This window comes from Anser anser (genome assembly GCF_964211835.1).
Source record: "Anser anser genome assembly, chromosome: 1".
NCBI lineage: Eukaryota > Metazoa > Chordata > Aves > Anseriformes > Anatidae > Anser > Anser anser.
The window spans coordinates 85,089,607-85,333,399 of record NC_139720.1 but is presented as its reverse complement, the minus strand read 5'-3'; the positions used below and the strand labels follow the sequence as shown (position 1 = coordinate 85,333,399).

The following is a 243,793-nucleotide window of genomic DNA, read 5'->3' as shown; positions in this document are numbered from 1 at the left end:
GAAGAATTCTTGTAATGAGCTCAGCGCCTTCAGTTCTTTCCCCTGCAACAGCAAACCACCAGTCTTTCTAGTCTCCAGTTCTGTTGCCTTTTCTAATAGCTATATGTCTTGAATATGTGACAGAACTAACACAAAATAACCACATAATTTTCCGATATAGTTAACATGTACTATTTCATATAATGTACTACCTTATGTGGCTTTTAAAACCTGTATTTTCTTTATTCCTTATTCTGTTTCTCTTCTTTGTTCTGATAGCTATATATTTATGAAATGATATTTTTGTCTCTCTTTGCTTTAATGGAAAAGCTCTTTTCACCTCAGTCACATTTTTTTCTTCAAATCTTTTTGCTTGTTCTCATGTACCTTGATGTTGTTATTAATTGTTACTGATGATAACTGTGGTTATCAGATGTAGGGCATCAACTATTTTGCAGTGTTCACAATTGAAGAAATCAAAGTAAGGTAAAGTACAAGCCCAGCAATAAGTTAAACAAGAAACAACTGTAAGGGAGATAGGTGCTAAACTGCTTGTGAGGCAGCAGGTAAGCATTTCATGTAGCCATGTAAACAGACTTGTATCTAATTCTTTCCTGTCCATCTGTGAAAGGCCAGGAAGCTCAGAGTGTTTCAATCTATTGCTTTTGGCACCTATTATACCCCTTTAGTAGATAAAACTTGCTTATAGTTGCTTTCTAGCTTCAGCCTGGGCCAACCTTTCCAGACCTTCTTTTAAGTTGTCCCAGTTCCTTCAGTGACTTGGCATTTGAGTCATTTAGGAAGTCTGACTGCAAACTAAAAAAGTGAAAAAATGCACGAGCACTTCAAGCACCCCCTCCATGTTCTTTGTCCTCAAGGCTGTTTCTTTGCAACTGGTCTTTTGCTTATCTTACTTGGATAGGGAAATCAATTAGACAAAGAATTTTAATAATCATGTAACTGTATAGCATTTTTTTCTGTATCAATGACAGTATTCCCCCATACAACATCATTTGGTCCTTTCATTCCTTTTGGTTTGTATTCATAAACATGAAGGCTGTATAGATTTATTAGATGATTTGACGTTCTGCATGATAGAGACATCTGTTTTTATGTAGTTAGCCCAGTATTATGTTCAACAACTTGTACACATTGAAACCAGGTTTTCCAGAAAATCTTTTAGACTGGATCGGAAATTATGACAGGAAAAGTCCATCATTTTGCATAGTAATTTGTTCAAATACATAACCATTTCACCATCAATCGTGTGCCTAAATCCTTATTTAAATCTGTCTGATTCTAGTATCCAACCACAGCTTCTTGGCATGACTTTTCTCTTGAGTAAAGAGCTCTCTGCTATCATTTTCCCTCAGGAAGTATGACCAATCACCAGTCATTCAATACAGTCGTGATGGTTTTATTTTGGATAAACCTGTGAGACTGAACTTTCTTATATATACAAGGCATTTTTTTCTCACCCATCATTTATTTGTGTTCCATGTTTTCAATGTCCCTTTTGAAATGTGGGCAGTGCAACTGAACATAATCTTTCATTGCCACCTTCATCAGCGCTATTTATGAAGATAAAATTACTGAATTGATTCTACTCAACATTCGCTATATTTTTTTAATTGATTCTACTATATTCACTATTCAACTATTTATGTATTAAAAGAAATGTATTAACCTTTTTTTTTGACAACCATTTTTTATTTTATTTAAGTTGAAGAATTTTGTTGAGCTGGTTATCATTTTAAAAAATGAGTCCTGTGGCTGGTGTGTTGCAATAGATGGTTACAGGCTCTTCAGGAGGGACAGGCAGGGTAGGCGAGGTGGCGGGGTGGCAATGTATGTGAAGCATGGGCTGGACTGTGTGGAACTTCAAGTTGGTGATGGCAAAGTTGAGAGCCTCTGGGTAAGGATTAAGGGACGAACAAATAAAGGGGATGTCGTTGTGAGAGTCTATTACAGACCACCTGGCCAGGATGACAACACTGATGAATTATTCTTTGCAGAACTAAGAGATGCCTCAAGATCAACTCCCCTTGTCCTAATGGGGGATTTCAACTTGCCAGACATCAACTGGGATCACCACACGACTGACACGAGCAAGTCCAGGAGGTTCATAAAGAACCTAGATGATAACTTCTTAGTGCAGGTGCTAAGAAAGCCAACTAGGAAAGGTGCCCTCCTAGATCTGTTGCTGGAGAACAGAGAGGGTCTTGTGGGAGACGTGGCAATTGGCAGCCGTCTTGGTCATAATGACCATGAAGTGGTTGAGTTTAGAATTTATGGTGACAGAAGGAAAACTGCCACCAAAACTTCAGCCCTGGATATGGGGAAAGCAGACTTCAGGCGGCTCAGGGAACTAGTCAGCAAGGTCCCATGGGAAACTGCTTTTGAAGGCATTGGCATCCACCAGTGCTGGTCAATCTTTAAGCACTGCCTCCTAAAAGCACAAGATCAAGCAATTCCAAAATATTGGAAGTCAGGCAGGCGGGGCAGAAGCCCGGCCTGGCTGACCAGGGATCTTCTACTGGAGCTTAGGCAAAAAAAGAAAATGTACCGCTGCTGGAAGGAGGGTCAGGCAACGAGGAAGGAATACAGGGATGCTGTTTGTGTTTGTAGGGAGAAAATTCGCGGGGCCAAAGCCCAACTAGAGTTGAAGCTGGCCATGTCTGTGGGAGACAATAAGAAAGGTTTTTTTTAGATATGTGAACAGAAAAAGGAGAACCAAATAAAACATAGGTCTGCTACTAGATGGGGAAGGTCTCTTCACAGACAATGACATAGGCAAAGCAGAGATGTTTAACGCCTTCTTCGCCTCTGTCTTCAACACTGATGATGGGCTTCGGGACCCAGGGTGCCCTGAGCTGGGGGACCATGACGGTGGGAATGACAAACTCCCAACCAACCCCGAACGTGTGCGGGATTTGCTGCTCCACCTGGATCCATATAAGTCCATAGGTCCGGATGGGATCCATCCCAGGGTGCTCAAAGAGCTGGCTGATGTCATCGCGGGACCTCTCTCAATTATTTTTCAACGATCTTGGGAATCTGGAGAGGTCCCATTGGACTGGAAGCTGGCAAATGTTGTGCCAATTTTCAAGAAGGGTAAGAAAGAAGACCCTAGCAATTACAGGCCTGTCAGTCTCATGTCAGTGCCTGGTAAAATTATGGAGAGGATGATCCTTGAAGTTACTGAAGCGCACCTGGGGGACAATGCAGTCCCTGGTCCCAGCCAACATGGGTTCATGAGGGGTAGGTCCTGCCTAACAAATTTGATTTCCTTTTATGATAAGATCACCCATCTAGTCGATCAAGGGAAACCAGCTGATGTGATCTTTTTGGACTTCAGCAAAGCTTTTGACACGGTTTCCCATAGGATCCTACTGGACAAAATGTCCAGCATACAACTAAACAAAAACATCATACGATGGGTGAGCAATTGGCTGACGGGCAGGGCTCAAAGGGTTGTGGTAAATGGGGTCACATCTGGCTGGCAGGTCACTAGTGGGGTCCCTCAAGGCTCCATTTTAGGGCCAGTCCTCTTCAATGTTTTTATAAATGATTTGGATGTAGGACTAGAAGGTGTTTTGAGCAAATTTGCTGACGACACCAAACTTGGAGGAGTTGTGGACTCGGATGAGGGTGGAAAGGCTTTGCAGAGAGACCTGGACAGATTGGAGAGCTGGGCGATCACCAACCACATGAAGTTTAACAAAAGCAAGTGCTGGGTCCTGCACCTGGGATGGGGCAACCCTGGCTATACGTACAGACTGGGCGACGAGACGCTGGAGAGCAGCCCTACAGAGAGGGATCTGGGGGTTGTGGTTGACAGCAAGTTGAATATGAGCGAGCAGTGTGCCCTGGCAGCCAGGAGGGCCAACCGTATCCTGGGATGCATCAAGCACGGCATTGCTAGTCGGTCGAGGGAATTGATTGTCCCGCTCTACTCTGCACTCATGCGGCATCACCTCGAGTACTGTGTGCAGTTCTGGGCACCACAGTACAAAAAGGACATTAAACTGTTGGAGGGTGTCCAGAGGAGGGCGACAAAGATGGTGAAGGGCCTAGAGGGGAAGACGTATGAGGATCGGCTGAGGTCACTGGGCCTGTTCAGCCTGGAGAAGAGGAGGCTGAGGGGGGACCTCATCGCAGTCTACAACTTCCTCGCAAGGGGGAGTGGAGAGGCAGGTGACCTATTCTCCGTTATCACCAGTGACAGGACCTGCGGGAATGGTGTTAAGCTGAGGCAGGGGAAGTTTAGGCTGGACATCAGGAAGAGGTTCTTCACCGAGAGGGTGGTTGCACACTGGAATAGGCTCCCCAGGGACGTAGTCACTGCACCAAGCCTGTCTGAATTTAAGTGATTGGACTGTGCACTTAGTCACATGGCCTAAAATTTTGGGTAGACCTGTGCGGTGCCAGGAGTTGGACTTGATGATCCTTATGGGTCCCTTCCAACTCGGAATATTCTATGATTCTATGATTCTATGAAAATCTAACCCATTTCCAAAGTCCCTGGTTTTCAGAAATATAGTATCTCACACTGTAAATATTGTCTACATTTTTAAAAGATACATGAAAATAATATAGTTTCTTAACTGGGTTCATCATACAAACTAATTCAAACAGTTCAAAAGAATTGCTGCTAGGCACAATGTATCTGCCATAAAATGGTATAATCTATAAGATTTTAGGAATTCATAGATGTTCCTTCACACATTTCTTATATGGATGTTCTGGAAAATCATTTCCCCTAACAGTTATAAGAAGATTAACTCCATCTCTTCTCCAGTTTTTTTCTGGTGTTAAATTAATTCTGTTCTCAGATGTGTCTGTGTCTTTAGACAATGCTGTGGAAGTGGAAATGCATTTTGCATTTCTGTGGTTAATATTAGGCTTTGATCCAGTCACTACTAGCACCACCATTCACTACATGCAATGAGTTTCTGAGCAATTACATGTGGGAAAAAGTATGTACCCAAGAAAGCTCAGGGCATCTGGTCTGGAATCAACCACAGATGGAAATGTATGAACCCGGACTGTTTTTTGTATAATGCTGGAGGATAAGTGTGTCATCTCCAGCTTTCACAGACTTGCATTTCAGCCTTGTTATGACAGATAACAGCTCAACTACTAAAGAAGCAAATCTCTTTTGAGAAACATCCTTTTTTCTATGCTATGGGGAACATGAAAATGAACAAACTTTGTACCAGTGTTTGAAAATATAATGAAAAAAGCATCATGTCTCTTGGGGTTTTCCTGAAAACAAGGGCTACTTAAATGTGTCCTTAAAGTAAATTTGTCAGATGCTAGAGCTCTGTGTTGCCGATCCAAGTGTCAGCTCTTTGGTTTAAATGAGTTTGGACTGACTGAGCAGAACTGGTGCTTACGCCTGTGCAAATGGGAACATCACAGCAAGAGCAGTTCCTCTTAGAAAGTTGTGGCAGAAAAAGGCTATTACGAAATTTGCTAACGGTTCTCACATACAAGTATCAAATATCTCCTATAGCTTGAACTATGTGCTTGTATGCAGAAGTCTGCCTAACAAGAGATAACAATTCATGTGTATTATTCCTGTCATTTCCATGCTTTTTGTTTCTAAGTGCATGGGTTCCTCACCATTACCATACGCATTGTCTTTATGATGCCAACTGCATCTTATAGCGCTATATGCTTGTATCAAACTGACAAAAAGACTAACATTTCAGAAAAGGAGAACCTGAAGTGAACACTGTATAGAATTATGATGTTTTATTACAGACCTATCCATTTTATAATCTACTTTTGATGGCAAATTGCAATTATATAACCAAGATAATATGTTATCTATTCCACATATTCCCCTTATTTAATTTTCAAATTACAGTGAATCAAAACCTTGCCCTTTTTTTTTTTTTTTTTTTCCAAATATATTTGCAATTCGCAATGTTGTTCTGGATAATATCAGTGAATAATATTTGTAGTTTTGTTTTTCTTTTACAATATTCATTTTTTAGCTGTGTCATTCAGCTACATTGCCTGCATGATATTTTGTTTGGAATGGAATATAACACTTACAGGTGGACTTCATAGATAAATTAGAAGATCTTTCTTTAATATATTTTGCATCATCTCCTTATAGTTTTCTATTGTACTCCATATTAATGCTATCTTATTTCACAAGTTACCCTCCCCCCCCCCAAAAAAGTATAATAAAACAAAATACAAGAACATAACAAGGTGTAGTCAAAGACATATGAAAAGATGTTAGAGAGTCATAAGCTCAACAGTATGTCGTAATTGAATTCTGATACCATCAGAAAGATGAACCTAAGGTTCTTTGGGTGTAAATATGAGACTTGACCCGTTTATATAAGCTATACAATTGGGACCTGCAGCAGTCAGTTGTCAGCTCAGGAAGGAAGAAAAATTCAGTTGCAGAGGAAACCAAATAATTATTTCATCAGAAAACATCAATAGAAGAAAGACCTTAATGTAATTTCTCTAAGACTTTAATAGTTTCTTACCCAGACATTTAGCTATGCCTTGTTATAACTTAATTTGTCAACTCTTTTTTTTGCTCATTTTCATCTAATTTCTTGGAAATGGAATATATCTGTTGGAGGAAATAGGAGGCAAAAAAGACTGCAATTGAATTCAACAAATAAGGGCATAATGTTAATGAAATATTTTGTGCAATAGTTGGTTATTTCAGTAAGAAAGCAATGTACATCTCTTTTTCTTGCAAAGTAACATATCAAACAATGGTCATGTTTAGTCCAATGCCTTCAATCTAAACAACTCTTAGAGAGTTGTCATCCATAATAATTGTAGTGACGCACTGCTGAAGCAGTTGTCAATATCAGGAGTCAGATGCTAGCAGAAGTTGGGACTCCTGACATGACAGTATGTTGCAGTAAATACTTAAGAATTGCCTGCATTTTAAAAATTTATTTAAAAAAATATTATTTTTTATTTTAAGAGCTTTTCATGTAACAAAAAATATTTGACTTCAGCACATTTGACAGAGTATGATTGACATTTTGCAGAGATGAGCTACAGATATGAATGCAAGATATCCTGTTCTGTTCACATATTTAAACACTGAATTTAAATCTCTACTTCCTTGCATCCTGTACAGGTGCTTATTCCAGTTCATAGTGAGTGTAACAGCACAAGTACGATTAAATCTGGTAGCATTTAACACCTGTTTTGCATAAAATAAAAGGTTTACCAGATGGAAGTGATAGAAAATCAATCTGAAAGGTAAAATGATTCATTACTGGCGTTAATTTATGGTGCTGTTTGATGTCACAGCTAAGCTATTGGCTAGCAGCTGCCAGGAGTGATCCTGCTCCCCACTCCTCACCTCTGAGCACGTAATTCTGCCACTCCTTGTGCTCCAGCAGCATCAGACTTCAAAGCCAGCTGTCAGGATAGTAAACCAAGAGCAAATAATTTTTTTTTTAAATATATTTCTGTAGATTTTTGGGTGATGTTTTCTTTCAGTGGCAGCTGGCTGCTAAATTGGCTAGCAAGCTGTGTCCTTAGTCTGGATCAGTAATTGTCTATTTGACCATATCAGAGTGAATAAGGTGTGCTTGGAACAGGTGGAACATGTAAACAAAACAATAAAAGTAAGCAAAATGGTTGCTTTTATTTACATTTGTAAATGCAGACTGTAAAGCTCTTATTCAATAGTAAAAAAATCTCCTTTGTGTAAAGATGTTTGTGTTACCACTACCAGATGCAACAGAGCTCACGCAACCCAGTCTTGTCCATGCAAAAAGGCCAGTCTTCCAACCAGGCTTTCAAAAACTTTATATCAGAGTAAAAGAATTCATCACTCAGATCTAAAGAAAATTAAATTCTTCTTTAGCTATATAATGAATATTTCCAATTAATTGTCATGCTTGGCACGTGGGGAACATCAAGCTATTTATCCCTAAATAAGGCATAGAATTAATTATGGGCAAAAGAAAATTGGCTGAAATCATTTTACAGGAATGAGTCAATATTCTTATTTAAAAGGAAAAAAAATAGCCCTAACATACTACAATATTATGATTATACCAACAGAAAAGTTAATTGACATATTCAAAGATATTAATAGTAATTCACTTGGTTGAAAAACTCTCCTGTAAAATCTTTCACAAAAAGCTATTGTGGAAACTTAGTTTCTTATCCTTCAAAGATTGTTTTAAATGTATTGTATTGTGAATATGACACTTTGACATCAGCAGGCATTACATTTTGTAGGTGCAAAACCTATATTTTTTAAATAAGAGGCAACATTTAAGTGTCAAGATAAAATACACAGAGTAATAAATTTGTTTTGTTTTGTTTTGTTTTGTTTTGTTTTGTTTTGTTTTAGAGTAGCAGAAGGATGATGGAAGATGCCCCAATATTTTAATATATTTTACTAGATCTGGAAAGTAATGAACAGAAAATGTGATAACAGATAAGTGAATTCAGAAGAAGTTTTGAGTAGAATTAGAGTATCACTGACAAACCTAACTAAAAGGTTAACTGAAGAAACATTCATTTTTGATAAATGCATGAAAATACCCAAGAGCAGGAATAATTGGTCTATTCATACAAGTTTTTGTATTACAAAAATAGCGTAGGGCCACTGAGGAAAAAAAGAAGAGAAAAAGAACAACAACCCACCGATAAGGGAATCATTGTATCAAGTTCAGTAAAAAGCTCTTCTTGAATGTGTATATATATTACATATATATATATATATATCTTGAATGTATATATATATAGTGATGATATAACATAAACGAAAATAAAATTAACATAAAAAACACATAAACATAAACATAAACACATAAACATAAAGCATAAACATAACATAAACGAAATAAAATTAAATCTCATAGAACATCAGAAGCCTTAAAAATAGCAGAGGAAATAACCATTAATGCTATAATTTTAGCACGCATGCATGTCATATAGATAAAATGTTGTATTTATTTCCAGTTTCTCTATTGCAAAAATAAGGATGGTTTAGGGATGGATTATTAGAAATCTTGTAACACTTCTTTGTTAGCAGAAAAGGTTACTTCAAAGGGACAACAAGACTTAGGACAACAGCATTTAAGCATTTCTGTTACTCTAAAAGTATAGATAATTTTTGTCCATTATTTATATTTTCTAATAGCTTTTTTTTTTTTCTCCAAAATATTTCCTAAAGATTCCCATTTCTACCTTTTTCAAACATATGTTCTTCTACTTGTTGCTGTTGTTTTTTCTTTATCTACCACAAAACGTAGATAATCTTATGTTTTCCTAAGGTTACCTCTTAGCCGTTTTCAATATAATTTTGTTTTACTTTTGAGCCTTCAAGTCTTTAATCAGTGCTTTGTGAAAATGTTTTGTCATTTCCTGCTTGCTTGCAATTTTTGTTTGTTTTTGAATATTTGTTGTCAGTTGCAGCTTTAAGATCACACGAATACTTCAGGCAATGATAAACTTCATTTCAGTGTTGGGAGAATCAAATATGGTTTTGAAACTCCGTTTTCACACATAGTGAATCTCATGTTTCTGCTGAATTAAAATACAGTAGGATCAAATTTTAAGGTATTGATTGTCACCACCAGTTGTCACACGTTTTTAAGTTGTCACACTGAAGTTATAATAAGTGGTTGTGTTCTGTGTTCTTTTATTTTGCTCATAATTCAGGCAAAATATTGCGAAGAGACAGTTTAAAAAAATGTGAAAAAAACTGGTTTTGATACATACTTTTCAAGAACTTGCTTACTATACCAGATATATGTAACTTTTAAGGGAAATAAAAACAGGAAAATTCTTCATTTGAAAATTGTCTGTATTTAATTTTGTTTTCTTTGGCTTAACAGTGTTCTGTAAAGACTGAAATTACGCACAATTAGTTGCAGTAAACCCAAGAGTCAATTAATACCAGGGGATTTGAATTTTGAAGTTCATTTTTTGTTCAGTTTAGTTTGTTTGTTTTTCCACAGATGAGATTGCATCATGTTAATTTCAGTGACCTTTTAAAGACAGGAAATTCAACTTGCTTTCTGATAGATTTATAGTGTCAGTACCAATATTTACTTATTTCTTTATTTTTATTTTTTTTTATACAGTGGCAAAACAGACATGCAGGCATGGGGAAGTGGGTTTTACATTTCTGAAGACAGAACAGAAATGAAATGCAAGGAGCTTGCTTGGGCTGAGCCATTGGCATGAGCCCTCTTCTTGTAGTAAACACTCTGCAAAGTGTCAGGAGCTACTCTATACCACATCCCTTGAAGGAAGGACTCCTTATGATCTTGCATCAGCTGACAGTGAAATTCCCAGCTGTTTTTTGAACTCTATAGGCATTTTTATATATATATATATATATATATATATATAGTGTGTGCGTGTGTGTGAACTTCAAACAAAAAAGAAATCAAGGTTTGGCAACAGTTGGGTTGAACTAGTATAGTGCCATGGAGAACAGACCAGTGATAATTCAGTGACAAGTGAGTATAGGTGGCAGTTTAGCAGAGCGTTGTGTCTGTATTAGGCATTGGCATAGTTGTTTTGGAGCAAAGCGCCCGATACTAGGCTCAGACAGGATTTTTTAATTTTACTTTACCGTGTATTTTATGATTTTTAACTATATTTTGGTCAGATTGTTTTGCTGGTTTGTTTCTGTAGGTGGAAGCATGAAGATTCCATTTGGTTGGTACTGTTAAGCATGTACGTTCATGACTGAGCTATTCTCCCATTGTTTTTGAAGTCAATGTGTTGTTTATTCCCTTTTCTTCTAAGATGAGATATAAATGCAACTTTTGAGAATTGGATTCTTAAGTGGAGAATCTTAAAGGGAGTCAGATACTTATTTTCTGACATTCCATATTTTGCAGGGAGTGTTCTTTAGGTGATCAGGTAACAGAAGACATATTGGTACAATTTGAGGGAAAAAAAAACTTATTTTCTATCTCAGGTATTTTTGTGATATGTATTTTGCAGTATGGAGAGTACAGTCTGACCTCTGTAGATTTCTAAAATGAAGAAGACTCTGAAATTGGAACAGACAGGAGACAAAGGCTAGCACAAATATTTTGGAGAAGATCCATGTGGTGGGTTGACCAAGACCCAGTACAACCCACATTTCCGAAGTTAATTTTACCATATCTAAATTAGCAAACCTTGCTGTTTGACACTAATGAAGAAGCTGAGGACCTCATTCTTTTCAGGAGACCAATCCTGGACTTTTGTTCAACATTAGGTATATTGGGACATAATTAATAAAATAAATTTAACATTTCAACTATGCACTTTACTGACACATTGAAAGTCAACTCTACTCAGAAATACTAATTAAATTAACCACCACAATATAGAGTTCATTCAGCACAAGAGATTTTATGTATGCTTATCAGCAAAAAGTTAACAAATTTATAGCGATAAGCATTTTTTTTACAAAAAATCAGCATATAAAAAATTGCCTCCTACAGGCCAGACAATCTCCTTCGTGAGCCGTGGCAACAGAGCACAACACAATCCATTTTCTCAGGGTGAACATTTGACTCTTCTGTTATCTAGAATGAGCTCATAAAACTCTTCCTTATATGCTGTCTGCAACACCTGCTAACACATTGGTCCTTTCCATTAACAATGCTACTTCCTGAGGGCTATATGAATTTCACTGAATCTGTTTGAAGGATTCTCTTTGAAATCTGAGCAAAATACTGGGGTATTCATGTTTTGTGCTGCTGAGAAGAAAATAGGAACACTGAACAGCAAGTTGCAGAGAGCAATGGATATACTGTCAAGGCCAAAAGCAGGGTATTTTTAAAGGATTTTCTCTGACATTACCAACATGCACAGTCCTAATGAATCAGGAAATAGGCAGGGCAAATCTTCGCAGTCATGTCCTTTAGTCACACAAGGGATAACTCTCAGTACTTTATTGATGTTGGATAAATGTTCCCTGTCTTAGGGAACGATCTAACTGAAGACAAGCAAAATAGCTGTAATGACTTCTAATAAAAGAAGAAAAAATGAAGGCAATAGGGAACACAAGCAAAAAAATGCTGTTTTCTTCACCTAACTGCATGTTTCTTTATCAACACAGATATATCATCTTTAAACTCAATAGTACATTGAATCAAGTATCTCCTTTGTAAGTAAATTAGATTTAAAGAATATTATTTTCTGAAATCAATGTCTCATCTTCTTATGTTGCAGACTATGTTGCAGAAATTATTCATGAGCAAAAAGGCTCTGTTTAATTGTTGGAGAATTCTGTTCAGTTTATAATGAGCAACCTAGACAATGTATAGATAGACTAGTAAGCAATCTTTTCAAGTCTGCTGTAAAAAAATAAAGTATTTAGGCCTGTTAATTAAAAGTATTAAAGGCATATTCTTGCAACAAACAATTATTGAATTGAAAATAGTCTTAAAAATTAATTAAGTTCAACTATCCCTCTTTGTTTACCAAGATTAATTTGTCTCCTCACCAGAATAGTGGAACTTCAAGATTGCTAATTTAGCACTATATTTGAAGACACAATTATAGCCTTAAATTTCAAATCACGACAGATTTTCATTTTTCCATTATGTTTATTATAAGAAAAAATGAAATCCCGTTACTTTAGCTATCATTTTTATTTTCACCTGTGTATTCTGTAGACCAGATGATTTTGTTAGTGTTAGAAAGTGAAATCTAGAACTTGGTTTTTCAATATAAACAAAGCTGAATCTATAATATACTAACACAGAACATCTGAGGCATTTTAATTTTGGAAATATTGACCTCTTAAGGAATTAAGCCATTAATGTGCTTTCCTGCAGTAATCATAATTCATTATTGTAGTATAACTTTGATATGATTCTTAATAAAATTCATAAGTTTTGGAACAGATTTGGAGGTTACTACCACTAAGCCCTTTGGATTCTGTTGGTGAGTACAGAATATTAGGTGGAAAGGATATTGTTTATACGTAAAATGACACTGGCTTATTCTGGAAAACCAAGAACATACCTATTTCTTCATAAACTCAACAAAGAAGATGACAAAAAATAAATAAAAAATATAAATACTTGTTTAATACGTACTTCCTGAGGGCCACTAAAAAACTGGCTCAGGTTAGTTTTGAAAGAAGCAAACTATAAGAGGTTTTTTTCTTTTTTTTTTTAATTCTATAATCTTAGATTAAAGTATGAAGCAGCTGTAATGCTTTCATTAGCTTAGTGCTTATGTGATATGTCAGTTCAAACATAGTTAGCTTGCGAATAGGCATACTGTTAATATTCCTCTACCCTTTGGGGATGGATCAGTAGAAGCATCTTTAATATTTACAATTTCACTTATTAGGTTGTTAAATACATTTACTGAGGTAACTCTTTAAGTTTTTTCAGAATTCAAGAAAAAATTTATAAATTTAAAAAGTAACTTAATTTTGACCTTAATTTTAAAGCAAGTTATAAACTGTGTAGTCATTCAGGAAGCCCTTTCTTTCTTTAAAAAAGAATTTTTAGATCGTCTCCTGTTCTTTTTACTTTGGCACTGAACTACTTGCACACTTCTAAATACCTAACTCCATAATCAAGATAAATACTTTATATTCAGATGGCTTCTTTAAACTCATAACCAGTTGTAATGTGGCCACTGTCCTACATATTGGAATATAAAATATTTTATTGTTTCCATAGCACTGATATTAGGATGTTATTAGACTAGCTACCTAAATTTACAAACAAAATATTTCTAAGCATACCACTTCAGATATTTATGCCATCTTTCAATATTTAAGTATTTGTAATTTTTTCACCTGGTTTTTTGTCCTGGTTCCAGTTAGGACAGAGTTAATTTTCCCTCATAGTAGCTGGTAGGGTGCTATGTTTTGGATTAGGATGAGAAGAGCGCTGATAACATGCTGATGTTTTAATTGTTGCAGAGCAGTGTTTACACCAGGCCAAGGACTTTTCGGCTTCTCGCTCTGTCCTGCCAGCGAGCAGGCTGGGGGTGCAGCAGGAGCTGGGAGGGGACAGACCCAGGACAGCTGACCCAAACTGGCCAAAGGGGTATTCCATACCATCTGACGTCATGCTAAACAATATATAGGGGTGGCTGGCCGGGGTGGGGGGCCGGCTGCTCGGGGATAGGCTGGGCATCGGTCAGCGGGTGGTGAGCAATTGCATTGTGCATCACTTGTTTTCTTACACGTTATTATTAATAATACTATTATCATTATCACTATTATTATTATTATTGTTATTATTATATTCCTGTCTTAATAAACTGTCTTTATCTCAACTCACCGGCTTCACTTTCCCGTTTCTCTCCCCCATCCCAGAGAGGGAGGGGGGAGGGTGAGCGAACGGCTGTGTGGTGTTTAGCTGCCAGCCGGGTTAAACCACAACACACTGATATTAGGATGTTATTAGACTAGCTACCTAAATTTACAAACAAAATATTTCTAAGCATACCACTTCAGATATTTATGCCATCTTTCAATATTTAAGTATTTGTAATTTTTTCACCATTAAGAGAAAACATGATGTTCCAATAACCAATATATCCTCCAAAGAGAAAAGTATCCCTTAATGTTAAATGGATACTTTACAGTGCCTTTAAAATAAGTTATTTTCCGTAGTATAATGATCCATATGGCGGTTTTAAAATAGTTTTTTACTTGAAATGTATGGAAAGAAAATCCTGCTTTTACAATACAATTTATGGCTTTTGATAACATATTCCTCAAATATCTTTTTTTCTCTGAAATATCCATAGTAAAGCCTGCTTGAATTTTCACAAATACTCTTACTTGAAATAGAACTATCAAATAGATAGAATATGAAAAAATTTGGCTTTTTTTTATTATTATTTTTGCAAAAGATAATCTCGGCTGTCTCCCTTCCTTTTGATCAGAACGCTTTTAGGATTACATGCTACTATACCATTTCACATTTTAATTTAAAGATTGCTTGACAAGTATTCATAATAAGTAACATGATCAGTCCTCATATGTGTATTTCTAAACATGCCATGAAAATGTTATATAATATTATAGCACAACAGAGGCTAAAAATGTCTTTTATTTCCTTTGTAAGCACATTTGCATAAAGTAAACACAGTTTAATGCCCAAAGGTAATTTATTTCCATTTAAGATGATGAAAACCTCCCAGGCTGAAAGAAAGTTGGTCCCAAAAGTTTCTGTAATTAGCTCGATGATTCCAGTTAATGAAGTACCCCCCCCATATAAGACTGCTTGTTTTCCTCAGTAACCATATTAGATACAAAATTAATTGCTATCACTTTGTAACACTCAGTAAAAGTACAAACAAATTTGTAATAACATGATGTTAAAATATTGATTAACTTATGCATGATAGTTATTAACTAATTTCTGGATCAGCTTTGTACTGCATAGTAAGAGAAAATAATATTTTAGATGATGATAATTCATATATTGATAAGGAAATTAAGATTTGTTTTCATTTAAAATGCTTTACCTGCTTGGACTATGTAATGTGAATTAGTAGTGCATCTGCTGTACTAGATCATGATACTGAAGAGGTTATAATCTCTATATTATTTGTCCTATCCAGGAAATTTATGTAATTTTCTCACACCAGGAATTGGACTTCTGTTTAATTAGGTATAAGATTAAAATGTGCTATATAGTTTTAGCCCTATTGAGACTGAAATGTAACATTCTAGTTATTATATCAGCACTGCTTATATTCAAATGGTGGCTCCTTATGTAGCATACCAGTCATAAGATCTTCAAAGCCAAGGTTAAAAAGCATATGGCATTACCAGACCGCTCCTTCTCCACTTGAAGACACGCAGATTCACTTGACACTGAAGCAAACACTGTGTTGGAAAGAGCACCTTAGGGCCTAAGCACTGCTTGAGCAGAGGTGTACGTTTCCATATTGTCAAGTGTCATGAAGACATAACATATGGCCTTTAAAAATAAAAATAAAAAAAGAAATTGACTTTTTATGCCCTGCGGCATTTACAGTAAAATAAATGTACAGTAGGCATTTAGCAGAGCAATTTTGAAAATAGTGCCCCAAATTTCCATTTCGGATCATAAAAAAAAAGTAAATATTAATACCTCTGAATTGAAACAATACATATGGGTAGCAAGGTTGCTTCCAGGATCTGGAAAGGAACAGTGGTGAGTTTTCACCTAGAGTCAGCTACATTTTCTCATTCTGTGCAGATCTATTTTGTATGAGTTCTGACATTGATAAGAAATTATATTCCAATTAAACTGCATCTCAGTTAAGAATTTTCTAAGAGGTACGCTTAGCTGAAGGTGCAAAGCTGATTTTGTTTAGCACTGTAAGAAAACATTTAGTGCATAAAAATGTGGACAATACTTTTCTTTGTAAGTATATATGTTTTGCAAACATCTGTCCCTGCAATAACTAAAGCAGTTTTAATTATCATATTAAAATATCTTGTTAACTGGCATTTTTATAATGGCTCATATAAGTGGTACACATGTTTCTGTTGGATAAGGTTTATCCACTGAGCAGACTGAGAGAGCTTAGGTCATCAGTAGAGTAATTTCTTTAATATTGAAAATATGGTCAGAAGTCAAAAAGAAAAAATGCTTCTATTTTTGTATATATACATATCTACTATAAAGCATACATCTATTAAGTATAATCTATAATTAATATATAAACCAAAATGTATAACAATGTATAACATAATTAATAGATAATACAACATATATACATCTACATAATGTTCAGATATTCCAGAGGAATTCATCAAAGCAGGATCTAGGCAGTAAATCTGCTATAAAATTGTTTTGAACACACAGATGGTGATGCATGATTTTATTGTTGCATTTATTGATTTTTTTGTGGTACAGTACAAATCTGCCAGCAATAAAATAGAATATGATGATACCAAAATGTATGAAGAGATATTTCACTTCATGCATAATGAAGAAAGTTGTTGAACCAATACGTTAGAAATACGTGATTTACAGAGAAATAATGATTTGTTATTTCTTACTTATTTGGCCTGTGTGGCTTAAGTTTAAGGAAAAAAATCAAGCATTTCAAGTATCATCATTCAGGGCAGCTTTAGTAGCAGGCATTCCTATTCTTGTGTGAAATATTGTTTGCTAATAGTGAATAGAGAACCTTGATATTTTATTTCCTACATTTTAAGTATTCCAACTCAAATGATAAACCAGAAAACTGCAGTCACTGGAACACTTTGAGCTTTGATTACATTGCGTGTGTTTGTAATACCTGTTCCTCAAAGAACTCATTCAACCAGTACAGAATGTGCCCCAGAACAATTTTCCCTTTTCTCTCGCATTGCATCTTTTACATTAGCTTATGCCGTAACATTCCATACGAATGCTTCTGACATTTTGTGCTGAGACATATGAAAATCGATTAAGCTTCTCTAAGAATGCTACCTTGTTTAGCAGTATTTCTGCTTTGTTTTGAAAACAGAGAAACGTGAAATCTCCAATCTGAGGGAAAGATTCATGATGATGATCTGGGAGCTGCTAAATCACCCACCTGCTTCCCCAGCTGACCAACAAAGAGGTAGAATATCATACAGGTAGGGAATGATTTCTATTCATCTGCTTCAATGAAAGATGCATTATATGGTTATTTATGACAATGACCAAATCAGGAGAAGATGCCTGGATTTTACTGTTTAGAAGGCCTTGGCAATGAACCGGCCATTGTCAAGGGAAGAGTTTGTTGCTTTTTGATATCTTTCCAATATCACAAATTGCTTGACTGTAGAATGAGATTTCTAAAGTTTCATAGCATGTCCTAATGATGAATTGCCAGTATAGCTAGTCCTCACAATAGGAAAAATGCTTTGCCTATAAAGTGGCCTCTCCTAGCATCTCTACTTTTGTATTCTAATAGTCAAACTTCAATTCATACTTCCTTACGTGGATGGTTAAGCTTGGAGAAATTGCTGCGTATCCAATAAGAAAGACAATGTTTGCTGGGAGATTTATATTTTAAAAGAGAAAGTGAATGAAATGTCATGAGTCCAGAGGCAGATTTTTTTTTTGTTCCAATTTTCCAAAATACACAAGCAGCCCGTGGTTTCTATTTACATAACAGGTATATGTTGGGTGAAGAAGAGACTGTAAATAATTTTCTGCATGTTGTATCACTTAAACATGGACTACTGAGATCCCCAGAGCTTCAAAAAGGACTTTGAGGTACATTTCTCTTTAAGGAAACTTTAATGCATGATGGCATTCATGATACAAGTGTGGCACTGTGCAGGTATATTGCCATGAAACTGACAGGAAAGGGGAATAAATGGAGTCGAGAAAACCTTAAGCCTCCCCTTCCTCTCCTTCCTCCCAGAGAGTGCATCCACACCTTCCTGTCTACTCCCCATGTCCAGGACACCCTGGGAAAGCTTGCAGTCCCCTTACTTGTTTCTGCCCTCCTTGGCCTCTTCCATGTTGCCCTGGAGAAGCCAGCACAGAACAGTGCTTTGTACAAATATCCCCTATGCAGCATCACAGCTCTTAGCGTCTTCCAGGGGACTTGTCTGTCACGCAGTCTTTAGTCGTATTAAATCCATGTTCTTAGTTTCTGCATTTAACTTATCAAGGCGCTTTTTGTGTGTCTGGACTGAGAGACTCCAAAGTGGAAGTTAAATGTTTCATGCTTCAACCTGCAAGGCAGTGTGAGCTCTTACTCTTTTCCTATTGCATGAGATGCCAAGATAGTATCTCAGAAGTATCAGAGACTAGGGAATCAAATGCTCAGATGCCCAGCTGAGACAGACTGCTGTCTTGCACACAAGTATCATGAGAACCAGCAAGGCTGCATTTCCTGCACCAGATCCCCTGAGGGACCGACTCCTGTCGGTGTACTCAGAGCATGTAAAACACGCTGCGGTGAGGGCACGGCTCTCACAAAACAGCATGGCAGCTGTCACGTTTGTTCAGAAACATGGCTAGCAGCATACGTGATGTTTGTTTCCAACCCTTTCCCTTCATCCTTAATACCAGTGGGATGCCTGGATGCTTTTCTATCATTTTTCTGCATGTTTGCATGCTTAAATCTCTTACCATGTAGAAGGCAGTGCTAATCACTGGGTTGCTGACAAGCCTGGCATGCCGGAGTATGCTTCCACAGCCTTTCCTTGAAACTGTTTCACTTTCCAGAGAATAATTTAAAGATTCAGAGATTAAATTCAGAGATAAAATACCAAAGAAAAGGAGAGAAAGAATGGGTAAGAAGCACTGGGCTGGGGAGGGAGATAAGGGCTGTTCCTGGAACAGGGACCGATTTTTTGGGCAGGCTCTGAGAACAACTGCTGGCTTTGAGCATTGTGGGTGAGGAAAGCAGGAAAGCAGCCATTCTGCTGGAGCTCTCCAGGGCACTATGGAGCCAAAAGCATATTTTTTTTTTTTAATATTCAGGCAATTATAAAATTGAAACTGTAAGGATCATTGGACATAATGTGTCTTTAGGCACAGGCAGGAGTTAGTCAGTGATCTTGATAACTGATATGGAGATAGGGGCTGAAAATTGCAATTATATGTATTAATCCTCCTAAGTGTTGTTACAAATCTAAACCCTACAGTCTAAGCTCTAAATGTTTTCCTTGTGAATAGATATGCAAAACTTGGTTCATTAAAGTTCATTTACCAAAGATTTTATGAAGGTTTTTTTTATATATGTAGTATAGAAAGGTGCCACTAAAAGACACTGTAGGATGACACAATAGACTTTGTTTCACAGTACACGCATTAAGCTACCAGAGATTCCTCTAGTATACGAAATATGAAAACTGCTACTATGCATCAAAAGTACTGAAGAATGAATATTGTGAATTTTATGTAAACAAGAAAAATACAAATAACTGTTTTTTCAAAATTCAGATCTACCTTACAACAACACATTTTGTTTTCTCAGTTAGAAGTACACTACTTAAAAACGTATTGCTTTTTATTTTTTTAATATTCTTTTCATTGGAAAATGCCATTTAATGAATGCAAAGCTTCTTTTGTGGAAGAATATTGGTGCTGATGAAATGGGAGTTGTGCAGGTTTCTCACATACAAGATGGAATTTTTGCTTAAAACAGCAGAAAAGCAGAGACAGATGTATTGGGATATTGAGCAAGTGCTTAGGATAGTGAGTTGGTCCTTGAAAGTTCAGGTGGGCATTATATTGCCCAAGCTAAGAGGACAGAACTACCTGAATAATTTGGAAGACTTTGTACATATTGATTAATCTGGACTAATTCTGAAACCTAACTAGCATGTACTTTTACAAGATATGGAAAAAAAAAAAAAAAGATATTCTTCATTCTGATTCAAAACTGGAACTAAACCTCAATTTCATAAAGCTCAGGTAGGATCCCTGGTCTGCACAGGGTTGCTGTAAACATTTTTTCCCCCTCCTAATTCAATGTTTTGGGTTGGAATCTTTGACCAAATAATTTTTTGTAGTTTTCATAAAATGCTACCACTTTTATGAAGGGTAAGCACTGACTTTGCTCCCAGTGAGTTAGGAAAAGGACTGAATAGAGGTCTTGCATATGACCAGTAAACTTTTTTACTTTTTGGCTATTATATGGTGGGCAATAGACTTCTTTATCTCCTCAAATCTTATGAAAAAGTATTAGAAGTTTCAAATCTTTGTGTTACAGAAAAAAATAAGAACTCTTCAATAATTTATTAAACCAGGAGAGATATTGTCCTCCTGCCTCTCTGCCTCTATTTTTTTTTCTATATATATACGCACATTTATTTAAGATATCTTCTGCTTTGTGATGCATTATGATTTTAGAGATACTTCAATTAGGAAGCAACAACTAGTGAGTTAACTTTTTAAGCTCAGCATATGTGGGTATGTACAAACTCATGCATAAACATAAACCAAACTACCCTTGTGGAAAAAAAGGCTAATACCTTTTTAGAGCATAAGTGAAAAATAGCAACCAATGAAAACTAAAGACTGCATGATCCTAATTGCTGAGAGAATGACTTATTTGTCCAAACCACCCAAGAAGACAGAAAGCTGAGGAGTGGGTAGACATGTGAGTAACAAAAGATAACTTTACAGTACATCAGCTCTGAGAGTTTAATGCACTTGTATTAAAGCATGAGTGTGTGGAGGCGTACGCAGTGACAGGCGAAGAGAGCCGTGTCTGTTATGCAAGTGGAATGAAGCCAAGCACAGAAGATGGGGATTTTTTTTTCTCCATTGACTTCAAACTCTGAGTTTACACGCACTGTTATAAAAGCAAATTTACAATTCAGCTAACAGCCACTGCTTACACAGTGACAGAAATATACACTAAACTAATGTAAATGATCTTAGTATTTAGTAATCATATTCTCTCTGACCTTGGAAAACATGCTTTTGCCTCCCTCATGTTTCTTCTGAGTTCTGCAGCAAGGATTGCTTTCCTGCCTTGTCATTTTGATTGGATTAATTGGTGAGAACCTTTACATCTCTCAACTAGCTACCCCTTTTTAACATGTCAGATACTGTGTTTTGATTTTACTTTCAAGACTCAAAGACTCTTTGAGAGTTCTTATTCTCTTCCAATAAACTTGTTTCCCAGTGTTGAGAAATCAATTTTCACCCCAATTGATACTAATTGCCATTGTTTCTCTGCTAAATCTCCAAACAAATGCTTTCCTACCATTTCTCATATTGCCCCTGAAGTGTGGCAGACTGTCTTCATAAATGCCATCTAACTCCTCAAAAGTCTCTTTTGCCATGCTGTCTACAAAAAGCCTGACATATATTTGCTAAGATCATTGTGAGTAGTCATTTAAATGTGGAATTCACTTAACTTCATTTTACTGATGAAAGGATTTGCTGGTGATCTGTGTAGCCATTGGCTTTGATTAGGGATTCTCTGTTCTTTTTATCTGTAACTTTGACATATTGTTGCTTTACTTTGACGGTTTAGGTTGTATGAAAAGACTGTCTTCCCATTTTTGTTGCTTACGAGAAAAAGGGTTAAACCAAACAATCAAATAATCAGCTTGCTATACCCATCTTTGCAACATGCAAAAGTCTGTTTTTGTTAGAAGAAATGAAAACTATTCACTACTCCAAGGTCAAATGTTACAAGAGAAATGTCAAAGACATTTGAAACGGCTTGAAAGATCTGCAATTCATTAAGTTTGTCAAATAAAAGATTACAAAAGAGGGAATATGTCTGCCTGACTGCTAAATGGAAGGAGAAGTAGGCCAGCTGGAATTGGGTGCAATAGGACCATAGTAAAAATGACAAAAATCTTAGGCAATATATTGTTGTTATATAGATCAAAAAGCAGGATAAAAACAGCAGCTGCTCTGAGAATGGTGAATTGGAATATGAGCTACAAATGAAGGATGAAGAGGAAAGCAGTAGAGCCTACAACTGTAATGCCTATCACAGCAGCTATTTCTCATTTCCTTTCCTCTGCAGCCCATTAGATTCAGCAGCAGGACTAACACCTTCCACAAACTTGCCATCATCCAATGGAGAACTTGCTTCACTTACAATCATCCGTGTTTGTGATTCCAATGCTCAAACTGACAAGTCATCTCAAAGAGTGCATAATATTGATAGTTTCTTCGTGTGTAGTTAAGAACAGCTTAGGTTATCTGAAAGTATTTCAATCATAAGACTGGCTGAGGTTATAACACTAGTTCTACAACTACAGGCAGACCAAGAAATCAAAATTAAATAGAAAAGAGAAAGAAATCTAGAGAGCAGGTGTACCAGGAGCATACACCTGGTACAAATCAAAAATAGAAGTAGAAGAAAGGAAGTAGTAAATTTTTACATTAACTTTATTGTTTTTAAGTTTCTTGCAGTACACAAAAGTATAGACCAATTTCTGTTCTGGAAAGAAAAAAAAAAACACACACAACATATTTAGGCAACTTTATTTTATTTTTTACCTCATGTTGCAATAAATATATGGAGGGCCATTGAATAATATGGCTCCTGTGGAGACTTTGTGAAGACTTAGATGCCAGTATATGATTCACAGATTAAGTTTACAGTAGAGAAAGCCAGTCAATGAGCTAGTCAATGGAAAACACTGAAAAAAAGTCCTCTCTTATATTTCTTCCTCTTCAAGGCTCCTTTCTGTTAGGGTTTATGTCCCAAATCTCCTGGAAGACAAGTGCTAAATCCTTTCATTTACAAATGGAGCTGGATTTGTACCTTCAAGAGGAGGAAAACATGGTTCATTCTCTGCAACCCAAAATCTCATTGCATAGACTGAAGAGAAAGCATTAGCAAAGCGACAAAAGGTATTTGGGAGCTCAAGAGAGGACACATCTTCTATCCTTTCTATTAGAGCTTTCCAATCTTTCACTTAAAATCAACCAACATTAGCCCCTCTACCCCTTTTTCTCTCTCCCCTCAGATTCAGGAAGCTGAACCGAAAGCACGAGAAGGAAATCATTTCGTGTTGGTAATAAAGACAGTTGTATGTGGAAAAGATCCACTCCAGTGGCTTTATCAAGACCTGATTCATTCTTTTACCCAGTACTTCTAAAACACATCCCAAATAGAAGAAAGTCTAATTAGGGATCTATAACAGGCTATGTATTGACCTAATTGTTTGATTTGGTCAAGAATGATATACCTCTATAAGACTTTAGGTCCCTGAGGAACTAAAAAATCAAGCTGAGGTGCCTGTCTGAATATTCTAGCCTCAATATTTAGGTAACAACAAGGTGGATATTTTCTTGATTGCGGTTTTCAACTTAGATATCTAAATTCTGTCAGAAATTACTACTTTCTACGTATGGGTAGTGAATTTGGGGTTCTAAGAGATGAAGGTTCATTGTCTACATAATGGGGAATCGCTAAATTTTAATCAACTGAAGTAGACCTTAAAAACTTCTAATATTTTTAAAAACTGCATTTTTTTTATATTTTTTTTTACAATTATGTGGCTTTTATTTGTAATATATAATTACTCTTTAAGAATGATATTTAAGAAGAAAAGCCTACTTCATGAGTTCCCTCTGAGTTCATTTATCGAATTTGTTTTGATAAAGAATACATTGAAAACCTCTTTTGTGCTAAGATGTTTAATTCTATCAAATATTAAAAATCATATTCTCCTTATTAAATTTATGATGTATTTTAGAAATCCCAGCTCTGGCTAACTGTGTTGGGATACCAAAAATTATGATTTTCTGTCTTTTTTCCTATAGGGCATAAAAATCTTGGTTGAGCAGCATAATGAGGTTAAATTTAGAGTAAATGCTTAAATTTTGATTTTTTTTCCTTATATGCCTAACCTGGAAAAAGTGTCCTAAAATAATGCAACTATAATCTCTCTCTCTGTGTCTTTTCTTTTCTACCTAATATATTAAGCAGTCTTTTAAGAAAAATTATATGTCCCTATAAAATTGTTCTTATGTGTAACATTAGACCAAAACAGCTACAAAACCACTGCTACTAGAAAACTTCATGAATGTCTTAAGAGTAAATAAAGTGTCTGCCCATCTTCTTTTTCCACAAAGTACCAGATTTTATATTATATAGTTATATATGTGATGCATGTGATAATATATATGTATTTTTGTGTGATATATAAAATATAGAAGTACATAATACAGTATATAAATCTGTATGTTTACTTAAAATATGAAAAATGTATGTTGTTATTATGTCACAAGTGTATCATAAATGTACCATAACATAGCATAATTCATAACATATTATAATTAATCATATATAGAATGATATAAATAATATACAATACATGTATTTCTTGAGAGTACCATGGAAGATGTTTGGCTTGTTTTTTAAGTCAGTTTTCAATGTTAAAATTTCACAGTCATACAAGATTTTGAACTTCATTTAAAATCAATTAGAATTTGGAGTTAAGTTAGATTCTTTATGATAAACACGTGTAGCAATGTTTCTAACTTCGTATAAGTGAATCTATTCTCAGATATATAATTTTATTTATTTTTTAAATTCATAATAGTCTTGGTTAAAAAAACAGAAAGAGGAGTAGAGGAAAAGCTGAAATATGACATTATTTGTTCTAGGGATCATGAGGTTCCTTTTGTGCTCAGGTTAATTGTTCACACCTGTATGCAATTCATTCAGGTAAATCCAGATCATGTGATGCTTCAATTTGTACTAACCTCAGAGATGATAACTTGCAGCTGTTCTTTAAGATATGCAGTAGCATAAAAAGTAGAGGCCTATGACATGTGAAGAAGTTGAATGTTTCTTTATTTTTAAGCTGGTTGATGTTTAGAAGTACTACCTAATCATTAATTTGAATGACTAAGTTTTACTAGTATATGGATATGATTGAAAAAATCTGGTCTTTTCTCTCTAATCAGAGATAGAGCTGCTTTGTCTGTAGTACTCAAATAGATTTGTTTCAATGATTATTTCTTTGATTGTTTCTATGGAGAGGATTTGATGGAGAGAATTAGAAATTAGATTCTGCATTTTTTTCCCCAATTTGAGTGATAAATAACACTTTCAAGTTTTCTGAATTTCACATATTAAAAAAACTTTCTCAGATAGATCAGGTTTTTTTTGTTGTTGCTAAATATCTCTCTCATTTCTCAAAGCTTTTAACATTTCATAATTTCTAAAACCTGACGGTGACAAAACAGCTACTATATTTTTGTTGTTGTTGCTGTTGTTTTTTCCTTTTCTTATTTTTGGGTAATAAAAGTTAGTTTGCTTTCATAATGAATAAATGTGTTAAAAGTCCTGTCAACTTTTTTGACAGATGTGAAAATGTGATTGATTTCTGGCATGTGTTTATTTTTCCCCACAGAGTGATTTTAATTTGCGTATTTTGTTTTTTTTCCTTCATTTAAGGAGTGAGTTGATGCAAGATGGAGAGAGGAGAAAGAAAAGGAGCCTACCAAGAAATAGGTGAATAAATGCTATCTTTCAATTGCTTATTAAAAGGAAAAAACAAAAATAAACTAATTGCTGAGACTGGCGATGGGAGTAAAATATAATCTCATCGACTTTTGTTGTGGTGCGAAAGTAGGGGGGAAGAAAAAAAAAAAAGAGGACTTCTTGGGAATGTTAAGGTGGGGATAACAGATCTAGATAGTTCCAGTGTAAGCTCTGTACAAGGTGGATGTTGTAAAGGTCTTTACAACGGTGCAAATTAAAAAAGCAGCACTGTGAAAGTAGCATGAACGGTGCTATCAGAGAAATGGATTATTTTACAACAAAAACAATTGAATCCAAGAAAGTCCAGAAAAGCTTGTGAGAAGCCAGCAAGGGGTTTTCTGTGGACAAGATACATGCATAAGTGTCTATTTGATTTTTTTTTTTTTAATGATAAATTACAAGCCAGAATAAAATTTTCCTACATAGCCTGAATTTACTTTTCCAATTCGTATTGATGCTGGGCACAGCTTTTCAGTGGTAACCTCCTTTTTCCAGGACCCCCTTTACTAGGCAAAATCCTTCTGTTAGTGAGCTGGCTGGATAGCTTTGACTAAATTCTGCCTTTTGTTAGCTCTCATAGTTTAGCCTGTGGTGCTTATGCAGCAGACATCCTGCAAATACCATTTTGGCAAAAGAAAATAGTATGCGTTTAAATAAAAACAAAGCTTTACACTTTTGGCAATAACAGCTGTTTTGTTATTGAATATTTGGCTGTGTTTTGACATTCTGAAAGAGGCAACTTCTTTCAAGAGATATCTATCTTCCTGTAGGATTCCAAAGCAACGAATGCTTTCTCTTTTCTTGCCATGGTGGGCTTGACTAATTAACACAAGGGTGTTTCGGTTAGGATGGTTTTTTCCTGCCTTCTGAGCACCGTCATGGACAGTAGGGAAGAGGGTACCCTCCTGTTCTCTTCATGAAGTTACTGTCTTGTCAGAGCTGAAAGGAAAAATCACATAATAGTATTCTCCCATCCCATGACAGGGGTTTTGGAACTAGATGATCTTTAAGGTCCCTTCCAACCCAAACCATTCTATGATTCTATTTGTTTCTACTTATCTCTTGTCTTTGCTACAGTCTTGTAGTAGCTCTGTTTTCAATCTCTGTTCTAAACCAGGTTATATTGATTACCCAGAAAAAAAAGCCTATGAATACAAAAAGCAAACCTTTGATGGTAAGTAGCATAATAATCAGTAACACAGACCAATGATGGCCGATACGTTGAGCAGTTCAACTTAATGACTGTGTTGTTCAAATGTTGGGAGTGTTAAGTAAAACCAACTCTAGTCAGGATTGTGGACTGAATATCCATTACCATTTGGAGCATATTTGATGCATTTCTGAAGCACATCAGTCTTCATCATCAATCCAGCCTGTTAACTACTGTACTTTGTTCATGATGTGACGCAAGGCACAGTATATGGGTGCAAATGGGAGATCTGCTTCAGAAAAGATGGACCCAGTGCAACCCAGAGTCTTCCTTTCTGTTGTCCAATCTATAGGGTCCATCTCTCCAGTGTGCAAATACTTGAACTTCCCAGTTAAATTATGGGGAAAATGAGCAGACAGTGAATTGTTTGACATGAGCAAAAGGACTTGTTTTCTTTTCTGAGAAACTGCCAACCTGTTTTTAATTACACTTTCTAAAAATCCACAGTCTGAAGCTGACACCAGCATGTGAAATTTCAGTCCATATGGTAGAGTTTGGTGAAATTAATGACAGATGACCTGCTGTAATAATGGATGCTGAGCTATCTTAAAGATGCTTGTCAGTATCTCTGCTGGCTAAAATACCAGAGGAAGATATTAAAGCTGCTATTCCTAAAGAGAAGCTTGACAAAATACTGTGTTAAACTCAAAACTCCAAGTTAAGTTCATGAAATGTCAGCTCTCCTAGCACTTGCTGTGTAATTTCATTTTGTGGCCGTTGATGAATTTACCTGATGCATTTAGACAGACCTTGCATGGTGCCTCTACTGTAGTCACACATATATATGTCTATATCTATAAGACATTAAATGCCACAGCATGAATGTACTGGTGTGGTTTTGGCCTCTGTTAGCTCAGTGATACCTTCAATGAACTTGATTTCATGTTCATATTGGTGGCATATATACCTTCATTTCACTTGTCTGCTTTGTGGAAAATATCAGTTTTCAGTGATCAGGGGGTCTTTCACCAGTGTGCATATGCTGAGTCTGTATAATGCAATCATTTACTGAGGTTGTTTTAGGTATGATTAAGCACATAATAGTAACTAACAAAGCCTATCAGAAACCATAAGCTTTATTGTTCACACTTCAAAATAAAGTAGCCTCTCTTCTTCCTTTTTCAGCAGCACAAAGGACAGTGAACAAGATCATGTTGTCCAGATGCCAATTTCAGGAAAAACAGCTGTCCAGATTTTAGGGAGAAAACTACTTCCTCAAGGCACCTGGAGTGAGGTACAATAATGGGTTAAGGGGATAGTACAGCCACAATTGAATCTCTATGGCTCTGCAAATAAAATGGATCTCATCCAGTAGGGCTGTCAGGGCAACATCCTTCAATACACAAATATTACATGCATAAAACATTTAGGAAAAAGGTTCTAAAAAAATGTAGTGACTTACAATGATGCGCCTGCTGGCAGTGTGAAATTCTTTATGCTGCTGTACAATAGGAGATGGACTGTCTGACTATCAAGGACCTGAGGCATTTAGCACTTTCACTGAAATACCCAGAGGTTGTATCTATATGGGAGCAAAAACTTAAAAGTAAAGGTATTTGCTAATTAAGCCCGTGTCCATTTTGAAACACTGATTAGTACAATTAATCTGCATCAGAGCTTGGAGGCTATGGGGAATTGTTTTGATGGCAAAAGCTCTAAAAATACAAAAAGTAAAGTACTAAAGGCTTTGCAGAATACATACTGGTGGAAAGTGAAAATGTTTTAATAAAAAGCCAAGTGTATTGTCTTTGAAATATATACATGTATTCATTATTTATATGAATATATAAATGCACATACATCTATTTGTTTCCATTTCTGGTGTATATTCCCTGTGGGAATTTTGGTGTTTGCAATTACTGATGTGCATAACTGAGCAATGCCAAAGATGTCTTGCTATTAATCAAGACACATCTATATTCTTTTAAAGGAATGAAACCTGTTCTGTCCTACGTCAGCCATAATAGTTTGCCTAAGTTCTGCCAAGCACTCAGTCTAACTCAGTACATGTGCAGCAGCAAATGAGGTGCTTTACATGTAAGCTATAAGGAAAGAAAGCAGGAGAACTCTTGTGCCAGTAAAAGAATGCTTTCTTTCGCTACTCTCCTAAACATAACTGACAACAAAACAGTTCTAATAGATAAAATGAACCTTGATGTAAGGAACCTAAGCCAAATATTGCTCGTGTCTCTGGTATTTAACTCTATTCAGGATGGTTTCTAATGAAAATTCTAATAACTATTAATATTATAGGTCAGCTTTTTTCTCTAAGATATTTTCAGTAGGTCTAGATGTTATTCTAGAAAGGCTAAAGTCAGGTTGTTCTGAATCCACCTTCAAAAGTCAAAGCCAAGATTCTCTTTAAGCAAAATGTCATAGTCTCTTCAGCTGGATTTCTTTCAGCAGTGTTTCCAATGGATTTTTTTCTGCATTTTCTTTTTGCCCAAATGTATGTGTACTTCAGAAGCATGTCAGGACTAAAAGAAATGCAAATGTATTCTGGTTTTATTTGTATTGTGAGGAATATAGAAAAAATGCATGAAAGCCGTCTCTGACACAAGTTTTGTGTTCAAGGTTACAATTTGTTCAGTGTGACTCTGAAGATAAACAAGGGAGGTAACTGTACATATTTGACATGATTCATTTACAGTTTACCATTTATCAAAATATTTTTGCATACACAAAATTCACTTTTTGTGCTATGTATTCTATTAATATATTATTCAGTATCTCTGACAATATATGATTATTTACTATAGAAAATATTTGTTTTATAATTAGAGTATTTAGAGGCTATTGCTTTTGTTTTCTTCTGTAAGAAGAAAGCCAAATATCTATTCTAATGCTACTGCACATCCTGGGTATGTCCACAGCATTACAGAACAGTGAGGACAACTGGTTACACACACTTTTTAATTTTGAATAACACTTGTATATGTTGTTCATGTAAAATGCCTGGTTACTTTAGTCTAATCAGAGATTCAACACCGTGGCTCCTCATGCTTTAGTAGGTACCTGTAGGCCTGCCTTAGTAGTGTGATTGTCCTGCTAAATGAACTGTAGGATAATTTTGACTTGTATTGTAATTGTTAGTCTGTTCTACACTCATGACTATGTAAAGAACTTGGAAAATGTTGGTTTTGAAAAACTGGGGATTGTCACAGACTCATAATTTCTCATCTGACTTTTAACCAGACCAGAACTGAGAGGCTGGATGTCTTCCCTGAGGTTCACTAGTCCAACAATTTCTAAATCCCTCACGTTTACCTTGAGCCAGCCATAAGCTAGTGCAATGGAAGAGGCAAGCAATTCTGAGTATAATGTGAATTCTGGAAGCAAATAATTCTTTAAAAATGTGTTAAAGGCTTGTCAGCTTATCACATTTTTTTCTTTACTCTGATCTTCATTGGCTTAAAATTCAAACTGAGGTAGTGCTAGTATTCAAAATAAAAGGGTGGGACCTACAGTCATATAAGAGTTTGACCAGTCAGTACAGATTTCTTCAACACGTCGATACTGTGCACAAACTCAGAGGAATTAGTGTCCTTTGGCCCATTTTTCCATACGTGGCTTCTCTATATCACCTATTGCAACTGTTATATGGAAGACTAATAGATGGGTTTACTGTGGGTTTTAAACATGACAGATCTAATGACTTCAAGCAAGCTGAGAATTTTTACAGCCTAAGAATGTGTGCTGGTAGGTAGGAGGAAATATTGAGCTGTTAGCTAACTCTTAAATCAGTCCAGCAGATGTGGAGAGGCATGTGATGGGTTCTATATAGAATCAATGATCTTCTGCAATTGATTTATGGCCTTTAAACATTAGGGCTTCATTGGATTTCACTTTCTTGCTCTCTTTTCTTCTCTCTTCCCTTTACTTTGTCAAGTATTTAATGTATCGGCATCATTCACAAATACGGTGTGAAGAATGAAGGAAGATACACCTCTCTCCGCCCCCCTCTCCTTCCCAAATTTATTCTTGTGAAAGTTAGGCTTTTGATTTTCAGTATTTTTCCTATAAGTTTATCTATCAAAGCATTTGGAAAATGAATGAACTTCTGTAAAGTCTGAAAGAATTTCAGTTTAGAAAATTACATACACTCAACACAAAAATCTATGCTGCTAAAATTACCTAATACCCTTTATCCTTAGGTGTGATATTTCAATTTAAACACATCTATGGCTTCAGCCTGAAATAATTGGTTTCCAAAGAATGAAATGGTGTCAAGGCGTAAGAATCCTTCAATTTTCTTTAAAAAAAAAAAAAAAAAAAGGGAAAAAGGAAAATACTTTGTATTATTCTCCAAACCAATGTCAAACCCATGTTTTGTTGACCAACAGGGAGAAATTGTTCAGAAATCAGATTTAAAAATCAGTAAGATAACTGTTTCAAGACAGTTATTTTGGTAGTAATATCAAATCAGTTTATAAAGATGGTGATTTCAGTTTCACAGTTCCTACGTTTATGAAATCCTGCAATACATGTAGCAGAATAAATTTTAAAAAGAGGCAAGTGTGTCAGATACATGTTCTTACCCTTCCAGAAGTTGTTTGGGAATTCTCTGTAATACATTTTTTTACTTGAGAATTTGAGGACTTTCACACTCTATGCACTACTCAGAATAGAGAAAGTTGCCATCAGTGTTCTGTGACACTTGTTGGATATTGTGGTCATTTTTAAGAGTGGCTGCTATGTAATACTCTAGATCTGGTTGCAGATTCAGGCTTTTGGAATTCAACAAGTAGGTGTGGATTTTGGATCGTTTTTCTAAACTGATTTAATCCAAGTACTTCACAGGGTCATTTTTGTCAAATGACTAAATTTGCAATATGCTTGTTGTACCTCCTCTTTACCTTCCGTTCCTTCTTTTTCCTGCACATACAGTTTTTTTTTCAGTTTACTGGTAAAGGTCAAATTGCATAGTTGCTCCAGAAGATGTTCAAGATTCCAAAGACTTAAGTGCAATCATGGATTGGAAACATGATATTTTATTGGTATATGAATATTGGATAGTCATACCTTGTAAATGGAGGCAAAGTTGGCACTTCTGTTCATGTTGTACAGGCCAAGTGAAGCCAACTCCATTTTCTCATAACTGTGCTTCTAAGGTTTCTCTAATTTCTCTAATTTTTATAAACATCATTATAAACCTAGAAACATCAAACACATCAGAGGTTTTTTGAAGTGCCTCTGTCATTTAAGAAGTCAAATTCTATTCAAACTTCCTTGAGCATGTGCTAGTGTATACAATTTATATAATATATGTAATATGGAGAGATTCAGAAAAAAAATAAATACCTACTTACCAGCTTTGCTGAATCAGGGTTGCAAAAATACTATGAAATTAAATTTTGTTGGTTTGTTTGAAGTTGTTGTTTATTATCTCTCAATCAAAATATAGCCCAAGCCACTCTTCTTTCACCTCAATTATGAATAGGTTTAGTACTGAAATATTATCTTCCTTTAAATCAGTGCTTTATATTTATGGGGTACCATTATGCAATAGAACTTATAAATGTCTCAAGAAATGAGAGAAGATCAAAATATCTCTTTCCTTGCACAACTATTGCTTTTTTTACTCACTTCCCTTTCCCAATACTTTGCTGTGTTCCAGTTTCCTCAACCAGGACTTTCATTTTCTCTTTATCTTCTCTTCCTGCACCTTGTTTACTCACTGTGGATAAGTCATCTTTAATTTCCTTTCAACAAAATAAGTATGTTCTACTCTACTCTCTTTTCTATAGTGCAGTTGTGTATTACTCCACTTTGTTCTTATTTATTTCCTGTTCTGTTTCCCCTCTCAGTGTAGCATTCATCAATGTATCACTTAAAATCCACAGATCACTCTGGATTTTTCCTTTGTTAGTTTGGATTCTGTTCTGGTACCACGTTGTCTTATGGACCAGTGGGATACCTCACATGTTCTCAGATGTCCACCACCACAAAACTACAAACGGATTTTTCTGAAAAACATTGTAAGAAATTACCCAGACAGCCATACAGGCTCCTTTTATTTCATGTGAGACAGGTATAAATAGTTGCCAAACACACCTGAACAGCTGAACACTGGATCCCAGTTTTTATAAGGCAGTTGTTGAATTAATGGTTTATGCGGTAAACATTCTCACTTAGATAAGTAATCAGTGTTCTGCAGGTAGATGACAGCCTTAGGCGACAAAGGAAGTGATCAATCTCTGTTAAATCAGTATTCAGCAATTTTTTTGTCTTCAGGACTTCTGTTTCCTATTCACACAAAACTTTTTGTCTCTTATAGCAGAAGTCCAGCTGCCAGTTTTTCGTTATTGCAAAAATCCTCAACCCTCTGAAGACAGTTGTTTTGCTTCATTCTCTGTTCATGACTATGACCATTTATAAGACTTTTTCATCTATTTCATGCCCTTACCACAGATACGGATGAAAATCTAGTCTATTAGCAGGATGAATGGAATTGTTCTTCAGTTGTACCCAAGCACCTCTATATTAGATCAAATTGCTTCATGGTCAGCCAGAATCTTTCAATTTTTTTCCCCTCCTCTATCATAACCATTACTGGTAGCTGAAATACTGACAGAATTTCTACTGAAGCTGCTGATTTTTTTTTTTTTGAAAGTCATTGCTTGTTTTTATGTAGATTAATGAATAAAGCATTATTTTTTTAAGGGGGTATTGTGGCATTTGATTTTTAATATGTCAACATGGGTTTAGATGGGAATTCACTACAAGAGCTAACTTTCAGCAGCTTAACTGTGGTTTGACTTTAAAAAAAGTCTTCCTGTTTTGTGATTTTTGTATGCTAGCTTTTTTTAAAAAAAGGATCTTGTTTGAAAACTGTTCATAATTGAAATGCAAAACCAACATTCAGTCTACATCACAAATACTCTCATGCATAGCATTAAAGTTTTATGATTGCTTACAAGAGGTGGAGCATTCACAGGAATGGGAATCTGAAGTCAGGGTGACTTCATCAGCTCCAAAGTTATAGCTAGATAACTGTAAAAGTGAATGCCACGTATAGGATGCCAATTCAGTTTTTTTGAGTGTTTCTTTCATATGATTTCTGAGGTCAGAGTATTGCTATGATAGCAGCTTTTAAGAAGGGAACTTGGCTTGTTTGGAGTGCAATGCGAAAGATAGAAAAGGACTCTAGTATTCTAGTACGTTGAGAGGTTTCATGCAGACAGCCCAGCAAAAATGATCTAGCAGTGTAACTACTGTAATTTGCCTTTCCACTCAAAGGAAAGAAGAGGGAGAAGCATAACATGAAACTGTTTTCAGCTTTGAGGTATGGAATTAATGGAAACTTTATACGCACTCTGTTCCTATATAGTCAGTTCTTTCCAGCAGCTAAAATGAGTACATAAGAACAGGCTAGCAGTCGCTGTGAATGGCTTATGATCTTTGTTCTTCCAAGCATGTTTTAAGAGTAGTGCATCTAAGCCAACAACTTTTGCATTCGTATTAACTCAGAAAATAAATGTTCTTAGTTATATGTAAATATTTTTTCATTGCATTATTTTCATTCTCTCTTTGGTTGGTTGTTTTAGTATTTTGTTTGTTGTTTGTCTGTTTGTTTTCCCTTCTATGTATAGACATTCTCCTGAGCTTAGCTTTTCCGTTGTTGAAATTTGTGTTTATACAGTCCAGGAGCTTGGGTCATTTCCTAAAGGCTTGAAGTTCTAGAGTATTGGCAGCACGTTTTCTTTGTGGCAGGTATTTAAAAAAGAAATATTCATATTTTTCCAAAATTTTATACTGTTAATCTTCTGAAAATGATATGGGCTGGTATGAGGAATTATGAATCTATCAGACAGTTACAAGTTCTCATCCATGTTATTTTTACTAGTTGACTGATGTAGTGCGACTTTCTGTTCCTAATAAGCTTCTTCCAATCTTAATACAAATGTTAAAGTCACAGATGATCTTAACTGCATGATTTATTCCTTCAGAGTTTTCATTGTTTACACACTTTACCCAGCTTGGGAATTTACTTCCTGGTACAATCACCCATTTATGTGATTCTCTCTGAAGGCTTCCTCATGCCTCATTCCGTGCATGTGCCAGGGAATTAAGATGTTACATGAAAGGAAATATAAAAATAAGCCAATTTGCTAGCAGCGAACCTGGACAAATCTGCTACTGTTCCCCAGATATAAGCATTTTGTGTTCTGGCATTGTGATTTTTCCATGGAAGAATACCTTTCATTGTGTTCACCCAGAACAATACTGACTTCCTCCTTCATGCTGCCCCATAACTGCAGTATACTGGATAATGAGCGGGACTCTTAGTTTTAGCAACATGTACATCACTGTACCATATATCAAATTTATCAAAATTGCATAGCATGATGACTCAAAATATCAGGCTTTTTTTTTTTTTATTTTATGGATTAATTGTCTTATTTCCAAAATGATAAATATTCTGAATTGTAGGCATATCTTGAAGTGTCAGTTCTTTCACTGGGGCAGTGTTAGTATATTTCAGCGTGCACCTTATTGAAAACAAGTTCAGTTAAGATAAACCAATATGATCATGCTGCTAGAGCATCTCGGTGCTGAAATACAGGAAAAATAAGGGTATTTCATACCCCGTGCATATTCGTGCGTTTGAAGAGATCCTGAATTTGGAGATTTAGAGCCTGATTTCTACACCAGACATTTCTTTTTTAAAAAGAAAAAAAAAGAAAAAAAAAAAGAAAAACAACCTGCTTGAAAATAGAATGTGTTCTGATGATTATGCCAGTAAAAAGTGGACATTTAATTATATACACAATTTTACATTTTTTTGACAACTCGATAGTTTAGAAAGACATCTGTTGCTATTTAATTTTGTAATTGTTTACTTGCTTCTAATGCAAACTACCAATTTGTAAACAAATTAAAATTATAAATCTAGCTAGAGGAGGAGACAATGTCACAACTATGAATTCTTTAAACTAGGTAGGTAGACAAATACTCAGATTAACCAAAAATAATATGAAAACAAACAAACAAGCAAACAGTAACTCATTGGAGGAAATAAAATAAATCTTTTCATTTTTAAGTAAGGAAATCTGTGAAGCAGAGTTACATGTGTGAAATCACATTTTTTCTAGTATGGTTTGATAAAATGTGCATCCATTTATGTTTTATAGGAATGAACACGTAGGTTTAGCATGTAGACAGTATACAGCTTCTGATGACCTTTTGTTTTCTTTATGGGGCTTTTCAGAATGGAATAATGGTCTACATGAATCCAAGCTATGGATATGTGACTGGTATTTGGGCAAGAGGTTTGCCTCGCACGGTAAAGAAAATGGAGTTCTTGTAATTCCTATGAAGTCTGCTATTCTCCTTGTAGGATTTGCCCTTCGTGGCATGTGTGAAAATACCCCCCAGGATAATCAGAAGTGATTTTAAAAAATCACATTTGGAAAAAAAATATAGTATCACAATCTTTTCCACAATATGCCTTCTGGAGAAGGACAAAGAAGGGGAGAAAGGACAATTGGTCAAAACAGAAAAGAGGAAAAAAGATCACTATTAACCAAAAACTCTCATGTTTCTTGGTTTTGCTTGCCTTTTTAAGATGTATTACAGTTCAGTAATAATGGTTTTGAACAATACCAAGGACACCTTATCATCCACCTTCTGCTTTCTGTTTAACTGAGTATATGTTCCAAGCAAACGATAAGGTCCTTTTTTGAGTCAGCTATAAGTTTTGTTCATGGAAGTTCTATTCCTTCACATTTATTCCACATAAAATAAATTTGCTGTATAATTTTGTCAGTGGTCAGCTTTTAAAAAAAACAACCAACCAACCAAGACACAGACAAAGCACATCTCCTCACACCCTTATTTATGTTCAGTCTGCCACATACAAAAAAGTCCCAATTTCAATGTGACATAATATGCAGTATATCCTGTATCAGAAACCTTAGGTAGGATTTATTAGAATAAATGTATTAGCTAGAGATTAATCTCTGCCATCAGGATTTTTTTCCTTTTTATTTGATTATTTTCATTCACATGTTTTAGTTCTTCATGTTGTTAAATTCGCTCAAACCACATTTTCCTTTTATTGTGCTCCCCACTTTATGGTGTAGTAGAAGCATGCTTTATGCTACAAGGGGAATTTCGTGTATTGCTTTTGTAGATGCTGACCACAAATAGGTGGTTATTTATTTATTTATTTTTCTCACACTAGTTGATACTGTACAAGTCCCTTTTTGTGTGGAAAATGTTATACGCCTCTGACAACTGAAGACCAAGGCACATAAGTTTCCCAAAAGTGCTGCATATGTGTGATTCCTTTAACCTATCACAATGATTTCCTGGGAAGTTACAGACTTGCAGCTGCAACTTTGACCTATAATTCAGTGATTTTATGAGAAAAAATGTACTAGTGAAAAGTGTTCCAGTGAAAAGCTGAGTATTTCAAAACAAAACAAAACTGCATATAAAGCCTCTCTTTTTCAATATCTGTTTTTTATGACATTTTCTGGTCACACTAAAATGTCTTCACTGAACTAAAGGAAGACATGTTCAAGTGAGAACTAATAATATGCTGTAGTTAAGGAAGCTTATTATAATAATAATAAAAAAATAATAAGCTACAGAGACTCTGCCAGTTTAACACTAATGTGAAAAAATGTAGTTTATTGATTGGAAAACTGTTGTAAGATTTATTATAGATTCACTTTATCACTGTTTTGAAATACACTTTTGTGTGTCCATCTTCTCTTCGTCCCATAGCTCTGTCTTGAAGAAAAAAATATAAATCAAGCACAGATCAGGCAAGAGTAATCAGCTGCAGAATGAATTTTGCATTGATAAACTGAAAACATGGGTACCAGAAAGCAAGCAGTCCAGTTGCTGGACTCATTTGGGTTGCAAAATCTCACATCTATTCTCTGCTTTGTTCAGTTAAGGAACCTTACTCTTAAGTCCACATTAACCATTAAGTCTTCCTTTATTAATCAAATACTATGTATAATTATATATATATATTTAACTGTTAAAATATTTGAAGAATATTTTGAAGAATTTGATGAATAAGTAAAATATTTTCAGCCCAATTTATTTTAAATTTTAGCATTATACACGTTTTGCATATATGTGTGCATATATAGTCTATGTGCCATTTATATGTCAAATTACATGCATTTTATTAATCCTTCTTGTATCTGCTCTAGTAGATTGCAAGCCATTTATTTTCTGGTTTATACATTTAATTTAGACTAATTTCAATGTTCCCAGTTATACTAATTTCACTCTTCCTTGCATTTTGAGTTGGAGAGACAAATACATTCACTGTTTGTTCACAACAGCTGTAGCTAGTTGTCCTCACGTTAAGTGGCCCTTCTGGAAACTATGCTGATAGTACTGAAAAAATAAATCATGTAAAATGAAACTCACTCTGTTCTTATTGATATTGTTACAGATGCCACGTAGACACATGACAATCAAACTCCACTTTGTTATAGTGATGGTCTGTTCAAAGTAATTCACAGATCAGTACTTTAAAAGTACATTTGTAATGTAGTAGTTGCTGAGGCCTCACAGCTACACACCTAGCAGTAAAACTGCTGCTGAATTTGCAAGCCTTAGTTCCGGTCTTTATTAGAGAGAGTGCAGTTTTGTTTCAGTTTAACATACACTCATAAGCTGGACCTTGCCTCAGTAATACAAGTAACCATTTATGCCAGCTCTCTCTGCATACTGTTGGAAGGTTTCAAATAAAACTGTTAGAGTAGATATTAAATAATCCCATCCTTCATAAAACAAATATTAATGTATTATTACATTAAAAGAGAAAATGAAGTGAAAAAAGAGAAATGTGTGAACAAATATACATGCAGTTACATTTTTTTTTTGTTTGTAACTATTGCATGCATGAACAAATTGTTAAACTCTAAGAACGTTTGAGGCACCACAGACATTCATCTTCGTAATGGAAAGGATCTAAACGTGACTAAATCTCCTCAACAGCCTTGGAAACCTTAGTCATGACTGAAAAATCGTGGAATAGCTGATTCTTAAATTAGCAAAAATATTAAAGCAGCCAAAATACAGAGGATCAATATATTTCAGTAGAAGTAAATACTAGTACTGTATGATTCAAACTGCCTAACAGAAAAATTCACAGGTATTTTACAGCTATGAAGTTACATAGCTCTAGCAGGTTGAAATCAGAAGGGCTAACCCAACTTAGTTTGAAAATATCAGTCCCTCATTACAGCATTACTTTGATCTTTGGCACACCTCTATGTTTACATTTTCATCCTGTGATTCCTTATGAACTTCAGGAATAAAACTTTAGAAGAGTCGACTATACATACAGTTATGTTTGACAATGTGAATAGTGGAAGTCTTCATAGGTTAAGCTGCATCTCAATTCTTTCTGTGTTAACTCCCTGCTATTGAATGTTTGCAGCTCTTTGTGAATAATCTAAAAATTTCCTTTTAAATAAAACATGCTCCTCTGCGTTTACTTAATACACTAACAGACAATGAAATGTACTTCATTTCTCTCTTTCTCTTTTTTTTTTTCATTTCTTTTTACCTTAGCATTGTCTCATCCCATCTGTCTCCTGTAGCAAAGTGAACTAGTGAAAATGTTGACATAGAAAGGAAAGTAATGGAAAGACTACACATGCATATGCAAAAAATAGTCAGGTTTAAAGTTTTACTTCAACTTCTTCTAAAGCTGCAACCAACAAAAGAACTAAAGTTTATATATGTTTTCAATAATATGTTTTTACTGCACAGATGAAATAAAATCTACTGCCAAAATACATTTGGATATTGCAACTCAAGATATAAAGAATAAACATTGCAATTAAAAAAAATAAACCAAACAATGTTTTTGTATAGAGATACATAGAAATAGTAAATATTAATATGTTAATGAAGGAAGATAGTGGCTATTAATTTTATTTACAATTTACAATTACGAGGGAACAGAAATCTAGTTGCTTTATATGTTTAAGTTTTTAGCAGTTTTTCACCTTCATGATCATAGAAGCTGTGTGCACAACTATGGTATGCATAGGTCATTTATTTTAGAATTTTAAGCATAAATTTGTTTAACAGTGATGCCTAAATGCAGAAATACAAGTCACACGAGTGACTTTTTTCATTAAGTTTTACTGATTACAGGAATGCTGTCTCCAAGATTTAGCCCTTAGTAACAGCTAAGGAAACCATTTGCTCATAAAAGATTTAAATATCACTGGTTAGAGGCCTACTAATTATAGTTCAAGTTTATGTACCTTTCCATTTGCTATATCTGCAGGCAGATATACTCTAACCACGTAAACACTTATTTTTTTCTAATGATTTTTAGACCTGTAAAAGCCAAACAAACAATAAACCCCCAAACCCTGAAAACTGCATTTTAAGTTGCTTTCACTACAACATAATCTCTTTTAAATAATGGGAAGTTTGAACCACGGTCACAGCTCAGTGAAATATAATGTAGTTCCTGCACAACAAATCTATGGAAAGGAAAATAGTACTTCACTAGAAGAGGCAGTATGTTTTAAAGTGTAAAATTCTGAACTACTACTCATGGTGATATTTAGTTGTTTCTCCTCTCAATTTATGGGTTATGTTGAGCAAATCCTTCCTACGCCACCCACAGTTTCCTTACTTCTAGAAAGGGAATTATGGATGTATACAATGTAGTGTTTTGAAATCAATGGGTGAAAAACAGTATGGATTAATTGAGTGCTTCTGAATAACTTTAGGATATACAAAAAGTATACATATATATAAAAAATTTGAAGCAAAGGAACACAAACTTTCATTACCTATTGTATGTTTCCTCACAATTATCTCATACTGTATAGAACTTGTAATTTGCTTCTCTGTGGAGTTATTCTCCTGAGATTGTCCATCAAAGCTATGGAAAAGAAACACAGTACATTTGCATAAATGTTTAATATTTTAATTGCCGATGCTAATTATTAAAATAGTTGTTTAGTAAATGCTCAATGATTTAACAGAATTTAATGATTAATAAAGTTCTCATTATTTAAATAATAATAATCTACAAATTAGAAATACAGGAACTCTTATTGTCGTCGTTGTTTTTATTGACTTTTTTTCCACATTCTCTTCTCAGTTACTTTACACATTTGTTTAACAATTAATCCAAAAATTAATGTAACTCTTTCGTAAACATAAAAACCCTCTAAAATTAGTTGTTCTGCTTCCTGATTACATATGTCAAAGGTCTTGATCAATTGGATGTCGGTGTGAAAAGACATCATTTGTTTCTCAGGTGCTGGTTTTATGTATAAGGGTTCTCTACAGGAAGTCCAACTTATCCCAAAGTGGTAAACTTATTTCATTGTTTTCTATTATATCTCATATTTCACTTAGGAAGAACAGATTTCCTGTTTTTCCTAGATAGCCATTCATTCAATCTGTTCCAGTTCTTCAGTTTCCTAAAATCCATCTTATAAGAGGATGACTTCTGTTAGTTTTCAGTCTACTTACCTAAACTTTTCTTACAGAAATGGAGTAAATCAGACTATTGTGAGTTGAAATGGTGTGGTGCAGAAGATGTGGTAAAGTCAGAATGTGTTTGAACCCTTGAATGGGAATGAGTATTGTTTCAACAGCAATTCAGCGAGGATATTTATATCAAATTAAAGCTGTTAAATTACTAGTTTCAGAGCAGATTGCATAAAAAGGATATATTTTTTTTTTTTACATTTGGAAAAATGAAGTGGCTATATATTTTTATTGTGGCATATTCTTGATCATAATCTTAAAGAGATCAAATTATTTAATTTTGTGCATATGTCTTCATGAGAAATGAATCTAAATTTGTGTTCAATACAACTGATTTACATGAATGTCTGCCAAGTTACGGATGATTTTAAGTTAGGTACATACTGCTTGTTTCCTGCAGTACCTGAAGTTTTGCTAATCAAGCTCTGTTGGTATGACATTTGAAACCTTAAAGGACGATTAAAATTTGCAAATGTTGACACTATATTTGACACTGTCTTTGGGAGTCAGAGAGTAATGAAGGTCAAAAGACATCTTTATGACCCCAAAATTTGTGATACCCTTTTTTGACCATCTTCTCCATTTTTCTAACCCTGTAATTTGAATTTGTATTATTTTGTACAATTGTGATATTGTCAAGGAGATGTTTTGATCTGACAATTTTTTAAAATATAAATTAGCAGAGAGTAATCATGTGGCTTCTTTGAAATATTCTGGCTACAGATAAATACAGTCAATCAGATGACCTGCTCATCTTTGTCTGTTTTCTGTGTCTGCTTCCCCTGCACCTCAGCATACTTCTTTCTGGACATTTTTTTTTTTTTTTTTCTATGAGATCTGACACACTGCCACAAAAGGGCTGGAGAGCTTTTAGATGTAGAAGAGACTTATTTGCCCCCAGTGCTGTGAAACAACCTGTGCTGTAGGCATGTAGCATAAGCTATACTACCTCTATGTACATACTATTTTCTGTCTCTTCCCATCTGCTGCTAATTGCTTCATCACCTTCCTCCAGTCAGGTTTGAAAGGTCTGTGATTTAAAATAAAATAAAAATAAATGAAAAAATATATAATAATAGTAATAACATCAACATTCAGCAGCAATTTAATATTTATAATATTCATCCTTTTTTTATAGCTCCTGCCATTTGAAAATTTCTCTGTGTCATAAACATCAGTTAAGTCTGGCAATATCCTTAATAAATCATTACAAGTTTTTCCCATGGTTAAGCAGCACACAGAAACCAAGGTGGCTATCAGGGATGAAATGAAGGATTCTTTCTCAGAAAATCCTGATGTAAGCACAAGAAGAGTTTGCGTCTTCTATAGTGCAATTTCAGGTTACATGTGATTGTCGTTACACATAGCTTGTGGGCATTCTCTCAATAACTAAAAAAAAGTCTGTCTTGATAATTGCTTTTCAGTGAAGCCCAAGATGATGAATGAAAGTTTTAAAATTTAACAGTTTTTCCTCATTTCAGCTTATTAATTACATCATTGTTAAAACAACAACAACAACAACGTACTTTTATTGTCATAACGAAAAATCGCCTCTTCAGTGCGTTGTATTGCTGGTACATAAAATCAATTCATGGTGTAGATCAAATAAACAAAGAAAATAATGATATTGAAAATATCTGTCATCGAGAGTTATACAGTGAATTACTTCCACTTCTGAACACAACAGAAAATTCTGGATTAATTACTTTTTGTAAGTCTTTTACACCAAGTTCAGATTCTGCAAACTTTATCACTTACTTGGTTTGGAAGGCACATAGCAACCTGAAAGGAAGAACAAATCTGCAAAGAGAAATACGTTCAAAGAGATTTAGAATTTACAGGGAAAAAAAAGGTATATGTGTGCAAGTGACAGTTCCCAGGTGTAGATGTCTTACAGAGTAATGTGAAGCTGGAAATGGAGTATCTGAAGTAGAAGTCTTCCAGAAGAAAAAATTATTTTCCGCATGAAACAAACTCATAAAATGAAAACAAACAAACAAAATGAAAAAACAAAACAAAACAAAAAAAACGAGATGAGGAAATGAGGAATCAAATGATGCCCATTTGTTTAAATGACTCTTGGAAATTTTATTTTTAGGATATTAGTGTCCAAGAAGAATAAAAATCATAATTTATATGCATGGTAGAGATGTGACAATGCAAAATGCATAGTCATTTCTGCCAGGTGTAATCATCTTATGGTTTTATTGAAACACTTCTGAATACATGCTTGTATAAAGCAGCCAGGTCAGTTGCTTATGACTGGGAGAGCTTGCCAATGGACTGCTCAGAAACTTGAACGTCTTGGAAGTGGACATATGAGGAAGCAAACTTTACATGTATTTCCAGAGCCAAATAGTAGCAAAAACAAACAAACAAACAGATACACAATCAAACACACTCACAAAAAAAAAAAGGCAAACAAAAAAATATAACAAAAGAACAAACCACCTATCTATAACCCCAACCATTAGCAATATCCATAAATGAACTAAATGAAGTAAATGAGGATTTTAAAATGTCTAAGATACTGGATTAGTTTTTAAAGTTGCTTTTGAAGAAGAAAGAACATAGACTACTAAAATAAAAGAGAACTTGTCACTAGAACAGTCTGTGAAAAGTTAATAGAAGATTAGTTGCAAAACCTGATTATATATCAAATGAAGCAGCAGTTCCAGGTATATGTGAATGTGCATGTGTGTATTTATGAATGTAAAGAGTATTGTCCAAGAGTACTCTGGGTACTCTGAGAATGCACAACTAAGAAGAAACCCTACAATGATAATCTAGAAAATCTTATTTTGTTTCAGAGATGACAAGTAAATACTGCTAAGTAGCTTGTATGAGAATATGAACAGGTAAACAAAACACATTTCAAGAAAAATATCATATAAAGTTGGTAACTTCTATATTGATTTTTTAAGAATATAATTTATAGGTCAATACCATAAAGTTTCTAGTGCATAGTACTTTTGTCCTTTGCAAGCCTGTGTTTGGAAACATACTCCTTTTTGGTTGCATATTCAAAACCTCTTGTACTTAGCTTAATATCCCCCTTCCCTGACTACTGTTTGTTCTGTGCAAGTCATATCCTAGGGTGAAGTAGATTATGGCCGAGCTGCTACCACTTCATCATTCTTTAATTCGCAAATTTTAAAATCCTCTGCAGCCCTTAGGCTTTTTTTTTTTTTTTTTTTTTTTTTACGGAATTAATGCCTTGTCAGACTCATGTTTTAACAACTCTTTTTTTTGGTAAAAATATTCTCTATCCCCATGTTTCATAGTAGGCAGATTGTTCACTAAACAGATTAAAAAACGAGACAGAGAAAATGACGCCAGGCCTCTAGTATTTGTAATTACACACATTTTTCTAAAAGTGAAAGCTAAATGTTTACATGGATTCAAAAGGAAACAGCACAAATTCAGGGAAGAAAAAAACAAAATGATAGCTGCTAAGTACAAAGGGATGACCTCAGCATTAGGAATCCTCCACAGTGTTGGAGGTAGAGAGAGTACCCTGGAAAAGTGTCACTCAGTTCTTGGCCTTATGTTATATTCTTCTGGAGGAATCCACTTGTGGTCAGTGCTGCAGAAGGGATTCAGGGCAGGATGGTCTGATTCTTTGACCATTCCTTCCTAAGATTTTTCTGATGATTCTGTATGGTCACACACAAATTATAACATGATTGAATGTAGAAAGAAAATTTTTGTTTTCTTTTATAATATTTATAAGAAAAGGCAATCCCTCCAATTCCACCTCAAGTTCAGTTCAGTAAATATATAACAACGCACTAGATTTTAGTTACTTTAATGTTATAAGAATTTGGAAGATTCTGAGTCTTTGTACTAGCATCATTCTGAAAAAAAAATGATGCTAAATTACATTGATGCTAAATTGAAAGATATTTTTCTTTAAATAATCGCAGTGTATAAACTCATTAGCAAACTTTTATTTTCAGGCAGTTTGTGCTGCACTAAAATATATATATGTTGTAAGGTGGGGGTGAAGGGAAAGGGAACTCCAGTAATAACATATTTCAAAATGCTTTAATTCCTAACGTAAGCCTAAAGTTGCCATTGTCAATGGAAATGATATCAGTGCCTTTGTTAAAAGGCCTGTTGACAAAGCAGGTCTTGTCTTACTAGACATATTACTTACGTCTGTGTTGACTATACCAGATAATATTGACGTGAGAAAAACTGAAAAGACATTAATTTGTTAAGCTGTTGGAAATCCTAACAAGTCTTAGAAAAGTTCAGAGTTGGGGAAAGTACTATTGCCCATTCAAAATTTAACACTGTTTTCTGGCTGAAGACAGAATGATTCATTCAAAACATTCTGAAAGATCACTGTGATGAACTTTCATATCCACTGTTGGATATTTCACTGTTGGATATTTCTCTTTCCAAAGGTGACTTCATAAAAGTGTGATAGTAGGAAAGCATTTAGTAAAGAATAGGTTTGGTATTTGGAGACTCTCTGAAGTCTGTCTGACTCAAAGCATAGATTTTGTGGGTTCCAAAAATCTGCTGAACAGTCTTCTAAAGGAAACAAAGCCTCTGAAAAGACCTTTTGTACACTGTGTTGTACAGGTTAGCATTTATTTATTGAGTCAAACAAATTATCCATTAAGCTTTGTATATAATCTGTTCTGAAGTGAACACCTGCAAATGATCCTTTGTGTAATTCTTGTTTTGCCCTTACAGCAAAAAGAAACAGTTTTATGTAGCAATGCATGTTGTACAACTATATAAAAATTACTAATGTGTTACACATATATCTGGGCAGTTTTCTTTAAAAATCTTTGATTTGTACCTACACTAAGCCATTACACCATCAAATCACAGCTGAGGAATATTGAGCATCATTGAACCCATGAAAAAAATTTGAGTTGTTCAGTACAAGGTTGCTCAGCACAGGTGTTTGCGTAATTATGATATATTAGGAAAATTCTTTGTTCAATGGCCTTCAAGCTGCTTGGACAGTAAATTGCAGAACAAGCTTCTGCTTGTTTAACAGAGATGAATGCATGTGAGCAAGATTACAGCAACCACTTTTCACAGGGAATATGGACATCTTACTTTCACAGGTCAAGGCACTACCCACCTGAAAGTGGTTCTTGCATGCAAAGTAATAGACACTATGGCATCTTTCTCCACCTCCTTCATTAGCAGGCAAGTTGGAAAAGAGCACTCAAGACAGACTCTTTTTATTTAGCATTTGAGCAAGGGCTACAAAAAGAGGCAGTGGAAAAAGCTATAGTTGCTCCAGCAGCAAAGAGTGTCTTTGAAGCTGTGTGATCAGGATCCATTACATCTCTGCTGAGGACAAGGAAATGGGAGACTGAAAAACATTTCAGTTAAATTCTCCTGGAAATTGCAGAATGCTAGCCATTTATTTATATTAAAATGCAATTGCATTATGATTCTATAGATTTCTCTGTGTGTAGCCAGAGGCTTTCCCAAAAAGAACTTTAACAGCCCTCCCCCCAGTAAATACTAAGAATGAAATGTAGAGTGAACATGCCAATACAATTTCCACCTGATGTCATTCTTCTTTGGAAGTCACCATAACTAGATGAAACTGCCTCCACATTATTGAGAAGACATTTAAAATCATTTAATCATAAGGAAATGTCAGAGTATTTTTGCAATCAAAATACAGCCTGCAACCTGTGTAACCTTAAGCATCTTTAAGGATATTACAGAAAATTTCAAATTATAATATACTTCTGAAGTAAGGATGGTATGTATTTTTAGCCCCATTTCAGAGATGAGAAGAAGATGTGCAAGAAATAAACTGCCCAAGGTTATACAAAGGGTTTGGATGAAACTTTCACCTAGCCTAACTTTCTGTTTCTGACATGAGAAAGGACAGAGTGGTACTTCTCAGGGTTATTCTTCTGCCTTTCTGCACCCGATATCTGAAACAGAGACTGTAATAAAATCATTATAAGAGTAGCCCATCAAAGTCTTTTTTTCCTCATGCAGGCTAGTCCGATTTCAAACCCACTTCACATCCCAAGCATTGCGTGGAAGTAACCTCCACAGCGTGAATTCCACAAGATATTCACCATGTTGAAGTATGTACTTTTGAGTTAAAGCTTCTGTCCACTAACTTTATGCTTCTTAATTCTGTCATGAAATATTGTTAATAGTTGCTCTCTATTCTCCATTCATGATTTTGCATACATCAGAGTTCACTTTGCTAGAACAATGTGTCAGGGTCTCTTTAATATTGAAAGCAACCCATACCTTTACTTACCTTACCCCTCTTTTCTGAAGTCTTGTTGTCTTTTAGTTGAGGAGACTGGAATGAATAGGTAATTCAGGATGTGATCGTCAACTTTGTATGATGCCATGAAGATGTTCTCTTTTACTCCTTTATTCATTTTCTTAGCTTTTTTTTTTTCTTCTTTTTTTTTCTTTTTTTTTTCTTACCATTCTATTTAGCCTTTGAATGTCACTAAGTATTGGGCTATTAATATTTTCATGGGATAATGGATATTGACAATTAGATATATTTTCTGAAATATAACAGCTTACTAAGTGACCATCTCACTGTGTGTTTATGACGAGGAGCTTTTTTCCCCTGTGTACATTACCTCATATCAACAGTAATGCTCATTTGCTTCTTGCCCCAACACTGAAATCCTCTGCAACTCTTAGCTGTTAGTTTTCATGATTATTATGTTTGAATAATTTTGTATCATCAGAACACTTAGTCACCTCATTATAGTTACCTCATTATTCACTTCCTATTCTAGATCATTTATGTTGAGCAGTAGATATCCCAGCAGAGCTCCCTGTGGGACTGCACTGTTAAACCTCTACTTTTGTAGAAACTGATCACTTAATCCTACTATTTAAGTTATTTATTAATTCATGAGAAGACCTCCCTTCTCATCCCATGACAGACAAATTTCCCATGAGCCAAGATTTTATCCTAGGCCATTTTGTTTTTTAATTTTTTACAACTATTATAGCAAAGCAATTTACTACAAGAATGTACCTAATAACAACATTCTTGGTTATGTTGTTAATATTCATGCAAAAATGAAATGGATTCTGGTCTTTTAACCACAGCTGCCAACACTAGAAACACATTTATAATATAGGCCTTGTAAGATTAAACATTTTAAATTATGTGGCAAAAAGATAAAAAATGATTTGTCTATGTTATCTAAGATTTGAAGAATCTTTTTGGCTCTACTCTTTAGCTATTTTTGGTTTAAAAATGGGACATCTGTCTGTGAAATAGTGATATCATAAAGTAAATCAGGAAGTTACAGGCCTGCACTGTTAAGGATAACTTTTTCTGTTGAACTGAAGAATTCATTTTTGGAGATACAAATGACTGTTCGTAGAAGCAGGGTTGTGATAATTGATGCAATGTTATGATACCATTTAGTCCCACTTGAGGCCTTAATATTAAAATATGTTTGAGTGACAACATTGCAATTTATCTTCCTAGCAGGAGTCAGGTAAGAACAATAAAGTGAGGGAAGCCCTCTGTGCTCCATCCATGTCAGCTGCCATCATACACAAAACAAATTATGTGAATAACCAGAATAAGATTGTTTGTGTTCTCTCAGATTTTTGTATTTGAATACCTGTAGTGCAGTTTCAATACACTGATAGGATCTGCAAAGTTCTCTAGTTCTGACCATGGACCAGAGAGAAAAAAAACCAAAAGCTTAGACATCCCAGGTGTCATCAATTCAATCAATGAAATTAGATGGCTGTTATGTAAATTATGCAAATATGGGACTCAAACTCTTCGTTCATATTTGAGAAATGAAATATTTAATGATGTTGACATTTTTAATTATCATTGGGTTTCTGTGTTAACTCCTGAGTGGGATCAATGTTATTACAAGATCTCTGACAACTCTGGTGGACATCTTTGCATCCTGTCAGGCTTGACTGCAAGCATAAGTGTTAGCTGTATTTGAAAAGCTGATGAGATGGATAATAAGGAAAGAGCTTTTGAAAAGCACCAGACCAATACAGAGGTTCTGGGATTTTTGTCTGTTCTTTGGCAGCGGTGAGGATGTGACTATCTTATGATGAATGTTTTTTCCCATATCTTCTTATGAGGAAAAATTACTTATGATGTAGGCTTCAAACAAAGTAATACCACCCAATCACACTATTGTGATGGGAATCTTATGAGGACAGAAATCTCATGACTGTGAAATTTTAATTTGAATACATTTTTCTATCTCACTTCTGTAAGCCATATTGTCCCTTAGACTTACTTAGCAGGCAAAGAACAAGAGTCAAAAGATAGTCTATTGCTAAAATTTAATTTCAGCTCTGTCATTGACATACCTCACGGAAATTTTCTGAGAATTAAACTTCAGCTTTCCCATCAGCAGAAAAGGGTGCTTAACTAATTCACAAGGCTAGTGATATTGTTGCTGTTGTTTCTCCTATTTTGTAAGTAGATGTAATCATCTGTTACACAGAGCTTTCTGAGAAGAATCTACGTATCTAAGTAGAGATCTTAAAATCCTGAGGATTCATTAATTTATGTTTGTGTAGTTCTTTGAAGCTGTGAAGCACGATATAAATGTAAAATATTATCTACTCTTAACCATTATCTATGACTTTCAGTAGGTACTGCGTATTACAGTACATGCTATCATCACAGCTCAAGCCCTTCTGTAAAACTCATAAAATTATTACTTCCCTATTGATATGCTCTCTGTCCTCTTCTCAAACCTTCATACTCATTGCATAGCCTACTACAAAGCAAAGCTGGTAGATACTTAGTCATATAAAAGAATTTCTGCCATTTTAATCTGTTACTTTCACTGCACAGAAACTCCCTATCCTGTGGAGGGTGACAAGTTGTAACTCACATGGAACAGTGCTACACTCTTGCGTGTTTTAGGGAGGATTGACAAGGTGGTGTTGGCCTCTTAGAACTGGGAAGACTAATATTTTGATTTGATACATATACTTTGGCTAGTCACCTCATATCTCTGGTCTTTAGCTCATCAACAACAGCAAAAAGAAAGAATTACCTTTGATATGTACAATGTATATGTATACAAAAGTATTTTTCTTCTTGTATTCAGATTACCCATTTGATAAGGATAATATACAGCAAAATATTATACAGCATCTTTAGATTCTATTCTAAATATATTAAAAAAAATATACATCTTTAGTTTCTATCGTATCGTATCGTATCATATCGTATCGTATCGTATCCTACCCTACCCTACCCTACCCTACCCTACCCTACCCTACCTATCCTATCCTATCCTATCCTATCCTATCCTATCCTATCCTATCCTATCCTATCCTATCCTACTTATTACATTATATATAGTAGGGATCATAAATTTCACATTTTTTGTTGTTTTAAAATGAAACATCTGGGAACTGTTGTATAATTGCCGGTTGAACTAGGCATATAGACTTGATAGAAAGGGCATTTATAGTCCATTTGCATTAGTAAACTAGACAATGAAAGCATCTTTTTTTTTTTTTTTCTTTTTTCTTTTTTTTTTTTGGTCCTATTTGTAAGAACCATGTAATTTACTGTGCTTGGGTCACTGTTCCCAGTTAATTATTAATTGTTCACTATTAATTGTGCCATGAATTTTCCACTCAGGTTTCTTTAGAGAGGCATGAAATTGTTCTCTAGCAATGCTACGTGTATGTGTCTAAGAAACTGAGTCAAATAGTCTTTTTCCTACTTCTCTCCTTTCAGATCATCTTCTGACATACTGCATACCCAGATTTAGTAGTTCATTATTTCCTTCTTCTGATTCACAAAAAATGTCAGGTTAATGTTTTACTTTACATGAGACTAAAATACCAGTCCCTAGCATCCTGGCTACACAGTATGTTTCTATCACATCCTTTTGGAAATATACTTGAGTGTGGTTTAATCTGGTGAAAACAGGTAATTTGACTATGGATGATACAATGTGAAGGGTATTTGATTTTACATTGCTCCTTATTTTATTTATCTTGGTGGGGGAGATCAGAGGCTTTAGAGATGGCAATCATTCTACCCATTAGCTCTCTAGCAAGGAAGGAAAGAAATCTGGTCTAGAAACTCAAAGTCTTTCTTATCTGCTGCTGTAACGCAACTTTTTTCTCTGTCTACATTGTTAAGGGGACTCCAGTGAAATTCCACAAATCCAGGCTTATGAGGAAGGACCTTGGTTGGTCCTGTAATGATTCTCAGGGCAGCAACAGTTATCGCATATGTTATGTGACTCCAGTAATATTTTCAGTATTAGGATTTGTTTTAATGACTAAAAACTCTTGAATGACACCTATTTATTTAACCAGTATGTGAATTGTAGTCATCAATGGTACCCGATAAGCATTGTTTCAGGCTGAAAAAGTAGATTCGTATTTTAAAATATATGCCCTTAATTAAATGGAGGAAATATTTCTTTTGTGTATCAGATTTTGCATTATTTTCTAAATTAAGTTAATGAATCTATAAAAGACCATTAATGAAAAAAAATAAACTTTTCTGTCTCTCCTACTTTCTAGTATACTTGAGGGAGAGAAAGTGGCAAATCAGTAATCGGTAAGCAGATATCTATTGTTTCACTGGTACTGGTCCTCATAGAGTAATAACCACATAAATTATCCAATTGTTCTCTCTTGAAATTAATGAGACATTTTTATATAGTTAGGATTTTCAACTCTTTGCTGTTGTTGTTGTTGTTTTGCCTACATAGCTCTATTTTAATACCTTATTCAAAATAATCTACGTCCACATTTACCAAATTTGCTGCCTTTTTATGCAAATCTAACTAGTGATTCTAATGAAGTCTAATTGCAATGTCACTGATATCAATGTAATAAAAATCCTGATCCATAGATTTATTCTCTATTTACATCCTTTTAAACTTTTTTGTTACCTGTCATTGCAATCTAACAACTTAAGTATATATGTTTGATTTTCCTATATCAATAACTGTGACTGCTTATACTTGCAGGTTCCAGTTTTGCACTACAATTTCAACACAACTTTTATGTTGTCTATTTTTTTTCACTTGTGTTTTAAAGTTGAATTACACTTGAAAAAATCATTATGTTCAGAAAGAACAGAACTGAGTTGATATATCTGCATTCTTATAATGTTCATAGCTTATAAACTACTGGCTCTGTGATTACTAACTCCTTGAATAACCATATTCAAGTCCAAGGCACTGGAAGAAAACATGAATCATGCATCTATAGCATTTCAGTGAATCAGTGAAAGGCTGACTGGTTTATGCCCCAAAGCCCATGGATGTCTTTCATTTAAATGAGTTTTAGGTCAGACCTACTGTAGCTGCACAAACACTGAAAAATCAACAACATTCTTTAGCTAGACTGAGTAGCCTGCTTAAGATGATGAAGTATTATATATTCTGTAACTCAATCAGTAAGAAATGCCTGAGTTTTGTTGCTTGCTTAAACAAAATCGGAGGTAACTCGAAAGAAGTCAAACAGGCAGAAAGCTTTCTGAAACTGCTTGAACATGTTAACAGCAAAACTGAAGACATCAGTGTAACTTTTACTGATGAAGCAGAAATTATGTTTTTTAGGAAGAGATTGTTAATACTATATCGGTACCTCAAGAACTTAACCTTATTGAGAGACTTCTGTTTGGTCACAGATATATTTATGAAAATGTATTCTATTAGAATATTGCATTTGGCTGTCTTAAAGAAAAGCACAGGGTAAGAGATTCAAGGAAGAATGTTTTCTTGAACTTAGTGTTGAAGTAAAAAAAGAAGAAATGCTGTGTGTGTGTGTATGTGTGTGAAAGCAGAATACTAATGCATTTCTGTAATGCAGATCTAAACAAGAAGGTAAAAATCCAGCTGATTTTTCTGGTTTCACCTTGGAAAGGATTTCACAAACTGTTTCTAAGTGAATCTGGTGTTATTCTCATTTCAAGAGAGACGTGACAGTGTGAGGTTATAGCGAAGTTCTGTAGAGTGGAACTGCTATCGAGGTATAAATGGTCTTGATTAGGATTCAGCTCGACGTACACGATCCTGTGTCTACATATAAGACAAATCTCCTGTAAAACTGTTGTCAGTACAATCAGTCTATGCTGGGAGGCTATTTAGCCAGCTCTGAAACAGACACCTTGCTTGCAGCAATTAAAACTCGTTACTGCCAGAGTGAAGAGCGTTAGGTGTGGAGTAAGTATGCAGTGCCAGCCTGCACTGAAAGATGTAGGCTCCTGTCTAGTTCCCATGATTTTCAACTTAGGCTCACAGATGTCTTTGTGAACCTAGAAAGTATTTTGAGCAAGGACATTCACTTTGTCTAGTACTGGGATCTACACCATTAATTAGTGTCTTTAGAACAGCAATGCAGAAGTCTTGGTAAGTTATTAACAATATATCTATAGCATAAAATCTGTTAAGGTACCCTACTGCGTTCATTTCTTTGTGATAATAGTTTTCATTTAATCATTCAGTAACAATCCGTAATCCTTTTCCTGGAAACTATTTCATGTACAGAACAGAGGATTTTGAAAAGTTGTTCAAAGCTGGAGCCTAGCCTGTTAAGTGGTGAACTTTTGAGAATCCTGTATATAGAAGAACTACACTATCTTGTGATCTTATACATAAAGGTTAGAGAAGATAAGGGCTATGAAATTATTAAGCAACATGAGCATCACACTAAACAACTTTGGAAGCCTCTACAAAGATTACTAGTTTAAAGCCATCTTTGCTGGTGTAATTTTGGAAAAGGATGTAACCAATTGAATATGTCACTAAAAGAACACAGAATAACAGTAATAAAATGAGATGAAAACAAATTTTGCATGACTTTTAAAAGACATTCCTTCCTGACCCCCTACCTCCTGATTTAACCGCAGGCCATAACTATTTTGGATGTCCTTTTTTCCCAACAATTCCTTTCTTCTTGTTCTGTAGTAATGCCTCTCTCTTTGTATTTCCGTCTGGGGATCCACACATTTTCTGTGGTCTAAATGCCTTCTTTGTTCATATTGCTTGCTCTTCTAGAATTTTTCTGGGTCAGCAAATCGTAAAAGAAATGATAAAACTTTGTCTTTGGGGAAAGCTCTGAGTGCTGACCCTACAATGAGAATATCAAAGTCAAAGAGAGACCAAAGGAGTAAAGAAGATATTGTGGAACTGACTTTGATGATCTAGTATGAAAAAGAGAATAGAAGTCGAAGCAAGCACAAAACATTTGCCAAAAAGCTTTGAAAGATCCCAAACTTGGTTTCTTGAAATGTTACTTAAGTCATTTTTCAGATTTCCTTTTAGCTTTCTAAAACTTTCCAGCAATTCTAGTTTTTCTGCTAATCTTTGAGAATGTGCTAGTCTGGCACATCCCCCTATGTTGCATACCACCGTCCCATGGGAAGTCAGGTGGATTTTAAGACTGTTGATGTTCCATATCATAATTAAAGTCTGTTAAAAATATGGAAATATATCTGGAGATAAATGGACTTTAAAAACATTTTTTTGAGTGTTCTAGAAAGACAGTGTGAAAGACAGCCAATTATTTAAAAGAGCAATGCCTCATCAGTCTTTTACAACAATTCCCATGAAAAGCAGGTCTCTGCAAGGCAGGACAGCTGGGATAAATGTCCTCGGGATAAAAATGAGGACTAAAGCGTAATTGTTCAGGAAGAGAAACCTGATGTCTAACGGAGTTGTCATCCTCATCCAGTGCCACTGAGAAGTGACAGGCCCACCTCTCTCTCCTTGCACAGCCAGCAGTGAGGTACCAGTTCAGTTTGTAAAGGCAGAAATGAAAGCGCACAATGGTCTGATCGTTAAAGAAACGAACTCCACAGCACAGAAGTTAGACAATGAGGCTGGCTCTTTCACGGGAGTGGATTCCAGCCTACAAAGGCTGAATAACAACCTCAGATCTCAACACGACTCATGGAAACAGGGGCTGGAACAAGCTCACTGCAAAAGCAAAGCACTTAGCAGCAAAAGCGAAGGATCAAGAGGAAAGATGTTCAGATCAAATGCATGCCAGAGCAAAGGCAGCTGGAGCTGACATGATTTCCCTATCAATGATGCCTGAATGTTGAAGAAAAGAACTGCTGCCAAGCCCTGTGGAGAGGGAAAAGGCTCCGGTAAAGCCCCGCAGCAAGAGCCACCAGCCCGCCCAGGTGTGTTGCTAACTAAAGTGTTGAGTTAGAGCAGGGAAGAGCAGAATGAGGAGCTGTAAACACTGCACAGCTCAGTGTTTAGAGAGGCATGAGAGGTGAGAACACTTCACGAGTCTGACTCCATCCTCTTTCACAAATCTCTTGTAGACCTGCTTTAATCCTCCTTGTTATCTTTGAAATGGGGACAGATAATAATTTGCTGCATGTGTGTTAATACATCCTTGTAGTATTAGACACTGCTCAGAAAGTAGGACAGTGGTAAAAGTGATAAACTATATTGTATGAGCTCTTTGGCACTGCAGGATAAGGGACATTCATATCCAAATTCTAAAGTGTGCATAGCATGTTTTCTTTCTAAAAATAGAGGGTGTTTCTTGACCTCAGAATTTGAAATTAACCTCCAGTAAATCTGGGATCAGACATAGAACTCTTTAGAGAATGAACAAACAAAAAGGGGTATATATTATAAAAATATATCTATATCCTGACTCATCTGTCTATATTTTGTTTGCTTAAAACTGTGAAAAAAAGATATACTTAGGGCTGTGTGCTTTTTACATACTGTGAATATTTTTCTGATTCAAGGAGAGCAAATCTGCTTTTTAAGCCACCATAGGGAAAATAATTTCCCTCCACAAGATGGCTCCTGCAGGGAGAAGCACCAGGCGCTGACAATTTTATTTTTTGGTTCTGCAGAAAGTAATCCCAGTTCATATGGTTTAATCTGTCTACTTTTAGCTCCTGAGGAGTGATGTTTATTAAAAAAAAAAAAAAAAAAGTTGTCTTTTCATGCTGCAACTACTCTGTTGTGCAGGGTAGATAAATAACTTTGTTATTTTGATGGCTCACAATAAGGAGCAAAGTTCTTGATGCTCATTTTGATCATTTTTACCAACTGTGTTTTGTTTATTTTTTTCTAAAAAATCTAATACAAGTGGCCATTTCATACCGGGGATGCTTATTGAGAACTCCCTGCTGAAATCAATGAAGAACTGTGACTAAAAGTCAGTGACAACCTATGATCCAAGTTGTTTTATGCTGGAATATTCTATGATAGTCTTCTGGGATACAATAGAATAAACCAAGTCTGGATATTAGCTTCAGAGAAACACTGTATTTATGGTTAATACCGTAAATAACGAATTTTTACAGAATTTACCAGATTAAGGGAAAAGAATTTAATATTCTTCTGCATGTGAGAGTGTACCTCCTCTTCCCAGTGCTTCAGAATAGTTACACGTATCTTCACATTAAAACATTCCCAGCAAACATGAAACTCTGAAAGACTGAGCCACACTACATTGCCTTGTTTTGTGACTGGTTGAGAGCATACACAAAGACTGCAGTGTCACTTAATATACAGGTGAACTCTAACACTTGCTTAAATCTTATTTTTATTTTGAGTCTTGAGCAGCGCAAACAGATGTTACAAAGTTTTGTGTCCTTGTGGTTAACAAGGTTTTTTCATATCATCAGCAGCTGGGGTTTTCTTCATTGGTAGACTTGTAAATAGAAGAGGCACTTGTAATTCTATGAATGTCAGTCCCAGAACACAGTGAGAAGTTGAGGATGATTTTTTTGTTTTGTTTTGTTTGCCTGCTTTTCACGAGTCAAATGTAGACTGAGGTGCCTGATACTGGTGCCTTTCTTTGTATCAGCCCACAAACCATGTGATAAGCAGTTTTTCTGCTCTTCTTAATCCCAGGAGGATATTTTCTTTTATCTTTTCAACCTTTGTGAATGATGACTGTAAAAAAAAATCTCACTTCTTCTATTTTTAATTATTATGCAGAACATTAGAGAATGAAATGACATAAAAAAATAAATGAATTCTTATTACTTTTTTTTTTTTTAAGGAGAAGAAGAAAGAAAAGAAGAAAATACAGATATTTACAACATCCAAGAGACAGTTCTTGACATTGATTAAAAGACATTTCTCAGTGCAGGGATGATTTATTAAAAAAAGGGTACTGAAGTTTCTTCTAAATGAAGTTACCTTACATTTATCTGTCATATAGATGTGCTTTGATTAACCTGTTTGAAAATGATAGAGAAATAGAACCCAGCGCCAATTTAATAACTAATATTCCTATTACCTCTGCCTGTGAGAAAGCCTGTGGGAGAAAGAAAAAGCACTGGACATTTTGTAATGTTCACCATGTAAAACTTTGTTCTCCCAAGTCCTGTTTGTTCAAAAACCTGTCATGCAAAAATGTTGCAAATCTCTAGTCTGCAAAATATATACAACCATAGTGTTTGGCAGACCTTGGGGAACTTCCAGCAAAACAGTTTAATTGGAAAATGCCATTTCATTAAACCCAAACTCTTACTCCAGATCTCTACAGCTGAGCAAATACCTAGTGCTCTTAACAATGAATCTGACAAGGACATGAGTTTTACTGAACAAATGTAAGGGTTGGGATGGTTTGTATAAATCATTAACATTTATTTTTAGATTTTATTTTTCTGGAATGGGAAATGCTGAACTTCAGCTCAATCTGGACATTGGCAGAAGGATCACTTGTTGCGTGCCTTTCTCTATCACTTTATTTCCTGGCTAGCATGCATCCACGTTAGTAATTATTGAGCTCCTCAAAGTTATCAATTACTTAATAATTGAAAAAAAACATATATAAAAAAACCACACACACAAAAATGAGGCTCTTAAAATACAGACTGATATATAATTAATAGGGGCCTAGATGGAGTGGAGGAAAAGAGGTATTCTCTTTCATTTTCTATCACTTAACTTCATACACATCAGCTTTTTTGGTATCCTAAAAGTTGCAACTATATGGTACAACAAAAAAAGGGGCTCAATGCATGTCCTGAATCAGACTCTGATGATTAGAAATGTTGCTTCTATGGAGCATGGCAATGAAGAAATAAAATTTAGGTAAAATTCTGTTCAAGGGGTGTCGCTGAAGAAAACCTTACCTAAAGTTTATTTCCTAATACCTAGTGATACTGTCATTAAGAAGCTGTTGAAAAGCTTAGTATGAAAAATTGTGCAGATTTGCTTTTTTATGGAAAGACCTGTCTAAACATTGAATCTTAGAGTGAAATTATATGAGTTTTATATTCTAAGTTGGAGGTACTAGGGAATAATGGAGAGGGAAAGGTAAGGCAGGAACAAAGAAGAGGAAATTAATAGAGTTCAGATATAAACCTTTTATGCCATAAAGGTATAAAAAAAAAAACAGTTGTAGAGGGCGGAAATATTTTTTCCCGAATCTATAACTCTTGCTTTCTTTCAAATGATAAAAACATTAACTGAAAATTAATTCCTGGAAAGAAAAAAAAAGATCTTTTTAATTTTAGATTTTTTTTTAGAAATGAAACTAAAAAAAATTGTAGCTTATTTAACATCCAACTCCGCCTTTAAAAATATTTCTTAATTTCATAGACTTAAAAAGGCCAGCAATAATATCTAGATATCTGCACCCATGAAGTAAGAGTTTTTAAATTGTACAAAATAAAAGGCAACATCATCATGATTATAAATACATTTTATGTATAATATGAATAATTTATGAATAATACAAATTATTGAGAATGATGGTTCCTGCATCAAAGACAAAGACTGCATGACACCTTACCTTACAATTAAAAACAAACAAACAAACAAAAAAAAAAACAAACAAGAAGCTGCTTGTGTAAGATAAAAGAAATAAAGAAAAAGGAGCTTGACAGTAGTGAGAGCTACATTTGAAAGATCAGTTGTACTTCATATATGTTATACCAACACTTTTTTTAACACCTCAGTCTTCCTTACAGTACTGGGACTTCTGCGAAAAGGTATTACTGACATTCTAGAAAGCAACTGAGGAAAAACACAGAGCTGTTCTAAATGTAAAGTTTTTTTTTTTTGTTTCATTTTGTTAAAAAAAATATCTGGAGAGACCAATTTCTCAATAATTTGTGGATTTTGCTGGAAAACATGTATCTCAGACCTTCAGATTCCATTTGAATATTGTCATGCTAATCCCTAACCCTGATGATAACTCTCGTATCTACTAATATGTTGTAAGAACAGTATTCTGAATTGTAGTTTCATGTATTTCTAAATGAAGCATCAGACCTTAAGCCTTGCAAACAACTCCATCTTTGTGAATGTTAATGACAGTTTTGTTCATTCAATTGTGTTTATAGTTTTCTACTCTAATTTTTAAAGACGGATTACACATCTTTAAGAGATGTGTATCCTTTCATATGAAATATCTGGAGTTCTGCTGAGTTAGTGATCTACACAAAGTACAGGAGATGCCAGCAGTACTTCTTGCTGATTGAATTCATTAATTAATTGAGACAAAACAATGTTTGTATGAGCAAGTTCTGATGATGCCCTGAGAACAGTGAAGTGTTGGAGAGATTTAAAGATCTGTGATGGTGGCCCTTTGAGACAAATAACAGACTGTGAGAGAGGAAAAGTATTTTTTCTCAATTTATGCTCAGTTAGATTAAGTTAAAATATATGGGAAGTATAAAATAATTTACTGTGTATTCTCCAGTGGTCAATTAACTAAAAGTCTTGAAATTTTTATTAAAAAAGGTTATAACAAAGATGTCCTGTCACACCATGGTTTGCCTTTCTTGTGAACCCTCAGCACCAAAAATTGAACACAGATGAATTTAATAATCTTTCTCATCACAATGAATGCAACAGCATTCTACATTTTTGTAATGAAGGTCATTGGCAAGGCTTCAGGATAGAAAATGAACCTAGAGATGATTCAGAAATGCTTTTTCCTCCCTCCCTCCCTCTCCTCCCTGTGTGTTTATACATAGCTATATTTAAATATTCTTATTACATTTTATATATTTTTGTGTATTCACATTTATATATTTATATATACACACATACACATACATGACCTCTTTCCTCAGCTCATGTGTACCTTCCATAGCACACATTTCATATCCGGATTTCTGTGGAGGAAGCAACAGTCACCACTGATTTAAAACAACTTTGTTTTGACCTATAAGATTTGCCTCGTTCTATCTGGGGAGAAGACTCCTGTTTACCTGGAAATAGACTTCTTACTATAAGGAGAGTCCTTCTGTACAAAACTAACTTGCAAGCTAGTTTTATACCTTTTCTTCAATTTGTCCATGTTGGCAATAAGAATAACCTTCTTAAATAAAGAAAGCAACTTCTTCCTAGTTTGTGTTTTCTTCTTCTTTTTTTTTTCTTTTTTAATTTTAAACATAGAAAAAAAGGCCAAAAAAAGCCCCCATCCTACAAAAAAATATAATCCAAAATACTCTCACTTGAAATTGTTATGTTACTTTTATTGATTACCAGGCCTTGAGGGTGAAATAAAAAAACATTTTCACAGTAAAATAAAGGGGGAAAAATATTTACCTATACTGGCATGAGGATATTGGTTGTTAAACCACAGTACGTGATAGCTAAAAATATCAATATGTGATAGTCAAATCAGAATTATTAATTTAACCTTGTCAATATTCTTCTAGAATGAATGGAAGTATTTGAAAGGGATTATGGCTGACAAAATTCAAAATGGTTTATATATTTACTATTTTGAGAAGAATCATTCAAAACACATCAAGCTTCGCAGACAAACATTGCAGAACCCAAAATCGGAAAACTAAACAGAAGATTCATCAATGTACATGAACAACATCCTATTATTTTTCTGGATCTTTTCATCTGGCATCTTTTTTTTTCCAAGTTAATTAGCTGTTAATTCATAGTTAACAGGTCAGTAAAATGATATCAACAAATGTAGTATTTCAATTTAATTTTCACCTTCTTTCTCTTTTGCCTTTTCACCTTCTTTTCTCTTTTATTTTTATTAGGAATAACATTTCAAAAATGGAAAACATTTTAAAAATCATTCCAGAAGAAAATGCAACTTCTTAACAAACTTCTTTGTCACTGATTTTGAGGTACAGCAGAGAAGCTAATATAAATTGATTGTTGGCAGAAGCAATATCGAGGTAAATGGAGTTCAATTCTGCAACAACATACCAGTCACTCCCTATTTTGTTCTCAGCGAAGAAAAAACTTACGTCTAATGATCATTGGGTAATAGCATTTTGAAATTGTTTGCCGATTTCCATTTATTTATTTGCAGAAACCACTGACATATTACAGAATTTCATATAGAAACGTCAGGCATGCAAACATGCTATCATAGGATAAAGGGACACTAGGAAGTCTCTAGTCCAATCTCATTCTTCTGATGTATCAGCTTCGAGGTCAGTCCAGGTTGCCCGGGGCTTAATCTACTCAGATCTTGAAAACCTCCAGAGAAGGTGCCTGCACAACCTGCACATTTGTCTCAGGGCAATGTGCTTCAATGCTTTACTGTACTCATGCAGAAAAAAGTTTCTCCTTATGTCCAGATATCCAGTTGAATATAACATACAGTTTTGTATACATTTCAGAATTCCTGAACTCGTCTCTATTTTTCAGTAGCTTTCATCCATTGATCATGAAAACGTTGCACATGCAAACTAACTGAATAACGAAACACTTATTTTGGGTAGATACAGTTATTATTGATTGTACCTATGCATCCACCACGCTATGTTTACCTGCCTTCATTTCTGAGGAAGGACATCTAGAAATGTTTGTAAAAATACTTTTTTTGTTATTTAATAGTGATAGGAACAGAAGTACAGAATGAAGTAGAAAACTTTCAAGGATGTCTCTTCTTGAAGTACTGCTTAAGACCACATGGTATCAAGCCTATAAGGAGATTTCTTTTTCTTTTCAAATATCCGGAGTTGTGGATTGGAGCACTTAAAAGCTCCTCTAGTGCCGAAACTCTGTAAACAAGGAAGGCAACCTGGGCAAGTTCAAGCACTGTTTCTCTCAAAGCACTGGATGCTAATAAGAAGAAAAATATTCAGAAGGCAGCCTTATTTTTGGCACGGACTATTTTTGATTAATATGATGAATTTTTCAGAGAAGCAAGATACAGAGATGTACAGGTTATGTATGAACAGGTAGTAAAGGAGCACTGGGAACGTAAAGAGGGGTACTAAACTCCACAGAAAGATTAAACATACAAGCAATTTGTCATTTATTGGAAATGTTACATGTGGAAACTGAAAAAATTGAGATTTGTCTCTGGAAGCAAAACCAGGATTTTGCTTTAGGTGGGAGAAAGTGTAGGCTTTAGGCTTTTTTTTTAGAAAGAGCAGCTCTGCTGGAATGTTTTGGACCAACAGTTTGTATGACTTTATCCAATACCAAATGCCTAGGAAAGAGTGAGATCAAGACACCCCTTTAGCATCAAACCTGAGAGTACTTTCCTCAGCCTTCAAAGGTTGTTTAGTCTGAGACTGTCTCAAAGTTGCTTTGTTTTAAGTAACTTGATTGGATTTTAATTCCTTTCACTTGTTCCAACACCCTTTGAAGGCTTTTAAACACTCAGCATCCAAACATCACATGCCAAGGGATATTATCTCCACATATCATGTTAAAACCTGTCATTAGATTGGCTTGTTGGTCTTTACAAAGATATTGCAGTTGGTATAGACTGGATGTCTTTTGAAGGCAGTCTTTTGAATAGCTTCCTGGCCATCTTCTTCGAGAAGCCTAATGGAATTGCTACATTTGAAGCAGACATTGCTGCATCTTATTTTTCATTATATTTTGATGTTACTTTTTGGTTTGGGGTGTAGGATATATATTTTTCTTGCTCAAAAAAGCCATGTAACTGAGTACTAGGTTGTCATGTTTTTGACTTTAAAAGCCAATTTGCACTACCATCATCTTAGAATCTGGCTAGAATACTTTCCAAAGGAGTTATATCTGATTTATTTCTAGCTGTATCTTAACAAATTACAAATATAAATCCTCTACTTGGTACATATTGTCATAAAGAGGAACTGAGATTGCCCTGACAATATATTTTCTGTTCAAAAAGTGTAAATCAAGTAAGCTACTCAGCACTAGGAATTTCAGAAATTGACACCATGTCATATCCAAGAAAACACGTTTTATGGCAGGTTCTCCGACATATGTAAACTTTTTGGCTCAATGCTATTTCCTAAATACAGGCATCTCTTCCCATATTAGATACCTTAAAATATCAAAGAAATCCACAAGAGGCTAGCAAATATCCACATAGGGTCTATGGGAACCCTTCAGGAGAGGCAGCTTCGGGCAGGATAGTATACCATAAGACATCCCAATGATGCTAAATCCCTATGTTTAGGCAAGTAAGAATATTCAGAAATCAACAGGAGATCACTTTGAAGCCAATTTTTCAATAGCAGTCCTTTAAACAATGAGACCATGAGTTTCTGCCCTACAAGGCTGTGGAGGCAGACAGTATCATCAAGTCCAAAAACTTATTTGAAAATTAAAGGGCAATATGGCCATGAATGGATACTAAAGGAAATATGGAGAGATGTCCTCTCTAAACTCCACAAAAAATTGGTCAGACTTGCATTTTTTTGGATAACTCAAATTAGTTTTCTCCTTTGTTGGAGAGTGAGTACTGGGCTAGGGGGACCACTGGTCTGACCAAATAACAAATTTCTAATTTATTATGTTCTTATATCCATAAATGAATCCTACTCTTTAGTGTAGGAGAGGAATAGATAACTCTTTGAGAAACCAGAAGATTATCTGAGCATTATTTTGCCTTTAGTAATTTTGATCCATGACTAATTTAAGAACTAGATTTCACCACACTTTTTTTCCATGCCAAAACTCTTTTGTCTGTGGGGTCGGGTCTCTGGGCTATTCCACATAACAGATTACCTACAGTCTTTCACCTAAAAGAATTCCCTTCTGTTAATAAAGGTTTTTCCCGTACAGTTAACTCACATATGATATGGACAAATTATTGGCATTTAACAGAAAAATTCTTAAATAAAACCATATTCACAGTGATGTTCAATGATTAGGTTAACCAAATGCTTGCAATTAATTTTCCTCTTAATTTGCAATGAACTTCTATAAATAAAGATCTATGCACTTAGACAGAAGAAAAATTTCCTGTTCCACTCAATATGAAGGAAAGGGAGAAAAATAGTAAAAATGTATGACCACATTGATGTTAACTTTAGCATAGTTACATAAGTTCGTGCTGGCTGAACCATAGCTCTTAAGAAAAAGAATTTCGGAGAATCACTAGTCAGTGGCATAATTGACTTTTGGTGGCTTCAAAAGGCCATGAACACAGCTAATAGTTTTTGGCAGTTCTAAAGGCATTAATCACGATCGATGTGCAATATTAAATAAGGCTCCTTCAAAATGAATATAAATTAAGACTGTAATTCCATCTCAGCCTTCTGGTGACATGAGGAAACCACTTGAGTTTCACTCTCATGGTTTATGATGTCCCCAGAAGCCTTTGATGGAATTATAGCCTTATTAAGTACAGTTGGGGTACATTATTCCTTAAATTATTGCTGCTACAAGTCATTATTCCCACTAGAAATTAGAACTTGCTGTACTTTCATCAACCATGTAATCTTGAAGTAAGTTGGGGGGAATTTCATCGTGGGAGGGTATCTGCTTTTTAATTTCTATCACTGCTATACATACACAGCATGGTAGAGTTGCTAACATCTAATATTAACAGCCCGCATGCATTTTTGTTTTGTTTTAAGAAACAGTATTCACAACAATACAACCCAGTCATCGTTGATGTTTATATAGCATTTTATAAGAGATTTTAAGTCATATTTTTAATCTTTTATAGAAGATCATTCAACCACCAATAAAATAAAGTAGAATGCAAAAAGACAGATGAAGATGGGGGTATACAGATAGCTTTTTTAGGGAGGCAGAACATAATTATTGATGATATTTCAAGAAAGACATATGTAATCATATCCTGAATAAGAAAAAGTGATATGTGATCTTTAAATCCTCTGAATAGTTGAGGACTTCCCCTGAAACTCAAGAGACCAAGGTTAAGACTTTCTGACTTCCAATCTGTAGGTAGGTAACAGTGGTGGTGCTGAGGTGGTGCAAGATATGTACTGTATCAGCCTGAGCACTATTTTGGAGGTTTTTCACAGTATTACCTGAAGACCACGGCCCACAAGAGCAGAGCTCCCATGCAGCTGAGAACACTGGAGATGCATCGGCTGTTCTGGGACACTTGCTGGCTCGGGAGGATGGGCTGGTCACTGAGCCAGCACCATCCATATCACATCCTGTATAGCGTGTACCATCAAAGCCAACATATGTGCAAAACATAAACCTCTTTCTATCAATATCAGGAATACTATATGTTAGTGCAAGTTAAATACTTTTATTATAGGCAGGCCTGACAGCATAAGATGCATGTAAGTTCTGTCACATTTCTCAGATAAAAAGAATGAGGTATTCTGCAAAGAATGTACAGTATTCACAAAGCATGCTTTTAAGAAGAGTTTTTCTTCTTCTCTAATGATAGTTTAAATCATCACAGCCTTACCAGTTTAGTTAGTTTTGTGTGTTAGCTTCTTTCAACAGTTTTCACACTGCCTAGGCTTTTAAACAGTGTTAAGTATTATTCAATGCCACATACTGAAAAGAAAACTTGTTAAAGAAAACCCCTAAGTGTAGCACATACATCATTAAGCCTGAAAGAGTTCAGGGCTTTTATTCTCTCTCAGTCTTTCTCTCTTCTTTTTTTTTTTTTTTTTTTTCTTTATATACTATTTTGGAGACTGTATCACGTAGAAAGATTTCTGCAACCTGTTCTTCCACAACTTTCCATATTATAAAAAATAACCAGTTATAGCTAAGAAGCAATAAAACTTGTCACTGCATTGCATAATTCATATAAAATTTTGAGGGCTTCTGCCAAAGATGGAATCTTCATTTTGAATGAACCTTTAAAGAAAGAAGAATCCCTGGTTACTCAGCGAAGTTACATAGACATTTTTTTTGCATCTCCAATGATGGGTTAGAAATTATAACCTTGTACCAAAGAAACACATTGAAAGATATATTTAAATTGTAAGATTTCATGTTATTATATTTATTTGGTGTTTGTATTTTTATGAGTATAGCAATTCTGCTACATTCCTGTGATTTTATTTTGGTCTCAAAAATATATATGCCGGTCTTTTAGCAATCATTGCCAATATTTTCATTGATTTTGGTAATATACTTCATACTCACAGTATTAAGTGATGGGTACAAATCTCTGAAAGATTACAGTCGTAATGATGATATTCATCAAAGATGACATCTGAAAAATAGAGCATCTTGTTTTACCTAATTTAAATTGATTATTATTTTAAAATGATGTGTTTAAATAATTTGCCGTTTGGGTAAGTTTGGTTTCTTGAATTTTTGAAATATTTATTGGAATAAAGAATATTTCCTGCAGTCAGAGGAAAATTCTAGCCTGAACTTGCATACAAAAGAAAATAAATATTTAAAGTGTCATAAAAGTCATGGACTCTTCCTATATTGAAATATAGTTTATTTTGTGATTGTTTTCAAATGTTGTCACTTGGTGTTGAGCAGGCCAATAATCTTTTATGTTCATATTGAGTGCTTGGTTTTAAATAAGTGGTTGCATGAAATTTTATAAAGCAATACACATAAATGTCCTGTTTCTTTAAGATCTAAAAATAGTTTGCAGATGTTTACAGACTAGGGATGGTTGGCTCTCAATAAAAATGATGTGCCATGGCTAGTATTAGAAACTTCTGAAAGACAGATAAGTACAACACAGAAATTAACACATCGTTACAGTGATGTAAGACTTTGTCTTTTTCTATTAAGATAAGGCAAATGTGGTGAACAGAATTCATCTAATATGTACAACTCAAAAATATTTTACATCTGAACAATCACGAAGTACTGGGGTAATGCCATAAGTGTAGCTAATGTGTAAAATCCTGAGAAAGTAATGATCCATATTAAATTCTATGTGCTAGCTATAAATATCAGTGATGACAGAGAAAATAGAAGTTTTATCTGTTTCATTTTTTTATCTAATTATGCATTGCTTAGCATTATGAATGCACATAAATTTGCCTTTCAAAACTTAAACGTTTTAGGTTTAAAGCCCAGTACAAAAACACACTGAGAGTCACAGGGAAAGATGATGGATAACAAGAAGTATTTAAAATAACTTTTCTATTTACAGTAGTCCTCTTTCAAAAATTCATTTGATACGTTAAAGAATTAAACATATAAATATCAACAGATGTTCATAATGCATCTTAAATATCAGTACACAAGTCAATTATAATTGGACAAGCAAACAGAAATCATCCAGAAAGCGATACACACAGGAGTGGCACATTGATTGCAGCCATAGATAATATTTTCAGGACAGATAATTAGGACTGCATTTTTTTTCCTCAAATATCTACTTGTTTATTTAAGCTTAGGCCTTCCCCGAAGTCCCATTAAATTAAGTAATAATGTTGTGTGAAATTTGTTTGTATCTTCTGATTTTTTCATTTTATTTTTTTAAATTGTGGATTTCACCTTTCCAAGCCAAGGAAAAATCAATGCTCTTTCAACAAAAATTGTCACAAACCAGCAAAAAAAGTAGGTGTTGTTCTGGAACAGCCAAGGTCCCTGTGACACAAATATTACGAGACATGGCAGGGACTGAAGCCCAAGACCTTTTGTTTCAGACTATGCATGAGAACTGAAACTTCATCTTCCAGTCTCAAAAACATGACCAAGCCACAGGGTTATTTGCTTTGCCAACTCTTTCTCTTACTCCTGCATGGTACTTCGAGAATGTTTCATCAAAAAATTCCTGGATACAGTTATTTAAGAAGACTTCTGCATGTGCCTGACTCTGAGCATGGAAGTTTTTTTATAAGATCCAGTCTGAGAGAGAGACTGACTTTGATTGTTGGGGAGCTGTAGCAAGACACCAATTTACTTTTATTGTAGTGTGGCAGAATTTATGAGATTATTGCTAAGTAAATTCTTTAGGGAGGGGATTTAAAGTCTGGCTGGACTAATTCCAGTAGCAGCAATCCCACAGGGCTGCCTCGCCAGCTTCTCCTCTTATCTAAATGCACAGCTTTCCCAAAGACCTCACTCACCTTTTAATTCCAAGTGCAGGGTAACCTCTATCACACAGCAATCTGCTTCCTTCAGACACTCACCTGAAAGCAGTGCTGAAGATGTTCTCTCAGCCCATCCTCTTGCAGCTCTTTTTGTGCCATTAGCAATGAACAGATTTGTCAGTGCTAAAGTATAGAGATTTGCATGTTTTGGCAATGAGAGGAAGATGTCACTTGGCTTTACGTTCATGGGGTGTTACAGGGTTCCTAAGCAGCTGCAGCTTTCCAGGAGCACTTATTGTAGGGTTCATATTTTACCAGGAAAAAAATATGGCTGTTCAATTTCTAAGTGCCCCTTTCATCATTAAAGTTTCATTATCAACTGTATTCATTTTGTAAAATAAACAGGAAAAAACATCCTCTGATTCAACAACACTCTTTTTTGCTTTCTTGTATGGGCTTTGCATTGCAAAATGTATCCCATTGGTTTGTGCTAAGGTATAAATATGAAAATATGGTATTTAAACATTGCAGTATTTAAACTGACGTGTAGGGTACGAGTTTAACATTTTGCATGTTACAAAAGGGAATTTGAAACATTTGGTGAATCTCAGGCATGGTGATAGAATTATGCATTTTATTTCTTTTCCAATTAAGCATATGCTTCCTTTACAACCACTGTTAGTAATTTTCACTTTTTCCACTAAATTAAAATAAGCTAAAAAAAACAGAAACTGCAAACTTACAGTTGAAATTTCTCCTTGGCCAGCAAATAAGCTGCACAAAAATGTATTTCAGAAGAGAGAAAGTAGTGGCCAAGCCAGCAGCCAGTTACCCCTGGCCATTGCTGGCCTGTGCCCACCTCCTGGATGGCAGGACCCCCCAGCCAAGCAAACGGTTTGCATTTTTCTGTTGCGTTATGAAGCCAGACTGACTTGCTGCCCCCTTCATGTGCACATGAGCCTGTGCAAGGGGTGAAATGGGTGACGTAGTTAGATGTTCAACAGTGGGGTTTTAGGAGCTTCTCAGGCAGTCTGCCCTGGCTGCCAGCTGTAGGTTGCCAGCTGTGTGGTTTGCCAGAGCCCTGCAGAAATCTGCCTAATCTCCTACGTGGCCAGGAAGGTACATGACCCCACTGCATGGCCCTGCCAGTCCCGGCCCAGCTCCCCAGGATGGCTCCTGGGCATCCTCCCTTCTGGTAATAACGCATATGTAATATGCATGTACATGAGCAAAAACAGAAAAATTGCTTTGCCAGTTAGATTTTTGTCTTCAGTTGAGGAAGCCCAGCCACCTGTGTAGCTCAAGTAAGTATCCATTTGACAGCTGGAAACAATACTGCAGAAAGCTGTAGTGCAGAAATAAAGACTATTTAATGAGACTGACTTTTTTTATGTGTGTATGGTTTTAAGGATCCTTCAAGATGATAAGTTAATATGAATATTGATATGATATGACATTAAAAATCTCATCTCATTATTTAGCATACTCAGTTCTGCTTAGCTTTTCTCTTTATGAGACATCATTGAAATAAGGTGCCTCAAAATTCATCTCATCATCGGTGCATCATTGTCTATTTGAAGATACACATAAGATGTACATACCTCTACACAACTAATCGAAACTTCTGGATTTGTGAATCAAAGTATAATTGTGAGTGCATGTGGATTCTTTTTATATGGGCGAATACATGTGAATAGCATGTGAATACACAATTCTTCATCAACAGAACAGTACAGCAAAAGTGAAGGTAGAAATCCAGCAAAGAAATTTAGCTGTTTGGAGGGAAGCAAGAAGAAATATTTTAAAAGTGGTTACCTACAAGTCAAGTGTAAAGCAAATTATTTGCTTTATTTGTAACTAGTATCTCTAAAACTTGTTATTCTAAAAAAAAAAAAAAAAAAATCATAAATCCATGCTAGCAAGGAAGATCTAAAAGTTACTATTGCTATGGAAGTGAAATTGCAGGTGATTACTGGTCCCTCTTTTAATAATCTACAGTGTCTTTTTGGATTAAAATAAATAAATAAATAAATAAATAAAAAGCTGGAAGAGCTGTTCTGCTGTTCTACATATGGCATCAGTTTGAAAGCTGAAATAATTAAATGGGATTTGTGGACTACTCCTTCCTTCTTTCATTTCTTCCTTCCTTCCTTCCTTCCTTCCTTCCTCTTTTTTCTTTCTTTCTTTCTTTTTTTCTTTCTTTCTTTCTTTCTTTCTTTCTTTCTTTCTTTCTTTCTTTCTTTCTTTCTTTCTCTTTCTTTCTTTCTTTTTCTTTCTTTCTTTCTTTCTTTTTCTTTCTTTCTTTCTTTCTTTCTTTCTTTCTTTCTTTCTTTCTTTCTTTCTTTCTTTCTTTCTTTCTTTCTTTCTCTTTCTTTCTTTCTTTTTCTTTCTCTCTCTCTTTCTCTCTCTCCCTCTCTCTCTCTCTCTCTCTCTCTCTCTCTCTCTCTTTCTTCCTTTCTTCCACATGAGTTGTAATATTGACCTAATTCCCTGCCTGGACACATAGGTGCTTAGAACCTGACCGTCAAATTTTCTGCTGAGTTAGCTTTGTTCACTTCAGGGAAATTGATCCAGCAGAAAATGTAGCTCCTGAAATATACAATTGAGAAAGGGCATCTCTGCAATACTTTGAAAGGGCAATAAGGGCCCCCATGTGGATGACCAATACTAAAACTACACCTGGAGGAACTATGGTTTTTTAAATGCAATGATAATACTTGTACTTATTTATTTATGTGCTGTCATGGGGTGAAATAGCCGGGAACTACTTTTTTTACAAATATTAGAATAAGCAGTAACAGGTTAGAAAACTAAGCTTTCCAGTGGTCTGTTTATCCACACGGTTGCAATTTTCATGTTCTAAATTAATGCTGAGCTCTGTCATTCCTTATTAAGTGAAATTTCTGCATTGGGAAGGAAAAAAAAATCAATATAGACATTCCACTCAGTATATTGTAGAATAAGCTTGAGATGTGTGATTTTATGAGATTAAAATATGAAAAAAGGTGAATTTTACCTACTGAGAACTATTTTAGCAGCTCTGAAAATGCACAGAGACTGCATGATCTAATGTAATGGCATGTATTTCATGTTCTGAACATCTGAAGTTCTTTTTTATGGATTCTGTCAGCAGGGGTTCTGGTGTTAAGTAATATGTTTTAATGCAGTTGCTGTTGTGCTGCTGTAATGGGGAGATTATAAAATTATAATTAGTATAATCCTGCCTTTATTACATGCAATAACAAAACTGCCATTTACTTCAATGGGAACAATATTAAGTACACGGTTGCAGTTGACCTTCTCCATCCCTCTTTCAAATTTTCTCCTCCCAAATAGCCATAGAAATTTTAGCAAATTTGAGAGGCCCTGACATGTACTTTATGGTTGGTGGCTGAGATTGGGAATAATTATACAAAACAAAATAAGCGGACCTAGTAGATATAAGTTAAAGGAGCAAATCTAACACAGGATCCTCAGGAGGGAGGTTAGAAAATAGGCTGAAATGCAGTGGCTGTGAAGGGGGAGTATCCCTTCTTTCACAGGCTTTGCAGCATCTCAGGAATTGTCCTGACAAAGTGTGCAAAGTGTGCACAGTGGTCTGCATGTCTTGCTGGAGTCAGCAAATCATTTTTTGAAAAATATAATGGATGGGGATGTGACACCGCTGAATAAAAACACAAAACAAAACAAAAGAATAAAATAAAGTGAGACACTGTAATTGATTATTACATCCATGTTACCAACCTGCTGCTAAAGTTTGCATGCTATTCAGAACCCTGTTCTTAGGAGGGTAAAAGCAAAGTTTAAACTTGCTTTCTCTGTACATGTTTAAGGAAAAATAGTCTGTAAACATAAGGAAAAGTTAGGAATTTCCACTTCAGTATTAACTCCATTTGTTAAGAGAACAAGTTTCTTGCCATTCACAAAATGAACTGCCTCCTATGAAAATAGATGTATTAGTGTCTTGTGAACACTGATTTTTCATCTTACCCATGGGAATATGTTTTCTGTGATGTGTCTTGTTTTTCTTTTGTTGGATACATCTCTTATAATTTGATCCACGTCTTAAAATGTCCCAAGTACCGTAGGGACTGTATGGGACACTAGAAAATCCCTGAAGTCCTCAGGATGACACTGACAGGATAATGGAAATACAGTATTCTTTTAGGATGGGAAAATTAAAGACATATTAAAGAAAAGCGTGCACGTAAATCCATGTACATTTTCTCTTTTGCAAAGGCCCAGTGTAAATGACAAGTAAGCTGAAGAGTGGCCAAAGCAGTGACCTCTTAAACTTGGTCCCTAGAGAAACTGTGAGGTCAAATAACATGCTGAAAAAAAGACTGAGCATGGCTTTCACCTGAGGATGAGCATGCTCATCTGCAAGGGGAGAGAGTCGCAGCGCCAATGAATATTTATGCATTTTGTATAATTATTGTTGAATATAGAGCACGAACATTCATTAGTGCAGGAACTGGAACCCCACTTTCCTTCATCCTAGGTACACGTCCAAATCATTAGACTCCAAAGTCATATCCAAGCTTGGTGTAGACAATGAATATTTCACTATTCCATACAAAGAGTAACAACTTCAGCAACAGGAAAAAAAGGGTCTGCACTATTTTGAAACCCAAATCCTATGTTATTAAAATCCTCAACATTCACACATTTACTGTTTTTTCCAGAATTTTGTTGTTGTTGTTGTTCAAAATATTTGGCCTTATATGTTTATGAACATAAATTGAATATTGTATGATGTGTGTGTTTAAATTACATGTAGCTTTTATATTTTCTTCACCTAATAATTGACATTATTTTTTTAGATATCCATCATTTTTATATCTATAAAGTTTGGTTATATAATATATATGTATGTAAAGTGTACAGTCTTGGTAACATGGCTGAATTATAATGACTATGAATTCATTAAAATATAAATTAGTTCCGTCAGCAGCTGCTTTCTTTCTGAAGAAATGGTGCAGATACAAATACACCTGATTATGGGGCCAGTGTAATTGCACATGGAATGAATCAACATTCTTCTTGCCTTTTTTCAGTCTCATATTCACAAAATTAGCTGTGACTTTCTGCAGATTGCCTCTATTTTGCATTAACCTTGGCTGAGTCTTTCCTCTGAAATATTTTATTGCTGTATTTCAAGAAGTGAACTTGAGGTTACTTCATGTACTTTATCCTAGATTTCGGGGTATTTGATGAGTATTTCAGTTTTGGTATATTTACAAGAAACAATAATCATGTAATATATTCCTTTTCATTTTAATAACCATGGATTAAATTACTGTAATATAGGCTAAATTTCTCTCATAATTTTGTCTCTTCCTTTTACACATGGTTTAGGAATTCTTATTTGCTGTTGCTTCTTTTGGCAATAAAATGTCGTAGAAGTTTTCAAATATTTTAACAATACCTACAAAAACGTTACCACCAAAAGTATATTTACGAAAAGATATATGTTCAACTCCATATATATATGTTTGTATTAATGTCTATATTTAAAGATGAATTTAAATTAGAATAAAATTAGTGAAGAGTGTTTTCAGTTTTCCATCTGCACTCATAGAACTTCACATTAATGCTGTTTCTGAGGCACAGCTTTACAAATGTTACATGAGGACAAAGCATTTTGGCTACGATAATATGAGAAACCTCTAACCATGGTCCTTTCTTAGTTCAAAAGCAGTCTAAAATGGAAAATGTCTGTCTGCTCTCTTTCTTCTACTTGCAGTACAGTGAAAAATTTTTGTTTCGTTATTTCTAGCCTGGTGAATACCAAGGAGTACTGGAAATGTTGTGACTGTCTTTCATTAAATTAATCTCCCTTCTGTATTATAACCCAAAGGTTTGCTTTTCAGATCTGGCACCTAATATCATTTATTCCCAAACTGATGAGTGTTGTCCAATTACCTATTTTTCCACTTGAATAGTAATTGAGTTCTGCTTAAGCACTCTCAGGAATTGTTTGAATAAGCCTGGTGGAGCTCTGCAGCATTCCTCAAGGACAGAAACAAAGTTCTGTGCTTGTGAAGCTGCTCGACACGCACAACAAGAGTTGGAAACACGTCTGCCCGGGTGCAGACAGACAATGGGAGGGTTAGGATCTGTTTCTTCTTACACCTATTTTATAACAGTGTAATGCCAGTGGAGCTGCTTGTTGTGCAGCTTATTGTACATGGAAACACGATTAGGACCCTTGTGCTTGAGAGAGCAAGCTCTTTTGAGTATTTACAGGTGAAATCAAATCCCTTCACCCAAAGCCATAAAAAGGTGAGGTAGAGTAGGGCGCAGTGCAGTTTTCTTGATGCTGTGTTACTCACAGTTATTACTTTCTCTTCTGGTTCTCCTGTGTAAATCACTCTAATAGCCCCCGATACTTTTCTTGCCCATCAAAAGTTACACTGCAAGCTGCAGGATTAAACTGTGTACCAGAAGCTAACCCTGTTCATTGTCTCAGAAAGGGTATTAGCACGATTAATAACAAGGGTTATTTAGTGTTATTAACATGTAATCAACTATTTCAGGTGCCATTTTTTGTGAAAATTGGGCATGGATTTTCTTTTCTCTGAGCCCCCAAATTGTAGCACTAGAGCTGTTTGGTTTTCTACAGGTCTTTTGACACCAGACATGATGTCCAACAGCACATGTGCTGTCAGTCAGTCTTACATAGAAATTGTCAGCTTTCTCCCACAGTGGGATCACTGACCTTTTGCTGCGTGAAGGGGTCTGACAGGGCAACACACTTGCTGCAGTTTCTCACAGCACACACTTTTTGGCTGCTACAGCCATAATGACCTTCCACTCACACAAATGTGAAAGTGCCTGCAATGTAACCTGCTCACTATTTTCATTTACCATTGTCCTGTTTTTAAAAAAAAAAATCCTTTCTAAATTTCACACACACATATATATACATAATCATCCAATCATTTGATAGGTGGCTGAACATTAATTTCTTGTATGTAAGATCAGTATATCAATACTAATTTAAGTTATACAAAGAATAGTCTTTGCTCATGAATTGAATGATTTTTACTTTCCCCAGCTTACGACAGATTTTGTCATGATATGAAATGGCTTCAGTTCAAATTCTCAAATGAAGACATACAGCTCCTGTCTGGGTACATAAACCACCATGGTTTGAAAAGAGTTAGGCAGTTACACTGAAATTTTGTGATCTGCAAAAAGCAGGTGCCATACAGGTGCTGTTTCTCTGCAAAGGTTGTATTCAGACTCCTCAGTGGCTTTGACTAAGCTGACTTTGCTACCCCAGGGACCAAGACAAAATGCTTGGAGAAAGAAGGAGGAATCACTTTGCCATGTAGATAAGGCAGCTTCCTCATGCACCATTTTCCAAGGTAGTGCCGTGAATACCTGCTGTGCACCTGTCCCCATTGCCCCGTCCCTGCTCAGTGCCACACTGACCCAGAGGTGGGTGTTGCTGAGCCTGGGGGGTTATTCCCTCTGCTTTCCCCCAGATGATGGAAAGGAGAGTGCTGGGGACCTGTTCTGTGGCCACTTGGTGTTACTCAGCATTAGTTCCAGAGGGTCTTAAATCATGATTTTACCACAGTGAGCAGCCTGGAGCTCTTAGCAGCCAAGTTTTCAGGAGTGCTGCTTCAGCCAAGGCCGAGGGTGACCTCAGCACTGGGTGCAGGGCAGCAGCACTGTGCTCCTCGCACAAAGCTCCCTGCCTCTGTGTGTGATCTGCCAGTGTACCACAAAGTTTAACAGAGGAAAAACACATCATCTATAACACGTAATAGGGTGATCAAAAAGGAAAAATTCAGAAAGGCTCTCTTTCATTTTGAAATTCTACAGGGTTTCATAGCGTTTTCTATTTTGCTCCGTGTTAAAATCTGTCGAATCCCTCTGGAATAATATTTCTGAGGAGGGGAAAGTGACAAGAGCAATCTTCTTGGGGAGAGCTATTCGGCAAAGGCATATTATTACTATGAATTTATTCTGTGGTAGCTGTGTACATGATCTATTCTCATGTTTGCTGGTTACATTTAACCACACACCTGACATTCGGCTAAGAATAGTCTGCAATATGTGAATTAGTGTTAAGGATGTGGTGAAAGGAATGACTAGTCATCTCATATGTCATACATTTCTATATCTGATGCTATCTGATCATAAATCACCAACCATGCATGTGGCTCTTTGCGTAGTCGTCGTGTATTTGTAACTCCTGTTAGTACACTCTCAGGTGGTCACCTCTCTGGTTGAATACTCTGCCCACCTGGCCAACATGGGTATGCAGATTCTGATTCTTAGTCAGAAGAGGGCATTTTTAATAAGAATGCCCTAAATAAATTATTTTAAACCATGTATTTCTGGAATTCTGGAGAAAAAAAATACTTTCTCCTGGCTGGCCAGTGATTTGTCATTTATATCCTGTCACTATTATTTATTTTTTTTTCTCCGTTTGTCTTATGACACAACAAAAAGCCTAAGGAAACAGGGCTTCTGAAGTGACACTTTAATTTGCAATGTACCATAAAGATGTCCCAAAACTTTAACTGGATAATCCTGGCATCTACCTTTTGCTCGCCTGAGGAATTTATTTGTCGTCTGCCTTATTTGAAACCACTCATATTTTTGTCAAGTTTTGCTAGAGCTAGCAAAGTTTCCTAATGCTATTGTCCCCAACAAAGCTGCTGCATTTAGAGGATGAGCAGGAAATACAGGAATGTGTACTAGGGAATCTGTCATACCTGAGATATGAGCTATGTTCTCTTTCCTGGTGTGTAAACAAGCCTTATTATTATTAAGTATTATACTTTATGAGGATTTATTTTGTTAGCTTGGCTTTTTGAGGAGCATGGGGGAGGGAAACAGTTTTCCTGTATTTTCTCAACCATCATTTTTTCTTAAAAAGGTTTATCCTTATTAGAAATACAGCTTCTTTATTCCTCCACAGCTCTGTAGAGTTTTTCTAACATAAGAGACAGTCTTATTCACAATTTATTACTATTCAGGTACTATTTGTTTTAGATTTTTCTCTAGCTTGAACTTTTTTTCTTAAATACAAAGTCGTTTTTCAGGTTAAGGGGAGCAATTCAGCCACATTTTGATTGTGGATAATTCCAAGCATAGCATAAGGATTTTTTGCTGAACTTGGCCTTAACATATTTTAAAAATTCACTATTATTTCTTTTACAATCTTCTTACTGTGTTATTTCAGCACTTGTTTTGCTTCCTTTCAGGAATAACTATTTGACTAATCACAGTTTCTTTCTGTTCATATATATTATCCTCAGAGAGAACTTGATTCAGGAGTTTTCATAAATGAATGCCAAACTTAAAATAAACTGCTAAACCATATGAATTGAGGCTGCAGTTTATAATTTCCGTTTTAAAAGCCTTCTTTGCTCAACCCATTTTTTAGCAGTCTTTTAACCAGCTGTCACTATGGATATCAAATTTTGTTGCCTTTACTACCCTTGGTGTTTGTTTATATTTCCTTTTTGAAATTAAATGCATTTCCAAAGGATTTTTATCTGCTTTTTTTTTTTTTTTTCCCTTTTTTCTTTTGTTCTTAGCATGGCATTATGGTGGTTCTGGAGTGCATGACAGAAAAATGGTGAATAGTTGTCTTTGTTCAACTACTTTCAGCATATTTCCACAATAAGATTATTCTTTATCTATCATACTCTGTTTTTACTATGTCATTAGGGTTTTTTGTTTGGTTGTTGTTTTTTTCCCGTTTTAAAATATGGTAGCTTTGAGGCATATATGATCTATCCATTTCTGTTTTTTCTTCAATAGCATAACCTATGATTCATTTACTTCTGGCATGTTAATGGAGTGCACTATCACATTAAAAAGAATATATATTTTTCAGCTATGCTCAGTGTAAGTATCTTCCTACTAGAGTAATCTCAAAGAGTTTTGATAGATAATTATAAGATGCCTCACATCATAAGTATCCAGATGTTTTTGTAAATTTAGAAGAAAAATTATATTGCTTCCAATAAATATACAGAATATTCATGAATAGACAAAGCATCCTATATAATAATAATAGTGTGTGTGTGTGTCTAGCACAGATGGTAAGCTTTGAATTTAGTTGTTTAGTTTTAATAGATCTCTTTACAGATACAATGCATCATTTTCTGCATTTAAAAGTTCACCTCCTTCAGATAAAAATGCTCAATCATTTGGAGCAAAACTGGTGAAATACTTCTTACAGTGGTGGGGTTTCAGCACTACTTGCATTACTGACTTCAGGGAGGCAGTCCTTCATAACTGACCAAGAACAGAAACAAATACTTCACTCATAATGACGGTACTCCGGATGTTTTAAAATGGATCTCAGACCTCCACAGAAAGAAATGTCAGTATTTAATACCCTTTCATTTTATCCTTATAAATCTCATGTAAGAAGAAGTGGAAGATGAACAAAATAGTCTGAGTCAAATTCAGGCCAGCAAACAAATGCAAATCTTTCATTAAGCACGTGCCTATCAGCTTTCAGGATTGGGACATTATAATAATTTCATTTTGGTTGGTAGGTTTGAACAACTGTTCATTTGCAAGCTTTTTGTCCTCCAGGTTTGTGAATGATTTTCAAAAGTATTTAGTGTTCTGTAGTAATAAGGGTGCAGGGATTTTCTAGTTAAATGGGCATAAGAATCTAAAAGTCAAAAAGATTTGTTTTTGGAATTATTCTTGCTAGCTCCACAGTGAAAGTGACACTATTTACAAGTTGGAATTATTATTCAGTGACATAAAAAGAGAGCTTTACTATAACCTGCTCATAGCTTGGAGAGAAAAAAAACCCTTTATGGTAGAGTTGTGCTTCATTTTTATAAATCCCTGCTAGTACAGAGATTCTGTGTTGTTGTACGTAGGTTTCCAATAGAAATTAATTGCACATATCAGAATAATTTCTAAAAGAGAGAAGAATAAAGAAATCTTTCTATATAGGCCTTAAATACTAAATACATTATTTTAATGGTAACTTCAAAATCCTTCTTGCATTTGGTTTAAGTTGCTGACTATTTATGAACTAACAGCTATTTCTAAATAATTGAGTTAAAAAAATAATAATTAAAAAATCATAGACTGCAAACTAGCTTAAGGGCTACAAAACAGTAATGATAGGGCAGTAGAGTTTGAAGGAAACAGTTTAAGTGCTAACATTTTATTTCTTCCGTTTCTAGCAGATGCTTTAAAATACTTCCAATACTTCCAGCCCTGGTATTGCAACTTGCTGCATACCCCACAGCTATTTCGAATTTTACCATAAAAGTTAATATTTTGTATTGTTCCCATTCAATTTCTTGAATTAGAATGGAAAGATACCTACCACGAACAATTCCAGTCTTCCCTTTCATCTTCTCCCCCTTTTCTTGGACTGAGAATGTGGCCAGACCTATTATATGGTAGGACAGGTAGACATGAATAAGACATGCGTAGGTAGATTTAGAAAGGGGGGCCTCTTGCGGCCCCTCATATAACTTATATAATGCTCTCTGGCTTCGGTGGGAGACCTCTTCCCAAGCTGTTCTTTTTCTCCCTGCAGGTCTGTTGTATGAAAGCTGTGGGATCTTTATTATCCTTTTCTGCTGATATTGACTCTGATGCCCTGGCATCAGGAGGGATTCTTTAGTTTCCTAACTGGGAGAAACCCTTTTGTCAAGAATTAGGGAACTGGAGTTTTTTGAAAAGGTAGAAAAGTAAGATAAACCTTCGAAAAATACTTGCTTTGTCACAAATTATAGATTATGTGCTGTGAGATAAAGAACAAAAGGACCAAAGAGATAAAGGGAACCATTGGTTTTATTGGTAAATTATATATCTGAACAAGAAAGGGAGAACCAATGATTCTGCAGTGAAAGAAGATTTCAAAATGAGGGAAATCCTCTGGGTGGGATGATAAGGAACTATGAGATGGATTATTTATTATCTGAGGTGACAGTTAACCAGTATGTCATCCATAAATGCATATACAAGGTTTTGGGACATAAAGGGTAGAAGAGTTTAGTACTCTTCCTCACTCTTTAGCTGTCATTAGGGGTCATCATTACATCCATTTACCTGTGTTTTACTTTGATGAGTACACAAAGATGAACGAGATAACTGAACTGGAGCTATTCTTGCACATAAAGATATTTGAAACTTGATATTTAAAATGCCCAAATAAAGGATTTATATTCTTGCAGTGGACAAGATCTCATCTATGACCCATGGGTGGCAAAGTGCTACACACAAAACACATAATCTAACCTGGTTAGTAGGATTATGGTTCTTCATAAATTGTCTTGTGACCATTCTTGCATCTTCCCTTCTTTACTGTTTGACATATTGCCAGATCTGCAGCAGTATTAAATGCATTTCTTACTCCTTTGCCACAACACTCTACTTTTTCTCTTAAAAGTCCTTGTTGCTTATCTACAGTTCACTTGATATTTGTTATTTACAACAAGATTGGAAGCATTTGGAATATGCTAGCGTACTGGATTTGGTCAAAATTTGTATCTCTAAATAAATATATAGTAGTGATTTTATTTTATTTTATTTTATTTTATTTTATTTTATTTTATTTTATTTTATTTTATTTTATTTTATTGAATCTCAGTGAAGATTTATAATTGTAATTTTTATATTTTCAATATCTGTTTACTAATCATTTTTCTTCTCAAAGTCTCTATTTGTTTTGTTTTCAAAATATCTTTTTAAAACCAAAATATTTAAAACAACCAGCCTTCACTCTTCCCTCTCTCAAACAAAAAAATGAGCTTAAGTAAATTAGAAAAGCTTCAGTTACACTGATAAAGAAACTTGTCTTAACAGGTGGTGAATTGGCCCAGTTTTGACGCTGAAAAGTAAATGATTGACCCATTGCTATGCACTGTCATGCGTGCAGTAGCAAGAGACAGCCTGAAAGGTAACATGTCGTAGGGTTGATGCGTTGGTTTTAAATGCTAAGAGTGTAAAAACTGGTAGGAAAACGCAGCCTAGTAGCAGCCTGCCACTGTGTTTCTTGCTACCTTTTTTTCCAGTTCGCCTCTGTGAAGAGCTACTAGCAGAGCATCTCCTCCTCGCTGCTGCAGATGCTGAGCCATTCCCAGTCTTGCTTTCCAGCTCCCAGAGCTGAACACGAGCAGCTGGGCAGACAGGGAAAAGGGGAAACACTGCTACAAGCAGTACATTCCCTCTCTGCTGGTGGCTTGGTTACAAAAGGATTTTGTGTGTCTCTGAAGCTGCTTTAAATCTATCAGATGAAGATGGGGTAAGAGTGAGTGATGTGGAGTCACTTTTGCAAAATATTGGCTATGAGCATTTGTAAAGACCCAGCTTTACGTTCTATGTGAAAACCTGGGATTTTTAGTATGTTATTCCATTGCTCCGGACCCAGAGCAGACTTACCATTAGAGTTTAGAAGAGCTTGTAAACGGGCAGGATTTGAAATATGCCATTAAACAGGATTCTCAACCATTCGGTATTGAGAGGATGAAGTGCTGATGCTGCTATTTGTTTTCCGAGCTATAACTTATTCTTTCTACCCCATGCCTCTTAGAGCTTTTGTACCACCTCCTGCAGTACATTGGAACACAGTAGCTTCAGCTGAAACAGTATTGCTGTGAAAATGAAAAAGGAAGCACCAGAGCTGAAACAAAATGGGAAAGAATTTTTTTATTCCACTATAGGTTATATATAATTGAACTTGTGTAATGTACTTAGAGGGATTCATAGAAGCTCATTACTTTACCCAGTTTTATTAAATATACAACTTAGGCTTAGATATACTCAGGTACTGAACAATAAGAACCACCAGCTACCTTGAATGGATGGCAAATACCTATCTAAATGATTCTTCATTTCCAACCCATATAAAAATGTTCTCATTTGCTACTAAGAGAGAAGACTTAGACACCTGCTTATATAACATCTACACAAGTTTGAGAATTGCATTTGTGTTCCTTGGCCTCTCAGACTGCCAGCTAAAAAATAAACCCAAACAGACAAGAAGAACGCAGCTAAATAAGAGCATTCAGGCTGCGCAGTGTAGAATAATGAAAGCAATTTAGATACATCTGGGATAATGCCACATTAACTGCATTAGTGAAGCATTTTCTCCCATAACGTAATCTGTCAATGGTCTTCTGTAACTGACAGCATAAAACTTCTTGTCAATTTTATTTTTGCATATCCATATTTTCTCTAACAATGGCTTTTCTTCTTTGTGAATTTATGCATTACTTCACAACCTGCACTCTTAACTGCTTCGTTATAAAAATCCACATGCCTTTCATCTGTGCTCTTTCACCATGTGTACTCAGAGAGTCCTTCTACACATGCCTCTCCAGCCTGCTTTGAGACATAGATAGAGCTACTATTTTTCTGGTGGGAGAAAACACGGACTTCCTAGGTCTAAATATATAAGGATGTTTGACACTTGGAAGAAGGAAAAAAAAACCACACACACACAAATACAAGGTTATAGCTTTGCCGTCCTTGTTCACAAGTAGACTGAAAAGTCAGGGACAAAGTAAGGTGTGTCCCTTGTGTTAAACCTCCAGCTAGGCTGTAAAGCAATGGCTGGAAACAGCTAGCAGAGATCTGCTCAAAAGCTAAGGAGTCAAGATACCTATGCAGTCCGGAAGTGAGGCAAAGGACTAGTGCCTGTGCAGCAAAGTGGAGCGAAAGAGGGCTGAGAGAGGAGTCAAGCTGGGAACAGGCTGAGGAGTGCTACATCTTCACAAGCTCTGAAGATCTGCCCTTAGGGTCCTTAAATGCTTTGAATTCTTTGGCAGAAATACATCAAGGGCAGCTCCTGATATTCTGCTGTACACTTCAGCTAGTGATTTTGGAGAATCCTATTAGATGACTGTAAAAATAACAGGCAGGTAAATTCTGAAAAGCTGAGGCACTTCTGCCTTTTACAATGATGGCTCACTGTAAAGGCAGCATTGGTAATTCCAGTTCATCATATGGGTATTGCTTACAGATCATTCCTGTCTTTCTCGTAGTTCTTCTTGACCGTTAGGACACATATTCCTATTGCTGTAAATAAATAAAAAAGTCATGCAACTGGCACAGATCTGCAGAAACATTAACCAAAATTGGGATGTCATACCAGATAGTTCTTCCAATAATGTCTGCAACACAATGAGCGTGAGGCATGCCCTGAAAAAGAGCATAAAATACTATGCATCAAGAAATGCCATTGGGAAAGATCTGCAGCTGTGAGCAGTAATTGGTAAAGTGCTATCATCAAACCCCACATGGCCACATATGCAGAGGAAGACTCATAGCACATCAAGTGTAAAATGAAAGCTGTGATACAGACAGACATAAAGCTAAAGGAATATCTGTCAATATGCTGAAGTTGCTGGACAAGGAAAGGTCTGTTTCATCAGACTCCAAAATGTTAGCAACTCTGAAAGTAAAAAGAGCAGACCAGAAGAAAAAGTCAATTGTTCTAGTTAGTGGGGAAAGCTGATGTAGAGAAATATTCCACAGAAATTAAGTGCTGGAAAAGATCATTATCAATGAGTAATACCACTGTGTCAGTGCTCTCACAAGCATGAAAATGATATCTTCACTAATCCCTATGGATTTATGATGTCACATGGTCAGTCTACATTCCTTCATCTCCATCAGACAAAGGCTACAGACACTAACCAATAAAACTGATGTCCTTCAGTCACAGTGAATGGATGAATGAGGAACACAGATCAGCAGCATCACTGAGTGTAGTGGTGGATTAGTAGACTAAGACAAATGAAATATGTGCTGGAATAAAATATTTAATTATGAAGAGTGGTTCTGCATAGCCAACACCAGATGCTTTGATTCTGGCTACTAATCTGTTTGAAACACAAGGCTACGTCACGTATAAGTGTAGTCCTGCACATTGGCAAAGTGCCCAGGTATAGTGACCCTGTGGTAGAATGGCAGGAGTGAGAATTTCCCACTCACTTGTCTAGCTCTGAATAGTTCTCATGGTATTCCCTCCTATTTCATCCATCTGCATGTTGAACAAAACTAAGGCTGTGCCTGAAAGAAAAGAGTTGCTCAGACTGGGGGAAGAAGGAAGATGATCATAGATACCAACTGATCTTATGGTATTTCAGGCATCATTCTCTCTCACAGCAGAGAGAAAGAGAGTGCTAAGATTTTGAAGATATATAGAGATCCCTTTTAGATCTATGGGCAGGGCCTGTATGACTGTTTAGATCTCAGGAAGGGCCCATTTTTACTCTGTAGTTCCTTTGCTGAGTCAAGCAATGCAGATAAAATGAATATCTCAAAAATCTCTGGTTCAGTGATAATGGGTACGGTTTTATAGCCTGCATATTCTCTTGGACAGGGACTAACTACTTGGGAATTTTTGGTTTTAAGCATAAATCAGCATGATATGACTTTTGGACACCTCTTACTACACAGAAAGAACAAGAGAATATCTCTTCTTGAAAGTGCAGATACTTTGGTTCACCGTGGTTATTCCTTGGTGATGCAGCACACAGCCTATTCAAGGCTGCCTGAAATCAAAACCAGTCAAATTTGTATGGAAAAGAATGTGGTTTCTAGTGTCACCTAAAGAAATAAGATGCTCAGCTGTAGTGAAAGCCACTGAAGACTCTTTTAGTGATTTTTTTCCCCACCTCTTTTCCCACCTTGTTCATCTCCAGAACACACTCTGGAGGAAAAGATCCACCACTGCTAATAAATAAAATAATAGCTTTAATTTCATAGACTCAGATGAAAGTAACAGCGAGTGTGATACTGGTACATATCCTACAGACTCATGTTTTGCTTATAAATGTTATTACATTGTCATTTGCATATATGGTTCTTCTTTCTTCAATGTCCACTTTCCTCCTGATTACTTTTCCCATTTTCAGACCCTAGTATACTTGCCTTCTGCAATATGTACAGGGAGAAATAAGACAGAAGCCTGCATTTTTGTCTGGAATTATACTAGATGAACTGGTGCATTTAATGTTATGAAACACCTTGGGTTTACCAAATTACAGCTGACCAGAATGGGGCTTAGACACCCTGTTTTGATGATTTACTTGAAAGGCAGCTGAGCTTTGTATCTTTGTATTCAGGTGAATGTCAACCTTTCTGCCTCACCTTGATGCTTTTGTATGTTTTTATGGGGAGCAACAAAAGGAATAAAAAGAACTGAAGAGATCTGACTTATACCTCTGAGAAGTAACTGAACCAAAACCCACAAACCTTCTGATTCTGGTGTAGAGCATTCCTGCCAATATCTCTCTACAATCCATTTAAAACAAAAAACAAACAAACAAACTAACAAACGAAACCCACCAACAACAATTACAAAACAACCAACAAATGAGGACATTTTGTTTAAATTAAGCTCACTGTCTGATTAGAAGCTCTGAGTAAGTATGTTGTAGGAATACAGGGTGTATTTAAGTAAGAAAGCTGTTTCTCTTGTTGATTAATCAAGTGAAAGTTTCATGGTTCAACTACTTTGCACTTGTTTTCCTGTGCTTTGCAAAAAGAGAAGATCATAGAAAGATATTTTTTCCTATGAAGAACATGCCCACTAGCTTGCATTGCAATTCTATTTTATTTTTATTTAACTACCATTCATCACCATTTACTTTGCAGCACTCACTATGCCAAGAGCTTTAATTCAGACCCCATGTTTTCTGTGTATTTATTAGGAAGTCTTGATGAGGTCTGTCTTACTGCCTTTTTGAATAGTGCAACTGTATGGTACCTCTTGGACGTGGAAAGGCAAACACGTTTACAGCACTTTAGCTTGATTGTAAAGTTCTAGGATTAGATTTTTTGAAGTGAAACCTCTGATAAAGGCTGCTGTTATATCCCTTCTCTCCTCATTTTATGCTCTTCACCTTCAGAATTTTAATTTTTCTGGCCATTTCTGGGTGTGCTTTTTTGCTTTCCTTGAGTCCGTCCTGTTAATTACATTACACAATTTATTTGGCTCTGCCAGAAAAACAACCAAAAAGTGATCTGGATGTACCCTTTTCATATGACTGAACACACACTCCAGGCACGTGGCACTCTATGCTGGAATGTGCTGCTGTGCGACGCAAATGACTGAGGATGGTCACATCACATGTGCTGACACTGGAGAAGGACAGCGTCCGCAGGGCTTGTGAGAGGGGCAAGAAAGTTGTGTATGTCTGAGGTGGCAGGCAGCAAGAAAGGCTGGGCTGGCAGCCAGCTGAGAGGTTTTGGATGGTCAGATTCTTGACTTCTTGCATGTAGGTATGGTGATTCAGCCAAAAGTAAGTGATCACATCTAGCTTTTTCCTCAGGCTCCTATCACGGTGGGTCAATCAAGGCAAGAAGGCAATTATTCATCCTGGGAGCTATGCATTATCACTGGAGAACTGGGAAGGAGGAAGGAAATTGCCAGAAAAGAAAGGAAGGTTTCACTATCAATGCAGCTTGATCTTGCCTCAGTGAACTGAACTTTATCCCTGTCTATGACATGGGATATTATTTTATGCTATGAAATCACTTAAACCAAACTTTTCTCACTTGCTTATAAGGTTCTTCATTTCTCTGGTGTCTTATGTGTAGAATTATTTAGGCATCAGAGCTAAAATTGAAATTGTACCTTAAACATGAAAATGGCTATCTAATGCTAAGGATGCTGAAAAAAGAGTTTGAAAAAAGAGTAGACGTCTCTCAAAATTGACATGAAAAATCAATTGATACTTTTGACCTTAAACTCCCTGTGATCCAGTAACCCATCTTTAAAATATATATAATATCAAATACATCTCAATCATTTTAGAAGGGTGAAAGGTTGGGAAAATAAATTGGTATTTGGGAAGCTGTCTCATAATAGAAATGTGTGAATTATATTTCTGTTTTTAGAACAGTTTGAAGAGTGTGGCACTAATAATTCCTGGAACTACACATAGAAAAGAAAGAAATAAAAAATTGAACAGCTTTTCATAAATGATTTCTATCCATGCTGTGAATTGAATGAGGAGGTAGGGGACTCGTTAGCTTTTAATGCCTGTGATCATACTCCTGAAGAGGGTATCATAAGCATGAGGACTGTATTCAGATTGCACAAATCTGATTTTCAAATAATTAACTTTGTAAGCTGATGGTGCTTTTAACATATTTTATTTTATGAATATTTACATATCCATACATGTTTGTGCATGTATGGTGACAGACTCACCATTCATGCTCAGCTATTAGTAAATATCTGTTTAGAATTCTGAGACACTAATATATGGTTCCAGGATACCTTGAAAATATCAAGCTTTGGGTTTTAAGGTACCTGGGGAAGCTTTTCTTTTCATTTTTGGCTTTAATCACATAGTAGACTTTCATCTGCCATCGACATAATTTACATCAATTGTGTAAAATTGTTGTCAAATCACCTTGTTAATATGGCAAATCACATATAAGAGAGGTTATTTAAATGAGATCTAAATGTTTAAATAGCTTACAATCTTAGGATTAATAACATTCAAAATGTTGACTGTGCTACTTGAGTCTTATAACCTTTCTCAAATGGATCCTTAGTTAATTATCTCTAAAACCGGCCTTTTAAAACATTATGCTGTGTCTAGAGATTGATATTTAACTTTTTTGTATTAATCATATTTAGTTTTAAGATTTGGAAAGGTAGTCCTCTAAGGTTCAGCTGACATTTAAACAATTATGTTGAGACTTAGCATTGATATATTTTGGTTGCTTAACCCTTCTGTCAGCAGTTTTCTATTTTATGCAGACCTTGCTGGTGTGACACTGGCATTTATAGTAAAGCGCATTTATTTTAATAGAATATTTCTTGTCCTTGTAGTTGTATCAGGTATGATTATTATCCAAAAAAAAAAAAAAAGCAGTCTGAAGCTCTAATCAATCTATAGGACATGCTTTCACATGCAGACATATGCATATTCTTTTTGAAAACTGATGTTGATGTGCATTAAACTGCAGACTGTTTGTTATAAGACTATTTTAGGTTCCTCCAAATTTAATAAAGGAAAAAAAAATGGCACAACAAAAATAGTAAATTGAAAACTTCTTGTTTTTCAGTGGATAAACCTCGGCAGCATAGGCTTAGTGTTGAGTACAAAAGCTGATAAGTTACTTCATGATTCTGGCTATTAAAGGCTACACGAAGAAATCTTCAGGATATAGATTAAGGCAACTGGGAGTATTTAATTTAAAGCAATGTTTTTGGCATATTGTTTATTATTTCTTTCAGGGCTGCAGAATTTATATTCTGGCTCCATCCTAACTTACTTTTTCTTAAAGAGATTTTTTTTTTGGCAGGGGTCTTAGGGTGATGTACTTTGTACTACCAATCAGGCTCACTGGAAATATGGTACACATGTTGGTCTCCTTAGTCAAGCTAGTATTTGACTGTAAGTCTGGAGGGCCATGTGCTTTCCATGTGATACTGCCATTTAAATGTTCTCCATTTTTGTGCAGTTGTACAAACATTTGACAGCTTCACTGGAACTAACCTAGAAGAAAATACAACAGAAAATAGAGAATGAGGGTTGTCAATAATTGGCAATGGACAGAGGCTGACGGAACTGCTGGTTTGGTGGATGTGCTGCTTTCAAATTATGAACTTCCATTTTTATTTTTAAACAGATCAGAAGAAATGGACTGAGAAATGCTCATTTACATTTTAAACCATTCTAAGATTAATATTTTAATGCTTCTGAAGTTTGGAAAATAATAATCAATAGATAATATATAGAAAACATTAATTATCTTTTTGGGGCTACTGATTTTTTCAAGCACTCTCCTCTGAATTTTTTAAAGAGGCATCTGAAGTTTGTTTACAGACAACTCCAGTGACCATTCAAAGCTAATAAGCAGTTTCATGTGGTATAAATGTACCACCTGCTCCCTTTTTGCAAGAAAGCAAGAAAATATTTTTCAATATCCATGTCATGATCACAGAATCACAGGATCACAGAATCGAAGGGGTTGGAAGGGACCTCAGAAGATCATCGGGTCCAACCCCCCTGTCAAAGCAGGCTCCTTAGAGCAGGCTGCCCAGGTAGGCGTCCAGACGTGCCTTGAATATCTCCAGAGAGGGAGACTCCACAACCTCCCTGCGCAGCCTGTTCCAGTGCTCTGTCACCCTCACCGTGGAGAAGTTCTTTCGCATGCTGGTGCAGAACTTCCTGTGCTCTATCTTGTGGCCATTGCCCCTTGTCCTGTCCCCACAAACCACTGAGGAGAGGTTGGCCAAATCCCTCTGTCTCCCATACCTCAGGTATTTATACACATTGGTAAGATCCCCTCTCCTTTTGTCCAGGCTGAACAGACCCAGGTCTCACAGCCTTTCCTCATAGGGAAGATGCTCCAGGCCCCGTATCATCTTTGTGGCCCTCCGCTGGACTCTTTCCAGGAGTTCCCTGTCTTTTTTGATGATAATGCTTATACATTTGAGTCCAATATTTTCTTTACATTGGAGAACCTTCGAATTATTAAGTAGCTTCCCTTCTGCTCTCAGAAGCATTTTCTTGAACTTCCCTCATATATGAACTGTGTCCTATATAAACATCTCTGGGGGTACTGGCTTCAGGTAGGGTCCTTGTTTAGGGAGGGGGGCAGAGGAACCTTTCCAGCAGGCCACTTATCTTTCAGTGTTGGGAAGGGCCGAATACTATAGCTTCCTCCTTCTAGAGGACATGGCTTTCCCTGAACACAAAGATCAGTGCAATGTTCAGTAGACCTACAACATACCGAAGAGAAGGCTTGATATAGCACATATATATATATACATATATAGATATATGTAAAATAGCTTGCAATATTTGTATAAAAAGTATTATATCCTAAGAGGAGGCACAGAGGACAGATCTCAAACCACTACTACCACTCTGTTGAGTGCCTTTTCCTGGACGGGGAAACCAAACACTGCAGGGCCTGATCTGCTGTCTTGCTGGCTGCACAGGCACAAGCTGGTCATTTTGCTGCCATTGCTGGTGTGAAGCTCAGCAATATCCTTTGTCCCAGCTGCTCCTAATTCCCAGCAGTCTCTTGTCTTCCATCCCAAAGAGAAGAGCATCCTCTACATTTCTATTTCTCTTCCCTCCCTATGCACTGCAGAGCAACCAGGCTAAACTGTGCCTGTCCTCTCTGCTGGGTCTGGTGGGCTCCCCTTCTCTGGGATGTCAGCTCTGGGGAGGGAAAGTGGAGGGGAATGTACTGTGTTGCGTGAACGGAGACACTGCCCCATGGAGTGGGAGCTGCTGCCCACATCGGGAATGCATGCACATGCACGTGTGCATGCAGCTGCAGCGTGTGCATCAATCCCCCACAGAAACAGGAGGAGGGATCCTGAAATCTATATCCAGCTCCATAGGTACCACTCCCAGGCCACGCTTTCTGGAAGGATTTTTTATAAAAACAAAATAATCTTGTCCTGAATTGATGTCATAAATGACTGACACTTCTGTGACATGAAAACTGATGTCAGGATTCAGATTCCTGAGAGTGTGTCAGGTTGCATTCAGGGGCACCAGAGAAGAACATGACCTTTTCGTTATGTTGTTCATACAGTTCAATAGTTGGCATATACTGTTCCATATATATACTTCTGGTATATACCTTTGAAAACAGTAAATTCCTGAATTTATGCAACAGCTAGGCAAACAAGAAAGGATGGAGGGAGCTGAAATATAGAAGAGGTGCCAGTATTACTCATCCTCCTCCCACTCTCTCTCTTGGTTATATTTTCTTTAACAGTAGAATCCAACAGTAAATTTTATTTTTTTTTTTCTTCCAAATTTCTATTTTTAGATTTTTAGGTAGAAGACACTGCCAAGTAATGTTAAGTATTTGTGCTCACAGAAAGTTCCAAATTAACAGCCTTTGAGAATAAAATCCTAAAATCCATAGCTCAGACAGGGCACAGCAAAGGCAGGATCTGTATAAGCTTCAGGCCTCTGTGATGTGCTTCAGGTCTGGTAGTATTCCTATTGCATGACCTTTCTGCTGACACTACCCGTAAAAGTACCGATTAATGTGAACAATTTTATGGTATGGGCTCTTGCTGCTTGCAAACAATGCTAAGACCATTCTTTCACCTTGTCAGAAGCTCAGAACACTCAAATGGACTAAGTTTTCAGGATTTTTTTTTCTTTGTGTGGTTACTGATCCCTTCAATTACTCAGTCCTTCAGCATCCAAAATGCCTTTTTTTTTTTTTTTCTTTTTTTTTTTTCTCCCAGGGATTTAGAACTAATTCTGGTGACACATTAATGTACTTATCATTTACAGTATTCAAGTGAAAGGTACAGTATTGATAGATAAAGTTCTGTGTCATTTGTGATATTCAATACTCCCAAGTTACCAAACCACATTAAGTGCCTGATTCTCCCTTTCTGTATCATCCTCAAGTGTAAAACGTACATACTTTGTTCGTGTACGGTAAAATGCAGGGAGGTTGGTTGCAGCTACTCAAACAATTCCATCTGTGCTTGTTTTCAGTCAGTAACTGCTATTTTAATGGACATTTGGGGATCTAATACTTTCATTTTCACCTGAATTGAGTGAATGTTTAGTGAGAAAAAAATGTGTTCTATCAAAACCTGAATTTTTAAAGCAAAAATTTTACTTGGAATTCTTTTATGAAAATTCAGTTGATCTTTGTTGAGGATGTTTGCTGCTTTTATTCTAATTTACTACATCCTGTAGTGCTATACAAACCATATCTACAGGTGGTGACCCACCTGCCTCGTCAGCATGAGAAATTCTGGTGGGAGATGCTGTAGAATCACATGGGAAAAAAACATTACTGCTAGCAAGGGTTTGTATTCAAAGAACATAAGCCTACAAGTGTGACAAAGTACATGACGGAAAGCTTGGATAGCCATAGTAAAAACATAGCTTTACAAGCTGAGTTTCAGAGCTTTGAATCATTTAAATGTATAGGGTTTGCTTGTGTGTCTGACCTTGTTGTGGTTAATGCTTAGGTCTAGAACTAAAAATAATATTCCCCTCTGCTCCACAGCAGGCTTCTTCAGCTTCAGTTTTGGAGGGCATGTGCTAACAAATGCATAATTTCTAAGGGGGTGTTGCTTGATCTGCTGCCCTAGACATACTTCTGGCATTGAGGTCCATCTGATATTCAGAAAGCATAGGAGAAGAGGCAGAAAGCCAGATGTAGGTATTAAAGGTATTAAAGACCTTGTCTTACTTTGGATGACAACTCTGGAAAGCAGCATTTGGCACATCTCTTGCATCAGTAACAGGGTAATATGAGAACAGTGTGATCTTCTGATAGCTCATGTTGCATCCTGACTTTAGGGAGGACAAACAATTGCTGAGCAGGTCAAGGTGTTAACAGCCTCATTTTTATTATTATTTTTTTTTCCGTCAAGTGGTTGATTTCAAAATGTTAAGGGAAACACTAAAAGCTACCAATTATGCTCATTGTTTAACAAGTACCTGAATGAATTTATGAGTCCTTTGAGATTATGTCTACCTGTATAAGTGCATAATTTGAATACTGATTACATTTTTCTTGAAGTAAGACTAATTTGTTCAAATGTATACCTTCCTCTATAATTTCGGTTCTGGATGCCATCTAATTCATAATAATGACTCCTTATAACCCCAATACGTGGTGTAAGCAAGAATATGTTCACAAACTATACCACTGAAATTGCCTTTCTTCTTAGTACCCCAGTTCTTCGCACAATGTATAACCTGCACTAAACATAAAACATTCCCAGCTAAGCCGCTAAGCCTGTGAAAATCCCCTCCCCCCCCCCCCCCCCCGCCCAAGGAAAAACAATCCTCCATAACCCCAGACCAACAGCCACAACAACAGATGGCTCTCTAGTAAAACTTTACCTAGTTTCATCATAGCCAAAACCAGCAACCATGCTTTGTTCAGGGACGGGTTTCTCCTGAAGGCAAAATTAGTTTCTTCATTAGGAATTAAGTTTCAGATCTCTTTTCTATATCCAGTCAGCCCAAATACATGCAGTACACATTGTATGTTTTACATTCTACCCATGAGTGTTTTCCAAAGGCAATTCAAATAGTGGAAAAAATTAGAGAAGAGAATGGCCTGCAGTTTTCTTACATAAGTTACAGCCTGTTGGATATTTCACAGCTAGTAGTTTGGCACTGCTGCGATCTATTGCAAACAGATGGATTTCCTTTTTTTCCAAAAAACTACCTTAGTACTTCATTTTCATTCCTAAACACCTTTTATTTTATCGTCAAGGGGCAGATTCATTATTCATTTATCCAGATTGCTACAGCAATAAGATGGGGCATCTATCCAAAGCCTTAGGTAGTAATATAGTATTTTTGAAGTACCTTAAGTCTAAGGAGATATTACTCATGCAAAGTAAAACTGTTAAGATCTTAAAGATAACTCCTCCATCTTTATCTCAAATTATTTGTGTTATGCCAAGTATTGTCCAAAAGATATTTTAAGGTGCAATTCCTATATAAATGGTTAAATTAAAAAAACAACAACAACAACAACAACAAAAACGACAGTTCCATGTGATTCATGTTTATAATGCTTTTTAAAATAATTTAAAAGCCAATTAAGGTAGAATTGGATGGTGAGAAACAAAGACCAAAAAAAAAAAAAAAAGAATCACAGGCCACAGCTACTTCAGGGCATATTCACCTGCTCTGGCATAGGGTCCTCCATGGGGTGCAGAGGAGTATCCAGTCCGTTGCCTGGAGCACTTTCTCTACCTTGGTGTTCACAGGGTTGTTTCTCACACTTTGTTTTTCCTCACTCCTCACACACCAGGCAGCATATCACCCTTTCTTAAACATGTTTTGCCAGATGTGCCACCAGGTCACCTGATGGGCTCAGCTGTGTCCTGTTGTGGGCCCACTGTGGATGTGGCCATGCCCAGTATGCAGCAGCCCCTGGCCTCTTCTCACAGAGGCCACCCCTGTGGGCCCTGTGCTGCCAAAACCTTGCCACCTACACCCAATACACATATGTTTGGTTCAAAGTAAAGATCTTTACACTGGTGTTTTTTTACAAATGTTGTATAGAATGAGATTAATAGTTTTCTCCTCTCCTGCCCATAGCTTGCCAATTTTCAGATTCTAAGAATCAGATGCCACAGTCTGACTGTGCACCTGATAACTGTCCATACTCTGTCTGTCCCACCACAGACACAAAGTTATTTTAAAAACTGACCTCCCTCCTCCTTTCTGTTAATATATGTCAAACAGCTATTCTGTCTGTTTCAGCAAAGAGGGAGGGAGAGGGGAGCAGAGGTTCAAGCATCTCCCACCCCGCACGGCGCAGCTCCTCTGGCCACAGGTGAAGGCTGTGCTGTGGCCCAGCCCCTGAGACCACAGGTCCATCCTTGCAGCCTCTGACACCTTTCCAGCTCTCTCAGGTCAGAAATGGCACTAGCAGTGCTTGTCTCAGCTGGAGGTAGGCACAGGTGTAGCTGAGTGAGTTTTGGCAGCTACTCTTGGCATGAATGCTTTTCATGGGGTGATCTCTCCTGAAATGGGTAATTCTGTGACAATAAGGAATGGCTTTCATGGGAAAATGGCATGGGCACTTGGTGAGGGGAGATGGGAGAAAGCACGATCATGTTGAAACAGGTGAGTGGTAACGAGGAAAGTGACAGGCTGACGTTCCTGCAGGGGTAGGGGATCCCAGCTCCTGTTGCTCCAGATGGGAGCATCCTGTAAACAGCTCCTGATTACAGTCTTTGCTTCTCATACCCCAAAATAGCAAAAGCTCTGAGATATCATGTGAGCTCCATTCTTAACTATTTTTCAACGTAATCTCTCTCTTTTTTTTTTTTTTTTGTTAAGTACTGCTGACATTTACATTGGGTTTTCACTGCTGTATAAAAGTTTAGATTTCTATTCCCCCACACTCTCTTACACTGACAGCAGGTTGGTAAGACACTCTCACCTTTTTTATCTATTTATAAACAGCATTTTGTCTCCTTTCCACTTCTTTAAGAGTTACAAAGATTTTATTTGGATTTCATGCTTTTTGAAAAGCAATGAATTAGAAATAAATGGCAAAAAATATTTTTGCATAACTGCCCAACTGTATTGTAATTGCAAAATACAGTGCCAGTTATTTAAAACACTGACTAGCTAGGAGAATATAAAATGTGAAGTTAGAACCTGAAATCAAATTAATAATAATAAAAATAAGATCTAGTAAAATGCTGACGTATATTTTATGTGGTATGGATTTCCATCAGGAAAAACTGACTGCCCTTTATTCCTTATACTATGCATCATTCCACAGTATGGGTGTGTTATCTCTCAGCCTGCTTTGCTAGCTATTCCCTACAGTAATACTATGGTATAGGTCTGACATTAAAATAGAATTCCTTATCTATATTAGCAAAAAAATACTGAAGTTCATCATTGCCTGAACTGTGTGGAAATCAGTGGAAATACCAAGGGATAAATTTACCTTGGGTGATATACAGAAGAAACATTAATTATCAGGAAACCAAAAGAAAATATATCTTTATCATTGATTTTTTTCTAAGTGTTTTACAAATGAACATACAGTCCCTTTTAAAATCAGCATTCCAAAATACCAGATTTATATCTATTATGGATGAGTCACCAATGGAAATGAGTTGACAATTAATTACACTTCAGTGCTGTTTTGCCATTGTATTTTAACTTAAATAAAAAATACTTAGAATGGCTGTTCTTTTTAACACACTTTAATGAATAAAGTAAACTGTGATGAAATGCTTAGGGTGAGATGCTCATATTTGGGTGATTACAGGTAAACCATTTGCATGTAGCATGGTTACACTACTTCAGTGTTAGTGTTTGTTTTTTTTTTTTTTTCTGTGTGATTAAGAAAAAAAAAAAAAAACACCTACCACTTATTCCTTGAACATTTCTATTGCTATTAACAGAAATAAATCAATTAATGTCTTTAGAAGTCACTGACAATGTGTTTTCAAAAAATCTTTTCTTTAACTATTGTGTCATGCTATAAAACCTACAATCTATCTAGTACTAAGGTTACTTTTGGCTTCCTAGTTAAAACACTCACAACAGTTTTACATTTCTCTTTCTCTAAAATTCTGTTGCTTACAGATCAACATAGAGGTTTAGTCTTCAAAGTACAGAAGCCTTCCTTCATTCATATAGTTGTTAAAACTGATGTAACATTTCTTAAATCCATTCTCTAATAGGGGATGCTACTTCACCTTCAGATAAAGCTAGGAGATCACATTTCTTAGTATCACACTGGATGTGCTTCAGATAATTTTGTTCATTTAAATTTTCCCAAAATATAATTTGTATGTAAAATGATGATTTGTTGAGAAGAAGAAAAAAAAATCTGAGAAAGATACAAATTTTAGGAGATTTTGTTTTCGGATTTTCTTCTCAAAAAGTCATTAAGCCAAAACATTTCATTTCACCTTTTCCAGAATTGAATATCTTGTCTTTTATCTTCATGAGCAACTTCCTGATCATTATTTTGATTCTACAGTAGTTTTCCAATGTTCTAGTAACCTTCAAGAAGTCTGAATCACAATGAAAATTTATTATTAATTTACTTTCTGAAAAGTATAATGTCAGACTTAAACACTATATTAATCTCATTCTTGACTTCTTAGTAATATGTTTTTCATTCTGTTTCTATTCTGAGCAGGGAGTAAACATCCCAAACCCCAACATTTGTCATGCAGGTAATTGGATTCCTTGGTAGTATCTCCTGGTAAAATTCCTTTTTATGAAGAGACTGACTTATAGGTGACTTAGAAGAACTCCTAATTTGAGGATTGTGGCTGAAAGTATGTAGATGATATATATGATATCTGTGATATCTATGATATCTATGAATGGCAAGAATTTTGATCTTTGTGTAAAATACTTGTGTATGCCACTTTATGATTCAACAAAATAAAGTAAAAGGGTGGGCTGGCACCCAGCTGTAAGTGGATACTGAAGACCAGGAAAAATGTTGTCTTATGCCTACTAAGATTTGTCTAACAGGAAGTCCGCCACTCAGCAAGATTTCGGTGAGGGACTTTGGCTATGTTCTGTGTGCAGCTGAATACTCACATACTAGGTGCTGTAGACAAATTGGTAGCATGCTTGGGAGAAGAAAGTAATTAAGATAGCCATTCCTGCCACCATGGAGGTCTTAAAATGAGACTACCGAGTCACTATAATTGCACCACACCTTTTTCTGCACACTCCTCGTATTCATTTCCATTTTATTTTATTCCAATGTGGCAGCAATATGGTTGTGTGCTACGCAAGCATATGCACTTTCAGTTCATTTTTTTGAAGGGTCCAGCTTCTCCTTTTTCATCTCTATCTAATTCCAATGTACATTGAGAGGACTTCGCATCTGGAAGGATTAAGACATTCTAAATTTGCAACTTTTTATGCAGATGACAAATACTGATATCTGGTGTGGTAATTCTGTGTGGTCCTTTCACTGGATGCTAGGGTGGAGCCCTATGGGATTTGCTAATTCTGAGGAAAGATACTGAATAAGAGAGATTAAATCTTCTGGAAGATTTTGGTTGCTAAGTTATTTTAAGCATTAAAAGTTCCTTTTATTTTATTTATTTATTTTTTTCAGTAGGAAAAGTGCATAACAGTTAATTAGGCCCTTAGGGATCAATTTTCAAAACAGTGTGCAGGAGGTGTGAGCACAAACTTTATTTGTTAATGGGTTTTGTGAACATACCTCCTGTGATTTTTCAAAATGTAGCACAACAAAACAACAATCTTATTGGAGAAGCACATTTAAATACATAGAATATGGTATCTTTTTCTTCAGGGCATTAGATAGATGACAAATGTGAAGTCCACAGAGTGTTTCTATGGCCATTATGTTTCACTTGCTCTAACCTGTAAGTGTAACGACATAATATAATATTCTTTGCTGCTCTATAGTAGGAGCCAATCCCACAGTCCTTACTCAACTCCTATTTGCTTAAAGAAGGAAAAGTAATGAAGGATTGACCCCTGATTTTGGTGATGATATATATATATACACATATATGTATATATAAATTTTAAAACATTTCATTGTAACATTGTAAAGATCATGCAAGTTATTTAGAATATTTAGAATCAATTAAAAGTAAGCATATGATTTATGCAAAGTCTGGACAGCAATATTTTATATAATTCTCCATTTAAAATGGTGGGAAAGTTTTTATTATTGCACAGGAAAATGAAAAAAAAAAGGTATATTTTCAAAGTTAAATAAAAATAAATTCCTTAAAACCTGGGAATGTTAAAGTATGTTAGCAGAATTACTTATTATCGTCTACAGTAACGCTGGAGGGCATGGCTGAAAGAATGGATTCAAAGAGAGGTGGATGCAACTGGAGGCAAGGTAAAGTGGATTCAGGAAACATATGGCTGTACATTAAACACACGGCATGTTTGTTTGGGCGATATTCCAGTTCTGTTTAGAGAAGTGGAGGTTCCTCATTTCCAGCCAGGTCAGAATGTACGCAGATGAGCTCAGGTTTGTTTGCACCTTTATATGTCAATATACCTTAAAAGTTGAAATGAGGATCTGGATCCACATGACCAGATGCTTCTAACACATATGTACATCTGGGGGTACATACATCAAATCCTGTGTGTATAAACAACTTCCCCATGGATACAAAAGAAGTTTGTAATTAAGAAAGTAAATGTGTCTGCTGAATACCAAGCTAGTATCTCACCAGTACAAGTTCTCTAGTCAGTTTTATACAGAGCTATTTGCTGATTATAAAACAATCTAGAGAAATCAGCTGCTTCTGTGTTTTTCAAACTCCAAACACATCTTTGTGATGTTCACAAATAACAAACAATCACACAATTCCAACCCACCCTCACTAAGAGAAGATTTTGATTTGAAATACTTGCTGCTTTTATAAATGACAACAATTTCTGTCCTGAGTGGAAAAAAAGATTTGTTGTCTTAAATATTTCATTGCTCAAGTGGCACCTCTTATCTAGAAAACATTAGATTTCCCAGAGAATACAAAAGATATTTAAAAATACGTGAGCATAGATAACCACTGTAGATTGGTAATTTTATTTCTTAATGTTACTGGACAGTTGCCTAAAGTGGCAAGTTTCATTACACTAGAATATAGACTTGACCGAAGTACGCAATTTTGTCCTTCAGTGCACATTTAATGGAATAATACAATAGTCTCAGAATATTTATATTGTGGTACATGATTGGAAAGTTGATAATGTATATTTGTTGCAGTTATATTGTTTTATTAGTGAATATTGCAATCCTGGATTTCAGGATGTCAATTTTGAATGTTTATATATAGCATCATATATATTTACATTTAGTTTAACAAATTATGAAAGTGCTAACAGAAAGGATCATTAACACTAACTCAAAAATTATGTGATTAAGTGCTTCATTTAAAATATTCTGCTTACAAACATAACTTTGTATCTCACAAATTCCCTACATTTCCAATAAAGTTTAGCTAGGCTGTCAATTGCGATATCGATACCATAAAATCATGAGGTAAGGCTGTACTCCAGTTTATCAGAGATTCTACGATAAGAAAAGATTACCTGAGCAGCAATATTGCCTATTATCTGAATAAATAAATTTATTTTTAGCTATATTTTTTTGTACTTTGGCAAATTCCATATATAATCTTAGCATTAATTTTTTGTTAGTTCTTTACCACCTTAACCCCTTGACTGCAAGCACTGATAAACAATTCCTTCTTTTAGGTACCACATGCACAGACTATAGTTGTTGAAATATCTAGAATTATGGAAGCAGCCAATGTGCAATAGTTATGTAATAATATATCTTCCATGTGAAAATTCCTATTTCAAAATGAGAATAATATTTTTCCTGCTGTAACTACCAGTATTGTACATATTAAGTTAAACTACTAGCAGCTATTGTCCTCCAAAAATAAGAGTTCTTACAAGGGTCATTGTTTCAAGAATGGTATTGCAATTAAAATTTTTTTCCATATCTTTGTTTGGAACGTTTGCACCATAAAGAAAAACACTGAAAGAAGAAGAACAGTACTTTCCTCTCTATCTGTGTTTCTGTTAGACAAGGTTACCAGAGTTTCTACTCTTTTCATACAATTCAGCTGAGTTTGGAAATGCATACTTAAATTTAATAGAAACAGAAAGATTTAAATGGTTGAAGCGCTTTGCCAATAGACACCTGATATGGGTAATACTTTATTTTTCCTTTCTGCAAAAGTGAGGTGATTATTTCTCCCTTTTCTATGCAGATTGTGTGTAGCTTCAGGGCAGACAGTGTCTCTTACCAACTGTTACAGTGCCCAATAGCATGACCCTTACCCCTTCTCAGTCCTGATTACTAGCGATAATCCCGTTGCGTAGATTATTGATTTTTTCATTTAGTTTAGCCAAACCTTGAAAACCAAATATCTCAACACTTGCATATCTTGCTCCTTTCTGACTTCTTTGTAAGACATTTTCAGCAACCTTCAGTCTTAATCTGGATGTCATGTGTGAGACAATCTCTATATTTTCCTGTCTGTATCATACTATGACAGAAAATCTCTACAGGATCATTATTGTTTTCTTTCCTATTACAAACATCATTGTCCCTATTCTCCCTTCAGTCATTTCTACTTTACTTCTCACTTTCTTAAAGCTAGCTGCTGCATCACCTACCATACCGTCCTTCCACCCACGCACTCTTTTTCCATTCTGCTTTTCCCTTGTATCCATACCAGTTCTCTAATATTCATCCCAGATTGTCTGCTTTCTATCCTGCCTAAGGTGCCAACATCACATCTTCTTTTCCCAGCATTTTATTTTTTTAAATTTATTTTTCTATATGACCCAGTATGCCAGAAGGGCCCTTCAGCAAAACTCATGCTTTCCTACCACCTTTGCCACCTGCCAGGGGTGAGCAGGGTTTCATACTGTGATTGCTAAGAACTAATTGTTTATAATTAGGTAGTCTAACCAAGTTTTTAAAGACTTTTGTTAGCCTCAAAGAATTTCTTACATGACCTCTATATCCTAAAGGGATCATAATTTCCTAAAGTGAAAATCAAGCTTCCTGTACCTCTTTGAAGTACTCTTTACAATGATTCTTGAAGTTCCCACTTTGTCTCGCAAACATAAGTGCGTTAGGAAATGCTGATAAGTGCACTCAGATCTTGTCTTATGGTACCCATGTGTAAATGCTGCGACTGTATATGACAAGAACAGCTGCAGTGACAGCCTTACTAGGCTGTAGCTAACACAGAAATCTTGATATCTTTCAAAAGAATAACTATATTAAAATGAGCATTAAGATGTAAGAAATGCTAGTCGAGATTATGAATTTTCACAGGATGAACAGCTGAAAATTGAGTTCAAATATATCCTCCTAAATCAGGTTGGCTTATTATAGCAACACTGTGAGTTTGGCCTAATGTTTATTTATTACTAATGTTTGGGACAAATGGGACCCAGAAGCATTAATTTGTGATGTGTTGTAGTGACTGTAGCACCTTGGTGCTGATGTGTATTGATTATTTTGCCCTTCTAGGAAGACATCTTTAATCAATTAATCACCTAGCTAAGATATTACTACATAAATTACAATCGTATTTGAATGAAATCTGGTAATTATCATAGATGAAAAGTGCGTTTTTGTTTAGTGACCTCAGATATAAAATTTATAGAAATAGTACTAATGCATTTCTCCCATTACAGGGTTCTATGGTACATACAAATAGCAATAAAGTCAAACAAATATCATGAATAAAATAGTCAAAATTGGATGAAATTTTTCCTGTGCCAACTCCTCATATTTGTTTATTGAGGACTGTGGATCCTGAATCTCAACATATATTTCTCAAATAGACTTCTCAGCAATAAAGATATTATCTAGTTGAGAGACTGAAGAGAGTGTTAGCAAAGAAAATTTTCTTCACAAAAGGTGCCCTCTTGTTCTCCAGTTACTTAATTTAGAGCTGGCAAGTTCTATCCTTCAGAATATTTTTGTCTTCTGGAGGCATCCTCAACAGCATAAAGATGCTCTTTAGAGGACGATGAATTCTTCAGAAGAGTAGTTTTTTAAGTGAAGGTGAAAGGGATGCGGGGTTGAATGACTTGAGAAAAACGTGCATGAATCAAGACTTAGGCCATCCTGGTTTGTGCTTAAAGTTATGGAGTACAAGGATGGGTTCATTTTCCAAAAGCTAGTCTCCAAGACGACATGTTGCTCTTGATGCAGTACAGTAGCTGCCATATTGGTTGCCAGAGGGATGGGACAGACATATTAAATTTTAGATTGCTCTGGCTCCATATAGAAATTTGAGCTCTAAAATAGTGAATTGACAAAAATGGCATGAAGTCCTGATGTCTTCACCTGGAAGGATGCAGATAATTGATTTGGACTGAGTTGCTGGAAGCTTATCATCTCAGTGCACTTTAATTAGGGAAATTAATATGCAGACAGAAATCTATGTATCCTGACAAAACCATGCAGTTTTATAATACATTGAGTACCTATTGAAGCATTTATAAGGAAGCTCTCAAGCAGGAAATATCTTGTATATGACTAAGATGTTCTAAGGACTAGCATGTCATGCAACATTTTACAGGCATACATACATGCATACATGTACATGTATTCAAAGATAAAAAACAGGTCAAGTTTGATATAAGTTATTAAATAAGATCCGCATGCTGAATACCGTGTCCCACTTGTAGCTCTTAAAATGGGAACTAAAGAAAAGCACTGCTTTTAAAGAGCTTAGAAGTAATTTTCAACCATAAGGTATCAATTATAAATAAATTGATTCAGACCTTGATGTACAAAACCCAAACAATTTCTAGTCAAAGGAATAGCGTAATGGAGAGTCCAGTCTCAGACTAACTCTCTATGTCAGCACAGCCTTGTCCTTTGTCATTTTGCAGTCTAGACAAGAAACTCCTCTGTTTGTGATGGAAAACCTGGCTCAAAAACTTCTTGGATTTAGTGTATCTAGGCAAAGTAACCATGCACAAGCACGAATTGAGATGAAATACCTTTTACCAATACCTCTCAGTGGAAAGGTTTCACGTTAGCCAAATACACCTCATAGAGAAGTTAAGTTTCAAATAAAGCTGGTTATCATTGACAGATTTAATTAGGAAGTTAATAATGAAAATGTCCATGTATGGTCATAATGCGAGAGACGGAGGAGTGTCTCATCCTTTTCAAACAGTTAAGTTGTTTTCTTTCAAATGGCAAAGGATGTATCTCAGTCCTCAGTCCAAACATTTGGACAGTGGCAGTACAGGTGCAGAGTGGCTACCTCATGGTGTGGTTCACAACTGGCCACTGACCCTGAACAATAAGACAGGGAGACAACATAAAGAGCTATGGAGTTTTAACCTCATTTAACACAACACACATCTGGTTTGCACAAATTTGTTTGGAATATAGGAAAGACAAAGAGAAATCCATTAGCTAGTCTTGGATTTTCGAAAAGTCATTGCAAGCAAGCATTTGGACTACTGCAGGATAAAATGGGCATGAGATCAGATTCAGATCTTGTAACTACCAGCCTTTTTAGAAATTACTCCTTGGATTAATATGAGTAACTAAAAATTTCCTTGTTTTTTTTTAGGGCAAAGTATAATTATTAGAATATTGTCATTGCTGCTGTACCGATGTGATTAATCTGCAGCTAAAGACTTGGAGAATACAGTTAGATAAGTCTTTCTTTTCTCACATTTGAATCAGGAAAGCATTGTCAAACGCCTTCAGACTGCGTAGGGGATAAAAGGCAATGATGGTTTGAAGCTATGTCATGCTAAGTAAACACCCACATGATAGTATGTATGAGAAATATCCTACAAGGAGTTCTGGAAATCTTGAGAATATTTTAGTAGAACTCCTGCAGCTCTGTGTATGACAAGACCAAAACCAGGATACCTGTCACAGCAATGACTGTGATACAGAGAAGAGCTACCTGAGTCACATGTGAGTGATTTATGCTAGGTACTGTTAACGGCTATGGCCAGAGTGCCATGGAATTTAGCACAGACTCATTACTTTTTAAGGCAAAGCTACATATTGTTACACCAAGAACATCATCAGGATTTCAAGTAATTATTTCGAAGCTAGTTCAAATGTCTCTCACTATACCAGACACAATCAAAGAATATATTGAAAACAAGCAAACAAGTAAACACAGAAATAAGGACACTTTTTTTATCAACCCCAAGGAGAGGATCTGAAAGAAAGAGATGGACTTCCAGGCACACAATGAAAAAACCCACTGACTTCATTTGGGTTGTTCCAGAAATATCTAGCTTAAGCCAGATCAGAATCCAGCCCTTTTTTCAGACATATATTCAACAGAGAAACAGAATAAAAAAAACATCACAGCAGTGATTAAAAGTGGGATGTTTGCTACTGAGGAAAATGCATATCTGGGAAAGCTACAAACCAGCAAACTATTTTTATAGTGCCTAGACATGAAAACCTTAATATCTTCCAACATTTTTACTAGGGTTCACCATGTAGGAAAAATCCTCTTAGGGGAATCCATATAATTTTGCAGTCCACAGCATTATATTGTTCCCTTTTCAATCTGTTTAGTGATCATAAAGGTTTTTAGGTGCTGAGATTTTTGTGCAACCTAGATAATTTTGTGAAAAACTGTTTTTGGATATACACAGCATAATGTGTGTGAACAAGAGGGTATGGGAAAAAGTGTGAGCCACCAGGTTCGAGCAACAACAAAAGTCTGTGGTTATGAAAAATTTGTGGCTTGAAAAAATATAGTAAAAAACCAGCAATGTCACATACTGGATTTGTGTTCGATATGCAATTTACAGTGCCAGATCATCCTTTGGTTTTCCTATAAAAGAAAAAAGTAGACATGGTTAAGAATATGCATGGTATCAGCATTTATGTAAGAACAAGTTAAGTGGTTCTGGATCAGTAAATGAGATTATAATGAACTCACTGTGATTTCATTGAGGTAAAAGAAATTTAAACTTGATAACTATTCATAAGAAGAATAGGTACTATGTTAGCATTCTGTTTCCCTGGAGGTGAAAGAACCTTGACAGGGCTGTTTCTCTCATTAAAAGGCTGACATGACTTTGTCCTATAGGATTTGCTGGCTTCACTAGAAAATCTCCAGTCATCTGACACACGTGTTCTTCTATTCCTAATGGATGAACAAGTCTAATTTAGTATATACATATACAATTAAATCTCTCCATGGCTCTGTTGAAGTGGAAGCTTGCTAAACTGTTTTTTAAAAAGAGATTTAAATCAGAACTATTGGGCATAGGACCTTATAATACAAGTTACCTATTACTGAAGGGAAATGTCAAGATACTCGGTTAGTTTGAAAAAGGGAGCCACTACAGGATAATCACACATATTGGGCCAGATGTGAATACACTGTAATTGTACCAAGTCCCTTTATTATTGAATGGTTTCTAAATTATTTGATGAAGCTGTTGCAAATTAGATTCTATCTAGACTTGACAGTTAAAAATATTTCTAATTATTTAATTCTATTTTACTCCCCTTTCCAATGAGATAAGACCTATATTGACCTTAAAAACTGAGGTATTAAAATAATGAGTGAATTTATACATAGGTCTGTGGACAGATATTGCTGTATCTAATATTAATTAATTTGGAATGGTGATCAGTATGATGTATATTACAGTTTAAAAATAATTATCAGAACATTCAATTTTAATTCATATCTATGCAAGAAATTCTTTCAACCTTAAAATATGTGTTAAAAGTCAATATTAGTGTAAATAAAAAACCCAGTAATTTCCTTGCCAATTTTATATTTCTCTGCTCCCAAATATGGCCTTTCCACAGCTCAAAGCAATTTCTTGGGAGAGTAGCATTTGGCATACACAACATGAAAAATGTTTTCTAGATGATCATCTACTCTAACCAGATGAACAAACAAAGAAAAAAAAATATTCCAAGCATTTTGACAGAAAAATTGAGAATGAAGACAGGATATAATTAGAAGGGTATGATCTTCTGCAAATTGTGAATACTTTCCAAGTGTGTAGCTTCTGGGAAGTCTTCTACAGTGAACTTTAGTTACATTTTTCCAGTTTTAATAGTCATCTACTAAAATCCCAAGGACACAATAGAGGAGGGTGCTTTGGCAGCTCTTTCCATGGCTGTTTATGGCTCTTTCCATGCCTGTTGTCCTCTTTCCACCTGTGCCCCCTGGCTACCTGCCCTTGCACTCTTCCCCTGTAGATAATTCTCAAGGAATTGCACAACGCTGGCAACAGGGGACACTGACACTGGCATTTGCTAGGTATTCTCCAATTCAACATAATTTCCACCAGTTGTCTTCAAATATATATACAGTGCAGGGGGAATTTTGTCTCCAGAGTTTTGGAATGAAAGCCTGAACTGAACATTGACTGAAATTTTAATTCCACAAATACACAGCAGAAGGAACATTGCATAGGAAAATTGCATATTTCAAGTTTATAAATTATATAACCATGTTTTTGAGAGAGAGTTATAATCTCTCCAAACATTAAAGCTTAGAGCTGAAGTTTAAGGTACCATAGAATGTGGGGGCAGCAAACAATTCCAGAAGCTGTAGGGAAGCGAAATATATATATATATATATATATTTATAATATATATATATTTATAATACATAAATATTTATATAATATATATATATTTATATTTATATTTATTTTATAATATATATATATATTGAAAGTTGTTTAAGGATGGTTGTTATTTTATTTTTGCTTTCTCCTCTCCATTTACCTTCCTCTTCTCTTTTATGTTAACATTATTTAGCATTTTGCGGAAAACTAACTTCCAAGCACTAACTCCCGACCTTCTCACCTCGTCCTCTTCCTCATCTGTCTTCTGTTTCATCTTTCTTCCCGATTTCTGCTGTAACAATAAAGACATTTTACTATCTGGTTCTACTTGTACTAGCAATGCGTATGACAATGTGTTCTTCTGAGTGTCATTCATGAATAGCAGAAGTGTTTTTCTCTAGTGAATGGCTAAAGATCCAATCCAGATCTTGCAAATAATTAATTATTATTGTCATTGGTATTAGTGATTACTAGATAATGCTTGGAGTCCATTTAAGTCAACAGACTTCCAGCAAACACCAAAATATTGTAATAAAGTTCAGGGACAAAAGAGCACAGGAAGGAAATGTATTTTCTTGTTCACCTTTTTGTACTGTATTCCTATCAGTGCCGCCCTTTTTGCAGCAGCACCCTGAATCAGATCTACAGTGTTCCCCTCTAGTGATTTCACCACAAGATTACATTGCCTTTTACAATATGAAACTTCCTATTAGGAGAGATGTTCCTCTTCCCCTAGGGAAACTAGAGGATAAATATGTTATCCAAGAAAGTAAATTTCAGGTCACGCTTAGACCTAGTCCATAACAGAATGATTCATTTTACTGTATCTACCCTGTTAATATTTTTCATGTCTTCCTTAGAATAAATTGCTTGGTTTTGTTTGTTTGATTGATTTTTTATTTTTTTTTTTCCCAGTCCAAGAGGTCCTGGTATATGAATTGCTTAATGTGTTTTATTCAGAAATTTCAACGTCATATACTAATCCTAATACTTAGGTACTGTGTGAACATTCTTTTAAGCATAGGTTAGACAAGAACCCTGTTTTATTATAGGTTGAGAAAACAGCATTTTTTTTAAAGATTAAATATTTTCAGAACTATTTTTCCTTCCAGAATATTTCTGTTTCAATGGTACAATTTCTGTTTTCAGTATCTGATTTTTCTTACTTCATTCTAATAGGGAGACAGAGATTTTAAACTTGATATTGTGAAGACCATTTGTTACCCAAGATTTTCAGAAGCAGGACTAACCTATTTTAAATCATCACAACTCCTTCTGTGTAGCTCCAGCATCTTAAAAATATGTGTTTGTGTCCATCATAAAAAGAATTCATGATACCTCTGTCAGAAAGAAAATTATGAAGAGCTTAAGAAAATTTCATTCTTCCTATCTTGTTTACTGACATGAAATAGGATATCTAAGGTCTCCAAACTACTCTGGGATGCCCAAGATTTTGGGATTTTCCAGAATTAGAAGAATCCCTTATTACTGAGTAGGGAAACTAGAAATGTTGAAAACTAGGGTTCCAGAAATTGTTTGTGATCAACTGGTTCAACATTTTGGTTATGTGTTGAAACTGTATTAAAAAAAAAATAATAACAAAAACAGAGAGTTTAAGTTCATAATTCCTATTGCATTTAATATTTGCAAGGGCACTATACTTTGAAAGTTAATTTGTAATGCTTTGACATTGCTGAGCACGTTGTCTCCTAAGGGCAGCAAAAAACCTAACTGCATGGACTACATTTATACAGGCAAACTTTTGCTGTCAAGAGAAAGATTAATCTGTATGCAGTTCATATGCCTTTGGCCACAGGTCACTAACATAAATGCAAACTTCATGCTACAAGTACATTCCTGCCCAGACTAGGGTTATATGTTCCTAAAATAGTGTCTAGGCCCAAATCTCAGGCACAGGATGTAGAAAGAGACACATTCTACTGAAGAACAGGCTTCCCCTGCAACAAGTCTCCAGCCTGGTGGTCAGGCCTTTTTAGTGGTCTCAGCAGGAAACAGCAGTAGCAGAACATCATGAAAGGCCTTTGGAAAACCATTTGGATAGGAAGTGGAGATAGGTAGGAAATGGAAATATTTTGTCCTCCAACTTTTTGGCCACCAACTGTAGTGTGCTTCTGAAATGTGCATAGCCATGTCAGCTAGAAATTAAAATATGTATATGATAACGTAGATTTTTAAACATGCTAAAATGACATTTGCTACTGCTGGATTTTATTGTCGGTATTATTGTTGGGTCTTTTTCTGAACACATCTGTATATATTACAAAATATGAAAATTATCTTTTTTCCTGGTTAAAAAAAAAAAAATAATTGGTCAATATATAGAAAAATATAAGGACTAATGAGAAGCCATTAGATTCCTCAAATTTCCAATTTTGTTACAAAAATATTAATTTGAAATATGTTTATTAATGTATTCAATATTTTCATGTACCACATGAAATATTTTTTGACTTTATTGTCAGAATTTTAGACCTTATGTATGTATTTCAAGACAAGTGAGGAGTTCGTGCAGTAGCACGTAGGCCAAATTGGTACTTATATCCATGGCTGTGTTTCCTCTGGGGCTGTGATGTCAAACTTCAAACAAGTCTGAATAAGAGAATCAATTAAAACAAGTTAGAACACAATAATTTAAAAGCTACTCTCATAGTTTTTATATTTTTTAAATAAAACTTACCCTTTTGATGTCTTTCCAAACTAGACCTCAGAGGCCTCTAAGAGAAGGAAATCATGTTCTCCTCATTAACATTCATTAAGCGTCAGTTATTAAAAACCCAGCTTGTTAATAATACCCAGCAATTGACTGTGCTAATATAAAAATCTTGAATTTATGTAGTTTCAGTGTAGCAGACTTAGATGCCTTAGTCAGCATATTCCCTCAATATCCTCATAGAGATTTCTAGAGGAATAGTATCAATTATTTTCATATAATATCCCTATATCGCATTTTCCTCACTGTAAAATGGCCAGACTAGATCCTGAAAGATGCTAAAGTCCCCGCTGGCTTCATTAGATACTGAAAGAGCCTCACTGCTTGCAATATGGAATATATGTATCCCATCTTTAAACTATGGAGTTTATATCTCCCAATGTTCTGAATACAATCAATTTCGTGACCACCTTGAGTCACAAGGTGAATTTGCAGGAGATTCCTAGGAATCAACATCAAACAAAGTGGATTATCGAAGAGTTTCTACTAGATATGTGACCTCATAGATGGTGAAGGACAAGTAATATGATGAACAGTATCTTCTGCCACTGATTGGCACTGTCGCAATGTTACTCTACTGTATTGGCACAGCATAAGGGCTACAACGTTCCTGTTTGTTCTCCTCTTCTAGTAGCACAGCTGTCAGGGTGAAAATGGTCAATCCAGTTTCATACTGTGCCTGAGAGCCTTGATGTTGCTGCATCATTTGTGTGCCTGTCCTGACCTCCAAGCTTCTGCCTCGCAGTGTTTCATGACAGGCCTAAGCTCTTGCATACGGAAAGAGAGTTTATAGGGAACTGCCTGTGTTTAAAGCTGTTCCTCCACATAAAATGGTGCAGCCCATTTCTTCACTGCTTGAAGGACACCATAGACTTGATTCAGATTCAAAAAGCCAGCAAAGTCCTTCTTGAGACTTTATAAAAATATCTGCCGATGGTGATATATGTATTGTCGTAACAGTGTCAGACAATCCAAGGTGTCTTCCTTTGTACGTAAGCTAGCCAAATATTGTCTGTGCCCTTTGCAGCAGTGGAATGGGCAATGTTACGCACCCAGGAGCTTGGTTTTGGGAGCACAGCAAAAAAAGTTATTAGGAGTAGTTTTTTAGTGTACTTGACATTAATAGGGTTCTTTGGCTGTCAAGTGGCAATTCCAATATACAACATTTGACATGGGAAAAAAGGTATCATTTATAATAATGCAGAAATTTAGCAGGAAATTAAAAAAAAAAAAAAGAAAAGAAAGGAAAAGAAAAGGTAAAAGAGAAGAAAAGAAATCTATTTCCAGAAATATTTTCAGCATAGTCAATCTAGTAGAATCTTTCAACCATAACATGTTCTCCATTTAATAGTATCTGGTTATATCAACTTCTTCTATAATAGTGACTATGGTATTTCAAACTATTAAAATGATGCATTTTATAGGTCTTGTAGTTGACTGATTAAAATGATGCATTTTACAGGTTTTGAAGCTGACTGATTATAAATGAAGAATAGTTGTGTTATAAGGAGGTTTTGAATGTCTGTCACTATGGAAGTCTTCAAAATAGATTGTTAGGTAAATGGAAACAGCGGTAATGCATGTCTCAAGGAGAAATTTCTCTTTAAGTGAGTGGACATTTCAGAAGTATATTGAGGAGGGAATAGCTCTGAGAGTGACTTTTCTTATATCTTCTTTAATTTAGATTGTATGTTGAGTCAACTGTCCAAGTGTTCTGGTAATACAGAGATGACCATGTACAAAGACTCTCAGGCAGACTGTGACTGAGATAGATGCAGCACTTTGTCTCATTCACTTTGTTCCGTGAATGAAAAATAATGCACACATATCTACACTTCAGTTTACGTATATTTATATTTTCAAATGTACTTCCACACAGAAGGTATATGTACTTGTAACATATATACTTAGATGTGCATTTATATATAAACAAGGTGTGGGTATGGATGGGTGCATAGAGAAGAAGAGGCTCTGTATATGGATCACAGGCTTGCCTATACATTTTAAGTACTATTTCTTTGAAATGAAACCTGCCAATTTTGCATGTATAGTGAAATATATATATCCTACCTGAACACAATAATTCCTTTCATATATTGTTCATAATTTCTTATATGAAAAGATATTATCTATGTAAATATATTGCAGAGAGACAATAAGCATTTTTTACACTGAAAAACAGAAATTATATTTAAAAAAAAAGTTGGGTTTTTTTTTTTTTTTAGGTGATGAGGGAGCAGCATATACAGAAATATTTTTATGAAACTTAGGAGTATTTTTTCTAAAGAATGAAAACTCTTTAAATTAGAAACAGTCTTTCAGTAATGGTGAATTGTTTGATTGTTATGCTATGCTTCTTAATGTAGAACTTTTTCCACAGTAAAAGGTTAATTAGTTGGGAAATGAAATACAGAAAACTATCATGAATGAGATGGTATTAACTCTTCTTTTTTTGCCCATCTCCCTGTCTTTTTCTAGAATATAGACTCAAAAAGGGCAAAGGTGCCTCTGTAATTGGACATTCCTTTGTGAATTTCACTGTCTTGATTCATACACACAGTTGGAAGTAAATGGATTTCATTTTCCTATAGAATATTACAAGCTTCAATGGGCCCTTGTTTTATTTTTTAATTTTTTTTACAAGAAAAGTACAAGTGCTCTCCAGTTAACTTTTCTGAAGTTGTTTGATAGGAATGCGTGGGTGTAAATCACAGACTTCTCTGGCTGTTCTGCTGTAGGTTTTACTGAGAGAGTACTTTCTCACTCCATGAACTCCATCACATGGGAACTGATCAGAGGAGAGCAGGTAACTCATGTTAAAACATCTACCTTGGTACTGTATCGGTGCCACTGTAGTCCTTGGAAAATCCAATATTTAGCCACTTTCTGTATGTGTTCTGTATAAAGTGAAGTTTCATCACCTTGCCTCATGCCACTAAGCTGGGACATATCTCTATTAAATGTAATGAAAATGATGAAATCATTAGAAGACACATAGCTGCCAAGCACTTACATAAGAGCAGCAAAAACTAGGTTAAAGCTGACAGAGCTAATACCTGGTCAAATTTATGTCAACAGGATGTATTCATATGTATGAATGTATCGGTATACAAATACATACAACAGACAAACACACTTGCACACATATGCCCCATATATGTAGTTTTCTGTCTTAAAATGCCCTGCCTTCATCCCTTATTCTTATCCAATTCATTTCGCTTCTCTCCTATTTCATCACTATTCCCTGGCAGAAACAAATTGTTAAACAAGAAGCAACTCTGAATTTTAGATATGCATTAGACAATTTGACAATTTTTAACTCTTATGCATGTGTATTCTTAATATTCTCAAATACTGGCTTCCAAGAGTTATTTTCATCCAGCAGAGAAGCAGAAATAGGACTATATTTAATCACAATTCAGACTGAATTTTGAATATTGAATGCTAATAATTAAAGCTTCTAAGCAATTTATGGAAGTAGTAATAATTGTAGGAATTAATTTGCGAATTTCTTTAATTAAAAATAATTTTAGCAAATTATAACTTGCTTCCCAGTTTAAGAATAGACTTTAAAACAGGGTTTTGTATGACTCTGTTCAACGCATCAAGCCCTTCAGATTCCTCAGACCATATACGCCTACTAAATTTTGATTGTGGCAAGATCATTTTTAGTTCAACTGTAATATATTCTGTACTTACATATTTTTGTAGTATAGCCCCAGCCGGCAGATCAGCACCACACGGCTGCTCACTCGCTCTCCCCAGGTAGGAGGGGGGAAGAATCAGAACTGTAAAAGTGGAAGAACTCATGGGTTCAGGTAAAAACCATTCACAAGGTAAAGCAAAAGCCGCACAGCAAACAAGGCAGAATAAGGAATTCCTTTGCTGCTTCCCTCCTGCAGGCAGGTGTCAGCCACTTCCTGGAAAGCAGGGCTCAGTATGCGGGACGGTTCCTCAGGAAGACAAATGCTGTTGCTCCAAATGTCCCCCCTTCCTCCTCCTTTACCCCAGCTTTTATTGTTCAGCACAACACCACGTGGCGTGGGACGCCCCTTTGGGCAGCCCGGGCCAGCTGTCCTGGCTGTGTCCCCTCCCAGCTCCTGGTGCACCCCCAGCCTCCTCGCTGGCAGGGCAGCACCAGCAGCTGGAACGGCCTTGGTTCTGCATGAGCACTGCTCTGCCCCAACTGAAACATCGGCGGGTTATCACCGCTGTTTTCATCAAAAATCCAAAACACAGCATCATATAAGCCTCCACAAAGAAAATTAACTCTGTCCCAGCCAAAACAATGACATATATATATTCTAAGTTATAAGCAGATACAAGACCAGGTTAGATGGGGCTTTGAGCAACCTGGTCTAGTGGGAGGTGTTCCTGCCCATGGCAGGGGGCTTGCAACTAGGTGGTCTTTAAGGTCCCTTCCAACCCAAACCATTCTATGACTCCATGATAAGTTATAGGCAGATAGGCAGAAGTAATAAGGCATGTCTTATCATCATCTCTTTCTGACGTATTTGGAGCAAATCAAAATTTCACTGTAAGAGCAGCCTTGGAAAAGGGGATTTTTACTTTGTGTACTTGCTTTTCAGATATCTAAGTGAAAATGTACCATGCAATGAAAAGTTCAAGCCAGCAGCATGCATATATTTTGTGAAGTGCATCTTGGACTATTCAAGGCACATGACACTCCTGTTACTTTAGGATACATCCTTAAGAAACACTAACCAGTAATTCTAAAAATGCTGTGTTAAAAACCGAACCTATGAGGTAAGTACAACCCCTGATTTTACATTATTTCTTTTTATTTTTTAAGAAAGAACATTTCAGTCTGGAATATAATGAACTTGCAAAATTAGCCCAAATTCATTCAAACTCTCTGCTGTGTAATTTTGATGTGTATGTGTACAGGAAAGCAGGAAATGTTCTTGAGCTTGTTATCAAGTGAGACAAGGTTAATTAGTGACTAGAATAGCTTCAGCATTTATTTCACTCCATTATATTTTACCACCTGTTCTTTTTCCTTCCAATAAAAGATTTTCCAGTTTTAAGATAAGAAAGGAGAAACTGTTGTTTTTCACATTTTAAGTAACTAATGAATGTATATTTAACATACAGCTTTTTTTTTTTTTTTTTTTTTTTAAGGTTTAATGCACATTTAGACTTGTAAGTCCACAATTGTACAATGATTGATTTTTCAAAGCTTCAGCACCCAAAATTACAACTAGATTATCAAAAAAACTCTACACTAAGCATCACTTAGTATAGCAAGGATTCTCAAAGGTCTCAAAATGTAATGTGTCACTACTTTGAAAAATAATACTGTTTATTTGATATTCAAATGAGGAATGTACAACACTGGGTGATCACTCGTTTCATAGATGGAGTGTATGAAAATGTTTTCTTCCTGAAGGAAAAAACTATAATATTTAATTAAGAACAAGCTAAGAGTTAAATTTTGAACATAGTTCTATCTCTTCAAGTCCACTGAAGACTGTGAGTTTCATGGTTTTTCATATTCTTATGTAGTCTAGAACAATAGTGTCATTTCAGTTTTTTTTTTTTTTTTTTTTTTACTTTCCTGTGGTTGCAGGGAACTGAGTTCCACTTGCCACAGAGATTCCCAGACAAATTAAAATTCTGTCTTTGCTTGTGTCACAAGGAAATAGTCTATTTATAGATTTTCGGGGTTATTATTTATAGTACACATTCAAGCCAGATTTCAGTTAGAGCAAGAGAAATGAAGAAAGCTATCAAAGTGACTTAATATTTCAATCTTCCTGTCTACATTTTCTGCTTTGTATTTATCTGCATAATGCGTTAGTTCACATTTTTCAAAAATAAAAGTGAACCATGATTTTTTTTTTAAATAAAATGCAGTACAGCTCTTTCTCCTCGATGATGATGAGCAATGTTTAAAAAACATCAGGATAAATAGACAAGATGCTATATTACTGCAGTAAAATCTTAGAGCAAAAAGGTTTTGAAAAACAGTGTGTTTTTGCTCCTTCTCTCCTTCTCTCCATGTTCAGAAAAGCAGAGACTTCTTACTGCCTTTGGAAGAAAGTAGTTGTATTGCTGCAGGCACTGAACCCCACCGATAGGTATACGCTGTAAAGCCAAGTCTGTGTTTGACAGCAAACTCTTCTCCTGTCTGAACTGGACACAAACCTGGAATTAGACAGAGTAGGGGAGCTCAGCAGCAAAGCAGGCAAGAAGCTGGGGAGACAAATCCTGGATCTCACCTAAAACAGGCCTGCTGTCATCCCTGTGTAATTTAGCTGCTTGCTACAATGGTGCTGCGATGCTGAAACAGAGCATGCAAGTCAGGTGCAGAATTATGGCTGAGTTCTATGTACAGTAGGTTCTTAGGGGGATGTACACACAACTTGAAATCTAGCTTTCCTTTACACGGTACAGCAGTGCTCCATGGTGTGATAAGCCCACGGTAACTCCTGAGACATGCTCCAAACCAGTCAAGACCAAGTCAGTTGCAAAAGGAGCATTAGCCCTTGCTGGCTCGTCATCTAACATGTGCTGCAGATGAAGGTGCCTATAAAAGCAGAGTAGCTAGTCGGTGCTTGGTGTCCAACAGAGATGGTGGATGCTGCAGGTGCCCACAGCCACAGGTACTCTTTGGCTGCACCTTAACGTTAGTGGTTGAGTTGCAGAGTTATTCTATATATATATAGAAATAACCTTTGCTATCTAGAAAACTGCATTATTTCTTTATTTAAGTTTTGTTATCTAAAGGGAGAATGTCTTGCCCAAACTTTTGCACTCATCTGCTGTTAATTAATAAAATCTGACCTTTAAAGAAGTTTACAGTGGTTTATTTTTTCTGAGTCATAGCATTGGACAAGCATTGTCATCATTCCTAACAGAGTGGGGCCAGACTGCTATTCCCAGCAGGACTGTTGCACATACACTTTGCTCCTCAAAGGCACTTGGCTAATGAACACGTTTAAACAACACTATTTTTCAGTTGTTCGATTAAGTGACTTATAAAAATTAGGAGGTGGTTCCCACTACCTCTTTTACTGTAGTCCTAAAAATCAATGAGATTTTTGACTTCCACCCCCATTCTACTTTGATTTGATTTAAAGGAAGAAATAAGGCCCTGAATCTCTTGTGAAGAATGAATGGGCTAAGTAAATGTAAGCACCATTGACTGTTGCTTTGAAGGTGTTTTTATTACACAGCAATGTAATATGACCTTATAGAGCTTTCTGAGTTTATTTTAACAAAGGAAAAGATAATGAAATCTTATATATAATGTTTGTGTGCATCCAGTTTTCTATATATGCAAATTTGGGGTCCAAAATGCAGAATTTATTTCAAAATAAAAATCATCATTTGTGTTGTAATTTGAATTATGAGTATTTCAAACTGTTAAGCAAGTAGATGCATAGTATGTAGTCTCTATGAGTACACATGCACAGTCTAGCTAATGCTAAATGCTGCAGTATGATTTCTTTTTTGGGAATCATACAAATAATTTAGGTTGGAAGGGATCTCAAAGTCATGTAGTCCAACCTTTCAGATGAAGGCTTGAGTTTATTGCTGTTATTTGCAGTGGTTCAACAGTTCCCTTCCACCCACGGAGGGATAGACTTTCTACACAAAATTGAAAAAAAAAGAGTGCTTTATCTCAATTTGAAACCCATCTTGTTCTACAATCTTTGTCAAAACTAAATCTAAACCTAGATGTATATGTGAAAGCCTGATTTAGATATTTTCAAATAATAGGGATTTGCTTGAGACTGCTGAGGTGGTTAATCTACTTACCCTGGGTTTTGCAGCTAAGCTTTTCTGTTCTTACCAGCCTGATTTTCTTTTTCTGGTACACTCTTAATAAATATTACATGTACTATTCAAGAATTCAGATAAGTGGCTTTCCCTGTAAAGAAAATAAATAAATAAAAATTAAACTGAGGTATTCAATCTTTCATAGGATGTCCTTTATACACGTGGACCAACAATGGCTCTGTCTACATGTTCCTCACAGGCTTATACGCTAAGGGCCATTACCAGAACAGACCCAAAAGTTTGGATCAAAGCAGAAAAGGACTCTCAAAACGCATTATACAAGTTCACACACATTAAATTACTACAGAAACTCCTGGTATACAACACTTATTTCACTCATTTCCTCTCTGTAGCCAAACATGAAGTATAACCAGAGTGGAACAGTTATGAAAGCTACCTGAAAGTACAAAGTCTAAGCAATATATACCAAGATAGTGTTAGTGCTGTGTTCAGTGATCATTATGCCTGACATTTAAGCAGTACTGTTTCTCCTCAACAATGAAAGGAGAGATCAATTGCAGCCCTGGAACTGTCAGCTCATCTTGTTGCTATGGATGACAACCACAAATTACTTTTTTCCATTCAATCTCCTACACATTTCTGTCTTCCAACTAGTCTGTTCTTCATCAGTCAAGTAAAGGATGAACCCAAAGATCTTCTTGAAGTTCTGGGTCTCATAAGAGCAGTCATGAGGAGAAGAAATTTTCAGAGAACATTCACAATCATGTTTTGGATGTTGCAACATGCATGACAATAAGTAGTGAAGCAATTTGTACATTGACAACTTCATGAAATAACATTAACTATTCCAGTAGTTGTTTTAAACGATCACCCCAGGTTTCAATACCCAGCCATGAATATATATGACAAATGGTGAGTTCTTTGAGTTAAAAAACACTGTAAATAATAGGAAAATGCTCAGAAGAACTTTAGGTAAGTTTTGGACAATTTACCTCATACTGAAAGATTTGGGTAGTTCTTGCTTACTGTAGAGAAGGTTAAGAGAAGAGTTGATCCTGGTTTATAAATATCTATCACGGTATGCAATCTTGACCACTGGAGGCTGAACAAACCAACAAAGTAAAAAACAAGACACATAGCTGAAAACTGGAGTTTGAAAACAATCAAATTAAGGATTCAACTCAAATTCATCTGTACAAAATGAAGTTTATGTTCCACTGAAGGAGATTAACAAGGAAGTAATTAATCTGTAGTTTTAAAATTAAGATTGTGTATGTGTTGGAAAGATATGCTCTGGTTCACCTGCAAGTTATTGGACTCTATCTCTCACTTACATGGAAAGAAGAATGATACTTTCTCTGCAGGAGTAGGTGAAAAAATTCTGTGGCCTGCTTTATACGGAACAGCCACTCCTGTTTTAGAAATCTTTGTGGTGCCAAACATCTAAAAATTATAAATATTAAAAGATAAAAAGAAAAAGAAAGTGTAAATCACATCCGTTTTGCCTGGACAACCCTTTCATTTGTCATATGACAAGAGCAGAATAGTGTCTGTTCAAAAGGGCTATAACCCACTGGTTGAGAATCCATGATGGAGGAATAGATGCAATACCATTTGAATAAAATCCATCAGTCTGCTCAGTACATATTTGTCATTAGGCATTTTCTTTACACATGGCATTATTTAGTTTGCTTTCCTAAACAAATATATGTACAGTATAATGAAATATTTGAATTCTACCCACAACTTTTAGATAAAGTTCCAACACTTACATTTTATATTTATTCTGTATTTCATTATTATAGGGTATGAGTTTCATTATATTGAATTATCTCTGTGCTGTAATGTAAACCATTAATTTTTTTAAAAAAAATCAGTATGAGCATAAACAAAAAGGAAAGGAAAAAACCCACGTCATGCCATTCAAGTGATTGCTTTTTTGATAGACTGACAAAATTAGTGGATGAAGGATAAGCAGTAGATATATTTGCATTTTAGTAAAGTATGATCACACCTTTGAAAAACTTATAAAAAGCATCCACATTCACTTGAATATGATTGCTTTTACATGGAGGAAAAGCTAGATGAAAGACAATGAATAAAATGATCTTTAGTGTGGGGTGAAATGTAGATGGATACTCAAAACATATGCATTAAAATTCATTTTATTCAGTGCATTCTACCCTGATCTGGAAGAAGAAGTAAAGAGCAAAAATGAATTTGCAGATCATAATCAGTTGGAAAATACGGGCTGGATCAATAGTGAAATCTGCCTTTTGCCCCAGTTTTACGAATGGGTACTCATGTTACTATTCCATCCAAAACAGAATCCAATAAATGTACTGTGACCTGAACCACAGTCTCCAAAGGAAAATGAGAGAAACAAAAGTGAGCAAGTATCAGAAAATGTACTTATTGAATGATTCTTTATTGAATCCCCAAATGACTCCTTGTTTTCTGGCTTTAAATAAGTAAGACTAATATGTATTTTTCTCATCTTTTTATGAGTCTTTAATGATTTATTACCAGAAGTAACCCAATATGCTGTACAGAAATGAGCATGGTATTGCTAAGTTCTGTCTGATCTGAGTTGGAACAAGATTATATGTTGATTCTTTTGATAGGAGAATTAAAATGACTCTCAGGCTTTTACAGGAGGATGAGTTTGTACTCTGCAAATTCCTTACGGATAAAACGAGCTTTACCTATTTTGATTACTGAGAGAGAAGAAGGTCTCCAGTTCTGTTTTCTTGCTTGAGTAAGAAATGTGGAAGTTGTAGCTCTGGCATTGAGAGAGAAAGAGATTTGTATTTCTTCACCTAATTTCTCTCCTTAACAGCCAAGAAAGCTGGGAAATGGCAGCAACGGGCAATGGCTTTTACCCACAGACGCTTACTCAGGAGAACAGGATGTGATGTGCCCTAATGGGGGGGCACAAATTTGTCCGCATGTGGAGTAATGGGAGAAACTGAGGGAGGTCTTGGACTATAAAGCGTCTTCTTTTTCCTCAGTGTCTGCTGAATTTGTCACTTATGTTAAATTACCTTTTATTTTGGATTCACTCAATCTTCTTCAGAATATCATAGCCACAGTGCCTCTGTGGCCCAATAAATACAACTTTGCTGTTAGTAGTAACAGGCCACAGACTTTGTACTGAAGGGGGTAAGAAAACACATAAAACCAATCCCAAGTGGATCCATGACTGAAAAAGAGGAAATTACGACTATAGACATATTTCTCCCAGCAAGGACCTCACCACACTACTGCTAAATTGCTCTACATCCCTTCCTTCCCCTGGCTCACTGAGGAAGACTGAAGGTTAGGACCCAGAGGAAAGACAGAAAGGTGAGTCTAGCACTAGAAAAAAAAGGCAGATAAGAGGAATTTTCACATGGTCATTTTAATTGTCTTCAGAAACAAAGAAAACAAACAAAAAAAAACCAATACCACCAAAACTATGAGTATCTTTTTTTTTTTTTTTTTTTCTGCATTATTGAGATTACTTGAACTATTAGACTGTTAAAATGTTAATTGGAATAGCAGTAAATTATTACTTCCATATATACGGTATGCTCATTTTTTTTTCCAGAAAAAAACAGAGAAACCCACAAACTTAATAGACACAGAATATTTTTTCCCTACTTCTGAACCCTTCCAGAAGGATTTGCCTTTGTCAGCTTTGGCCTGGGTGCTAGCATCATTTTGAGACTATTACCTCCATTCCTTGAAAGCTCTCATCACAAAACAAAAACTAAACCAAAAACCAAAAACAAACAAGCAAAATCTACCAACAAATTTTTTTTTTTTTCTTCTTCAATTTGCAGGGGATTTATTCTTTGAGTCCTTGGAACTGTGAAGCATTACATGTGATAATCTCTTAAGAAATACAAAGATACTGAAAATAGATAATACAGATATATATGTGCAGTTTCATAGCGGAATCTTATACCATTTTTTAATATATCAGTAAAAATGAATTCATACAAACCATATTATAGTATCTTACTCATAATGAGTAACCCATTGAAGATTATGGGGCTTCTTATAAAGTAAGGTTTTTTTTTTTTTTTTTTTTCCTGATTAACAATGGTTGATAACACATAGTCTGATACTTTCATGTTCTTCCTGATATGGTTCTGAGATGTAGTCAGTTTCATGGTTTTCATTACATCAGGTTTGCTGTTCTGATTCCCACTGCCTGCCTTATTTCATGAGCTGTTCACTGAGTACAGTAATTCTCAGTATGGTTACAGGATACAGAATCTAGCCTTGTTTACCCTTTCTTTAAACAGAATTTCTTGAAGAAAGGCCGTGTTGATGCTTCCACAAAACAAGCATAAATAGAAATGAATCATTCAGTCTAATTCATTTAGTTTGAAATGCTATCTATTTCCCAAGCTATAGTTTTGCCTCTTTCTTGCTATTGCCTATACGCTCCAGCAAGTGCTTCAGGACATTCTGTTTTGCTTCTATGGTGCTTACCAGATGGTTTTCCCAATCTAACAATTATTAGCCTAGACTCATTAATGGCTATCAGTCAGCAGGCTCACTCAGCTATCTGAAGTTAAGTGGAACCCATTAGCTTTGCCATCTTGCAGTGACTTGTATTTATCATCCAAAGATGCTTAAAAATTTACTTCCCACCTTTTTTCTCCTGCTACTCTCTGATGCTCATTATTGCTTATATTGAAACATGGAGCTAGCAATAAAAGGAAGCATTTCCCTAGTGATTTGCATTGTCACAGGAAAAGTCACAAGATATTGAACACTAAAAAGATCACCTACAAACGTGTATTCCTTACCTTTCTACCTTATTTTTTTCTAAATTTAAAGCTAACAAAATGTCTGGGTTTCTCTTATTTTTCTGCCTGCAATTTTTGTCTAAATAGGAAAAGAGCAATATGTGCAGTCTCCTACCTGCAGCACATCCGTATGTGAGCTCTAGAATCCACGTGACAGTGGTAAGCCCAGCAGTGTCCAGTTGGGGCAGCACCTCCTATTCCTGTACTAGAGACCTGGACACTGATCCTGGATGCCTCAGAGAGACTGCACATGAACGCAAGCGTATTTCTATCTGTGAACTATAAGACAGAACTGCACCAGACCTATTAGGTGTAACTCTGACAGAGCTTTCACTCAATTAATACTACGGCAAATTAAAGAAGAAAAAAACACACAAGCACACAAAAAGACCTGCCATAAAGAGAGAGAAAATAATTGCAGCACCATTCAGTAAGGAATAATGTATCATCTTTTCACGCACCACTAATTTGCCTTGCTGCCTCTACTAACAGCCTCAGAGCCATACCTAATTGTACCCCCTCATTCCTCTGCCAGGGCACATTGTCATGTCTGCCTCTACAGCTGTCTTTCGTTCTCTTCTCAATGACAGATGATAAGAACTGAAGAAAGAAGAAGTGCATTCTGCATTTCGTGAAGAGTTCAGATCGCACAAATGAGTCAGTTGGCTGTGGAAACCTTTCCTTCTATGTATTGTTCCATTACTGAGGAACAAAAGGGTTTGTACAGGTCCGGTCAAATATAGTATTTATACACAATGACTAAGATTTTGTCTCCATTAGCTTTTTACAAAGAGAAACATGGATTTCTCTAATCTCATTCTGTTATTTTCAAACCTTTCAAAGGTAAGAAAAATGGATTATAGGAATCACACTTATCTCATATTCATAGCATAGGAAATGATAAGGAGGATAGAACAGGAAAACTATTTTAGTGCCACTTCTATCTTTTGGGAATGATGTGCATACCCAATGTATAATGCTTTTCAGTGTTAATATCTGATCTGTTTATCAAACTATCGGTACCTGCACTGACCAACTCTTTTGTTTGCTTATTGTCTTGCAGAGTCTGTATGGCTGTGTTTCAACATAGTGCCAGGTCCAAATCATATTGGATAATGAATATTCACACACATTTTTTTCAGGTCTATATTTTGTGATGTCTTTTTATTGTAGAAGAGAGCTAGATATTTGATACAAGGTCATCACACATATTTATACAATTGGCTTCACATACTCAGAATCCTATACATTTTCCCTACACAAATTATTCTGGTCTGTGAAATAAGAATTTGCATATGCTCCAGGAAGTCTAGAACAGAGCTTTCTTTCTATTGATATGCCCATGGACAGTTATTTTCTTTCCACAATTATTTCAGGTTGTTCTGTTGTGACTTGCCTATCATTTATTTGTCATCAATATAATGTTTTAGGAATTGATTTCCATTTTTTTTAGCTGAAGTTGCATTGTAATTTAGCGTCAGACTGTAGCATAAAGGAAGTACATTTATACCAAAATGAACCTGGACAAAAACCAATTAGGCAAAAATACAGTTGCAAAATTATTCAATTATTTTTTAGTACCAGGAAAACATCTAATTTGGTGACATTCAAATATTTTATTAAAAATCTGAAAGCTGAACTGCAGAATTTTGTGTATGCAAGGACTGTGGAATAGAAATTGTCTAAAATAGTTTCTTTTTTGTTGTTGTTTTTGTTTTTACATATTTTCTGCATTGGGCTGACTTCACTAGGTGCTGCAGTGGGGCCATTGTGTGGAGTGAGGCTGGGGCTGCCCTGTGCTGGCCCCAGCTGGTCCCAGGCGGCTCCAACGGCCCCATTGCAGGGCATGGCCAGGCCTCACAGCTACTTTGGGGGCACCTCAGGCATTTAATAAAGGGTGAAAAATGATGCATAGAAGCTGTGAGTGAAAGAAGAAAGAAAAACGTGAGAAAAACAGCCCTGCAGACAGAGAGGTCAGAGAAGGGGTAGGCGGAGGAGGTGCTCCAGGCACTGGAGCAGAGGTTCCTTTGCAACCTGTGGCGAAGACCCCAGTGAGGCAGGACCTTGGAGGATCACGTTGGAGCAGATAAACACGCTGCAGCCTGTGGAGGACCCCACACTGCTGAAGGTAGAGATACACTGACAAAAGCTGCATCTCGTGGAGAGCCAACATAGTAAAATGTGGCCCATGCTGGAGCAGGCTGTGCCTGACAGACTGCACCCTGTGGGACTCACATCGGAGCAGTTTGTGAAGGACTATCCTGTGGGAGGGACTCCACACTGGAGCTGGGGAGAAGTGTGAGGAAACAGAGCAGCAGAGATGAACTGTCACAAAGTGACTGCAGCTCCTGTTCCCCATCCTCCCTGTGCTGCTCAGGCCTGGGGGAGGTTGAAGAGTTGGAGATGAAGGAGTGAACTTGAACCTGGGAAGAAGTAGGACTGCAGGTAAGGTGGTTTGGTTTTGCCTTTGTTCCTCACCATTCTACTTTATTTTTAATCAGGAGCACTTTATTTATTTATTTATTTACTTTGTCCCAAGTTGAGCCTGTTTTGCCCATGACAGTAACTGGTAAGTGATCATTATCTTGACCCATGAGCTTTTCTATCTTAAGTTCTCCCAACATCCCGTTGAAGAGGGACAATGAGAGATTGACTGGTTGGGCATCTGGCAGCAAGCCAAGGTCAACCCACAACTTTCAAAACCAATTACAAGTAACTGTGACCTGGAGTCTCCTGAAGATCATAAACTCAACCTTATTGTCACAAAACTAATATGTCAGACGTTGTCATTTTCCTACAATGTGGCAATGTTATTTAAGGTGGTTATAAGTCTTCTTTGTCCATGTTCCATCTAAATGTCAGGACAGAAGAGAGCCCAGCATTTCCATTGAGGAGTGTTCACAGTATTTGGGTATCAAGAAATTCAGGTTTGATTTACATACAAGTATTGACATTTCAAGTGTAAGAATATAGATTGAAGAGCTCGATCCTCTTACCAAGTATTTTTAATAACATAGTCAGAAGAGTAACTGAAACTACATTGTTAATAAAGTTGATTTTGAATGCTTTTTTTCGATTACCCTTCATCAGGGAAACTGTTCAAGAACCAGCTCTCCCACTTTAATGATGTGGTCTGTAAACTTGTTTGTGTGCTTACAGGAACAAACTTTTTAATGTACCTGTTCTTAAATTTGTAAAGGTATTATTGAACTGGGAATGTAGAAATAATGAATAATCTCCATTTTACACAGAAAGTATAGATTTTATAAAAGACAGTAGATTGTAAAATTTAGAAGTAACTAGGTTATGCTCAAAGTAGTACTATAAACTCAAAGCCTTTTCACATTGTTATTGAAAGAGAAAAGCAGTATAAACAATGACTCAGTATTTTCATATTTCATTTATTACATACTATAAACTGTATGACTAAACTTAAAATGAAACAATATATATATATTTCTGATTTACAGTAAATTTAATCACTGATTAACATTCCAGAAGGAGGAAAAACAAATGAACATGCTATGAAACATGCTAATGATGATCATAATGATAATTGAGGATGTTCTTAGAATAGATAATATCATAATGAAGGCATCAAGACTTTACGTAGATTTTTTCCCCCTCCAGGTTTCATAACAGGCAGAAGAATCTTCACTTATTTTTGAAACTGAAGGAAAGGGAAATAATTCCCTTTTAATTTCCATTTATTATGAAGCTGCTTTTTTCCTTGCCTCTTTCTGCATGTGCTTTCATTTTCCTGGCCGTGAGGCTTTGCATTACCTAATAATAAATCTCTCCTATTTGATGAAAACCTTGCAGGGCAAGCCTCTGTTTTTAGTTTTAACTTTAGCCTCAGTTATTTTATTTGCTTCTGTCTGTAAACGTGGTCTCAACTGAGTAATCACCCTAAAATTACCAGCCACAGATGTGGAACTGGTATTCCAACAACAGGAAAAGAGAAACAATATGGAGAGCTCAGTTTAATTTGTCATGAAATCACCTATATGTCTTTACTGAAGTATGACTCTCAAAAAAACCCCTCAGTGTATATAGACCAATGATTTCCTTAAAAAATGAGGAAATGCTCTCTATGCCTCTAGTGATCTGCAAATGAAAGCTTGAGAGCTACATCCTAAATGAAACAGACATGATGTAGATAAACCTTTCTTTTCTAGATCATTGATAGGAATATGAGAATATAAAATGGTGAGTAATGGTTCATTATGAGATGAATATCATACATAATAAAGTAATTCCAATTCAGATTGTGCATCTGGGCCCAATCACAATTTGGTCAGATTTGTTCTGCAGTGGAAAAAAAAAAAAAAGGTATAAGAGAGTTGGGCACCTAGCAGCAGGATTTAAAGACTATTAAGATTCTGTCTGCCATGACAATTGGTAAGAGAGGGCTATCTAGCAGCCCAAGGGGGAAAAAAACAAACAAAAAAAAAACCTCAGCTCCTCAACTTCCACAGTTTCATGGAGACAGACCACTCCTGTCTCCAAAAGTTGAAACCTGGTTTCACCTTTCCTGCTGGATCTTCACCTGCACACCAAAGTTATCTTGTGTTTTCTATTAGCACCCATCCTTCCTGCTGTGAAAGCTTGAATGTAACCAAAAAACCCACATTGCCATTCTTCAGCACTACTTAAAGCCATTTTATTAAATGGTCAGGCCCAAGTATTTCAGAGCCCCCTTCTTAGTTTTCACATGCAAGAGCTTTCCTTAGTCAACTCTTTGCTTCTCATAGCATCCCTGCATGTATCTTCCTATTCTGCAGTGTAGTTTCTTCTGCTCATTTCACTGAATGCTCCTCAGCCCTTGACAGGACAGCTGCTCCCTATCCGGCCATGCAGTCCTAATCGAGACACAACTCATAAGTTTGTGACACAGATGCATTAATCAGGCAGGGTGCATGTTACAGCTCAAGGAAAGGGTGAAGTACTTCTGCAGGCAGCTTTCCCCAGTGATGACCCTGGCTCCACTCATCTGGAGTTGGGTAATGAGGAAGGGCTGCAGAGCGAGGACTTCATCTCTCTGTGCTTAGTGTTCTTGCTGGGGTCAAAGTAAACTGGCTTCTGCTACTGGAGGCTTGCAGCATTAATTTGTCTTCTTGATGTAAGTGTTAATAAGCTAACGTGTTATAAAGCTTTATAATGAAAGGATTGTTGTTCTGAATTCTGTCTACCTGCAAGCTGGTTACTTGAAGCAGTCTATCTAGGAGGTGGCAAGATAACTTGCCGAAAGCTTGGGGTGTGAGCTCAGGTTTGTAAATGCTATCATGTTGCTGCCCAGGTTAACCGTGAGGCCATAAGCTCCCTTGAGGGGGAGAAGGGCAATTACTCCTTTCATGTGTCTTTATCTTTCACTTACAGTCTTCGAATGCCTTAAGAAAAGCTATAAACTCTGGATCTGTGGGTAGGTGAATGTGGAATGTGTGCCCTTTGAAAAGAGCAGAGTAATGAGTTGTAGCTTCTTGTTTTGAGAGTACTTATGATTTTTGGCTACTGACTGAGGACTGATTTCTAGGAGTGATTCAGGTGTTCACAACTGTTTTTAAGGTGAAAAGGTGACTTGAGTCCTGTTAAGCATTGAAGACTTACTAGCTCTGCCTCCTAGCTGAATGGTACTTTCTGTCCTGGTGTTTTGTGGCTGTTATGAGCACCTGTATGCTTTAGACATGATGTAAAGTGACAACTGATAGCAAATGATATTGACAGCTCTTTGTTGAACTTAATTATTCTTCAGAGACTGGCAATAATCAATCCTTGTAAAATTCATCTGTCAGTTTGTGGTGCCCCAACTTCTATATGGGGGAGTTGAAGGGAGACTTCTCTGGGGAAGGAGGAGTTCCTCCATTTTACCAGCAAAGTTTTGCTTTTTCTTAAATTGTCTGACTTTGCTGAAGTGAAAACTGTCATAAGCATCAGTTAACGTAGTGAAAATAAAGATAGGAAAACTCAGTGGTCATATTTTGTTTATCTGTATCCTGCAATGTAGTAAGTACCCTGGGCTCCTATTAAAACTAGTGAATTCTCTGAAAATGAGATCACCACCAAGGAAGACTATGTTCTTTGCTAGTATAAAGCTCAATGTGTAGAGGAATATCAAATGTCTTATACTATTTTGGGTGGCTTTTTTGTTTACTTGTAGTGGTGACACAAAACTGTGAAGTTCTCATGTTTGTTTATGGAGATAAACAGATGAACCAGAGATAAACCACTGGCTCATGAAAGGGGTGCGTGGGAAGGTCAAAAGCAAGAACAAAACTAAAGTAGACTAGCTCAAGCTAATCAGCTCTATTTTCCTTCCACTAGAATAGTGGAAAAAATATACAATCTGATCCATTTACAGAGCGATCGCTTCCTGTCTATTCTGAAGCTTCAATTGCCTTGTAGGCTCATGATCCATGTTGTATATGAAGTTAGTAGAGGGGGCTCAAAACTGCTACTGAGACTTCAAGGAGTGGCCATCAGTAGTTCCTGAGCTGAATTATGAGAAGTGTTGCCAGCTGATTAGAGGCAAACAATCACCTCCCTCAATCAGCACTGGTGAGGCCACACCTGGAGTGCTGGGTCCAGTTCTAGGTTCCTTGGTACAAGAGAGATATGGATGCTATGAAGACAGTCCAGTGAAGGGCCAGAAAGATAATGGAGGGGCTGGAGCATCTCTCCTAGTCAGAAAGGCTGAAAGCGCTGGGACTGCTCAGCCTGGAGAAGAGAATGCTTGGTGGGGTGTCTCTCTTCAAGGTATAAATAGCTGAAGGGAGAGAGCAAAGAGGACACAGTAAGGCTTCTTTCAGTGGTGCTCAGTGCTGCATGAGAGGCAAACTGAAACACATCACTTACATCACCGTGAGGATAATTGGCATATGTGCACTGGCATAGGCTGCCCAGAGAGGTTGCGGTGTCTTCCTTCTTGGAGATAGTCAAAAGCCATCCAGCGATGTCTAGGGCATCGTGCTGTAGGTGGCCCTGTTTGAACAGGGGGAGTTGGACCAGAAGACCTCAACTATTCTGTGAAAACAAAACTTACTTGTATATACAGTATTGTGCCCAAAAGTTGATGGGGGGCAGGGGAAGGTACCATGTGCCAGGACAGCAAAGACCTATCAAAAAAACTTGTAATGGGAATGACACTTCTTTTTAAAAGCATCTTCTCTCACATTAGTTGTTAGATTTATTCAGTGAAGTGGTGTGGCTTTTTGTGTGTATCTTGATTTGTGGGTGATATATTTCAGTTCCTTCCTGTCTTCGTATTCTCACGCTCAACAGGAACTGCTTTTGTGTTTATACTTTACCTGTTAGAACCATGTGGCCAGCCCATCACTGCTTGGCTTCTATAAGTAAGGCTTCAGTTGATGTGCAGTCAGTGTACGAAAACTTATGCTGCTATTCAGCCTCTTAAACCAACTTACCTGCGGTCTTCTAAAATTACTGACAGTGTTCTCTGGTTCCCTCTGCTCTTACTGAAAGGCTGTTTCACTTCTGAGGGTTAAGACCTATCTTCTAAATACTGGTCAAACTTACAGGACTTATTCATAAGAACTGTGCTTGCATTTTTTTTTCCTCTGCTGTCCTTTCATCTTCTGTGAGTTGGTGGAGTTGGATGTAAATTTTAGGTTTTTTTACCCTCCTACCATTTCTGCTCTAAAGAGCAGTATTCTCCCTTGTCTTTCCCGTTGCTAGGTTACATGCATCATGCTTATTCAAGATGCATTTACATGGCACGAAATAGGACTGCGTAGAAATGCTCAAGCTAGATCAGTAGTTTAGGTGAAGCATTTTGGGTACTGGCAGAATTACTGCCACAGTAATGTAATGTACTGTCTAAGCTAAATTGCCCCACAGAGAAGTGGTTTCTTCTAGCTAATGTAACTACCTCTACAGATCATCATAGTTCATGTAAAATATAAGGGTATCCTTGGTGGTCTGCGGCTATAGATACTCTGTGCATCTTTTGAGTAGGTCTACTTGTCTTCTTATACCTTGTTCAAGTTTGGTGACTTTTGTCATGAACTCTAAACATATAATTAACAACATCCAGTAAACTGGGAGCTATTGTTTATCCCATCTACTTGCTTGATATTCAAGATCTGAACAGGCATTTGTTCAGTCAAAGGTTAAAGAACTGAAGCCTTCCATGTGTTCATCTTCCTTGACATATGTATTCACTTTCTGGTGAGGTTCCTTTTCAGAGGTAGCAGTATTTAAGAAAACCTTAAGGTTTTCTCAGAGTTTTCTGGGAGTTTGGAATTTTAGCATATATGAGGACTGATTAATCATTTTTGAGTCTATTCAACAACACCTAATGGAACTGAAAGTTATGGCCAGAGTTTTCAAAAGTTACTTATTCTTCAACCTGATTAGCTACTATCGAAGCTCTTTCCAGCAATGCAAAAAGTAGCACAAATATCTGGTATCCATTTACTTTTGCTGTTCTCTTTACAGCTAAGAAGGATGTAAAATGTTGCTTCAAAGATATTTCAAGTTAGTTTTAATATATTTATCCCTATTTACTTGATTACAAAGTGAGATGAAGTTCCTGCTTGGAGGACAGTGAGATCTGTGATGATTCCAGTTTCTTTGGGAGGGTTTATCTTTCTCTTTTGTAGTTGCTCCTGAGAAAGCTTTCCTATTCCACATAATCTAGTTCCAAGCAATGAATTGCTGTGAAGATAGATATTCTACGTGGACAGGTTTTGAAATAGTTGCTGATCTTCTATGAGAAAATTGTCTGAGGAGTCTAAAGGCCTTTAAAGAGAGGTTAAGAGAGCTTTAATTGCACTCTGATCCAGGGTGGCACAAAGTCATTTTGTCATGTTCAAAGATGACATATTTCTATGACCGAACAAACTCAGCTATGCTAATAGTCGTACACATTTAAACACATGGCACATAGACTACTAACATAAAGGTGGTTTGAACTAAATTACGTGGTCTGAAATGGGCCATAAGTGATTTGAGTAAAAACTTAAAGTGATAGTCGTGCAGCAAGTCCTCATACACAGTTGGTCAATTCTGTCCATAAATTCAAGCCTTTAAATTCTGTCCTACTGAAGAACTCTCAAAGCATCTTACACAAAGAATGACTGTTGCCAGTAAACTTCTTGCATCTCAGCACGGCATAGCCTGAGTCAATTGCTAGTTTCTCATCCGAATAACAGTAAAGACCTGCTGTGTGCCTTCTCTTGTCTGAGAAGGCTAACTAGAAAGGATCCTTATAAAAATCCTGTAAAATAAATTTGGAAAAGAGGTAATGTTTTGCCTTCTGCCCTAAGGCAGAATCAAATGTTCCTATGTTATTCCTGATAAATATTTATCTAGTTTGTTCCTAATAATGGAAATTCTACAGCTTCCCAGGCAATCTTTTTCAGCATTTAGTCATCTGTAGTACTAAGTGCTTCACCTAAGTCTCTTGCTGCTATTAAACCCACTGCTGCTTACCTTATCTTCACTTGATATGAAGAAGCATATATTCGCTTCCTACTTAATATTTTAATGTGTAAAAGATAGAAAAGCTGTTATCACTCTTCCTTCAGTCTTTGTTAAACCAAAGTATATTATTCCCTTTCAAGCATGATCGTGCTTGCCTGTTACTCTTAAAATTCCCTCTCCTTGCAATCCCAGTTGGTCCACATTTTTCTTGAGTTGCATTACCCCAAAATGCAACAGTGACTTTTGAGGCTCTACCAGCACCTAATAGCACTGAGTAATTTCCTCATGCATTGTGGAGGAGTTAATTCTTCCTTACTTTTTATTATAAAAATAAAAATATATACAAATTATTCTTCCTTATATTTTTCAGTATAGAAATTGAGAAGAGGAGAGAGAATTTATCTTTGATTTACAAGTAGTAAACTAAATTTTCTGTTTAGGTTCTCAGACATTATTCAAAGTATAAAAGGGAAGATTATATTTCAATTTAACTTCTCATTATGCTTTCTGAGAAATAAATTACTTCAGATTGTTGTAAAATTTGTATGTAGACTAAATTCTCTTTGGAAAACTGTGAAAACAACATAAAATACCTGTTTAATGTACTATGCTCCCAGTATATTCGATTCATCTTTAGCAAAAAAAAAAAAATGATATTTTAAGAGATCCCATAGCATGGACCAATAAATGTTTTTATTTAGGGAGTTCTCAGGTTATAGGCTGAATTTCTCATGTCTCTGTGAAAGACATGGATGATGTTACAGAAAGTGGGTTTCCATATAGCAATGCAAGTAGCATAGATGCCCTGTAGAAATGCGTGATAATTTGGCATGACGTGGCTAGGCTCCCCATATGCAAAGTTATACCATGCACCAGGACGCATTATCACCACCAAGAAACTAATCACTTTTCATGGGGTGTGAAGTATCACAGGGTCATTCATTGGGATGTTTCACAAATCAGCATCTTGTCAGTGCCCCTCCCATGCACTTTCCTTGCATATTATATAGGTCACTTGAACAGATCTTCAAGAGGTGAGGGGAGAAAAAAGTGCAGGAACTCTCCATGGTAATTCAGTTGTATAAGATGTAAACTGCTGTGTGTTGGAAACGGATACTCTGCTTCTGTGGACAGCATCTAAAAGCAAAAGCTTACATTTTACTCCTGTTCCATTTTCCTTTCCTCACACTTCTAGGGAAATGACAGAAATAATGACCTGATGTTTGACTTTTGTGAGTCATGGCCTTGGTAGCAGAAGTGCCATAATTATCTCATTGCTGCTATCACAGCATTGTAAATATTAAATGCAAAAAACAATGTTTCAATAGCTTTGAGGTTTTGACATTAACTGAGAAAAGCCAGTGAGTTCACAGTTAATGTTTCATCTCTTTAAGTTAATTTCTTGAGTATTTTTAGTACTTTCGCTTTTGAAGCCACAGATTATTATTAGTAGTAGAATAAAATTCTGGAAGTTCATCTCTGTACTGGTGATTACAGTCTGTTGTCTAGCATGGGATTCACTTAGTGGACAGGATCCTTTAATTAACTCTCACTGCATGTCACCGATATCAACAGATTTTTAAGAGCTAGGCTAATCTCTTACATATGCTGACATGTAAGGTATGTGCGTGCTTCAGCAGGAATGGAAGGGAAACCTGAGATTATTTTTGAGCCTCTATCACTTTCTTCTTAGAGAGTTGTATGTCTGTCTGTAGCTGTATTGGTAAAATGGTATTAAAAAGTAAATAGGGAGAAGTGGAGAAGGCAGAACTGTGCAGGCTTATCTGAATTTCTTCTATGGACATTACAAATATCAATTTTATTATCATCCTTGTTTTCCTTGTAGGTTATTCCACTTGGACTTTAGTTATTGTTGTATGGTTAGTCATTAGGGAACCGTGTTTCTTGTTTGAAAAAAGTCACTGACTTTTTTTCCCAACTTTGGCCTCTGTGTGGTTGTTACACGGTATGTTATTGTTAAACATGGTAAATTCCATTAAGAATCATTCACAATAGTGCATACAGCCAGCTGTGGAGACAGCAGAGGTAAATATCTGCAGTAGTACTTCAAGTAGAAGTGTACTGAAAGGGTTGTTAGGCATTGGAATAGGCTGCCCAGGGAAGTGGTTGAGTCACCATCCCTGGAGGTCTTTAAAAGACATTTAGATGTAGAGCTTAGTGATATGGTTTAGTGGAGGACTTGTTAGTGCTAGGTCAGAGGTTGGATTAGGTGATCTTGGAGGTCTCTTCCAACCTAGATGATTCTGTGATTCTGTATTAGGAACTGCTTTTGACATCTAAGGCTTTCAAGGTACAATTTTCTCCTTGCTGTACTGTTCTTATGCTGAAGCAGGGGTGCTACTCCGTGGTATGCTTCTATAAACAAGAGCTTAAAACTGTATGCATGTTGGAGTCTGAACAACCAAATTAAATGAAAAACTGCTAAATAATAGCCTTAGGCAAGGAAAATGAGCTGAGGAGAAGATACTCCTTTTCTACTGTGCGCACTTGTGTTTAATCAAAGGTTACTTCTGAAGGATTATGTTGTCTTTGTGTACTTATTTGGAATTAGATTAGGACTAATGCTTATTATTAAAATGTTATACACAGAATTTTCCAAAGAACACTTCATATGTGACCTACTAAATATTTGTAAACAAAGCGCTTCTTCTGACTGAAGCAAAATTGCTAAAAATTATCTACAGCATAGGGTCCCAAAATGTGTTCTTTGGTTTACTGAAATGTTTTCATCTGTGGTATTCCGATATCTGCAGTTAGAAGACGGAGTTTAGGACTACAACTATTCAACACCAACCAGATGATGATTTGTGTTTTTGCAATTCACTGTAGTAGAAATAAATCTTTAATGGATGTTCCATCTCTCCTCTCTATTGCTCATCTATTTACTACTTTGCTATTATTTTTGGTCTTTAAAATTTAGCAGACAACTACCTAAGCATGCCCTTTAATCCTGCCTTGACAGCATACAACAGAATGGGAATTTGATAGCAGATTGAAGAATCTAGCTGACACAATGACAGTGACAAACTTTCATATAATCTACCTGGTTTTGCAAGATGTCTTTTGAAAGCATTGAAATGTTACAGATTCATTCGAAAAAGGAAAGGTAATACATTTGCCAGTGTTTTTGTTTGTGTGGTTAAATTTAAACAAACAAAAGCCCCAAAATATCTACTGAAAATTTCACATAAACTAAAACGTTTACAGATTTTAAGAAAGTAACATTAGAATAGCTCTAATTATGTGGCCACTGTTGACTTAAAAAAAAAAAAAAAAAAAGACAAATATCAACTGTAAGTGAGAGTGTGAGTGGAGGGAAACACGAAACCAAACAAATCAGGCTTACTTTGTATTTAATGATACAGTTGTGGCTTTAAAAAGTGACTCAGGCTATTAATTGGCTCAAAGCAGAGGACAAATAAGAACAACAAAGGAGGCTATAACTGTTTCAAATATGTGAAACTTTTGTGTAGCACTAAACTAAGGAGGGTTGTTCATAAACTTCAGTATAAATCTGTCTAGCTTGTTGTAGAATCATGAAGTAATATCTTCCAGAAGATTAAACTTTTCAACTTCAAGTTCTTTTTTATTTTTTATTTTTTCAGGATAATTAAATGTAAAGAAGAGGACAAGTGTGTAAATTGTTCCAGATGACTGAGTTTGGGAAGGCGTAATTTGGAATGGATTTTCCATGTATGTGGAAACATAGAGAAGTAACATACTTTTTCTACTTAATTTGAATGATTATATCATTTCTTCAAATGAAATGGAAGTAGCATCTAGAAATGCTGCCTGAACTTTATGTATATAGGAAAGAGTAAAAAAGTATCAGAATTGGATAGATGGATAGATGGATCACTGGAGTATGTTAGTTACATACATGCCTTCCATTGAGTTTAGTGGTAGCAGCTAGTGGCAGATAACTCTTTGTGGGTCTGAAAATATAAAAGCATGGGGTGAGGCTGAAGCATATGGGGTTCTGGTAGCTTCTAGGGTTGGGTCTGCTTGCTGATGGTTGCATAAGAGCTTCCTGATTTTAACATGGGAATGTGGTTGTTACTTCCTTGCATTTAGAGGGTAGTACAGATTGTAGTTTTTGTATGGTGAGATTTTGAGAGTAGGGCTATAAGAAATGATAACACCCCAATGACCAAAAGCTGCTAGTCAAATCTCCTCTCCCATCTGCTCCTTCCTCTCCCATTCACTACTGGATTCTTCCTCAAAGTACTTGGTTGTAAGTGACATTAACTGCTGGAATTTGAATTTTGTTTGGGTGGGATGCAACAATTTCTTTTTCTGTAACAACTGAGGAGTTGCCTGGGTTTTGTGAGTTACATCACAAAATGTGGAGGGGAAATAGTAGAAGAATTGAGTTTCTAGGGGAGGAAGGGATTTTCTGCCTCTTTAGTCTCTATTGGGCAATAGGGCCAGAGAAGTCTTTGAGTTACGGATATTCTGGTTACCTTCCTTAAAAATGGAATCTTATTTCTGTTTTTGCTATCTTTAGTCTGAATTTCATTCCAGTTTTTCTCTGGGGAAACCAATATGTCTAAATTCATCTGCAGCTTACTCCCACTGTATTTCTTTGTATACGGAGACCACAAATATAGTATATGGAAACCTTCCTTCCTGAGGGCTTCTGTTGCTTTATTAACATATGAAGTTTATTATCCTTTTACTTCAAAACACCATCCATTGCCAGAACTACTGTAATACTAATTTATAAGAGCTTCCCCCATACATACACTTTATAAAACTCCTATCTAGTATGATATTCGATTTCTATTGATGCTAGATATGACACTATGAAGGTATGTGTTAATGTAATGGGATTTCGAGTGCTTTATCCAAATGTTCTTTCTTCTTTGCATAGTTTTTCTAAGGCTTACATAGCTTTCTTTCCTAGATGCCTGTACTGAATTCTTAAAAAAATAAAAAAATAAATCCTTTGCTTTGTGGCATGGGATGTTCTGCTGTCTAAGAATTTTACTGGAGTAAAGATTCTGCCTCTAAAACCCAGTTCTACAGACTCTTATTTATGTGAATGCTTAGTCAGTAGGAAGAGTCCAAGTAGGAAGATCACATGAAAATGTAATGTGAAGTTCTCTGGAACTGAATAATAAGTTGATCTCTTGCAATATATTCATACTTATTTTTGCAGGATATCGAGCTTAACATTAATATTCTAAAATAAGTAATATACCCATCTGATTGAAAGTAACTCTTATTTGTTCTTCCCTATTTTTATCTGCTCAGATGAATGTTAGTATCTTATGTCCTTTCCAATAGAAAAATTGGAGTATTTTAGGCTGTTGTTAAGATCTCTTGTTGTAAAGCAGCTACTTATCTATGGGATGACAAATTTTTGTTCTGCATCCTCTTTACCACCTTTAGTAAGGCTGAAAGATATAAGAGAAAATTAAGAGATACTTTAGTCATTCACTGAGAGGAGGGTGACATGAACTTAAATAGACATAGTCACAATTCTATTATGCTGGATCTTGAAAATACCTGTTTGCCCTAATTTTCAAAGTTATAACTAATATCAGAGTAAACTACCAGTTTTCACTATGGTATCCTAGTAATTCTACAAACAATTCTTTTATTTAGAAAGAGTTTTATTTTCCATTCACAATCAGGATTTTTTCCTGTGTCCAGTCTCCTTTAAGTAGTGAACTGTAAAGCCACACATGAGAACCTTGACTGAGGTTCTGTCTAGTCTGGCTAGTGTGCAGCCCCGAATAAATGGCAAATCTGCATTCAACTTCTATAGCGTGTGCACTTCAAGTCACTTTTCCAGTGAGGCTGCTGCCCCTCTTTCCCTGATGATGCCAACTTTTCATCTAGTCTATCTACCGAAATGAGGCACACATGGCCAGTCACTGGCAGAGTCTTCACGGTTTGGGTACTATGTAGGATGTGCTGGTGGTACTTGTTTGTGTGATCTGCCCTGGGCTGTCACACTGAGGGGGATGTACATCTTATTGTTAGCAGCTGTCATTTTTTTTTTTGTCAAATCAGTATCCAGCTAAGTTAAGGTAAAATTCAAATAGAACATCTGCTTGATGTGTGTGAAACAGAGTAGTGTTACAAGTCTTAACACAAAGCACAGGCAAAGAAATGAAAGAAAATGATTAATTTCTGCTTTTAGATTAAAATCAAATTGGATTTCTCTCATTATCTATGGCAAAACAGCTAGATAGCCTGACAAGCTTTCCAAGCTCCTCTTTCAGTATTCCCTGCGTGGTGAGCTCTATCTGTTTGAGAGACACACAGTTTGGTGTACCTCTTATGATCCATTACATCTAGATTGAGTCTGTCTGGACTTTGGAGGATAAATTTCTCTCTAAAGCTCATTCTACCACCGCCTTATCCTGGAGATGGGCCAGCTATTCTTATTTTTTTAACACATGTGATTCCATTTCTTGAGAGATACAGCTTTTCAGACCTAATGATGTCTTCTGCACATAAATATTATTTAACCTCCCTCCATAAGGAGACAGACTTATTTTTCTCCCTTCCACTCTCCGCTACTTCCTGGCATGTTTCAGTGTAAAATATCTTACATTGGGCTTAGAGGTATCAGCCTTTACCCTGAGTAACCTCCACAATTTATCAAACATGTACGTGCTGTAAATACAGAGTTCATTACTGACTCACTAGTGAAACCAGATGCAACAGTAATTAAGCACTTTTGGGGATGACTATCCCCTAGTGTCTTTCCCAAGTATACTATAACAAAAATCTTTGAATTAAAAATTATTTTTAAGCTCTGAAAAAGGGCATGATTTCTGTATCCCAGATGCCTCCTCTTTCTCCTCCCTGACCTGCCATTATTAACAAATATATGTAAAAATCTTTAACATAAGAAAAAACTAGTTATTCATATTGGAAGTAGAGTGTGTTTTGCTGAAGGCAAATTACTTCTTCCATCTCTTCTGTAAAATTAGGGTAGGCCTACAAGCATGAATGGCAGCACTGCTGGTAATTTTCTGACTGGAACAAAGCGTTTTATGATTTATTTTGTTGGTGTCAGTCTGCAAGCGCACTACCCCCTGTAGGAGCTCAGTTGGTGGAGCCTGAGGTTAACTCAACTTAGAGCTGTGCTCAGAAAAGCCTGAAGTGAGGGTCCCCGGCCTTGCCCTGGGGCTCCCTCAGACACACCCAGGGCTCAAGCCAGCCCTGGGCCCTAGCAAGCTGGCCTTAACCCCAGCCTGTCCTGGGGCTGCATGGCTGGGCATGGGGTCTGTGGTGGTCTAGCTGTGGCCTACCCTGCCCCAGCTGGCCTTGCTGGGCTGTGGGATGGGCTGGCTGTGGAGGGAGGCCCCACACCACACTGCAGCCATCACCAGACCATTGCTGCCCACAGCCTGCTGTGGCACAGGGTTTTCTTTCCAAAGGCTGAATGACAAGATTCGGAAAGGCAAGGATGTAAGCTTCTATGTGCTATTTTTCTTGGTGGGAAATTACTCCCCCCCCCCCCCCCCAAAAAAAAAAAAGCTTTCACAAATCCTTTAATTTGGCATAGGCGTGGTAGTGAACTCAGTGATCCCTTGCCTGGCAAAAGCTGTGAAAGCATGGGGTTTGTGCCTGTGTCTCGAGTCAGATGGGCTGAGGTGTGCTTGGGAGGTGCTTCTGCCTCTGCCCAGCTGGCCTGCTTTCTGTTCCCAGTATGATGGCATGCGTCTGTCAGTGTGCAGCGGAAAGAGCTGGCACATCTGGGTTCAAGTCCTTTAAAGCTTCCTTTCGCTAAATGGAAATGCTGAAATTGAAGAGGGCAGGCAAGGTGCTAGGATGGGTGGCCTGCTGGTGGGTGAGGTGCTTACTGACTTGGTAAGAGTTACTTGAACAGCCATTTTTCTGCAGTGAAAGTTCAGTTTTAGGTGAATTGGATGCCTCCATGTGCCTGAAGGATGGCTGTAGTAAATTGAGGCTTGTGGTTAAATGTGCATAATTTCTGGCCTTGCTGTTTGACTTCATAGCTACTTCTTTCTTGCATTTATTGGTATAGGAAAACTTGTAATCAAATCCCATTTTCTGTCTTTGAGTCAGCACTGGCTGACGCGATGAGAGAGACTAAAGCCCACCTAGAGATGAGGCTTGCAAAAGAGAGAAAGGATAATAAGAAGGGTTCTGTTTTTTTTTTTTTTTTTTTTTAAGTATGTAAACAGTAAAAGGAAGACTAGGGATAATGTGGGTCCCTTGCTGAACGAGGTGGGTGTCCTGGTAATGGGAGATGCTGAGAAGGCGGAGATACTGAATGCTTTCTTTGCTTCAGGGACTCCCCCTGGGACTCCTGGAGCCTGGACGGAGAAGAAAGGGTCTGGGAAATGGAGGGCTCCCCCCCCCCCCCGGTTAACAAGAGAGTGGTTTGGGAGCATCTGAGTGGGATCAATGCACACAAATCCATGGGCCCCAATGGGATGCATCCACGTGTGCTAAGGGAGTTGGCAGAGGTGATCGCCGAACCGCTCTCAATCATCTTTGAAAAGTCCTGGAGAACAGGAGAGGTGCCTGAAGACTGGAGGATAGCCAGTGTCACTCTGGTCTTCAAGAAGGGCAAGAAGGAGGATCTGGGAAACTACAGGCCAGTCAGTCTCACCTCTGTCCCTGGAAAGGTGTCGGAACAGCTTGTTCTGGATGCCATCTCCAAGCAATTGGAAGAGAAAAATGTTATGAGGAGTAGTCAGCATGGATTCACCGAGGGGAAGTTGTGCTCGACCAGCCTCGTTGCCTTCTATGATGGCATCACCAGCTGGGTTGATGGGGGAAGAGCAGTGGATGTCATCTACCTTGACTTTAGCAAGGCTTTTGATACTGTCTCCCACAACATCCTGCCAGCAAAGCTGAGAAAGTGTGGCGTGGACAGTAAGCTGGGCTGAGGACTGGCTGACTGGCCGAGCCCAGAGGGTGGTGATCGGCGGTGGAGAGTCTGGCTGGAGACCTGTGACTAGCGGTGTTCCCCAGGGGTCGGTGCTGGGTCCGGTCTTGTTCAACATCTTCATCGACGACCTTGATGAGGAAATAGTGACCACCCTCAGCGAGTACGCTGATGATACAAAGCTGGGAGGAGTGGCCAACATGCCAGAAGGCTGTGCTGCCATTCAGCGAGACCTGGACAGGCTGGAGAGATGGGCAAGGAGAAACCAAATGAGGTTTAACAAGAGCAAGTGTAGAGTCCTGCACCTGGGAAGGAACAACTGGATGTATCAGTACAGGCTGGGGGACGACCTGCTGGAAAGGAGCTCTGAGGAGAAGGGCCTGGGGGTCCTGGTGGATGACAGGTTGATCATGAGCCAGCAGTGTGCCCTGGTGGCCAAGAGGGCCAATGGGATCCTGGCGTGCATTAAAAGGAGCGTGGCCAGCAGGTCAAGGGAGGTGATCCTCCCCCTCTACTCTGCTCTGGCCAGGCCTCACCTGGAGTACTGTGTCCAGTTCTGGGCTCCCTGGTACAAAAAAGACAGGGATCTCCTGGAAAGAGTCCAGCGGAGGGCCACAAAGATGATATGGGGCCTGGAGCATCTTCCCTATGAAGAAAGGCTGAGAGACCTGGGTCTGTTCAGCCTGGATAAAAGACTGAGAGGGGATCTCATCAATGTTTACAAATACCTCAAGTGTGGGAGACAGAGGGATTTGGCCAACCTCTTTTTAGTGGTTTGTGGGGACAGGACAAGGGGCAATGGCTGGAAAATGGAGCACAGGAAGTTCCGCACCAACATGTGAAAGAACTTCTTCACGGTGAGGGTGATGGAGCACTGGAGCAGGCTGCCCAGGGAGGCTGTGGAGCCTCCTTCTCTGGAGATAGTCAAGGCCCATCTGGACGCCTACCTGAGCAGCCTGCTCTGAGGAACCTTCTTTGGCAGGGGGGTTGGACCCGATGATCTCTTGAGAACCCTTCCAACCCCTACAGTTCTGTGATTCTGTGATTATTACTTTATATAATTTATATATATTATTTATAAGCCTTCTGTCCCAGAAGATTTCTTACAAGTCTTAAACAAAGGTGGGGGGGGGGGGGGGGAAGCCTATGCAGAGATGTAGCATACTGCTGACCATTCCTTGCCCACTTTCTTTGCAGTGTTGCAGAATGAAGCTAGCAACTAAAGTGTTTTTTTTTTTATATGATGGTGACTCATTTGCATGTGGAAAAAAATAAAAAAGCAATTCTAGTTGGTAGGATATCATTCAAGTGGGCAGAGAAGCAAGAATTATTGGATCAAATAACTTCATGGGACAATTCTGACTCCTTTCTTGTAATTGGAGATTACAAAGATATAGGCGGAACCCCCTAGAACTAAAATAGGTCTCTGATCACTCACCCTTGTAATATTTTGAAAAAAAAAAGTAGGTATACATCTGAAGATTTTACATTGGACCTAAAACACTAAAAATACTCCCCTCGTTGACTAACAAGAAGAGAGGTAGATCGGGATGGACTCTATTCAGTGGTGCTCAGCGACAGGACAAAAGGCAATGGACACAAACTGAAACATAGGAAGTTCTGACTGAATATGAGAAAACATTTCTTTACTGTGAGGGTGACAGAGCACTGGAACAGATTGCTCAAAGAGTTTGTGGAGTTTCCTTCTTGGGAGATACTTAAAACCTGCCTGGATATGATCCTGTGCAACATGTGCTAGGTAACCCTGCTTGTCAGGGGTTTTGGACCGGATCATCTCCAGAGGTCCCTTCCAACCTCAAACATTCTGTGATTCTGTGAGTCCTGATGCTTTAAAATTATACCTCAGGATTTATCCTGTGTATGTTTAAAACCACTAGCAAAGCAACTTTATCTACACAAGGTAAAGAAATTGAGAAACTGGGAAAAACACTTTATATTTTATTAACTGTGTATCTGATGATAAAATCATAGAATGGCTTGGGTTGGAGGCGACCTTAAAGATCATCTAGTTACACCCCCGCCATGCCATGGGCCTTGTGCAATTTGGTCTCGAACACCTCCAGGGATGGGGCATCCACAGCCTCTCTAGGCAATGTGTTCCGGTGCTTCACCACAATCTGAGTGAAGAATTTCTTCCTAACATCTAACTTAAATTGCCCATCTTTCAGTTTAAAACTATTCCCCCTTTTCCTGTCATTATCTGCCTGAGCAAAAAGTTGCTCTCCTTTTTTATAAGCCCCCTTTAAGTATTGATAAGCTGCAGTGAGGCCTCCCTGGAGCCTTCTTTTCTGTACGCTGAACAGCCCCAGCTCTCTCAGCCTTTCTTTGTAGGAGAGGTGCTCCAGCCCTCTGACCAACTTTGTGGCTCTTCTCTGGAGCCATTTTAACAGCTCCACATCCTTCTTGTGCTGGGGGCCCCAGGTCTGGACACAGTACTCCAAGTGGGGCCTCACGAGGGCAGAGCAGAGGGGAAGAACACCCTCCCTCTCCCCACTGGCCACTGCTCTGCTGATGCAACCCAGGATGCAGTTGGCCTTCTGGGCTGCAAGCACATGCTCCTGGCTCATGCCGAGCTGCTCATCCACCAGAACCCCCAAGTCGTTCTCTGCAGGGATGCTCTCAATGAGTTCCTCTTTGTTTGTACTCATGTCTGGGGTTGCCCTGACCCAGGTGCAGCACCTTGCACTTGGGTTTGTTGAACCTCATTAGGTTCACATAGGCCAACTTCTCCAGCCTGTTGGGGTCCGGATGGCATCCCTCCCTTCTTTGGTATCAACTGCACCTCTCAGCTTGGTGTCATCTGCAAATTTGCTAATGGTGCATTCAATCCCATTGTCTATGTTATTGATAAAGATATAAAATGGAACAGTCATCTAAGAACAAGATTAAATGTAAAACAGCAGTCACTTTCTGATGCTTAAAAAATCAGATTTAGTACCATCGCTGCTAATATTAGCAGAATGTCCTTTAATCTGCTAGTATTCAGAGAAAAGCTTCACATTTTACATTAGGTACAGTATAAAATCTTCCCTTCGTCCTTTGCTCCTTTTAATCTTTTTTTCCTGTATCTTACCTACAAAAGTGTCTTTATTAATAGTGCTACAGAAGTTTAGCCAGCAGGATTTCTTAGATCTTTTAATAACCATCTGAATTTAAGCTTTCTTACTTTCTTTTTATGATCTGTCAAGAAAAAAAAAAGAAAGAAAGAAAAAAACAACTTTAAGGATGGTCTAACTTTGGTAAAAAGCCTTCCTTTCTTTTTTTTAAACTCTGACCACCATATAAGAATAAATATTTCATAAGGTAGAGGTGCTTCTTTCCTACCTGATTTGTCTGTGCTCAAAATCTATATTTGTCACTAGCAATAGTGTTGAAGAGAGAGAGGTTTGCTGACCGGTGGCCTTGTTCCTTCCTCCCTTTTTCTCAGAAGTTTGCTGGAAAACAAAATGGGAATCTTTTAGTTGTCAAAATCTAACACTTGCTACAGTGTTGTATTTCTCTAGAAGTAGACCTAACTGGGGGGCGGGACGGGGAGAGGGATCAAATGCAGGCAGGAAGGAAAGATGTTTTCAAATATGAAGGATGTCTTAATTTCAGAAACTAGAAATCAACATGGTGTGCAAATGTAAAAGTCACGTTGAATTAGGTTTAACGATTGGAAATGAACTGTGCAGCTTAAATCTTAATGATTCACTTTTAATGACTGTTCTCATCATATGGACACATGGGCAATAGTTGACTTTGAATTGACTCTTGGAGGAAAAATAATCTTTAAATTGGATTTGGTTTTGTTACTTTAATAAAGATATTAGTCTTCTCCATGGCAGGTTACCTGCATCACTCTTTTCCTGATAGAATAACCAATGATTCCCCACCCCTGATGTTGGTGTCTCTGAGGCAGTTTGGGCTGGTTTGTTCCTATTCCTAGACAGTGAAAGACTAGCAGGAAAGGGAAGCCTAGGAGCTGACTTTATTGCTAGCCTTCCCTCCTGTGTAAAAGCAGGTAAAGGACTCAAATCCTTGGTTTGTTTCTGGCAATGACTGTGCATGCAGCGGTACCCCTGGGTGTGCTAACAGGCAGAGGACTATGCCACGCTCCAGCACCACTGCCCTGTGTCTGCTTTCTTGCTGCTCCTCACCTGGACCAGGCTCGGGGATGGTGCTTCCTGGCATACTCACAGGCAGCTCTGTAAGTCTGTGATTTTTGCTGGGTCTTTTGCTATAAAAGCTTCAGAGGCACTCAGAGAGAAAGAAATGTGTGTACAGTAATGCTGCAGTTCAGGTCCTAGGGTTATGTCAACCTTTTCCATGTTAGAAACGTAGCGTGATTTCACGTGGAGCTGTAATTGCCCTCACTGATCTCCTCGTCATTGTTTGGAGTCTGCCTGTTGCTTATGATGAGGGACAACTGTGGGAAGTGTAGGTTCAGGGTACCAATAGTAAGTATCATGTGGTAAGGTCAAAATTATTTGTCTACAGTCATTAAAATAACGGAGATGTGACAGATAAGGCAATAACCGAAACGAATGTAATATTTATCAAGTTATTCTCTTATCTTGACTAAAACAGGGAACCTGGAAAGAAGTGGCCATTAAGAACCCATGGCAGGAACAGTGGGGTGATAATCCTTTACAGGTCGTATTTTAATTTAAATCCTAGTGTGCTAAATAGTATCATAAGTCTTAAAAGCAAGATTTCCAATATATCTTTATTTCGACTCCATACTGAGTGTATTACTCTATTCATTCTTTACCTGTGTCCTGGTTTCAGTTAGGACAGAGTTATTTTTCCTCCTAGTAGCTGGTAGGGTGCTATGTTTTGGATTAGGATGAGAAGAGCGCTGATAACATGCTGGTGTTTTAATTGTTGCAGAGCAGTGCTTACACCAAGCCAAGGACTTTTCAGCTTCTCACTTTGTCCTGCCAGCGGGCAGGCTAGGGGTGCAGCAGGAGCTGGGAGGGGACAGACCCAGGACAGCTGACCCAAACTGGCCAAAGGGGTATTCCATACCATCTGACGTCATGCTAAACAATATATAGGGGTGGCTAGCTGGGGTGGGGGGGCCGGCTGCTCGGGGATAGGCTGGGCATCGGTCAGCGGGTGGTGAGCAATTGCATTGTGCATCACTTGTTTTGTACACATTATTAGTAGTAGTACTATTATTATTGTTGTTGTTGTTGTTATTATTATTTTTCTGTCTTAATAAACTGTCTTTATCTCAACCCACAGGCTTCACTTTCCCGTTTCTCTCCCCTATCCCAGAGAGGGAGGGGGGAGGGTGAGCGAACGGCTGTGTGGTGTTTAGCTGCCAGCCGGGTTAAACCACAACAACCTGTTATTGAGAAACAGGATTTGGGCTCCTCTTTGAACGCTTTGGGTTCTTTAAACAGATGAACTGCTTTCTGGAAAGTGATAGATTTGAAACTTTGACTTTTTCTGTTAATATTAGCTCTATTTTTATGTTACTGCTGTTAAAAGTGTGTTGCACATTCTTAACTTTTATCTGCCTGTATAGCTAAATTTTCATGGAACTGTTATCTATAGGAGTATATGCATATTTTTGAATTCTATTATCTCACTGAAATTATAGCTTTTCTTTTGAGTAGTGAAATCGCTAGGACTGTCTTAACTATGCCAGATGAAGATCTGATTTTAATTGTTTGTCTGTAGTGAAATAACAGTGGATAAATGGCTTTTGAAAACTGTTCCAATATGTGCAGAGATGTTATGAAGGTTCTCTTGTGGTATTTTTGTTGTATATGATGGATGCTGTATTTGCTCTATATGATGTAAAAAGCTAAGTTAGATTTGGGTCCAAATTGACTAGATGTGATGTCTTGTGACTGTTAGAAACTATGGTCTAAACTAGCAAAATAGCAAGCAGTCTCTTCCTTTCAGTTGTAAAACTTATCTTTTATACTGTGGACACACTTAAGCCCTGCTGTGCACACGACTGCCCTTCAACACTCTATTCAGCATACTTTTTTAGCAGAAGAAAATAGTAAATATGGATTTACTTGCTGGGCTGGAAGAACAGAGATCATTGTCATCTTTGAATGGCATACATGGTTAGGGTTGTGCATCTTTCATGTTACAGCAAAGAAAAGTAGAGTTTTGAGAAGGAGGGGAAATATCAAGTTTCAGGAATCTGAAAAAAACTACAAACCAAAGCCTGAAATAATAGCAAAACTATGTTGTTGCTAAATGCAACTTACTGCATGTTAGGCAGTATGTTTGTTAGCCCACAATGCTGGATCATAAGTAAATTATCAGGATGGATTGTAGGCTATCATGCGAAACTTTCCAGTAAAGACTTAATGGCTGAGGGGTAAGGGGAGGGAGAAAAAAAAAAAGGCAGTGGATTTGCAGTAATACATAGTAGTGGTAAGTTCAATGGGAGTCTCCTGAGTTCACAGTGGTGTGTAAACATTCGTGTTTGTGGTGGGTTGACCCTGGCTGGCAGCTAAGTCCCCCCTCAGCTGTTTCCTCGTTGCCCCCAGCAGGATGAGGAAAAAGAATCAGAAAGGCAAAAGTGGGAAGAAAAAAAAATGTCGATCAAGAAAATGTTTAATAGATAAGGCTGGGTGCACAAGCAAAGCAAGACAAGGAATTAATTCACTCCTTCCCATCAGCAGGCAGATGTTTAGCCAATTCCCGGCAAGTGGGGCCTCAGCACATATACTGATTGCTTGGAAAGACAAACATCATAACCACAGATATCTCCACTTCTACTCTGCTTCCCAAAGGTTTATGGCTAGGCACAACATGGCATGGGGTATCTTTCTGCTCCTTTGGGGTCAGTTGTTCTGGCTCTGTTCCCTTCCAGCCTCTTGCCCAATGCCCTTGCTTGGGAGGCAGAGTGGGGAAAAGAAAAAGCCTTGATGCTATGCAAGCACTGCTCATCAATAGCTAAGACTTGTGTGTCAGAAACACTGTTCTGGTCACAAATCCAAAACACCATCATATTGGCTGCTATAAAAAAAATTAACCCCATACCAGACAGGCCCAGTACAATATTTTAGCTGTGATAGTTCAGAAATGGTGGCAAAACCTCACCCTATGCTTGTAGGGTTAGGACTTGCATATCATAGTAACACAGTAATAGATAGGGTGCTAGTAAAGATATATTGAAGGTTACTGGAAATCTTGATTAAGTCCTATTTTCTTTCCCAATAAGGAGAACAGTGGTTGGTGTGGTTGGTGTTTGTTTTTTATATACAAAGGGTTTTTTTACAGGGTGATGGGGTAGGCAGAGGGCTTTGGCTCAAATCAAGTTTGGGTAAGGGGAGGAAAGGCACAGCTTCGGTGTTTAATTGTTTATGTTGCCTCCCCCCCATCGAAATTAGAGACTAGAAGCCAGTATTAATTGGGAACAAATTAAAGTAAGTAAAATTTTCCAAAGCTGAAATAGTTTTGCTTGCAATACACAGTAAAACCTTTTGAATTTCTTTGCACGTTCTCTTTGGTTCCTTTATGTATGTATCTAACAGAAACCTGGTTGGTGGATTAATTTTTGTCTTGAGTTTTGACTCTATCAACATGCTTAGGAAACAAACAAAAAAAGCTGTCAAAGTGGATATCAAATTGATCCACTGCAATTGATAGACTTTATTCTAGTTTTGAAAAAGGATGGGTTACCTTTAGCTGTGTATTATAGCAGAAAACTTATGTAAATACTGATGAACAAATATAACTTTTCATGAGTGGATAGTCTTCTTCGTGAGTTATACTACTCTCTGATTTTTTTCTCTGCTCTTATTTCTTTCCTTTTTCTAAGTGTTTTAAACAGACCTGCTTCTTAGCAACTATTGTAAAATTCTTTCGGTGTTTTTTTTGGAAGACTACTTTAAAAAGTTGAAACTTTTTACAAAGGGGGGCTGAGGGGGTAGGGAGAGGTTGAATTGTACTGCTGTGCATCATGAACTATGCTTAGCTTAGCTCTTTGAGTTATGAAGTCTGCTTAAAAGCCAACTTCCTATGGCTTTAAGCATCTGACAGGAGCGTGACTTTGTTCAACAGACAATGAAGCACAGTTTAGTCTAACTCCATCATTAGTTTTTCACTTTCTTGCCTGTCCTTGGATGTCCTGCTCACTAACCCCAAAATATTCAACATGCTGATTTCAATTTTGAAATAAAGGGTAAGGAGTATAATGCAGAAATGTTAAGGTTGAGGGATAGATCGTCCTTGCACAAATCCTTATCTGTTTTCAGTTTACAGCATTAGTGGTGGAAAGCAAGCCTATGATGGAGTGGAGAATCTAGCCTGAAGTCCTAGCAAATGTCCTCAAAAATAACTTCATAAAAAAAAATCTATACGTGGGGGATAGGTGTTGGATTGGAAATCATTGTGTCCTCAACTGCAGTCTTGTCTTTATGCTATGATTTCAAGGCTTTGTTATTGTTAGAACAATGCTTGCTATGCACCAATGTTATTTCCTCTGAAATGCCAATTTTTCTTCAAGCAATATTTTTTACTTAGAGGTCATAGCCATTTCATATTAGACCCTATGCACCCCCCTCCCCGAACAAAAACTATTCTCTCAAATTTATCAGATTTTGCTTGTTTTACTGTACGTGTGGCATTTCGCCACTATCATAAATACTAATAGACTACAGAAAACCCATTTTCTTGTGTGTATTGCTAAGAGGAAAAGAAACTGGAATAAATGACATATATATTTTTTTTAAGGTATAAATCTTTATTCCATAAATGGAATAAATCTTGGATTGCCTGAAAGGCAAGTCAGGTACAATTTCTGTCCCAATTTTATTTGTCTGGGACTTAGTTTACCTGCATATCTCAATTGATTCCAGCTGTACCAAGTGCCCTTCCCTAAAGCCCCGTTTTCTTACCACAGAATGGGGGTCTTAAAGTTTAGTCATGCTACTTTAATAGATTTTAATCTAATTATGAAACAAACTTCAAAACGAGTTTTCCATCTTTTTGACTTTCAGTCCTAGTTTTGTCTTTTAAAATGACTGAAGCAGGATAATACTAAAAATGGAAAATATTTGTGTGGTGCATTTACAGTCCAAGGTTTTAAAACAAGTCCCAGAAATTAAGATGTTGTCTTTTCTCTCTGAAAAGAGTTAATTCAGACCTCTGTACCTAATAGCAGAAAGCTCAAAGGCTATCGTAACATTAAAACATTAGTGATGGCTTCTGAGAAATCACTTTTCAGCATGGTAGATGATCCTAAAAATTTACAGTGAAAAGCAGCAGCACTGTCTTCTCTGGAAAATCAATTATACATGTCTAGGCAGAATGGTAGAACATCCGAGATTACTTTAAGGCTTTTTTTCCTCCCTTTCTCACCTGATAATGCTCTTTATAATTAGCATATTTTAAAGAGTGTGGCTAAAATGCACTTCATATGCTATATTCTAATAAAATATTTATGAGCTTAGGGGCCAGGTAAACCATTAGAGAACTCAAATGTTCACTTGGGTAAAGAAAGGCACAAGACAAGCTTTACGATAACCCACTACACCACCAACAATGTAAATATGTATAATGTAGTCGTCATGATGGGCATCAATTATCTGCATTTTATGTTTTGATGGCAGGTATTTTATAGATAATTTAGATCTTGCAGGTAACTTACAGCGTGAACGACTAGCCATTACATGAATTTGCTTTGCGGTAGCAGGATCTGTCATAAAAGCTCATTAGACTTTCTGGTCATTTGCAGTATAGGGAAAAAAGTCAGCAAATACAGCTCCGTATAAGTAAAGTAACATAAGGATGCTGTGACCTAAGTGCTTTCAAACAATCCTTGACCCAATTTTATTCGTTATAAGGTATTGACAGGGACTCTAAAAGAAGGTGGGAAAATAATTTTAGGACGTATGATGATGTGGGTTGTCTGGGGGTGTTCCTGCCCCCCCCCCCCCCCCCCATATGTGTGCTTGTCTGTCTAGATGTTTTGCTGACCAGAGTTGTAGCTCTATGCCAGGCAGCAATGTGATTCCAGTACATAACTCTTACCTTCTTGTAGCACATAGTGCAGTAGTTCAAATATTTTTTTTGTCAGTGAGGGAACAGCTGAAAATATAAGCATCTTTCCTGCTTGTAATACTAAGGGGAGTAGTAAGACTTAATGATGGAAGAGCAGAGGGAAAACTGCTAATACTGTGATAGTACAGGGTGGTGAATAAGCAGTGAAGTGAAATTGAAAGTAGAAGCTAGTGATTTTTGTGTTCCTTTGATTTAAGGCAAACCCAAGTAATTAAAGGCCTAAGCAACTAAGACTAGATACAGCAGTGATAAGGAAGTGACCCATGATAGCTGGTGGTAATTCCTATATTCCCAGTATTAGTATTCCTTTAGGACAAGACTGATGCTGTGCCATGATTAGTTTTCTCTCTTATGTGAGGGTGTGATACCAGGATAGTGTGTGTGTATATACACATTAAAAATGCATTCATTTTTCATTAGTAGTACATTACATATATACATTTATATAAATAAAAATTTGTTTTTCCTTTGAATCTGTTGCACTTCAGAAGCTTACCTTCTCAGAGAGCATCCCCAGAAGACCTCTGTGCTCACAGCTGCACCCAGTAGAGAAATTAGAATAGATCCGTTTAGTTGGAAGGGGTCATCAAGTCCAACTGCCTGACCACTTCAGGGCTAACCAAAAGTCAAAGCACATCACTGAGGGCAGTGTCCAAATGCCTCTTGAACACTGAAGGCACAGAGCACCAACCACCTCACTAGGAAGCCTGCTCTAATGTTCAGCCACCCTCATGGGAAATAAATCTTTCCCAGTGCCCAGTCTGAACTTCCCCAGGCCCAGCTTTGTGCTGTTCCCGTTTCCTGTCATTGGTTCCCAGGGAGCAGAGACCGGCACCTCCCTCTCTGCCTCCCCTCCTCGGGAAGCTGTGGAGAGCAGTGAGGTCGTCTCTCGACCTCCTCTTCTACAGACCAGACAACCCAGGTGTCCTCAGCCTCTCCTCACAGCACGTGCCCTCCAGCCCTTTTACCAGCCTTGTTGCCCTCCTCTGCATGCTTTCAGGTACCCTGACATCCTTTTGATATTGTGGAGACCAGAATTTATACACAACTCTTTCTGAACAGAACTTGTAAAAGATCTGGGTAACCAGTGCCACAATCACTGCATTCAGCAACTTCCCCTGTGTGTTTTCTGCCCTGGGAAATTGCAGATCCTGCAGGCTCCTTTGGGCTTACTTAAACATCAGTCAGAAGTTCTTGGCTTGCTTTTCCTTACAATCTTTATCATATAGCTAGACAGGTGATAATCTTTGACTAATTAATTGTGATCTCTTTTACTGTACTTTTTATTATTATTATTATTATTATTATTATTATTTATTTTGCGGCGTGCATTATTAAACACAAACCTAACCACTGAACTCAGCAACAGGCACATGACCATTGTTACTTCGTTGCTCTGTTTCATGTAGCAATAGAGGAAAACAGTATTTATATTGCTTTGCTGTTTTATAAATATGGTATTTTTTTCTGGAAAGCTTTTCAGTGTTAGTTTTAACTGCTGAGACAAATGATCGTGCCTTTACATTACATTACAACTCTGAGCTACACTGTGCATGGCAGTATACCAACAAACAGGTCGATCACAGGTGTCAATGCATTTGACATAGTTGCTCCTGGTTTCCTATTGCTACAAGAGAAAGAAATAGAAAAATGCCCTTGCTTCTCTGACTTCATTCAACAGCTCAGTAGTGTTACTGACGGTAACGACCTGACTCCAGAAACAAATTCGTCATCTAAACCACCTTGTATTCATAATAATAAGACAGGAATATTTAAGCTTTCTCAACAGTATAGTTGCAGGAGAGACCCACTTTAGTCTAGCATATGATTTTAAAACTTTTTTTATTAATGGGACTGGAGGGCTGCTACTAATGCTGTTGACAGTCTAAGATCAAGTGCATGCTTCTTTTCTTAAATTTTGAGCAAGTTACAGTACACACATGCCACTGCCCACACACAGACAATGTGAAAACACTTTGCCAGCAATTGCAGCATATTTTTGAATTTGAGGAGGCCACTTGCACAAGGTGGGTAGGAGAGCTCTCCTCTTGCCAACCAAATCTGTTATTTTTGTGCAAGTCTTTCACAGCTCTTTTGACCAAGAGAGAATCTTTTTTTAAATCATTTTTTTATTTATTCTTTATTTGAAGCAGCAGAGAAAAGGAGTGCTCCTAAGCTTTTGGAATAAATGCATATACCCCCCTCCATATTTATTAATTTGTTGGTACTTGTTTACTTTTGCAATTCTAATCTGGGAAAAACTAGACCTATTATCTCCCTCTCTGTTTATGAATTTCTTGTACTGAAAAAAAACGATCCATGGTACACTTCCTGCATTTTTATCCTTTTTAACACAAGGCGGTGAAACAGAGTTGTTTGCTTTCAGGATGCTAGGTAGAGGTGAGGTGGTTTTTTTTTTTTTTTTGCTAGCAGTTGAAATGGAACCATGAGACACTGGGGATGGGTCTGTCACTGCAGAACGCTCTTTGCTGTGGGGAGGTGGAGTCAGCAGAGAAGGCAAAGGTTTTTGTGATTTGAGAGGAGGATAATCTGGTTAGTTTTTATGAAGAGCTTTTAATACCTTACAGGGGAAAAGGAAGGTCCATATTTTAGTGATTATCTTTTCCCATCAGTTATAAAAGGATGAAAAGTGTTTTGTGGCAGTAACCTAATTGTTTTGTGTTGTCCAGCGCCTTGCATAGCGATGTCTTGGTCCATAGATGAGGCTGTCAGATGTTACTGCAATATAAATAATGTGTGCGATGTGAAAATAACCTTGTCTTGGAAAAGGCTGGCTTGTTAGGATGGCTTCTGTATGTTGTTTCAGCTTTTCCCGTGCTTCTCATTAACTCATTGAGATACTTGTCTCCCCTCATCTACTTCAATAATTCTGAGATAGTATAAAACAGGCATGAAGGTCCTCAAAATTCAGAATGTGTTTGATTTAAACTAAGTCCCCATAAAAGGCCTGGCTAGCCTACCACTGAAATATTTCTTTATGCATGAGGTAAGAAGTCTTTTGAGAGTTTTGTTTTCTGGCCTGATTAAATGAACTAGTCTTTGTGCTTCCCACTCCCTCCCTCTTTCTTTAAAGAACGTATCCTTTTTGTCTGAAATACAATTATATGCTCAAATGAGCTCTTAGTCCGCTAAAGGAGGGCTTGTATTTGTCCATGTATTCTGCCTGAACCATAGTAATCTGCTGTTTGGCATCTTAAAACATTCCTGATGTTAGTGGAAGGTACTGATTTTATTTTATTTTTTTTTCACTCCTGCTAGATGAACATTCTTGCTTATCCAAGTGTTCAGCCTTGGGTTAAAACATTTTTATTATCTTGTGACTCATCTTTCTCTCTCCCTCTTCCCTTTTCAGGATAGCTAATGTTCGTTAATCAAAAAGAAATGAGGCTGTGTTTTCAGTGCAATATTCAGTGCTCTAAAGTAAGACCAAGAACAAAAATAAGACTATTCGCAACAGCCAAAAATAAAATGGATAGCAACAAATTACAGTCTGTGTATTGTACCCATACAAAACTTCTTTGCAATGTAGTAATATAGCATCTGAAGTTAATAGTATTTGAATTGCTGCCAGTATGCAATAAAGAAAAATCTATTTTATCCTATCATCTAGTAAGGTTTAGTTCATGTTATTCTGTTGCTATTTACTGGGTGCCTCTGCAGTTTTGAAGTATCTTTTTTTTTTTTTTTAGTTGAGAAATACACTTGGTTTTTAACAGCTGCTGGACCAGAAGAGCCCAGAGAGTTTTTCTTTCTTTCTATACTTGTTGTATATGCAATCAGTGAGACATCTGTATTTGGGTTTTTGGGAGTATTTGGGATGTATTGAAATCCTTGTGACATTTGGACCTAATGGAGGGACATCTGTACAGTCTTACACTGTTACTTTCAGACATTTTTTTTGTTGTCATTTTTATCAAGTGGCTTACGAACTTTCATGTGATGTCTTATTGGAATAGATACAAGGAAGAGGAGGGAATGTTTTTGTGTGATTATTCGTATCAGGTTAGTAAATGAATGCAGCTCAGCCAGGGAGAAAAAGGGATGTATTTTTGACTATGTTGACTGGTAAAATAATAAGTGGGGATGTAGAGGCTATGTTTACTTAGTTCTGCAGCCCTTCCCATCAGAATTATATTCCAACAGACGAGTAATTGAATTTTGCATTCCAGTAAGACCTGTACTATTCACATCAAAAACATTATCAAAATTCCCACACCCTTATCCTGGTACATAACCTTCAGAATATCTTTGTTCATGACTAGTGCTGCTCAAGTAAGTGTGTTGGGATTTTATTATTCACACCGCTGTTTGGTGTAGTACTCACTTCCATTAGAAGACACTGAATGTCAGTACTTTACTGTGTTACTGTAGTTTTTAACAATAACAGAAAAGATGTTTCTTTTCATGTTGCATGAATTTAGTTATGAACGGATGAAATGCCTACTAAAAAACACCACCCACCTACAAGGAAACTCAACACCAGGAACAGTTAACTTGCCCAGATACTGGTTTTGACTTTTTTTTTTTTTAAAATACCACTATTTGTTGCACCTAGATTTTGCATGTGTTGCACCTAAATTAAAGCTGCTCCAAAAGGTTATTTTTTTTCCACTTACTACCTGCTGAATATCATAACTGATTGGATCTATTGCGAGGAGTAGACATGCACTGGTTTAAGGCACATAGTACAATCTCAGACGAACAGAGTGTTGTGTGTGATGCCTCCATAGAGTTAGCTGGACTTTGAAAGACCAGCTTTCCTCCTGCTGGGATCCAGTTCTGCTGCTGGCCACTTCCCCAAGAGCATGCCCAACTGAACTCTTCAATATCAGTTCCCATTTACAGGAGCATTCCTAAGCCTTAATCGTTTCCTCTTCCCTCCCTGTTGTTTTACTTTCTTGATTATTTGATCCTGTCTTTGGGAGATATATATATATGAGAAATACATCTATGCATCTAAAACTGATTTGGGGGATAAGAACATCATTCAGGTATCTTTAGTCTCAGGTATCTTTAATCTCAGAATGGTTTGGGTTGGAAGCAACCTTAAAGACCATCCAGTTCCAACCCAACCCTACCCCTGCCATGGGCAGGGACGCCTCCCACCAGACCAGGTTGCTTAAAGCCCCATCCAGCCTGGCCTTGAGCACCTCCAGGGATGGGGCATCCATAGCTTCTCTGGGCAACCTGTCAGTGCCTCACTGCTCTCAGAGTAAAGAATTTATTCCTATTATCTAATCTAAATCTACCCTTTTCTAGTTTGAAACCATTCCCCCTTGTCCTATCATTGTCTGCCTGAGCAAAAAGTTGCTCTCAATCTTTTTTATAAGCCCCCTTTAAATACTGAAAGGCTGCAATGAGGTGTCCCTGGAGCCTTCTCTTCATAGAATCAATAGGGGATTTTGTTTACTTTAAAGATAATATAGGTTGGAGTTAAATTCATGATATGGTACAGCAATATTTAGCTGAAGGAAATTTTTAGCCTTTTTTGATATTTTTTTAGTGAGTCTGAAGCTTCAAATTGTTTGATTGTAACCTAATTTATAAGTTGGGGGTGGGGAAGAAGCAGAACAGATGGATGGTGGAAACTAGAAAGGCCTGACTATGACTGACACACACACACAAACACTCCCTCAACCTTTTCTAGCAGGGGAATTGAAGGGATTGGTGTAGCTACTTTATAATTTTCATATCTGATCTTTCACTTTAAGCTCCTAGCTGCTTTGGTTTGAACTGGAGAATGGTTAATCTTCCCTGAACAGTTTTTTTGCTGCTGTTCAGTCATCAGACAACTGAAAAACAAGCCACGTTAGATAAGATGATATAAGTAGATCAGGCAAACATCCTTAAAATTTTAGAGCTTCTTGGGCCTCCTCTTAGGAAGTTTGGTTTAACTAAACTCTGGAGCATCTGACAGATGCTACACATTCTCATCACACACATTCTGTGAAGGTTGACTGCTATCATGGGCACACACGTGGGAGTAGAGATGCAGAGACATATGCATCATATTTAGGTCTTTACATGTGCAAATCTAATTATAATCAGAGAGGCTTAGTACATCTTACACTATTTTTTCCCCTTTGAAATTGCATTCCCCTCTGTTACATCTGCTGGAAGGAAATCTCTGGGCAGTGAAATATTTTAGAAAGGAGAGCAAGAGAATAAGGCATTCAGCAAAGCTTCTGACTCTGTAATGCTACGGCAATTCCCTAAATATAGGTCTACTACACAGTGCCTTTTGTAGAGCGTGTCTCAGGGGAAAACTAAACAGATAAATGGGCTATACACTTTAAATGAAGAATATATAAATGTATATGAATGAGATTAGTGTAAGGGGGACAAAATTCTACCATCTCAAAACCAGAAATTTTTCAGGTGTAACTTAGTACCCCAAAAGTTGGAAAGAAGGAATTGGAGGAAGATGGTAGAGAATATTTCTTTATTTTAAAAATAACAATGATGGGCAAAAGATGCTTATTTCATTGACAGTAACAATGTGCTGCCTGCTCTTTTTTTTTTTTTTTTTTTTTTTCCTTACAAGCATTCTCCCCTTATGTATTTTGATGTTTCTTTTTCTTGGTTTCCTTTGAGCAGCCTGCTTTCTATTTTGTTGATACTTGTTTCTGTCTTTTTCTATCACTGATCTTAGAATCATTCTTTTTTTTTTCCTTTCATTGCCTACTTCTTTCCCTCCTGCAATTACTGTATCTCAATTGGCTCACTTTACTTTTTGTACTCTGCCTTTTTCCTTGTTTCTTGTTACAATGGTTTGCTCTAGAAATCAGGATGGTATTTGTCTTTATGGCCTTACATTGTGTCCCTTAAATATTTTGTCTGCTTTTGTCATTAGCTATGAAACTGCTAATTTGATGCTGTAACATACTAGTGATGTTTTTAAACAAAGATAGTTTAGCCTCCTACTTGACAAAGTACGCATATCCAGATTAAAGTTTGGTTTTCTGTTTTGCATTCTGAATGTTCATCCCATTTTACCCAAGTTTTGTATACAGAGTCTATTCTGCAGATAGTGATATCTTTTAATCTCCCTTGGAATCAGTTAAAGTTCTTCAGCCAAGAAGTCCACATGCCTCTGTCCGCTGTAGAGCCAGTCTTGTCACATTGTCACAGTTTAAATGCAGCAGTGCCTTTTCAGAGTTGCCGTGTTGGTGTTTCTGGAGCACCTGAAGTCATGGAAATGTCTGTCTTACTAAATTTTTCTTTTCTTTTTTGCTTTTCGAAATGAAAAGGCAGAGGGGAGATGACCTTGTCATATATCAAGTGGCTAGTCCTGAGCTAGCACTCTGCTTTGCCTGGTTTTACTGTATGCTTTGCAGTATTTGCTCTGAATCCTGCATACAAAAAAGGAGCTGCCATCTTCTGCTCTGCTTTGCTCGTGCTGAATGGTCTCCCTTGATAGCCTTCAGTACATCACGTATTATTGAACTTGTTCAGGCCCCCTGTGCTTCAGAAGACTATGTACAAAATCTGTAGTGTCTCTGCGCTGCTTAGATGTTAGCATCTAGGTATAGGAAAATCTTTCAGCAAAGCTGAGAGCGTTCAGGTCCCTGTAGGAAAGTTCCAGAATCCTGCAAGCTTAATAAATTCAGATTTATATTGCAGGGCGGTGTAAAATAAAGTGAGAATTCGATCAGATATATTCTGAATATAATAAGAAAACACTTTGCTTAAAACTCACCCACCGAAGTTAACTAAATGCAGTAACTGAACAGTGAAGATGAAGAAAACGCCTTAGTTCCGTGCTGCCTGTTGTCACCGTGCTGGAAACAGAGTTGCTCTTCACCTGTCCCAACCAGAGGATTCTGTCATCTTGCTGTGTGGTTGTAGACTGAATTTGGTTTTCATGAAGCAAGGGGCAAAAGGTTGCAAGTCTGGTTAAACAGAGGGGAAAAAGCCTTCCATCAATATTTATTCCCTTCTGTTTGCTCAGTACCAGCAGTAACGCTTTCAGATGCAGCATGGCAGGGAAGTGTGGCATCACTTACTGCCGCCCGTTTGCTGAAGGAGACAATACAATGTGGATTTCGAAGAGTGTGTTCAGCATTTGTTATTCAGTACAAGAAAACACAGAAGAGATTCAAAGAGCTCTTCTGGGGAGGGCAGTGTGTCTGTGAGATGTTTCTGAAGATAAAACTTCAATCTGAATAAACTGGCTAGCACAAACCACAAGTGTTCATCTGTAATGTTTCAGTATAGTTTAGAAACTTCAGTTTCTATTAGTCTCTGAAGAAAAACATTAATCATTGGTTACCAAGGTTCCTTTTTTATATATAATGGAACAGCTAGTGGCCAGCTACCAGTGAAGCTTGGTAAGAGTTCAGTTAGCATAATGTGCTTTTACCTGGGTCACTTCCATGTTACCTCAACTTTCAGCCTTGCTGGTTGATAAGGTCTGACCTGTATCAGAGCTTCCCTAAATAAGTTTTAATCCTTTCACCTGTAAATGTGTTCCTCTGTTAATTTTATTTAGATTGAATATTAGGACTTCCATGTTTGTTGTGGTTTGTGGTTGGGGGGCTTGTTGTTGTTTGGAGTCGTGCAATATCTAGTTTTTAAAACCAGAATAGGATTTTTGTCTAATATTCTTACTTGTGTCTAATATTACACTCCAGTAACATTGCATAAAGGAGGGAAGACTACAAAATGCAGTCAAAAAACGCGACTTTCCCAGCCACATCTGTAAAGACCACTTTACCTCCAGAGATGAAGTGCCTTGTCAGTCTTATGAGATGAAATGTAAGGCTGATAAGTTAGTGTACACCAATTTGTTTGAATAATGTAACGTTAGGGTACAGTAACAATATATTTCTGAGGTCTTACTTGCAGTCTTTCATAATTCCTTTCCCATTTTGGCTAGCATGTGTTGCTAGTTTAAACTTGCTTGCCTCTGTGACATACAGAAAGATGCCTCTGTCGGAGAATGCACTGGGCAGCTTGGGATTTCTTTTCCTGGCATGGTGTTGGCTGGTGAAAGAGCAGAACATGAAGATGGTGTCATACCCAGCTGGAGTGCCTGGTCATGCTGTTTACTGCAAAACTCCACTCGTTTTTCACTGATAATGTATCTTAGTAACTAACATGGTTCTCTTCTGTCTTCCTTGGTTTGTTTTTTGTAGCTTTCTGGGAATGTTCCTGGTTTGAGACTTTTTTTGTGTGTGCTGTAGCATTTTGAAAGCTGATAAACTCCTTGCACATAGTAGGTAATTATTTATAAGGCAGAATAATTTAGTCTAGCGAAGGTGTCTCTTTCCATGTTATCAGTACCACCTGTAGATCAGACATGACAGTGTGCATATAATGAAATTTGGGAATGGGATTCAAATACCATTCAACTCTTCTATATGTGATTTCATAGGGTGTGTGTCTGGGGACTCTGTCACAGTAATATAAACTAAATTTTAACTCAAGTTGAAACATTCCCTGTATTGAGTCAGGAACTAGCACATGCATGTGTTTTTAATAGTTGCTTTATAATTCACATTTACATCTTCTCTTTCGAATTTCATGATCTCACACTGTTAAACAGCCATAAGTATAATGTTTATTCCTCAGAGAACTTTTAAAACTTCCTTAGAGTGCTCTAAAATCATATTTCATTTCAAAGTCCTGTTTTTGAAATGTTAAATTATTAGCTAGAACACAGTATAAGTATTCCCTGAATGAATCTGGTAGCCTTTTGAAAAGGAGCTGTTCCTCTGTGGGATTGATAGCTATTAATTCTACTGTTAAGGCTTCAAATCTCGAGACTAATACTGAATTTAATATTAGCCTTAATTTCTGAAGATCTCCATTGCTTTTTACCTCTGCAAACGTGGAGGAGGAAGGGGAGGGAGAGAGGCAATTGAATTAATATAAACAGAAATCGTGGGTAAGTTGAAGATGCGAATTGTAATCTACTGGTTTTAGAGTTATTGATTACTTTCTTGCTACAATAGACATAGCTTTTTTTCTTTTTGAAGACCTTCTACTATATATTACCTGTCTTCTATGCAGTGGTTGTTATGGCGTTACTAGAATTATGTACCATAAACTAATAACTTTCAGCCTGCAAGATTGCTGTTTCCTGGGAATCTGAAACTGTGCCATTACCTGACTGGATAATAATTCCCAAGTTGTGAAACACATGTTTATCCCAGTTAGAAGCTGGCAGCATGATTGTCAGAAAGACAGAGAATGTAATGAGCAAATTTATTAGAAATACATATTGGTATATTAACCCATAGCAAGGTTTCTTATCGTATTTTAGCAGAACTGGTTAAGAACAGGGAAAGATATGAACAGCTGAAATGGGTTAATTATATTTCACATTTGTTATGCATAAATTGAAAAGCTTAGCTTTATTCCGAAGCCTTACTCAATTAAATCTTCATGAACTTAAAATTCTTATTGGTACCTAATTAAATTAGGGAAATTACTGGCAGACTGAATTAGAGCTGATCTGTATTTAGGGACCCCCTTGAATAAAGTTCCTCATCAGTATGTTAGCTTACATATTTCTGCCTTAAATCTACTGCTGTGAAACTTCTGTGTCAGTCGATCTGTTTCATGGTTTTAACTTTCTCCTCTTCATAGATCCTGTATTCATGGGTCCCGAAGACGGGATGATTAATTGTTAGTCTCAGATGCAAAAGTAAATCTTTTTTGTGTCACTGTTAGGGTCTTAAAGGGCAATTGTCTGGGGTTCTCAACAATTGGGTAAAAATGAAGTGTCTTTTAAGCTAGTTAAACCCCTAGGAGACATAAATGAGCAAGTCAAGAGAAAAACTGACAAGACAAAGGTGATTAAATAGGAATTGGGCTAGTATATCTAACGGGAATGGCAGTGTTGTTTTTGTTTTTTCAAAAGTAATTTTCTCTAAAGCTCTGAATACACACACATCTGAAAAAGGATATTTTCACCAGCAAGACATCAAGCACTTATTGTTGCCTTTGAACCAGTCTGTATAATGCGAATTTTGCTAAACAAGCTAGCTTATACTTCTGACAAGTGCTGGACCTAGTACTATCCATATTCTACATGAATTTCTTCAGAGAGGAATTAATGTGTAGTTATATTCCAGGATCAGATGTGATATAATGCTGAACAGTTATAACTTAAACTGTAAGGGAATTTAGCTCAATTTCTAGTGAGATCCATAAGCAGACATGACTTGTTGCCAGTGGGTGCACGTTAGAAATATGAGAACAGACTTGAGTAAGATCACTTCATTCACATACCCAAGTTGCTCCTTTTCCATACTTGCTGCTGTAGCATCATAGCTGTACACCTGTATTTGAAAAGCTGGCAAATGGCTCCCTTCCAAAGCTTCCTGCCAATATAATTTAATGCTTACCATAAGACAGACTGGTACAAAAACAAAATCCTGTGAGAGAACCTTGAAGAAAAACTGAGTAATTCTGGTTCCTATACATCAAATGTTATGGTATGTATTCATTATAAAGTACCCTGGTATTGTTTCTTGGTAGACTTGGTATTCTGTATGTCCACATCGGTAGCATCGTATTTGTTCAAGGAGGGAATTCTGTATCACATGAGATGGCATCTAGTGGAAAACTAATTACTCTGCTAGTAAATTAAAATAATGATACTTAGTGCTTTATAGTATGTTTCATTTGCACAGCTAAAAGGGTATTATTGCTCCAATTTTATTCCCAACAGTTTTCAAACCTCATAGAGGACAAAGTAGTATATTATTCTTTGACAAAGAAGGGATTGGGTTTTATCAGTTTAAATAAATAAATAAATAAAAATATATCTGTAATACCTACCTGGATTTCACTCATAAATGCCTAGAACTAAAATTTTAGCTACTTTATGCCAAACATGGAAGTGAAAACCAAAACTGATGTCAAAACTTACTCTTCACCAAGGTTGTTCATAAATTAAATGAATGTGTTAAGCAGAAAACTGTCTACAAGTAGGAAGCAGGTGTTTTAGAGCTTGATGCCTAGTAGTTGCCACTCTTCTGTTTATGAAATTAGTTTCTTTAGGAAACCGTTCCTTCAAAATAGGAAGCAAGGCCTAGTTGTGTTGCTAGCTGAGAAAATTAAAAAACATGCCATTGTTAAGAGGAGGTGTAGAAACTGCTGCTGAAACAACAAAAAAGAAGATTCTGTAGGTTGGTGAAATGAAAAATGGGCAAGTGTTAAACTTTCATAGACCACAGAATTCATGACCTAGCTAAGTCTTAGCTGTGTTTGGTAAAGCTCTTTTAAATGAACATAATGCTGCCTTCATTTTTAAAGACAATTTAAAACTTTTTTTTAAGCTGTTCTTAAAGGAGATCAGTAAATGTTTATTTGCTGGTCTCTGTCAAGTTTTGTCTTCTACGGTGGTCTTTCTACAGTATAGGGTCTGGGGAGGATCCACAATGCAGATTTTGACTCTCATTTCTACAGATTTCTTTTGCAGATGCATATTTAAACTAGCAACTTACTTGGGGCTTTTGTGTCCCAAGAAAATCACAAGAGACTGAGTGAGTAGATCTTCAGTCAGCCTTCAGACTTCTTTTTCTATAGCTTCTGGTAGAATTAGTTTTCTGCCATTATAGTATTCTGCAGAGCCTGGCAGAACTGATGATGAGCACAATAACAATAGAGTGAATACATACAGTGAATTTTATTGCCCAGTGAATGTGGTGTTGCCATCAGGACTAGCAGGCCACAGGGTTTATGGTGAGCTATGAGCATGGGTCTTGGGTCTCATCTTGGCTTGTTTGGAATTTTCTTGAACTTCTTCAGTTGTGGGAACTCTTATCTAATGACCAGGTTACTGTTATCTGCTTGGTTTTAACTTCTGCTTAGCTACATAAAATGTGTAGCATAACATCTCTCATTGCTTACGAATTCCATTCCTACACAATACTACCAAAAAGCAGTTCTACTGTGTAGAATGAGTTGTCTGGGATGCTAGAATAAAAATGCATGCAAGAGTAAAGGTAGGGGTTAATAGAACTGCTTGTAGCCTAGCTTTTATTCTAATAGTTCTTATAGGTCATTTAAAAAATACTACTTTAAATAATACTACCTTATGTTAAAAATATCTGAATTAAAACTGATTTTAGGGATAATAAAGTGAACAAAGAACATACTTCCAATATCTGAAATGGACCACATATAGGAAATTCAGATGCAGCTCAAAAAAGAACGAGCAACACGTCAAGCACATTAGAAAATATATAAACCCACAGTGGATCTTCAAATGAGGAGGGAAGCATAGGGCTACAGCAAAGTCAGGGCAACCAAAGTCTTTCCCTGGGACAACTGTTCTTGATGGTGAATGATTTTTTTCCCCCTCACTGTAGAATCAACTTCATGTTTTTGTACACTTTGTAACACACTCTACACCTTTTTCACCTTTGAAAGTTTATATTCACAATGGAAATGTCATGCTAGTAATTTTCAGAAAGTATGACTTAACGTTCTTCCCAAGGGTCAGAGTCATCTGGTTATGGAACAGAATTGATACTTAATGGATCACTCAGACGTGTGAGCCGAAACACTTAAAGGAAATGGGAGAGTTGATATGTATCCATGTTCAGAAGGCCAACGTGTAATTTTTCCTCTACTTCAAGTTCAGCTTGTGTCATTTTAAGCATTCTCTGTGATACAATGCTATATTCTCTGAAAAAAAGGAAAGTGAGATTATTACATATTACTTTTTTTTCTAGCTCTATTCATCTCGATTTGGTTCAGTATCTCAATGTGTCACTAATTAAAAACAAACAAACAAACAAAAAAAAACTACCACCACCACCACCAACAAAACTGAATGACCAAAAAAAACTGAAGATGAGTGGGAAGTAATTATATTCAACCAATGATCTTCCTGAGTTGACAAAAAGTGAAAACCTGAACCTTTAAGTCTTTCTGCCAGTGTTCTGCCCCTATCAGAAATGCGCATTGGTACAAAACTTTGATTTGCACATCTGGCTCTCAATTGGTATGACTTCTATAAACAACAGGAGAGGGAGCATGTCTGCTCTATTAGTACTGACAACAAGCATCAGAAGCAGAATATTCGACATGGGCCAGACTTGTCTGTTTGGAAAAGTTTGTCGGTCTTTATCAGTTTCTTCTGTCTGAATCAGTGCTGTAACAGTTGTGTGTTTCTGGAGGCTGGAACTAAGTTTTGGAACACAAATCAGACAAGTAGGTATTAAAATGAGAGGGGTTTCAGGCCTCTTGTTTTCAGAAAGCATGCTTAAAAGCATATATATACAAAAATAAATTACAACAGTGGTACTAGATAAGTAATATAGAAATGGTAGAGGAACAGAAGAATCAATAATTCATATAAATAAACTATCAAGTTTGATTAATACAAATCAATCACAAAGAATTTTTTTTCCTGTGGCACAGTAGTTTGCCTTATAGCAAGAAATATGGCCTGTAGTAATATTCTTTTGTATACATAGCAAGCTTTCCCCCTTTTTCCTTTTACTGTGTTTGATTGAAAGGTTTGAGTAGCTCTTGGTTATTCTCCAGCAGCATCCTGAATAACAATTTGCTTTTAACCTGACAACAGTGGCTTTTTAAAGCGGGTAATTTCCCACTTAGCGTACTTTCCCAGTGAGATTAGACATGATGGGCTACCTACCCAGTTCTTCACATCTGACAGCCGTAGAACTTACTGAGCACCTGAGGGTTGAGGAAAGGAGAAGACGACAGGGGCTCTCTGGAGGTTACCATCACTCAATCAAAAGCTGGAATGAAATGTGATGGCTGGGTAACCTGGTTACCCACCTTGCCTGACCTTTCTGGCTGGCTTGCCCTGACTGCTGGACTGGTAGGTTGCTGGTGCAAGCATGGCTCTGCTGTTGGTTACATGACAGGTGGCCAGCACGGGAAACTATTCAAATCATCAAACTGTGTGTCTCTTGAGCAATAAGTTGGCAGATACAGACCACCTCATTAGAACTGTGAAATGCCTTTACAACTAGTATTTCATATCGAATACTATCTTGGGCATGCCTTTATGTGAATAGAAGGTATGAGTTCCATCAATGAATGCACTTTTACAAGCAGGTTTTATATTTAGAAAAACAAAAACAAAAAACACCTTTAAGGACTTTTTTTTTAGGTTTCATTGACAAGAACACATGGTGTGTGCTGGCCTTGTAGTAAATGATAGCTACTGGGGGAGGGGTAGGGGGTGTCCCATATGGAGGGTCCCAGAAAGGACTAACCTGTCTATAAGCACGTCTTGTAATCAAGACTTACCAGTGAAAACTGATGCAGAAAAAGGCACAGACTACCTCAGCCTTTTCCCTGTTGCTTGTTACTAGGTTTTGTGCCTCACTGAACAGTGAGCTGACCCACTTTGTCTTCCTTTTGCTAGCAGTGTACTTACAGAAACTTTTCATCCTGCCCATCACTTTCTTTGCTAGTTTGAACTCCAGCTCAGCACTCCTGACTATTCCTACGTGGGCAGGCAGTGTCTGCATGTTCCTCCCAGGCAGCTGTCCCTGCTTGCAGCTTCTGTGTACTTCCTTCTGTCTGAACTCAGTCAGGAGCCATCCTTGTTTATATGTGCTGGCCTTCTGCCATGCATGCCTGACTGTCTGTAAGGTGGCATGAACTGTTCCTGTGCTATGACAAGGCTGTCCTTGAGTGTTGGCCAGATTTTCTCAGTCTCTTGGCCCTCCCAGGCAGTTTCCCATGGGACCCTGCCAAGCAGGTTCCTGAAGAGGCTACCATGCGCTTTTTGAGGTCCAGGATTGTAATACTATTGATCCTGCTCATTCTTCTCAGGATCTTAAACTGACAAATCTTGTGGTCACTACAGTCAAGACTGTCCTTGACCTCTACATTGTGTAACTGTTCCTCTTTGTGAGCAGCAGATAGAGCAGAGTATCTCCTCTACTCATTTCATAGAGCACCCACACCAACAGCTTCTTGGAAGGCCCCAGTGATCCTCATGGTTAATTCTGTTCTCTAAGCTATGATACTTTTGAAAGCAGTAGCAGCTAATGTTGAAGGCATGTTCCACAGCTGCTGAGCAGAAGATTTAATGATTGAAGCAGAAGAATTAATGATTGTCCGTGGGTACCTTGGTCATGTGCAGTGGCAGAATAACTGTGGAATCTCCCAAGAATCCATCAAATGTCCCGCTTCTTACTCCAGTGCAGATGGACATGTCTTGTCTGGTTGTGCCTTAGGGTGAGAACTGAAGGTGAGAATACACTTACAATGCCATAGCATATTTCTATGGAATAAAGCTTGATATTGTTACTTGTTGAGATAGTGGCTCATTTTTATTTTCTGGCCTCAATCTTGACTCTCTTCTGCATTGGATGTGTAAATAAACTTAGGGGTAGGGGAAGAGAAGTACCAGGTACTCTTAAAGTACCTGTCTAATCACAGGAGCCCTAGAGGATCCTTGTAACGTAACAGTACTTGTACCTCTTGTATCTAACATAAAGCATACAATAAATGGAATATTCCTTCAGGTAAAAGTGTGACCATCTGGGAAATCGGCCTCACTTGTTCACTTAGCTTGTTGCTCTACTGGAGAGGGAGGACAGTAGTTAGAACTGGAGGGGGAGGTAGCATAATTAGCACATTAGCTTAAAATCTTGAACAGTAAAATCCTTATTTTCTCAGTCCTCTCTTTTCTTGTCTAACTTGACAAGTGTATAAGAGGTTGTCTTTACAACTTTTTAAATAGTTGTAATCTTCCTTAGTTCTGAATATTTGCTTCAACTACAGAATGTACAAATAGGCTCTGCCTTAATGTGCTTGAATAGCCTTTTTTTTTTTTTTTTTAGCTTAATGTTCCCTTCAGGGATTCAAATCCACAACTTTCAATCTTTTCTTCTTCCTACTTCTGTTTCTGAAAATATCAGCATCTCTTTAAGTATCTGCACTTCTTCCTCAGGCAGTTTGTCATGAGGTATTTCTCCTGATCTATGAATTTTCCCCTAAGCTGACTTTCTCTTTCTTTGCCTCTAAGTTCTTTTTTCCAGTTTTATTTTATGCTCTGTTCTGTGTCAGTTCCTTTGGTACAGCCTTGGTACTTGGTGGTGCTGCTCTTTGGGGGGGGGGGGTGGACGGGACGACTTTTTTTGCTTATTCCTAACAATTGTTTTCTGTTCTAGCAATTGGGAAGCTGGTTTTATAAAAAGAAACCGTTAAGAGGCTGAGGCTCTTATATTGAAATGTTGTTCCCCTACGTAACTTAAAGCTTGTTAGTAGTCCCATTGACTGGAATAGTGTCACTGAGTTGCTGATGTTGGGCATATGTACAGTGCTTGCAGAATCTGGACCATAAATTTTTTCCTGAAAAAGCATGTCAGGGTCTTTCTAATTATTGTAACATAATCGGAAAAAAATATGGAAGAAATTGCATAAATTAGAGGTGGTTCCCCCCCTCCCCCCAGGAAGCTATTCAGTTCAGTTAAGTTGTGCTAGTTCCAGAATCATCATACATGTCCTTCTGGTCATTAGTAGCCTGAAAGAAAAAGACCTTGTCAACTACTGTGTTCCATTGACTTCTTGATCTGACAGCACCTGGTATAAATGACTAGAGAAAGTAAAAAAGTGTTAATGGAACTATTTTTTTTTTGTAGGACATCTGCTTTTCTTCATAAGAATGAAGATCACCATTAAAGACAGACATTTTATATAGCTCTCTAGAGTCATTGTTCCGCTTCTTTCCTTCCTGTAAAGAAGCATTATACTTCTGATTTTGCCTGTCAGATCTTTTTCACAATGCAGTGGTACTGTTTACCACTTGGTATTCTTCTACTTCTTGTTCTTTGAACTTTTTGATTGTATCCTTGATAATGTTATTGCAGGAGAATAACTAAATAAATTTACACTGATTTCTGAACTCCAGTTTGGTAAGAAGAGGTGGAAAACATGGCTACAGAGTGATGTCTTAGACTTTTGGTGATTTTTACATTGTCAGGAAAGATTTAAATTGTTTCTTGTGTTTACAAATAGCTTGCACGTGATATATGAAATTTTCATTGTCAAAACATCTGAATCAGTTTCTGCCTCTGTCAAGGATATTCTTCTTATCTGCTTAGTTTTCTAAACTTTTAATTCTATTTTTTTTTCCTGCATTTCAATGTCTAGTTTCTTATGGTAGTGTTTTTACCCTATGCAGGAAACTCTCTTCATTTGAAAAAAAACAAAAAAATCAAGCTAAATTACAGCTTTGGAAGTAAACATGCAGTATCTGTAAATTTGTCTTTGGGATAAGGCATATATAGAGAAATGTAAAAACAAGGGGAATGGAAATGGGAATAGTGTTAAATGAAACTGGTGCATGGCATGCTTCTCCAAATGGGAGGAGAAGGCTGTTCATATAAAGGGTAAAGAACACACAGAATGCTGTGCTACAGGATGCTCTGAATGATAAAGTTTAGAAATGTGCGAAATGAGACGTGAATGGAAAAATTCTGTGATGAGAAAATCCATTAAAGGCCCTAAATAAAGAGATAACACCTTCTGCAGAGGAAGTTGCAAGCTCAGGGAATAGTTGAGGGATGTGTTTCCTCGTAATTTTTTTTGTTCTTGTTTACTTCCCTGGGTAATCTCTGCTGGCTACCATGAGAGAGACAGGATACTGGACTAGGTGGGGTCTTGACCTGACCCCGTGGCTATTTTTAGAGTTTTTCTTATTTACATAGATGAGACTTATGCTCTCCTCTGTCCCCTTCTTCCCACCAGCACTTTAGGAAGCATCCATGTGAGATAGCTGGTCTCCACAGGCTGCTTCCAGTGACGGTAGAAGGAAAGGCTTGGGCTGTCGTGGAGCTTCCTGTTAGCTCTGGAGTGGGAGGGAGATGGAAGCCATTCCTGAATGACACTGACAAGAAGAGAAGCGTAGAGGGTTTAGTTTCCTTATGCTAATTCACTATGTGAATATCCACCATGATACTTCCCCAAATTGCTTACAATTTAATTTGAAGCAATGCGTAACAATTGAGTGTAACAAACAAATAGGAGTAATGATGAGAAATGGAAGAACAGAGGCAACTGTAATAAAAGCATTACATGGTTCCAAGTGACTTCCATCATTGGACTTGTGAACAGAATGAAGCATTAAAAGCAAAGCAGTATGAAATAAAACATTCTAGTGTATTTGAAAGCACTATGGAATTACTGTCATTCAGATGTTGACTTTATGATGGGTGGTGATTTTTTTCTGAACTTCCTAAAACAATGTATTAAAATATTTGTTTTAGTTGTATTGCAAGGTTGATATGTTCTGCTGGGGTCTAAATGCTAACAAAACACCCATTTGGCTCTGAATCCTTTTTTTTTTTTTTTTTAAAAAAAAAAAACAAAACTGCAACAATACTCAACTCTATTGTGTGGTGCTGCTAGGTGCTGCTACCTGTTCTGCAGTCCTCTGAAAGAACAAAAATCCCAAGCAAACAGGAGCTCCTTGAATAAACTAATTCTGTTATGCATTGCCAGACTGAATTACTCAAGCATTTAAAAAAATATGGAGAGCAGAGTTGTGTTCCTGTGTATCATTTCTTTGTTCATGTGTATGTATAAATACATAAAAATATCCTCAAAATAGTAGAGATGGGAACGTGTTTGGACCACCCTGGCTTTCTAATATGGAAACAAGATTTTAACTTTAAAGAATTTAGTTTTCAAAATTTGAGATCTAAACCACAGACTCCTGCTCACCACTTCACTCATTAATGAACCTCATCTAACAGTCTAACAAGTGTTTTTGTAGTTTGGGTGCTTTGTGGTCTGGGAGTTCTTCCCATCTACTGTCCATTTGGGGTGCTAATAAATGGAAGAACTTAAAGAAATGTGTGTTTGAAGTGTGTTCCTCCTCCCTCAGTAAGGAAGAGGCAGGGAGGAGTTAGAATACAATGAAATGAAGTCAGGTTTTAATACGCGTTCATAGTTAGACAAAATAGATATATGCATGCATCATATGTATATATTTACATATATAAGAAAATATGTGAAAGTTGGAATGGATTTCATAGGTCTCAGGAGGAAGGGGAAACAGCGGCAGCTTTATTGTTGAGTTTGTTTGCTCTTGCAGTTCAGCTTTGCCGAGCATTGCAAATACGGAATGCTGAAAGAAGACCTAATGAGAGGATAGCTGTTGGTATGGGAGGCTTGCATTTATTAGCACTGTATCAGTTCAAGCTAGGTACCACACTAACAAAAGCTGTAACAAATACGAGGATCAAAGAAGCAACTTGATTTACAATTACTTCTGTGCCACTGATGTTTATCAAACAATTCACATACAATAATGAATAAAAATCATAATATGAAAGGAGCAGCCAGATCAAACCTACCTCCCCAGTGAGCTGTACAAATATTAAATGATAAAGGAAAGAATAAGGGTGAAGAGCACAGAACTCAGGGAAGATAATAATCAAATGCTATATCTAGAGCCAGTTTTAAGACTCAGAGTGAAAATGATGGGAAGAGCATTATTGTTAGGTGATATTAGGTCTTCACTTCTAAAGCTAATTGTAACTAGTTCTCTGTTTTTTAGCAGAAGTGTAAGGGGGTTGGGGGAAACTGTTAATAGTAACAGGAGATAGAACAGCAGGCGCTGTTATTCCAACAGCCAGTTCTGTGGAGCTCAAAGAAGGTTCTACAAGGGATAACAAGGTGTTTTTGGCTAGGATCAGAATACAAAATATCAGTAGCAGTTATCTCTATTTATCTCTATTGAAGATGTTATTAGAGTGTAGGGCATGCAGCAGAGAAAGCAATGTCAGTGAAATAAAGCATCAGAGAGTGTCCTAGTGAGTCATGAAAGCTGACATCCGTAACTCCTGTTTCTTCTTCTCCCTGCTTCCTTTACCTTTGGAAGAGGGGGGAAAATTTAGCAGAGTAGAAGATGCTGGGCAAATTCAAAAGATTTTATGTGAGCGTCTTGCAGTATTGATATCCATGGGGGGGGGGGGGGGGGGCGGGGCGCGGAACTACACTTCTGTGGGTATTTCCATGCTCTCTGCGTGTGTCCTCTTTACGGGAGACAAGGAGGTTTGTCAGTCCGGAGAGGCTGTTCTGCAACTCTGATATTTCAGCAGGCTTTTGGCAACACCCGCTTTCCACAGAATGTATGTTATCTACGTTTATTACCTTGTTTGGATGACACTTCAAATTGGCTTCCATTCAGCATGTCTTCAGTGCCGAAACAATTCCAAGAGAGACTTTCAGATTGTGACAGGCTTGACTGGCTTTCTTGGCCATGCGTATGATGTAATGGTTTCCAACCCAGATAAAAATGAATGGAGCACTGCCTGGTGTTTGGAGATGTTTGTAGTAAGTTGGACTGGCTGCTACCGAGGAAATATGAATTTGGAGTGAAGTAGATAAACCTTTTAGGATGCATAATTAGCAAGTGGCATTCAGCTGAACTTGAACAAGTCCTAAGGCATCCTTCTGGTTTGAAAAATACATAAATAAAGCTTCAGCATTAACAAATTTTATAGGGTAAACCTTAACAAAATTAGTAAATGTTAACAACTCTAGTACTAAAACTTTCTGAGACAGAAAGCAATTCAACTATCTACACGTAGGTAGGTAGTAACACTCTCTGCTTTAGGGTAACCTGCTTGGCCCCAAGCCACTTGCCTCAAAAGGGAGCAGGTGTCCCATGGCTCCTGTGTCATCTGCCACAGGCAGATGTGGGTGCCTTGGATACAGAACATACCTGAAATGGCATTAATTATATACTTTTGTTCAACTGAGTTGAAGTGGATCACAACATTGTACATCTGAGTGAACACAATAATCCACAAATCCTTTGCATATCTGTGTCTTTTGGCAATATATTTTTTAAATAGCTTATTGTATGTTTCATAAAAAGCTTCTAAGAATCAGGAGGAGAGATCTGTAGATCTGCTGCATCACTGTTAGGAAGCTTCATCTCAGCTGAGCAGCCAGTTTTAAACCTAGGGGCTTCTTATTCACAGTGCTGTTCATGGAGATACGAAAAACATGAAACAATATGAAGAACTGTTCATGGAGATACGAAAAACATGAAACACTACGAAGAACATGGAACAAAGATGTAAATTCTAGCATATAAACACAACCTTAGTGAAATTCAGGATTCAAAGACATCAGATGATTTTCAGTCCAGGATCCAAAGGTTTTGGTCCTTGTCTTCATCTGGTATGATTTCTTTAACAATGTTTTAGCTAGAGTCTTGCTTTGAGGAGTCAGCAAAATGAAAAAAATTTATGGTGGATGTTAAAGGTTGTATACTTTGTCATGGCAACATGTTGTCATCTGCCAATTCAGTTTAGTAAATCGGAGCTGAGCTAATAACGAGACTTGCCATAAACGTGTTCAAGACTGCCAGAGGTTAGGTTACAGGTTTCACCTTCCAGCAGAATGATCACTATACCTATACCAGTAGGACTGAAATTATCTTCACGTGGGTCAGTGGCAGGATACTCAAAAGATGCCTGCTTTATCCTTAGTGTAAGAAAAAATAGTCCATATGTATGCAAGTAGATAAATACAGGGCCCAAAGTCTGTGATCTGTTTGGGACCCAGACTTGAAAAATGAATTGTCACTTTCAGTCAGAGAAAGTAGGAGAGACATGGAAGGAAAGTAATTATTGATACCATCAAAACTGCACTTGATAGGTGTTTGTAGTAGGTAAGAACAGAACTATCTTTGATCTTCCTTTTTGCAAGGACAAATACCTAACTGCTACTGACCACTTTGTTTACTTGTTTCAATTTATGCAGGTCAGTATAAGCAGGGCAGTAAGTCTGGAGTTTCAATATGAGGATTTTTTCTTTTAAGTTGTCATAGCAGAAAGCTCAGTTTACTTCTGAAATGTTTCTGGCTTTCGATGAGGACTTTAGTTTTTAGAGACATACAAAATCCCCTGACAGACACAGCTCTGAAAAAGCACTGTGAAATTCAATGTCCACTGCATCCTAGAAAGATTTAGTAGAATTGTGAATGATTTTAAATAGGAAGTCTGATTGTGTGGGTTGTAAAAGAATAAAGAATTTTGTCATATCGAAGGAATAGAGCTCATCCTCTGCATTTCCTCATATGGCCAGTAAAGAATTGAGACTGCATTGGTTTTTTTGTTGGAGCTTTATTGATATATTTTTCATTGAAGGAAAATTCCCTGTGAATACTACACAGAAATGAGAAAGTCTGGAAGAATAATCAAGTCTTCCTTTTCTCTGTGAAAATAATATCTATATTATATTGTTTGGGAGTGTGAAATTCTCAATCATTGTGAACATTGTTATAGACCGTTACATGTGTGTGCATGATCAGCTTTATTGTTAATCCTATGTATTTCCTTTGCATAATAATTGTTGTAAAAGCAGTCTTGGTACTTGGTACTTGCCAGCCTTTTTTTGGGGTGTAACATAATGTGGAGGTAGAAGTTGGCTGGACTGGATTTGTAGCAGTATAAAGTCTGGTTTCTTGCTTGCCATTTGCATTAGATTCCTTACTTTTTTTTTTTTTTTCTTTAAACATGCTAACCTTTCTTCTAATCTTCTAGCTTATTAGCAAAATTGAAGATGTGTGCCTTTGTTCACTCTGCTAGGAATAGAACTCTGTTCAGAATGACCAGTATTTACTTAAAAAAATTAGAAGATGGCATATACCCTTCGTTCATTTCTCTTTGCTCTCCATCACCTTTTAAAGTTGCCTGCATTTCCATATATGATTCTAGGTGCAGGAGGTCTACCATCAACTAAAGATCAGGAAAAGTAGATAGAAATGGCTACGTAATACCCAAACACTTTCTACGTGTTTATTCAGGCCAAAATACTTATTTTCTCATTTTTATGTTATTTGAATTCCTGTACTTCAGAAAAGAATGACAATCTAAGATGCTTGGACCTTCACGTTCTGTAAAGCAAAGGAAAGGAACTCAAGGTTTCTTTTATAAAAAGTCACCATTCTGGAGTCTCTGGTCTTTCTAGATTGTCATTACTGAAACTTAAATATTTGAAATCAATAGGCCTTAATAAAATGTGATTGCTTTGGGTAAAACATAAAGATAACATATAGAGGGATGCAAAAACTTTTATGCTTCCCTGTATACTTTTTTCTTTTTTGAAATCCCAAATTTCTAAGTTTGCTACCTTAGGCTTTAATTATTGGGATTAAAAATGAAGGAAAAAAAAAAAAAAAGCCCTCATTATATTGAAAAGAGACTATACAATCAGACTAAAGATTTTGGTTGTTGGAGAGGGGGGGAAAAAAAACAACGAAAAACACCAAAGTGCACTCCCAGCACCCCCAACAGCCCCCCCCCCCAAAAAAAAACAACAACAACAAAACACAACAGCAAGTATTTTGTATGGAAGGCATTGCTATAATTTTCCAATTCCAATGTGTGGACAGACTTTGTGTTTTCCTTCTTTTTCCACCATGCTAATATTCTTAAATATCAATTTAAGGTTTATTTTTAGTACGGAGAAGGGTATTCACAAATGTTTTACAAGTTTGATGAGAACTCTTTATTTTTGAAGCTGCTTTGTAACTTTCCTCAGTATGTTAACATACAGACTTACTTTTGCATTCTTCTGAGATTTCGCCTCTAAGTTGTGGTATTGTGTGTTGCATGCATGGAGGATTTTGAGGCTGTTAAATATCCTTTTCTCTTGATAAAAGGAAAAAAAAATCAGGGTATGGAGTTCAAACAGACCAACTGTTTTTATGGGGGCTTATGCATCTTAGTCACTTTTAGGTGTTCTTAGAAACGTTCAGCATGTGAAATATAAGAGAATCTTAATTGCTGTAGGATAATTACAGTGAGTGTTAACTCAGCTTTTTTTTCATGTAAGAACACGTACTTTCTCTATAAATCGAAAGAAATCGATGTTTGCAAAATTCCTTTCAACTAGATCCCTCTTTAAGGCAACATCAGTATTTTGTAATACCACAAGTGCTTGCTGCTTCTGATTCATCAGTATATGACTAGGCTCTCTCCCCACTTTTCTTTCCTTCCCTCCCTCCAAGAATTTTTATTCTGTTTGTTTGAAACAGGTTTGATTTATTTTCAGATCTCTTAGCAATGAATGGAAAAAAATGATAGGATTCATGTCAACTGCAGTGTTAGATGCAATCTGCTGTTTGCTGTCTAAGATTATGAAAGACTTGCTACAAGGTTTTCACAGGAATATTTGAGAACTATATAGAAGTGAGATTTATAGCAATACTTTTGATGAAGATTAATGTTTATTGTCTTAGTTCTGAGATGCAAGGAAATACAGCAAGGTATATTATCTTCTCAGCTTTGGTTCACTACCTGAGATGCCACAGGGAAGGAGGAATAGACTAAAGCAATCAGTAAAATCAATCTGAGACTGAAGGGTAGAGGGGGATGTTTGAGAGTGGTAAAGGTCAAAATATAGTGATAGAAAATCAGGGAGACAAGTTGCAGATGTGTTCTTTAAATTTCTTGCATTCATTTTTCTCTTTATATCCTCTTTTCTATGCTGCTTTTTGTAACTCTGTACTCTGTTTTCTATTACTTAAACATGATGTTCTGATTCTCATTTTGGTTCTGGTTGAATAAACTGTTCCCCAGTAACCTTCCCACAGAGCATTCTGGGGAAAAGAGACAAATGCCTCCACCTCAAATCAAATTCCAGCTATTTATTCTTAATGAAGGAATTAACATCAGTTATTTTTTTCTCAACTGAGATCTAAAAAAAATTAAAAAGCTTTCCAAAGATGTGTATTTGGTATAGGCCTAGACAACAGTAGGACAGGTGCAAGTATTCATGGCAATATTATGTAAGGAATAAACTCACAGCAATAGCTGAAGAAATACTGATTGATCAACACAGGGTTATGCTGTTAGAGGTATACCGTGTAATAGCACCTTTATGTAAAATCTTAAAGAAAATAATCAAAATATTCCTGTAAAAATATATAATCCACTACTGTTGCTTTTTGTTGGCCTGGAACACTTTTCTGTTTTGTTCTATTCTTTGAATTTTTTATACAGCCATACTATAATATATCTGTTTTGTTTATGTCTCTTTGGAGTCTTCTTTACAGAGACAAAATGCTTACATATGCTTACCTTTTTTCTTCTTTGAACTCTGAAAGTGATCTGTAGTGTTTTGATCTTTTAAAATTCTGCTGTTTATCTAACAGAATGCTTTTCCATTCTTAAGTTTTCCTGATTTCAGAGTAACAGTCAATATAAACATTTTTGATGTGGCTAAAAATTAAGGATATTGATTTTTTTCACTCTGTGCAAATAGGAATGAATTCTTGGTATCTTACTCTAGCAATACAGATTATAATAGAATTGGGAAATAATGTAATGCTCAAATTATTTGAGTCTGAAGAGCCAGCTGCAAAGAGAAGGCGGGGGGGTGGTTTGAAGAATAAGAGCAGGATCTCTTATGGCAGCTTTCTTCCATGGTACTATTTGTTGTTGCAGAAATGAGGTAAGAAGACAGCTGTTTATGCAAATAAAATGTCTCACAAATCCACATGAGAAGGTGTGCACAGCACTTACAACAAAGAAATGTTCCCTCATGCCCATACTGCGTCTGTTCCCTGAATAAATCCCACACCAGTCTAAATTCCTATCTGCCAACTTGTGTTAATGAATATGGAACTTGCAGAAGAGCCAAGGCATAATGAAAAAAAAAAAAAAAAGCATAAACATTGCTTTTAGTTTGGAATGAATGCATGACTAATCCAAATTAGATATACAGCACTGCCCATTTCAAAGGGCAAGATCCCTGGCTGGCTTTGCTTGTTCAGTTGTGCTAAAGAGAAAAACAGAACAATACAATGAAAACTTGGTTGAATGCAATGGAAAAGGAAAGAAAAGAGTAGAACTAGATAATTAAAATTTAAAATTAAATATGATACAGAAATGCACGAATGTATGTAGATTTGAATATCAAAATATTTCAGTTTCTTAGGATGCAGAGTATTTCTTCTCACTGAGGAATAAACATGGCATATAGCATCAGGAATCTGCTGGATTTTCTTTTTTTTTTAAGATTTGATCACCTTGTTTATCCATTTTATTCGTGACAGAGAGGGATGTAATGTAGCTGTCTTTTGGTCTACTTAATTTCAAGTACATTTAAGTGCAAATAAAACGAGTAGCACTTTTGCTAACTGTTTTCCATTTATACAGAAAGGAAAACAGAAATATAAATTCCTGTGAGAAACAGGACCAAAATGATTGGAGACTGCATGATAGTAGAGTATATGAATGTTTTGAAGTAAGTGTTACCAGTTAAACTGGTTGTTAGCCTATGAAGCTCTCTGGTTTATACAAGTCATACAGCAGCTAATTTGTTAGGCTTGGGTAGATCTTCCCAGATTTTTATCACTTTTGAATTGCAACATTTCAAAATGCTGTCTTCCAAACCTTTTTATATATTTATATATATTATTTATGTACTTTATAAAATGAAGAGGAACTGTTATTCCACTGACTTTGGTTGAATGAATCCTAATTCCCATTTGCAAGTGGAAAACATGGGGCTGAATATTAGCTCTTGGCTGCTGTGCATAGCTGTCAATAAAGTAATCTTCAGTGTTGCTGTGATTTGGCAGTGGCCATTGTTCTCCATCTTGGAAAACAGCTGAGGAAATCAGATGACAGTTTAGCATTTCTTATCAACTTGATGATAAGCTCAACAGTATGGCACATGAGACAGCAGTCTTCTAGAAAACCATAAATTTTCATCTTTATTTGTTAATATTGAATACCTGCAGTTGGTTGGTAATAACTTGGTGAACTTTTGCAGTTGAATTTCTTAGAGGTAGAAATCTGTGAAAAGATACGTCTAATCTTACATAGCATTGCCACTTTCTATAAAGTGTGTCTAGTTCTATCCTATTGCCTAATGGCTGCTTAAAAAAAAAAAGCAATAAAAATCCAGCTTGACAGACAAGTACACATATGGGAAAAATAGCACAGAGCTCTGAGTACAAGATTTTATATACTGTTTCTTTGGACACTCAAATATGTGTTATTTCATTGCTTAGGAAAGCAAACTAATCCCTTCTAGAAATTCTATCGCGTGGAACCGTATTGCTACTGATACAAGTCAACAGCAGTTTTTTAACTCTGGAAACCTATCATATTTATTTCTGTCTCCTAGAGTATGTTCCAACTGACTGATGATAGTAGTAGTCAGTCCTCGGCGTGGACTAGCCACTATAATAAGGATGAAATATAAAGCTGTGAAACCTATTGACAAAATATTTGCAACAGATGAAGGCAGAACTCAAGAATTTGGGTTTCATTCCAATTTACTCTGGGAACATGGGCTAGCGATCTAACCTCTGTCTTTTTCTTCCATAGAAACTGTGACTGTCTAAAAGTCCCTGTCATGATTCTTCCTTTTTCACTGCAGTGGAATGAGGGAAAAATGCATGTAAAGAATAATAGAGATGGTTTTCTTGTTTTATGTTCTGGTGCTGGTGTTGCAGAAGGCAACGGCATCCATTACCTTTAAATTTAGCAATAGTCCTACTGAGATTTTACAGATCTGGGACAGAGCAGATACAAATCTGACAGGATTTACCATGATTTTTTTTTTTTCTTTTCTGCTAAGCTTAGAAAAAGCAAGAAGAAGCTCAGAAAAGCAAGCTCTCTCCTGAGCAAGTGAGAACTGAAACTTATTCCAAGTCTTCATTTGGTCATCTGTGCCAAACATCTGCACGCTGCAATGTTAAGTTTTTCCAGTGTTGATGTTACCAAAAAGCTATGGTATTAAATGACATGAAAAACATGCTAAAGCTTTCACAGCCTTACTACAGCTATGCAGTTTGTGATTTGAAGTCTATAATTTTAATGTCACTGTGGTTTTCGGGAGGCAGTCCAGGCTTTTATTTACCCCTTTTTTTTAAGGATAAAATCAAACTCCCTTGCTCCCTTTGGGGAAGGAACAAAAAAACATATTTAAGAAAGTATGGTGACCCGTAAAGTTTTAAGGCCCGTCCTGCACTACAAGTGGGTAACTGCTGAAGGAGGCTGAAGAGTCTGGGTAGATCAGAACCGTGATTTGACAGAGGAATCTGCTGATAATCCCTTTATCTGCTGAATTATAGATTATATGCTGTGCCTCCTTAGGCTGTACCGCCGTCATCAGGGATTGTAAAGTGCCTCAGCAGCTTCTCAGAGTTACAGAGGGAATTTTCATGGCTTGTAAGTGACTGTATACCTGGATTGCTACCTGGTACGTGGCTCCTTGTAGTGGAGGTTACACAGCGTAACTGTGGTGGATGAAGGCAGCATTCCAGTCACCCACTGAGCTCTTCCTTTAACTTATGTATTGTGAAGCGTATATAGAAAAATATAGAAATGATCTGTCTGGCTCCTGAAGAGGCATATTTGGTTGGAGGAATGCAATTTGTGCTACTGCCTGGCAAAGTTTCCCCTAAGAATTCAGCTCCACCCCACCCCACCCCCCCTTCCCCCCTTTCCCCCCTTTCCCCTAAGAGTTCCTTTCCCCTAAGAGTTAATATAAGAGCAATACAAGAGGTTTCTTGGCCTGGCTGGCCTTCTATGTAGAATTGTCACTGTGACATCTCTATTGAAAAAACCTACTGAAAATAAGAAAATAAACAGAAGAACAAGGGGACTGAAGATGACAATTTTTATTTTTCAGTTTGAAAGCAGAATCTTTTCAAAGAAATGTTTCTTTTTAACTTCGACCTATCACACTGCTCACTTCAGACAGGGTGATGTGTGATCACAGGGTGATCAGCCAATGATACTGAGTTAAGCATATTGTTCCCTAAGAGCTATTTGGGGGTAGGAGGTGGGGCAGTAAGACTGTTCTTTTATTCTATTCCTCAGGAATATTATATATCTTCAACCGTTACTGAAGAAAACTTACCAGTTAAGAGTCTAGGTAGCAGTTCCTACATGATTCCCTGCTAAGGGATCTCTTATGTTCACCCAAATGCTGTGTGCAAATGTATTCGGTCATGAATCCATCTCCTGTTGGGGATGATTAAACATGTTCTATACTGTGTTCTCAGATTATTTTGTTAGCTAGTCAGAGTTGATTACTAATGCACTAGAGCTGATTTATTGATTTCTACTCTGATACTTCTTGTTTACCTGATTTGTTTGCAATACTCTCCTGGAGAAGTAAATATTCTTATACCTAATGATTTAGTCATAATACTTAAGCTTTTTTCAGACTTTTAGAAGGACACCTGTGTAGCAGGCTGAATTAGTCAGCTGTTCCTTTGGTCCACTTAGAACTTTCTACAACAGTAGCGGCAGATATTTCATTCACCTCTTACCACCTTATATTTGTTTGCTGCTAACGGAAGCATTTGTCTTTGGAATATTGGATAGAGATGTATCTTTTACCTCAGAAAAAGTATTTTAATGGGAATAAGCTTTTTAGCACAAAATCGTTACTTGAACCGTTTTAGATTCTTTTGTTATCTGATGGAATTGAAATCAATATGTCAGGCTATAGATACAGAAATGAAGTGCTAACTTGAGTTTTGTATTGGTTTCTAGAATAAAACTCTAGAGCTATTTAGCCAATAAATTACTTCTTGTTAAGTTTTCCATTGATATTTTCATAATGTGCTTTCCACATATTTTCATTACATTTATATATTACTTTCACTTAGATGGAGAAAATTCACACTTTGCAAATATATAGCAGGATTAGACTGAAGTGCTGCCTACATAAAATAAAGACCTAAGACAAGGTCTCTTCCTTTAGCTCTAAGGGTGGCAATTAAAACAGCATAAAATGAGCACATCTTAAGAGCTAAGCATGTCATATGAGCTAGTGAAATAACTTGTATGTCTAATTCACTTGCATATCATAATTGCTAGGCAGACGTTTTACTAAATGCAGTTCTAAGCTTTTATGTGAATTATTCTTAAAGTCACTTTAATCCTTTTATTTGTCACCTCTTTTCACAATGTAACTGAGAAGAGGTTTGTCAGTTCTCTCTTAGGTACAAATCTATTTGTTCTGTCTTTGGCTGTAGTACTATTGAGCTATTAAATAGCAACGTAATTATTTTAAGCATAAACATAAAACACAATTATTGAATTCCAAGACTTGATCTTGCTCACAGTGAAATTATATAGTATATCTTTTCCTTTTACTTATTTAAATCAACATTTAAAGGTACAATGTGGAAGAACTTCAATAAAGCAGTTCAATAAAGCAGAATGTAAAACATTCATCTAGCACCTGTAACCAGTCCACAAAGCAAGGGTTGTACCCTCATGGTAATGCTGAAGTGAACAGGGAACAAGTTGTTACTTGCCAGGACTGAGGGTAGCAACTTCTCAGCCTATGAATCCAGTCATTTTAATCTTAAGTGAAAAGAATTCATTCTTAACTTCATTTAGTAAAAGATTGGAAGTGAAATATTCATCAGCTTCTGAAGAATTCTCTTATTTCATATTAGGAATAATTCCCCTTCTCTCTTCTATGCTGGATAGGAGCACAAAGGACTTCAATTAAACAGTGAGAGATGTGAATTATTATGTAGTAAGTGACAACAAGATATGTGATTAGTTCCAAATATCCCACAAAGCTTTTAACACTGAACTGCCAAACTGATTTGATAAAATGATATTTAAAAACAGAAGAGGTAAGAGGCTTAAGTTACCTGCCCCCCTGCGCCCCGTTTTCCAGTTAAAATTAAAATAATGTAGTTGGTAGTGCAGAAATTGTACCTGATGGCAGCACACTGTGAAGAAGACCTAAAGCTGTAGTAGCTATGAAACATTAGTGATTTTTACATCACAGAAAGTGTCCCAAGTTAGCAGGCAATTAACCATGGAAAGCCATATGCCTTCTGCTACAACTCGCTCCATCCTTATCCCTGCTAACATCAAGTTCCTGAATGAATTATTGTTTTTGTGAAGTAGAGGGTTGCTTAGAGGTTATAATCAGGATTACAAAATTGTAAAACTAGGAGGGGCAAGGAATTACCAAGCTAAATAATTTTTTTTTTTTTTTGCATCTGTTTTTGGTCTCTGTTTCTGAGTTTAGTTTTCCTATCTAGTCAGCACTGAAAGATATTTCCACAGAGCTCCTGCTTTATTCCAGTTTTCCTAGAAATGTCTTGAATGAGTGATATATCATGTACTTTCATCTGCTTCCTCTTTGTAAAGTGGGGAAAATATTTCTTCTTAAGTATAAGAAATGTTGAGTAAGAATTTTGATTGAGAATGCTTTCAGTCATTATATTGCCTAGTATAAGTGTTGATGATAGTCTGGAGCTGCTGAACACTACTATAATAATAATAAAATAGTATACTATTTCTGAAAAGGTTCTTCCATAAGTCAGCTCTTTTGTCTTATAAACAAAACATACCCCCCCCCCCTTTTTTTTTCTTTTTTTTTTTTTTTAGGAGAATTCAAACTCAAATGAAAATGTTTCAACTCAGTCTTTAAGTGTTTGATGTTTGGGACTCTGGTATATTTATTTGGAGTGGAAACTTCTCTTCAAGTTCTCATACACTAAGTACATTGTTCACTGTTTAAGTTTGAGTTGACTAATTTGAGGTTTAATTGTAAGAAAGTTCAACTGCAGATTGTATCCAAACTGAAAGCTAACCAAACATCAAAAGCAGGCTTTTTCTCGAAAAAGATAAAATGATCTTAAGCTTAATATTTTGTTGATGCTATTGCTATATATGGAAAGCGATTTTCTTTTTATTTGCATTTTTTTATATATCTGTTACTTAAGTAAATTGCAAAGGAGATGATGTTCTAATTAGGCTTTTTTGACATAAGTCTGAGTAAATTGGCAGTAATTCAGGTGCAAGGTGCATTTCTAGAGCACTTTTTTCATTGATAATTGAATCAAAACCAGTTCTGAACTTCCAGAAAGATGTAATAGAAAGTTTGACCAATAATGTCTGTTATCAGTATTTTTCATGGGCAGAGATGACGTGACTGAGATGCAAAACATGGTTTTTTTTTGAATGTTACTCATAAAATAGATGTTATGCTTAAGGGAAAAAAAAAAATCTTAGATCCAGATAATTCTAGTCAAACAAATGTACAGCTTTGAAATTTCCAAAACTGCTTTTTTTTTTTTCTTATTGAGACATACAGAAAAATCTCCCAGGATGAAAAAATAGGTTCAGGACATAGAATTGTTAGTGCTAGGAACCAACCAAGATCTTCAAAATAATGAGAAGGGTGTTTTTCTTTTGGTTTTCTTTTTTTGTTGTTGTTGTTGTTTTTTGAAAGTGTTAAGGAAAAATAACTAAACTAGGATTTAATATAGCCTTCTTACATTCATGTTTGTATTTTCTGAGTTTGGATACTTTAAAGTTACTTTATTTTGTTTAATGAAATATTTATTATATAAACAGTTATTTAGCTAATCTGATGCATAGACACTAGCCTACGTATTTCATATGGCTTGTGCTTGTGCTCATGTTTCATAAATGCATGTCCAGGACACAGTTTAGTGCCTTGACTGTTGTCTTTATTGTAAACAACTTCAATCAGTTATCCGTATATTAAGTTAATGTAGGAGCAAGCATTTAATCTCATGACTAAACCTGCTCTTAACTACATACATGTTTGGTATTTCAGAACATGTTTAGAATAGTTGTTAAATCCAGGCCAGACTTTGAAATCAACTTGTAGCAAGCACTGTATGCTAGGGAATTTATTTCGGGGGTTACCCTCTCTTGCAATTGCTGTGTGTGTTTTTCCCAGTGTTTACTCTGCACCCAACCACTAATGACAACATTTTAGAGTATGCTTGAGTTGCCCTTTTTCTGCTTCATTGCAACTCAGAATTGATTAGACCGACTTCCAAATTCTGGGAGTTAATGTCATTATGTCTGTGCTGGGGTTAAATCTACTTCTGAGGCCGTCTTGGACCTACCTCCCTATCCTTCCTTACTGAGCTTGCCTGGGTATTGATACAAGTGGGGCTGGGACACTGCGAAGGGCAGCATGGCTCCCAAAGCCTGCCTGGAAAGCCACTGAAGCGGCAGTGGGATTAGCCTCTCCTCAGCGTACTGCTGTGTGGCTGCTCTTGTCTTCCTAGCTGTCTCTTTTCATATGAGGGAAATGTCAGTTTGTGCTGATAGAAGCCCAAACTTTCACCTCTAATGTTTATTTTCTAGGTGTTGATTACATTTCTAGCACTCTTTCTTACAAACTTGAGAAGATTTTCACTTTTGCTCATCTGCAGAAAACTACATGGGATTTTTCCAGGCATAAAACTGATGCTGCTGATTCATTTCTTCTGTTTTATTTCTGTTAAGTTGAGTTCATCTGTTCAGTCCAGTTGAGCCATGTAATGGGTTCCACCTGCCTCCTTGCCCCAGAGCACACAATTGATCACCATGCATTATAGATGAATGTATTTGTAATGTCCACGTGAAAATACCTGGAAACAAACTGTGTGTAACTCCATGATTACCTGCACAGTTATACATGCTTGTCATTTAAGTACCTTGTTTAAAAAAAAAAAAAAAAGGAAAAAAACACTTTGGGGGGGGAAGGGTGGGTGTAGAATGGAGAACTCCTGGGTTATCTTACACTTGAGAAACTGTAACTTCGTTGTATTAGTGTGCAGCTTGGAAGAAAATTCCTGGATTAAACCAGAATATTTTGGGAGCTGAAGTTTTTGACTTGAGTGGGTGATGTTAAGGAAAGTTAATCACCTCTGACAAGTCACTTCATGCAGAAGTCGATGTAGTTAATCACAATTCATGCTGAGCAAAACTTAGCTGGGAATCTAGGAGCACTAGTTGACTGTAAGTGAACTGTTAGATTGCACACGCCCTTTGGGCATGGTAATTCTGGCAAACAAGATCAGGCTTACTAGCTATGCACTGCCAACAGAAAAATCAAAATAGCTTCTTGTAGCACTTTAGAAACAGTAGCAGTGTGTACAATACCATCATTAGGCATTGGAATAGGCTGCCCAGGGAGGTAGTTTGGTCACCATCCCTGGACGTCTTTAAAAGACGTTTAGATTTAGAGCTTAGTGATATGGTTTAGTGGAGGACTTGTTAGTGTTATGTCAGAGGTTGGACTCAGTGGTCTTGGAGGTCTCTTCCAACCTAGATGATTCTGTGATTAAGAAAAAAAAAAAAAAGTTTAGGAAAGATGGGCACAGAAGAGTGACTGAACGGTTATCTTGGTTAAAGACTGGTGGGCTCAAATCTACTGAAGGTTCAAAAAGAAGAGAAGAAATCCTGGCAATGTTGAGATTGGTGGGAAGGGACAATTCTTGTGGAAGTTCTTATAGGTCTTCCATACTTAGCTTATGCTGTTTATTATAAGAAAAGATTTCAAACCTGAATTTGCTCTGCTGTTGTAGGAAAATCTGTCATCAAGTTGAATCAAGCATTATTACCGTTATTTACTCTTATAAAAAGTAAATCAGTGGCATATTTGTGAAGTTTATTTTATGTTTTAGTCTCCTGTATGTACAACTTTGTATGGGTTTGGTGTGTTTGGAGCTCAAGATATAGCACATTTGAATTAAGTGTTGAGGTTCTAAAGTGTGTGGAAATCAATCTTTTTTTAACTACAACTCTCTTCAGGTCTTCCTTGGCATTGTCATGCTATGTAGAAGCCATTGTAGTACCCTTCACTTCCTTTAGAGTTGGTTACAGTTGCCATCATGTTCCATAAGGTATGCTCTTGAATAAAATCCTTACTTTGATTATTTATAAATCTATATTTGACAAAAGCACAACACTTTTTTCAGGTAGATACTTGCAGCAATCAACTCTCATTAAACTGTTACAATTGTCATTTATTCTGTTATAAAATGATAGAGAAAAAGAAGCTGGGAAAACATCTATTTCTCTTCAAGCCAATTACATGGCTTTACATGAATTACATGAAAGGGTAAACTTTCACTAGCATAGATTTAGATCTACTCTATACAGTTTGAAATTATCATCGGTTTGAATACCTTTTTTACCTTAATAGCTTGCAGTAAATTCTGATCTAGTTACTAAAGTGTATTTCCCAAGAAGGACGCTATGTTTGAGTAATAACTTCTCATTTTCTCCTGGACATGCCCATGATTTATAAACAACCTATAAAATGAACTACATTTATTAATGTATAAGTAATCACTGAAAAAAATGCTATGTTGCATCAAACTCAAAATATAACATCTGTGATAACACCAAGCTGCTGATTTTCTTTTTCTTCCCAGAAGGAACAAATCATTATTTCAAATATAACTCTTCTGCCAGCTGTTAATGCTAGCAATATCAGTTCTTTTTGTAAGATAAAACCGTGACCCAAGCCTCTTCCAGAGCTGTGCTTCCGTTTCTAAATCTGTAGAACATTTTTTGTTGTTTTTTAACAAGACCATCTTTGGTAGTCACTTTAGGTGCTTTTTCTCTCTCTAGAAATAGACATTTTTTTCTCTGTGCCCTTTCCAATAAGAAATTGGAACTATGATTACTAATTTGAGGCAAAGGATAACTTGTTCGGAATAACCATGCAAGTACCACGTATGTAAGCACACTTGGTGTGTGTGTGTGTACGTACATAAGTGCATAATTTGCAGATAGGAAACCCATGGGTCAAATGACACAATAGTCACAGGATAGCAGTGTGCTCTGTCTCAGTACAGGCAGGTGCCTTTGCGTATCGCGCTGATGGAAATGCTGGATCTGGAGACCTCTTTCTCCTCATTTATCGCTGCCATCCCAGTGGGGTCGGGGATTCAATGTCTTCATGGCACAACCCTCACAGTAGTCCATCCTGTGGTTATTTTCATGTGGATGGCTTTCTACTCTGTCCCACATGTAGGTGTTTTGTGGCGTTTGATCCATTGCACCCTGGGTCTTAAGCTATTTGTTGATGGGTAGTATTTTCATGACTTGGTGTTCATGAGGGCAAATGAAGTAGGTTTTTCTAGAGATGTTTTGGGTCCGAAGTATGAGCTAATCAAGCATTTCCTGATAAAATAATATTTCTGGCAGAAAATGTTGTATTATTTGTCATTAAAACATTGGAAAAAATATTCTATTTATTTTTCAAATAACATTTTTTACTTTAACAAATTGAAACTTTCTGACTTTCATTTGACTTGTTGATGTATTAAAATAACACATGAATTGAAATGAAATGCTTCTCAACGCTTCTCCTTACTAAGTTGAAAACATTTTATTGATCAAAAAATCATATTTTTGTTTTTAAGAATACTGGTTTAATATTCTGCTGAAATCCTGTTTGAACAGGATTTAGAATCTCTGTATTTTAAGTAGAATTAACTGCAAAAGAAGTAGGTAATTCCTGACCACCTCTCATTAAAGCATAAACTAACTCAGTCTGAACAGGCTAATTTAAAATCCTCCCTCCATTTTGTGCGTGTACTTTCTCAGACTTCCATCTCTGAAGCCTCTCTATTCTGTGTGCATGCCTGTGTGTACCTGTTCCTTTCCCTAGAAAAAGGGTGAATGTGCTCATCAAGAAAGGGAAAGAGCTTGTCTGTAAGGGGGTTACCATACCATGTGTCAGGGAACTCACAACACACTGGTAACTCCATAGTAACTGTCAGCACAGGCACTCTTGTTAGTAAATATATTTTTGAATATAGCTTTCCACAGCCTGTATGTGCTACAAATTCAAAGCTTGCACTGTCCTTCAGTATCTTTCTTAGGCAGACAAACCCTCAAAGTTGATTACCATAGGAGAGAAGTCACCAGAAAGTAAGAGGCTGTTACTCCAGAGTCCCCAAGGTGTCCAAAACCCATAGTTTATATATAAGACATTTAAAAAATAAATAAAAATCTTAGTAAATATAAACCAGTTAATCTAAATCACTGAAATTGTGTTATGGACTCCGGGAGTGCAGATTTGTAGGAAATCACCACTTTGCTAATTGTATTTAGCTCCAGCAGTCTTTAATGAGATTACTTTCTCAATGGCTAAAAGCCCTTTTCCTGTGTCTAATCAAAGATTGGTGTGAGCATTTGCTGATACGCAAGTAAACATGCAATTGTCCCAGCATCTGGGGACCAATCCTTCTGAAGGCTCTGTGTATGTATGTTAAACTGCGGAATATTGCTCTTGTTAGAAGAAATAACGGTTTTTAATATTTATTAACCTTTGCAATGTTTGCAGTCACCATAGCTGGCACTGCAATTAAGTCAGCTAGAAGCTTTCTGTCGTTTAAGGGAATGCATATGGGCATCTGTCAACAGAAACTGTCACTGAAAAGATAACGTTTGGGCTGTCCCATTGCTACAACCACAGAATATCACATAATTCTTGAGTGTTTTTTTTTTTTGGGGGGGGGGTGAGGGGACAATATCTGTAATTCTTAGGATGTAATACTTAGCTCTTAATCATTGGATGTGGGTGTTGAGTTTGTACAACATTAATTTTTCTGTGAATGGATACACTTGAAAATAATGAACTGGCATACGGCTTTCAAAGAGATTTGGAATTCTGTAGCCTTGAAAAATGGAGGTTTTCTTCTTTACCATTATGTTATCAAATTGTTTTCATATAGCACCAGGAATGCTTCTCTTTTTAAGTATAATTGTTTCCCTTTGTGGATGCCTGGGGAAACAGAACTTCTTCAGTTTTACTTTCTGATTTTCTCATTTTAGGGAAATGCTAAGGGACACGCTTGTGATAATCAGTAAGAGTATTTGTTGGCTTTGCTTATCATACATCTCTCTCTGACTTGGATCTCAAACAACCACTTAAGAGGCCTCCTATGCAAGCATATGAACATAAAATAAATAAGATGAACATTTCAAGCAAATAGCTTACCTTTATTTTTGATTCAACCATCCATTATAAACGTGCATTATGCTGCACCTCCTGTTGAGATGAGCGCTGCAGGAGTCATGAGCAGAGCAGACCTGACTGCCGTCCTGATTAGATCACCAACTGAGAAGCAGTGATTTAAACAAAATTGGCTGGGCAATGGCTGCTGGTGTGCTATTGTTTTTTTAAAGCCATGGAAGCACAGTGAAGTGATCAGAGTATGAGTGTGGAAACCAAGCACTTTGGGTTCTGTTCCTGCTGTAGACGCATCACCCTTGTGAACCTGCGTCAAGTAACTTAAATGATCCGTATCTCCATTTCCTTATCTGAAAAATGGAGAGAAAAATGCTTATTTCTCACAACTGTCTGAGAGGCTTGTTCGAACACCATGCTGAAGATCCTGATGATGAAGAGGACAGTAACTTAAAGCAGGTTGTTGGGAAAGTAGCTGCTGGTGGGCAGTTCTTTCTGTGATCCAAAAAGCTGAGGAACGCGCTATTGACAGGTAACTGAGTGCCAGAATCCCCAATTAATCATTATTTTCAGTGGGGTTGTTCATATCCCATAAATGAAAACTGTAAAAATGTTTTGTTTGCAAAACAGTGATCATATGATACTTCCAAACGAAGACATTTACTGCTCAGGAAATGCTGATCAATGAAATGGGCATTTCTGTTAGCTCACTGCTAATTGCAGCAGTGCGGATGGGAAGGCTGTGTGGGCAACCACTTCCTCCCGGTGGCTGCCTGCCAGCTATAAACCACTGAGGGTCACTCCCAAACTGGCCATGATCTTTGGGACCCCTGATCCCTCGTCTTGGATATGGGAAAAGCATGTTAAACTTAAGGTGCTTTAGACATAACATTCTCATTCAACAAATGCACATCTTCCCAAGAGAAGTTTTGGAGCCACAAATTTGCTGGAAACAACCATCTCAGTGTTTGGAAGTTCCCACAGCTGTGACACCCCCTCAGCATTTCCAGGCTCCTCTCTTCACCAAGCATCTGTTTTTCCATTCTGAGAAGCTTTTTCTGTGGTTGACAGCTGAGGAGAACAGCGAAGAGGTGTATGCAGAGGAGAGTGAGGGACAAAGAGTGTACCTGCGGTTAAACTACTGAAGGCCCTGAAAAGGGACAAGTGGGGTACTGAAAGGAATGGTCTCAGGATAGAAGGATGGCAAGGAAAAGAGGGGGTTTCAGAACTAGGGGAGAAAGGAAAAAAAAATAGAAATTTGGTATAAATGTGATAAAAATTTAGGAATATAAAAAAATAGGGGGGAACAGGGATTTCTGGGGGTAAATTGAACAGTAAGTTTAGCTTACAGATGTTATGAAGTGGGGGATTTGTATCTCTTTGTCAATTCATTACTAGAATTGCTTATAATGGAGACTACCAAAATGACAAAATACCGCCTGAATGTTATCCCTGCAGGACACCGCTATTATTTGCATGCTTCTTCTACTGTGCATAACCAATTAAAGGCTGATTTCTGCTAGTGTTTGCATATGCAGAAAGGAGTGCCAATGGATGTGTGCTTAAATTAACTTGTTGGAATTTGTAAGCAGATGAGCAAACTTCCCATGCTGTAGTCCCATAGCTCTGCCTCAGTACAGCTTATATTCCTGCCATTAAAACAGGAGCAGAATCTGAGGGAGGCCCAGATTTGGTGGCTAGGGAGAGGTGAGTAATGGCTATGACTCAAGCCTCTGATGGAAAGGAATATTATTAGTGCCAGTGGGAAAAGGAATTCCTCTCCATGAAACAACGGGCTGTTGTGGCATCTGTTTAAAAAAAAAAAATATAATAATAATCCTTTCTCCTGGCACACTTTGAAATAAAAGCTGAAACAGTTAAGAGCTCTGCTTTGTGCACATATCTCTTTAACCGTCCTGAATTCATACCAGAGTTTGCTGGAAACTTCTGGGAAGGAGGCAGAGAACCTGATAGGATCTGTGCACTGAAATCTGTAGATCCTGTGTGTGGCAGTCATTTGGAAGAAGCTGACATAGGAAAGGATACGACCTCTATGCAGACAGCTGCCTCTAGGCTGACCAGGGTCTCTTATCACAACAGATTTGGGGTGAACTTCTGTCTGAATTATGCAGCAGCTTTCTGAAGGTACTGCACAGGATATTGTCCTTTGCAGAGATCCATAAGATTGCTTCTTTTCTATCGCAATTTTGCAGATCTCTGAAATTTTGTAAAGAAAAAATAGTTTCCATCAGTAACTTGTTCCATACCAGGCAGTATAAGTGAAAGAAAAAAAAAACTGATCTTGTATGAAGCATTTTCCTTCTGTTTGTTAAATGTCCACTTTGTTTTGCTTTGTTTTTAGGAATCCTATGGTGGTGGTAAGTTCATTTTATTCTTTTGGTTACTTCAGCTTTCTCGCTAGCCAAAGCACTATTTGGAGAAAACCACAACCTTTATTCATTTTAGAAAAATAACTGTCTGCCATCTTCCAAATGATTGGATGTGCATACTCCTCTTTGCTATTACTTATGTACATACAAATATTTTTGAGATTACTGCTGTTTGGAAAAAAAATTGAACTAGTCTTCAAGGAGAAATATGGAGGGGGAAAAAAAGGCGTGGAAATGCTTACAATTACATGTTACAGATAATAAGTAAACACCCTGTGGTCTTCAAGTATAAACATATGCATTACTTAACTATGAAACTGGAAACTACTTGACCTGTTTTAGTTTAGAGAAATTAAACTGATAAAAGATTTGCAGGTATATGAATTTATTTTAGAGACTATTGGAGAATAATCATTCTCCCAAAGATGTAGTGGCTGGATCGTAATCTTTAATGAAATGGTTGTAAAACTTCTGGCAGTGAACTTATGAAATGTTTTTATTTAGGGTTTTGGTTTGTATTTTTTAATCAGATTCTTATTTAAAAGCATTCTTCTAACAGTATCCAGGGTCTGATAATAGGGTTCTGAATATTGTGTGTTCTTCAAAATACAGAATCCTCTTCTGAATTTTACGAATATTAATTTGTACAAACACACTTTTTACATTAAAACTATGTTGGTATGCAAGGGTGGGATTGATGTTATCTATTTTTTTCAGAGATGTACAATATTCTCAAGCGTGATATAACCAGAAATACCTTTTCAGAAAGGGGCATTCACTCTCAGCATTTTGAAAACACAATTTGGGCAAGCAATTTGGGCAAGATTTGACTGAAGGGCTAAGATCTGTCTGTATATGCCATATTTGATCTCGTGGATTTGTGATCGCTTCCTCAACTTCTCAGTTATATCAGACAGAGCTGTATAAAAATAAATACCTTAATTCAGACTCTAAGCCTGAAAAATTAAGTTTCTACCAGCAGCTTCTAACAGTTTAATTCCAATTTAGTTCAGAACTTCATTTATATCCATAGTCATTTTAATATGAATCATGGTATTTTAACAATTTGTTTTTGTTAAACTACTACCCACTGGTTAGTTCTTAATCTGTTTCTTGTTAGTTTGGGGGTAACAGGAAAATATACCTGAAGTGGAAAAGGTATCTAAAGTGGAAAAACATCCTAGGAATTTCAGGTGTGTATCTTCTAGCTTTAGGGAACAATGAGTATTTTCACCTCAAAGCTGAAACAGCCCCTGCCTTGAAGCTGAAACATTAGGTGCCACTACTTTCATTCCTTTTATAAGGATTTCCTTTAATATTACTAACAAAGCTTGGATGCAACAGCTTTGCCCTCGAGGTTTATCCTATATTTAATAGGCCCTAGACTTAGTACTAATCCTTCACATACACTGCCTCTGTATCAGTATGCTTCTAGCTCAGGAGTTGAAAAACTTAAGGGGGCCTTAAGAGGAATGATGTCAACTGGATTTCATCCTAAGTACCATATTTTACAATTCAAGGTTAACCTGGTTTCTAATGTTAACTAGGGTCTCAGGTGCCACGCAGCACATCATTTTTGTTGCAAGACAAAAACAAACAAAAAAAACTGCCCCCAAAATATCGCTCCAGTAGCTGTTGTTTTAAGTCATCTGGAATCCTGTGTTGTAATGTGTTGCAGCATTTTCCACGCTTTAATAACACTGTGTTTCAGATCCTGGCAGATAGTGTTTTGAGGCTGTGCTGATGTTAACATAGCCAGTGTAAGGGGAGAGGGATGGAGAGAGATTTTTGCAAACCTGCTAGGCACTGTAATCCTATTACTGAAAAAAAAGAGGAAGAAAGACATTTTTCCAAACAGCAGGTGCACAAAATAAACCAGACAGGAGCAGGAATAGTTTTTATGGTCATAAATCATTTTAATCAGTGCTTCACCTCTCTAAATCCCCAAGCATAAGTCTTTCCAAGTGTGTATGTATACAAACACACATGTGCACACAAAATACATAAATGATCTTTAAAAATCCTACAGAATTTTGCTGTTGTAAATCCCATAGTATAACAAACATTCTGAAGTCCAGCCTCCTTCCAAAGCAGAGTATTTCATAATAGCAAACATCCTGTAAAAGCAAACAAATCCTGTCATTTTGTGAACAATCTCTGGGCAGCGTAGGTTATTTTAATGGGTGCATCATTTTAAACTTAGCCTTCACCGTCTGTTCTACCCTCTTCACAAATGGAAAAAGAACATAATTCACAACTGTATCATAAAATGTAAGATGGAAGTGATTTAAATGGGCTTATATTCCTTATTCAATAAAGTTTGCATCTGTTATGTTTTTTTCTTATAAATTGTGGGAGGACTGGAGGGTTGTTTTACCTGGAATGCTTTTTGTAGTTGTCTTAAAGCAAATAAAAATTGAGTCATATCTGTAGGATAAGTTCAAGTCTGTTGGCAAAATACAGTTTTATAAATGAGGAGAAAAAGGATAAAAAACAAGAAACTGCCATAGAATTGGGCAGATAATTCGAGCTCTAAGAGTGTAACAGGCAAAACAAGGGACACAGTCATGTCCTGTAAAAAAGGTTCTGTGCACTGGGATTTCAACAGTCCTCAGCGCCTGTGTCTTCTCTGGTAGAGACTCTCGCTGATCATGACTGTGATGGGGCGAATAGGAATTCTTTCTTAACGTTAGCTTTGCCCTCCTCACGCTCTGAGGTTTTGTTTTGTTTTATGGTCAGCTAGCCTCCAAAGGAGTTAAGTTTGCAGTATGTGCCACTCTGACATCTTCGTACCAAGCACAAAAATCAGCTCATTGCCTCTTCTTCCCCAGAGCCATGGTCCTGCTGCTGCAGCTGGAGCAGGGCAGACTCAGAAGTTTGCCTTATTGTGATAAGAATTTGTGTTGCAGCTTCAGTATCCTGGATTACCTAGAACTTGTTGAAAGTGCTGTCTTCATCCTTTTACTGAAGATTATGTTACCAAGCCTTAAGAGATTGTGAGTAGACGCATGAATTAGGCATTCCTCATTCAGGGAAAACTCTAAGGATTGTGCCTGGAGTGGCATCAGCATGCTCAGTAATGAAGTTTGACAGTTCACGTCTAAGCTTTCAGGGTAAAGGTGTGTTGGGAGTGTAAGTACGAAAAGATAAAGAAAATCACTTTACAAGGAAAAAAAATAAAAACACTGGTTGGGGAACCAGACTCTGTAAAGAATAATACATGCACTTTGTGAGAGATCAGTGAGCCCAGAAGTATTCAAATGAGCAGTTTCTTGCTTGTGAAAGCAGTACAGAACTGTGTCCTGTTGTTTTGACAAAGCTTCAAAAATATGGAAAGAATATGTTGAAGTCCATCATAGTTAGATTGTTTAGTCTGAAAAGAAAAAAGAGTTATCAAAAAAGGAGACAGCGCTTTTATAGTTCCAACTACTTACCTATGTTTTAATACATACTTGTATTTTGGCTAGAAGCATGAATACCAAATATATGCATTTAGGAAGTGTTTTACCTGCTTCCAAAGCAACCACACCGATATGTTTTGTTTCTGTTTTCTTTTTAAGAAATCATACCTATACATTTAGCTTGCAGAATAGAAATCCTATACTCTCACATAGTGTGCTTTAGTCAGTGTCTTGGATATATTGAACAAAAAAACCCCACCTTTAAAAAGTGCGTATTTGCACGAGATGAGCTCTTAAGAGTTGCTTCTTTCTTCTAGATAACTTTTTCAAATAATTTCTTCGGTGTATCTGCTGATATTTCTGCTGAATATTTGCTGAGTAGGCTGGCTGTTCTGTACGTAGGAATCATGGAGCTGTGTGTGAAGCGTTGCCTATGAAGGGAAACTTGGGGGGGGGGTTGTTCTCTTTTAAGAGTGGGTGGATAGAAATGAGCTTGCTTCTGGCAGCCTCAATTTGGCCCATAGCTTGGTTTAAGTTTGATCCTTACTTAATTATGCCTTAATAGAGTGACCACACTTGGGCACTTTCTGTAAACTTTGCAATTAAAGTTGCGATTAATACTGACACCTTGAAATGTACTCTTAGTAAAATCATTGAATTATTTTGTCTAGCCTTGATAAGGCCATGTATGAGATGAAGGTAGTGCATGCATCCTACTTCATGAAAGTGATATATTTGTATTAGAATTGATTTAAGGTGTATCTTCAATTAAATTATTCTTAGAAATTTTTAATTCCCCCCCTAGACACACTCCTAGAAGCCCACAAATTAGATCTAGAAGTCCACAAATTAGCCATCCAAAACTACCCATCATCAGTAGAGTCTCCTGTGACCTGCATTAACAGAAGCTTCTCATAAATCTGACTCCACAGTCAAAGTGGTGGAAATAGTGCAGATGGATTTACGGAATATCAATAAAAACCTTTTATATAGGAACATCCCAAGAGACCAGTGTTTCATATACTCTGAGGTGCATATATCACTGACAAATCTGCCTGGCAAGCTTGTCTTGGAATTTGATTTATTAACCAAGTCAATTTAACAGTTTATAGACTTGTTCATTTGAACTTAGACGAGTTCTCTGCACGTATTTAAAACACCACTAAATATGTGCATGTGCTGCTAAATGACAACTGCTTCCACACTACTGCCATTCCCCCACACTTTATATTGTAGGCTAGAACTGGCAGTGGTGTGCTATGGTGTCTCCTATGAGCATTAATAGCCCATTTTGATTGAGTATAATTTGTAAGAAACATCTCAAAGACTATGGGAGTCTCAAAAACATTTATTTGCAAGCAAGCAAAGATTATTCTGTAATGGCTAAATCACTGAAGTTTCATTCTTCCTCTGAAATTTCTCTCTCTGCTTTCTGGTTTCATGGAACAAATAGATCGGTACTACCATTTGCACATTGACACCTATTGCAGACTGGGTCTCTCCATCAGGTAGCCTTTTTCCATATTAATAATTCAGCCCAGTTGAATGAAAAGTGCCTCTTTGCAGCAAGCCAGGCAGGCACAGAAAAACCCCGTTCCCTCTTTTCTGAAGAGGCATCATATCTTTCTAAAGGCAGCATTAGTAGCCCTATCTGCGAACCAGAGTGCTTCTATATATACGAGACTGTGTTAACCAAGAGAGGGAAAAGTGCTCTTCTTCTGGAAACCTGAAGCTTCAGTAGCTGTATGCTACTGCGTGAGGGAGAAGGTGAGGAGAACTCTGAGCTCCAGAAATGATCCCTCTGAGCAGAGGCTGGACCCCAGAAGGGTCAGTCACCTGTGCCTTCCTGTAGGACGTGTGATTGCAGGCATTACAACAGACTGAATGCAAGTATCCAATGTACTAATAGTGCTATTATGTATGCAGATACTATAATTAGGAGGACAGGTGGAGGAGGCACATGTCTATTAGAACATGTTTACACTTACAGGCTTCAAATTATGGAATTTCCATACAGTGTATGGAAATATGAATTCTTGCCCTCAAAGTATCATAGCCTTCAAGCAGAATCTGACTGATGTAGTGATACGGTCTTTACTCATAAATGCTGATTCAAAGTATTGGAATATGTGCTATTAAAATATGTAGATCTTAAACACAGTTTGCCTTTTAAATGACGTTTGATACATTAATATTCTTCTTAGATAAAATTACAGATACATCTGTGTTACTGGAGAACTGTTAACCTGCTAAACTGAGGCCTTACATACACAAAAGTATCTTGATAACATGAAGTTAGTAAAATTCATTACAAAGACAAAAACTGAGACAAAAAAAAAAGTTAAAAAAATATTGCAGCATGTGTTAGGCAGTGGGAGGAAGAGATCTGCATGATCACTTAAATTTCAAATTATGACCCTTCTGTTGCTATTTTCAGTGATGTAACTTAAATTTACCTTTCTGATCTCATTACGAAGTCCACTTAGTGGACTTTGTTTCGATCTGCTGTTTATTCTTTTGTATTTACTCTCAAGCGTAAGAGTTGCTGGTGCAGGTCTCGGATAAAACCTTGTAGCGGTCTGTGGCTTCATAAGAATTGAGTGACATTCTCTGAGAATGAAGGTAAATTAACACCAGATTAGCATCTAATAAATGCTCCTGAAATTAATCACACACAGTAATTAATAGATGGCAAAACATCTCTTTTTCTTTAATGAATGAGCAAAATGTCTCATCCGATAATGCACTCAGGATAACAAGGAAGAAAGTAATGTTAACAGAAGGCTTCTTTCTTTGCTGTGAATTTGGGAAATCCTCTCCTTGCTTTGCCACCCACTCTCAAAAGTGCTGTGACTGTGGCTGGCAGAAAGAAAAGCAAACATTGCTGAGCCAGATATTCGCAGCTGTATATGTGTCTCAGCTGTGTCGACCCATCTGCAGTAGTTGCCATCTGCCAATTGCTTTAGCTGGGGAGCATCTGGAAGGTGAGCCATCTTAAAGAGAATCTGCTGCACAGCAGGGAAACAATTTCCTCCTTTTTCTTTTTAATATTGCTTCTTCTATTTTCTGTCCCATGACTTGTGTATGCAGTGGGAATGTTGCCATATAGTAAGTGCCCTGTGTTGCTTATAATTTATAGTTTTAGTCAGTATCTCCACACCAATTATGTACTGAGAAACACGTTACTCCCTCCAGTACCACATGGAGGAAGGAGATAAATCAGACCACCTATGATGAGAATGGTACAATGCCATGCTCCCATCCTCCACCATTTTGGTCTGTGTGTAAGTTCCTTCTAATACTGCCATATTATATGAGTTATACAGGAAAGGACAGGTCCACTTGCTTCAATCTCCTTACATTTCTGAAGTAGTATTAGATAATCATCTTTGTAGGTTTGGCTTCCAAGGATTTAGTTTTGATGATCTGGCTCTTTGATTACAAAATATAGATATAGACAAACATGATGTGCTCTAAGCATATCTTATGGTTATACATAAAATAACGTGAAAAGACTTCCTTTGAATAAATGGGAAAGAATACACAAAAGCCCACTGTCTCTGATGTTTGTGGAGGAAAAAATGCTTTGTACATCAAAGAAAGTGAAAAAGTAGAGCTGGAAATCAGATCTCTTTGCAAAGAATAATATTCAAGCCACCTTTGCTTATCTTGGTGGTGTTTCTATTCGTGTTTTATGAAGAAAGGTTAAGTTGTATTTTTCTCTGTTTATATTTTTCATTTGATGAATTAAGAAGAAATTAGGACTCCTGCTTTGCAGGGGATTTTACTTTGTGCAAGACTGTTTGGCCTTCTACTTAATATCAGAAGGCTGGGTAACAATTATCCATGGCCACTGAGATATTTTTTTTCCCCAAAGTACATACCTTTAAGAATTACCCACCATGACCACCAAAAAAAGCACCAGCCAACCAATAACGACAACAAAAAAGAGGGGGAAAAAAGCAACACCAAAACCTGCAAGCACAAGGCATGACAAACGCTAATCTTTTCTTGGAATCAAAGTTAGGATTTAATAGTGAGAAATGATGATCAGATTTGTGTGAGCAACAGGAAACAAATACACTAAAATGGCTGTTTACTTCTTTGCATCCAGATCTTACCCATGTTATGTTTGAGGCAATGCCAGAGTGTCACTTTCACAAGGCATCTACATCAGCAGCTATAAACAGAAGAAAGGATTTTGTCAGGATAAAAGAAAAATATTGGGAACTTCTATCAACTTTATTTTCTGGCTCTGCAGGCTTCCCTCAGTTGGACTCCACACAACTATTTTCTTTTTAAAAAAAAACTGCTGTAAAATTCTTTCTGCTTGTGCATTAGCTTTTTATTTACTGTTGCTTCTGAGCAGGAGGCTGTCATTCCTAAATTTCTTTTTTCAGTCCCCAAGTCATGTGCTTTAAAAGCAAACTTCCCTTTCTATTTCTTTCGTGTTGGTACCATGGACGTTTATTTCTGACAACTGATTTTGTAGGATTCTGGTCCTTGGCTGTGCTTTTTGGATTCTCCCCAGTTGTTCCTGTTTAGGGCCTGGTAGCTTGAGCTCATTACTCTAATGTTCTAGGAAGTTTCCTGCTGCTAATCCTGGTTGTTGGGCCCCGTGTTCGTTATGCTTACTCCTGACTCCTGTGTACGACATGGTATGCTAAATCACCTGTCACAAGTTTCACGTGAAGTGCAGCCATGATTGCTTCAGTAGGATCACGCGCACTCAAAGGGCTGGTCAGTAGGAGTCAACCTACCATATGCATATGCTAAGACTTGCTTGTGTGCACAGAATAAGCTCTCCAAACTTTATTTTCCTATACTAGCTATTGCTGAGTAAAAGCAGTGAGTCAGTATCTATGTCTGTCAGCATCTGGTGGACTGCCAGCATGGGGCTTGGCCCGTGGGTAGGTGGCAAAGAGCAGGTCATGTTGCAGAGAGACACCTTCTCTACGGAAGATCAAGGTATTATTGTTATCTTTGTGATTTGAATTCAAAGTGGATTCTATGGCTAACAGTTCAAAAAGGGCAAGAAGTCCAAGTATTTTCTCATTCTTAAAAGGATAAAATAGCAGTCATCCTTCCGCTACGTGCAAAGTGCTCCAGGATGCAATTAAGAATATCGTTTTTACTATATAAAGCCCCAAGGGTACCTAAATCCTGTCTACCTGAGCTCGTGAGCTTAACTTGTCATTGTCATTTCAAAATGCAATTGAGCTCTAAACTAGTCCCATTTTATTTGTAGCCCACACAGTTTATGGGAGTCTTTTGTGGCTGTCCGCAATCCTGGCTTCATGACAAGGAGAACAGGAGCCCTGACCAGATTTGAGGACAGTCAGATTGCTTATCCAGATGCTCCTTTTTATGAAGTACCCAGACCTCCAACAGCTATACAAAGCTAGGAAGCAGTGAGTTTTCTGTACAGTCCTTTTAATTTTCATCACAAGTTTATCGTGTTGATTTTATAAGCTGTTACTTCCTAACAAAAGCCAGCAAGTATTTTTAGCTGGTGGAATAGTCTCTTGAGATGGGTATAATTGTGTTTAGTTTAATGTTGGTAGCTGTTTGTATAACTTCAGTTGTGTGGTGGTCCACTTCTCAGTAAAGAAGGAAAGCTATTGACTGGTGCTCCTGCTAAGGGTTGAAGGTTTGAAGAATTCCCTGCATCATCTTCATTACAGAGATCATTTGCTGGTATAACTGATAGCATTGATTAAGGAGCAAGGCAGTAGCCTTGAACTGAGAAGGAAGAAAGCAATGTATCTGGGTGTGATAGGACCTCTGGTCATTCTCACTCATGATTTACTAGCTGTATCAGTCAGTCCGTATTTTTTGTGTACAGTGATAGCTAAAACTGATCACAGTCTCCAGCTGAGCCTTTATCTAGGCCAAGATGAGTAGCAGGCTTACTTAACAAGTCTTGCTGCAAGAAAGAAATTTTTCTATGTATTTTTTAAGTCACCCAGTTATTATGGGTTTAAGTTGCAGTAAAGCTTGAGCTTGGATGCTGTGGAGGGAAAAAGAAAAATACAATGGAAAGGAGACTGGATCTCTGTAACAGGTTACTGCAGCAGGTTTGCTCATGAAATTCAGGCTCTGCCACGGGATGCTTTTAAGAGACATTTACATGAAAACAGATCAGGAAGGGCAAAGATGGAGCTGAAACTGCCTTTCCATATGGTAAAGGGTTGAATAGTCTCTCCAGCTCATCTCTCTAGCTTCCTTCTAGTCCTGTGACTCATTTAAATAAAGAAATTAGTAAATTAAATCACCCTGAGTATTTTACTTCTGCTTGGGCCTTGTGCCATTTTGCCTCTTCACATAAAGGTGTACTGTGTCTTAAGGTTTGAGCCATATAAAGAATACATTTTTGCACGCTACTATTAAAGAGCATTTTGCAGGAAGAGAGTTTAATTGTATAAACAGCCCCATTTGTTTGCAGGGAAAAAAAAAAAAAAAAGAAAAAAAAGACAACCTACCTCTCAGTGAAATTCTAATGGTCTTGTCTTAAAAAACATTGTGAATAATGCATACAGTGAATTTTGTTCGGTTTTTACCTGGACCAGCTGCAAAATGCTGGAGGCAAGTATGCACTTCAAGCTGAAATCATTAATAGCAGTGAATTTGCTGGGATAAAAATAATGATAATAATAAAGCAATATACCAGTATAGGGAATCACTCACATTCTGTGCAATGTATTGGAAAATAAGGTGTTCTTAAGTGCAGTTCATACTGAGTTGCATCTTTTTGTATGTCATTCTTGACATGAATCCTTGGGATGATTATAGAGGATAATATGATATGCACATTGACATGAATAGGTATAACACTTCATCTCAGTGACACCTCATGACTGAAAAAGTCAGAAAGATTACTGTACTAGAAGCAGCTGAAAGTAGTCTTTAAAATAGCAAATATAATTCTTTAGTTTACAGAATTCCCTGAGTCTTGTAAGAAGGAGTGAAATATTGATGTTTTTGAGAAGTGAGCTGTGGATTTTTAAACATCTTCATTTCTGTCTGAGTTACTGTGCATGTACTAAAAACTAAGTACATGATGAACTGATGTTTTATGATGTTTATTTATTATTATTTATTTATTTATTTTTATTATTATTTAAACGTTATGTTTATTATGATTTAAAGACTCAATAGCTGTAATTGGAAAGCAATCTATAAATTATTGCAAGATTTGCATTCATTTTGACCTATGTTTACATAGGCCAGGAAGAAATAGAACAGGGTTGTAAATTAGTACACAGGCCTATACTGTAGCATCAAGCAGGTTTAGTAATTTGCTATTGTGTTTTTATGCACAATACATTTCATAGCTCTGTTAATGTATCAGAGACTGAATGAGAATATCTTTTAAAATTAAAAAAAAAAAATCCTTAGCAGGTGGCATTCAACTGAAAAAGCAAATCCAGATTGCTTTAAGAATGTAAGTTATCCTATTGCTCTAGATAGGACAAGATTTTGATCTCTAATCAGTGCAAATTTGTGGGAAATTTGTGGGAAATGGTAATCTCACCAGGTAAAGAGCGAGCTGAGAAAGCACATCTTATTAAAACAAGCCTGAAAGGTTATTTTTTAGTTCCCTGCTCATTTACACGGAGCAGACCTGACATACACGTCTTACAGGATCCTGAGGAGACCATTTCTGCCTCCCCAGCTACCATTTCAGCATTGTGATTAGAATATCATGTATTCTCTGATAAAGAGTGTTTTTTTCTTTCCTGCTGATTTGTCACTTTGATATGTGTGTTGAGAACAGAACTGATTCAAAACAGAAATACATTTATTTACCCAGACCTCTTATCTTTGCTTTAGTGTCTTTGCAAAGCCAGAGACAGAAATTTAAGTGTCCTGTTCTCCACAGATGTGCCTTGTCTGACTAACCACTCCAGCCTATTCACATGCTCAACGTGTGTTCCATGTGGCCCTGAGCTGGTAGACCACATCTGTAAAATCTATAACAAAGATGATCAGGGGGAGAAAAAAAACCAAAAAACTCCCCTATTTCCTATTTTTTTTTTGTGTTAGTTAAGGAACAAAGTGTTGCTCAGAAGCAGAGAGGTTGCTCCAGTTGAGGCAGTTTTTAAGATAAGATCATTAGTAATTCATGATTCTTTTTTTGTTTGGGCAAAAAAAGGGGGAAATAAGGAGTGCTCTTGACTTACCAGGCTAATCAATGAGGTGAAAAGTGAAAATCTCGCTTTGTAGGACAAATTTTAAATCTGTGTAACCTTGTATCCTTATAACTTGGATGTTTTTCTTGGTCTGTTCATATGGAAAGTTAGAAGCTTCCAGAAAAAAAAAAAAAAAAGACAAAAAAACACCCAACCAACCAATAGGAACAAAAATAAAACAAAAAACTCAACATCCTGAAAATATAAGACAAATGTAATTTAAATTAATTTTAAAGTAGTTTATTTTCAATTTAGTTGTCAGAATTTTACACTTTTACAGAAGACAACAATCTAGATATACTTAAGTGGTATGAGCTTGAGATAGAGAGAAGCTTTGTCTTTTCTGTAGTAAAAATTGGACTTCGTAAAACATTTGACTGTTATTTTGAAGATAACATGAGCTTTTGAGATGTGAGCAATGACTCTGTCCATATTATCCAATTCTAATAATGTTTTCCAAGCTGCTTTAATAGACACTGACTAAATATCTTGAGTCAAGCTTTGGAATAGGGTGCTTACCCAGTGTGGGGAGACTTCAAAATTGGTTTGGCAAAGTTGGCAGGCTAGGTGCAGGGACTATTTTCTGCCTCAGATGGTGAGGATGGGCTGGGCAACCTATTTCGCTTCTCACCTGGGTGCATGAGAGTTGAAGAGCACCATGATTGGTATAAAACCCATGCAACATTTCTACTAGCCATGTTGCCTGATTAAAAAAAAAAAAAAAAACACTTTTTTTTTTTTTTTAATCAAACAGAAAAAATCAAACAAACAAATGAAAACCAACAATTTGTACTTCAACATGTCTGTATGCCCTCCTGTGTGAGCCTGCACGCTCCCTGTTTAGGGGTGGTGTGGGAAGGGGAAGGACTAGATAATTTGTACAGAAGAGATCCACATGAAAGATCAGTGGGAGGGTATGTAGATTGTAACAAAGAAAGAGTAAGGGAGGTAAATCCTCTGAAAAGTTTTTACTGGTAGTATTAGTGTTATTTTTTCCTGAGTGCATATGAGAGAAATTTATACGCACTATGTATAGTGTCATACAGTCTGAGTTTGGGGAATTTTATATAAGAGGAGGTATGCAACTAATTGATATTGAAGAAGAAAATGGAATAGAACAGGTGGAGGGGGGATCCACCTCTGGTAAAATCTGGAATAGGAATTTAGCTGTTATTTTAACTTGCATCAATATTTTATTCTCATTGTTTTCATTTGGATTTCTGCTATAGAAGTGTTATAGAAATCATGCCTAAAATGAAGCACAGTTAGGAATATTTAAAAGCAGTCATTGAAACATTGTTCTTAATCATTAGATTCTTTTATTCCATTACAGTTCTCTGATACTTAAAGTCGAACACTGGACTGTAGTTCTCTTTAAAATTGTGGCTATGTAACTTAGAAATATTTTTTTAAGGTAAAGTTTCTGCAATAAAACTTTTTAAAACTTCCAGTGTATGACTCATTAAAGGTGAGCTAATAACAGTAATGTGAAAAAATATTGACAATAGTTGTAATTTTATGCAAACATTATTCCAGGTAGGGGGTTGTCAACACTTTTTTTTTTTTAAGTTGACAAAAAATACTAGGCTCTGAGTGTCTTTTAATTCACATCTTATAATTTTTAAACTGCATCACCTAAGCTTTTAGGCTAAAGAGAGGTGTTTTCCATTGAAATACCCATTGTTATTGCTGTAATTTTTTACTTGGAGGCTGTGTTAAAATGAACTAATTACCTACAGTGCTCTGTCTCTTTTAATGCTTGCCATTGTTGGAAACCACAGTCATTTCTGTATTTGCACTTATGCACTAGGATAGCATTAGGAGAGACATCAAAATGGAGAAGAATTTAAGTTGCTATGGATTTGGATATTGTTTGGACCTCTATATGATGACTCCATTAAAGCTACTGTGTATAATTCTACAAAAAGTTCTGACTAAGTTGTCATTAGGTCCAGTAGGGCCAGTGTGGTTTTGTTCTAAACGTTCCAATATGTGGCCATGTATACTAACCTCTATTCAAATGCTTTGCTTTTCAAAATACTTCTTGTTAGCATCGTGCTAAATGTGCAATTGCTTTATGGTACAGCCTGAGAATACAACTTTTATTACTCTTTATTAATTTTAGTCAGATTCTCATCTTATATTTTTTCATTAAAAATATATCATAAAAAGCTAAAGAGATCCAGTAGACAATACATGTTAAAGAAGTAGATGTTATATGAAATTCTGTGCTAAGAGAACAGTTAGTTGGAGAAGAAACCAGAACTATAAGTCACTGAAGCCTGTTCCAGAATGTAACACGAATGAAGAAAATATAGTTAAATGTGAATCATCCTGTTGATATACTGCAATGTAATTATGATTTTGAAAAACAAGATGGCTTCATGCATTACTTTTGTGAATGAACTGTATTGAGTCCATTTTCCACAGTAAAAAAAATGGAGTGGTAAAATCTTTATGTCAAAGCACTGGAACTAACTCAAAAATAGCAACCTGGACAGAGAGGGAAAGGGAATCACAGAATCGTCTGGGTTGGAAGAGACCTCCAAGATTATCTAGTCCAACCTCCGTCCTGACACTAACAAGTCCTCCACTAAACCATATCACTAAGGGCTACATCTAAACGTCTTTTAAAGACCTCCAGGGATGGTGACTCAACCACCTCCCTGGGCAGTCCATTCCAATGCCTAACAACCCTTTCAGTAAAGAAGTTCTTCCTAACATCCAACCTAAACCTCCCCTGGCGCAACTTTAGCCCATTCCCCCTTGTCCTGTCACCAGGTACGTGGGAGAGCAGACCAACCTGCACCTCTCTACAGCCTCCTTTAAGGTACCTATAGAGAGCGATGAGGTCTCCCCTGAGCCTCCTTTTCTCCAGGCTAAACAACCCCAGCCGCTCCTTGTAAGACTTGTCCTCCAGACCCCTCACAAGCTTCGTTGCCCTTCTCTGGACTCTCTTGAGCACCTCCATGTCCTTCTTGTAGTGAGGGGCCCAAAACTGAACACAGTACTCGAGGTGCGGCCTCACCAGAACCGAGTACAGGGGGACAATCACCTCCCTAGACCTGCTGGCCACACTGCTTCTTGTACAGGCCAGGATGCTGTTGGCCTTCTTGGCCACCTGAGCACACTGCTGGCTCATATTCAGCTGCCTATCAACCAGTATTCCCAGGTCCTTCTCGGCCAGGCAGCTTTCCAACCACTCATCTCCCAGCCTGTAGCGCTGCTTGGGGTTGTTACGCCCCAGATGCAGGACCTGGCACTTGGGCGTGTTGAACTTCATACAGTTGACCTCAGCCCATCGGTCCAGCCTATCCAGATCCTCCTGCAGAGCCTTCTTCCCTCGAGCAGATCGACACACGCACCTAACTTGATGTCATCTGCAAACTTACTGAGGGTGCACTCGATCCCCTCATCCAGGTCATCGATAAAGATATTGAAGAGGACTGGCCCCAGTACTGAGCCCTGGGGGACTCCACTAGTGACCGTCCTCCAACTGGATTTGGCTCCATTCACCACAACTCTTTGGGCACGGCCATCCAGCCAGTTTTTAACCCAACAAAGTGTACGCCAGTCCAAGCCACGAGCAGCCAGTTTCTTGAGGAGAATGTTGTGGGAAACGGTGTCAAAAGCCTTACTGAAGTCAAGGTAGACCACATCCACAGCCTTCCCCTCATCCACCAAGCGTGTCACTTGGTCATAGAAGGAGATCAGGTTTGTCAAGCAGGACCTACCTTTCATAAACCCATTCTGACTGGGCCTGATTGCCTGGTTGCCCTGTAAGTGCCGCGTGATGACACCCAAGATAATCTGCTCCATGAGCTTCCCTGGCACTGAGGTCAAACTAACAGGCCTATAGTTCCCCGGGTCTGCCCTCCGGCCCTTCTTGTAGATGGGCGTCACGTTTGCTAGCCGCCAGTCGACTGGGACCTCCCCTGATAGCCAGGACTGCCGATAAATGATGGAAAGCGGCTTGGCCAGCTCCTCCGCCAGTTCGCTCAGTACTCTTGGGTGGATCCCATCCGGCCCCACCGACTTGCGTACATCCAAGTGTTGTAGCAGGTCGCCAACCATTTCCTCATGGATAGTGAGGGCCACATCCTGCTCCCCATCCCCTTCCACCAGCTCAGGGTACCAGGTATCCAGAGAATAACTGGTCTTGCCGCTAAAGACTGAGGCAAAGAAGGCATTGAGCACCTCAGCCTTTTCCTCATCTTTTGTAACTAAGTTTCCCCCCATATCCAGTAAAGGATGGAGATTCTCCTTAGTCCTCCTTTTTTTTGTTGATGTATTTGTAAAAACGTTTTTTGTTATCTTTAATGGCAGTAGCCAGATAGAGCTTCAGACGAGCTTTGGCCTTTCTAATTTTGTCCCTGCACAGCCTCGCAACATCCTTATAGTCCTCCTGAGTAGCCCGCCCTCTTTTCCAAAGATTATAAACCCTCCTTTTTCTCCTAAGCTCGAGCCACAACTCTCTGCTCAGCCAGGCCGGTCTAGTTCCGCGTCGGCTCGTCTTTGGGCACGTGGGGACAGACCGCTCCTGAGCCATTAAGATTTCCTTCTTGAAGAGAGCCCAGCCCTCCTGGACTCCTCTGCACTTCAGAACCTCCTCCCAAGGGACTCTGCCAACCAGTGTCCTGAACAGCTCAAAGTCAGCCCTCCGGAAGTCCAAGACAGTGGTTTTACTGGTCCCCTTCCTGACTTTGCCAAGAATAGAGAACTCTACCATTTCGTGGTCACTCTGCCCAAGACAGCTCTCGACCACCACATCTCCCACCAGTCCGTCACTGTTTGTGAACAGGTGGTCTAGTGGGGCACCTCCCCCGGTAGGCTCTCTAACCAGCTGCATCAGGAAGCTATCTCCCACGCTCTCCAGAAACCTCCTAGACTGTTTTCTCTGGGCTGTGTTGTGCTTCCAGGATATGTCTGGGAAGTTGAAGTCCCCCACGAGAACAAACGCTGACGATTTTGCAACTTCTGCCAGCTGCCTGTAGAACTCCTCATCCGTCTCCTCATCCTGGTTCGGTGGTCTATAACAGACCCCCACCAGGATGCTTGCCTTGTTGGCCTTCCCTCTGATCCTAACCCATAGGGACTCAACCTTATCATTCCCAGCCTCAAGTTCCTCAACATCAAGACACCCTCTAATATAGAGAGCCACACCACCACCCCTTCTGTGCTGCCTGTCCCTTCTGAAGAGCCTATAGCCAGACATTGCAGCACTCCAGTCATGAGAGTGGTCCCACCACGTTTCCGTGATGGCAACCAAGTCATAGCCTTCCCACTGCACGATGGCTTCCAGCTCCTCTTGTTTGTTACCCATGCTGCGTGCATTAGTGTAGATGCACTTCAGTCGGGCCATTGCCTTCTCCCCTGGCCTTGCCATTGTTCCCCCTGACACAGCTCCAACAAGCCTTATTTCAGCCCCGTCCCCCTTCTTACCTAGTTTAAAGCCCTCTCAACGAGCCCTGCCAGCTCCTGGGCTAGGATCCGTTTTCCCCTTAGAGATAGGGACCCTATCCCTATCTGCGGCCATCAGGCCGGGTGCTGAGTAAAGCGCCCCATGGTCAAAAAAAACAAAATTTCTGTGTTGGCACCAGCCTCTGAGACACGTGTTAATCAGGTGAGCTTTCCGTGTCCTCTCGGTACCCCTCCCTGCTGTTGTAGGGATGGACGAAAACACCACCTGCTCCATCCACTAACCGTCCCAGTCCCCTAAAGTCCCGTTTGATGGCCTTCAGGCTTCTCTCTTCAGTATCATCACTGCCAGCCTGGACTATCAAAAGCGGATAGTAGTCAGAGGGGCGAACCAGGTTGGGAAGCTTCCTGGCAACATCCCTGACCCTGGCCCCAGGGAGGCAGCAGACTTCCCTACGGGTAGGGTCAGGTAGACAAATAGGGCCCTCTGTTCCCCTGAGAAGGGAGTCGCCTACTACGATCACCCTTCTGTCTTTCTTGGTGGAGGAATGATTCGTTTTGTACTCTGGGGACTAATTTATAACTATGGAATTACAAACAGTAGTATGACTGGTTCCTGGTAAACATGCAGGTCTAAAATAGGTCAATATCTGACTGGGGGACCTCATCCATGCAAAGTTATAAAACATAACACTGGTGAATAAGTAAGCTATACACTCTTAGAAGAGGCTAATATCTATGTCCAATTGTATTTATTAAAGATAATTTAGCAATTTCTGCGGAAGTATGGATGTCAGGATAATTTTTGTTTGCTTTCTACTTGGAGTAGCGGCGTTCTGTCTACATAAATCAGCTCCACCTTTGTTTGTGTTGGAACCTTATTCCCATCAGTTCTTAAACTGTTTTGCCATGTGGATGTGCACTGTAAATACCATTGCCATATTTAATCACAGATGTGCTTTTTGCAGTGCATGAGTCATTCTTTCGTTCTGAAGTAAACAGAGCACTTGGAGATGCCACGTATTAATGCAAAGTATTAGGTTGAAATTATATTTAAAGGCTTCAATACAATACAGTTAAATGGTCTCTTTTTGTCTCAGAGGCAAGAATAGAAAAATGTAGTACATAATAAGAATTTTAACTATAGTTCCGCTTTGTACTATCTAATGCCTCATGGCATGATGTTGAGAAAGGCATACCTCTGGGAATCATATAGTAGGACTGACTAGAGGATAAGATCTAGGTGCTGATAAATATATGTTCTTCCAATCAAAAGTAATATCTCCTTTCATCCTGTGTGCACTCGTTTCTTTTTTTTCTCCAAGATTCTTTTTTAATTATTTCTTTCTTCCACTATGTTTCAGATAGTTGCTTAAATATTCCCAGGAAAGTTACAAGTTACAAAGCTGTTAACAAATTATTACTAATTACCTCACTAGAAGAAAAAAAAAAAAAAAGTATTTTTACATATATTTCTCACTGGCATGACTGCTAGCTTCAATGGGTTAACATGAATTACATTTGTTTTCAATACTTTGAGTGAAGTGCTTTCCAAAGAGCAACAACATTGGTAATAATATTCAATTGTAGGTATGTTATATGAGGGATTGGATAGCTAAACAGTTTTTTAAAATTTATATCAAGACACTAGAAAAACATTGTTTTTGGTATTATCTCTGACTCCTATGCCTTCAGCCAAGAATTTGGTCTACGGTCTGTCTCTAGTGCAGATGGGAGATGTCTTAAACTTGAAACCTACAATGTAAAAAAACATAAGAGCAAAATGGAGGCACTACTTGGAAAACCTAAAATGTTTAAGTATTTTTCCTGCTAACTTTATTTTTATTGCACTAATGGGAAAATTGTGCATTTCTTAACTTGCAGAAGGGAAGATGTGTTTGGGTTTGAAAGTACTTATTGATGCCATACATACCACTGATTCTATTTCACTTAATGCAGCACAAGCAGTGCACTGAAAACACAGTATTCAGCTTTGCAACACTTAAAAAGAAAAAAAAAAAAACTTGAAAGAGGAAATGTTTTGGGGCAGAAGAAGTTTGTAGGTTTAGATATAAACGATGGTGGCAATTTTAAACTAACCTTGTAAGTTCAGTAAAACTTCAATTCTTTTCTGAGGAAAGTGGCAATTGAGAAATGAAAGTATGAAGTATTCCTAACTTTTCCTTTGGAGTTTCACTTCACAGCTTCAATGGTTTCTTTTGAGTTATCACTTGAACTTAAGAAAAGAAAACTTTGTAGTAATTTTTCTCGAGTTATGAATTTTAGGCCTCTGGTACTCATCTTTTTCTGTAAGGACACCTACATTCTGTAGTGTAGTCTCATGGTAATTTGGCAGCCCCTGGTAACAAAGAAATATGTAGAGATTTTTATGCATCAGTACTGTAAGGGAAAAGAGTGGAGAATGGCAAGGGAGCATGGTGAGAAGTCTTACAGGATTGCAAAGAAAAGTAAAGCATATATTTTTTTAATATATATATTTATTAATTTTATTTTCTGTATGAGAAGATATCATTCCGATAAGACTTGTAAGACTTGCAAATCCACTGTTTGTGTGTTGTTGTGCGTCATCCTCCCTCCACCCCCCCCCCCCGCACCTATTCAAGAAAGATAAAGTGACACCTTTTTCATCATGTTTGCAAGAACACAGCAAGCTCTGTTGCCATGCAAAACACCTCTCAGAGCATCCAAGAGCTGATGTCTGCTCATAGGCAATGCCTCCACCTTAGAGTGGTACCAATACACCTGAGATGGTTTATGTCCATGAAGTTTGCACACCCTTAGCCAAGATGAAATTTTAAAATGCAAAGTGGAGAAAGGATGAACAAGAAAGCTGTTCCAGACTGAAAAAGGGGATCAATGACTACCCCTCCTACACACCAGTGACCTGTTATTATCAGAAGTGCAACCCAAATGAGTTACATCCTGAATTATGCAGATGCTCAATGATATTAACTCCCAGTTGGAGGAGTCAGGTTCTGGCTCACACATTAAGCCTATTATGGGTGAGGATTGTTATGACTAGCATCAATGGATGTGGACAATACTATCTCAGTGAAACAACTGTGAGGGAAATCCACAAAAGATCTGGCAGAGCTGGCTCTCCGAGAAATACAAAATAAAACACTAGTTTTCTTTGCATCTGACTTGTTTATGGTTATATACCAAAAAGTACATGTTGAATTTCAGTTCACAAATGAATGACGGTCTGATTGGTTTCTTTGAAAGGACAGGTGAATCTAATAATTGTTTACAAATAGCCTAAGCTTAATTTATCAGAGTTTTAAAGGAGGTGACTCTTGTATGGGCTAAGGTCTCTTTAGATAAATCAAGATATGCGACTGTTTAGAATTCATGAAGATCGGTTCATGAAATGAATTTTGGTCACTGTTAAAGTGGTTAGAAGCAGTAATGTGGAGAAACATCACTGGCACAGCTGAGATAGTTCTGATTTTAATAGCGAGATTAGTTCTTTATTATGTTTTTCTTGTGTAAGAAGGTCAAATAACTAGATAGGTTTAAATACACATGCACAAGAACCATATTAAAGGACACTCCTGTTGAGTGCTGTTTGTCTCTGCAAGTGGAAATCCTGCTCCTTTTTTAAAACAAAACAACAACAAGAAAACAATGTGGTGGTAACCAGTATTTTCCATGTTAGTGGTAGAGGAAAATGTCTTCAGTAAGCAAGTGTACACATGGAACCTGGAACTTTTATAAATTAATTGCTAAGATTAGTAAATAAATCAGATATTTATTAAATGAGTTATTTAGGAAAACAAGTGTATAAGGATATATTTCGGGTAAAAAATAAAATGGATCATCCTAGAGGTTTTGCATTTAACTGTTCAGGAGCATGCCCTGACTGGAAATAATACTTTACCTACTACTGGACAGCCATAGAGACAAAGGTACCGGGCAAGGAAGTGTAACTACGCTGCCTTTATGTATGTCAAGAGGATGAAGGCAGAACAAATATTTTAAACCTTAGCATTTAAGCATGAAGATGATGGAAGTGATTATGAAATAGTAATGGAAAAGTTTGAATATTTTATCCCCAAACGGAGCACAATTTATGAGAGCACATTTCTACTAGAGGAGCTAAAAGCTTGGGGAACAAAGGAAGGCTGATTTGGCAGGAATTACTGCAAATCTGAGAAGGATAAACAGGAGCATGTCAAGGACAACTGAATTGCTAGTTTCTTATGTGCAAAAGCTTCCTAGCACGTAAAAATGTAGGTAGCTAATATAGCTAGCTAAGGATAATTTTCTAGTTAATCAAAGGAAAATAAACCACAGAATCATAGAATGGCTTGGCTTGAAAGGGACCTTAAAGACCTTCCAGTTTCAGTTCCAATGCCCCTGCCATGGGCAGGGACAGTTCCCAATAGGTCAGGCTGCTCAAAGCCCTATCTAACCTGGCCTTGAACACTTTCAGGGATGGGGCATCCACAGCTTCTCTGGGCAAAATCATTAAGTAGATATGATACCAGTGTAGAAGACAAGGAATTATTAATCACAAATAAATACATTATTTTTAAATTCTTGTCTTTGACAGAGGAGTGCAGCATAATCCACATCAAGGTCAAAGTGTAGTAAGGAAAACGTACATGAGGAGAGCCAAATTCAACATGTGCTTTACAGCGGCATACTTTGAAGTCATTAACCATAAGAGAGTGAATTATATTGGGAAAAATGATAGTGTTGTTCAAGAGACTTGTATGGATCAATCATTACTGCCTACTTTACTTCAGCTAGTCATTGGAGCTGAATCACATTTTACGAGTGAATGAGTATAATGAGGCCTAAATTTACAGGAAATGAGAGCAGGTTCTTCTGTGCATATTGTTGTTTTTTGACCAAAGAAATTCTCTAAACATGTGCTACTTCAGCCTTGGTCCAAACCTAGAAGTTTGTTTGCTTTCATTCCACTGTCTGTGTACTCTGCTGGGATGGCTTGCTCCTTTTCAGGCTAGAGTGTTTAAACGCAGTCATCCTTAATTTATAGCATGGCCTTGTTATCAAGAAAGGTGCTGTAGTCCCAAAGGACTTGCCCTCAAGCTGGAGAAATGGGCCAAATGTTGATCAGAATACGATGAATCTGAACTGGCAAAGGTAAAACTCCGATGTGTATTTGGCTTAGTTAGGAGAAACTTTGGGTTGAAAGAGTAAGGATAGCCTCATAGACAGGGAGCAAGGACCCAGAATAAGCCTCTGTTAAATGTAGGGTGGTGCTGGATTCCACAGACAGGAGCAGGGAGTTGGCTGTGTGCGGGGCAGAGCAGGCACTTGGGAGACACCTCTGCAACGCTGGCAGCTGCAGCCTGGTTGGCATTGTGAATGCATCCGAAGTGAGCAGAAATGAGCTGACAACAGGCAGCTGAGGGGTAAATACATGGCAGAAGAGGTTTTTAATCTGCTTGACATAGACAACAACAAGAAAAACGTTGTTTTAAACCTGAGGAATGGGAGGTTGTTATGTTTGCTGGGTTGAGGATGGGTACAGGATGTATACAGCATGCCATATGGGAGATGCAGTTCCATAAATGTTTTTTTTGTTTTGTTTTGTTTTGTTTTTTTCCTGCTGCGTTCTTATTGATCTTCACCTTTCCTCAGGGTCACCCAGAAGTAAACTAGGTGAATGGTGGCAGTGCTGACCCTGTCTTCTAAGCTGATCTGTAAAATCAAACTCTGGCAAATTCAATGAAGGAATTTGCATCACTAAACCAACCCAGAGACAGGGCATAACAGAAGAGACCTTTCTTGACAAAACTATCTTAGTTTTTCTTGACTGCTTTTCCAACATTAGCAAATTTTCTGATGGATTTTGTCAGAAATTACTGTCTTTCCCCTTTACCCCCCCTGTTTTCTTAGCTACCTCAGTTTATTAAATTTTACTTCACTCTGCACTCTGAGCTGGCACTACCCACTTGGAATGGTTTGTTGCTAGCCTTGCCATAATAAATAGACAAGAGGAAGAATCAAGACTGTGCCATTGTATTGCATTATCATCTAGAGATTTGAATTCCAGCATTTTTATGCATGCTTTGCAGCTGCTGTTATTTGTGATTGGTGTCAGCCTACTGAATGGTGGGAAGATTAGTTGAGCAAGTTGGCAGGGGCATAATCAGCTTTGGTGAGACCGATAAGAGACGTTCCTCTGCTTGTCTGTTCTTTCGTCTTCACTTGTGTTAAACTTCAACCCACTGCACAAATTCTGCCCATTTTCCCCCTTTTGATCTGGCCCTCTTTTCTCTCCATTTGGCACTATCTTTTCCACAGGAAGCAGATTATTGTGGCACATAAAAACAGAGAGGCAATAGCAGTTTCAGCAGATGTTGCCCAGCATGCTTGAAGTGCAAAAGCATTCCCTGTAACAGGAAAACAGTGAAGTTGATACCTAGTGCTTTGTCAGTACCAGGGGTCAGGCATGCCCTGGGACTGTGTGACTACACCAGCAAATTTATAACTTGGCACCTCTCTCAAATGGGACTTGGCGTTAGTTGGAAAAAGTTGGTCTTGATGGTTTCAGGGAAAGAGTGCTTCTGTCATTCTTTGCTTGACATTCAATTAAGATTAAACGGAAGTTTTCTGGAACTGTATCATAAGATTTAGAAACAGGGATTTGTAACAGAAATCACATTTTTCATCAAGTGTTGTTTTGTGTATCAGATGAAATGTAGAGTAGTTCTCACATGCCTGGTTGGGAGCACCCAAACAAAACAGTTGGGAGATTAATGAGTCTTGTGCTGGAAGGCATTCTTCCAAGAGAAGAAGGTACTTTGCTATTTTATCTCCTAGCCACAGGTGTATATTTGGTGTTAATAGTGCTCTTGAGATCATCAAGAGGAAAATGCCAGAGGCACTGCAGGATTTGGAATGGCTAGTCATTTATTATCCTCATGTACAGTCACTGTGAGAGTAATATGCTAAATTGTCTACCATACAGTGAGGGTGGGGAACAGGATCTAAAGCTTGCTGCGAACTGCCTACTGTGACAGAAACAACTTTTTGTTTGATTTCTTTACAAAGGAACGGGCACAAGTCCAACTTCAGAAGTAGAGTTAATAAAGACTTGGTGAAAAGATTGCTACTCTTGGAATGATTCGGTGCCTATCATCTTAAACTTCTTAAAAATACTATAGCTTTTGAACAAAGTCCCAGAAAGTGAAAAGGCCCGTCCCTGGAACCAGTACAAGAACAAGCTTCCAACAGAGGGAAACAACTCTTCTCCGAAAGCATCAGAGATTAACTTGTGACTTTCTGAAATGATAGCTACTTGTAGGTGTTGGTGCCAGAAGGTGAGGATTATAGGACGCAGTACTGAAACATCCCGGGAGGCAGCTGAGGCCATCTGTAGACTGCCTCAGTCTTAGGATCAATTTCCTCTGATAGGGGAGTGCCTTTTTGTGGTACTGGCATATAGGGTGAAAATCAGATACATGAATTACCACTGAAGTCTTGTATTCACTGCAAACCCTGGATTAACAGTAAAGGCTTTAAGACATACAGGCATTTAGGCAATTGAGGAATTGTTCAATATTGCATTATGGCACAGCAATGAGGCATGTGCTTTCCAGACGACTTCTTGTTCAGAGAGCATCTGAGCACCCTAGGAGTGTGAATTGATACAAATTTCAGTGACACAGATCAAATACTAATCTTACCTCTGTGATTTTTATGTAGGGAAGAAGACTAATGCAGGCAGTATTGCTAGTGGTTGAGGAAATACGATCTTGTAAAAGAGCTCGGTGTGACCTGATGCTAGTATCACGGTAGATCCAGCAGTGACAGACCCATAGTTTTGGCGTATTCACACAGAAGGAGGAAGATTGAGTTTGAGTTATTCTCTAATAACTGTTGCATTTTTGATGCACTAAATAGATATAACAGAAGAAATTTGAGCTTCTCTTCCCAAGGAAGTGTCTTTAGCAGTAGGTGGTGTGAGCAGCCTTTTACTCCCTCTTCTCTTAGTGAGTTTTGATTTATTCAATTTAAAGAGGAATAGCTAAATTTGAATAGCAGCATATTTTCCCCATGTTCTAGGGGAGTACTTGTTCAGTGTTTATTTGCTCAGCGCCATAAATGCTGGCTGTTCCTGGTTGTGCCAGTGAGGAGATCTGGGGTTATCTCAGCAAGAAATTTTCCTGGTAAAAAATTCCCTGTGTTAAGTTTGGCTAGTGAATTAGGGTTAGAGCATTACAGTATTTTAGGTTTACGCACATAAATGGCTGTGTGTTGCTATCTATAACCTGTCAGAGATTTGAATCTGGTAAAGCCTGGGGACTCAAAATGTGTAAAATATAAGGGGAAAAATATCTGGCTACAGTCAACAACAGCTTCAGATACTTAAAACACAGCTTTGCCCCATTTCAGCAGTTTGAAGGCCCAAGGTCATAAAAAAAAAAAAAATGTATCAGATGATTTGCTGCTCATCTACACTTTGTCACAGTAGAGTAAAATTTTTCTATGGCTAATATAACTTTTACATCTTCTGCTCTACTGTCTGCACAGGTCTACATTCAATGAGAGGATCCAGTTTTAATTGTGTTAAATTATTAATCCATAAATGCAATTTAGAATAATCGTTAGTTGACAAATAGTACAGATTTCAGAAATTGAAACAAATTCATAGAATAACTAAGGTTGGAAAAGACCTTCAAGATCATCTGGTCCAACCATCACCCCACTACCAATGTCACCCATTAATAGACCTGAGTAGCATCACAGTGTCACAAAAGATATTTGTGTACGTTTTTATAGAAGATGTATTTTACATGAACAAATCTGCAATTAGGAGCAAGCTTGGGTAGGACAGGATAACAGATTATGTTGGCACAGCCGCTCCGATATTACTAGTCTGTCCTGTCTTTCTTTGTAGTGCATTTTCTATCTATTTCAAAATGTATTTTATAATAAATTCCTAAATAAGTATATCAGACAAAATAAATGGATACACAGATATGTAAAAGTTTTACAATTCTTATTTGATAAAATGTGAACATTTCATTAAAAAGAAAAAAGCAAAAAGTGACAAGATAGAACACGTGCTGCAGAAATTCTTGCCACATTTTCAAAAGCCGGAAAGCTTTTGAAGGTCTCTAAGTTTCATTTAATGGAGCATGCTAAGTATACCAAGTTCTCTCTTAACAGTGTTCAGACATATGTGAGAAATTGTAAATGCTTCTGGCAGGATGGTATAAAAGACCACTATCTAATCTCTCATTTAAAAGCATTAAATGTATGTATGACTTTTTAAATATTAAAAGATACTTTTTGTAAAACTGTTACATAATTTCCAGAGCTCAGCAAGAATAACATTTTCTTAATATCCAAGCAAATTTTTAATTGTTTTTTAAGTAAGTTGCCATCCCTGTACTGTTCTCAAAGATGCCAAAAAGTGAATTACAGTAGTTATCCCTGTAGCAGAAACAGAAGTACTGGAGGCATTGAAATGCTCACTTTCCAATAAAGCTACAGGTAAAGGTGGTTTCCCCCTTTCCATTTTACAACATTGTTAAGGCTTGACTGAGTAGAGTTCTTAAATAAAAATGAAAAGACTAAAACAGTTATCTCATTTTTTAGTTTTCTCAGACATTGCTAAGCATTGTTTTTAAAGAAAAAGTTCCTTTAGAGAGTATCAGTTAGAGCTGGAATGTAAATGGACTGAATTTTTTCATAGATTAAAAACTTACTAACAAAATCATCTTCCACAGTAGAACAGCTGTCATAATGGATATTTTCAAAGATTAAATTTACAGTAGAAAATGTCTTTTAAGGTACATTCAGTTGGCAGTTATTTTGGTTGACATGATTCTGTGCCCACGTTAATACAATATTTTGTTTTTGAGTAGTACCGTAAGCATATTTTTAGTGATGAAGGCCGAAGTTCATAGATTGGAAAGAAAGTGATAGTGTAGAGTGAACTTGCTTAGAGTTGTAAAAGCTTTCATTTAAAAATTATGCACAAAATCCAAGCAATTCATGTGCTTATAGGAACCAAATAACATCAGAAACATTCCTTTAATTCATGAAACACATCCGCTCTGACTACCATTCTTCCCTCGGCTATGAGCTGTCTCACTTGAAAAGTAGGGCTGAAGATATATGCAGAGTTGTGGGGCACAGAACATTAATCATTTTTTTTTTTTCTTTGGTACATGTTTTAAGGAGCTTTTGCTGGTCAAAATCATCTTTCTTTGTTGTGAATGTATGGGAAACTTGGATTCACAAGTTTTGCCTTTGAGCTGCAACTGGATCATTATTCTAAAATAGCCTCTATTAGGTGGCTATATAGGGTTCATTAGATCCCTGCATCTTGGCAAAATAAATGTAAGGTATCAAACAGCACCTTATCACATGTCACAGTTTTTACACATGTCAGCAAACAACGTTTCTGTTGAAGCTGGAAATATGACATACATAGACACTGATAAGTCTTAGAAAAGCAGGTTGAGATTCTAGTTTCCCGTGTTGCATAAATCTATCAACGTTAAAGTTAAAACAAGACATTCAAAGTAGTCTTTTTGACTGATATTTTAAAATACAGTTAACTCCATCCTCTGGATGATGCCATGTTCAGCACTGATGAGATGTAAGATCCAATACTCTTATCTCAAAATAAGGTAGGAGAAAAGGAGCTATGTCATACAGTGATGACATGAAATGGGAAGGTATAGCAGATGTTATACAGCTATTCCTCTTATACTCATGCAGTACTTGTTCCAGACTGTAAAAACTTGTTTTTATTTATTTATTTTTTAACTGTCTTTCCTCATAGAACTGCATAAGCTTTCAAAAACAGTAAAATAAGAGTGATTCTTCCATGGAATGTAAGGCAATATGTCTTCAAGATACAAGTTTGAACAAATGTAATAGGTGAATGCATAAATCTCAGTCAGAATATAGAAAAGGAATAATTTCAAGTGTTTTTTGAAATGTTATATTGCCTGTAAAATTCTTTTTTCTTCTAACAGCAACGTTCTCCGTAGGCATCTTATACAAAAGCTACATCCTCTACCGTGATCTGAACTGTGGGCATATTTTGGAGTAATCTGTATAGATTGCACATAACAGATGCAGTTCTGAGAAGTAAGATACTCAGCCTTCCTGTGGAAGTTCACTGAAGACTTTCAATTGGAATGGTTCCCCATGAAACTTTGATTTCTAGTTGTTCAGTTACTTGCCATAGAAATCTGTTTCTCCCCATGGATATGCTATTTGTGTTGTGTCTTCTTGATCTATATTAGAATACTCTCAATAAATCAAGTAAACACAAATGTTTGGACTTGCATTAAGTAAACACCTGAAATGATAATGATATGCTTTGTGACGTATGTTGTTCAGATGTCTTGCTGTGGTTTGGCTTTGCTTGTCTGCTCAACTACCTCTTCCAAACTGCAGTTCTATCACTCACACTACTGAGTGCCTAAAATTAAGGACAGGAGTTGGGAAATTGTGTTTTCTCAAAACTGGGAAGTTTTGTTTTTGTTTGAGAAGATTACTGAAAATATTTCAAAATATTCTGGTGTTGATAGTTGCCTTGCCTTTTTTTTTTTTTTTTCCTTTTCCATGTTGGCTTTTGCTGAAAATGTGTTGTGAAATATCTGATATTCCCAGATAGAGAATTTCTATCATTTGTGGGGTGTATTTATTTACTTATTTGTTTGTAAATAAATTTGCTAGGCTGTGTCTGTGTAATAGGCTGGTTTTTCTGTGTTGGGCAAACTTTATCTCAAAATACTGTTTTCTATGATTTTGTGTGTTGCCCATAGTTGTGCAATTCTTGTAAACTATATGAAAAGATGAGGTCTCAGGTGCAGAACAGAGTGAAATACTCTGAAACAGATTTTATTCCACGCCCTCGCCCCCTCGCCCCACACACACACACACACACACACTGGTGTTTGTTTGGAACTGATCATGTTGATAATTTTTCTTGAATTCTGATTCAAGATGCTTCAGTTGAGGTTCTTTTTCCTATTCAATGAATAAAAGAAAATGTTAACACAGGTCCTAATTAAACAGAACGAAAATAAGTTGCTGTGCAGTGTTGTGGCAATGGAAGATACACTAGTGTTTTTAACATTGATAGAATGGGGGATTCAAAAATGTAAATAAATAAATAAAGCTAAATTTAATAATAATAATACTGTTATAAACCTAATTCAGAAAAAGGAAAACAAAATAAGATATATCTGATTTGTGAGTTTTATGTTCATTTTAAATCAAAAATGTGCCTGGCATGCCTCTAGAATGTGATGGGACAACAGTGGAAACAGCAATATTTTTGTGACTGTTGGCTTATTATATGGAAGTTCTACCAAAAAGGTTATACCTAGCCTAAAGTACTAAAGGCTTAATGAAAATGTTGTCACTGTATTGATAAATATTTTATTGTAGAATGTCCTGTTGGACAGTACTGTAAGCATATCAAAACAAATATTTGACCTTAACTCTATAATGCTACCATCTTTTTGAAATTACATGCATTCAAGTAGGCTATATCTATAAATTAGGTCTTTGTAGTAGTAGTTTGAATTAGTAATAATGACAGTATCGAATTCCGCAGTTCAAACTGTGGTAATTCCGTCCAGTTACCCCATGAAATAGGTTGCAATTCCCTTGAAAGCCTCTAAGTCAAATTCAGCCATTATGTAAATGATGGCTTAAGTTGATCATAAAAATGGGTGCATTTGGAAATACAGCATGCATCAGTTTAGCATTCGGTAGGTCTGCAAAATGGATACAGCAGCAAAGGCAGACAACAGGAAAAAGCAACATAAATCAGGCGCTTCCCTTCTTAATGTATACTTCTGCCATTCCTAACAGCCTGACAGAATATCAAATCAGTGGAAGTTGCCATATACTCATTTAAAGTGTCTACTGTATGCCGAATCAGTGTAATTTAGTGTACACTTGTTACACTACTTTGGTTTTCCCTTAAATATGTTATATATTTAGCATGCAAAGAATAAGAGCTAATTTCAGTAATGTATGTTGATTAGGCTCTTGTTAGGCATAAATAAGGGTTATCTTGTGCTATATAGTACATTATGTTGTAAATTTAATAGGCACTCTGTCTTCTTCCATTTCCACCCACAGACATTTAGACAAAGAGCAAGAGATGAAACATAACATAAATCTGTTAGCTATGAGCAAAGTCTGATACAAGAAACAACAATGTACTTATTGATTACTTTCAGTGTTTTGACACTGTAAAAACATATAAGAAAACAAGGGTACGGAGGGTTAGAATCCAGTGTTAACACGGATTTTTCAATGAAAATACACAATTATGCATTTTTCAGGCAATTACATAATATATGTGGAGGTGTATGGTTGATAGATTAAAAGGATGAAAGAAGGTAACTAATCTCGATTTGTCAAAGTTTTGTTCCTGGAAAGAAGGAACTTTTCTTGTGTTAATACGGTTTACAAAGTAAATTTTAAAAAGAAAGGAAGAAAATACTTGCAGGGTAAAAGAGCAAGAAATATAATCATCTATAAAAAAGAAACAACAAAAAAACAAGATCTTCAAGGACAACAAAAATTTGGAGAAGGAAAATTTCCACTCTGTATACTGGACTAGATAAAATGACACGGTAAGAACATAGGACTAAAATTGGGACTTCGGGAATTACTGTGTGGAAAAGGTACTAATGGGAAAAGAAAGCTGCTCAAGTACAGAGAAAAGAGAAATAGGAAGGCATTTGGAGAGAGAGCAATGACTAAGATTTATATATATATATATTTTTTTTCTGGAATCAGTGAAAAATGTCTATTTTGAAGAAATAGACCTAACACGCATTAAATTCTGGAAGATCAAGTCAGAAACTTTTAATCCAAGGAACAGTTATTAATAACTTTCCACTGTTGTTACTGAAGAGTTAGAATATAGCTGGTTTGCTCAATAAACATATCTATCTATTCAGTTTAAGATTATTTGCATGCTTTGAAGATGCTGTAAACATGTCTGGAAATGACACTGTCCTACAGTTCCTATACAGCAGAGCATGATGAAAACAGCCACCAAAAATACTACATTCTTCACCTGCATTCATACCAGCTAACAGGAAAATACCCATGTCATTTAGAACTAGGCATTTGAAAGTCTGTAAAGGACTTGAAATTCAAATTAGGAACTATGGTTCTTCCAGAAGTTTTCTAATAAATAGATCCTTTTTTTTTTTTTTTTTTGTACTGTAATGTGCAAAGAAGAGGAAAAAAATATAAAGGTAGAGAATATTCCATTCCTTTATTTCTTTATTGTCCTTAGTGCATATTTTATATTTCACTTACAGACACTATATAAGTTAAGAAATAATAATTTTTGTAAAAATGTATGAATACTCAGAATCTGATGAGAGATCACTGAGGCATGATTATTTTTTGCTTCAGCACACAGTAGATTTCTAACCCAGTTCTGTCACTTGAGTGTTAACATTTTGAGGTTTGGTCTATTGCATCAGCGTTTTTTTTTTTTTTTTTTTATTACCATGTTTAAGTTATTTTAGCAGTGCTTTGAAGAAATTTTAAATTGGCCCTTTCACAAATCTCTCAACAGGAATGACTGCCATGCAATTATTGATACAGTCATCTTTTGGTGACAACAGGTTACAGTAGTACTGCTACTTTCAATGCTGTTGATTTCCACTAAAAGCAAACAAGCAACTGAATGAAAATAAGATGATCTAATGTTGATTTTTAAGAAGGTTGGTATATTTTTTTTAAAAAATACACTACAAAATTATGAATGATAATTTGAATATGCTCTAATGAGAGTTCTGACAGGTGGAAGATATTTGATTCCAGCAGACCTGAACTATCCTGATTTTACACTTTTGCACTTAGTTTCAGAGACAATTTTGCACTTCGTTTCAGGGGCATTAGATGTAAGTACATGGTCATTTTTGTCACTTAATGAAAATTATTGCATTATAAGTGCTTGTATCAACATTTTTAAAGTGCAAACAATTTCCCACGTGCTCAAGATACCTGGAAGCTTTGGCAGTAGTCATAAAGCTGACATCTCAAAACCTCTCTGAAGTCTGGAAAAATCCATCAGGTTTAGTAAACTGTAAACATGTTGCTCATGACTGGAAGAGTGTAAGTCTAAAATTTAAATAATCTTGATGCAGAAAGCAGATATTTAGGAAGAATCAAATCAAACTGAAGGATAAAATGGAATACCTTACAGGCACAGAGCCCTGAGGAAGAACAGTCTAATGCTTATAGACACACTTTTTACGTATTTTGTGCTGTACATGAAGGGGGTGTAATTTTAATGGGTGAAATACCTAACTAATTTGAATAAATGGCTTTTAAGGACTGGCCCAAAAACAAAAACAAAAAAGAACAACCAAACCATCTTGATTTCAGTTACATCTAAGAAAAATATTTTTAGCAACTGCCCACCCCCACTCCCATGCCCCAAACCACTCAAATCCTTGTTTAAGATGCTCATTTCACTGTAATAGAACTGAACTGAAAACCTTTCATTTGAAATAACAATGACCATCTGTCTCTTTTTGCTTCAAGTGAACGCAAATTTCTAAAATATGTGCTGGCATAGGTGATTATGAAGCCTCTAAGGCTCTTTTAATGAGATATGTCTAATAGGGACACTAACTGCAGGACTAAATGCCTTGGTCAGTGTCTTTGAGAAAGAAATAAGGAGTAGTGAATTCCTGAACTCTGGATTACATCATAAGTATAGATATAAGTCATTATTTGAGTAGAGATAACACTAAGGCAGATTTTTCCAAGAAATTGAGGTGTGCTGAGAATGCAGATTCCATTGGTTATTCTCTCTAACTCTCTCTTGGGCATTTGAAATCTCTTCCATTATTATTAACAAAAAGCAGCTCTTCTCAAGTGCAGAATAGGTCTGAATGATCTTTTTTTTCAGTTAAAGGATGTCTGATAAGTCAGTGCAGTAAATATTACTTGTGTTTGTACACCAGGATTCTGGGCTGAGGAAGTGCCATTAAATGGCATACATAATTGCGGGGAAAAAACAGAACCATAAAATCAGATAAACTGTGAGGAAGGAGATGCTTGTTAGACAATGAAGCAAATTAACTTGGTTCCAGTTACTTAGGTTAATTTTGCATCCTAGATTAAGCATAAAAAACATATTTGCAAACAAGTACCAGAAGGATGACTGTGATGATACTTGACACCTAGGAAGGCAAACTTATATTTTTATTTGGTTTTATATAACCCATGTATGAAACCATTCAGCTTTAGTAGTAGTTTGTAATGATGCATAACTAGTAACAAACTGGTAAATGGTTTGTCCACACAGGGATTTTGTTTAGCTGATACCTGAGGCTATTTTCTATTTCCCTATTCCCAGCGGGAATGATTTCTGTTTCCAGTATTACCCTTCTCATAAAGCTTATTACTAACCTCAAGCACTGAAAAATCACATAATTTTCAAACCATTATGTTCTGCAAGAGTTTTATGCTTTTTTTCTTTTGGCTTTGGAACATTAGGTAAAGTGGGAACTAAAATTCATGTGAGTCCTTAACCCTAACCTCTGAGGATAGTGCCAAATACACTGCAACTTTTGATAAAAATTAGAAAGTTGGCAGCAATGTGCATTTTTTGTTTGTTTTCTACCTACTAAGACAGCCTGGAGACAGAATTTGGTTTATTATTTTCTCAGATAAAATTAAGCGTAATGATACTGATAAGTACAAAAAATAAAATAAAATAAATAATCCTTGAGCAGGTAAAAGCTCTACAAACCATGTAAGCCTTAAGCTCACACAAGGATAGTACAATGTATTTCTATGCTTTAAGGTGTGCAATTAATACCAAGTCCAAATGTAATTACCTATTTTTTTAAGGTAAGAATTCTTTACTTACAAAGCCACATTCAGATGTGAGGCCACTGTGAGAGACAACTAAATACTATATTTAAAATAATAATTAAAAAGCTGATATTGTCATTTGACCAGGCTGTATTTCATCAACAGAGACTTAGACTAAGGTCTCCCTTATGGGCTTAGCATTTGCCACCATTTTAACTGATATTTCTACTTCTGCACCTAAGATGAGTAGATAGTAGGATATTTTCTTTAACATTACTTTCCCAACAGAAGGGCTGCGTTCAATCAAAAGTTATTAAGATTTAGCTTCCTAAATAACAAAGCTTGTGATAGTTAGCAGATACAAACATAAAGCTAAATCTTGCGTGGCCATTTCAGCATATGATGCTGATGTTTTTTTCTGGAATCAGAGAGATTGTACTCCTTGGTGTTTTATATCTGATGCCAATTTTGTGATCTTTCACTTACAGGGGGGAAAAATTATTTAAGTCAAGAATTAGTTAAAGGGAAACTTTCTTGTAAATACAAGGTTTGACCATTTAAATTGAATTTCAGCACATGTAGACTCTTTGCTGGTAAAGGCAGTAGCTGATTCCCAGTGTATTTCAGGTAGAGAAATAAATACTGCTCTTAAAGTGGTGAAACTAAGGTGAGTTCAGAATGAGAACTGTAGCTACAGTGAAATCACTGCCTTGTTTTTTACCTTTACTGGAGCAGGATTGCTCCCCAAAATAGAAGAAAACTGCGAGTAATAACTATTTCAGATATAATAGCAGAGATTAAAATTTAAGCAGGCATTCTGTGTCTGGATGTGTAAAACACTGACGTATTTTTAAGAGGAAGGTCTTACAACAATGCATGTATGAAGGACTAGCAACAACCACTGCCTCTACCTGAAAGGTTACTAGCCACAGAAAGTTGCACAGTCAGAATTTATGCTATTAATATTGTAACAGCAAAGAAGTCTATTTTATTTTCAATTTATAGGCACCAGCCTATAGCCTATATAGCTATATAGCCTATAGCCTATATAGCCTATAACCAGGATAGGTTATATTTCAGATGATTTCATGCCAATATCTTGGTAAGAAAAAATGTTTGAAAGCTTCTTCTATACTTATTCAATGTTTCTGATATTGATAGTTGATCAGGTTTTTGTAGAGTGATTTAGAGAAACATATCTTTATGCCTAGTGCCAATTTTATGTCACTCTGAACTGAAACACACAGACATAAAAATCTGATCTATTTTAATTCTTTAATTAGTTTAAATTTTAGTTTCAAAATGATGATTTTTAGTTTCATAATGATCATTAACGCTTCTAGGTAATAGAATAGTATGGTCTGTATTTTTTAGCTGTTTACTTAAATAGGATTTTTGTTGGAGTAAAAGTCATATTAGTGTGTTTCTTTAATTTTTATCCTTGAAAAAAATTGAAATATATATTTCCAGTTTATTGTAATAATCTCTGTATTCCTTTGAGTAGTTTAGGTTTTGCATCAGAAAATCACATTTTGGATAGAAATGATGTTAAAGTATTCTGAGGTATGGAAATTAGTCTACAAGCTACTTTTAAATTATTTTATTGCTTTGCATTCATTTCAATCTATGTGTTCTCCTTTATTTGTTTCATTAAACTAGTAATGTGTCAGAAGTCTGAAAGAGATTTTTATTTATTTATTTACTTGATTTTGACATATGAAAACTTGCTGGCAGATTGGAATACAAATCTAGGGGTAGGGTTGTTTATTTAATAGTTTTAATAAACTGTATCCTAGTTTCTGTCACATACTGTAGTATACTTTCTGCTTCTAAAAAGTTAAATAGTGCTCCATTGTTTAAATATTGTTAGTTCTTTGACTTGTTTTAGAAGTTAACAATGGAATGAAATCTTTTTTTGTCCTACAGTCCCTATTGTTAAGAGAAAGCTTGAACACAGTGCATGAAAATATGTTGTAAGACTACACTGCATTATAGCATGATGTTTAGTTTATCTTAGGAAGACAATTTGTGCTTATGGAACGGCTCGCTTTGGCCTTGAACTACCTTGACATATGAAATTATCTAAAATGACTTCAAATTTCACATGGTGAAAATAACGTGAAAACCTTGCATGCTTGTCAATGAACCAATTAGCAGTAAGCATTTACAAGTCTATGGCTTGTATTAACGTTGATAAAGTGATTTAAGTATATAAAGGTGAACTTTTATTTGCAAGCCTTAAAGAATGATAGCTGAATTCTCCTCACAAACATGGATTTGAGTTTACTTAGAAAGCCCATTATTTTATTTTTCTTCCCATAAAAAAAAAAATAGAGCCTTATTTTAGTGGAGAAAAAATTGGAAATACAGCATTTTCTACTCAAACAGCAATCTATGGTTAAATAAATACCTAAAATGTTTTTTGTTGTTGTTGTTTGTTTTTGATTAAGCAATGTATCAAGGAATCTTTACTATTCTGGAAGTATCAGTAATTGAAAGTAAATCCTAAGAAAACTTTATCTTCAGATGAAAACCAAATGCAAAGGTAGTGAGCAGAGTGTGGAAGAAGTATGACGCTGGGGACCGCAAGAAATGAGGTCACAAAGGAAGAGTCATCTCTAGAATAAACATCCCTCCATATTAGTTACAAACATAAAACCTATGCTTCCAAAATGGAAAGAAGGGTCTTCTTGCTAACCTATTCATTAAGTGCTCAAAGAGGTGGCCATAATTGTAGATTTTTTTTAGCCTATGCATTTGGGAGCCTGACTCACAGAATCTGTTCAGTTGCCAAGGAAAATAATGACAAAAGTGACTGGTAAACCTAAGAAATCATCGATTCACTTTCCTGACATTCTATGTCTTGTATCAGCCAACTACAGCCTACATGGGTGGCCTAGCTACAACAGGAAAAGCGGATGGAAAAACCTGCAGTAATGTGCAATTCAGGGTCACTGATTCATGCCTAATATATTTATTTTTTCATCCCAGTGACAGTGATCTGGGTCAAGTTTTAAAAATACATACATTTCTCTTATGATAAGTATGAACAGGTACTGAATCTGGAAACTTTGATTCCACCTAGAACTTTCCATGAAAGCCAGAATATACCTCCAGAATGAGGACGCCAACCCAAAGAGAAAAGCAGTAATTGTTACCTATCATGTAAATCAGCACTGTAAACTATCATGAACACTGAGACCTAAACCACAAGAATATTAAGACTTACTGAAACCTGGAATTTCAGAAGAACAAACACTAAACATCATCCAGCAAAAACTTCTGGGCCAATATGAATGTCTAACAAAAGAAGTAGGCATATCCACTTCCTTTTGTTCTGCAGCACGAATAGCATTTTGTTTCTTCAGTTTTCTTCAGATAATACTATGTCCACATGACAAAGTAGTATACACTAATAGAAAGGATCTATAGACAGAAACAGTTGGCTGCTTATGTGGAGAATCTAGCATCCACAACAGTACTTTTGTTTTTATTCATTTATTTGGTTTTAGTTATGTATGAGCCTTAATCAGATTTCATGAACGGAATGAAGTATAATACGGATGCTTCCAGAGTGTATCTTCCTGGTCTGTTTCATCTGGAAGGTTTCCAAATCATATGCTTTGAAAGCATTCCCCTAAGTACAGTAAATGGAGATGATAATGATATTTTCTTCAAAAGCGACCTTGATCCAAACTAGAAAATACAAGTGCATCCTATGTGATTTGGCCCTGTTTTAGAATGAACACAGTGGTTTTGTTTTTATTATCTTACTTCTTTTCACCTTATAAATAGATTTGCCAACTTTGATGGAAAGTTAATACAGAAATTAACACGCTGCTCCCGCCAAAATTGTGACAAAACACTTGTTTGTTGCTTTGAGACAGGGAAGTAAAGTATGTGGTTCTAATATACGCTCATTTTCTATTCCCCACATCTTGATATCCATAAAGATAATGAGGTTGAGGTGAAGCAGAAACAAGTGCACTTGCCAGTAGGTATGCATTTTTCCCTAGTTTTACCTGTTCATTTTTTTTTTTCTTTTCTCTTTTGCTTGTCTTTCAGGTGTCCTTACAGAAAACTATTATTTTACTATAGTATGCTTTTCCTATGAGGTATGCAATTCAGTATGCTTTCAAGCCCCTAAATCTTCTTTTTAAATCCCATTCTTTTGTTGCAGATCTACCTTATTTAGTTGAAGTCAATAATGTTAGGGAGGTGTGCCTGCTGGAATATTACCTTTAAACTCTAATTAATTGAATATGATAATGAGGACATGATGACAAAGTCAAAGCAAAAACAAGTAATCAGACTTTTTTAACAAGCAAACTCTAACTTAATAGAAGTTGGGAGGGTGTCTCTGCAAATGCAGTTTGCTTACTGTGAGTCTGAGTGCAAGTCCCATGGGACAAATCCTATGAGATAATGCTCTCATTGTTTCTAGTTTGCTATAATAAAACTGGTATAGTTGCTTATAGAAAGATTGCTTCTGATGGAAGGGTATCCAGAATCTCACAGTTCTAGGGCAGGGGAGTATGTTGTGTAGTGTAGCCCTTGATTCTGTGAGCTACAAACTAAGATCTTGCCTGGCCAGGAATTAGAGCATGTACTACCTAACTTGAAGTACTGAGAAGCTGGTCTGGAGGCCTACTGCTTTGTACTTACCAAAAAAAATAGAACTGGTTGGGGTTAGCCTTTGTTACAGTGACTGTGAGATGATGGAGTTCAGGATCCTTAAAGGAGGGAAGAAATCAGAGAGCAGGGTCAAAACATTGGACATTGAGAAAAAAGGCTGGACATTCTTCCTTGGAAGAACCCTAGTGGTGTGCTGAAGCGAATATAGAGAAAGTCACAAAGATGACTGGGCCCAAGGGGTTCCAGTACCTCCACAGGGCTTGGAGTATTTTTCATAGAAGGATAGCCTGAAACAGCTTGTAACTGTCCAGCCTGAAGCAGAGAAGTCTCAGGGGCTATTTATCAATGCATATTAATACCTGATGAGAGGGTATAAAGAAGACAGTCTGAAGACTCAGGTGGTGCTCAGTGTATTAACAAGAGGCAATGGGCAAAAATTGAAACATGGGAAATTCTATTTAGATATAAGAAACATTGCATTCCTGTGAGCATGTTGGAATACTGGAACAAATTGCCCATGTATATCGTGGAGGCTGCATCCATGAAGACATTCAAAACCTAACTAGACACCCTAAGAAAACTGATCTGGCTAATCCTGCTGTGAGCAGGGGATTGGTCTCCAGATATGCTTTCCAACCTTGACTGTTCCGTGACTATTCTTGGCCACTGCGTAGCATGGAATTGAGAATGCAGAAGGGTCCCAGAGCTGCCAATGATATCTGCCTCAATTACCTCTGTTTTCTTCCTCCTAAACTTAGGAATTGGATTACTGTTGAACTTCTACCCAAGAACAGTCTAGTTAGCAGTCATATAACCAAGCCTGAGGAAAGAAGCACTCTTGAAATGCTCACAAGGTATAAGCAAGATTTGCAAGATTTGCAAGAGCTGTATATAGAGCATTCCTCATACAGTGGTGTAACTATGATTTCTTTATACTGAAGTAGATCCCTATATATTTTGTACCACTATCACACTACCACTGTTCTGAACTAATTTATGTCATGGGACCTTTGGAAGTTGAAATTCTTCCCAGACAGAGAAGTTATACATACAGGAAAGCACAAAGATAAATTTTACTTCACCTTCTGATGTCACCACTACCTTTATATCTTATGCTGTGTTAGTCCTCTTCTCCTAGCTGCTTTCCAGTATGTTTAGGAGGATAGAGGATGTGTTCTAAACCCTGACTCAACTTTCTCCTCCTTTCACTTGTTGTGCAGTGCTTTATTTTTATTCTGTTTCACTTCTAACATCTAGTCCACTACTATTTGCTTTACACTGCTATCTCATAGATATTGAAGCACTTTGGGATGAAAGGGGCCCCTATCACATGTTTGCATAGAACATTCTCATGCTTCTAGACTGTATGTGCTGCCCAGAACAGGCACACAGAGCTGTTAATGGCTTGCTCTCAGTTCTTTTTTGCATATTTTTTTTTCAGTAAAAATATAAATTGTGCATTTCTGTGTTTTAGACAGTCTCAATTGTGTGGCTTCAGAAACAAAAGACTCGCTGTTGAAGCTTTAAACCTAACAAAGCTCTTAGTCAGGCTATATATCTATCATTTTATTCCCTCTTCATACCAGCTACTTAAAAAGAGAAATACTTATTTTAGTCCATAGCTCATACTGTTCTTTGGTAAATGTGAGCTTTATAGAATTTTATAGGCCTCTTTCTGCATATATTTACAAATACTATTTATACCTTAAACTGCATACTGAGTGAAATGGATGTCTGTCTCACCTCTGTAGAATTTGTATGGGATGAAAGGAGTAACATTATTAGTAGTCAGCTTTTCTTTAGCAAATAACTTCAACAGGATTTTTCAGTTACTAGGGACCCTTAAAAAGTGGTATTTTTGAAATGAGAAAATTACTGTTACCAAAACTTCAGCCCTCAATATGGGGAAAGCAGACTTTAGGCTAATCAGGGAACTAGTCAGCAAGGTCCCCTGGGAAACTGCTTTTGAAGGCATTGGCGTTCATCAGTGCTGGTCAATCTTTAAGCACTGCCTCCTAAAAGTACAAGGTCAGGCAATTCCAAAATATCAGAAGTCAGGCAAGCGGGGCAGAAGGCCGGCCTGGCTGACCAGGGATCTTCTACTGGAGCTTAGGCGAAAAAAGACAGTGTATGGCTGCTGGAAGGGGGGTCAGGCAACGAGGAAGGAATACAGGGATGCTGTTTGTGTTTGTAGGGAGAAAATTCATGTGGCCAAAGCCCAACTAGAGTTGAAGCTGGCCATGTCTGTGGGAGACAATAAAAAAGGTTTTTTAGATACGTGAACAGGAAAAGGAGAACCAAAGAAAACATAAGTCCACTAATAGATGGGGAGGGTCTCCTCACAGACAATGACACAGGCAAAGCAGAGATGTTTAACGCCTTCTTTGCCTCTGTCTTCAACACTGATGATGGGCTTCGGGACCCAGGGTACCCTGAGCTGGAGGACCATGACGGTGGGAATGACAAACTCCCAGCCGACCCTGAACGTGTGCGGGATTTGCTGCTCCACCTGGATCCATATAAGTCCATGGGTCCAGATGGAATTCATCCCAGGGTGCTTAAAGAGCTGGCTGACGTCATCGCGGGACCTCTCTCAATTATTTTTCAACGATCTTGGGAATCTGGAGAGGTTCCATTGGACTGGAAGCTGGCAAATGTTGTGCCAATTTTCAAGAAAGGTAAGAAAGAAGACCCTATCGATTACAGGCCTGTCAGTCTCACGTCAGTGCCTGGTAAAATTATGGAGAGGATGATCCTTGAAGTTATTGAAGCGCACCTGGGGGACAGTGCAGTCACTGGTCCCAGCCAACATGGGTTCATGAGGGGTAGGTCCTGCCTAACAAATTTGATTTCCTTTTATGATAAGATCACCCATCTAGTCGATCAAGGGAAACCAGCTGATGTGATCTTTTTGGACTTCAGCAAAGCTTTTGACACAGTTTCCCATAGGATCCTACTGGACAAAATGTCCAGCATACAGCTAAACAAAAACATCATGCGATGGGTGAGCAATTGGCTGACGGGCAGGGCTCAAAGGGTCGTGGTAAATGGGGCCACATCTGGCTGGCGGATGGTCACTAGTGGGGTCCCTCAAGGCTCCATTTTAGGGCCAGTCCTCTTCAATGTTTTTATAAATGATTTGGATGTAGGACTAGAAGGTATTTTGAGCAAATTTGCCGACGACACCAAACTTGGAGGAGTTGTGGACTCGGATGAGGGTGGAAAGGACTTGCAGAGAGATCTGGACAGATTGGAGAGCTGGGTGAACACCAACTACATGAAGTTTAACAAAAGCAAGTGCTGGGTCCTGCACCTGGGACGGGGCAACCCTGGCTATACGTACAGACTGGGCGACGAGACGCTGGAGAGCAGCCCCACAGAGAGGGATCTGGGGGTTGTGGTTGACAGCAAGTTGAATATGAGCGAGCAGTGTGCCCTGGCAGCCAGGAGGGCCAACCGTATCCTGGGATGCATCAAGCACGGCATTGCTAGTCGGTCGAGGGAAGTGATTGTCCCGCTCTACTCTGCGCTGGTGCGGCCTCACCTCGAGTACTGTGTGCAGTTCTGGGCACCACAGTACAAAAAGGACATTAAACTGTTGGAGGGTGTCCAGAGGAGGGCGACGAAGATGGTGAAGGGCCTAGAGGGGAAGACGTATGAGGATCGGCTGAGGTCACTGGGCCTGTTCAGCCTGGAGAAGAGGAGGCTGAGGGGGGACCTCATCGCAGTCTACAACTTCCTCGCGAAGGGGAGTGGAGAGGCAGGTGACCTATTCTCCGTTATCACCAGTGACAGGACCCGTGGGAACGGTGTTAAACTGAGGCAGGGGAAGTTTAGGCTAGACATCAGGAAGAGGTTCTTCACCGAGAGGGTGGTTGCACACTGGAACAGGCTCCCCAGTGAAGTAGTCACTGCACCAAGCCTGTCTGAATTTAAGAAGAGATTGGACTGTGCACTTAGTCGCATGGTCTAAACTTTTGGGCAGACCTGTGTGGTGCCAGGAGTTGGACTTGATGATCCTTATGGGTCCCTTCCAACTCGGGATATTCTATGATTCTATGATTCTACCACTTAGCAATAGTGTGACATGACTCAGACAGTTTGATGTTGTATGTCAAAATCTACCATCAGCAGAAAGATTTAAGCGAAATGGAGATCATAGAGGAAAAAATAAAAAGCACTTACCTTGCTTTTTTTCAGTAATTCTATATGGGTATGCAATTAAAACATGAAAGGACTTACTACGCTGACTGTTCATTCTAACATTAAGGCATTTTTTAAACTCTCATGCGAACACTTCTAATTTCATTGAAAATAGCCAAATTGCAGCTATGTAAATTGAGAATACTCTTGCCTTGTGTTTTAAACATTAATTTGGTCAATTAAGCATGAGATTATGTGTAGTCAAAAGTAGAGCATGTAAAATTTTTTAGTTAGGAATGAATTTTCAGCAAAAACATACTTGCCAGGAGTTCTGTTAAAGTGTTTTTAGAGAAGAGATCTTGATTCTATTTCTGTCTTTTATACATTTTCTCTAAAATATCCACAAACTGCTTCATCTCTTTTTCTGTGAGCATCAGAGTCAAATTAACAATATAGGCCTATAACTCATGAATACTGATTTATAACCTGTAATGTTTCCTATGAAAACCAAGCTAATGAACATGCTTTAGACCTAAGCTTAAGGTATGAAATCTATGGACTTCTGGAATAGATGATGAAAGTTTATTACACAATGGACAAAAGACAGAAAGGAGAGAGCATGTACGTGTCTGTGTGACTAAGGCATGGATTAGATGAACATACTGAGAAATTAATGTGGAATGCAGATTAATAAGCAGGGAAAACAGAAGGAGGACAACAGTTGAGGGGTGAGATGCTGAAGAACGGAGTAGATGAGAAAACAGAAGGCAACATTGCTACATGGAAACTGGTGTATTTGTCTGCAGTTAGATACTTCCCTTTGTGGCTGGTGTAGAATACTTTAGATCCCCCAAACTGTAAATATCAGTCTAATATTGCAATTAAAATAACATAGTACCTGCTTGTAGCACTTCACTGATACTGTTTAGCTCTAAGAAGTGGTCTGTCTCTAGAATTATAGTATTAAGTGTTTGTAAACATATCTGGCAAGCAATAAATAAATAAATTAAAAAAAATACAAATACACCCTCAAACTTAGAAAGAATTTAGTTAAAATTTCTTCAGAGAGTTTTTTATGGTTGAAAAAAACTCTAAATTGTTCTCTCAGGACTTGATCCAGTCCCTTTATTCATGTTTGAGTATCACTCCTATCTTAAAAAAGCAAAACCCAAACCAAAGCAAAAAAAAAAACAATCCTATTCATAACACTAACGGTCAGAGGGAGCATGCTTTAGTGGGAGCAGAGTTATAATGTTAAATGTAATATTGTTTTGCAACTCTTCCTCTCTGACTTCTTTGTACAACTAGAAAATTTCATTGTGCCCCATGTATTAACCAGAAATAATTGACTTCTCCTGTTCTTTTTGTTCTTGCCATCTTCATACCGAATAGCTGGTGGTCATTTGGTGGGACACATGTTCAGTTTTGGCTCTGTTCGGTTCACTCTAGGAGTTCAGTAAAACCTGTATTTAGCCCTAACAATTGTTTTCTATTGTTCCATGGTCTCCCCCATGGGTTGCAAGGGAACCTCTGCTCTGGTACATGAAGTATCTGCTTCCCATCCTTCTTCGCTGACCTGTGTGACTGCAGTGTTGCTTCTCTCAGATTTTTCTCACTCCTCTTTCTCTTTCTTAAATCCATTTTCCCCGAGGTGCCGCCACCTTGGCTGTGGGGTCTGGCTGTGCCCTGCGATGGGGCCGTTGGAGCCAGCTGGGGCTGGCAAGGGGCAGCCCTGGCATTGCCTCACGCAGCGGCCCTGCAGGCCTCTGCTGCCACCTGGGCAACTCCACCCGGTATAGCAATATAAAGTCCTTTAGAGTGAGTTTGTTAATGGGCCAATGCAAAAATGAAGGTTGGATTGAACCTCTGGGTGAGGTTCAGATAGTGACACTGACTTTGTGGCTTTTAGAAAATGATTTCAGTAAGATTATTATATTATTTAAATATGCTTTATTTTATGTAGTACCAACAATGTAGGATTTGCTTTTAAGAAACATTAACATGACTTTGTAGGGGTAAAGGTATAAACCATTATTTCCCCTACAAGAGTTTGGGAATTAATTAGGGAGCAGGCAAAGGTATAGAAATTGTATGTGAAGAATAAGAGGGGAGGAAAACTTTTAAGTCAAGGTGTCTGTGAACTTTGCATAGAGAGTTAATTATTCCACCTTAGTTGAAGAAAGATCAGGGAATTTATTTGGTGGTGTGGACCCTGAGTGCAACCAGTGCCTTTTTGCAGGACGCCTGTGAGAAGTTGCACAGCTGAGATACGACCTGAGGCGTAAATGAGGATTTCAGAGAGGTGACAGGAAGTGGAGATTGTAGGAGGCAACAATAGGCAGACAAAAATGAGGAGCAAGTAAGGAGCCAAGTGTGCAATACTGTAGTTGGAAGATATTCCCAGTTTTAACAGCTTGAAGACAGAGGCTGAAGAACGATGGACAAACTGGAGAACTGGGACAAGTAAGGTTTCATGTGAATTTTTTTTAATTGGAAGAAAGGAGTTCTTTGAGATGTGTTGTTGTTGACTTTGCATACATGAAGTATGTTCAGAATATCTAGAAAATAAACACGAACATCTAACTTTCAAGAAAAACAACAGTAGAAAAAAAAAGCAAAAAAAGCATAGTCTGAGCCACTTGATTGCTGAATGATTTTCAGTGAGTACAGCAGCAACTCCCGTGTTAGTGTTTCAGTAACATATATTTTTAGGCTTGTGGTGCTTGTGGCACTTGTGGTGCCATTTCTGCCATAATGATCTGAACAATGTAGTAAATTCCGTTGATTCAAGAAAGTTGTGTATTTTCTAGGGACAAAATAAAGCAAATCTAGGCAAACAATAATGATAGCTATGCTTTGAATAAAAGAAAATATACCCCGGTTATTTTAGCCTACCGGGAGGCAGGGCTGCTGTACTCTTGCTCACCTATGAAAGCACATATATCTATGTACGTGTTAAAACTTCCTGAATTTTAATTGGCTGAATGAAGAGTAATGAAAGATGTTACGAGTGGTATTGAGACATGATGCCTGTCTCTCTTAAGTCACGCTATACAGATCCCTGTGCACTAATTAACAATGGGCTTTAATCATGCAGGGATTTAATAACCACAGGATGATTATTCATCTTCTCCTCGCCCCGGCTGAGTGGCAGCTGCCTCCAAGATTCTATATCTATATCTGAACTCTCCATCTAATATCATTGTCTATTTCTGAACCCAGACCTAATTCTATCATTGTGCAAAAATTAAGTATGTTTTAATATTAAGAAGAAATATAATTCTTTGAAGGGGGAAAGAATGACTAAACCTTCTCTACTTCAGCTAATCTCGTTATGCAGGCAATTCTGGGTTTTGGAACAGTTTCTGACGAGGCTGACACTTTCAGGGAAGATAGGTATGGTCAGATATTTAGGACAGGGGACAGACAAAGTGCTTCATGGGAGTGATAGAAACCTGAGGTGTTGTATTTTTATGAGTATAGGTGGATAGGAGGTTCAGAGGTCAGTGAAAATAAAAAGTGAAATTCAGTGCTGTTCAGATAGCCCATGTTTATCTCTTCTGTACTTCCAGGTTCAGATTAGAGCTATAAGTGGGACACAGTTACGAGTCTGTAGAAAACTGACTATAATTTGAAATGCTTTGAACTCTGAATTTCAAGATGCTTGAGACTCTGAGACCTTAAGTGTATGACAAACTGTGGCACCACGCTTTATGATATTTTGTATTTCAGACACCATTTTATCATTTTTTGTTCACATAAATAGTCTTCTTAAGATAAGAGGATTTCTTATTTGATTAAAAGGAAAGAAGGAACATATTTGTAAATAAAAAGAGAAGCAAATAATTTGTAAGACATTTGTCAAAAGACATGGGTGTGGTTTTTTTAGCTTTTCAATATGAAGTCATATTTTTCAAAGTAAGTGAAGCTTCAACAGCAACTATGTAGGACACATATTTTAAGAACAAAATTAAGTGTAAGGTAAAATGTGAATACATTTGCAAACCCTGTTTGATTGCCAACTCAAGTTTAGTTGTCAAGTGTTGCTGTCCAAAGTACTTTCTTCAAAAAATGTATAATAGAATAGGTTACTTTGGCTTGGCTCACTTGTACTATTGAGCTTTATTGTCAAATGCAAACAAAAGCAAAGCACACAGAAGCTGCATAATTCTGTTTTGGCATGTGATGTTGTTCCTGGATTGTGGTAGCTTCCTTCTTTTACTTCTCTTTTAAAAATGATAATTCTACAGCCATATAATATTGTTGGATGTGGGATGTGGAAATCCAAGCAAAACTGTACTTCTCTGAAGTACCACAAGCAAAAATAAGACAAACATTTCCTTGATCAAAGCTATCTTTTTTTGGTAAAGCTTTGAATGCAGACAATACATTGTTGAGAAAGATCCTGCTACCACTAATACAAGGCAAAAACCTTCTATACACAAGTTGCTTCAGAAATGTTACAAGTGACTAAAACAACAAGTCTAATGGCTGTTTAGATGCCTGAGGATATTCCACACCTTCATCTGCTTCTGCAGAACACTATGAATCTAGGTTTTGTGTTGCACCTATATTGCATACACATGGGCATTTAAAATAGCACCTGATACTTGTGTTTAAGCTCATGAATCACCCCCCTGGTATAAGATTCAGCGTTGTTTCTAGTTCCAAATCCATAGCACACAAGTTTATTTAAAATGTATTGCCTTCAGCTCTTTTTTCAACTGCAGAATCTTTTATTATTGTCTTCACAAAGTATTGTATAATTATCGTAAAAAGAAGGAGGTGAATTTCCCCCTTTGTTTTTACTTTCATTGAAAAAAAAAAAAAAAGGTAAATTAAATGATATCTAATGGAAAGAACAGACAGTTGGATGATGGTATACCTTAACCAGACCTGATTCTCCATTAAGTTTCCATGGCAGATGTTTAGTAATTCTCTTTCATTGGGTTTATGCATCTGATGCTGAACATCTACATATAAATGAATCTCTGACAGAATTAAACTGGAAGTTATTGTTGGTAGCAGTGTGGAATAGTAGATTTTGGTAGATGATCAGCATTAAGAAGGCTAAGTTAAGCAGCAAACCTCAAAGCTAAATTATTTTGTATAAGCTTTATTCCCAGTGACTACTGCTTTTCTTTGTAACTTTTTGTGGCTTCTTATTATGATTCTGTTGTAGTCCTATCGTTTTTCCCCCCGCCCCCCAACATTTTTCCTTTTGCTTCCCCCTCCCTACATACATGCTTTATCTGGTACATGTATCCTGAAATATTTTTGAGATTCTGTGACCATTAGTCTCTCGTAGGGGCACTCTGATGCACATGGAGATGATGAACATTCCTTGTTTGATGTTATCAGTTGGGTTTCTTGCTAATACAATATCGCTAGGTGTAGCCTCACTATACCATTTATATTCTTTGATAGTATTTCTGGCTGGGACTTTCTTCTGGAGTCCTTAGTTTCCAAAGAAAATGGGTTAGATTGTTTGAAGTGAGACGTTACATCTTTTGCCTGCAAAAAGCACACCAGCCTTTAGAAGTGGGTGACTGGTTCTAACACCTGAGTTGACATTTATCTGTCTCTCTGTCTCTCTTAGCTGGATGTAGGCTTTCTTTAAATACATCCTGTAGTGTGTTTATCACAGGAATTGAAAATACTGATAAATAAATTTCTATTTTAAACATGCTATTTATATTTATTTTAGAGTTATAATGATTGAGTGCACTAAGCCTCCACAGGTTGAATCCTCGATGCAGGATGTGGAATTACTGAGGGCTGAATTCCTTGGAGGTCCTGCATCCAGAATTCTTAGTACATCAAACTGTCTTAAAATATTTCGTTGTTATTAAAAAAAAAAAATCTTGAATATATATGTGGCAGGATTTCTCTCTTCAAAAAGGAAAAGTTGATGTGAGCATCTCGTGAACATCTCCAACAAATGCATGTAAAACTAAATTCTCATTTTACTGGAGATCTGTAGAAGCATTGCTAAAGAAGGGTACTTTCATGGCATATGTGGACTAACATTAAGGAAAAATTAAATATTGGTAACTATATTACAACCCTGTAAGCAGCTTAGCCAATAGGTTCTTGAACATACCTTATTATCTTTAAATGTACATTATATTTATTTGTTTAATTTTTGTCAGTCATGAAGAAAGTATATTATTAATTGGAATTCAGTTTCTAAATAATACTTAGTTAATCCTGAATCTCCCTTATTGTAATTTTGTATTAGTTTAATTTTTAGACTTCACATTTCTCTAACGTACTTGCAAGTATCTTGGACCAAAGTGGAATGAGTTCAATGTAGGCCTTCAGAGTCTTTACTTTTGGAAAAAATCTCCTTAAATAATCCTGGCAAATATTTGCTAGTAATTTAACAGTGACCATACAGCTTACAATTTGTTTCTGTCATCTGGCAAGGGAATTGTTTGAGGAAAAGCAATTAAAATATCACTACTCTCAAACTGCTCATAAATGTAAACAGTTGCACTGTGCAATATCTCGACCTCTAGTAAGTGCCAACTTTAAATTATTACTAATATGAAGATACCATCACTAGGTGCTTACTGACCCATACAGAGCAGGGCTGCAGCTTCCTTATCATGCACAAGAGCAGACTGGACTTATAATTGCATGCTAGGACCTAACTTAGACTTAGACTTAAACAGACTAAAAGAGAAAACAAAATATCTATGGAATGAGTTACTGATTTTCAGGAAATGTTACTGGGATGTATAATCAGTGCTGTTTCATTGATTGTCTTGTTCCCCCACCCCCATACTGATTCACACAGTTTTATAGACCCGTAGGTCTCTGATTAACACTTTCTACACCTGTGTATGTATTGTTTTTAATTAAAACTCTTTTCTTGAATGCCAAAAAGCAAAGTGCTTTTACATATTTGTGTACAAGAGATGTATGAAAGTATGAAAGATGAAGGAAAGGGAGGAGTAGAAATTGTCTCAGAACTTTTAGATTAGGCTTTTTTTTTTTTTTTTGAGAATCCAATTACTGATTGTTAGTAGTGGTAGTATTTACTATTGATTTAGGGACCTGTGCTTTGAGATATGTATTCTATAAATATCAAGAACAGAAAACATGTTGTAGCATAAATATAGAATACAGAATGAGAATAGGAGAGGAAGCAAGACGTAGACGGAGGTAAGGTCATCCAAAAGAAAATCAGCATTTAAGATGTAAAGACAGAGTTAAAGCCAGGTCCTCCAGCTCCCAGTCCACTGTATCACAGATGCCAAAGTCCCTGTTTTAACTCCTGTAGAGTTTATCAGTACTCAGAAGAAAAAGGATTTTTAGAGGGAAGACTGCCCATTAAAAACTGACGAGGTGGTAAGATCAGCTATGTTTAAAAACGGCTGAATCACTAAACCTCTTCTAAATTTGATCATCTGAGTAGATAGATGAGAAGTTTTGAGCAGAGTATAAATAATGAACTGGAAAGTATCTCTGCTGGCAAAATGCAATAACCAATAGTCTGGGGGAAAAAAAAAAGATTATATATAATATACAAATCTATGACTTTGTACACAAATAAGCAGGGAAATAGTTAACATACTTAATAATAGTAACTAATTTTGAAAAAGAAGAGAAATGAGCATTAAGACTATCAGAAGAATTTCCCTTCCCAGGAGATAACATGCTAAGAAATTAAAGAAATTCTCATTTACCACTGTCAGTGTTTAATCTCTGTAGAAATGGAGAAGAAAAAATCCTACAATAACTAAAAAGATGATAAAAAATACCATAAGTAATATATTATGTTGGCAGTCATGAAGAAAAGAAGGTAAAATATACTCTAAATTGATGCAGAAAAGCCTATTCTATAATACCCTTAAGACTTATATATAGGAAAACTTACTCATACTTGCCTCTTCCTTGCTGTTGCCCTGTGGCACAGGTGAGTGCCCCAGGCTGCCAAGGACAAGATGCTTTCTCTGCGGGAAGGGGTGGGTGTCCCTTGGGAAGCTCTCCCCTGGCCCAAGGCTTGAAGGGGCCACGGTGAGGATGCAGACCTGCATGGCAGTCCGGTAGGAAGCCAGTGACCTGCTGCCACCAGCGACAGAAACTGTTTAGTCTGGGCTGAAATGGGAATACAAACTCTGTCTTCAACTGTCTTGTCCGTCATCTCAGATGGTAAAATACAGAGAATGGCTCTTCTGAGCCAATGTGGAAGTTGGTCCGGGTGCCTGGAAAGCAGGTTTCCCCCAGCTAATGTAAGTGTTCTGTCTGTAATGCATTGGTGCTGAGCTTTAGAAGTGTGGAAGAGGCAGCTCCTTGTTCCCTAACAAAATTGGTAATACTGAGGCAAAAATAGTAAGAGGTTTCTGTTGTCATGCTCGATGAAACAGGTTTCAGCATAGCATGCCACTTCAGCATTTATTATTTATGTGACTTTTATCTTGTCAGGCTTAATCTGCAGAGTGGTTAATCTTTAATGGATTTAGTGCTGCCTATGAGGTACTGAGAATGCTACGTAAAAAGGAAGAAAATGGTGCTGCTGTTGTTACTTCCCATAACAGTAACACATCCATAGGATGACATGTAGCTATTCTAGTGAAGGCTATGGAGCTCAGGGAGGGAGTTAAAGTCAGGTGCTAGAGTGACTAGTTGAACTGTTGTCAATCTGCTGCCCTGAATGTGTGGCCAGTCTTCTATCCTTCTTTCTTCCTCTCCTCCCTCAAACCAAACTATACTTGATCTTACAGAGAAGGGGCACAGTTGTAGACCTTTGCTCATGTGCAGGGATTTCTCCACACTGTTGCTCTGTAAGTGGTCTCAGCAGAGGAAGAAAGAGACAGATCAGGTCTGTCTGGGCCTTTTCTGTCTGTCCACTGGCAGCTTTGGCAATGGAAGTGTGCCAAAACTTTATGTGACAAAATCTTCAGTCCATGTTCATGAAGATTTTTGGAGAGGATTAAGACATTCTGGTCTAACTTCAAGTATTAACACACGTATTCCATTACATTGTCCTCCACTGTCATTATCTCTGTTCTACTTTTATTTTTATCTGAAGCATAACGGGTTTTGAAAATCATCATTTAGCTTGAAAA

The 243,793-nt window shown here is 37.0% G+C and overlaps 1 protein-coding gene across 4 annotated transcripts; it reads left to right on the top strand.

Annotated features, from left to right (window-relative positions):
* The first annotated feature begins 14,088 nt into the window (after window positions 1–14,088).
* On the top strand, window positions 14,089–220,713 carry LOC310882937 (uncharacterized protein). Of its 4 annotated transcripts, XR_014573233.1 has the most exons (7): window positions 14,089–14,121; window positions 17,431–17,542; window positions 25,795–25,851; window positions 28,217–28,325; window positions 112,757–112,824; window positions 113,730–114,785; window positions 120,625–122,247. XR_014573233.1 is itself a non-coding variant. In XM_083802426.1 (6 exons), exons 2-6 carry the CDS (start codon window positions 17,466–17,468, stop codon window positions 37,332–37,334), a joined length of 375 nt encoding a protein of 124 aa, XP_083658552.1. In that variant the 5' UTR covers window positions 14,089–14,121; window positions 17,431–17,465; the 3' UTR covers window positions 37,335–38,000. The 4 variants fall into 4 exon arrangements, 2 of the variants coding, with proteins under 2 accessions (XP_083658552.1, XP_083658553.1); XR_014573234.1 differs by lacking the exons at window positions 112,757–112,824; window positions 113,730–114,785; window positions 120,625–122,247 and adding exons at window positions 57,593–61,461; window positions 61,560–62,880; XM_083802426.1 differs by lacking the exons at window positions 112,757–112,824; window positions 113,730–114,785; window positions 120,625–122,247 and adding exons at window positions 36,303–36,377; window positions 37,278–38,000.
* The last annotated feature ends 23,080 nt before the right edge of the window (window positions 220,714–243,793 follow it).

Bases quoted from the DNA above. Each gene is read 5' to 3' on its own strand.
- LOC310882937 (XM_083802426.1), top strand. From the start codon at position 17,466: ATGATGATGATCTGGGAGCTGCTAAATCACCCACCTGCTTCCCCAGCT. The intron at 17,543-25,794 runs GTAGGGAATGAT...CCTTCATTTAAG, and splicing joins AGAGGTAGAATATCATACAG to GAGTGAGTTGATGCAAGATG. The intron at 28,326-36,302 runs GTACAATAATGG...GGGGCTTTTCAG, and splicing joins CTCAAGGCACCTGGAGTGAG to AATGGAATAATGGTCTACAT.